The 284,578-nt window shown below is 37.3% G+C and overlaps 1 long non-coding RNA gene across 3 annotated transcripts; it reads left to right on the forward strand.

Moving 5' to 3' along the window:
• The first annotated feature begins 30,105 nt into the window (after positions 1-30,105).
• On the forward strand, positions 30,106-213,543 carry LOC108582855. Of its 3 annotated transcripts, none has more exons than XR_004178660.1 (5): positions 30,106-31,910; positions 84,442-84,502; positions 191,399-191,499; positions 195,843-195,974; positions 209,657-213,543. It is a non-coding gene; the product is annotated as an uncharacterized LOC108582855 (long non-coding RNA). The 3 variants fall into 3 exon arrangements; XR_004178662.1 differs by having other exon boundaries at positions 209,834-213,543; XR_004178661.1 differs by lacking the exons at positions 30,106-31,910; positions 84,442-84,502 and adding an exon at positions 158,486-161,772.
• The last annotated feature ends 71,035 nt before the right edge of the window (positions 213,544-284,578 follow it).

The following is a 284,578-nucleotide window of genomic DNA, read 5'->3' on the forward strand; positions in this document are numbered from 1 at the left end:
CTGTACTAAAGATATATGCCTGCATTCCAATTCATTACTCTGAATGGGGAAAGAAAGTGAACGACAATTATTACTGTATCGCGGGGGCCATTGTTTCTTGAGTTATTCCAATGCCATAGTTGCAAGTTTATTACTCACACTGCTTTGTTTCAAATTTCTGTCTTAGTTTTAATGTTTCTCACCTTTATAATTTAATTCATGCACAGTCTGACTGTCTCTGTTTAGAGACAGTGAAATGAAGAAGAGATGGGAAAAGCCCTATGATTGAGGATAAAACAGATTTCTCATCTGGATTTATCAAGATTACTGTAATTGCTCACATTTATGCTGTAACTGCTAGTACTCAGTTGGCTTCTCACAGATACAAACTCAGTAAGAAAAGAGCAGAAAAAATAACATCACACAGGGACACCAAGCATTACAATTTCTCTATTCTAGTGTTCTCTCCTTCCACCTAGTTTTAGCCCCTCCGACCCAGTCTCTATATAGTTTGTAAAGCAATTTTTCTGAGGGCCTAGTTGTCGTTTGTTAGCTTTGTAGAAAAACCTCTGCAAGAACTGACTGGCTGACATCACCACATCTTCCCACAAACTTTAGACTGCAACAGTGTCAGAGGATTTGTGGTTCCCTATGTTAGTTGTAAGAAAGACAAACATCCTTGGTTTCTTTAGTTTGTAGGGTTTTATGGTAAAAAGATGTGGGGAGGTATGGGAAACCATGGCAGTCCCTTAGGCAGCCATGTGGTGAACAGGAACTGTGTCATTCTAGATCAGCCCTATTCATTCAATGGCCACCCAAAATTGATCTCCTCGGACAAGGGCAACTGTGGCCTCTCTTCTAGGGTCTGCAGCCTGGTCTCAGCTTCCTGTTTTTGTTTTTCTTTCTAGCTATTTCTTCCTGCTGTCTTCATGATTCTTTTTCCATGTTCTCTGTCTTCCATTCACTATTTCCATGTGACCAGGAGAAGGAGTACTCTAAGAGTAGTAACAGGGCATCCTCTTCTGGGTGACCTGGGGAAGGGCCTTCTCAAAAATATCTCTGATTTGGTCACTTGATAATGGGACTCAATGGAGAAGATTGATGAGTTTCCTAACCAGGAACTCAGGACCCGCTACTGGGCCATTGTGGGTTCTGATAATCAGCTTTGCTAAGTTCTGTGTGAGGACAGTCCCTGTGACAAGAGCTATTCTTTCCAGTGAGTTGGAGGAAACAGAGACCACATCAATCCTTACCCAGACCTCTAAAATTTCAAAAAGAAAGAGGACTAGAGGATCAAGCTGAGATCTCCCCACCCCTGGGGGGAGCAGAGTTTCCAGGCCAAGGTCAGGGGTCAATGGGTGAGGGCCCATTGCACTTCTTGGACCTTTCAGATACCAGTGCACAGGTGACTGTGATCTCCACAACCCTTGGTACTAGAGTGTGGGTGAAGCAGATGATGCTCTTTGATTTTAGGTTCTGTTTAGGTTTTAGATGCTAAGGCTAGCATCACTGAGACTTTTGCCTGGGTACTTTTGGGCTCCCGCAAACCTCCATTGTTGTGGCCTCCACTACCAAAATTATTAACGTTATAGATGTATTGTCTATGTGCATTCATGACTAAGTTCCTCCTCAACCTCTGATTGGAATTGCTGCAATTAAGATTGTGTTAATTTTACACAATTAAGATTGTGTAAAAGACCATGAGCTACTTGACTACAGGTGCCTAGTACTGAGAGGTGACAATGTGCTAGCAGCCCTCACTCTCGGCACCTCCTCGGCCTTGGCGTCCACTCTGGAGGCTCTTGAGGAGTCCTTTAGCCCGCCACTGCACTGTGGGAGCCCCTCTCTGGGCTGGCTGAGGCCCGGAGCTGGCTCCCTCTCCTTGCGCGGAGGTGTGGAGGAAGAGACACAGAGGGAGAGGCACTGGCGGGAACTGGGGCTGCCCGTGGGGCTCACAGGCCAGCGCAAGTTCTGGCGGACGCCGGTGCGGGCTCCGTGGGCCCCACACTGGGAGCGGCTGGTGGGCGCCACTGGCCCAGAGCAGTGAGGGGCTTAGCGCCCAGGCCAGCAGCTGCGGTGGGTGCACCAGGTCCCCAGTGGGCTCCCGCGTGGCCTGAGCCTGCCCGACGAGCGTGGTCTCCAGGTGCGCGGGCTCGGTCCTATCAATCGCCCAGGGACTGAGGAGTGCGGGTTCAACGTGCGGGACTGGCGGGCAGCTCCGCCAGTGGCCCGGGTTCCGGATCCACTAGGTGAAGCCAGCTGGGCTCCTGAGTTTCATGGGGACTTGGAGAACTTTTATGTCTAGCTAAGGGATCGTAAACGCACCAATCAGCACTCTGTGTCTAGCTCAGGGATTGTAAACACACCAATCAGCACTCTGTCAAAATGGACCAATCAGCTCTCTGTAAAATGGACCAATCAGCAGGATGTGGGTGGGGTCAGATAAGGGAAAAAAGCCGGCTGCCCAGGCCAGCAGTGGCACCAGCAGTGGCAGCCCAGTGATGTCCTCTTCCATAGTGTGGAAGCTTTATGCTTTCACTCTTTGCAGTGAATCTTGCTGCTGCTCGCTTTGTGGATCCACACTGCCTTTATGAGCTGTAACACTCACCACAAAGGTCTGCAGCTTCGCTCCTGAAGCCAGCGAGACCACGAACCCACCAGGAAGAATGAACAACTCCAGATGCGCTGTCTTTAAGAGCTGTAACACTCACCACAAAGGTCTGCAGGTTCACTCCTGACAGTGAGACCACAAACCCCCCAGAAGGAAGAAGCTCCAGACACATCTGAACGTCTGAAGGAACAAACTCCAGATACAACATCTTTAAGAACTGTAATACTCACTTCGAGGGTCTGCGGCTTCATTCTTGAAGTCAGTGAGACCAAGAACCCACCAATTCCGGACACAGTACCATTATCTTTCCCAAACAACATTGACTGTTCGGGGAAACAAAAGAAAGAACTGCCCTCACATTGCCAAGTTTAAGGAAGCCAAAATCCCCTGTGGAACGATTTTTCCACTCAGTAGTTCCAGCTGGCTTTTGTGTAAGAGAAGGCAGTGGGTAGCTGAAAAATCACCATGGAGGTCGCTCAATACAGTGCTGGCTTTGGCGCTGGCAGAACCTAATGTGACTGTCACAGATGCTGTTGCCCAATCTGAGAGAACTTGGTGTACAACAATTGACATCTCAGATGTCTTCTGCATAGCTGATAAATTGATCCTAATCATCCATCTAGGTGATCAGGATCAATTTGCCATTATTTGGGAGTGGGAGCATCATGTCTCTAATGTCCATTCACAAAGGTACCTAAACTTCTTGTCTACCTGCTGTAAGTGGGTATGCCATGCTCTAGTAAAAGTCATGCTTCCCAGTAGAGCACTGGCCTTTCACTCTATTTACCTCTTGGTTAGCCCAGATAAGGGAACTGCCTGGTAAAAAGTGAATATCCTGTTGACCCACGTGCAGTAACAGAGCTAGGCCATTAACACAGACAATGTAGAAGGACTTAGTACCTAAGTGAAATTCCTGGGCATAATCTGAAAAGGGGAAGAACGTCTCATTCCAGAGATGATTGCCAAGTTTTAGCCTTTTCTACCCCAACAAATTTTTTAAAAAGCCTAGTGATTGGAGGACCTATGTGACTACTGGGATTCTTACAGTTTATTGAAGGTATGTGAGAATTAGTACTTTTCTGTTGAATTACCAGACAGGCTGCTACCTTTGAGTGAGGCCATGACCCATAGGATGTCCTAGAAGTCCTCCAATGAGACATTCAGGCTGCCCTTCCCCTGGGCCTCACATACCCAAATTGCCCTTTGAGTAACACGTCTTAGCAATCTCTGTTTGCTGACTAGAATGGTGGCAGAAGGGCAACACCATGGGTAATTACCACCCAGTAATTCTCACTGGGCTTTTAGACCCATGAGCTCCCAGAATCACCTAAAATCTATACACCCTTTGAAAGACAACGATTGGCTTCTTATTGGACCTTAGTGGATTCTGAATGCATGTCCCATGGCTGTGAAATCGTCTCATTATCAGAAATCCCAATCAAGTTGAGGAGCCAAGCAGAAGCCTCAATTGTAAGATAGGGGTGGCTCAGGAATTCTCTTTAATGAAATGAAAATGACTCAGTCAGGAGTGAGAAAAACTCTGGATGGGATTTCCCAATTGTATGAAAAGGTCTCAGGAATGTCCTTCTGTCTTCCAGAAGCTGCTGCTTCCACTGATCCAATGGGGGAACATGAAGGGCCCTAGTTCTATGATGGCTTCTTCTGGTTAACTTTATTTATTTGACACATTTTACTCATACATATTTATGGGGTACAATTTGACGTTTTGATACATATCTATGTTACATAATGATCAAATCAGTGTAGTTAGTATATCCATAACTTTGTGCATTTACCATTTTTTTGTGGTGAGAATATTCAAAGCCTCTCTTCTAGCTATTTTATAATACACGATATTTTACTGTTAACTGTAGTCACCCTATTGTGCAAAAGAACACCAGAATTTATTCCTTATATCTAATTGGTAACTTTGTACCTGTTGACCAACCTCTCCCCATCATCCCCTCTTCCACTGCCTCCCAAGCAGTCTCTGGTAACCATGATTTTACTCTCTGCTTCTATAACATAACTTTTTTTCTTTTTTAGATTCCACATAAAGGTGAGATCATGCAGTATTTTTCTTTTCCTTTCTGGCTCATTTCACTTAATAAGGTGTGCCACAGGTTCATCCATGCTGTCACAAATGATAAGATGTTATTCTTTTTTATGGCTGAATAGAATTCCCTTGTGTTTATTTATCACATTTTATTTATCTATTCTTCTGTCGTTGGACATTTAGGTTGATTTCATATCCTGGCTGCTGCAAATAGTGTGACAATAGACATGGGAGTGCAGATATCTCTTCAAAACACTGATTTTATTTTCTTTTGGTATATATACTGGAGGGTAATTGCTGGATCATATGATAGTTCTATTTTTAATTTTTCAAGGAACCTCCACACTGTTTTTTTTATAATGGCAGTACTAGTTTATAATCCCATCAACAGTATGTAAGTGTTTCCTTTTCTCCACATCCTTACTAACACTTGTTTTCTTTTGTCTTTTTGATAATGGCCATTGTAACTGAAGTTAGGTGATAGCTCGTTGTACTTTTGATTTGCATTTTCCTGATGATTAGTGATTAACATTTTTTAATACACCTGTTGGCCATGTGTATATCTTCTTTTGAGAAATGTCTCTTAAGGTCTTTCCCCCCCTTTTCTTTTAGTTGGTTACTTATTTTATTGCTGTTAAGTTTCCTGTATAGTTTGTATATTTACCCCTTGTCAGATGTGTAGTTTGCAACTATTTTCTCCCATTTTGTAGGTTGTCTCTTTATATGCAGAAGCTTTTTAGATTAATGTAATTCTATTTGTCTGTTTTTACTTTTGTTGCCTGTGCTTTTGAGGTCTTATTTTAAAAAATCTTTGCCCAGCCTGATGTTATGAAGAGATTCCCCAACATTTTCTTTTAGTAGTTTCATAGTTTCAAGTTTTACATTTAACTATTTGGTTTATTTTGAGTTGATTTTTGTTTATGTTGAGAGGTAGGGATCTAGTCCCATTCTCCTGTGTATACATATCTAATTTTCCCAGCATCTTTTACTACAGAGGCTGCCTTTCCCCCAGTGTGTGTTTTTGGTACCTTTCTCAAAAATCAGCTGGCTGTAAGGTGCATGAATTTATTTCTGGGCTCTATTCCATCACCCTATGTGTCTGTTTTTATGTCAGTATCATGTTGTTTTGGTTACTACTGCTTTGTAGTATACTTTGAAGTCAGGTAGTGAAATGCCTCTGGTTTGTTCTTTTTGTTCAGGATTGCTTTATATATTTAGGCCCTTTTGAATTTTAGGATTTTTTTTTTCTATTTCTGAAAATATACCTGTGGTATTTTGATAGAAATTGCATTAAAACTGTAGATTGCTTTGGGTGGTATGGGTATTTTAACAATAGTAATTCTTCTAATCCATAAGCATGAGATACCTTTTCATTTATATGTGTTAGTTTCTTTCATCAAAGTTTTATAGTTTTCAGTATAGATTTTTTTCACCTAGTTGGTTACATTTATTTCTAGGTATATTGTCACCTTTTGTAGCTATTGTAATTGAAATTACAATTTCAATTGTAATTGTACTTGATTTTTTTCCAGATAGTTCACTATTAGCATATAGAAATGCTACCAATGTTTTGTATGTTGACTTCGTATCTTGCAACTTTACTGAATTTGTTTGTTAGTTCTAACAGTATTTTCAAGGGGTCTTTAGGGTTTTCTATATAATATAATCATGTTTTCTGCAAAAAAGGACAATTTGGCTTTCTCTTTTCCAGTTTGGATGCCTATCATTTCTCTCGCTTACCTAACTGCTCTGGCTAGGACTTCCAATACTATGTTAAATAGAAATGGTAAAAGTGGGCATCTTCGGCTTTTTCTGATCTTAGAGGCAGAGTTTTCGGCTTTTACCTATTCAGTATGATGTTAGCTGTGGATTTGCCATATATGGCCTTTATTGTGTTGCGGTACATACCTCTATACCTAATTTGTTGTGAGTTTTTATTATGAAGGGATGTTAAAGATTGTTAAATGCATTTTATGTGTTTATTAAAATGATCATAAGATTTTTGCCTTTCTGTTAACATAGTGTATCACATTTATTGATTTGTGTATGTTAAATTATTCTTGCATCCCTGGGATGAATTCCATTTGATAATTGTGAATGATATTTTTAGTGTGCTATGCGACCAAGTTTGCATCTATATTAATCTAGGATATTGGCCTATAGTTTTCTTTTTTTGTAGTGTCCTTGTATGATTTTGGAATCAGTGTAATGCTGGCCTCATTAACTGAGTTAAGAAGTATTCCTTTCTCTTTAATTTTATAAAATAGTTTGAGGAGAATTAGTATTATTCCTCTTTAAATGTTTGGTAGAATTCAACAATCAAGCCATTGACTCTTGGGCTTTCCTTTAATGGAAGACTTCTGATTACTAATTTAATTTCCTTACTTGTTATTGGTCTGCTTAGATTTTCTATTACTTCATAATTCAAACTAGGTAGATTGTTTGTGTCCAATAATTTGTCATTTCTTCTATATTATCAATTCATTGGCATGTAGCTGATCATAGCAGTCCATTATGACCCATTGTATTTCTGTGGTATCAGTTGTAATGTCTTTTTTCATTTCTGATTTTATTTATTTGAGTCTTTTTTTTTCTTAGACTAGCTAAATGTTTGTAGAGTTTACCTTTTCACAAAATCATCTCTTCATTTTGTTAATCTTTTGAATTGCTTTTTCAGTCTCTGTGGTTTGTTTCTGCTCTGATCTTTATTATTTCTTTTTTTTTTTTTACCAAATTTTGGGTCAGTTTGTTCTTGTTTTTCTAGTTCCTTGAGATGCATCATTAGGTTATCCCGCATCTACTAAAAATACAAAAAATTAGCCCAGCGTAGTGGTGCATGCCTGTAATCCCAGCTACTCGGGAGACTGAAGCAGGAGAATCTCTTGAACCCAGGAGGTGGAGGTTATGGTGAGCTGAGATCGTGCCATTGCACTCTAACCTGGACAAGAAGAGCAAAACTCCATCTCAAAAAAAAAAAACAAAAAAAAAACAACAAAAAAAAGAAAAGAAAAACTTTCTTGTTTTTATCATGTAGGTGTTTATTGCTATAAACTTTCCTCTTTAACTACTTTTGCTGTGTCCCATAGGTTTTGATTTGATGTGTTTTTATTCTTGTTTATCTAAAGGAAATTTTTAATTTTTCTTTTAATTTTTTGAGAGATTTGTTGCCAATTTAGGGGCACGTTATTTCATTTCCATGTATTTGTAAAGTTTCCAGAGTTTTCTTTTAGTTGGTTTCCAGTTTTATACCATGTAGTCAGAAAAGAGACTTGATACAATCTCTGTCTTCTTAAGTTTGTAAGACTTGTTTTGTCACCATCTAATTTAAACTGGAGGCCGTTCTATGTGCAGTTACAAAGAATATTTATTCTGCAGTTATTTGATGGAATGTTCTGTAAACTGTTTTGAATTACAATGTAATTGTTTTGAATTGTTCCTGAACTAAATGTCTATTAGGTTGAGTTGGTCTTTGGTGCAATTTAAGTCTATGATGTTTCTTTGTTAATTTTTGGTCTAGATGATCTGGCCATTGTTGAAAGTGGGGTTTTGGAGTCTTCTACTTTTATTTATTGTATTGCAGGCTCTCTATCTCCTTAGGTCCAGTAATGTTTGTTTTATTTATTTGAGTGCTCTGGTGTTGGGTGCATATATATTTACAATTGTTGTATTTTCTTGTAAAATTGGTCCCTTTATCATTGTATAATGACTTTCTTTGTCTCTTTTTTTACAATTTTTAATGTCTATTTTATCTGGTTTCTGTTTGCATGAGATATCTTTTTTCTGTTTTTTTTTTTTTTTTATTCTGTTTGTTTTTAGCAGCATGGTGAGTCTCTTCTTGGCAGCACATATTTGGGTCTTGAAAAACAATCAATTTTGCTAATATACATTCTTTAGTTGAAGAATTTAATCAATTTACATTCAAGGTTATTATTGATAGGCAAAGACTTGCTTCTGCCATTTTGTTAATTATTTCTAGTTTCTTTGTACAGCCTTTGATTTTTTCTTCCTATCTTACTGTTTATCTCTGTGGTTTGGTGGTTTTCTGTGGTGCCAAACTTTGTTTTCTTTCTCCTTCTTATTTGCGTATCTGCTGCAATTTCTTTCTTTGTGATTACCATGGGGCTAGGATTAAAAGTACTGTAGTTATAATAGACTATTTTAAGCTGATAGCAACTTAATTTTGATTGCGTGAAAGTACTCTATACTTTCCCCTCCACTCATAATTTGTATTTTGTGGCTGTAATTTGCTTCTTTATCTGTCTTCCTTAGCCACTAATTGTAGCTGTTGTTGTTTTTGACTATTTTGATTTTAAATCCTTCATGCCAGAAAATTAAGTAATGCTCTGATTGCTGTGCCGCAAATGAATGTTTCCCTAACCATAGAGTTTTCTGATACTTCAAGTACCTAACCTTATTAATCTAGACTTGATGCCTTTCTGCAGTTGGACTCTGACACTGCAGGAGCAAAATGTCTTCCTAAATACAAACTCCTCCTGTCAAAACTGGAACATCTGTAGGATAGGGTGCAGGATCCACTATTCGGGCTAGCTAGGTTATAATGATAGTGGTCTTCTCCTCCTATACACACACTCTTCCTATTACTCAGAGAAGTTGCCAGATGGTATTACTGATGTTTTACTCATGTGTTCTGGGTGGTCATTCCTACTACTGGGGTCATCCAATTAGAAAAGGTTATTCACAACCTGTATGTGGTTTCTCTGATTTTCTCTATTATTTTCTATTCTCTATTTAATTTGTTACACTGTTATTTAATTAATTCCTTCCTAGGTTTAGTTTGCACTTCTGTGTCTACATTCTTAAGGTGAAAATTTGGGCTATTTATCTTTTTTTTTATAATTAGATTTTTACTTTTAAAATAATGTAATATTCTTAAAGCTCTAATTTGTCTGTAATCAATGCTTTAGATGCATTCTATAGGTTTGGTATGTTTTATTTTCATTTATCTTAAAAAGTGTTTTCTAATTTCAGACCAGACTTTTTATTTCCTCTTTGTGATTCATTCCCTGGTAATTTCTTCTTTAACCCCTTCTTTATTTAGCAATGTATTGTTTAATTTTTACATATTTGTGAAATTTCCAAATTTATATTTTTGATTTATAATTTAATTTATTGTGGTTGGAGAACATACTTTGTGTAATTTAAATTATTTAAAATTAATCCTTTTAAATCATTTTAAATTTATTAAAGGTGTTCTGTGGCCTAAAATAAGGCATATCTTGGATAATGTTCTCTGTGCACTTGAGAAAAATGTGTACTCTGGTGTTTTGGTGGGGTGTCTTGCAGATATCTGTTAGGTCTAGACATACTTATTTTTACGGAATTTTCCTAGGGGTGACAATTGACCTTTTATTTATATCAATCTAGTTCAAAAATAACACCAACTAGTTTTAATAGTATACAAAACTTCGTTCCTGTATAGAGCTCCATGTCCTCCCCACTTGTGCTATTGTTGTAAAATACATCTTTAAACATTACAAGTCCATTCACACAGTTTTATAAATATTGCTTTATGCAATTTTCTTTTAAATTACTCAGAAAAAGAAAATAGTTGCAAATGAAAAAGATATCTATACTGTATTTCATGTTTAGCTACACAAAGTTTTTTATTTTTTTGCATGGATTCATGTTTCTGTCTAGTGTCCAGGGCTCCCTAGGAGCCCCTGGGAACAATCATTTCATTTCAGCCTGCAGGGCTTCCTTATTGTTTCTTAGAGCGCTGCAAATGCTCTCAGTGTTTTGTTTCCCTGGAAATGTCTTAATTTAGTCTTTGTTTTCGAAGGGTTATTTTCCTGGATATTGCATTCTTGGTTAGCTGTCTTTTTCTTTCAGCACTTTGAATATGCAATTCCACTGCCATCTGGCCTCCATTGTTCCTGATGAATAGTTGCCTGCACATCTTATTGATGATCATTTTAAAATGTTGAATCACCTCTTTTACTGCTTCAAAAGTTCTCTGTCTGCCTTTTGACAGTTTGATTATTTTGTATCTAGGTAATCTCTTTCAGTTTATCCTACTTGTAGTTTGTTGAGCTATTTATATGTACGGGTTGATGTTTGTTATCCAAGTTGGGATATTTTCAGTTATTGTTTACCTCAAATATTCTTTCTGTCAGTTTTCTCTTTTCTTTTCCTGTGAGATTGTTATTATGTGTTTGTTGCTATGTTTGATAGTATACTACTGATCTCAGGGCTCTTTTCATGCTGCTGCTTCTTTTTTCTTCTGCTACTCATGCAGGATAATCTCAATTTGCCTATCTTCAAGTTCATTGATTATTTCTTCTGCTAGCTCAGATCTGCTGTTGAGTCCCTCTACTGAATTTATAAATTAAATTATTATTCTTTTTCAACTCTAGAATTTCTATTTGGCTCATTTAAAAATAATTTATATCTTTTAATTTATATTCTCTATTTGGTAAAATATCATTGTTATGCTTTCATTTAGTTCTTTAGACATGGTTTCTGTTATTTCTTTATCATAAGGAAATAAAAATATTTGTCTAGTAAGTCTGCAACATAGGCTTCCTAAGGGACTGGTTTCCCCTGCATATGAGTTGTACTTTCCTGTCTTTTGTATGTCTCATATTTTGGTTGTTGTTGTTGTTGAAAACTGAACATTTAAGATAATATAATGAGGTGACTCTGGAACTCATATCTCCTCTCTAAGGTGTTTTTATCTTGTAGTTGTTGTTGGTTCTGTTTGTTTAGTGACTTTCCTGAACTAATTTTCTAAAGTCTCTATTCTTTCTCATGTGTGACCACTGTTATTTGGTTAAGTTTGTGGGAAGCCAAAGCTTGGATAGAGATGTTCTTATTACCTTACCCACTTTGTCTCCCAACCTTTGTCGAGTGTCTCTGTGTAAAAATTGGAACATAACCTTCACTGTCCTGGTAGTTTTCAACTCTGTTTAGTTTTTATTCTGCCTGTACAGAGACTTATGGTCAACCCAAGTAGGAGAGTAGGCATTTCTCAAGTGTCATTCCCTGCTATGTCCATAGTCCTCTGACTTTTTTTTTTTTTTTTTTTGTGATTATCAGTAAGGTGTTTCCACAAGAGGGGACATAGGACAAACTCAAAGCAACAAAGTTTAATGTACTCACAGATCTTAGAAACAAGAGACATGACATAACTACCACAACTATCTGAAAAACTTCTTTGGCAAACTTGGCTTGGCATGTTTTCTCTAATTCAGTGCACTCTACATATGTTCTCCTCAATCTCCGCTCCTAAAGATGAAAAATTTGTAGCCTCACAAAGAAATTTATCATGGTTTCTCAATGCAATATTGAATCTTCTTGCATATAATCTTTCTCCATTTATTTCTATATCACGTGTGTTTTAATAGCCTTTCAGAAATAATTTTATTTTTCCAACTCAAAAGAGAGACTCTAGCAATGAATATATATAAGGTAAAGTGGATAAAAAAGGTGAGAAATGTCAAGACAATTAAGGATGGCAAAAAAATTTAGATAATTTAGACTTCCATGGATGTCTCTCAAATAATACTCTTCAGATTATGGCTTATTCCATTTATATTTAAGGCTAGCACTATGTAAAACCTCTGTCTCTTAACCCAAAGTATAACTTGCTCTTTCTAAATAGGAAACTAGAAATAATTTTGAAAATTAATCAATAAAAATTTCAAATTATTGCATTAGCTGAACTCAAATTAAAATCTCTCTAGTAAGCTACATTATGCAGTTGCCAATGAAAGCAGCAGGAAGTGCCAGCTATTTGGGAGGATCTGAGGCGTACTTGAACTTGCTTGGCATTGTTATTTGCTTCTAATCACTCTGGGAAGTGTTGTGGTGGAAAATAAGTCTAAGAGGAAATGTGCAGAACAACCAAGGGAGCCCCTGGGAACAATCAAAGCAGGCTATGCTGAAAGGTTCCTGATATTCCTTCTAGACACTCTGTACTGCTTCTCTGAGCTATCACTTCACAAAAGAGGGGCTCTGCTTTCTTCCACTTCAGATTTTATGCTGGTTTGCCTCCGTAGATTATCTCCACCTGGGTTTAAAATGTCTCATGTGAAATGCCTGCAAGGGAGTGATTATCGCTGGGTTATCCTGTATCTCAGCAGTGTAAAGGAAAATTTCTCTAATTTTGGTAACTGTCCAAGGTTTGGGTTTGAAGAACACATACAGAATGATTTAAAGGGAAATAAAGACTATTTGTTGATATATTGGCCACATAGCTGTTGGTCTTTTAAACTCTTTTTTAACAATATGCATTGAGGATTTAAAAATCCTTTAACACTAGTTTTAGAAGGACTGACATAATATTAAATAGATCATTTTAACTTACCTAATAGTATGATTCAAAGTAGCACAAGTTTTTTTTGTTTGTTTTTTGCTTTTCCCACAAAATCCATTTTAAAAAAGCGATAATTTTCTTTATATCTATATGCCGATGTTGTGTGTAATATAGTGGAATGAAATGAGTCTGGGTCATATTTAGTTCAAAGTATTATTCTACGTCTTCTTTTTTATGACTTGTTGAATAAGTTACTTAACACTCTTGCATCTCAATTTTTCTTCTTGTGATGTGGTTAAGTCTTTAATTGTAAAAAATGCAATCATTTATGAAAGTATTAGCTTAGTACTTGACACAATGGGCACTTGATAAAAGTTATTTTGAATCTAAATATAGTCTCTATTGCTCCTCTGTCCTTACCTCCATGGATCATCCAACTGCGAGGTAGAAATCTTTTTCACATCACCTTTGTAATTGTAGAGTTGCTAAATAGCCTTATTTACTACCAATTGTTACTTTTAAAAAGCATATTTCTTCTAACCTGTTGAAAAAGGAGGAAGAGTAGAATTCAGCGTATATCCAGTATATACTACGTTTTGGGAGTAAGGAAGACAAATATTTCTTGATATCCAACTCATGTTGTTAGCAAGTAAGTGCCTGGAGCACGGTAGGTTTTCTGTAGTCTGCTACATGATAGGCCCTGTGCCAGGCTCTTTGCACATTGCTGGCAGTGGAGAAAGGTCCTATCCGCAGAGTTTATCTTTCCATGTGGAAGGAATTCCACAAGTATAAAACTCTTGGTGGCTTATCCAACCCTCTCCTTCAGTGCTCCCAAGATGACTCGTGAGTTTGGAAAGAGGAATTTTGCATATGTAGCCTAATTCTTTTTATCTCATCAGAATCTGCCTGCAGACAGAACATATTTGTATATGACCTTCCTTCTATTCCAGTGGAGAGATCTACAGCCTTCAATATTGCCTGTGACTGGATAGTAACTCTGTTTAATTTGAGGATCCAGTATTAGACACAGCTCATGATTACTGAACACTGAAGCCACATTCACGAATCCATTAGTAATAAAAGCTATTTCTGTTTTCCTTCTGCCTAAAGCCTGCTTTAATCTTGCAAACTTTTCTGTAGTTAGGAGGGAAAAGGATGTTTTCATTTATTAGCTTAAAAAAATCCTGTTATACATTTAACCCACGTATCTGCTGACTTGTTAGCCTCTATCTACATAACAGCAGAATCTCAATACCTCCAAGTTATTTCCATATATTTCCAGGATGAGGTCTCAAAATGTCCACACTCTAGATGTAGTTGTCCTTTGGTGCCCAGACTTTTTCGTATGTTTAAGCTCCCAAGTGTATAGAATTGCTACCTGAGAAGGTTCATTATTGTCACTGCACATCATGGTTTACTAATTTACTTTAAGATAAATGTCTTCCCCAAAATACTTTGCATCAAGTTATAGCCCTTGAGTTGCAGGATTTCATGAATGGCCTTTTCCCAATACTATCCCTCAACTTAAAATAAAATTAAAGTCCCAGAGAACCTCTTCTTGGGTTCAACATCTTACAGAATCTTTCATGCAGAAGAGTTTAGTAATTTTTGACCTCATCCCACTAATTATATGGGCTGAAACATAGAACAGTAGTTCTGTTTGGAACAGACGTGATAGCATCCCTACCATTTGTCTCTTCTCAGAGTATAAGACTCCAGTCACAAATTCCATTTTCTTATTCTTCTTTCAAAACACAAGCTCCTATGTATATCACTCGTCGCAAATGGTTACCTTGGATATAGGTGTCAGAATGAGGGTTGATGGATGATGGCCTGGTGATGAGCCCTGACTTAGTCTGCCTTAGACCATAGATTGTGTACCTTTCGTTGTTACTTCTTTTCAGTGTTACTCTAAACACTCTTGGGTATTTACTACTATTATAGAAGACAAGTTGTATATGTATCTCCATAATCTGATATATATTTATCTTCATGAATAGAGAGGCATGATATGTGAATAATTGGACTTTATGTATTTACCATTGCTTAGCCAAGTGCATTTCCATGAAAATTATTCTGTGGAAATGACAATATTCATTTCATTAAGAGGTGGTTGGTTAGAGAGCCACAAAACATTTTAGCTCTCCTAGTTAGGTGCAGGTGTTTGGAGGCAACTCAAACCTCAGATTTTGCGGACCAAAATGAATCAGAGACCTGAAATTGCCTCCCCTTTTCCCCGTTGGCTGACTTCCTTTAGTTCATGAAATTAATCCGTGAGTCTGAAAACTCATTTTAAGGTCGAGTTTGGGTACAGATGAGGATAAGAATAAGAGATGTAAGTAAAGCAATGAAGAGGTAACACGACATAAGCGTTTAGAAAGTAGTTTTTAATCCTTGGCTTTCTCATTGCCGGGAACAATAGCTAAAATGGCCATTAAAAATTAATCCTACCCCAATTCTGGCTGCATACAAATAAAGCAATTTTCAAGGAAAATAAAAAACACAAGAGAAAAATCTCATCCTAAAGTATGTTCACATTTTCCAAGAGATTTTAAAATGGCAAGAAGAAGTATTCATTTTCAATTGTTTCCACATTTTACATTGAAAATATGCTGTCTATCAAAATTACTAAAAAACGAAAATACAGAAATGTGTTCTTTACCATTGGTATAGATGCATCTTCATTAATCTAGTATTTATTTAGCCTTCTTGCTTTCATTTTGGCGGGGGTAGAAATTTCAGCAGGGACAGTGAAAAAGTCATGGAAATAAAAATTAGAATGTCTCCAGAAATAAAGAGAAAGTAAAAGGCAAGTACTAGTTGGTAAATATCATTCAAGATGATTTCAGGTAAGGCCATAACCCAGGTTAAAAATATATCAAAACACAATTGACATTATTATAACATAAACTAATAAATATTAATTAGATCCCTATTTTGGGCAAAGTACTGTGTTGAACACTGTGGTAGATACAAAGATGTTAAAATTGACTCAATGTGTGTAAGAGGATTACAATCTAGAACAGGTAGTTGTACATATACTATTGAATACAGCTATGCATGTAAGATGCAGTCTATTATAATACAGATGTATAAGTTATTTCAAAGCAGCACATTAATAATTGACAACTAAATAGTAAAACCAGTAAGTGCTTAAGAGGAGAAGTAAGGCAGAAAGACACCACTGCCTTCTGGGGTGAGTTTAATTCTAGCATCAGCCAACATTTATTCAACACTTACTATGGGCCAGGCAGTGTTCTATACATGTGAACTTCACATGTATTAACTAATTGTATCCATATGATAACCCTATGAGGTAGAAACAATGATTATCATTCCATCTTGCATGTATGGTAACTTAGATCAGAGAGGTTGAGTAACTTGCCTAAGAATTCTGGAGAGTCAGAATTTGCACCTCAGCTGTCATGCTTTGGATGCTGTGTTCTCAATTACGGCTCAAGACTCTGCATGAGGAACTTTGGTTGCTGGTCCTTCAAATTGCTGTGATCCAGATATGTCCAAGCAATTTGCTTCTAAAACAACTATGAATACTAAATACATAAGACAAATCATACATTATCTAAATTAATTGTTAAATGTACATTTTTTGGAAATTAATGGCCAGCCAGGGTCATTTGGTCCTTTATGACTCTGCCCCGTTTCCTTTTCCCTTTACTATTGTTAAGAGCTATTGTTGGAGAAAAGTGCTTGGGAAAGCTCGTGGTTGGGTGGTGAGACCTTGTGAATATTTCAACAATGAAAAACAGTCAGCAAATTGTTAAGCCATAGAGAAGAAAAAAATGTTCATTTCCTAAGATGGAGGGGGAAGAAAATAAGAAAAAAGGTCAGTGGGAAGTAAGAGCAGTTAGGAAGACGTGAGGCTGGGAGACCAGATGAGGTGCAAGCTGGAGAAGGGGCAAAGAAAGCAATTCCAAAACCCATGTTTGTCAGGGAAATTTTGAGAAAAAAGGGTGTCTGAAAGATGGAATTTAAAATTTGAGCTATGCCACATCCTTCTCTTCTGAAATCTTGAATGCAATCTCCTTTGCTCATAAAGGTCGGTGTGAGTATAATTTTTTACATAAGGTAATGTTTGTTTTAAGTTTTTGAAATCAGTGGAAGGTATGTTTTCACAATTCAGTTGCTACCATGAAACACTGAGACAGACAGTCTATGGGGAAGGAGAGGATGAGGCAGAAGGAGATCACAGGAAGGCTTAACACACTCCCACAGCTGTGGAATTGTGGGCTGAAGTCTCATTCAGATTTAGTGGGACGAGATATCCACCAGTAACTTCCACTGACACAACTGGCATAGTTACATGACCTGATCAGTTGAAGGTGGTTAAAGATTTTCTTTTCGGTTACAATCAACTTCCAGACTGTGAGTTTTCCCTTTGCCTGATATTACTGTTATTTTCCTCACAAGCCATTTTCAAATTTTCGTGTCTTTTGGGAGTCTTACAATTACACTCAAATTCTATTAAACTCTGTTTTTACTTGACTGTGGTGGAGATATTAACGACCTGTTACAAGCAGCTTTCACCCACAGCTATCCTGTTGTGGCTGAAATCATGGTGTTCTAATCCCAGATTCTTCTTTTTTTCCTAGCACCTGCCAGGACTTCTGCATTAGTGTCAGTCATACTAATGCTAAAGCGGTTCTCATTTTTTAGTGAATTCCTTAGAGGTTGAAATTATTACTTTCGATCTCAGTTCTCCTTCGTTTATTAACAATTTTCTGTCAGAGACCTAGTCAGAATTGCTAAGGATCTTTTGAGGCTCCATTAGTCTCTCTTCCTTTTAGATCATGTGTTTTCTTTTTGCATCTCACCCAATAGAAGGGAATTCTAAGCAGCCTCATCCCTTTCACATTTTCAGAGCAGTTGCAGAAAACGCTTTGTGCTGAGGGTCGGGGCTTAGACTCAAGTTCTGGCTTTTATTTCTGCATCTACAAAACAGTGGTCACAACATACGCTTCGTAGAGTTCTGGTTATGGGGAAGCAGTTTCTAAACTATAAATGGCTGTAAACATGTTTGGATATTATTATAAAAAAGATATAAAAATGTCAAAATATTTTCTGGGTGGAAGAAAATAATCTGTTTTTCCTCTTAAACTCTTTGACATTAGAAAATGGGTGCAGAGGAAATCTTAGCTGCTTTGGCAAGGGAACTCACCCAGGGTAAAGTCCTTCACCCTTGGTTGCCACTTGTGAGAAGAGTCATAATTCTGAATTTTTACTGAGACAACAATGAAAAACAGAGTTGCAAAGCAGAGTGATGTGGACCGAGGAAGACATGAAGAAACACAGCAGAAGGTGGAACTGACCTTTTTGTTAGAATTAACAGCTTATGATAATTTTTGGCTCTCTCCTATTCTTTGCATGATAAGACATAGATCAGATAGGATTTTATTTTATTTTATTTGACGTATTGTATATAACCTCAGTACATTTATTTGGAAAGAATATGTTGTTTCAGTAATAAGATTTTTTTTGTGTCAGAAAATATGTATCCTTTTGTAAATTTAATGTAAATAGCCATTGTGAGACATAGGAATGTTAGTACATGTGACATGAGTAATCTTATTTATATAGCTTCCCAAATCTTTGAAGTTCATGGAATTTTAATAATTAAACTTTCTTTCCACATTGAAGAAATTTCGGCATGTTCAGGTGCTCCATGAAGTCTACTGTAATATGCTATATGTAAAGTGATTTCCCGTCTGTTTCGGGAGAATATCTTGCTCTGCATTTGCCATGTGCAGGCATGCTCATGTTTTCCAGTTATAGACATCATGAGTAAATTCCACATAGTGGCATTTGAAATAAATTAACCAAAGAAGATTTAAAGATTGTGTGAGTAAATATTCAATAACTGACTATGAATCATGTACTTGTCACTATGCAAGGTGTATAGAAACTCTGTTTCTAACTACTGAATTTGCAATTGAAGAACAAGAAGGGCTAGAATAGATGGTGCATCTGGTAGGATACATTTTGTGAGTTAAGTTTTCTCTTTCTAATTTTTTCCCCACTTTGTAGAGATGTGAAGACAAGGTGTCTTCTCTTCTGGCCTAAAAGGGAACATATTTAGACGTATGGGTCACAAAAGCCATTTATGCTTAAAATATTTCCTTAAAGCCATGATTAAAATATCTCTGGCATTACGAGGTCCTGGAAAAACTCAGAGTGTACTCTTCTGATTAGGCCTGGAATGGTGTCCCAGCCGTCTTGTCATCCTTGCCTCCACCTGGCTGAGGCACATCCTCTGTACAGTATGTGCAGTACTGTTGGGCTGCTGTTTCATTACTAACCAGAGTAGGTTGCACACGTGGGCTGGCCACAGGGGGCCTGCGCCCACAGTACACTGTTTGAGTGGAGTTTTCCACTCAGTGTTTGGTTTGGCCTGCTCTGTGCGATGTCTTGCCAAACCTGCAACTCCTGTCAGAAGTCACTCATCCCTGGATGGGAAATATTCCTCATGCTGTTGTCAGCAGACTCTGCTCTTTCACTATAAACCTGGCGGGATGTCTTTTTGGCCAGACCAAAGTATCGAGAAGACAGATTTTTTCTCTGTGAAGAACGTGTCTGCAGTGGATAGTACTTGTACTAGTAAAAGTATTTAGGGCTGTGGCGTGGGCCAGTTTTATCCGCTTAAAAAAATGAGAAACTCTTAAATGTAGCACTGAAAAGCCCTTCAATTAAAAATAAGAGAGGCGATGACTATTCCGGTTCTGTTGCCAAAGTAAAGCATAAGGTATGGTACAGGATGTTATCTTAGAAACAGAATTTTGTGTTTGGGCCTACAGCCTCAGAGAGCAACATTTTCTTCTACACAGTGATTGTGAGTTCTTCTACAAAGTGGCACATGGGCATACACACAGCTGTGCCAAGAATGTAGTGATTTTGGCACAGACGTTAGGGTCTGACTTTCCACAGGTGTGAGAAGAATGTACTGGTTTTCAAATTTTGTTCCTGTGCCCAGATCTCTCATTCTTTTGATACACTGTGGGTATGACAAGTGAAGTCCACAAATTAAACCAATAGATAAATGTTTCCTTTTATCTAGTATTGTACTGGCCCTACAACTTATTATTTTTTAAAAGTTAAGTACACAGATCATATGTGTACTGCTCAATAAATGTTCACAGAGTAAACACTCTCATATTCCAACTACCCATGTCAAGAAATGGGACATTCATCAGCACCCCAGGATTCCTTCTGTACCCCTCATTGTCACTACCTGCTGCTCCTTTCCCTGAGTAATCTCCATGCACACTTTTGAAGCTATATAAATGAAATTATACGGTCTGTACTTTTTGGGCGTTTGGTTTTATTCAAAGTTAAGTTTCTGAGATGATCCATTTTATTGTAGGTAGCCATAACTTGGTGTTTTTTGTCATAGTGTTCTGTTGTATGAGTACAGCAAAATTGTTGATTCATTCTGTTGTTTTCAGTTCTGAACTATTGTAACTCAGGCATCTGTGATCGTGCGTATAGTTTTTGATGAAAATTTATATGTGCATTTTCGTTAGCTATAAAAGTAAAAGTAGAATTTCTGGGTCATGAGATATGTTTATGTTAGCTATAGAAGATATTGCTGAAAGGTTTTCCAAAGCAATCATAACACATGCTCCAATCAGCAATATATGAGAGTTCCAGTTTCTCTAGGTGCTTACCAACAGTTAGTATTACCAACAGTTAAAATTGATCTTTTCAGTTTTACCATTCATAGTAGTAAAGCACTTTTTCCTAATGACTAATGAAGTTGTACACTTTTTCATAAATTTAATGATCATTTATTTGCATATGAACCAATTCTTTTAAATAATTTTTCAAGTTTTTTGCCTAGCTTTCCATTGGGATTATCTATTTCTTATTGACTTATACTTGTCCTTTGACTATATAGAATCAAAGCCTTTGTGGATTCTCCCATGTGTTTTTCTAATGTCATAACGGGGTCTTTTGATGAACAGGTGATCAGTCGTGTGTGTGTGTGTGTGTGCGTGTCCTGTTTAAGAGACCTTTTCCTATACCAAAGTTATAAATATACTTCTCTATATTATCATCTGGAAGCTTTACTCTTTTATCTTTTATATTTATATCTACAGTCCATGTAGAATCGATTTTTGAGTATGAGATGAAGTAGGTGATAAGTTTCATTTTTTTCATATAAAAATGAATTGATTCAAAACCTCATGTTGAGATGACTATTCTTCCCCTGTTGCTCTTCACCATCACCTGGTCATAAATGTAGTGTCTGTCTGTGTGTTTCTGAACACACTATTCTATTCCATTGATCTATTTAGCTATCTTTTTGCCATTACCACATTCTTTTCATGGCTGTGGTTCTATAATTTATGATTTCATATATTATGTAGATTCCCCAAATTTGTTCTTCTTCATTTGAGGGAGGAGGTATTTGCTTTCTATGTAAGTGTTAGAATCAGCATATCAGCATGATTTTCTTTTTTTTTTTTTTTTCCTGAGACAGAGCCTTGCTCTGTCATCCAGATCTGGAGTGCAGTGGCGCAATCTCGGCTCACTGCAACCTCCGCCTCCTGGGTTCAAGCAGTTTTCCTGCCTTAGCCTCCTGAGTAGCTGGGATTACAGATATGCAATATCATGCCTGGCTAATTTTTGTATTTTTAGTAGAGACGGGGTTTCACCATGTTGGCCAGGCTGGTCTTGAACTCCTGACCTTGTGATCCACCCACCTCAGCCTCCCAAAGTGCTGGGATTAGAGGCGTGAGCCAGTGTGCCCAGTGAAAATTGTTTTCAAATAGAACTTGCTGAGGTATTTGTTGGGATTGCATTTCATTTGTATATTAATTTGGGGAGAATAAGCATCTGTGCAATATTGACTTTCAATCCATGAACATCAATTATCCCTTCATTTACTTTATCTTCATTAATTTTTCTTAATACAATTTTGCATTTTTTTAGAACTCATGCATCTTTCGTTAGATTTGTTCTTGGATATTTGGTGATTTTTTTTTTTTTTTTTTTTTTTTTTTGAGACAGGGTCTTGCTCCATCGCCCAGGCTGGAGTGCAGTGGCACAATCTCAGCTCACTGAAACCCCTGCCTCCTGGGTTCAAGTGATTCTCCTGCCTCTGCCTCCTGAGTAGCTGGGATTGCAGGTGACCCCATCACACCTAGCTGATTTTTGTATTTTTAGTAGAAATGGGTTTTCACCATGCTGGCCAGGCTGGTCTTGAACTCCTGACCTCATGTGATCTGCCTGCCTCGGCCTCCTAAAGTGCTGAGGCATGAGTCATCGCACCTGGCCATTCAGTGTTTTTTGATGATCATCATGGGCAGAGTACTTCAGAAGCAGCTAAGAAAAGGTTTGGTGAACAGGCTATTTATAAGGGGTCAACACCTGTGGAAGGAAAGAAAAGGAGGCAGGACTGGGAAGATGAAGAAGTCAAACTGCAATGTAAATGTGACAAAGACTCAGCCAACCCAATGAGGCACTCTAGAGCAAATATGTCTCTTCAGAGAAGACCCTTGATGGGCTGAAATGGTCAGACCTTTATGCTTCTGCAGCAATTAGTCATTGGGCATGGACTGCCTTGGAAAAGTACACACTTTTGTGAGGTGGCTCTTTGCAGCTGACACCTTTAAGGAGCTCCCAGCCCCTAGGACAATAAGGCCTTCTTTGGAGTGGGATCTAGGTGGTGCATCTCTGTGTCCAGTATAATCTACCCACTGTGGTGTATCTATCACACAAGACCTTTTATGCTGCTTAAGTCCAATCCTTCATGTAATTCAAGCAGCAGCTCCTTCAGGACTCTGGTGGACCTGAACTTAGAAGAGGAAGTTTAGTAGGAAGAACTATATTCCCCAACAGTGCAGATAGTGTTGGGCTGGAATTGGTGTTCATTGTCTGTGTTAGTTCATTTTTGCATTGCTGTAAAGAAATATCTGAGGGTGGGTAACTTATGAAGAAAAGGGGTTTAATTTGCTCACAGTTCTGCAGGTTAGACAGGATGTGTGGCACTGGCACCTGCTTCTGATGAGGCCTCATGAAGCTTACAATTATGGTGGAAGGCAGAGGGGGAGCAGGTGCATCAAATGGTGAGAGCAGAAGCGAGAGAAAGAGATGGGGGAGGTGCCACATTGTTTTAAACAACCAGATCTCACATGAACTATCAGAGTGAGAACTCACTCATTACTGTAGTGATGGCACCAAGACATTCATAAGGATTCCACCACCATGACCCAAACACCTCCTACTAAGCCTTACCTCCAGCACTGTAATTACACTTCAACATGAGATTTGGAGGGAACACACATCCAAACCATATCATTGTCTCTTCTACCTCCACTTCCTACCCCCACTCTCTATTCCAGATTTCCTTCAGTCTCAGCTTGTCTTTAGAGCTAATCCTGAGGGGTTGGAGATCCTAAATTCCATGCTGTTTTCAAGCCCAGTTTCCATGCCTGTCACAGTGTGGTCACAAAGCCTTGGTCAACCCCAGGGAAACTTCTAAGCAGGTAAGTCTTATCAGAGTTGCTGCAGTCACCTGATAGGTTCTTCTTGGCCACTGCTCAGATAGAACTGATCTACTGAGACAGCAGAACTGCAACAGTAGAAGAGTTTAATAAATGCAGGACCAGCTGAACAGAAGACCACAGTTTGTTATTCACATCAATTTTCCCAGATTTGGAGATTGGGGCATTTAAAGGATAATTTGCTGGGTGGGGACCTACAGAATGGAGAATGCTGATTCACTGGGTCAGGGATAAATCATAGGGGGTCAAAGTGGGATCTTCCTTCTGTCTTCAGTTCCTGGGTGGGATTACAGTCCTGGTGGAGCCAGTTTATTGGTCTGGGTGGCACTGGATGGTCCAAGGGAATGCAGGGTCTTAAGAATGTCTTGAACACCAACCTTAGGTTTTATCGTAGTGATGTTATCCATAGGAGCAATTGCAGAGGTTACAAATCTTGTGGCCTCTGCCTGGATAACTCCTGAGCCATAATTTCTAATCTTGTGGTCAATTTGTTAGTTTTACGAAGCCAGTTTTTGGTCCCCAAACAAGGACAGGATTTGTTTTAGGAAGGGGCTGTTATTATCTTTGTTTAAAAGTTAAACTGTAAATTCTTCCTCTAGTTAGCTCGGCCTGTGCTTAGGAATGAGTAAAGGCCACTTAGAGGTTAGAAGCAAGATGAGGTTGATAAGGTCAGATTTGTTTCACTGTCATAATTTTCCCATGTCAGATTTTTCTTACTGTTATAATTTTTGCAAAGGCAGTTTCATTGCCTTCCAGGATGATCAGTTATTGTATGTGAACTGCCTCAGGAAGGGCACGCTCTTGAGCAAGGTGGCTCTTTGATATTGAGGAAAATCACAAAGGGACTGAGAGATAGGAAACTGTCTGCTAACAGCACTGTTAGCAGCTAGGACAACAAAACTTTCCTTAAGACGGATCTTAATGACTCATCTTTTTGTCTATCATTTTCTTGCTTTTATAGATGGCACCACTTAAAAACGTTTCATTTTTGAATTGTTTATTGTATATACAATATAGGACTACAATTGATTTTTAAATATATTATTTGTATCTAACAACTTTGCTAAATTTACTTGTTTATTCTAACAGTTTATATATATATGTGTATATGTGGATTCTTCAGGGATTTCTGTATGTGTTTCAAGTGTGCAGAAATATTTATCAAAATTGACTGTACAGTGGGTCACTACATAAGTGTCAAGAAATTTTAAACCATTGAAATAGCCCAAAGTTTGTTCCCTGGAAACAATGAAATTAAGTTAGAAAACAGTTAAAATAATTTCCAACTGTTAGGAAATTAAGGGATATTCTTACATATAATACCTGAATCAAATAAGAAGTCAAATGGATATCAGAAAATATTTTGAAGTGAACGATAGTGAAAATAGGACATATTAAGCTGGGCAAGGTGGCTCACGCCTCTAATCGTAGTTCTTTGAGGGGACGAGACCAGAGGACTGCTTGAGCCTAGGAGTTCGAGACCAGTCTGGGCAACATAGTGAGACCTCATCTCTATAAGAAATAAAAAAATTTGGCCAGGCGTGGTGGCACACGCCAGTAGTCTCATCTACTCAGGAAGCTGAGTGGGGAGGATCATTTGAGCTCAGAAGTTCGAGGCTGCAGTGAGCCGAGATCACACCACTTCACTCCAGCCTGGGTGACAGAGTGAGACCCTGTCTCAAAAAGAAAAATAAATCAATAATAAAAGAGAAAATAGGACATATTGAAACTTGTGGGAAATAACTAAAGAGGCAAATGTAGAGCTATAACTGCATATACTAGAAAGGAAAAAGGAATAAAATTAATGATTTAAATATTCATCTCCACAAATTAGAAAAAAATTAGGAAAGTAAATCCAATTAAAATAGAAAAAATAGTAAATGCAACAGAATTTCTACCCTAGTTGCTAAGAAATTATACATATGTTTTTGACATACTAGATTTACCCCAAAACAGCATTTTTGTTACTTTCTAGATCATGTTTGGACAGCATATTTCCATCCTTTTGTGATTTTATGACATACATTTTAAATTCAAAGAAGTTAATATTATTTGTATATAATAGTCATTTAGATTTACTCATATATTTTTACTCTCTATTATTGTTCATTTGTCTGTCAATTTCCATGCTTTCATCTAGGATATTTTTCCTTTTGCTCGAAAAAATCTCTTTAGTATACTTTTTTGGTGCAGTTCTCCTGGAGATAGATTTTTCTCAGTGTTTCTTAGTCTAAAGACATCTTTATTTTATTTTCCTTTTTGAAAAATATTTTCTCCAGATGTAGAACTCTAAGTTAGCAGTTTCTTTTCAGCACATCAGTCACATCTTTCTATCATCTCATGGCTTCCATTCTTTCTTTTTTTATTTATTTTTATTTTTATTTTTTTTTGAGACAGTCTGACTCTATCACACAGGCTGGAGTACAGTGGCACGATCTTGGCTCACTGCAACCTCTGCCTCCCAGGTTCAAGCTATTCTCCTGCCTTAGTCTCCCAAGTAGCTGGGATTGCAGGAGCCCACCAAACCAAAACCGGCTGATTTTTGTATTTTTTAGTAAGGACGGTGCATCACCGTGTTGGCCAGGCTGTCTCAAACCCCTGACCTCAGGTGATCTGCCTGACTCGGCCTCCCAAAGTGGTGAGATTGCAAGCATGAGCCATCGTGCCCAGCTGGCTTCCATTATTTCTGTTGAAAGTCAGCCTTATTCTTTGGAGCTACTATTATCTTCCCCTCTGGCTAGTTAAAAATGTTTCTTTTTGCCATTGGGTTTTGGCATTTTTACTATGATACAAAACTGGATATGTTGTTTTGTGTTTATCCTTCTTGGGTTTCATAGACCTTTTGAATTTGTGGATTGATGCCTTCGTTGTTTTGGAATATTCTCAAGCAATGTCATCTGAGATACTTGTGCCCTACCAGCTCCTCTCCCTCTAGGGTTTCAGTAACTTGTCTGTTAGATCTTTGAATCATGTCCTGTAAGTTTCTTATCACCTTTTCTTTATTTTCCATCTTTTTTCTCCTTCTCTGTTATTTAGTTTGGATACTTCAAATTGACCTGTTGACCTATTTTCCAGTTCCAATACTCTCTTCTCTTATTTAATCTTGAAATTCTAATCTATTTAATAAAGTTCTTAATTTTAATATTTGCCATTTTCATTTTAGAATTTTTAAATGATTGTAGTTTTTGGTCAGTTTCTTTATCTTGCCATCTATTTTTTAAAAATGTTAATCACACTTATTTTAACATCTGTGAGAACTCAAAAATCTACATTACCTGGAGTCTCTTCCCGTATCTTATTTTTTAAACTTTTTCTTGATTTCTGAACATTTAACTCTTTCTCTTCTGGTATACCTAATAATGTTGTAAATTAAATGCCAGATAGGACTGAAAAAATATAGACATAATTTGTAGAGTTTTGCCTCTTTCTCCAGGGAGGACTTAATGTTAATCCACCTGCAGTTAGAGCAGGAGCAGATTACTTTTACCAAATCTAGGATTGAGCTCGTTCAACACTAGATTTTTATAAGAGCTTTGTTCTTAATCCTACAGTCTGGTCCTTTCAAAGTCTTTCCCAGAGGTCTGGGTTGTTTATTGGTGCTGTCTTCTTCAGGAGCCCCGGAACTTCAATGTTTTCTTCCTCGGGTTCATTAGGCTGTTGGGAAAACTCAACTCAACTCATATTTTCAGGGTTTTGGTCACTGTTTTCTGCTTTGCTTCTTGGCCTCTTAACCTGGCTCTTCTTAGAGCCTGACAAATGCCTGGAGGGGAAAAGCACTATGTTCCACTTCCCTTCTCTTCATGATCTGGAATTCTCAAATTATTATCTTCAAACAAATACATGTTGTATTTTCTCCAGCTTTTCTAATTGTTTCAGACTAAGGTTATGGAAGAATTGTTCTGCAATTCTGCACTGACATCAGGAATAGGAAATCCTGTGGGCTTTTTTCAGTGAGAGAAAAGTACTGTTTCATGTTACACTCCCAGTGACTTTCACAACCCTTGATGCATGAAAGTGCTCAGAAATTTTTTCAATGAATAAAAATGTGCAAGAGAAGCGTGAAACGTAACCCATATTCAGAGGCAGTTTTTGATCTGATGAAACAGCCAAGACTTAGTCAATAATTCTTTAATGCTTAGTTTAATACCAAGACATTTCATAGAATCTTTCTTCACATCTTGAATTATCTTATCCTTTTCTGCCCTGAAAAATATTTGAAATTCCTCAAATACAATTTATCCTTTAATCTTATGTTGTATTAATAGTGCGTTTGATGTTATAAGCTGAGAAATACATTGGGTGTATTAGCATAAGGTGAGTTCTAGAAGACAGGCTCCATCATATGTCTGCTACATTCTTCAAGATATCTCAAGCAGTGCTAAACACATTGATGGTGTGTGATCCTTCCTTTAAGATATAATACAGTCAATATTGAAGTTTTATATTTTAAGAGTGAAGGGCTAAAAATGTGTATTTTATGCATATTTTAATAAAAATCATTTTGGTGTGTGTATTTAAAGAATCTTAGGAAATAGGCTGCATACAATGCATTATATTTTTATGTTCACAAGTAAGCATCCAAATACACCATCAGTGTCATTCACAGCTGCCACCATGGCCTGGTGAGAGGGTGGCAAAATCATAGTGACACAAAGCAAGAAGAGCTGTTTATTGTGTGCTTGATATGCACCCAATACCATGGTAATTATTTTATAGAGATGGTCTCATTAGTCCTTATAATAACTCAATTCAGAGGTGCTATGGTAGTCCCAATTTTTAGATGAGGACACTGAAGCAGAGAAAGATTAACTATCCAAGGTTATAGAGCTAGGAAGTGGAGGAGCTAGGAAGTGGGGGGACTAGGTCCGTGATTGTGGTTGGATGTGACCCCAGGAAAATATTTCTGTTCAACTGTCCATTTCCAGTTCTCCAGTCAATCCCTGATCCTGGTAATGAAGGAGAAGGAGAGATGTATGACTTACTTTACTGTTTCATTGCCGTTAGCATAGAAACACTGAAAGGGGTGCAGTGCTTATTTGAAAGTTTCCTTTCACCTTAGGCATATATAATTATCTGTAGGAAAAGAAATCTCCTTTCCTACAGTAAGCATCAGTTGGTTTTTCCTATAGTAAGCATCATTTGGCTGAACAATTTGTTTCTTTCATATTATGGTTTCCCTTCTTTCTTCACTTTCCACTGGAAAATTCTCTTAAACTCAAGAAATATGTAACCTAATGTTGAAAGTGTCAGAGAAGCACACTGAAAGTATTAAATGAGATAAGAGTGTTGTTCTATAGAAACAGACCAAAACATTACGCTGTTATTTTTCCAAACCTTTAGTGGGGAAGAGTTAAGTGCTATGTGGATATCCTCAAAGTCTAGAAAGTGACAAAGATTATTTTTTGGATGAACAAAGATACGTGAAAGTGCCAGAGAAGAGCACTAAATGTATTAAATGAAGAACACTGAAAGTATTAAAATATTGTATAAGGAGTTTCAGAGAAGTGCTGTGACATGAATGAACCAAACTACAGGATGAAAGGCCAGGAGAGAGGGTCTCCTGAATGGATCTTTTGCTAATGGTGAAAACGGACTAGCATGTGTGCCCCATGCCAAGGAGACAGAAGAAAGAAAAAGTAATGGTAGGATAATGTAATTTTTCTCTCATTAATATCTCTTTGGATTTGTAAATAATACATTCCTCCACATTCTATATTAAACCCAGAAATAAAATCACAATGTTAATTAAAGAGAAAATGAGGAGAATAATTTGTAACATGTTGAAGGCACAGAATAAACTTTAGAGAATTATTAATATGTCATGAATTTTTCTCTCTTTCTACCAGGAGGCATCCCAAGAATTATGTGTCTCAGACAAGTGATTGTTTACGTTTCTGAGCCTTTATGTTAAAATCTGGTGACTGTGGAGCATAAAATATTGGAAATTGTTCAATCTGTGATGTTAAATATCTTAAGTATATAATTTATAAATTAAAATAAACAAATCACTGAATCAAAAGAATCATTAAACATATAGAAAAATTATTTTAAAATACTTGAATAAATAAAATAATGTGTATAACTATAGTAAATACTAGATCATATTCTAAAGGTGGCAAAATACTAAAAAAATTTTGTATTAATACAAAATTTTTTATTTGACATAATTGTTGCAATGATGAATACCAAAATGACAGTAACTTTAAAAAGTTAGAAAGTGAGTTCCGTGTAAGGCAAAGGTTTGTAGGTATGTAGATCAGCCCTGTTGTGGTGACTTTGCTTCACAAAGCATTAAGGACTTAAGATTTTTTCTAGCTTACAGTTTTTCTGTGATGTCCTCCATTTCCAAAGTCACCTCATGGCCCATAATGGCAGCTTTCTCTTTAGCCATCATATTCATATTCTAGCTAGTAAGTAAAAGCAAAGGATAAAAAAGAAAGGGAAGAAAGGGAAGATCATGTATCAGCTGCCTTTTAAGGAAAGTTTTTTTTTTTTCTTTTCTTTTTTCTTTTTTTTTGAGACCAGGGTTTCACTCTGTCACCTAGGCTGGAGTGCAGTGGCGTGATCATGGCTCACTGCAGCCTTGTGACCTCCCCAGGCTCAGGTAATCTTCCTGCCTCAGTTTTTGTATTTTTAGTAGAGATAGATTTCACCATGTTGCCCAGACTGGTCTCAAACTCCTGAGCTCAAGTGATCTGCCTGCCTCAGCCTCCCAAAGTGCTGGGAGTACAGGCATGAGTCACCATGCCTGGCCTACCTTTTAAGGAAAGTTTTCCAAAGCTCCCTTAAAGAACTTCTGCTTACCTCTTATTGACCTAAAGAACCAGGTCACTTGGCCAAATCTACTTGTAAGGGAGTCTTTATTGTGGCTAGCTAAATGCCCAGTTGAAATGAGGTGTCCTGTCAACATGATAGAAGAGCAGAATAATTTTTGGAGAACAACAAGCATTCTCAAACATGCAGTGTATCTAGACTCGTATGTATTCTGGTTGTCCTTTCAGAGGTGAATTTCAGTTTTTAATTGTTTTATCCTAATGAACACAGTACTCTTGGGTGTGTGAAATGTTACATGCTTTGATTGTCAACATCACCTAAGATAGTAGCTGTTTTAGAATCCACATGTTCACCATGGGTTATAGTTAAGAGTAGGTAAAAAGCTGTTGTGTGCCATTCTGGCCTCCTTATTTTGTGACACCAAGAAGTACAGCATGCTTTTAGGTCACCTAACACATTTTTGAATAAAATCTGAAACTATTTGAGTTGATACTTCTAAGATTTAATAAAATTATTTCATCAGTATCATCATTATAATTGCCTGCTATGTTATAGTCACTGTGCTTTGCACACATTATGTCTTTTAATACTCTCAATAATCCTGTAAGGTAGATGTTTTTGTGCCCTTGTTAGAGTGTGACTATTGATGCTGAGAGATTTAAGCAACTTACCCCAAATCTCAAAAGTGGTAGCAGAGTTGAACTTTAAGTTCAATTCAAAATCTGCTTTTAATTACTATGCTGTATTGATTCTAGCCCTCTCCTGCTGCTTCTAAAATTAACATTGATTTAAAAAGAGTATACATATACACACACACACACACACACATACACACTGAATATATACATTTGTTACTCTACTGTTTATACACACATAGTATATGTCATCACAGTATAAAGTTTTTTTCTGAGTGAATTATTATTAAAACTGTCTTTGAATATGTGTATAAGGCCGTATTGTAAGTTTCAGAGATAAAATCTTCTAGATTTTCAGTTATTATCCATGGATTTTTGGGCTTTGTGAAAATATATAGTACAGAAAATTTCTGCAGGTCCAGCAGAAATCAACTTTATGGGGATAGACTGGGTATAAAAATTAATGGAGAGTGTAAAGCCACTGCAGACTTCTTGGATTACTAGTAGATTACAAAATGAACAGGTATTTGCATGAGGAGTAGTTTGACTGCTTATTATACTTCGCTCTTTTCTCTGGTCACATTACATGATGTAACCCGATGAATCAGAAATTGGATCTGAATGGGGAGATGTGGATGACCACAATTTCCTACTAGTCACTGCTTCTACAGACATTCCCAAATCCCCTGAAGTCATTTTGGAAATCAACCAAAGCTCAAGATTTGTTAGGAACATTTGCTAAAATGCTTACAGGTAGAACAGATAGTGCTGATCTGATGCCTGTTCCAGAAACATCTGCGCCTGACCTTCAAGTAATCTTTCTAGATTTAAGCCCTTTGTTTTATATAATCCTGCTCACCGTCTTCACCTCAAAAATGCATCATGTCCCCACCACGTCGGTGTTTGTTTTCAGGAGTCTTTGTGTTCATCATAAATTCTGCTCTCTGTATGTCTCTAGGAACTGATCTTCATCCATGTTTTCTGTTCTCTGCAGGCTTGTATTTGTAAAACAGAACTGAACCAGCTGGTAGCATTTACTCTGGAATGAAGGATGGAACTGGTAAGTCCACTCTCCCCTACTCTTACAATACATTGTAGTTCTTCTTAAAATTGTGGGTTTATTAGAACAGTTTTTGATTTAACCCTAAAGAAATTTGGGAGGCTGAGGCGAGTGGATCACGAGGTCAGGAGTTCAAGACCAGCTTGGCCAAAAAAGTGAAACAGCGTCTCCACTAAAAATAGAAAAATTAGCTAGGCATGATGGCAGGTGCCTGTAATCCCAGCTACTCGGGAGGCTGAGGCAAGGAATTGCTTGAACCAGGGAGATGGAGATTGCAGTGAGCTGAGATCGCACCACTGCACTCCAGTCTGTGTGACACAGTGAGACTCTGTCTCAAAAAAACAAAACAAAACAAAACAAACAAACAAAAAAAGATAGGATCTTAGCCTCCTTCCAAACATATAAAATCAGAATGTCTGGGAGTAGGGCTCAAAAATCTGCATTTTAAATGTTTCCCTGGTGACCTGATGTACATGAATATTTATAAACTTCTGCCTTGGAGGACTAAGCACCTTGTGTCAAGGTGTTTGACTTTCTTCTTTCTCCTTTTGTATGAATTTTTCCCCTTTTCCTTATCTCCTTCTTTCCTCTCCCCAAATGTAAACATAAACCTTGGGACAAATTTGTGATTCATAGGGAATTTCAAGTTCTGTTCTGCAGGTGATTCTGCAGGTGTCTTTTGACATTCACTCTGTCTGTGTTCTGGGGCTGATCATATATATTGGGGACCCCTAAATTATTTGACAGGGCACTGCCAGGTTTCTCTTGTCCCAACGAATCTCCCATTTTAGGCTTCCCAATCCTTTCTCTCAGATGGATATTACAAAACAATGTCATATCTTTGGGTTACATGGTGGCGTTTACACTTGTCCAGTTACAGAATGTGTGGCAGTCATAAGGTTCTAGAAATGTTTAATACCATAACACATAACAAAATTATAGTTAAATAATACTTTATATTAAATACCATCTGCTATGGTAAAGAACCTGATTCTTGGATTATAGCATTTTGATAGTAGAATGCTTCATTTAGATTCTTGTGGTTTGAAGTGTAAAGGTGGAAAAAGGGGGAAAATACAGTATTTGTCAATACATTTCTGTTAAGATGAGTCCTTGTTACATAGGAAAGGAGAAATGGTCCAGGAAGGTATTCTCAGAGTAAGGTGTTCATATTTTCTCACAATGCTTAATAACAACATGCACACATTGATGTCTAAATCTAGGCCTACACAAATAATTGTGAGTGTGCTGGCTGGATCTGACATAATATGGTATCTGTTTTCATGAGACAATTGCCATAAATATTGGCCTATTAGTCAATCACATTCTCCAGACTATGATCATTGGCTCAGAATGCATCTATTAATAAGATCAAAGCAGCTACAATCAGAGTGAATCTCAGAGCTCTTGAGGGACCTATTGGTAAAGTGGCTGTCTTCTGCTGTTCCTGAAATTTTGATGATATGAGGCTACAGCTACTATAGCTATCTCGTCTCCATGAGGTGAGAGCTAGTTGAATAATGCCATCATTTCAGAGAATGAGAGCCAGAGGATGGAGAGAAAGGAAAAGGTTTGGGGTGACATCATTTGAACTTCTCTATCAAACATCACTTGGTGTTAAGTGTATGTCTAAATTTTTTTCAGTTGTATGAGCCATTACATTTCCCTCACCCCTTTTTTTTTTTTTTTGGCTTAAGCCAAACTTGTGTGTGTATGCGTGTGTGTTTAACTTACAACTAAAGAAGTGTCCTAACCAATATGCCTTCTTACAATGCTGATCACCCTTCCTTACTTTTGCTTATGTAAGATCTGACTCCCTTGCTAGACTGTAATCTCCATGAGAGCCATGTCTGTTTTACCCGCTGTTGTCATAGATGAAGATCTGCCACAATGTTAGCACAGAGTAGGTGTGCAATATACATTTTTGAACAAGAAATATATAATTTATTGTACTTAATAAATTTAATATTACAGCATTTTTATTATAAACTGTCTATTTCCATATTTTTTAAAGAAAAAACGTCCTGCATTCCAGATCCACTTTCCTTATTTCCTGTGCTGATCTTAAGATACATCTTGTCACCTACATTGTTTTCTCCTCTGCCTTACTCTGGCATTAAAATGAATTAAAACACATTTTTTTGTCTGCTGATTTTTACCAGTTACTCCTGTTTTTTTTAGCCATTCCTTTGTCTGTGTTCACATATTATCTTATTGGTACTGCAATTACAGCTGATTTTACAGTGTATTATAAGGAATAGTTCATTGTTTTCTCTGTTCCTCAAACTGTATTCTTTGAAAACAACCAAGTCTCTTTTTACCTTTATATTGCCAGTGACTATTACAGTGCTTTATATTTGTGTTTTAAAAATGGAAAAGCTTGCAGACATTTTTCCTTAATTTTTTGTTTTACTCTTGCCAGTGTTTTATGCTATCATAAACATAACTGAATATTCCAATATTTTTCTTACTCTCATTTGAGGGTTGTTATTTACATTTATATGCCACCAGTTGGCATATTTTGTATGCACTCCAAAAAACACCTCAGGGATGGCCAAAATACTGTGAAGGGAGGCTTGAAAAAATTAGATTTTGGCAATAAACATCCATAAGCTCCAATTTTGAAAATCATCTGGAAATGATAATTATCCCAGGTAAAAAATGAAAATAGAAAATTCAAGAACTGAACTGTGAAAGCAGAGACCCATGAAGAATGTTCACGGTGAGGAGACAGCGTTTGTGGTAAAGATGTTTTGGATGGCCTGGACTTTCATAAAGAATTTGTGGACAGTGAGGTGCTAGTGGCAGTCATTGTTGCCTATTGACCTATTGCCTATTGCCTCAATCCTTCTTTCTTGACAAAACTCACGTTGGTTTAGGTATTGGGCAGGTAATAATGTTCTCAGGAAGGTAGTTTCCTTTTCCATCAGTAGAGGATATTATTTTTCTCTGTCAATGATGTTCTAATTGCCAATGACGTTCTAATGATGAGCATTTGACCAATTCTTATTAATGAGATATAAGTCTATCTGGGTATCTAGAGATTGTGGGAAACATTTTCTCTCTCTACATTATAATACACACACATAGAGAGAGTGCCATGAAAGGAGAGCACTCTGGCTACTTGTTGCTTTTTGTTTTTGGATGCAATCATAACATCTGGCTCTACAGCAGCCATCTTATGCTCATGAGGAGACAAATCTAAGGATAAGGAGTCAAAATATTCAGGATAGTGAAGCAAAGTACAGAAGGAGCCTAGGTTTACTGATGGCATTGTTTAATGGTTGAATCGACACTGATACTGCCTACTTCTGGACTTGTCAAATGTCTGATCTAAGTCATTAAGATTTCTGTCACTTGTAAACACACTCTAGAAGGTACACTGCCATAGTTAAGGCAAAGAGCAAAAAGGTGGGGATGTCTTCTTCAGGTGTCTGCCTCACTTTGTGGTGTGCAATTGTGTGAGACTCTGGATTACAGAGATTTGTTACAACAGATAATATGCAATTCTAGAATTTTGTAGAAAAGTAACAAGGTGTATCACATTGGTTTTGATTGCTCCATTTCCTCTTAAGCACTTCTTCCAACTTTAGTGTAATATGAGGCATTTAAAAGTTGTCCGTAGGTTACCAGAATTTGAATGAATACTTTTCTAGTAAAATATGATGGCTGCCTAAACCCAGCATTTTGATATATATAAACTGAAAAAGGAAAAGAAATTTGTGCTTTATGGTAACCATACCTCCCTTGCCTGACACTATTTATTATACCTATGGTTCAAGAGATTAAAACTCCCTGGCCTCCAGTGATTTGTCATTGGCAGAATATAGGCATCAGGGCATATGATCTACCTGAATTAACACCATCCTACTTAACATGGAGCCACCTAGTCAGAATAATCAGTATTGTTTACATTTTGACTAATTTGCCTCCCTCATAGTACCTATGTCAGCAAGATATCACACAATGACAACTGCAATGAATTCAGAAAATGTATACACTTTGGAGAAAGATTATGGTGACTATGTATGTAAGAAAAATGAAATTGTGTTTGTACATTTGAAATGTGAAAACATGGAATATGTAAATATCCAAAAATGTTGGAGTTTTATAAAGGCTATTTGAAGTTTTAGTGACACAACAAATTTCTGATCAGCTTGGAGATTTCCCTGCTGCCTCTCTTTAGAATACAAAAATACCTATCACTTGTTGTGCTCTGGAACCCATAGTGGTTAATTATGTGTGGCTAAATGGCCAGGTTATGGTGACCAGTTGTTTGCTCAAATATCGGTATAGATATTACTGTGAAGGTACATATTTTAGCCATGATTAGCATTTAAATCAATAGACTTTGACTAAAGCAGATTATTCTCCATAATGTGTGTGTGCGGGGGCGCATCCAATTAGTTGAAGGCCTTAAGAGCAAGCATGGTGATTTCCTGAAGAAAGAGGGATTATTTTCAAGACCATAACATGGAAATCCTACCTATTTTTTCAGCCTCTTGCCCTGCCAAATTCAGACTCAAGACTGAAAGAACTCTTACCTGAACTTTCAACATGCTTGAAATCTAGATTTCAGATTTGTCTGCTCCCCACATTGTCTGAACCAATTATTTAAAATAAATCTCTCTCTATCTCTACCTAAGAGATATATGTATATATCCTATTGGTTCTGTTTCTCTGGAGAATCCTAATACAGGGAGCCTCAGTTCAAATTCCAAGACAATAGAATAAGTCCCTTTGAATTACCTATTAAACAAATTAAGATCAAGTTTGATTAATTCTGAAAATTTTTAATACCTCTCAGGAGATTTTTCTTATAACATCTAGTCACACACCCCTACACACACGTTTAAAGGAAGAGAGAGAGAGCCCTCCAATCCCCTGCAATATGTCACAACAGATTGCAAGATGAACATTAAATATTAGGGAAAAAGAGAAATAGGCAAATATTAGAAGATAAGCTAAAAAATGATTTTTACAAATTTGGAAACCATTCCCTGGTGACAGTTGGCTGTAGCCATAGAAAATAATAGACTGTTACTCTACACATTATCAGAAAGTCCTCACCCCAAAATGTTACCAATCTAAGAGAATTTATAAAGTTAAATGCTGGTAATAACTGTACAAGATTACAGAAAAAGAAAGATGTTGTAATAGCAAGTATAAGCAGATGGGCTATGACCCTTGTGTATAAAAAGAATGTAAAGTAAAAATATATCATTGTGACTTCAGTATTACACAAGGAGGAGATAACTTGACCTACTGACATGAGGATCCTATTTGGGTTGGTATTTATACTCTTTGGAGTGAGAAAAGGGAGAATCAAAAGATTACTATAGCTTGATAAAAATCTTCACTTGTTTGCCCTGAGTTGGTTATCATTAAGCAGAAGTCTGATTATGAATTAGCTTCCCCAAATAACTTCATTTTAAGAAGAAGAAACTGATTATCTGACTGACACGTATGGCTAGTCCAGTGGCTATCAATATTGCTTAAGTTATCACAAACCCATTTCTTTGAGCCTAGTTTCCTTTATGTGAATTTGATATCTGGACCTGTGTGCCCTTGGAATATAGAGGAGGTAGCTAACCTGAAAGACCATGCCAGCCTTACATGAAACATTAACTCAGCCATCTTGGAGATGACCAGCCTTGCACCAAGAAGGACCAGGCTGCAGCTGTATCTTGAGGGGAGAGGCAACCCAGTCTCCTAAAGATACCCCTTTGAATGAAGAGAGTTTCCTGAGTGAATGGAGCTTCCTTCAGTTCTCTTCCACCGATCTCAGAAGGTACAGGACAAGCTGTGGGGAAGAATCCAGGTGCATTATTCTGGCTTTCAAAAAAGTTGGAACAAATCTGATTGCCTCTCAGCACAATTTAAATTCTAAGCCTGCAGGGTAGGCTCCTATCCGTCTTTTTTGTTTGGCACATTAGGAGTATTCTACTAGGTTTGGAATGCAATAGTAAGCCCTTTATTCCACACACAGATGTCTTGGTAGATGTAGGGGAAATATTAACGTTTCTGCAGGACTAGTTAAAACTTGATTTCTGAAATGAAATTCCACAGCAGCTTAGTCTCCTTTATGAACAAACCAACCACATGACTGCCAGAAATCAATGCACATTGATGCTATCCGAATGTTTTCAGCGAGTCAGTGCTAGAATTCTTGCCAGTAGGTTTGTTGTGTTTTTTGGATAGCTTCTTATGTATTACCAAGTGTTCCGGTGTGGGTAATATATTTTATTTAATATTTCTTCTCTCAGTGAAAAGTAAAGCAAATATTTATATGGTTTTACCTAAATTTGACTTTCCACTAGCAAATCAGTGCTATAGCTTGTCTTTTATTGGTGAAAATTGACCTTTTAATTCTGCCAATACCACTATTTATTTTTTGTCTGTCGAGTTTCTTACCTATCCAAAAGCATCTTCGAAGAAAACATATTCATAATGTTGAAAATAAAAATTGGAATTTGTTGTCTACTTCACTGAGTTTTAGTAAAAGCTCAATTTCTCACTTTGCCTGTTATAGCCTTTTATGGTAACAAACTCATGATAAAAACTTCCCCAGGAAAAACAGCCTGGGAGAGGGAGCCAAGATGGCCGACTAGATGCAGCCAGAAAGAGACTCTTCCAGCGAAAGACCAGATCGTCAAGAAGACTGACACACTTCTCTCAGCAGATCTTCAGAAGGAAGGCATTGAGGGTGGTCAAAGGCAGGATGCAGACCCTGGGCTGAAAGAGAGAGGAAACTAGCAACGCTTCATAGGACTGCTAGGCATCAGGACTTATACTTGACCCCCAGCGGCTCCTGGGGAAGGCGTGAGTTAAGTAGGTGAGAAGTGGCCCACTCTTGACATAGACCGCCGGAATCCCAGCAGCAGGGAATGCCATGTCCCCCACAGACATTTGAGCTGACAGAGAGAGCTACTGGGAGAGGTGGCAGGGACAGGACTCCAGTCAGTACAGAGCCAACGGGTTTAGCACAAGAACAACTGCAGTAGGGCACGGTCAGGGATGGCCATCCCCCAAGGCTCACCCAGTTCCTCTAGGTAGCTTCGGCCCTTGTTGACTGTCAAACCTGGACAGAGCGCGGTGGTCTGGCATGTGGAATGGGGCCAGTCTGATCTGAGTGCTGCCCTTTCTGTCGGCTTCTCTCAAGGGGGCTGCCTGGCTGCACCCACTAGCAGTGCAGCCTGGAATGGCCAACTATGGTACTTCCCAGCAGCTGCCATCATAGCTCCTTTGGTGGCAGACTGCACCTGACCATTGAGGGGTTCCAGCAAACAAGCCCCCAATGACAGGCACCCACCCTCCCTGCAGCCTCCCCAACTACAGCCTCCCCCAACTGCTTTGCTGATGTACAATCACCTGCAGCCCCTCTCCCCACTGCTTTACTGCCATACACTCGTCCACTGTGCCCCCACCACTGCTTTGACAGTGCTCATGAATGAGTGGACCTCACTGCCCTCCCCTGTTGGCACACACATGTGGACCCCACCACCCAGCTGCTGTCAGCATAAGTGTACGTACCCTGCCATGCACTGGCAATGCATGCACACCCACACTGCTGTCCTGCCCCTGTGCAGATGCCACCCACCTGCCTTGCTGGCACCCTGCTCCTGATGATGTGAGTGTGCCCTGCTGCACAGCCTCTGCTGTCAACACATTTGGTCAGACACCACCCTGCCTCCACATGGATGTACTCGATCCCCACCAGTGCTCTGCTTCCACCAATGCATGCCCCCACCACATGCCACCACATGTCACTGCTGCTGGCATGCACATGTGAGTGCAGGCTCTGCTGCCACCACCCCAATGAAGCATTTTAGCTGGCATCCCCGACTGAGTGTTATTGTCAGCAGACCAGGAACACATTCGCTCTTTCAGCACAGCAGGTGCTTACCCTCAAGGGGTCAGAGAACAAAGCCCTGTGCTTGGTATCTGCCCTGCAAGGTTAAAGCATGAATCTCAGGAGTGCTAAACTGAGTCTCGGCCCCCTAGAACCTTCCAGAAATGAAGTCAGTTGACAGAACCCACTTTATACCAGAGTCAAACCCTTAAGGACATCAAAGAATATAAAAACAAAAACAAAACAAACTAAAAACAAAACCCCAAAACCCCAAAACACCCATCCAAACGACAGCAACTTCAAACAATAAAGGAACATCAACCCACACATATGAAAAAGAACCAGTGCAAGAACTGTGACAATTCAAAAAGCCAGAATGTCTTCTTACCTCCAGATGACTACACTAACTCCCTGACAGTGGTTCTCAACTGGCTGAAACGGCTTAAATCACAGACATAGAATACAGAATCTGCATAGGAATGAAGATTAGCAAGATTCAGGAGAAAGTCAAAACCCAATCCAAAAAATAATTGAGGATTCCAATAAACAATACAAAAGCTGAAAGACAAAATAGCCATTTTAAGAAAGAACAAAACCAGACTGACAGAGATGAAAAATGCAGTGTAAGAATTTCATACTATAATCAGAAGTATTAACAGCAAAATAGAACAAGATGAGGAAATAATCTCAGAGCTCAAAGACTTGTTCTTAGAATCAATTCAGTCAGGCAAAACTAAAGAAAAGAGAATACAAAAGAATGAACAAAACCTCCAAGAAATAAGTCATTATGTACGGGACTAAACCTATGGCTCATTGGCATCCCTGAAAGAGAGAGAGAAAGAGCAAGCAACTTGAAAAACATATTTGAGGATATTGTCCATGAAACTTTCCCTAACCTTGTTAGAGAGGTTGCGATTCAAATTCAAGAAATACAGAGAACCCCTGTGAGATACTATACAAGACAACCATCCCAAGACACATAGTTATCGGGTTCTCCAAGGTCAATGAGAAAGAAAAAAAAAAAAATAAAGACACCTAATAGCTTACCTCTAAGCAGGAACCCTACAAGCCAAAAGAGATGAATGAGCCTATATTTAAAATTCTTAAAGAAAATAAATTCCAATTAATAATTTTATATCCAGCCAAACTAAGCTTCATAAGCAAAGGAGAAATAAGATCCTTTTCAGACAAGAAAATGCTAAGGGAATTCATTACTCCCAGACCCACCTTAAAAGAGGTCTTTAAGGGAGTGCTAAGCATGGAAATTAAATACTGTTACTGGTCACCACAAAAACATACTTAAGTACACAGACCACTCACACTATAAAGCAACTACACAATTCAGTCTGTATAATAACTAGCTAACAACATGATGACAGGACAAAATCTGTACATATCAACATTGAACACAAATGGGCTAAATGCTCCACTTAAAAGGCACAGAGTGTTAAGTTGGATAGAGAAGCAAGACCCAATTGTATATTGTCTTCAAGAGAGCCATCTCACATGAAATGACACCCAGAGGCTCAAACTAAAGGGAAGGAGAAAAACCTACTAAGCCAAGAGAAAACAAAAAGGGCAGGGGTTGCTATCTTAATTTCAGACAAAACAGACTTTAAAACAGGTATCAAAAAAGACAAAGAACACCGTTACATGATAAAGGATTCATTTCAACAAGAAGACTCAACCATCCTAAATATATGTACACCCAACACAGGAACACTCAGATTCATAAAACAAGTTGTGAGAGCGCTACAAAAGGGCTTAGATAACCCCAAAATAATAGTGGGATTCTTCAACACACCATTAAGTGTAATAGACAGATCATTGAGACAGAAAATTAACAAAGATATTTGGGACCTAAAGTTGATATTTGACCAAATGGACTTAACAGACATCTATAGAACACTCCACCTAACAACAACAAAATATACATTCTTCTCATATGCACATGGTGCATGCTCTGAAACAGACCACACAATTGGTCATAAAACAATTCTCAACAAATGGAAAAAATGGAAATCATACCACCCACACTCTTGGGCCATAGCACCAATAAAAATAGAAATCCTAAGAAGATTTCTCAAAACCAAACAATTACATGGAAATTAAACAATCTGCTCTTGAATGACTTTTGGGTAAACAATGTATTAAGGTGGAAATCAAGAAATTCTTTGGAACTAATGAAAACAAAGACAGAACATGCCAGCATCTCTGGGAGGCTGCTAAAGCAGTTTTAAGAGGAAAGTTTATACTGCTAAACGCCCACATCAAAAAATAAGACAGATCTCAAATTAACAACCTAACATCACACTGAGAGGAAATAGAAAACGAAGAGCAAACAAATCCCGAAGTTAACAGAAGAAAAGAGATAACCCAAATCAGAGCTGAATGGAAGGAAATTGAGATGTAATAAACCATCCAAAAGACTGATGAAACGAAAACTTTGTTTTTTGAAACAATATGATTGATAGACTTCTAGCTAGAGTAATAAAGGAAAAAAGAGGAAAGATCCAAATAAACATAATTAGACATGACAAAGAGAACACTACCATTGACACCCCACAGAAATACAAAAAACCCTTAGAGACTATTATGAGCACCTCTATGCACAGAAACTAGAAAACCTTGAAGAAATAAATTCCTGAAAGCATACAAACTTCCAAGATTGAACCAGGAAGAAATGAAAACCCTGAACAGACCAATAATAAGTTGTAAAATTGAATCAATAATAAAAAGTCTACAAACCAAAAAAATTTCCTGGACCAGCTGGATTCACAGATGGATTCACCCAGACATATAAAGAAGAGCTTAGTACGAATCCTACTGAAACTATTCCAAATATTTGTGGAGGAGAGGACTCCTCCTTATTCTTTAAGGCCAGCATCATTCTGTTACAAAAACCTGGCAGAGATACAACAACCAAAAAAAATTTTTAGGACAATATCTCTGTTGAACATAGATGCAAAAATCCTCAACAAAATACTAGAAAACCAAATCCAGCAACACACCGACAAGTTAATCCACCATGATTAAGTAGTTTTTATTCCTAGAATGCAAGGTTTGTTCAATATATACAACTAAATCAATGCGATTCATCACATAAACAAGAACCATATGATTATCTCAATAGATGCAGAAGAGGCTTTTGATAAAAGTCAACATACCTTCATGTTGAAAACTCTGAACAAAGTAGGAATTGAGGGAACATACTTCAAAATAATAAGAGCCATCCATGAAAAACCTGCAGCAAATGAATATCATCTGGGTGTGGTGTAATTGATTCCCTGTTGTCACCTTTTGGAATAAGCTAAGTTTTCATTTGTGTAAGTTAATTTCAGCAGTTATAACATCTTACTTGTTTCTTCATTAACTCACAAGTTAAATAAAATATTTGACATGTATTTATATTTGTATGAGTCATGATTATGTCTGATAAAAATTATTCAATACTATACTTAGCTATGTTATTTAGAATATAGAACACCTAGAAGTGTTGAAGTATGTCTGAAAATGTATTCTTAAGATGGAGAAATAACACCTTGATAAATGACCTGTGTGGTATAAAAATATTATTATGATATGCTTATATGGCTATTTAAAGTTTTACACAAATATTAAATATTTATAAGACTGATATTGAGAATTGCTAAGTAACTCAATGGCAATGTTGAAAGTGTGGTTCAGTTCTAATTTTTTACTACTTATGTCTCTAGTAAACAATACAATTGGCCAGGCGTGGTGGCTCATGCCTGTAATCCCAGCACTTTGGGAGGCCGAGGTGGGCGGATCACCTGAGGTCAGGAGTTCACGACATGGTGCAACCCCATCTCTACTAAAAACAAAAAAAATTAGCTGGGCATGGTGGCACGTGCCTGTAATCTGAGTTACTTGGGAGGCTGAAACAGGAGAATCGCTTGTACCTGGGAGGCGGAGGTTGCAGTGAGCCAAGCTCACACCACTACACTCCAGCCTGGGGAACAAGAATGAAACTCTGTCTTAAAAAAAAAAAAAGTAATAATAGTATAACCGTTATGGCCCATTCTCCAAAAGTATAGATATCTTTCAACTTAAAAATTGTGCTAAAATTCTGTCTTAATAAAAGGCTTACTTCATAGTTTATAATCAAAATAATTTTGTAATGATTGACTTGGAAGGGTTTTTAATTGAATAAGTAGTTTTCATTTTCTTGATAATTTTGTTTTTGAGCCTCATATAGTAATGTAAAATACAGAAATGAGACTTAAGCCTTTTAATAAAAATGCTATTTTGTCAATTTGTCTTGACTCATTTTTTTAAGAAAGCAAAAATATGAATAAGAAAAATTTCATAGTAATAATATCTAGTTTTAATCATATTAAACTTGAAATGGGAAAAGACAAGTGGCACTGCTTCAAAGAATCACGTGTATGGCATTAGATAGATGGAGCTTTACATGCCAAATCTACCTTCCTAGATAAAAACAACTGCATGCCTGCGGAAATAACAAATGCCATCTATCATTTGTCTACCTTTTGTAGGAATTCATTTTTATGCATAACAATTTGTGTGGGCATTTTACAGAAGAGAAAATCCAAATGACCAAGGAATAAAATGAAGCCACTCAACTTCACTGGTTGTCTTCAAAATGCAAATTGAAGACATAATGAGCTGGTATTTTGTATCCATTAAATTGACAGAAGGATGGTTAAACCTATTATCTATGATGATATGGTATATTTTATACATTGCTGTAATTATTTTCTTCTATTTTTATTTTTTTGAAATGGAGTTTCGCTCTTGTTGCCCAGGTTGGAGTGCAATGGTGCAATCTCGGCTCACGGCAACCTCTGCTTCCTGGGTTCAAGATATTCTTCTGCTTCAACCTCCTGAGTAGCTGGGATTAGAGGCACCTGCCACCATGTCTGGCTAATGTTTGAATTTTTTGTAGAGATGGGGTTTCACTATGTTGGCCAGGCTGGTCTCGAACTCCTGACTTCAGGTGATCTGCCTGCCTCGGCCTCCCAAAGTGCTGGGATTACAGGTGTGAGCCACCATGCATGGCCTTGCTGTAATAATTTTAAATGTGATTAGCAGTATCTATTAAAATTAATGTATGCATATTCATGAAAATATTTCATCTACATATGAAAATCTATTTTACGGAATTTAAAACATCAGTATTTAAGAGGTTATTTTAAAAGCTGTTTATTGTGGCATTGTTAACAGTGTCAAAATCTCCAAAAAACCCACAAATAATAAAACTTCACTAAAACACTCCAAATATCATTCACTAAGGGAGCAGTTGGAGAAACTGTTTTACATTCAATCTACAGAATACTATTTAACTATTAAAAAGAATGATTTAGATCTCTCTTGGCTCACTTAGGAGATGTTCCTGGTGAACCAATGGAGATGATTATTTTAACTGAAGAATCATGTTGCTTTTTTTGTTTTTTTGTTTGTTTGTTTTTGAGACGGAGTCTCGCTCTGTCGGCCAGGCTGGAGTGCAGTGGCGTGATCTCAGCTCACTGCAAACTCTGCCTCCCAGGTTCACGCCATTCTCCTGCCTCAGCCTCCCAAGTAGCTGGGACTACAGGCACCCGCCACCACGCCCGGCTAATTTTTTGTATTTTTAGTAGAGACGGGGTTTCACCGGGTTAGCCAGGATGGTCTCGATCTCCTGACCTCATGATCCGCCCACCTCGGCCTCCCAAAGTGCTGAGATTACAGGCGTGAGCTTTTAACTGAAGGAGCAAATTGATTTAAATAATGTTTACAATTAAATACCTTTTTAAATATAAAACAAAAACAGTATAGAAAGCTCTGCATGCAGATATTGATATATTTCTGTATGTTTGAGGGTAGGAAAGTGGAAAAGGTAGGAGATGACTTACATTCTCTGTAAATGTCCTTCTAGAATTTCTTTAGTCACAATGATTAAATGATACTTTGACAAATTAAATAGTAATAATGAGTTTAAGAGATTTATGTAGAAGTAATATGAAAAAGAGTACATTTCCCTTTATGTTTATTTTTCTTTTTCTCCTTTTCAGATTAGAGTGGGTTTTTTTTGTTTGAAACTTAGAGAATAATGCATATATATTGTTAAACTTCTTGGGAAGAAAGAACGCATCAGCTCTGAGCATACTCCATGAATTCACATAGCTCTGATTCGAAAGTTGGTGTAGCTACTAATCGGCTGTGTGACTGTGTGGATGGAAATTACTGGCCTTTTTAGAACCTATTTCATCATCTCTAAAAAGTGAAACAACTCCTTCTTGGAGTCTTTGTGAGAATGCTGGGCTAGTGCAAGCGCAGCACTTAGTACCATGACTGCTGTGTTACAAACATGCAGCAGATGCTCCTCATTGTCATCAGTAACGTGCCGGTTACACAGCGGGCACTCAGAGTGCCAGTTTCCTTATGTTTTAGCCCACAGAAGACTTTTCATACAATCCTTATTCATTTCTTAGTAAATTACTGATAGTTCTCAGATATTTTTAATCATACATCATTCTAAGTGCTGGAGATACAGCAGTAAATAAAATTGACAAACTGCCTGCCTTCTTGTAATGTACACCCCAGTGTGGGACCGTACACTCCAGTGTGGGACCGTACACCCCAGTGTGGGACCGTACACTGTATACAAAAGAAGTAAACATCTAATGTCACATAGAGATAAGGGCTATGACATAGAGCAAGGCGAAGGTCAAAAAGTGATGGGGTTGCTGGATTAGATGGTCAGAGATGCCTCTGTGTAGCTATTATTAAGTCTCAGTAGAGACTTAACTGAAGGGAAGGAATGAACCTTGTTATTAACTGAGAGAAGTGCATGTCAGCTGGAGGAAAAAGGAATTATGAAGGCTTCAAGCATTTTCAGTTTGTTGAACAGCAAAGAGGGCAGTGTGGATGAAGCAGAATGAGGGAATAGAGTAGTGAGATGAGATTGAAGAGGGCGCCAGGTGCTAAACTGAGTAATGCTTTGAATTCTATTTTTAGTGGAATGAAAATTCACTGAAAGGTTTTTGAGAAGGTATGGGGGCTGAGCGAACATACATTCAGGCCATTGGTAAACATATGAACTGGCAGTAGCCCAGGTGAGAGAAATGTGAGAGGACTTAAGCAAAGATCCTTGAAGCAGGAGGGGTTGAAAAATGCTCACATCCTAGATACCCTTTAAAGTTATAACTGATTGACTATGGGGTATAACAGGAGCTAAGGATGACTCCACACTTTTATGATTTATGGTTATTTTAAACAGAATGAATGGTGTTACATTTCTGGCATGTGGAATATGGGGGAAGATGGGTTTTATGGGAGGGAATAAAAAGTTATGTTTTGGTTATTTAGATTTCAGAGGCTTATTTACAATTAAAATGCAGACATTATTAGTAAGTCACATATAATAGGGTGACCAAATAATTGATCATTTTAAACAGGGCACTTTTTAGAGTGAAAGGGGCTACTAACTTGTGGGAAGCTAAGACAGGTATGAACTTGAACTGTCCCAGGGCTGAGTGGTCACTCGCAATGTAAGAATTTGGAATTTAATGAAAAGACTAATGGCTAGAGTTATATGTGGAAGTCATCAGTATTTGAGTATTTAGCCAGGGGATCAGATGAGGTCACCAAGGGAGTGAGTATAAAAAGACAAGAGGTTAGGAGAGCAACAACTGAATTCTAACTGCAACGTTTAGTAATTGAGAATAAATTTATAACAAAGAAATAAGGACCATTGTGTGAGAGATCTAAGTACCATGTTATATAAGAGTAGCAAGTGGTAAGTTAAACCTAGAATCAAGATCTGTCCTTTTACTTAGGTTATTTACATTACTGTAGGTGATAAACGAGGACAATATGTTTGGTAAAAGAGTTAGCAAGTTTAATTTTTTAATTGATTTTTACTTTTATCAAAATACGTATTTGGTGAAAAAAATCAAATATTAGTATAAGATAACTTAATCAGAATCCTCCTTTTCTAATACTTTATATGGCATAGGTTGAAAATGAAAGGGCAATTGTTTTTATCTCTTCTTTTGGCCTTTAATTCGTATTTCTAAATATTAAAGTAATGTGAGTGATAATAGCACCTACCTTATAGGAATGTTGGGAAGATTAAATAAATATATATAAAATGTAAGGGCTAAATGTGTTAGTTGTTGTATTAGTCTGTTTTCATGCTGCTGATAAAGACATACCCAAGACTAGGAAGAAAAAGAGGTTTAATTGGACTTACAGTTCTGTATGACTGGGGAAATCATGGCGGGAGGTGAAAGGCACTTCTTAAATGGTGGTGGCAAGAGAAAAATGAGGAGGAAGCAAAAGCAGAAACCCCTGATAAGCCCATTGGATATCATGAGACTTATTCACTATCATGAGACTAGCACGGGAAAGACAAGCCCCCGTGATTCAATTACCTCCCCCTGGGTTCTTTCCACAACATGTGGGAATTCTGGGAGATACGATTCAAGTTGAGATTTGGGTGGGGACACAGGCAAACCATATCAGTTGTTATTGTTACTTTTAAAATTCATTAATATTTTTAAATTTAATTTTTCTTTTTTACTTTTTATAGACAGGGTTTTGCTATGTCCCCCAGGTCTTGGGCTCAAGTGTTTCTCTCATCTTAGTCTCACAAGTAGCTGGACCTATAGGTGCACGTCACTGTACCTAGCTGTTACTTTTTAATTTTTAATTACTGTTATGGGAGATGAAAGATTGGTTTTTACATTTCCCTACATACATCGCTTCCACATTCTTCCTAATCTTATTATATGATGATTTTGAAATAAATCAATATTTAGTGCTAAGATTAATAACACTGTAACTACATATCTATTAGCCACTTACTATATAATGACCACTCTTTCTTTCTTATACATCATTTAAATGGTTTTTCCTGAACTTAATAATTACCTTAGTTTTTGTTTGTTTAGTTTTCTGTATTTCTCTCTACCCTGTAGACTCCTCTCAATAGAACCAAAAACATCAGGAAATTTATTCTCTTTAAATAATTTTTAATAAGCAGAAGTTTCAATTGTAGTGAGGTCAGACTTGTTAGTTTTCCCCTTCTGAAAGCACTTTTCAGGTCTTTTTGAAAGACATTCTTCCCTATCCACATATTATAAAGATATTCTTCTATATTTTCTTCCAAATTAAAAAAATTTAAAACCCATCTGGAATCAACATTTTGGTTTAGTGTTAGAAAGGTATCAATTTCTTTTTTCACATATAAATAAGCAACGGCCCCAGCATTATTTGTTGCTTAATCCTACATTTCCCCACTGATTTAGAATCATGTATCAAGCTTTCAAATATGTGTTTCTGTTTCTCAGATCTCTAGATTCTAATCTGATAGATTATATGAGGTAAAACCTCATTTTCATTTCTTTTTCTTTGTTATATACCCTGCTTCCTCCCACTGTACTGTCAGAGTCTTCTCTCTCTTCCTCCAAACTGTACTAACTACTCTCCAGGCTTATTGCATGGCTCTTGTGCTGGGATATCTCTTCACCATCAAACTTGGAATTTTCTTTTTTTTTTTTCCTTCCCTATTTTGGTCTTCTAGTGCTTCCTAGACCCTATGTTTCTTTCTTTCTTGTTTTACTCCTTCCTTATGGTGAAGCATATTCTATAGTAGCTTTCTGAGAAAAGGTATATGCAGGGGTGCATTTCAGATTTTGCATGTCTGAAAATGCTTTTATGTCTATACTCTCGATTGATACTTTGGATGAATGTGTAATTTGAGGGTGAATATTATTATCTCTTAAAATATTTTTTCCTAGTTTCTACTATTGGTCTTGAGATTTCAGATACCTTTCTGACTCTTGAACATTTCAGTAAAAAAATACATTTCCTTCAATTATCTACCGAATATGCTATCTCTATTTGCCTTTTCTGGAAATCTAATTAGTTGAATGTTTGATATACTTAATGTTATAGCTATTTAAAAAATATTTCTTGTCCTATTTCATTTTCTTTTTTTTTTTTTTAACTTCATTCCATTAAAGTCAGATATATTTAGAAAATGTAATTTAAGGAGAAAACATTTATGGAATCAGTGATAAATACTGCATTCCAAAGGTTATTTAATATTAGGCTAGAAGAAGCTAAAACATGATTTAGGATAATATTTGTGAAAAAGAAAAAGATTTCCATAAACTCTAAATTATTAAACAGATGATAAACTTCCGATTTTTCAAGAGAGCAATCAATTACTCTTCTCTTTTTTCCTGCTCCAAAATATGTGCTAGGGCATCACAGAACTTTCTTATGTTTGTTCTCTGGATAGGAAAGAACATACATAAAGAAAACCTGAACCCTCCATTCCCTTTCCAATTCCATCTATTTGAGGGTGGTGTGGTGAGGAAAATTCCAATTTTACTGTCTGTCCTGTTAAATAAAGTTGGGCAGAGTATGGATAGGTTGCTTGCAAAGGGATAAAGGTAAAAGGACATAGGAAAAAAGTTTCATATCTTTCTGTTTCCAAGTCTAATATTCTACCAAGTAGCCTACACAGACTATTATTCCTGTATACAACATTTTAAATTATATAAGTTTATCCTGCTATCTAGGAGAATCACTTGGCTATGTAAAGAAAAGTCAGTGAGTGATATAGATCAGTGTTTTGTTTTTTTGTTTTTTTTTTTTTTTGAGACGGAGTCTTGCTCCCTCATCCAGGCTGGAGTGCAGTGGCGCGATCTCGGCTCACTGCAGGCTCCGCCTCCCGGGTTCACGCCATTCTCCTGCCTCAGCTTCCCAAGTAGCTGGGACTACAGGCACCCGCCACCACACCCGGCTAATTTTTTTGTATTTTTTTAGTAGAAACGGGGTTTCACCATGTTAGCCAGGATGGTCTCGATCTCCTGACCTCGTGATCCGCCCGCCCCGGCCTCCCAGATCAGTTTTTATTCATTCTTTCAGAAACATTAAGCTTTGCTAGGTGAAAGTCACCTTTCTTTACTTACTCCACAAAATTGTCACCAAAGTTCTATGAAGAGTAGAAAAATATGCCTGAGTTGTATAATTATCATTATCTATCTTAGCCTTTTAAAATTTCTATAGGTTTAGGCATTATTCAAAATACTGTGTATTTCTAAGACCTGTTCATTTAAACCTCTATAAACTAGCAGACTTGCAAAGACTGAATTAGCTAATTATTGGATCTTATAAGGTTCTGTCCTATTTTCTGTCTCTCTGTGTTTTGCTAGTTTCTGGGAGATTTCCCCTACCATGTATTACAAAACTTCTGTTGAATTTTTACATTTATACCACCACATTTAAAAACTCTTGGTAGTTGTTTTGTATTTTGTGGACATTTTAAAAACTTTTTTTACGGTATCCTACTCGTTTCCTAAATGCAATATTTTCTCTTATCTGAGGATCTTAACATTTTGTAAAAATAACTTTTCTCCTGTTCTCCACAGCATCTTTGTTTTATTTTAGTGAATCTCTTTCAAGTTGGATGGGATCCTTAAATATCTAGCCATTGTAGGCTATTTATATTTAAGAACAAGACATTTAAAAGCTTATTGGGGCTGTATGGATTGTAGGGCTGCCAAGTAGATTTCCGATTTTTTCATTGAGGAACCACCAAATGTTTGATTCTGTGGGTTTTTTTTCCTTGAGTTGATCTGTTTCTTTAGAATCTTTAAATCTCTCATCCTTAGAGGTATAAATGCATGCATGCTGTTCTCTGTTCAGTATGTTAAATTCTCATTTCTAAGTTTGGCATTTCTTTTTTAATTTTAGCTCAGACCATTATCCTTCAGCTCAGAGCTTCTCTGGACTAAACTCCCCAGGGAGTAAATCTCACATTTTCAGCCAGGGTAGCAGAAGGAGAGTTGCCTGGTTGTGCAGGATAGTCAAAGTGTCTAGGGATCTATCTGCCTTTTTTTTTTTTTTTTTTTTTTTTGAGGCAGTGTCTAGCTTTGTCACCCAGGCTGGAGTGCAGTGGCACATTCTGGGCTCACTGCAAGCTCCACCTCCAGGGTTCACACCATTCTCCTGCCTCAGACTCCCGAGTAGCTGTGACTACAGATGCTCGCCACCACACCTGGCTAATTTTTTGTGTTTTTAGTACAGACGGGGTTTCACCATGTTAACCAGGATGGTCTCGATCTCCTGACCTCGTGATCTGCCCACCTCCGCCTCCCAAAGTGCTGGAGTTACAGGTGTGAGCCACTGCGCCTGGCCGAGCTGCTGTCTTAAAGTCTTCTTTTGTACTCATTGCACCTCTCAGACTTCAGTGCTCAGAAGCACAATAGTTCAATAGTTCCTTAGATAGGTTATTATACTTGGCTCTGGGAAATTAGGTTCGTGAATTTCAAACTACTCAGTCCAGTAGGTAAATATCACCCCAGATGATCAAGAATTTAGTCTTTTGTATGTTTGTGGAACACAATTCTAAATATAAAGTAAGTTAAAAAGACTGCAGAAAGTCAAAATTATATTCACAAAATTCCAGTAATAAAGCTCACATTTTTTCGTTAAAAAGACCTTCATCCTGGGATTATATCAACGAACTAGATGTGATATTAGTATGTCTGTTACATAGTGTTTCAGCCTTCTGTTGATAAATAACATGTAGGTAGCCCGAGGTAGTAGACAACTTTTAGAGGCAGAAGTGGTATGATGGCTGACTGTTAGAGAAGGGAGGAAAATGTCATGTCAATAAAGAGAAGAACTATTTATAGTATAGTAGTTTGGGGCCATTAAGTGAAAGAGTAAGCATATTTATATATCTAAACGTTTGATGCATTGCCTTTTAGAACAGAACAATAATTTTTAATTAGGATGAGTACTTCCAAATATGTTTTGGGATAAGTGCAATGTGGTGCTGAGAAGAATGTATATTCTGTTGATTTGGGGTGGAGAGTTCTGTAGATGTCTATTAGGCCTGCTTGGTGCAGAGCTGAGTTCAATTCCTGGATATCCTTGCTAACTTTCTGTCTCATTGATCTGTCTAGTGTTGACGATGGGGTGTTAAAGTCTCCCATTATTATTGTGTGGGAGTCTAAGTCTCTTCTTAGGTCTCTAAGGACTTGCTTTATGAATCTGGGTGCTCCTGTATTGGGTGCATATATATTTACGACAGTTAGCTCTTCTTGTTGAATTGATCCCTTTACCATTATGTAATGGCCTTCTTTTTCTCTTTTGATCTTTGTTGGTTTAAAGTCTGTTTTATCAGAGACTAGGATTGCAACCCCTGCTTTTTTTTTGTTTTCCATTTGCTTGGTAGATCTTCCTCCACTCCTTTATTTTGAGCCTGTGTGTGTCTCTGCACATGAGATGGGTCTCCTGAATACAGCAAACTGATGGATCTTGACTCTTTATCTAGTTTGCCAGCCTGTGTCTTTTAATTGGAGCATTTAGCCCATTTCATTTAAAGTTAATATTGTTATGTGTGAATTTGATCCTGCCATTATGATGTTAGCTGGTTATTTTGCTCGTTAGTTAATGCAGTTTCTTCCTAGCATCAATGGTCTTTACAATTTGGCATGTATTTGCAGTGGCTTGTTCCAGTTGTTCCTTTCCATGTTTAGTGCTTCTTTCAGGAGCTCTTGTAAGGCAGGCCTGGTGGTGATAAAATCTCTCACCACTTGCTTGTCTGTAAATTATTTTATTTCTCCTTCACTTATGAAGCTTAGTTTAGCTGGATATGAAATTCTGGGTTGAAAATTCTTTTCTTTAAGAATGTTGAAAATTGGCCCCCACTCTCTTCTGGCTTGTAGAGTTTCTGCTGAGAGATCCGCTGTTAGTCTGATGGGCTTCCCTTTGTGGGTAACCCAACCTTTCTCTCTGGCTGCCCTTAACATTTTTTCCTTCATTTCAACTTTGGTGAATCTGACAATTATATGTCTTGGAGTTGCTCTTCTTGAGGAGTATCTTTGCGGCATTCTCTGTATTTCCTGAATTTGAATGTTGGCCTGCCTTGCTAGGTTGGGGAAGTTCTCCTGGATAATATCTTTCAGAGTGTTTTCCAACTTGGTTGCATTCTCCCCATCACTTTCAGGTACACCCATCAGATGTAGATTTGGTCTTTTCACCTAGTCTCATATTTCTTGGAGGCTTTGTTCATTTCTTTTTACTCTTTTTTTCCTAAACTCCTCTTTTCACTTCATTTTGTTTATTTGATCTTCAGTCACCATTATCCTTTCTTCTACTTGATCGAATCAGCTACTGAAGCTTGTACATGCATCACGTAATTCTGATGCCATGGTTTTCAGCTTCATCAGGTCGTTTAAGGTCTTCTCTATGCTGTTTATTCAAGTTAGCCGTTCATCTAATCTTTTTTCAAGGTTTTTAGCTTCTTTGTGATGGGTTTCAACATCCTCCGTTAGCTCGGAGAAGTTTGTTGTTACCAAACTTCTGAAGCCTTCTTCTCTCAACTTGTCAAAGTCATTCTCTGTCCAGCTTTGTTTTGCTGCTGGCGAGGAGCTGTGTTCTTTTGGAGGAGAAGAAGGGGTGCTCTGATTTTTAGAATTTTCAGCTTTTCTGCTCTGGTTTCTCCCCATCTTTGTGGTTTTATCTACCTTTGGTCTTTGATGATGGTGATGGGGTTTTAGTGTGGATGCCTTTTCTGTTTGTTAGTTTTCCTTCTAACCATCAGGACCCTCAGCTGCAGGTCTGTTGGAGTTTGCCAGAGGTCCACTCCTGACCCTGTTTGCCTGGGTATCACCAGTGGAGGCTGCAGAATAGCAAATATTGCAGAACAGCAAATGTTGCTGCCTGATCCTTCCACTGGAAGCTTCATCTCAGAGGGGCACCTAGCTGTATGAGATGTCAGTTGGCTCCTACCGGGAGGTGCCTCCCAGTTAGGCTATTCAGGGGTTAGAGACCCACTTTCTCTGTCCGTTCTCAGATCTCAAACTCCCTGCTGGGAGAATCACTACTCTCCTCAAAGCTGTCAGACAGGGATGTTTAAGTCTGCAGCAGTTTCTGCTGCCTTTTGTGAGATGTAAAAATGTTCTTTACATCTAATCAAATAATCACACTTCTTGGATGCTAGTCTAATAAAGTCATCTGAAATATGAGAAAATGTAAATGCTTGAATGTGTGTATGACATTGTTACTTAAAGCAGTGAAATACTGGAAGCAATATAAAGGGTTAATATTAGGACAATATTTAAGTAAATTACAATTATCTATTTAATAATATGCTCTATAATGACATAGTGATGGCTATGAATATTGTGAAATAACAGTGGAAAAATGCTAACTAAAGAAAAAAATAAGGTATGAAATGTTTTGATGTTTTCAAATGACATATGTGCATATTTATAAAAACCTGAGGTACATACATAGTTTTTGTTGTGTTCTTTGAGTCTAAGGCAATTGCTTGTTAAAAAGTATTATTTTTATTGTGTAAAACAATTTGAAATTATTTCTATAATTTAAAAACATGTAATGACAAAACTCCTTAAATTTGGGGCCCAAATTTGATGAATTTATAACTAATGTAAATAAAATATTGTTCATTGGATTTCCATTATTATTCTTTATATGCTGTTTATAAATATATAATAGGAATTTGTCAACATGTTAATCCTCATGAATTTCTATATGGAATAATCTTGTTTCCAGTGTTGTTTAAAGCATAATTATTTATTTAAAAAGACATGTTTTAGTTCCTTTGTTTGAAAGTTTTTACACTGTAAAGCAATTTGCTTTCAATTTACTTTAACCCTTTCTTTATTAAAAATTATTTGTAATTTCTCTCTTACCATACTGAAATAAAATTCACAGGTAATATAATATGCCTACACACACAATTTAACTATAATTATTATAAGTATCTGGGTTTAATTTTAATATGAAGAGAAGCAGAAGAAAAATAATTTTAGTAAAGTAATATGCATTTTAATTGAAAATGAGCATAAGTATGCAAGAAGATATAATGAAATATAAAATATTTCTGATATTTAAAAGAGTATGTTTAACATAAATGAACTCACAAGCCTATTTGTGTGAGTTCAGGAAAAAGAGGGAACAAAAGCATGAGTATACACTATAATAAAACTAGTGTTATAATAAGTGATATATACTTATTTGTATATGATGAAGGAATGAGGGAAATGACCTTAGCTAATGTATTGATATTGTGCCAAGACTAATTACAAACTATAGACTAGAGTAAATGAGGAAGTGTGATATAAGCTGAAAATAACCTGGGCCTTAGGTGTAGTGTCAAAAGTATTACTTATATTGTGACATAGAAAAGAGTAGTGACTTTCTTAGATGATTTCTCCTAATGTGAACTCCCATTCGGGCAGCATACATTTAGTAACTGGTACTTTAAAGATCATGGTGGACATATCCTTTAATAGGCAACTAGAAATAGATGTGGATTGAAAAAGTAAGCATAAATATATAACAGGTTATTAGAAATGATGTGATAGACCTTTTGTATAGTAATAGATATGAGAACAATAGGCAACCCAATAAGATTTCTAATGGTCAATTTTGTAAACGAATTTTAAAACAGTATGAAAATATAGAGTGGCTATAACATTATATGTTTTAAAATTGCATTTGTTAACTAAATGCAGATTCCTGTATTTCATGTGCTTTGCTAATTTTATAGTGTTGGTCTTATGTCTGTTAAAAGCAATCTCAAACCTCCACTTTATACACATATGCAATTGTTTCATTATTTTTCAGTGCCTGCACCCTAGCATTGAAACAATTTCCATAGAGATAATTTCAGTAGGGTGTGGTTGTATGTGCATATGTGTGCAAACACCATCAGCATTTTCATATAAATGAAATATATATGAAATGTATAAACATTTCCTGAAATTGTTTGTTAAACTTTGCATTAGGTAACGAATAATGCTGCTTTTGATTGGAAATGTAAGAAAGAGTTTTGTGAAATGCTCTCTTCAACAACTAATCCTCAATTAAGTCTTCTAATTTGATTTTGATGGATAATGTGAAGAAAGAAAGACCCAAAATGTGGAAAAAAGGAAAATGCTTTTTGCAAAACTTTATTACAATCCACAAAAAGTGAAGAAAATAGGGTTTTGTGTATTAACGCATAACTTTCCAATTTCTAAGGAAAATATTTCTAGTTATTGTGTCCGAGTCTTCTTTTAGGAAGATGCAGTTTATAATTTTGCATTTTCTGGATACAGCATGGCTAGATAAGTCCTTATGTCCCTAGAACAAGTGGCCTAGGCAGGGCTCCTTGCCAAAAGATATTATTTGTATACACAGTCCTCTCTGGTATCCTGAAGAATAGGTTCCAGGACTTCTACAGATATCAAAATCCCCAGATGATCAAGTCCCTTATATAAAATGGCATAGTATTTGCATACTGTGTAACCTACACAATCCTCCCCTGTAGTTTAAATCATCTTAAAGTTACTTATAATACCTAGTACCATGTAAATACTAGGTAAATAGTAGTTACAATTATTGTTTTTAAACTTGTATTTTTAAAATTTTTGTATTTTTGTATCTTTTTCAAAATACTTTTAATCTGTTGGTTGAATCTGCAGATGTGGAATGAGTAGATATATGGGGTTACTGTATTTTTGCATATGACATGAAATAATAAACATATGTATCATATAATTATTGCTATTATTATTATCGTTGGGAAAATGGAATGATGAATGACAATTAGCCTGAGTCTCTAAGCCTTCACAATAGGAGTAAGATGTTGGGAGAAACTACAATGTGAACCAAAGCACTGGGTAGGGCACAAAGGATAGAAAAAGTACTTATCTGAGACGGATTTCTGGATCCATCATTTATTTATAAAGCAATTCTTATGTTCTTTCTTTAGCTAAAAAATTTTCCAATCTTCATACATATTTCTACATATATTATACAAATTATGGTATAATTATTGTATTGTTTGTAGGTAATATGAGGTATAGACTAAAAATAAGTAGTTAAAGCCTACTATTCTGTGCCAAAGCAGGACAAAAAGTAATTTTCAGTGAAGGGTGGGTAGGGGATTTTAACATAGTTCATATAACAGCAAACCTCTCCGCAGTGCATAATTTCCTATAGGTTTGGACAAATTATGTAAGTTTATAAAACCCCAAGACTAGGGAAGATGGTGGTGGGGAAGTGGCTGGCTGCAGTTCAAACAGCATTGAATGTTAGTCTTGCCAAATTTCCATAGCTTGTAGCTAAGGAAGGTACAGACTGCAGTCTGATTGATAACAAATTCCTGTTTCCTTCCACATAGCAAACACATACATGGTTTCCACAGGAGCATAGTAACATGATTCATAATTCCTTCAGGTATTAAGTGGAAAAACATCTGTTCACTTGATTACATTTATAGATACACACAAATATTATAATGGCTAATTTGGAATAGGTCATTTGCTTGCCAGTTACAGGTAATGTTAATATACATAAATTCTGTATATGTGAAGAGTTGTGATCTCAAAAAGATCTAGAGGCAAAATCGACTCCAATTTTTTTCTTTACATGTGTTGTACACATGAGCACCTCAACTCTGCTTCAATGGCTTTTTCCTTTGCATGTAAACAAGCTAATATGATAGGTTATAAATAGTGGATGCCCAACTTGCATTTTAAGTTTTTACTGAGCCAGGAGAGAACCATTAATATTATTAAATGATTGGCCAGTATCCTCAAGGAACTTTGAATTTTTAAATATGAAGGAAGGCTTGAGGAAAGATTAACTAATATTTGTTAAACCTATGGATTTATTCTCTTTACGGTTAGCTCTTAGCAAAACTGTAAGAGAAATTTGCCTCTAGGGAGATAATCTATTGGCTTTCTTCTCCCTTTATGATCTTGCTCTGCCTCCACCCATTTCAACATATCAACTCTTTATTTCCTGGGTAGCTTCCATCACCAATCTCTGCACTAACAATCTACTGTCTCAGCAGTTGTCAAATCTGTAATATATTAATATTAACTATAGTCACCATGTTGTACAAAAGATCTCTTAAATTTATTCCTCCTGTCTAAAACTTTGTGCTCTTTGACCAACATCTCTCTAACTACCTCTCCCCAGCCTCTGGTACCATCCTTCTCCTCTGTTCGTATGAGTTTGATTTTTTTAGAGTCCACACATAAGTCAGTAGATTTTAAGTGTTCTAACTACAAATAGTTAAGAATATGAGGCAACGCATATGTTAATTAGCTTTATTTAGCCATTCCACAATGTATACACATTTTAAAACATCATATCATACCCCATAAAATATGTATACTTTTTATTTGTCAACTAAAAAATAAATCTGCCCTCAGTCGTACATTAAGGATGACAGACTCATATCATTCTAAACATATTTCTTGCTATAATAACCCCACATTAAAAAGATTGGCCAAAATTATAAAGCTCTTTTGAGGACCTTTAATAGGAGGCATGGACTAAAAATAAGTAGTTAAAGCCTACAATTCTGAAAGAATGTTCAGGGAAGCCGAGTCCTAAGTAACTTTTTAAAAGAAGGTTCCATGGTCAAATGTTTAGTAAAGGTTATTTATCCCTATACTGGGATTTCAGTATTCACTTTTGGACAGTAAAGACTCAGTATGTGAAAAAAAAATTCTTTAATTCTGTTTAACATGGCATTTGGCAATTGTATTTGACTATGAAAAGCAATTACAGCTGGCTCCTGTTTCTGTGGGTTATGCATTGACAGATTCAGTTAACCACAGATCAAAAAATATTGGATAAAAAGTTGTGCCTGGGCTGGGCGCAGTGGCTCATGCCTGTAATCCCAGCACTTTGGGAAGCTGAGGCAGGTGGATCACTTGAGGTCAGGAGTTTGAGACCAGCCTGGCCAATATGGTGAAACCCCATCTCTACTAAAAATACAAAAATTAGCCGGGCATGGTGGGGTGCCTGTAATCCAAGCTACTTGGGAGGCTGAGGCACAAGGATCATTTGAACCCCTGGAAGGTGGAGGTTGCACTGAGCCAAGATTGTGCCATTGCATCCAGCCTGGGCAACAGAGCAAGACTCCATCTCAAAAAAAAAAAAAAAAAAAAAAAAAAAAAAGTTGTGCCTGTACTGAACATGTACAGACTTTTTTTCTTGTCATTATTCCCTAAACAGTGCAGTATAACAAGTATTTACACAGCACTGACATTGTATTAGGTATTATAAGTAATCCAGCAGTGATTCAATGTATAGGGAAGGGTGTGCATGGGTTATATGCAAATAACCATTTTATATCAGGGACTTGAGCACCCTTACATTTTGGTATCCATGGAGATTCCTGGAAGCAACTCTTCAAAGATATCAAGGAATGATTATTGATGGCAGCAGCAGCTCATCTGGAGCAGCTGCTGCCATGATGCCAGCTGCAGTGGGGGAGGTGCAGCTGGGGTTGCATGCTCCATGGAGCCTGGCGGTAGCCAGGAACATGCAGAAGCCCTGCCCCCTTCCAACTTGGAGGGGCAGGAGCTCCACCTTCTTGGATGGCAGTCACCCAGCCATGGCTGTAGATCTGGGCGTCTCAGCTCTCTTGGGGGCTCAGGAAGCCCCTCTTCCCCTGCAGGCTTGGAAGTGCCTGCTCCCGCTGCCTGGCTTTTCCCTGCTCCTGGCACCTGCTTTGATTTTGGAGCAAAGTTGTGGCCAAGCCTAGGCACTGTCACCAACCAGCCGAGTGTGCATGCACCTGGGGCCGTGCTGACATGCCGGTACCCTGCTGTCTCAATCCTTTCCAAACTTTGGGCACTGATGAGCATGGGAGGGAGGCCAAGGGGGACTAAGGGCAGCTTGGTGCAGGCCTGCAGGCACCCCTCAGCACAAACAGCCTGGGTGTCATGAGCACCATGGATAGCAGGTTAATGGCAGCAGGAGGCAGACAGGCTTCAGGATGGAAAGGGATGGGTCCCCAGTGAAACCCCACCTTCAGGCCATGGACGACCTGAGGGCTGGGGGCTGGGCTGCCAATTCTGTGGATCAGAGTGAGAACTTATGGTGTTTTTCTGGGTCCACCCATGGCCACCCATGGACCAGCAAACACTTCCTCACCTCTAAAGCCCATAAAAACCCCAGACTCAGCCAGACTCTGAGAGACAAAAGGACAACCTGCCTGCAGAGAGAAGCTACCCACTGTGGGTTTCCTGTCTGCTGAGAGCTGAACAGATAATGGATGCCCTGCCTGCAGAGAGAAGCTATCCATTGGAGGTCTCCTCTGAGCTGTTGTATCACTCAATAAAGCACCTCTTCACCTTGCTTACTGTCTACTTATTGGCATACCTCATTCTTTCTGGACACGGGACAAGAACTGGGGACCTGTCAAATGGTGGGGCTGAAAGAGCTGTAACTAGGGTTTTTATGGGCCGCAGAGGGGAGGAAGTATGTGCTGATTGGTCCGTGGGCAGCCATGGGCAGGCCTGAAAAAAAGGCTGAAACTTGCCCATTGTTCACCATGTTGTGAGTGATGACCTAGGAGCTCCCTGACCCAGGGCTGTGACACCCTCTTTGGGGCTCTGTGGTTTGTGGTGTCTCCAAGCTTCTGGGTGCCACCAAGTTCCCTGCTGCCAGCCATGGAAGCTACTTGCAGTATGACTGGTCTAGCCATAGCCTCACAGGGAGCCGGCACCCATGCTGGCACCTGGAGCTGCCCTCCCCTCCACAGCCAGTGTGACTGCCTATGTGCAGTGGCTTAACCTCATGCTGGCTTGCTCACACAACGTTTGCCACTCTGCACCTGGCTCGACCTTTGCAGGTGTGGGATCCAGGCCAGTAGTGAGAGCTGAGCACAGCCTACTAGGCAGAGTGGTGGAATGAGCCAGGGGGGGTCCAAGCAAAACTTGGGCAAAGGAGTTTTCAGTCACGGAGGTTTCCAGGGAAAAGTAATGCCCTGAGGATCCTGTGACAGTATTATTTGTTTCTGTATCACCTTTTAATATTTATCAGAGTAAGTGTTTCATGGAAAGCTTTACTGAAAATCCTGCTTTAGGGGGTTTGTCCATTGCCTCTGAACTCACCACACTAGTGGTTTGGCATTATGACATTCTTGGGACAGAGGACTGTGCCCAGTGGTCTTTTCCACAAAGGACAGAGGAAATAAACTAAAATGATTTACTGATAAGAAGATTTCTGTGACACTGGTCATACTTTATACTTAGCATTATCTGGAGAAGGTCTAAGGACTTTAGACTGAAAGATAGTTTTTAATCTTTTTGGATTAATTTAAGATGTGAGATGTTGCATTGTTTTATTACATGAGGCCCAATAAATATACATGAAATTTCCAAAGTTTGTTGCAGAAAGATTTTATTTCGCTGGACTTTAAATTCCTATTGTTTAATGCTCAAATAAGTACCATCTTCTTCCTTCTGCATTATTTTCATCATAGCATTTACTACCATCTACTATATATTTTGCTTATTTATTTTGCTTATTGTTGCTTTTCCCTTCCTCCACTAGAATGTAATCTCCAAGATGAAAGTGACTTAAAATTTTTTTAAAATTGATGTATAATAGATGCATATATCTTTGGGATACATATAATAGTTTAATACATTCACGTGATTTGTAAAGAGCAAATCCATTAATTGGGATATCTATCACCTTAAATATTTGTCTTTATGCTAGTAACATTTAAATTATTCTTTACTAACTATTTTGAATATAAAGAGTAGATCATATTTTAATATAAAATGAAAGTATAACCAATTATTATAAACTATATTCACCTTACAGATCTATCAAACACTAGATCTTATTTCTTCCATCAAACTGTACATTTGTTTGTACTTGTTAATGAACCACAAATGAATTCCCCTCCTTTTATTTATTGTTGCATATCGGGGGAAACCCCACCTGTGATATTTAGCATGAGTTCTTTTCTATTTCCCTAAGCATCTCAGCTGGTCTGAGAAATAAAGGGAAAGAGTACAAGAGAGATAAATTTTAAAACTGGGTGTCTGGGGAAGACATCACATGTCGGCCGGTTCTGTGACGCTCCCTGAGTCATAAAACCAGCAAGTTTTTATTAACGATTTTCAAAAGGAGAGGGAGTGCACAAATAGGGTGTGGGTCACAGAGACCACATGCTTCACAAGGTAATAAAATATCACAAAGCAAAAGGAGTCAGGGCAAGATCACGGGACCACAGGATGGGGCAAAATTAAAATTGCCAATGAAGTTTTGGGCATGCATTGTCATTGATAACATCTTATTAGGAGACAGAGTTTGAGAGCAGACAACCTCTCTGACCAAAATTTATTAGGCGGGAATTTCCTTGTTCTAATAAGTCTGGGAGCGCTACAGGAGACCAGGGCTTATTTCATCCCTTTGGCTTCTACCATAAAAGATGGCCACCTCCAAGGGGGTCTTTCACAGACCTACCCTCAGGGCGCATTCTCTTTCTCAGGGATGTTCCTTGCTGAGAAAAAGAATTCAGCGATATTTCTCCTATTTGCTTTTGAAAGCAGAGAAATATGGCTCTGTTCTATCTGGCTTACCGGCAGTCAGAGTTTAAAGTCTTATCTCTCTTGTTCCCTGAACATTGCTGTTATCCTGCTCTTTTCTCAAGGTGCCCAGATTTCATATTGTTCAAACACACATGCTCTACAAACAATTTGTGCAGTTCACGCAATCATCACAGGATCCTGAGGCGACATACATCCTCCTCAGTTTACAAAGATGATGGGATTAAGAGATTAAAGTAAAGACAGCCATAGGGAATCACAAGGGTATTGATCGGGGAAGTGATAAGTGTCCATGAAATCTTCACAATTTATGTTCAGAGATTGCAGTAAAGACAGGTGTAAGAAATTATAAAAGTGTTAATTTGGCCGGGCGCGGTGGCTCAAGCCTGTAATCCCAGCACTTTGGGAGGCCGAGATGGGTGGATCACGAGGTCAGGAGATCGAGACATCCTGACTAACACGGTGAAACCCTGTCTCTACTAAAAAAATACAAAAAACTAGCCAGGCGAGGTGGCGGGCGCCTGTAGTCCCAGCTACTCGGGAGGCTGAGGCAGGAGAATGGTGTAAACCCAGGAGGCAGAGCTTGCAGTGAGCCGAGATCTGGCCACTGCACTCCAGCCTGGGTGACAGAGCGAGACTCCGTCTCAAAAAAAAAAAAGTATTAATTTGGGGAACTAATAAATGTCCATGAAATCCTCACAATTTATGTTCTTCTGCTGCAGCTTCAGCCAGTCCCTCCATTTGGGGTCCCTGACTTCCCGCAACAGTTTACCTCCAGAGTCTAGAATAGTGCTCAGCACATGAAAAATATTCAAAATGCTGTATTTGTTAAGTAAATGAAGTAGGCACTGAAGTGAATGTGTATTAATATTTAGCTGTTTCATCAGCATGTAGGTAACAGATATATCCACAAAAATAGATGAACCCATCAAAAGAGGATATATAAAATGAGATTGTAAAAATGCTTGAGTTGAAACAGTGAGCCTCACCAACATCTATAGGGAGGGAGGGGAAGACAAACCCCAGTGGGCACTGAGAAGGAGAAAGGAGGAGACAAGGGGAGAACCAAGAGAGAATGGTGTCTTCAAGATAATTGAAGAAGAAACCACAGAGAGGGAAAATTCACTAAGACTTCAGAAAGACTGGATATGATAAACATCTCTCCTCTATAAAGGCCCACTTTTAATTACCATACTGTCTTTTATAAGAGGTATTCTATACCTGATTTTATACAATTTGTACTGGGGAAATTTTTTAGTAGCTTTTACACCATGGTAGTTATAGAGAACTTTTAATGCTCATCTTATGCTGTATTTGTTTGTTTATTTATTTATTTATTGTGCCCTTGATTTGGAAAAAAACAACATGTAATCAGATTAACCTTTGGAAGTGACTTTGGAAGTGAAAGAGTTAATTTTTTAGCATCCTGTATAGCTCTAGGGGAAGTGTGTAGAGTAAACGAAAAATGGAGCAGTAGTCCCAACTCTGTATAATCTCAAATCATGTGATATTCTCTTGGGGTTGATTCTAATCAAGTTTGCTGTATGAAAGGTCATTTCCATTATCCTGTGAGGCAGGTCCTAAATAGAATGATGACAGACATTAGCTTTTAATAATGCAATAGGAGTTGAATTCTCTTGGCCGTAGGCAGATGCCAAACTTTGTGGTGGCTTTTATACCCATTTATATGTAATTTGTAATATATTGGTGAATTGGTATAGTATGAATGTACTATGGATATTTTTTCTTTCTAGCTAAGTCTGTTTATACATCCAGAATGCCCTAGTTGTCAGAATAATGACAATGAAATTATTTATGCTTGACATTATATTTAGATTCAGAGTGTGGTGGCCTTTTAAGTTTAATTAGGAGGATTCTAGGAATATATGGATTTCTGGTGATTTGTAAAAATATTAAATCACCATCTCTATAACCAATAGCAGTGTGCACATTTGGGAAGCTTCTACTATTCTCTTAATAATTGAATTCAGTGAAGTTTTCATTTACTACTTTGTACTTCAGAATTATACATGAGAAAGAAAAGGTAAGAGTTTATGTGTATATTCTTTAACATCAACAGCTTCTGGTCCCATTTACTATATTTCTGTAGCAGTGTAAACATGCTACGGCAATTATAATGATTAGTATTAATTGCTAAGTGATTTTCATATTAGCCTATTTTAAAAAACACGTATCAGAATGACATAAAAATCTTTAAGTCACCAACTACTGTTATACTTTTTAAAGAGTGGGCCACACTTTAAAAAAAGAAAATGCTTTTCCCTAAAATAGGTGTTTTTATTAATTATGAATATATTAATATGAAATTTGACACAATCAGCATCTTGATGTAGTGGAAAGAAAATTAGACTCTCAATTAGGAACCCTGGGTTCCAACCCTAGTTCTGTCACTATGTGTTTGCCCTTTGATGATCTCTGGGCCTCGGTTTCTTTGTATGATTCCTTTCTTATCCCATTCTGTCTTTAGTATCTTGTGATTATGAGTTATATTGATGAATGAAAAAAAAACCATGTACAAATTTGGATTATGTCCATACTTGGACAATCTACTGAAAATACATCAGGTTTTTAAGTACAATAAAATGAATGAAGGATTTTATTTTTCTTTCAATGCCAGAATCCTTATAGAATAAGAGATGTTCAAATCCTATGGTAGAGAGTGTTGTAAATTTTGTTCTACCAACAGCCCGATCCTCCTGATGTGTTTTATTTTTGCTGTCGAGGGGTCTTTGAAGTTTCTTGGAAGAAGCTCTCAGTGCTCTATGGTGAGACAAACCAGAAAAGGCAAAGTTAAAACGAGGAATGCGGCACATGAGTTTGAGGTTGCTGGTGCCATTTGTCATTTCTTGCCAATGATGGGTGCAGCTTTAGTTGCCAGGAGTGGCAGCCTGGTGTCATCTTTTCACTAAAGCATTAAGCCTAGCCTAAAGAATTGTTGTCATCTTAGTTAGTACCTTGTTTTGCATTCTTTAAAATATGAACTGTCATTTTCTTAACTTTTTTTTACAATAATTTTTTATGTCGGTGATCTGTGTTGAAAAACATCGGGGAAAGTAAAAATAATCTGAACTCTAGGTTTCTGCTACAGTTGTAAATTTCTAGGTGTCTGTTTGACATGCTTTTAAAACTTAATTGGAAAGCAGAGAAGGAGAAAATATGCTTTAAAAACACTTCCAGTTCTTGATATATGAGCCAGAAATGGGAATGGCAAGGGATAGGTTTGTTTGATGTGCAAAAATCCATTTAACATTACATAACCCCAACCCCGCCCAACTCTTTGATGTGGGATATCAGGAGTCTCTTGTGTTTTCTGTTGAAATAGATAAGACAATTACAGGCTCTGGGCTGAAGTTCTGAGGGTATTATGTGTGTGAGTATAATCATACTCTTTTTCTTCTGAAACTTTTAGAGAACACTTTCCAGATGTGGTCTTTATTCATTTTGGACATTAAAAATATTGTGTTTTGCATATACTCAGAGCTGTGAGAACAGCCTTGGAGAAGAAAAGAGAACTGCTGAGTAAGATTATCTTGAAGGAACTCACAGTCTAATTTTGGAGAGATATTAACACAAATAAAGCAAAGAGTATGCTGTACAAGATGTTGTTAGATTGTGGACTAAAGGAATTCTGATATACCGCAATTCACTTAGGTCTCTATTACAATGTTTTTAAAAATTTATCTCGATTCTTGGAAAATAAAATATCCCATTTGGAAATTTTTTCAAATAATTGAAGTGTACCACCTTGATATTTTTATGATATATACTCTCTTCCTTAATAAAAATCTCTTATTTTTATCATGTGATATATCAGGATCACATTATGGACATTACATTACAGATTCTTTGAGCTAGAAATAAATTTAGAAATGGTCTTGTCTAATCTTTTCATTAGATGGTTGCAGAAACTGAGCCTAGAGACTGTCCCAAGGGAGAACAGGGACTAGAATCTAAGTTTTGCTGACTGTTGGAATTTTATTATGGTATCATACTGTGCTTCAGATATTATCTTCTGGATCTCTGATGTATGTAGGGCTATTTTTTTTCACTGTGGTAAATGGTACTAGGCTGTTACGTTTTTATAATTTTTCTCTTTGTTATTTATAGTTTTCTCTACATTTTTCTCCACTGTCAACCTTACAGCAGTTTCTAGCACTGTCAAGGTACCTGGCTTAAACTGGGAAATGGGTTCTAATTGCTCCTCCCAAAAGTCAGTAAGTACCACGGAGAAAAGGGAAATGTTTATTTCATGGGTTTTGAGAAGACAAGCATGTAGTTTCCTGTTTTCCCCTCTTTTCCACATTCTATCTTCATCCTGGTTGACTTCAACAGTTCTGATGATGATGGATCCAAATGCTGGATTCCCAGTTCTTTGAGGGCCTCATTTCCCATGTTATTTACCTCTACTCCACTTCCGTCACTCATTTTCATGACCATTCCCTTGGCCTTGTCATTACTCAGACACTTTACCACTGAAACTTTAAAGTAAGACATTCTTTCTCATTTAGTGTCTTTCACTGCATCAGTGCTAAAATAAAGGGATAGATAGGTCTGGCATGGTGACTTACGCCTGTAATCTTAGCACTTTGGGAGGCCAAGGCAAGGGAACATTTGAGGCCAGAAGTTCAAGATCTGCCTGGGCAACACATTAAGACCCCCAACTCTACAAAAAAAAAAAAAAAAAAAAATTGCCAGGTGTCATGGTGCATGCCTGTAGTCCCAGCTACTCAGAGGCTGAGGATTGTTCTACTGTATTCCAACCTCATTGACAGAGTGAGACCTTGCCTCTATTAAAATTAAATAAAGAGACTCCCAGGTCCTTGATCTGATTTATATTTATTCTTCTGTCTCCTTCTGTGTCTGTTTTCTTTCCTAACCAACTTGTAGTTCATACTCAATCACTTTTATCATGCTCTTGGCATTATTCTTGACTCCCTTCAACCCATTTTTAAATTTCTTAGTCTGTGATCAGCAACTTATGCAAAATGTCTCCATTAAGTTTATACCAGAAAGCTGTTGGAAAGCTGAATAGCTTTGAGATGGGTGCCACCATAAATTCAGTCTCCTATCTCTTATGGTATTTTAATACTGTCCAGAATTTCCTCTACCTTTGCCTGGAACAACTCTTTCTCCTATTCTCCACAACTTACAAAGCTCTTCGTTTTTTCAAACATGTTTTTCTCTTACTTTTGCTGTCACTATCATTGGATGTTCTTACCCCACAAAAAAAGAAACCACCAGGTGAGAACACCTCAACCTTCTGCCACCAACCCTAAAATACAGCAGCCTTTGAATCTTTTGTTTTCCTTTTGTCAAAGGGTGTATTGTGAGCTAGGGACCAATTTTATTTTACTTTTTCCATATGAATAATTAGTTGTCCCAAGGCCATGTATTGATTAAGTAATTTCCTCACAGGATTTTTTGAAAAAGTTATTACTGTATTTTTTCCTTTTATGCTTACCCTGTTCATGAGCTCTCTATCTGGTTAACAAGTCTATTTCTCTGTCATTTATCAATTATCACATAATTTAATGACTACAGCTTTTTTGTAGATCTTGATATCTGAAGGGCAAGTCTTTCTACACATTCTTTTCTTCAAAATGATTTTATCTGTTATTGGGGCTCTCTTCTATACGAATTTAGAACCATGCTTTAAGTTACATTTAAAAATTCTTTTGGGGGATTTTAATTGGAATTCACTGAATTTATACATTAACTTTGGTGAGAATAGAAATCTTTATAACATTGAGTCTTCCAATCCATGAATATGGTATATCCCTTCATTTAATTATTCTTTTATCTCCTCTAATAATGCTTTATATTTTTCTCTATGAAAGTGTTTTCAATATTTTTAGGAGTTTCTCTGAGTATCTTATAATTTTTCAGGCTATTTTGAATAAGAATTTTTCTACTAGAGTAACCTTTCAAATCACTCAATGATCTTTGAGCATTATTTACTCAAAGCAAGAGAGCTGCCTAGAATCTTTCAAGATATTTTCATTACCCTTGGTATTAACATTTAGACTTTGACAGGAGATGTATATTTCTCTTAAACTGTTTCTTCTCTCCCCAGCCTCATCTTTCTTACTAGCGTCATCATTTTCTTTAAATTCCAGCCATGTAGAACTCGTGTTAACCTTGATTTATTTTTCCCCTTAGCTCCTCATGTCTATTGAATTCATGGACAAGAGCTGTTAACTCCAAAACTCTATATCCAAAATGCAACCATTTTTGTCATCTCCAGTGCTTATATTCTAGACTGAGCCAACATTCTCTCTATACTGGCTGACTATAGTAGACTCTGATGATTTCCTTGCTTCCTTTGTCAGCTCTCTACCATGCATTTTCTATATAGTAGTCAGAGTGATCTTTGGAAAATGTAAATCAGACTCCATATTTCCTCTGCCTAAAGCCTCTGGTGGCAAATAAAATAAAAATCTCTTATTCTAAGAAAGCCATATAGGACTTGATTTCTGCCTGGATGCCCACTTTGTTGCAGGTCACTGTTCTCCTTGGCCAGTGTATTGTAGCCACTCTGGTCCATTCTTTGTTTCTCAAACACATCAGGGCTTTGCAGTTTTTACTGTTTTCTCTGTCGTAAATGTATTTTGCCTAACCAAAATGTAAACAGTAATAGACCAGAGGCTTTTCCATGGCTCTATTCCCAGCCACCTAATGGTTCAATACATATTTGTTGAATAAATGTATGAATGCATTTTTTTTTTGTTTCCTCAAATGCACTGGGCTCTTGTCTTTGATTCATCTCATATGTTTCTCTTTGCCTGAAACAACATCTTTCTCTGTTTCTCTCTCACAACCTTTCCCACCTTTGCCCAGAAATATTATCATCTAAATATTACTTTGATTTCAACCTTTGGACAGCTTTCCCTGATTCCTATCCTGTAATCTTCCTTATGGACTTATGGAGTGTTGGGAACAGGGGTTTCTGATATGTATCCTGTATACTATGTACATGTGCCTTTTTTTTTTTTTCAGACAGAGTCTCACGCTGGTGTGCAGTGGTGTGATCTTGGTTCACTGCAACCTCCACCCCCTGGGTTCAAGCAATTCTTGTACCTCAGCCTCTGGAGTAGCTGGGATTACAAGCATGCCCCACCATGGCTGGCTAATTTTTGTATTTTTACAGGTTTTCACCATGTTGGACAGGCTGGTCTTGAACTCCTGACCTCAAGTGATCCACTCCCCTCAGCCTCCCAAAGTGTTGAAATTACAGACGTGAGCCACCACTCCTGGCCTACATCTGCTTTTATATCATTATATTTTCTACTAGACTATAAATCCCTTGGGGCAGGGGTTAATATCCCCCACTGTATTTGCAATGTGTAGCACTTTCCCTTGATCGTGGTATAATTACTCAACAAATGTCTGATGAATTGACAAAGGGGTGAATGAATGATTAAATCTGTTTTAAATTCCCAAAGCACATATTTAATTTCATTTATCTCTCTCATCTATGTCCTAGAATACTGGTAGTATCTCAAAAATAAACTCTAGACATCAAATTAATGTAGTTCATTTGTGGTTCCTTTTATCCAAGAACCCCAGAGAAATTTAGAAATATTATTTGAACAAAGTCTGTTTTTCTGCCTTTGTAGTGTATCCCTAATGAAGGTAGATAAAAGTCGTTGACAGGAAAAAAGGAGTATTTTCAGGGTACTAACATACTAATCTTTACCATTATTATTACTGTTTTCTTAAGCCACATCAACCCTTTAAATGCCTCAAGAACATCCTGCTCCAAGAGCAAGAAAACACTTCTGACCAGCAAGCAACCTTGTTTGAGTAAAAGGGATCTGCAAATCTCTGAATTTGATACCTTTCCTCTATTACCTGGAGGTTTTCTCTGGTTTGATCCTGGCTTCATTCCTTTTCTCTCTGGCTTCCTGGTTTATTTCGTCTTGGTTCTCTGAATACTTGTGCTTGCTCATTTGTTGAGCTGCGTTTTGGACCTGGGTGCAAGCCTTCTTTTGCAGGTTACCTTCCCTTTCTGACATTCAAGCACTAGACCCAGACATTGTCATTTTCCAGTTCCTCAGGGAGCAACGTATTTTCTAAAACAAAAAAGCAAAGTATTTAAAAACCTATATTTACAGACATATGGCATCTTAATCTTTATTTTTACATGGCTGATTAGAAGTTATAGTTTTAAAAATCTAAGTAGTAAATACTGCCTACTTAAAAGTAGTTCTACATTAGAAATCCTGTTTATCTTGGATATTTTAATAATTAAATATTTTAAAATTACTATACCATAGATCAAATTTTAGCAATTAAATAAGGATTATCAAAAAGGATGATTTAACCATCAGAAGGATACTAAAATCACACATAACTATGTGAGGAAAAAAATTCATCTTCAAGCTATGTATTAAATTAAAGCAAAATTTAATTTCAATGATGATGATGATGATCATGGTGATGATAAACTAATCTGGCATCTATTAATACAATGCTAAGTTTAGTTCAACTAATGTTCTGCTTATTTGACATTCTTAAATATGGCATGATGAAGTTATTTTTTACTTTGGCTTCAGCTAAAATGATTCTTTCCAGTTTTGAGGAGAAAACATTTGCCAGGAAACCGATTCTACTGTCCAACTTCTAATGAGTTACTATGATCAGTGAGCCAATTTTTCTTTAGCCTAGGTAATATTTTACCAGTAATATTTTAAAAAGCGTAAAATATTATGAAAGTTACCTTTCCTCCATAACCATACCTAATAAATTTATCTCATGTTATATACCAGTTCAACTTAAGAATAGTTTCAAAACAAGCCTTGCACTTTAAAAATTGCCTAGAAATCTAATAGGCAGTGGTATCTAATTTTCAGCTAGGGTGAGGTGAAGCATCAGAGCAGATACAGTTTACCTTGCCACAAAATAGTGCTCAGTAAGAAGTAATTATTGATATTATTATAAATTACCATAATTCATTTTCCTCAGGGGATTTTCTTCCCATTGATTATAGGTAAGTGAAAAGTCCAGAACAATTAGTAATTGGAGATAAAAATCTTTCAAAACTGCATATGGTTGAAACACTGCAACAATTCTATGAGTCAGGGGTTGGAAGAGAGGGAGAACAGAAATTTTCACTTGAATTTTTTTTTAGAGGCTAAGGAGAAAGAATAAATACTTCAAGAAATGCAAATGGGTAGCCTAGAGTTTTTGTTCTTTCTTTTTGTAAGGTAGAAAACCCCAGAATTCTGGAGAGCCATTGACCCAGTTCTTCCCTTTTGACTGCCCCTATTTGTCCGTGATTGAGACAATTCTGGGGGTATTTAACTTTATTTTCCTTTGTTCCTACTCTGAATCCTGTTCCCTACTGGTTCTGAGGAGCATGGCTTTATGGATTATTGTCTCTGTCTTATAGATCTTAAATATCTTTGTTTTTATAACTTCTTTGTCCGAGGTCATAGGCATACTCAACGTGTTCCCTTCCGAAAACCAAAACCTATCACAAAATCCCATTGCTTCTCCCGCCTGCCCTTCTTACCTTCAACCTAGTTATATATTCCTTTCTTTCATTTCTTCAAGTCCATATGCCTTTTATTTGCTTTTATTGTCTTATTGAATTATGTGGAAATTCCAGTACAATGCTGAATAAAAGTAGGGTGAGAGGAGACATCCTTGCCTCATTCCTAATCCTAGCAATAAAGCATTTAATTTTTCACCATTTTAGCTGTAGGTTTTTCATAAATATTCTCCATCAAGTTGAGGAAGTTCTCCGCTATTCCTGGTTTGGTGAGAGTTTTTTTTATCATAAGCGGGTTTTGGATTGTCAAAATACTTTTTCTGCATCAGTTGGTTAAAAAGTGTTATCTTTCGTTAGCCTGTTGATATAATGGATAAGACTGATATTCTAATGTTGAACGAGGCTTTCATATGTGAAGTAAAATCCACTTGGTGATGATGCGTAGTTGTTTTTATGCATTGATTGTATTTGCTAATATTTTGTGGAAACTTTTTGTATCTGTATTCATAAGAGATACTGGTCTGTAGTTTATCTTTCTTTTCAAAAAATAATTTTATTTTTAAATTATTGATTTAATTAATGAATAAAAAATTATATATATGTATGGTGTATAATATGTTTTGAAACTTGTACACACTGTGGAATGACAAAATCAAACCAATTAACATATGCATTGTCTCATATGCTTGTGTTTTTGTGGTGAAGACCACTTAAAATCTACTGTCTTAGCAATTTTCAAGTATATAATATATTGTTATTAATTATAGTAGACATGATGCATAATACATTTCTTGAACTTATTCTTCCTCTGTAACTGAAATTCTCTATCTTTTGGCAAACATTTCCTCTATCCCCTCCGGCTCTAGCTCCTGACAACCACCAATCAACTCTCTGGTTTCTATGTATTTGATTACACTAGATACCTAGTATAAATGGAGTCATACACTATTTGTCCTTCTGTGACTGGCTTATTTTGCTTAATGTCCTCAGGGTTCATCCATGTTGTCACATATAACAGGATTCCCATCTTATTTAAGGCTAAATAACATTCCATTGTATGTAAATCCCACATTTTCCTTATCTGTTCATCCACTGTTGGAAATTTAGGTTGTTTCCATATCTTGGATTGCAAATAACGTTCCAGTGAACATGTAAGTGCAAATATCTCTTTGCGATTCTGATTTAAATATTTTTTTGGATAAGTACCCAAAATGGGATGACTGGATCATGTTTTTTAAAAATAGTTTTTACATTTTAAATTGTAATCATTTTGAGGGACCTTCCTATTGTGCTCCATAGTGGCTGCACCATTTTACATTCCCACCAACAGTGCACAGGGGTTCTAATTTCTCCAATTCTTGCTAACACTTAAAATTATTATATACATTATATTTTTAAAGAAGAACATTCTGCCAGATGTGAGATAATATCTCATTGTGGTTTTGATGTGCATTTCCCTTATGATTAGTGATTTTGAACATATTTACATAGGTATGTTGGCCATTTATTTTTCTTCTCTTGAGAAAATGTATATTCACATACTTTGCCCACTTTCTAATTGGATTTTTTTTTTTTTTTTGCTATTGTGTTCTAGATCTCTTTCACTTTATAAAAATGATTTCTCTGGACAGGGAATGCTTTTTTATTATTTCTTCCAACACTTTCGATTTTGTTTTAATCCACTGCAATCATATGCAATTAACACTTTAGTGACTTTCCTCTCTAGTTGGAATAAAATCTGAATTCCTTATGACCAAGAATGCCCTAGTAATCTGGCCTCCATCCAAATCTCCAGCCTCTATCTGTTTCCTCTGCTCCACCCACACTGACTATCTGTTCTTTTGGTCTCTCACATCATCACTGTAAGCTCACTGGGGCAGTTCATGGCACACCCATTCTCTAGCTCGGTGCTTCTCAACTTTTTGAACTCATGCTTTCTCCTCGTGAATGTAGAAAGTGCAAGCCCTACTTTGTGCTCCCTTTTTCTAATATTTTTCCAAGGGGCCAAGAAGATTTGACTGTAATTTCTACAGCTAATATTATCAAAACCGAAGTGTTTCATTTATCTTCCAGTTATAAGATTATATTCTGATATGTGTCTCTTTGCGGTTAAGGTGTGGATTAGTGGGAAAAGGCCAACACACAATAGCCACTTTAAATATTTAGTATATAGACTGGGCGCAGTGACTCATGCCTATAATCCCAGGACTTCGGGAGGCCAAGGTGGGCGGATCACCTGAGGTCAGGAGTTCAAGACCAGCCTGGCCAACATGGTGAAACCCTGTCTCTACTAAAAATACAAAAAATTAGCCAGGCCTGGTGGAAGGTGCCTATAATCCCAGCTGCTCGGGAGGCTGAGGCAGGAGAATCGATTGAACCCAGTGGGCAGAGGTTTCAGTGAGCCAAGATGGTGCTACTGTACTCCAGCCTGGGCAACAAGAGTGAAACTCCATCTCAAAAGCAAAAACAAAAACCAAAAAACAAATATCCAGTATATCTCAGTCCAAAACACAGAATTTAATAGAAATGAAATGGCTGCATTCAGCAGGAGCAAACAGCAAAATCTCTTGGCTTTTGGTTTCTAGCTGGTGCCAGTCTTCAAGATGGTAACATCCAGCTACAGTTGAGAAAGAAGTGCAATTTTTGCATGGCCCCTGCTTGACTTTACCATACAAAACAAATCTAACTTACATTGTTGTTGCCTGGATACAACTGTTTGTTTCCTGTCTATAATACAAACAAAAAATTAATTTTAACTTTATTTAGCAATGTGTCAGAAGACTTGATTAGACTTGAAACATACCCAAGAACTGATTTATAGCAACTTTTTAGCACATAATTATTATAAAAGGGTAACTATGTAGTGGAGGGTGGGTATTTGGTATTTTTTGGAAACATTTATCATTGTTTCCTTAATCAAAGTCATTGAATGACATGAAGAAGGACTTCCACAAGTTTTCCTGGACATAACAACTTATGCAACTAATTAAAAATCTAAAAATTTAACGATTTTTGGAATTGAATTAGATGATTTCATTTGGTAAATGGGTTTTAGAAAAGAGAAAAAACAAGGATGGCATTTATTTATTATTCCTGCTGTCTGTGATTTTCAGGAATATAAAGGGCACATACATGTACAGAGTATAAAGTGGATGACTTTTATGTTCTAAAAGACAGATGGAGGCATGAAAATACCAATAAGAATGTAATGGGATTCATTTGACTTTCATTTTGCATGGCTGCACAGGTCTAGAATTCAGTGTGGTATCTTTAAAATAGTAAGAACTCTCTTCTCTATGAAAGCATAAGTAAATACACCATATAACAAAAATATTTGAATGTATATTTTAAATATATAAATATCTTTGTTGATGTGATTTTTGATTGTTAATGAGAAATAATTCAGAAGAATTGAAAGAATAGAGGTACTTACTGTTAAGTAAATCATTAGAATTGCTAAAAAGTTTTGAATTTTATACTTTAAAATGTGCAGGCTGGGCGCGGTGGCTCACGCCTGTAATCCCAGCACTTTGGGAGGCCAAGGCAGGCACATCACGAGGTCAGGATATCAAGACCATCCTGGCTAACACGGTGAAACCCCGTCTCTACTAAAAAAAACACAAAAAATTAGCCGGGCGTGGTGGCGGGCGCCTGTAGTCCCAGTTACTCGGTAGGCTGAGGCAGGAGAATGGCGTGAACCCAGGAGGTGGAGCTTGCAGTGAGCCAAGATTGCACCACTGCACTCCAGCCTGGGTGACAGAGCGAGACTCCTTCTCAAAATAAGTAAATAAATACATAAATTAAAAATAATAATAATAAATAAAATGTGCAAATAATCATAAAAATTAAAAAGAGTTGCTTTTTTTGAAATTTACTTTTTATTATTACCTATCACAAGTATCTATCCCACACATCCCTTTAAAATAAAGTTAAATTCATGTCATAGAGGCTAGCAGGACTGGATTAATGAAATGTTTATTTATATTAGATAATATTTGGGTTGTTTATGAATAGAAGTATTAGAGAAATATTTTTTTTTCAAATCTGGTTTTCATTCTTTACCAATTTTTATCTCTTTATAATTGAAGATAAAAATATCACAGCACAGAATATTTTTGATGATTAAATAAAAACTGAGGGATATATAAGTGTAAATGGAGTTACATTAATTAATTCAACAAATATTCATTGAGTCACTTACTTTGTGTTGAAGATACTGCAGAGAAAAAGATGATAAGATTTGTGATCTTACGGAGTTTGTACTCTCCCAGGGCAACCCAGACAATAAAATGTAAACAATACAGTTCATTTGAAATTGTACTGATTGCTGTGAAGAATGATCTGTCACTGGAGGATAATAGAGAGGGTGCTATTTTTGTAGTGTGGTGGAGGAGGGCCTTTCTCCATTATATTTGAGCTGAGAATTCATGACAACAGTCAGCCCTACTGATTTGGGGTCTGTGCTTCATAAGTGTAAAGGAGTTTAGTGATAAAAAGAGACGTTAGAACTCAATATATAGTAGAGAAGAAATATTATGATTATTTATGCCTCTGTTTAGGTATAAGACAGACATCATAAGCTGATTTTAGGGTATCGTAAGTACCGGAACACAAGTGAAATACAGGGTGTAGTAAGTACCTGAACACAAGTATCCAGTAACTTACTACATTTACACGACATTTAAAATGGAAACAATCTATTTCCCTTTTCAGACTTGTTATCTGAACTTTAATGGTTGCGATGGACTGAATGTTTGTCTCCTTTCAAAATTCATATGTTGAAATCCAATCCCCAATGTGATGGCGTTTGGAGGTGGGCATTTTGGAGGTAATTAGGTCATAGGGTGGAACCCTCATGAATGGGATCAGTGCGCTTATGAGAAGAGGCCAGAGAGTTAGTTAATGTGGAAACACAGTTAGAAGTTGGCCCGTCTGCGACCCAGTCAGGAGTCTTTAGTAGAACCTGACCATGCTAGTCCTCTGCTCTTGAGCTTTCAGCCTCCAGAACTGTGAGGACATTTCTGTGGTTTGTAAGTCACCCAGTTTATGGTACTTTGCTCTAGCAGCCCAGACTAAGACAACTGAACTTCACTAACTCATCCACATATTAATTTTCAAACTGTGTATTTTAAAATCTCCAACTTATCAGTCTTGGAAGGCACAGCCATAATAAGCATGAGAGATAAGTACATTAGTTTTGGAAGGAGGTGGGCTTAGAGAACCATGATTTAGTAAGCATATTTAAAAAATGTAAATTTGATAATGTCATCTCTGTGCTGAAACTTTCCAGCAGTTGCCATTGCTTTAGGATAATGTCCCCCAGTTTTAACATGGCTTCGAAGTCACTGCATGATCTAGCCCTTGTCCATGTTTCCCCAACCGCTGCACCCCCACACTGAAGTGCACTCTCACCTCCTTGCTATGCTTCTGATTCAGGACTTACCACACATGCTGCTCCACCTGCCTGCAGCACTTTCTCTCGCTGCCCTTGGGAGTCTGTCACCTCACTAAGCCCTTCTAACTCTAGCTTATACTTTAAAGATCCAGGTTGTGTCACCTTCTCAGGAGTTCCTCCTTGATCCCCTGACCTAGGTTTAGTTTCTCTGTGAAATGCACTGGTTTAGTTTCAACCTAAACTAAACCCAGGTTTAGTTTCTCTGTGAAATGGCAGTCATTCTTTATCCTTTCTGCATCGTTTTTATTGTTTATTTTTCTTGCTATGTTATAAACACAGTACGGGCCAGACCTGGGTCCGCCCTGTTCCCTGTGATTTTCCAAGAGATTCAACAGTAGGGACTATGCTAGCAATTTGTACATATTTTATTTAATCTTGATTTCAATGGCATTAACTAATTAATATTTCCGTTTTATAGATGAAGAAACTGAGAGTCTGAAAGCCAGGAAATCGGAACTATGATTAGAAAGTCCAGGTTCGTTTGGATACATGCTTGTCACTGCTTACTAATAGGTTAAAACAAAAGGGTGGGATTTAAAGATAAATGGAGATTAAATAAATTTGCAGAGAAGTTAAAAGTGATTTCAAAGGAACCTGGGATTAAATCAGAGGTTTGAGGACAGTGGTAAAGGTTTGGGATGGCATGTAGAGGAGCAGAGAAAAGAAGCTGACAAAGGATAAGTAGAGTTGTCTAGCAGTTTCGAAGGCCTCGTTGGTGTTAGCAACTGTAACTTTGAAATGGTACCAACCAGGACAGCTGGGTGACTTTCTCCAGGAAGGCTTGGCTGTGTATGGGCAAGGGCAGCAAGAGCCCAATGCTGGTAAGACCCAGATCTGGAAATAGGGGAGTCAGGTCAGTGAGAGTGAGCTGTTAGGGGGGTTGGAGGTACTAGAGAAAATAGTTACAAAAGAAAGCCGTCAGATCCAAGTTAGATAAGGAAAGGAGTAGGAATATGGGGATGGACTGGGAAAGTGCACATCAGGTTGAAGATATGATGAGTTTGAAAAATTGTTAATAGCTCCAAGCACATGAACCCTTTGGTCAAAACACTTTGAATAGCTCCCCAAGTTCAAAAGGACTATAATATCCTTATTTTCAACTTGCAACATAGATCTACCCCAACTGCTTGGTTTCTCCTCTTCAGTCCTGTTTTTCATTATTGAGCGTGGGCTTTCCAGGTACCTTCCCCCATCTGCACCTTTATTCCTGCCAGCCTATTCTCCAGGGGTGATTTTCACGGTCTCAGCAGCTGTTTCCTCATTGTAGTTTAACTCATGGAAACACTAGAATGGAGTGGCTGAGAAGGGAGCCACTCCATTTGGCCTACAACAGGGTAGGCCAAAAAGTAAAACGTCAGGCCAGGCGCGGTGGCTCACGCCTGTCATCTCAGCACTTTGGGAGACTGAGGTGGGCAGATCACAAGGTCAGGAGTTCGAGATCAGCCTGGCCAATATGGTGAAACCCCATCTGTACTAAAAATACGAAAATTGGCTGGGCATGGTGGTGGGTGCCTGTAGGCCCAGCTACTCGGGAGGCTTAGGCAGGAGAACCTCTTGAACCTGGGAGGTGGAGGTTGAAGTGAGCTGAGATCACACCACTGTACTCCAGCCTGGGTGACAGAGTGAGACTATATCTCAAAAAAAAAAAAAAAGAAAAAAGTAAAAGGTCAAGTCTAACACTGGACACTTCAAATAAGCCACAGATGAAAAAAATGTCAACCTACTAAAGCCGGAGAAGATACCTAACTCAGGTCCTTAAATTGCACATCGATGTGTCTTTTTGAAAGTGTTTTGGAAGGTTGAGCTTGTGTCTGGGCATCCACAAGTAAACTCACCCTTCCCTAAGAGGAAAGAGGTAAGCATGACATGATGATTTGATTGCTAATTAATTATGGAAGACAAGTAGGTGACAAAACAGAAGCCAAAGTGAGTGCGATATCAGATTGTCTGGCTATCCAGTGGCTCTTACTGGGGATCAGAAGTGGAAGATGATACTGCAGATTGACCCTCCTCTGATGGTCATTTGCAGGAAATCTCTAGCAGTCAAGTAATGACTTTCAGGAGAAATGGAATTTGTCTTGTTTATGTCCATGCTGCCAACACCCATGCGCATGGCTGACATGTAGTGAGTAGCAAATAAATGTTTGTTAACTTAATCCATGAATATTTTGACTATTAGAAATCGACTTTCTTAGAAATAGGTTGTGAAATTGGGTTTTAATTGTGCTGTGAGTTTATTTAGAGGTACCCCTGCCCCTGTTTCCTGTATATGCTACTGGATTTCTCTTCCATTATTAATGAATTACTTCATCTTAATGATCAGATTAATGGAGTTTTTATGTGCGTTATTATATGAAAATAACCTACAAATTTTCATGAAAGCCTTACAGGCACAGATTTAGAATTCAGTGTGCATTTTAAAATCATTAGCTACAAACTAGAGAAACATCCCACTATGGGACTACATGTTGTAGTTTTAGTCAACAATTCTGTTACTCCCTTTTCTGCAAGTAGAAATCATAAAATTAAAAAAAAATGTTTAGTTTTTATTCTTTAGCTTTTTGAATTTTAAGAAATAATTGCTTTATTTGAAGTTAATAAGTATTCTGGATTTTATAAATGATATAATGTTTCCAAAATGTTTCCTTAGGCTATGTAATAGCAAAACTGAAGCACTATAAGACACAAGGTAAACTAAGGATAGGGTCATGTTTATGGAAATAAAACATTCCTAACAATGTTCACATGCTTAAATAGAAGTGAGCAGTAAAATAACAAAAAAAAAAAAAAGAGAGAGAGAGAAAGAAAATATGCTCCAGTATGTGCCTTAAGTTTTATCTTGTTTTCATTTTTTTTGTTGTTTCCTTGTGAATTTTCTTTGCTTTTTCATTCTGTAGCCTGTTTTCAGTGAATAGATCACATTCCATGAGAAAGCAGAGCTGCTACAAGGGATAATTCATCCTCAAAACCTTGTTTTTTTTTTTAAGTTCTTATAAATGGAAAAATGAACTAGCATATCCTCTTCAGTTATTAGGGAAATTGCTAGAGAGGTAGATTGTAAGCATGGGAATATGTTTAAGATACTTGTTGGAAAATACACTTTCTGGTCCCCAAATTCCTAAGAATTTATCAACATGTTTCATTTCCTCTTCTTTGGAAAAAGCTGTTCCACAACCTCTAATCTTTACTTTTATAAGGAAAACCAAAAACCAAACCTCAAAGCCTTACTGCATCACCTAACCTCATTTTGGATTTTCTTGAAGTTATTCAAGGTTAAGTAAATAATAAACAATGTGTAATATGTACACAAGTGTCGACTTGTTTGTTTATGGAGGGCTAATTGTGAAGGAAAAGACTCTCTCTGACTGAGGACTGGTCACTGAGATGCTCTCACTCATTCACTGATATCTGACAAGGAGCAACTATTGATTAAATAGTTGTCAGGAATTTCTGACTTTCTGTGCTAGCATTTATTCATATTTGTGCTGTTGATTGGGCATAAATAAAAGTTTATTTTGATACTAAATTGTCAGAGTCATCATTAATACAAAATATTTAATAACCCATGTCTCCTCAGCTGTATGATCACTTACATATTTTCCTGAGAAAAAAAAAGTTGTTTACTGAATGCTAGCTTTTAAGTCCTTTGAAAATTTGGAGTAGAGGGAAAAACAGTACAGTTAGCAGTACAAAAAAAAAAAAAAGTAAAACAAAATCATCCTTAGACAGATTTGGGAAAAGTTATCCTAGAATACTTTAAAAGCAGAAGGAAGGCATTGAAGAGTAAAAAGAGCTCCTGTGGATGAAAAACACTAGAGCAGGAATAAAAACATTAGTAAAGTTTGGAAGATATTAATGCAATTTCCTCATAACTAAACAAGTAAATAAAGGGATCCAATATAAGCAAAAATATAAAGGATACAAGAGGTAGATAGTCGAGCTCGAAGATCTGACATTCAGTTAGTCTTAGTTTCAAAAGGAGGACAGTGATTATGGAGAAAAGAAAAATAGCAACACAATGTCAGAAAATGTTCTATAACTGAAGTTATCAGATTCTAGACTGAAAGGTTTGGCCAGGTATCCAGCACATAAATGAGAAATCAGTCACGCTAAGCCTCATCACTGCAAGAGTCCAGAATACCAAGACGACGACCCTAAAATCTTCCAAAGAGAATCAAAGCAGAGGATATACACAAAGGGACAGAGATCAGAATGACAGACTTTTCAAGGGCGACAATAGTAACTGGTGGACAAAGGAGCAAGTTGACCATGGAAATGAACGTTTCAATCTAGAATTATACATCCAGCCAAATTGTACATCATACATTGCAGCTATAATAAGACAATTTGAGACATGGGAATTCTAAAAAATGTATGTCTCTTAAAAGCACTCATCTCATGAAGTGAACAGTTGATCTGCTACAACAAAAAGAGGGAGAAGCCGTGAATGAGGATGACCTGGGGTCCAGAAAATAGAGTCCAGCAGGAGAGAAGAAATCCCCAGGATGTGGATAAAGAGAAATACCATGGGTGAGCTGAGCAGCGGGCATAGCTGACAACAGGCTGGAGCAGGACAGGGAGTGCTCCTGGAGCCATGCAGCAAAGAAAGAGAAGTTGGAACTGTTTGATTGGGACGTTTGATTGTATTAAAGGAGTTTTGTTTTTGTTTTTGTTTTTGTTTTTTTTTAATAGTCCTTTAAAATAATTTGGGTAAGAATTAGTGTTAGGTGTATAGAAAACAAGAAAAATGCAAAAATTGACAATTCTAAGAGGAACAAAATTTTAGTACATGATGTGAATCAGCTGTGAATAATATTTAAGTCCTATAAATGTGAGCTATGGCCATTGCGGTGACATTTGTGATATTGAGAAGAGTGATATTGAGAGGAGGGTGGCAGAAGAGGAGTGAGAGAGCAAGTTTGTGGGAATACAAAACAGGTAAATATCCATCCTTCATAGGAGGAAACTGATCAATAATGTTTGAAACTGTCAAGTCGAAAATAGATATGTAAGTCTGTCATTCAGAAATACAGAGACAGAAACCAGAAGAAACAGCTAAAAGGAGTTGAAATTGTTTTCCTCTGGAGAAAGCCCTGGGAGGTCTAAAAGGGTGGGTATGGTAGAAAGGACTCTTTTTTTTTTTTCATTATAAGTTTTGTAGTACTACCTTTTAAAGCTAAGCACATGAATTCTTCTTCTTATTATTATTATTTTGAGACAAAGTCCACTCTCTTGCCCAGTCTAGAGTCCAGTGGCATGATCATAATTCACTGCAGTCCTGGAACTCCTGGTTCAAGGGACCTTCCTGCCATTGTGTGTGTGTGTGTGTGTGTGTGTGTGTGTGTGTGTGTGTGTAGAAAAGGGGTCTCACTATGCTGCCCAAGCTCGTATCCAACTCCTGGCCTCAAGCAGTTCTCCCGCCTCGGCCTCCTAAAGTGTTGGGATTACAGGCGTGAGCCATCTCACCGGGCACACATGAATTATCTTGATATTTAAAAAGGCAATAAGAGAGGCCGAGGGAAACCTCTGGTTTCTTGTTCTCGTGAGTGTTCATTTCTGGTCACGAAGCCCTAGAACTTGTGTGGTGGTTGATTATTGGCTGGAATGAGTTTCGTGCTCAGCCAATTAAATGGAAGAAGGAGGCTTGAGGTAAGTATACTCCCAGGCCAGTTCCAGCTCCACCATCTTCCTTATGACGTTGTTCGTTGGACATTGAGGAACGCAGGACTCACTCCGCAAGCTACTGCCCGTAGAGAGCCGTCAGCTGTCAGTTCCCGGTGGGGATGGTCATGGCTGAAGAGAGTGAACCTGGTACGTCTTGCCAAGTTGCTTCGTTTTCCTGGACCTCAGCTTCTCTCATCACTCTTTCACAGAGATGGTAGGGAAATCCCACCTCAGACTCACATCCACAGAGAAGTGTGGTTGTCTGTGTGGAAATAAAGATATACCGGAAAATATAAACTTGTTACCTACATTGCTAGCTTCATCCAGCTGTGGAAAGGGTAGACAGAGTTTGAAGACTGTCCTTGGAATAACGCAGGTCTAACCACTTTGAGTAGTTATTGGATATCATACGCGGATAGGGGAGGAGAAGAAAGGAGCAAAAGGAAGCTGAGCTTGCTTCAACATCCTGGTGTCGACAGTGAGGGAACCATTGAACTCAATACGTGAAAACTGTTCTAAATTACTAATTAAGAAAATAATGTCCTACTTTTATAAGCATGAAAGCTGACAAAATTACCGCCTTGAACTATAATCCGGAGTTTATCCCTGAAGCTCCTTCTAGGTTACATGCAGGAACACATTCAATCAAATTGTCAAATTGCTGTTTTCTTCTGCAGATGGGATTTTCCAACAGGAGCAGAAAGTCAGTCGGAGAAAAGTTGGAGCTGCACAGCCTCAGTGAGTTGCTCTTTCTGTTATACAGAGAAAAGTAAAAGTTGAATGAAACCCACAGCTAAGAAATACCCAGTTAGACTAAATTAATAAAATGTGGTAAGTGACTATGATTCATGTAGTTGAGCTTCACCATTGATCTGTAGGGAATAAAGAGGCAGCTGAGCTGTCAAAATGAACAAAAGCAGTTGCTAAAGTTGGCGGTAAATGAAGGACTGACAGGAATTTCCAGAGTTCAGACTTCTTGTAGTAGACACAGGAGTACGTAGCCATGAGCCTTTTTTTTTTTTCTTGGAAATTCAAAGGAAAGTGAATCTAATTTTTTCTCTTCAATTAGCAAGTGATTACCATATATCATGAACAGGAACATAATTTTTTAAAAAACGTTGTATTATAAAAATAAATTTGAATTATGCAGATAAGCAAAAAAGATATCACTTCTAATCCAAGTACACAGACATAATCACTAACAAAACTTAGATGTTTTTGAGAACTTTGTCCTACTTATTAACCAACTATTAGCAAGATACACACATAATGATAAATATTTATTAATTTTATCTATATATTTTACATTTGAATGTCAATTCCATTCTTTAATGGTGAATCTAAACCATTGCAAATGTGATTCAGGCAACCAGAATACTATTGATGACTTATTTATAAGATTATTTGCCTTTTTTATGAGATTATTTGTACTGTTTGAAGGCTTTTTTTTTTTTTTGGATGGAACACTGTGTTAACCAAACCTAGTGCAGGATTTCTATTGAGTTGTCGTACAGCTAAGAGCGAGTATAGCCTTTTTAGTCTATCATTCCAAATGTGAGAAATTTTCTGAAGCATCTATGATGTTGAACTTTTGTAAATTTGATACAAATAGCTTACTATTTATCCAAATTATAAACCTGGTAGTCTCTGTTTCTTAGTGGAGTCAGTTGGGTTAGAGTATTATTAACGTGAAAGTAAGTTTTCCATACGAATATATTATTAGGAATTTAGAAAATGTGTGTTTTCCAGATTCCCAACTTATGTTTTACTCTAAGAAACTTGAATGTGTTCTACGAACACCATTTTCCTGAATACCAAGGGCTCTTGATTGACAATTATTTTTCTTTAAATAAAGAGCGATCACTAGGACAATGTATTGTGGAATGGAAAAAGGCACTGATAAAAATTTCCTGCTCTTTATGCTTCCAGAGTTTTCCTTATGACCCACTATTAGCTTTATCTGAGGGTATAGATGGGGTAGCCTCTGTTTGTGTGTGTGTGTTTGGGTGGGGTGGAGGGAGGGGTCGTGGCATGTAGCCGAATTAAAAAATAACTCTTGAGTGATACTCTTTTCTGGTTTTCCACTTTGCACTTTCCCTTTTGAAATAGTAGGATTTTTGTTTATTAAAAAGAAGTTTTATTTTACCTTTTTTGCCTACACTGCCTCTCTCCTGTCTGTATCGATCAATCAGGATCACATGTGATCATCATTCATTCATTCATTTATTCAACAAATATTGTTTGAGGGCTGTGTATCAAGTGAGCCAATGCTCCTTTGAAAACAAAACAAAAAAGAAGAAATGCTGCCAAGTGGAAACACATCACTCTTTATGCCTACTCTCCTGGGAAAGACAAAACGAAGTGTTCATTTATGTAAAAAGTAGACTGTGTAAAAAATTTCTTTATGTTCGTAGTAGCAAGAAGTAATATGAATAAGATCTTCTTAAATTAATGATATTCCAGGCTATAAAACAGTAGGATGTAACACGTTAATGTCTTTCAGTCAATATGGCAATCACATTTTTGTGTGGTACTGTTTATTAATATTTAATGTATTAAAGACATGAATTTATTGTTTTTACTAAGTTCTTCAAGCATTAATTTTTTAAAAAGCTTGATCTCTGAGGATATATTAGGATAACATGAAATTCCATGCTCTACCAAAATGCTATATTGATTTCAGTTCATATATTACAGCATCTGCCCTAATTCTTAATATTATTATACACCAAAAAATAATGAAGTGGCAAGTTATCTGAGAAATTTGTCAATCCACAACACACATTTTCTTTGGATAGTTTTAAATTTCACAACATGAGAAAACAGGCCTAGAAGGAGCTGGAAAATCTATTAGTCAATGGATGATGGAGTATTGGATTTTGGCTCTGCGTAGATTTCAAATCCTAATGTCGAGAAAGGAAAAATAGAATGCCTTACACATATGGGCATAATGTGAGATGTCAGTGACACTTATTTAATTTTACCTTAAATAACAAATTTGTTTTGAATGTCACTTAATGTCTTACCAGCACTTTTCTCAGAAATGTGAATCACTGCTGGTTGAGTCCCTAATTTGAGGTCCCAGGTCTCAGCCCACCTGCAAGGAAGGCAGTAACTATGTGGTGTTCATAAAACTGTTTCCCCTCTGCTTGCCTCCTCTTAGTGCTGTGGGCTGAAGATGTATATTCTGGCATTCCTGCTTTCCTCGAATGTCCTGCCAAGGCATTTCTGCCTGAATACACTCAGACCAAAGATGGCATATTAGAGAAAAATTTCTTTTCCAAACTGGATGAATCACTGCCTTTTCGCTGAATTTCAGCTCTCCGTGACTATGGTGGAGAAGCTGTTGACAAAGTGTTGTACGCAGGGGTCACCTTTGACTGCCTCATCCTTTTCTTTATCTCCTCCTTATACTCATCTGTAGTTCTATGAACTCTATCTTCCTCTCCCTATTGTTGGGAATTGTCTTTCTGATTCTGAATACTAAACCAGAATTAGATGTGGAAGTCTGATAAAGATTATTACCTTTATTATTGCTAAAACTGGATTGGAAAATGAAGCCTGAATTGATGGTCACAATGAGGCTCCCCACTGCTTTCCCCAGGTTTGAATCTCAGGATTCATGTGGGGAGACCACGGTACAGCCTACACTAGGTAGCAGGCAGCACAGGGAACAGGAAGTCACCTCACACCCCTGAGGAGAAACCCTGAGAACAGGGATCTCTAAGAAGACATGGGCCTGCTGACTTGCCTCTGAAAGGCAGTCCCTGGACTCTGACACAGGTTTGTTAGTGTGTGGTGGACTCCGGTCGAGAAGGGCATTGACTCCTCCTTCATGCAGGTCTGTCCCCAGAGGCAACCAGAGGCAAAGCCTGCACAGTGGAGCTGTTTCCTTTCCTCTCTGCTGTCCATTGGGTTAATCAGTTCTCCTCCTGGGAGCAGAGTGAGCAGATGGGTTGGTGGAGTGGTAGAGAGGAGGTCTGAAGCCACCTTCCATACTTTTTTGGTGGTGTTTGTAATTTTTGTGTGTTGTCGATGGGAAATGTGGAGAGAAGGAAAAAGAAGTGCTTTTCTATATTATTCTCCTCAATCATCAACTTAATCAGGCCTTTGAGATACCTACATTGAATTGATGACTGCCTGACTGCACTTAAAATCCACTGGAATAAATGTTCTCTTAAAAGTAAGATGATGTCACCCCCTCAGTTAAAATTCCCCTATTGGTTTTCCATAGTTGTTTGGATGTAATCCAAAATCCATACTGTCTTGTCATGGCATTCTAGCCATTTTAACTATTCAGTCTGATTTGTCATCACACTTGCTGTTAACTTTTGCTCCAGGCTTATCAAACTCTTTTGCAGTTTTCCAAGAATGCATGTCTTTGCTTACCCCATTGCCTTAATTTTTGCTGCTCCCTTCCCCAGAAAGACATTCCCTTGCTTTCTTTATCTGGATAGATCCCACTGAGCCTTCAGAACTCAACCTAGGCATAATTAGCTCCCATTGGACACCTTCACTGAATTATTGAGGCGTGCCACCTCAAGTGGGGTTAGGTTTCTTCCAATGATCCTTATAGCATTTCCTGCTTGTATACTGTGATAGGGCAAAGGTCTCGTTATCTGCATATTCATATTGAATGTAGTCCCTAGCAGATAATAAACCATCGATAACTATTGCCAGCATCTCTCACATTGCTTCCTTCCTTAAACAGAGCCTTAGTTTCAATATTGCTTTTGCTCTCAAATGTGCATTACAATAAGAATTGCCTAGATTTGGATAGAAATAGGCTTACCAGTTGTTTATAAAAATCTTGATAGCTTTGCTGATATTGGAAGAATGTTTTTCTCACTAAATAATATTTTTGTTTTTCTGGGATCATTCCTTCAAAATATAAATAAGATTTTAATAAACATTTTCTAGGGTTTACAGTGATCAAATTGTAATAAAAATTACTGTACATCATTATTCAAATTCTCAGATGTTCGTTTTTAACAACTTATAAATCTTCATGAAGAGAGATTTTTACTCTGACCCAAGTGGTCTGGATGGTGTAATTGTGAAATGGATTTCTCACAAATTTAGTCACATGCTGTATCAAGCAGTAAAAATGACAGATGGATCATATGGGAAACAGAAAATATGTTATGTTTTCCTATTCTGAAAGGCATCCCAAAACCTTATCGAATAGATGTTAAATATTTTACACAAAAGAAAAGTTGCATGCTCCATGAGAGTTAGAGTTCAGGGCTAATTTGTTACATTCAGGTTGAAGTAGAAAGTGACTGCATGGTTAGCCTTTTAACCTATCTTTAAATCCACTGGGAAGAAAAGCCAAAATGATTTTGGGGATAAATTGACTCGTTTTTTACCTTTGTGCTCAAATTTGTCCAATCAAGTAAAAATATTTGCATGGTATGTATTGTGATATAATTATCTGGGGACTGAAAAATGTGGTATGAATTATAAAGATTGGATCTCGAATTCTTAATAAAACCTTTACCGTTTCATAGTTTTTTCCTAACTTACAAAGAGCTTTTATATTTGCAAGAAGATAGTTTTATTCATTCAAGTTTTAATAAACATATATTGAGCACGTTTTTTGTGGTAAGTATTTTTCTGTGCATAAGAAACATCATATCCATTTAAAAATATTCTGTAGGTTTTTTTTTGGTAGTGTTTTGACTTGTTTTTAGTTTTATATGTAAATTTAAGGAAAAGTTGTTAGAACAGTAGAAGTACCCTGGATATTCTTTAATCTGTGTTTACCAATTGTTTACATTTATTTAATTTGCTTTATCATTTATATTTATATGTATTTATAAAATTTATATGAATATATGTAATTTAAATTTGTAGTTATGAATTTATAAATTCATAAGTTATATAATATAAATGTATAATTTATTTGTATTTTTAATATTTATATTTACACATATACTTATATATGTGATCATAGTTTATTTTCTTAACCATTTTAGGATAAGCTGGAGATATTGTACTCTTTTACAATAATTATTCTTGTATATTAGCTAAAATTAGAGGATTTTCTTACCTTATCATTGTATAATTATTGAAACCATGTGCTTTATCATTGGTGCAATAGAAGTATTATCTAGAACACAGCCCATATTTAAATTCTATCAGTTGTCCCAATAATTTCCTTTATAGCTATTTTTTCCATGATCCGGGATCCACCTAACAGTAAATTAATAATGAACCAATCCAATCATCCATTGCCTTGGGTTTTAGCCAGCTTTAAGCTAGAACAGTTTGTGAGTCATTTTTGACTATTTTCACTAATATTTTTTAAAGATTATGGACTAGCTGTTTTGTAGTATGACCTTCAGTTTGGATTTGTGGGACAGTTTTTCATGATTAGATTAAAGCCATCTATTTTCAGCAGAAATACCACAGCAGGATTTGTGTCCTTCTGAGTGCAGCATGTCAGGAATCATGTGATGCTGGCTTCGTCCAAAACTGCTTATCATAAAGGTCATGTCAGCCAGGTCTCTCCATTGTAAAATAATTTTCCTTTTGATTTAACAAGTAGCTTGTGGGGAGATACACTGATAACATGTAAATGATGCTCCTTAAAATCTTCATTCACTGATTTTAGCATTCATGGATGTGTTTCTCCTTGTTACTTCTACATTTATTAGAGTAGCATTCCACTACTCAAAGGATGTTTTCTTCTCCTCCATTTATTCATTGTTCCAGAATGTTTTCATTGTTCCAGAATTTTTTCATTGTCTGGTAGGAGCCTCTTCACACTGGTCTCTGTGTCCTTTTGTTATGTTTACACAACTTTTTGAGTCCTTTCTTGTGCTATAAGTCAGATATTCTAGGCTCATTTGTGCCCTCCTTGTCCCAGACCTGGAATCAGTCTTTTCTCTAGGGAGCCTTGATGCTGGTTAGTGTAAAATGGTATTTAGAAACTAAAATCTGAGTGCTAGGTATGGTCACTACTACTGGCCTGTCGTTGTTCCTAGGCTTTGTCAGCAAACAGAGGCAGGAAATGTGCATGTGTGAATGTGGGTGTACATGCAGCTCTATCTATATTTACTTATATATGTGATCTTAGTTTATTTTCTTAACCGTTTTAGGACAAGCTGGAGATATTGTGCCCTTTTACAATAATTCTTCTTGTATACTAGTTAAATTTTGGGATTTTCTTACCTTATCATTGTATAATTATTGAAACCATGAATTCATACGGATACCTCCAATTCCAGTTCAGTATCACAGGATACATTTTAAACTTCTCCATTTTCATAGTTGTAAATCCTTTTGTGATGGTTAGTTTTATATGTCAACTTGGCCAGAATATGGTAACCAGTTATATGGTCAACAGGCCAGATATTGCTGTGAAGGTATTTTAGGTGTGATTAACATGTAAATCAGTAGACTTTGAGTAAAGCAGATTACTCTGCATGTGGTGGATGGGACTCATCTGACTGAGATCCCTCATGGAAAAGGGAATTCCACTTTCAGACTGCCTTTGTATTCCGGACTACAGCATCAGCTCTTCCCTGGGTCTCCAGCCTGCCAGCCTGCTCTGTAGATTTTAGACTTGCCAGCTTCCATCATCATGTGAGCCAATTCCTTAAAATAAATCGCTCTATCTTTTTTCTGTATTGATATCTACATCTATATCTTTATATCTATGTCTATATCTATATCTACATCCATTTATTGTCTGTATCTATATCTAGATACATCCGATTGGTTCTGTTTGTCTTGGGAGCCCTAATACACCCTTCTAGACTAGAATGCCTAGAAAATAGTTTCAGCATTCCTAACCCGCAGTACTGTGAAAAGCCAGTCTCCAAACAAGAGTTCAATATTTGTTTGCAAAATTTTTTGAAGGTAAAATTATATACCATAAAATGCACAAAATTCAGTGTAAAATACAACAAATTTAGGCAAATGCGTTCACTGATGTGAAGCACACACATCTGCAAGATAAAGAGTAGTTTCATCATCTCAGAAAGTTGCCTGAAGCCCCTTCTGAGTCAATACCCTTGCCTTTCATTTAATTATGGTTTCCTGATTTTGTTGACCGCAGATTAATTTTTCCTGTTCTGGAACTTCATTTATATGTACTTTGCTTCATCCAAATCCTTTAGCACAGCACAGTATCTGTAAGATTTATTCATGTTTTATTATAATAGTTCTGTTTTGTTGCTGAATAGTATTCCGTTTGTGAATATATTATAATTTATCTGTTTTCCTGTTAATGGGCATTTGAGGTTTTTTTCATTTGGGGGCGATAATGAATAAAACTATTGTAAATGTTTGTATACCAGTCTTTGTGTAAACAGATATTTTTAAATTTCTCTTTAATAAATACCCAGAAATGAAGTGCTGAGTTGTAGTAGGGGTGAATACTTAACTCTACAGGAAACTGAGGAACGCTTGTCCAAAGGGGTTGTACCGTTTACATTCTCATCAGCAATGAATGAGAATTCAAATTGTATCTGCATCATATGCATCCCTTGATATTTTCAGTCTATTTAATTTTAGTTATTCTAGTGGCTGTAAATGGTATTTTATTGTGACTTTAGTTTGAATATCCTGATGATGAATTAATGATGTTGAGCACTTTTTTTGACCTTAATGACTATTGTACATCTTTCCTTGTAAAGTGTTTGTTCACATTTTTGTTCATTTAAAAAAAACTGAGTTGTCTTTTAAAATTTTGGATTCTAAGAATTCTTAATATATTCTGGATATGGGTCCATGATCAGAAATATGTTTTGTGAATATTTTCTCCCACTGGTGGTTGCGTGTTCATTTTCTTAACAATTTCTTTTGATAAGCAGATATTTAATTTTGATGAAGTCCAGTATGTCAATATTTTCCTTTTTTCTTATTATTTTCTGTGTCTAATCTAGATCTTTTCCTACTGATAGGTAGTAATACTATGCTCCTATCTTTTCTTCTAAAAGCTTTATGTTTTTGAATTTTCAGTTAGGTCTATGATCTATCTCAAATTGATTTTATGTATGGTGTAAGTAGGAGTTCAGGGTTTTTTTTTTTTTACCGTATGGCATAGACTTTTTTATATTTCATCAGTTAGAAGATTTTCCTTTCTCCTTTTAATTGCTTTAATCCCTTTATCAAAAATCAGTTGGCTAAGTGTGGGTCTCTTTCTGGACTTTATTCTCCATTTGCCTGTCCTTGTAATAATATCAAAGTATTTTCATTACTGTAGATTTGTAATAAATCTCCAAGTGAGGACCCATAAGTCCTCCAGGTTTGTTCTTTTACAAGATTGTTTTGGCTATGCATTTCCATATAAATTTTAGGAGCATCTTATCAAAGTATATTAAAAATTATGTGTTAGTATTGAGATTGTATTAAATCTATAAATGAATTTAAGAAGAATTAACATCCTAACAATATTGTGTCTTTCAATCAATAAACTTTTATATATTTCTCCTTTTATTTAGATCTTTAATTTCTTCCAGAAACAGTTTTTGTGGAGGTTTTGTGTGCATTTTGTTAAATTTGTTCTCAAATATTTAATGCTTTTTTTTTTACCATGTGTTAAAAAATTGTTTTAAATTTGTTTTCCAAAACTTTGCTGTTGGTATATAGGACTGTAATTATATTTTGTATGTTAACCTTGTATCTTACAATGTTATTTATTCACTTGTTAGTTTTAGCAGTTTCTCTTTTAACTCCTGAGAGTTTTATATCATCTTCAAATTGAGTCAGTTTTCTTTCTTTTTTTTCTGATCTCAGTGCCTTTAAATTTGTTGCCATAATATTACTAATAACACTCATTATATTTGTAATATCTATAGGAGCGGTAGGGAAAACCTCTCTTTCATCATATTATTGGTAAATTGTGTTTTCTCTCTCTTGTCTTCCTCACTAATCTTTCAAAGGTCTTAGATTCAAAGAGCTAACGTTTAGCTTCGTGAATTTTCTCCACCGTTTGTTTTCTGTTTCATTGAGTCCTCCCTTATTTTCTTTCTGCTTAATTCAGGTTTAATTTGCTTATTGTTTTCTGATTTCTGAAGGGAGACACATAAATAATTTATTTGGAACCTCTCCTCTTTACAAAATAAACAAATTTATCAATTTTTTTCTAAACTCTGATTTAGTAGTACTCACAAGTTTACAAACACACAGAATTTTTAAAATTGTCATTCCATTAAAAATATTTTCTTATTCCATCTGTGATTGGTTTTTTATTTATAAGTTTTTTTAAATTCTAAATGGGGGATTCCCCAGGTGCGTGTGTACATGTATATTTATTTTTTAAAAATTGACATAAAATATATGTATTTGTCATGTCCAACATGATGTTTTGAAATATATACACACTTTGGAATGACTAAATCTAGCTAATTAACATATGCTTTACCTCATATATTTATCACTTTTGTGGTGAGAATACCTCACTATCTTGGCATTTTTAAAGAATACAATATATTGTTATTAACTATAGTCACCCTGTTGCAGATATTTTGAACTGACTCCTCCTATCTAACTGAAATTTTATGTCCTCTGACCAACATCCCAAATCCCCTCCCCAAATATTCCAGGCATTCTGTAACAAATGGCAAGATTTCCTTCTTTTTATGGCTGAATAATAGTCCATTGTGAATATATAGCACATTTTCCTTACCAGTTTAATCACTGATGGACACTTGGGTTGAGTCCATATGCTGGCTATCGTGAACAATGCTGCAATAAACATGAAAGTGCAGATATCTCTTTGCATACTGATTTCATTTCCTGTGGATATCTTTTCATTCACAATTTCTGGTTAAATCTTGTGATCAGAGAACATGCTTTATAAATTTCAATCTTTTAAAACTTATTAGGAATTATTTTGTAGTCAAACATATTTCTAACTTGGTGAACATTCTCTGTGTACTTGATAAAAATGTGCATTTTGTAGTTGTTGAATGAATAAAAAGTTTGTTGTGTAAAACGATAGATTCAGATCTTTTGTATTCTTATCTTTTTTGCCTCATTGTTCAATAAATTACTAGGAGAGTATTTTTAAAGACTTCACCTATTATTGTGGATTTGTCTGTTCTCTGACTTACAGCTTTTTTTGTATGACAGTTTAAATAAGTACCTTGTGAAAATGTACAGTAACTTTTAACATCTTTCATGCAATAAAGACAGTAGACAACAATTATAAGTATTAAACATAAATAAAATACTCCGTGGATATGCCATTTAAACTCACTATATTCATACCTCAAATCTTTTTAGAACCTACTTTGTGCCAGGCCACATGGTAGATACAGATAAACATGTTTTCTATCCTAAGAGTCTCCTTCACCAGATAGATACATAAATGATGTAAACTCTTAAAAATATAATGCTATGTGCTCTTCAATACAGCAAGTAGTAATTACAAAATATAAGACTTCTATGTTAGTAAGTAAACTATCTTTAAATAAATCTCTATCTTAAAGTCTCAAATTATATTTAGACATTACATGTCTGGCATAATGAGAAATATTTTAGTGTTATGAAAATACTATTCGACTTGGTGTCAGTGCTGATTTTGCGTTCAGACTCTATCGCTGGTGGTTTAATCCTGGGCAATCACCTGAGTCTCAGTTTTTTGAATTGTAAAATGAGACAAATATCAACAGGCATATGAAGTAGCTTTTAAGGTAAAGTAAGGGAAGAATATATAAAAGATTGCTGTAAAGTGCTACCAAATATAAAACATTGTTAATAAAACGAATGCAGGTTGCTTCGCAGTAGTTCCAATTCACAGCATTCACTTAAGTCTTTTTACTTTGGCTTTAAAAAATAGACAATTGAATAACATACTCAGATAACATGTGTATGATATTAGAGTGATTAGAATTTGACCAAATTGGTGATGAATTTAGCAGTTTGTCTGCTGACAGCTGAGGCTTCTTGGGCTGGGGGAAACGTTAGAAATAATACATTCCAGCTCCCTCAGTATCAAACAATAAAACAGACACTCAAATCACTTAAGTGACTCACCCAAGTTTGCACAGTCAGGTGCTGTAAGGGCTAGGTAAGACTGTGATCCAGATGTTTGAACTCCAAGACCAGCCTTTCTTGTTTGTCTGTAGAGTATCTTAATAATACTGTAACAAGAAGTCTAAAACTCTGGATTCAAGGAAGTCTGCTTTCCTATTAAATGTGTAATAAAAGCGATATAGATGAATTTGGAGAGCTGCTTGGAAATATATTAATGGAAATGGAATAATGAGTAGTCTTACAATATTTTCCCATCTACCCGTGAAATAAAATGGTAATGATCTTGGTTGTTTTGAATAAGATTTCTAATTTAATTAGAAAGGTGTAGAACAATTTTTATTGAGAAAAAATTTTTATGACTTGACAGCTCAATTTGGGTATACTATCATCACCTTATTTCACATTTAGTGAACCTGAAATTGAACCAATCTATTCTTCCAAATTAATTTTCATTCTCAACTCCCTATAGATACTATTATTTCAGCGTTTTAAGGTAGAAAACTTATGATTGATTTTTCTTTCTCATTTAATCCTATTTTTAGTACCAAGACTTTTTTTTTTTTTTTTGTCTTTGCTTCCTCTTTTCAATTCTTGAATCTATACTTTGAGTCATAGCATTTCATCATCTTAGCTCTGGATTATTAGAGCATTATTTGTATTGGAGTCTCAGCATTCTCCCGTGAGACAAATCTCCCTAAAATACTGCTTTCATCACCTCTCTTAAAAACTCCCGTTTCCCTAATGTCAATTATTTGGCTCTTGGGGCACCGCATCATCTGTGCCAGTCTTACCTGTTCAATACTGTTCCTATGGTTTCCCCACACATACTCCCTAATTAACCTCTGTTTGCATCGTGGCTACCAGGTACAGTGGTGCCCTGCCCTTGGAACAATTTCTGACCACTAGCAGCGTCCCATCCCTGGTGCCTTCTTCTTTGCCTGCGACTATCTCCTGCATCTGTGAATTTGCTCAGCTGTATGCAGGTACAGCCCAGGGCAACCTGCAACCAATCGTCTGGGCTAGAAATTAGTGTAATGTGCCCCAAGTTTCCCATCCTAGTAGTGGTGGGAGAATGGTTCTGAAGTGTTTTCCACATGGTATCTAAGTAGGCGGAATAATGGTCCCCCAAAGATACCAACATGCTAATCCGCAGACCTGTGACTAAATTACCTTACATGTCAAAGGGGACTTTGATGACTGATGTGACTGAATCAAGAATTTTGAGATGGGGAGAATTATCTTGGTGGTCTCAATGTAATCACAAGGGGACTTATAAGAAAGAGATGTAATGATGGAAGTGGAGTGAGGCTGTTAATGAAGGGGCAGCAAGTCAAGGAATGTGGGCAATCCCTAGAAGCTGGAAAAGGCCAGAAACAGCTTTTCCCACAGAAGCTCCTGAAGGAACACAGCTTTGTTGATGCCTTGATTTTAGCTCTGATGGACCCACTTTTGAGCTTCTCACTTCCAAAACTACACAATAATAAATTTCTGTCATATGACACTGCTAAGTTTGTAGAAACTTGTTATAGCACCTATAGAAAACTAATAGAATGTGTTAGATTCTCCAGGAGAATTGAGCTACAGTGCCCATAGTGGTTACCCCAGTCATTGTCATACACATGGTTAGTTTCTGTCCCTTTTCTGTGTCATTTTCCCTCCTTCCCCACTTGTGCTTCCTGGAATTACATGGAAATAAGTTGTCCTCACCCCAGGTCGGCTTGAGGGATAATCCAAACTAAGACACCGTCATCATTTCTGTCTTCCTGCTTTACCAACTTTTCCTCTCTGCTCAGAAATGTCTTCTTCCTCCTCATTCCTCCCAGTTCCATTTTCTTCAAGGCCAAGCTTAAGAGCCATTTCCCTCTCTATGAGGCTTCTCTCCTATGCCAGCCCCCAAGGTTCTCTCTTTTTTCTCACCTTCCTTTGCTCCTGTCATGAGTAAGTATATCCTTATTCATTGAGTGCTTTCCTTGCTCTTTCTAGCTACCTAACCAGTCCACATTCCAGATGCTGAAAGTCTTGTTTCTTGTGAGATGGACCATATTGGAGAAGTGAGGCAACTTGAACTGAATGACTTTGGTCACCCTTGGTCAGACTCAGAGGTAAATGTCTATTGAGGGAGCTCCTTTCCCAAATCCCTGCCTGTATGGAGTGTATATATTTGAGTGCCTGTGTTGGAACACAGATAATAACAAAATGAATAAGTAAAATATATAGCATGTTAGATAGTAATAATGGCCAAAGAGGAAAATGAAGCTGGCGAAGGATAGAGATTAGCTATGTGGTAGTTTTAGATAGCGGATCAAGGGGACACCAGACTTCACTGAGGAAGGTAAAGACTCAAAGGTGAGGAAGCAGACTGACAGAGTATCTTGGAGAAGAATGTTTAAGGCAAAGAGAATAGTGGTGAAAAGGGCCTAGGCTGAAGCGTGCCTAGGTGTATCTAAGAAACAGTGAGAAGCACCATGCAACTGTAGTAAGGTAAGCAAGTGAAAACTAGTAGATCTTAAGATCCAAATCCACATAGGTGAAATTCACTTCTCACTTTGCCCAAATTTCCAACTACTGTGCATTGTTCTGATGTGGTTATCAGTGGTGCTCCTTTTTCATTCTACTCTTAGGCCATTGCAGGGCATGACTTTTCTGCTGAGCATGATGGAAAGTCACTGACAGTGGTGGGGTGGGGGGTTCTAATGAGATAAATGACACAATCTGATTAACATTTTAATGAGACCAATGTGGCTGCAGTATTGAGAAGAAGATGAAGGGCTGCTTCTAGTTTTTAGGGAAATAGGAAGTAAGATTATCAGTTGAGTGTGTGGATAGGTGACAAGATGTTGGAGATTGAGAAGAAAGGAGAGGGGTGGCTAGAAATTGAGATATGGTAGGTCTGCAAACATTGGTAATGAAAAGTTCAAGGCTATGGCCATGTGAGTGAGTGGTTGAAGTGGAGTAGAGGACAAGGCCATTGGCAGAGAAGGTGGTCAAGGCACTGGCAGCCAGAGTGTTGGAAACACATCTATAGCCACACAAATATAATTAGAATCACATTTGAAGATCTGTATAGTAAAAGTTATGGCCATCAATAATAAGCACTCCACATGGAATATAATTTCAAATGTGATTTTCTGATGTGTTTTTCAAATGCTATCTGCAGATAAATAGAAGAGTATTAAAGAGTTTTAAGTTATAAATGAGTGGCCAAGGGAGGCAGTGTAGTGCAAGATCAATGTGTATTTCAGCATGATAGATTCACTTAACAAAATATTTCTTCCGTAATTAAAATTCAGCTATACTGGTTCATTGTAGTTCTCATGTTTTAAAAAAATTCTGGCAGCAAAAACAAAAGGGGGATTGGATTTAGTTTTCCAGGGTAATTGCACGCTATGATTTCATTTCCAGGCAGACTGTTCTGAGAACTTGGAAAAATAAGTGGAGCATTAAATGTGGTGGGACCTGGGAAATCATGATCATGTTAAGGATCAGCACTATCTTTTACTATTTATTGAATTACCATGTGCAGGGTTTATGTTATTGTAAACAACCTTATGAAGTAGGTGTTTATTGTAGTTTTGAGTGACATGTCAAATTTCAGAGTGTTTAAGTAACTTGCCCGAAGTCCTCCACCACTCTTGGTGTCTTGCTCCTGCAATTGGCAGTGGTGGCATTGGGAGGCCATTGCCTTTTGTTTTGAAAGCGTAGTAGAAGAGATGTGGAGTAATGTTTCCCAGGGCCTTACGAGTGTTAGTCTCAGAGCAGGTGTTTAAGGATATGGGTTGCAGTATGTCTGGCTAGGCGCCTATTTTACTGATAAAAGCTCCAGGGGCTTTTTAACATAGTTTCTATGTGCATGCATGCCCATGTGTGCTTGTAGATGTGTGTGTTTGTGATATGGGGAAACTTCTAAAATGAGGGCCCTACCAGACGTCCTTGTGGCCTGGGTTTAAGGGAAGCACTTTAGGAAATATGTGTGGAACGGGACAGAGGACCAGAGTATGTTGTAATGACATCCAAATTTTTGGTTTTCATCATAAAATCAATAAGAAGCCATTGGCATTTGTTCTTAACTCTTACATTATTGTAGAGAAGAGACAAGGAGGAATAAAAGTGATCTGCTGGGAAACTAACCAGTGGGCAATTTCAAGAGAAAATGATGGCTTGGACCAGAAGAAAGTGATGGAGATACAGAAAAGTCTATTGATACAATACTTATGAGGCGAATAGACAGCCTCATTGATAGACTATATGATAAGGGGACAGGGGTAGTCCAGAATGACTTTTAGGTGTGTGGCTCATGTAATTGGATGGATGGGGGTACTATTTCTGAGATGAGAAACACTGGAAGAGGAACAGGCTACTATTCAGGTTAGGGGTGTGTTAAACTTTGGAGGAGATTATAACTTCAACTTTTGAACTGTTGATTTTGAGATGTTTTTGAGAAAACTAAATGGAGATGCCAACTAGACAATTTATTTTAAGGGACTGGATATCAAATGAGAGGCATCAGTGGAAAACAGAAATGAAAGGTGAGCCATCCAAGTGCATGTATGCAGTAATGGAAGTCATGGACTTCGATGAGCTTGCTTAAGGAAGGAGATATAGAGATCAAAGAAAACTCTAAGTCTTCAAGAGTACCAGTGTCCCAAATATCTCAAGGCTAAGCACTTCTCACTATCTTCAATGCCACACATTCCATTCTCAGTTGCCATCAGCTCTCACCTGGCTTACTGCATCACCCTTCTTATTGGTCTGTAAGTGGCAGTGGGGAAAGAGTACGATACCAACTGTCTTAGTCAACTCTAGCTACTATAGCAGTAAAACCCCATAGACTGGGTGGCTTAAACAATAGAAATTTAATCCTTACAGTTCTGAAGGCTGAGAAGCCTAATATCAAGGTGCTGGTGACTTAAGTTCCTGGGGAGGTTTCTCTTCCTGGTTACAGATGGACACCTTGCTGTATCCTCACATGTTGAAGAGAGACACCATCTCTCTCCTGTCCCTTCTTATAAGGGCACGAATTCCATTTATAAGTGTTCCACCCTTATGACCCGATTACCTTCTAAAGGCTACATCTCCAACTACCATCACCTTGGGGTTTGGAGTTCAACATATGAATTTTGGGCAGGACACAACCTTCAGTCCACAGCACCAACATTCCTCTGCATGCTGAGGTCCTTAGTGTGAGCACTCACTTGTGAGGCTTGCAGGGGAAATGGGTACCATCAGACAAGTTAAGGATATGGGGAAGAGGGGAAAGCTAAGAAAAGACACAGAGAATTCCAAACAAATTTCTGATTACACAAAGGCAGTTCCAGAGGGCCTAGTGCCAGGGTTTGGGATGTGGGGCAGATGTGATTTGAGGTTTTGATATTAACCAGTAAAAGCAAGAATGAAAACCCTGGTGACAGTATTATCAGTCTGTTTGAGGGCAATACTGGGCTTAGTGCCCAGACACCATTTTTCCAATAGAAAGTTTGACTGTAGTTCTTCGAGATTCTATACACTAGTGTCCCAAAATTATCAAACATTTACCGAGTAACTTTTCTGTTAGTAGTTATTAAGCTTCAGTGTCCATAAGAAATACTTGGAGAACTTGTTAAAAGTGCAGGTTTCTGTAATCTATCCAAAAGTTTCTGTTTTAAGATACAAGAGGTGAGGCCTACAAATGTACACTTGAACTCCCTATGTGATAGGGGCAGGTGGTTTGCACTGTCTCGGGAGGCAGGCACTGTGCTAGGTCCTCTCGTGGCAGCCATGTAAATAAGAAATGTTCTTCACTCTCAAAGGACTTACATTATTTCAATATGATGTGGTAACAAAATCTTTCTGGTTTTTCATGTGGCCCCAAGCAGAATATTTATTTTAAATTAAATATAATTAAGATACACTATACATATTGCAAATGCTTTTTTTTTTTTTTTTTTTCTTGCACCTGTGTAAACTTTCCTACCAGACTTTTATTTTACATGAGTCTATCATTTCTGGTTGTTATGATAGTATGCAGATGTGGGATTATATCACCATCTGATATTTGGAGTTTTGAATGTTAGCACTGAATGTGTTTGGCATTCAACTTTGGGTGTCTGTTCCATTATTGTGTCTTTTGGAAAAGAGTAATTTGTGATCTGTATTTGCTTTCTGGTTGCTTTCTAATTTACTATTATCTAAAATTTTCAAATGTTTTGAAAGGTCTAATTCAGACCTATGTCACAAAGACAGATTAATGATGACACAAAGTAGTTTAACAATTGTATATTTGACTTTCTTCTCCAATATATTGATTAGCTACTTTACCTCCCAGTTACTTGACCTCATGAAATCTAGGTCGTGCTCATTCTGAAGAAATTGTCTGCATAAGTTGGTTGAGGACATATTTTTTTTTTCTGTCATGACTCACCCAGATTGGAAGATGACTGAATGAAAAATTTCAGACTAAATGTGGCTTTAAGTGTTATTTATTTAAAATTCCTTGGGGGAAAAAACTCCATTACAGAGAAATGATTTTCGTGTCATCAAAAAACCAATTTCCTTACTAGGAAGAAAAATATCTAAAAATATCTATTTCTAGTTCTGGAGAACTTTTCATTCAAGTGTCTCATGGGAGGATCCAGTAAACTGACGCAAGTTGGACATACTGGAGTTTGGTTGGGGAGCAAGGCTGGGTGTTGGAGAAAAATGTCCAAACATCTGGATAAATGTATCTGGGCAATGAAAGGAACTGTAAATGTTAATAATTCTACCAGCTTAATAGAGGAGAGTCAACACTACTTAATGTGTAATGATTCTGATCAGCAAAGCAGCAAGTTAATAACACAGTGTCTTAAATTTCAGGAAACAAGAAGTTTAAATTACTCTTTAAGTTGCCTGTATCAATGCCCAAGAATTGCGGCTATACAATTCTTCCTCCTTTAGATGTGTAAAGTTTAGATGTGTAACTCACAAACTATTTAAACCTTATAGAAAAAAAATCAGGGAAATAACTACATTTTTTCCATCTAGGAATGTTAGCATTCTCGGAGTCTGTAAGGCTTACCCGTGGTTTTGCCAGAGCTATATTTTTGACAAATACTAAACCACTATTCTCAAATGTCAGCATTTATTTTTGATGCAAATCTTTGTGTACCATACAGACTGTTTGTGGATGGCGAAAAACCCTTTAAGCTTTTTGATTTCTCTTTCCAAACTTTGATGCCCCTTTGGGTATTTGGTGGCATGGTTTGCTGTTCTTGAAAGGGAGTTCAGTGGTTTGGGACTGCAACTAAAGTAAGAATAGCAGAGTTTAGTATGAATCTGAGTTCTAGGACTGTGAATAAACTGTCTTTACCTTATCCAAACATTGAATATATGGTAATTTTACGAAAACAAAGGAAACCAGAAGCCACATCAATCTCTGAACCTCATGAATGTATAAGATAACATTTTAGATATGATCTTTTGGAGAGAAGTGCTTATTTTAACTGGACACTTTTTTGCATAAAATATTTTTTAAAAAACATATTTGCCATATTTTCAGAACATTTTCCATGTATTTTTACAAAAGTTCTACTGAAGAACCTGAATATATATCACACATATTCCCATTTTGTGATGGGAAGGCACCTAATGGGTTTGAAAGTCAAGACCAGTGGACACAATTGTGAAACCCTTCTCTGGGTCAGACGAATGAAGGCTTACTTAGTAAACTTGTGTTTTTGCCGAAAGATTTGTTTATGAGAACTTACTATAGTTTTGTTTACTGAGTTAAATGATTTCTGGGTAGTCCAACCTGATACTCTTCAAAAATTTAAACTTACAGATAGCTCCCAGGGGAAGTTGTAGAATCCCCTTGTCTCCCTCATTAGAATCAAGCGCTCCATCTTGCCTGAGTTTTGTTTTGTGATTAGTGGAATCTTAGAAATGTTATGACAGAAGCAGTATATCTATGGTATAAGGGCTTTGGAATCAGGCAGCCTAAGACTGAATCTCAGTTCAGGCTTTTACAAGCTGTGTCACCGTGGGCAAGTTATTTGATCTTATTGAGCCTAAGTTTGCTCCTCTGCAAAATGCAGATAATGACATTTCTTTTTTTTTTCCCTCCCCTCAGCGTTTTCATGAGAATTGAGATATTGCATGGAAAGCATGTAGTGACTGGCACATTTGAATTCAGTAAATGATTATAATGATTATCTGAATTAATGTTAACTGTAAACTGACTATTTTCATGTTTGTGGGAACCATTGATCATTTCATTTCCCTTCCAAGACATAAAATTAGTTTATCTTCCAAGACATAAAATTAGTTTAGAGTGGTAACAGTAGTCAATGGCTTGCAAACAAAAGGTGACATATATGCCGTATAAGGTATACACATATACTATTATACTTTTTTTTCCATATTTTTGGATTTACAACAAATAGCCAGATTGAAGCTTTTATTTATAAATTTCTAATATTGAGGTTTCTGAGAATCCAGAACATAGTAAGTAGTTTACCTCATTTCCTCTGTCAGTATACTAGCTAAAAATGTAAAGAAATTATCTGAAGGCTTAAATGAATAATTGTCTTTTCAAGGTATTAAACTTATTGACTTAACAGATGCAATTTAAAGAGGTAAAGAGAAGAACAGTGAAGTAATTACTTTTGAAAACAGAGAATCAACTTAGCTTGTTCAAGTTTCCAAATTGCCTTAATAGCTCTAAAGAACCGAACAATACTGTATGCCCTGCAAATCAGGAGAGCCCTTGTTATCCCCACTTTGCTTTTTTTTGAGACGGAGTCTCACTCTGTCGTCCAGGCTGGAGTGCAGTGGCCGGATCTCAGCTCACTGCAAGCTCCGCCTCCCAGGTTCAGGCCATTCTCCTGCCTCAGCCTCCCGAGTAGCTGGGACTACAGGCGCCCCGCCCGCCACCACGCCTGGCTAATGTTTTGTATTTTTAGTAGAGAGGGGGTTTCACCGTGTTAGCCAGGATGGTCTCAATCTCCTGACCTCGTGATCTGCCTGCCTCGGCCTCCCAAAGTGCTAGGATTACAGGCGTGAGCCACCACGCCCGGCCACTTTACTTTCTTTATATTGAAGAGCCTTTATTAAACAACTAAGTTGTTGTTTAAGATTTGAATGAATCAGAGACTCTTAGAAAGCAGAGGTTGCGTCCACGCATAATGGACTGCTGCCTCCCACTAAGTGCCTGACGTTTGATGTTGGTTGAATTATAAAGCGGGGTCTGGATTTTCTTGAAAAATGAATTAAATCACTAGTGATTAAGATAACTTGGGGCAAACACAGATTAGAATGAGTACTTTCCATCTGTCTGGCTTGTGTCAGGGCCTGTCTCTCCAGCTTTTCTCAGGAAATTGGAATATTAAATCTGTGACGAATAAATGATTGCAAAATCTTTGTATTATGGTAGGTGGTACTTATTTATACAAACTGTTGTGCTGCTTGAAACATCTATAATTTCTAGTGTGATTCATAGTTCTTTCAAAAATCCAAATTCTTTGGTTGGATTGTAATAAGAGGAAAATTATTTCCTTGACATAGTTCCAGTTAATATATTGGGTATGTCAGAGACATTTGAACCAGAGCAACTCCATCTTGAATATGGGCTGGGACTTTCCTCAGCCTTAAAATAAGGCTGAGAACTGCTGAGCTGCATTCCTATTAAGTTAGGCATTCTAAGTCGGAAGATGAGAAAGGAGGTTGGCACAAGATACAGGTCATAAAGATCTTGCTGATAAAACAATGTGCAATAAAAAAGTCAGCTAACACCCACCAAAACCAAGATGACGATGAAACTAACCTTTGGTTGTTCTCACTGCTCATTACAGGCTAATTATAATGCATTAGCATGCTAAGGGACACTCTCACTAGCGCCATGACAGTTTACAAATGCCATGGCAATGTCAGGAAGTTATCCAATATGGTCTAAAAAGCGGAGGAACCCTCAGTTTTCAGCCCTGCTTCTCACAGGGCAGGGCCTCCCAACCCAGGACTTCAGCACAACTGTCACCATCGGAACATTTCAGTCAGTGGAGGCTTTGCATTTCTCTGAGGAGGAATTCCCAGGGACAACCCGCAGCCTCTCTCCCACTGCAGCTGCAGTGATATGGCCCTTGGTGCTCTCCAGCTGGGGAAGGAACAAAGAGCCTGGTTGCTACACTAGCACCTCCAGCACACCACAGCCACCATGTGGAGAGGATCCCAGTCTCCCTTCCCTGGGCTCCCCGACTCTTCACCAGGCAGGCCCCTAGCTCAGGATCACAGAATAGCTGCCTACCCCTGGCTCAGCATACCCACTGCTAGTGGCTCTATGTTTCCCTGGGGAGTGGCTCCCAGAGACAATTGATGGCCTCTCTTTCACTGCCATGGCAGCAGCAGCCTGCTTTTGCTGCCCTTGGACTGGAGAAGGAACAGAGGCTGAAGGCTTTAATCATGCTTCTAGCACACGACAATCACCATAGAGAGAGCAGCCTAGTCTTTCCTTGCTGTGAGCCCTTGTCCCCCACCACTCATCACCAAGCAGAGCCCCCAGATTGGGCCAGCAATGTAGCCACCCCAACCCCTGGCTGAGTGTTCCCAGTAGCAGCAGCTCTGGCAGTGGTGCTGCCCTGGCTGCCCTAAGATCAGGGAAGAAGCAGAGACCCTGCATGGTTTAAACACATATCCAGCACACCACAGCCACCCTAAGGAGAAGAGGCCAGACTGTCTCCCCTGCATCCCACCCCCCACCCCTGCTCATCACCAGACGGGGGCCCCCCAGCTTGGGCCCATAGCACAGCTGCCCCATCTTTGGCTGATCACACTGATTGACAGCAGCTCTGCATCTCTCCGTTGTGGAGCCCCAAGAGACAAATGAAAGACCATCTGCCACAACCACTTCTAAGGTCCTTTCTCCTGCTGCCTCCAGGATGGGGGGGAAACATAAATGGCTGAGATAACCCTAGACTGTGGTATGCAGCTCAGGAATGCCCAGCCAAGATCTGCAGCCAGCACTCAAGCGGGAGAGGAGTCCTCATTTTCAGAACACTGAGAGGGAGCACCACTCCAATCCTGAGGCAATATAGAGGAGCCACGTGACTGAACAAGAGCCTACATACTGGCCATTACACTTAAGTGCCACCTACTGGATCACAGCCCAAAACATTGACACCAAAAATACTTTATAATATACCCCCATGAAACCAAGGACAAGAATCAGCTACAAATGAACAACTGTCACAAAAGCCTGGGCCCCCTGAAAACATCCAGAAAAGAAGTCAGCTGTACCCAAGTTACACCACAGTTAGAAGAACAGTAACCCACAAAGATGAGAAAGAATGAGCACAAGGACTCTTTTTCTTTTCTCCAAACAACTGCACGAGTTCCAGCAAGGGTTCTTAACCAGGCTGAAATGACAGAAATAGAATTCAGAACATAGATAGGAATGAAGATTATCAATATGCAAGAGAAAGTCAAAACTCAATTCAAGGAATCTAAGGATTCCAGTAAAATGTTACAGGACCTGATAGACAAATGGCCATTAGAAGAAAGAATCAAACTAATTTAATGCAACTCAAAAACATACTACAAGAATTTCATAATGCGGCTGGGCGCGGTGGCTCAAGCCTGTAATCCCAGCACTTTGGGAGGCCGAGGCGGGTGGATCACGAGGTCAGGAGATCGAGACCATCCTGGCTAACATGGTGAAACCCCGTCTCTACTAAAAATACAAAAAACTAGCCGAGCGTGGTGGCGGGCGCCTGTAGTCCCAGCTACTCGGAGGCTGAGGCGGGAGAATGGCGTGAACCCGGGAGGTGGAGCTTGCAGTGAGCCGAGATCGCGCCACTGCACTCCAGCCTGGACGACAGAGCGAGACTCCGTCTCAAAAAAAAAAAGAATTTCATAATGCAATCACACATATTAACAGCAGAATAGGCCAAGCAGAGGAAAGCGTCTCAGTACTCAAAGACTAGTTCTCTGAACTAACTTAGACAAAAATAAAGAAAAAAGAATTAGAAAAGAATGAACAAAACCTCTGAGAAATATGGGTTTATGTAAAAAGACAAAATTTACAACTCATTGGTAACTCTGAAAGAGATGGTGAGAAAGCAAACAACTTGGAAAATATATTCAGGATATCATCCATGAAAACTTCCCCAACCTTGCCGGAGAGGCCAACATTCAAATTCAGGAAATGCAGAGAACTCCTGTGAGATACCACACAAGAAGACCATCCCCAAGGCATGTAATCATCAGATTCTCCAAGGTTAAAATGAAAGACAAAAATGTTAAAGGCAGCTAGAGAGAAGGGGCAGATCAGGGAACCCCATTAGGCTAAACCCTACAAGCAGAAACCTACAATCCAGAAGAGATTGGGGGGCCTACATTCAGCATTCTTAAAGAAAAGAATTTCCAAGCAATAATTTTATATCCAAGCAAACTAAGCTTCATAAGTGAAGGAGAAATAAGGTCATTTTCAGCAAGCAAATGCTGAAGGAATTCATTACCACCAGACCTACCTTACAAGAGGTCTTGAAACTAATGCTAAGTGTGGAAAGGAAAGACCATTGTCAGTCATTACAAAAACACATTTAAGTACCAGACCATTGACACTATAAAGCAACCACATAAACAAGTCTGCATAATAACCAGCTAACAACATGACGGCAAGATCAAATCAGCATCGTATCATATTAGCTTTGAATGTAAATGTGCTAAACGCCCCAATTAAAAGACACAGAGTGATAAGCTAGATAAAGAAACAAGACACACTGATATGCTGTCTCTTGGACAGCATAGGCTCAAAATAAAGGAATGCAGAAAAATCTACCAGGCAAGTGGAGAACAGAAAAAACAGGGGTTGCTATCCTAATCTCATATAAAACAAACTTTAAACGAACAAAAATAAAACACACACACACACACACACACACACACACACACATACACAAAGAAGGGCATTACATAATGGTAAAAGGTTCAATTCAATAAGAAAACCTAACTCTGTCCTAAATATATAAGCACCCAACACTGGAGCACCCAGATGCATAAAGCAGGTTCTCAGAGGCCTACAAAGACACGTAGATTGCACACAATAATAATGGGAGACTTCAACATCCCTCTGACAATATTAGACAAATCATTGAGGAAGAAAATTAACAAAGATATTTAGGACTTAAACTCTGCACTTGACCAAATGAACCTAATAGACGTCTATAGAACTTTCTGATCCAAAACAATCGAATGTATATTTTTCTCTTTACCAGATGACACATACTCTAAAGTTGACCGCACAATTGAATGTAAAACAATCCTCAGTACGTTAAAAAAAAAAAAAAAAAAAAAATCATACCAACCACCCTTTCAGACCACAGCACAATAAAAATAGAAATCAATACTAAAAAACCCTCAAAACCATACAGTTACATGGAATTTCAATAAACTGCTCCTTAATGACTTTTGGGTAAATGAAATTAAGGGAGAAATCAAGAAATTCTTCGAAACTAATGAAAACAAAGAAACAACATACCAGAATCTTTGGGACACAACTAAGGCGGTGTTATAAGGAAGTTTACAGTGCTTAACATCAACACCCCGAAGTTAGAAAGATCTCAAATTAACAACCTAACATCAAAACTAGAGGAACTAAAGAACCAAGAGCAAACCAATCCCAAAGATAGCAGAAGACAAGAAATAACCCAAATCAGAGCTAGCTGAAGTCAATTAAAATATGAAAACCATACAAAACATCAACAAAACCATGAATCTGTTCTTTTGAAAAATTAATCAGATAAATAGACTGCTAGCTAAACAAAGAAAAAAGAGAGAACATCAAAATGAATACAATCAGGAATGACAAAGGGAATGTTACCACTAATCTCAAAGAAATACAAAAAAATCCCTCAGAGACTACTGTGAACACATCTATGCACACAAACTAGAAAACCTAGAATAAATGGACATATTACTGGACACATGCAACCTCCCAAGACTGAACCGGGAAGAAACTGAACTTCTGAACAGACCAATTACGAGTTCTGAAATTGAATCAGTAATAAAAAGCCTACCAAGGAAAAGCCCAGCACCAGACAGATTCACAGGTGAATTTTACCAGTTATACAAAGAAGAGCTGATACCATTCCTATCAGAACTGTCCCCCTAAATTGAGGAAAATACATTCCTCCCCAATTCATTCTGTGAGGCCAGCATCATTCTGATATGAAAACCTGGCGGAGATACAACAAAAAAAGAAAACTTCAGGCCAACATCAGTACAAAAATTCTCAACAAAATACCAGCAAACTGAATCCAGCAGCACATCAAAAAGCGAATCCACCATCATCAAGTAGGCTTTATCCCTGGGATGCAAGGTTTGTTCAACATACATGAATAAATAAATTTAATTCATTACATAAACACAACTACAAACAAAACCACTGATTATGTCAATAGATGCAGAAATGTTTTCAATAAAATTCAACATTTCTTCATGTTAGAAACTTTCAACAAAGTAGACATTGACGGATCATACTTCAAAATAATAAGAGCCGTCTATGAAAAACCCATGACTAACATCATACTGGATGGGCAAAAGCTGGAAGCATTCCCACTGAAAAACAAAACAAGACAAGGATGCCCTCTCTTACCACTCCTATTCAACATAGTACTGGAAATTCTGGCCAGAGCATACAGGCAAGAGAAAGAAATGAAAGGCATTCAAATAGTAACAGAGAAAGTCAAACTATTCCTGTTTGCAAACAAGATGATTCTATACCTAAGAAAACTCATAGTCTCTGCCCAAAAGTTTCTTGACCTGATGAACAACTTTAGCAAAGTTTCAGTATATAAAATTAATGTACAAAAATTAGTAGTGTTCCTATACATCAATAATATCCAAGCTGAGAGTCAAATCAGTTGTGCAATCACATTTACAATAACCACAAAAAGTATAAAATATCTAGGTATTTCAACCAGAGAGGTGAAAGATCTCTACAAAGAGAACTGCAAAACACTGCTGAAAGAAATCAGACATGACACAAATGAATGGAAAAACATTCCATGCTCATGGGGAATAGGAAGAATCAATACTGTTAAAATGGGCATACTACAAAAAGCAATTTATAGATTCAACGCTGTTCCTATCAAACTACTAATAACATTCATCACAGAATTAGAAAAAAATCTATTTTGAAATTCATATGGAACTAAAAAAGAGCCCAAATAGTCAAGGCAATCCTAAGCAAAAAGAACAAAACCGGAGGCATCACATTACCCAACTTCAAACTTTACTACGAGGCTACAGTTATCAAAACAGCATGGTATTGGTACAGAAACAGACAGATAGACCAGTAGAACGGAATAGAGATCCCAGAAATAACACCACACATCTACATCGATCTGATCTTTGACAAAGTGGACAAAAACAAGCAATGGGGAAAAGGTTCCCTATTCAATAAATGGCACTGGGATAACTGGCTAGCCATATGCAGAATATTGAAAGTAGATCCCTTCCTTATATCATATACAAAAATCAACTCAAGATGGATTAAAGACTTGAATGTAAAACCTAAAACTATAAAAACCCCAGAAATAACCTAGGAAAAACTATTATGGACATAGGACCTGACAAAGATTTCATGAGGAAGACACCAAAAACAATTGCATCAAAAACAGAAATTGAAAAATGGGACCTAATTAAATAGCTACTTCACAGCAAAAGAAACTATCGACAGAGTAAACAAACAGCCTACAGAATGGGATAATATATCTGCAAACTATTCATCTGACAAAGGTCTAATATCCAGAATCTATGAGTATCTTAAACAAATTTATATGCAAAAAACAATCAGGCCCATTAAAAAGTGAGCAAAAGACGTGAGGAGACACTTTTCAAAAGAAGGCATACATGTGGCCAACATGCATATAAAAATGCTCGATATTTGATTTTATGCTCAACTAGTTATTAGAGACATGCAAATCAAAAACACAATGAGATACCATCTCACACTGGTCAAAATGGCTATTTTTAAAAAGTAAAAATATAACAGATGCTAGTGAGATTGCTGAGAAAAGGGTATGCTTATACACTGCTGGTGGGAACTTAAATTAGTATAGCCATTGTGGAAAGCAGTGTGGTGATTCCTCAGATAACTTAGAAATTCTATCATTTGACTCAGCAATTCCATCACTGGGCATATATCCCAAATAATATAAATCGTTCTACTATGTGTATGCTTTTTGGAACACTATTCACAATGGCAAAGGCAGAAATCAAACTAAATGCTCATCAATAGTAGACTGGATAAAGAAAATGTGGTACATATACACTATGGAATATTATGCAGTAATTAAAGAGAATGAGATCATGTCTTTTGCAGCAACATGGGTGAAGCTGGAGACTATTATCCTAAGTAAACTAACAGAGGAACAGAAAACCATATACTACATGTTCTCACTTATAAGAGGGAGCTAAACATTGAGTGTGTATGGACACAAAGAGGGGAACAACAGAAACTAGGGCCTACTTGAGAATGGAGGGTGGGAGGAGAGAGAGGATCAAAAAACTACCCATCAGGTACTATGCTTATTACCTGGATGATGAAATAATCTGTACCCCAAACTCCATGACATGCAGTTTACCTGTATAACAGACTTGCACATGTACCCCTGAATGTAAAATAAAATAGAAAAAAAAGAAACATTTGAAGGTAGCAGAAATTAGTTCATAGGGTTAAAGGAAACTAAACTATTTATATAATGTAAACCAACATGAAAATGCAGGTGAAATTGCAAATGCTGATGTAAAAGCCGCAAAAAATTATCTAGAAAATCTAGCTAAGATCATTGATGAAGGTGGCTATGCTAAACCATAGATTTTTAATGTAGACAAACAGCCATGTATTGGAAGAAGATGCCATCTAGGGCTTTTCTAACTGAAGAGGATAAATCAATGCCAAGCTTCAAAGGACAGGCTGACGCTTGTTAGAGACGAATGCAGTCAGTGACTATAAGTGGAAGCCAATGCTCATTGCTCATTTCGAAAATCCTAAAACTCTTCAGAATTTTGTGAAATCTACTCTGCCTGGACTCTATAAATGGAGTAACAAAGCCTGGAAGACATTATATCTGATTATTTTATGGTTTACTGAATATTTTAAGCCTGCTGTTGAGACCTACTGATCAGCAAAAAAGATTCCTTCAAAAATATTACTGCTCAATGACAATGCACCTGATCACCCAAGAGCTCTGATGGAGATGTACAAGGAGATTTATGTTGTTTTTCTGCCTGCCAACACAACACTCATCCTGTAACCCACGGATCAAGGACTAATTTTGATTTTCAAGTCTTATTATTTAAGAAACATATTTTGTAAGACTAGCTGTCAGAGATAGTGATTCCTCTGATGGGCAAACTAAGTTGAAAATAGCTGGAAAGAATTTATCATTCTAGATGTCATTAAGAACATCCATGATTCAGAAGAGGAGGCCAAAATAATAATGTTAACAGGAATGTGGAGAAAGTTGATTCCAACCCTTATAGATGACTTTGAGGGGTTCAAGACTTCAGTGAAGGAAGTAATTGTATGTCTGGGGGAAATATCAAAAGAATTAGAATTAGAAGTGGAGCCTGAATATGTGACTGCATTGCTGCAATTTTATGGATGATAAAACTTGAATGGATGAGGAGCTGCTTCTTATGGATGGATGATCAAAGAAAATGTTTTTTGGAGATGGAAGCTACCCCCTGGTAAAGATGTTATGAACATTGTTGAAATGACAATAAAAAATTTATTACGTAAATTTAGTTGATAAAACTGTGGAAGGTTTAGAGAAGACTGACTCCAATTTTGAAAGAAGTTCTACTGTGGGTAAAATGCTATCAAATGCTTCCTACAGAGAAATATTTCATGAAAGGAAGAGTCAATTGATATAGCAAACTTCATTGTTGTCTTATTTTAGGAAATTGCCATAACCCCCACAGCCTTCAGTAACCACTACTTTGGTCTGTCGGTAGCTACCAACACTGAGACAAGACACTCCACCAACAAAAACAGGGTAACCCACTGAAGGCTCAGATGATCATTAGCATTTTTTAGCAAAAATGTATTTTTTCCAGTCAACAAATATTTATTGAGCAGTGATGCTGTGGGTCGTCTATATATCCCCTTGGATTTCATCTTTCCTACACATATCAATAGTTTTTTTAAAAAAATTATAAAATAAAATTTAAAAAATTTCAACATAGTAATTTATTGTTACATAATTATACATATTTATGGGATTCGTGTGATATTTTGATACATATATACAATGTGTAATGATCGAATCAGGACATTTAGATATCACCTTGAACACTGATCATTTCTTTGTGTTGGCAGCATTTCAAATCTTCTAGATATTGTATATTGATATGTACAATAAATTATTGTTAATTATAGTCACCCTACTGTGCTATCAAACACTAGACTTTATTCTTCCATCTAACTGTATGTCTGCACCCATTAACCAACTTTCTTTAGTCCCCTTCTATATTCCCAGCTTCTGGTAACCATTATTTTACTCTCTACCTCCATGAAATCAACATTTTTAGCTCCTACATATGAGTAAGAATAAATGATATTTGTACCAATGAAGTATTTTTAATTAAGGTATATACATTGTTTAGATATAATGCTATTGCACACTTAACAGACTACAGTATGATGTTAACAGAACTTTTGTATGTACTGGGTCACCAAAAAATTTGTGGTTTATTTTGATATTTGCTTTACCATGGTGGTCCAGAATATCTGCAATATCTCCAAGGTATGCCTATATAGTGTACACCAAAGTACCAAGACCACTGTAATATTAATGACTGGCTTTTAATATACATTTTCACCTATAATTCCTATCTCTCGTTATTAACCTAGTTATCTTTAAAGAATACTCATAAATATTGAGTTGTTAGGGTTATCTGATGTTTGACTCTAAATGTTTGCTTTGGTTATATAATACATGTTGTCCTAATAACTTGTGTGGAAATCATATTTTGAAAGTTCTTATTTTAAGACTGAGAGGAGGTTAGTTCTTAAGAAATAATCCCAGTACTTTCAAGTATTAGAATATAGAATATACTTCATCTGGTATTTCAGATATAGAATGCTGAATTTGGAGTCCTTGGCTAACAAACTTTATTGAAATAAAATTTAGGGGAAAAATAGAACAGTTCATTGAGTTATATAGGTCAGGAATGACTGAAAATAAGTCAACTGCACTTTTCCATATAGTTTATAAAATATAGTTTCATGACTCATGAGATGAGGTAAGCTTCAGTAAATCCACTGGATCGATTACATGTGAGTTTCTAAAAGTGATGGGGTTACAGAAATGGAGCAGGAGATCCCATGAAAAAATGATGATGTTTATTCGTGGTATAAAAGTCTGCTACAGTCTGATTGAGATAGACCCACAGCCTGATTTTTTTCTTGTGTAACTGAGGTTGTTTCGCAAGGGATAGCCAAGCTTGAGGTTAGAGTCTCGCCAGCCAGACCATTTTTTTTCCTAGCTTGGAGAGGCTGCCATCCATTCCAGTCCAGAGAGTGAAACATTAGCAACTTTTCACTTGAAGGAGTATAAAATTACTGGAAAGAGAAACTGGACAGACGCTCCGGCCCTTTTTAGACATTTACAAAGCTAGTGTCCAGTTAAGACTTCTTTAGCAGTAGGTCCTACTGGATAGGTTAGAAACCACTTTCATCTGATTTCAGCTTCAGGCCATGTATTTCTAACTATCTGTGATTTTAATCAATTCAGGCAGCTAACCAGTCACTTCAGGGAGTAGGGTAGAAGCATAGTATACACATAAATACACAAAACAAACAAGAATGGTCAAGCTAGCTTCTGATTTATTTGCTTGAGCACTTATTGACATTCACTTGTGTGCTACTGGAGCCCAGATGTCTGCTGCTGTGGGCTCTGTTGGTAGGGAATAGATCTCTGACCCTTCTCCCATTCCGATGATTCTGTACCACTCTACCAGAATAGCTGTCCTAGTATTTGTCAAACTTAAGAGGCACAAGCTAAGGAATCTTCAGTGTTTCCCCACTGCCTAATAAAGTGTGTATCCAAGTTTCCAAGTTTGGCATTAAAACTTTTTACAAGGTAGCTCCTAAATACTTTTTATTTATTTAATAATTTAGTTTTCAAGCATCAGTTTAGTTTTTTTTTTTTTTTTTTTTTTTTGATGAAGTCTTACTCTGTCATTCAGGCTGGAGTGCAGTGATGCTATCTTGGCTCACTAAAACCTCCACTTCCTGAGTTCAAGCAAGTCTCCTGTCTCAGCCTCCCAAGTAGCTGGGATTAAAGGCACCCATCACCACACGCAGCTAATTTTTGTATTTTGAGTAGATACGAGTTTTAACCATGTTGGCCAGGCTGATCTTGAACTCCTGACCTCAGGTGATCTGCCCGCCTTATCCTCCCAAAGTGCTGGAATTACAGGCATGAGCTACCATGCCTGGCCACATCTGCTTAGTTTTTAAGCAGTATATATTGTGTTTGGTGCTGCCTATAGAGTAATGAGCTAGAGTGATATGTCCTTATGAAACCACCTGTTTTTCTGTGGGAAGGCAGGCATTTAACAAATAGTCACAAAATGATTAATTATAATGTGAAAACAAGAACATGCAATGAAAACTGAAAAGGCCCTTAGCTTTGGCAATGAAGTCATTGACTTTAGTGTGTAAAGACTGTGGTTTCAGAAGTCGGAGACCAGTTTCAGAAGCGTAAGGGGTAATCTAGAAAACACACAGACTTTGGAAGAAAAGGAGTATGAATACTGGATACACCAATGCCTGGCTGATCCATGGCTCCATTCTGATAATTCATTTGCTTTTGCCATAGTGTGTGCCTCACAGTCGTTGTTTAGTAGTTACATTGGCAGGTGTAACTATTGTGCAAATTGGTCACAACATGGGACAAAAGTAAATCTAAAATCCTGCTGTTCATGATGATGTGGAGTGAGGACTGGGATCCCCACAGCAACCTCCAGTTCCTGGAACACTTGATCCTCAGCACTTTCCCATGTTTCAGTTTGCCTGGTGTCAGAACATTGAATGTATACTTTCTTCACTTAACACATCAAATACTTTTGCTCCTAAGTAAAGATGACTCTTGAATTGCTCTAATATAACCAATGTTTTAGTCACTTTGGGCAGCTATAAAAAAAAATCATAGAACAGGTGATTATAACAACAGGTTTGGAGGCTGAGCGAGGCCTTCTTCTGCTTTGCAGACTGCTGATGTCTTATATGTTCACATGGCGGAAAGGAAAAAAGGCAGCTCCCTTGGGCCTCTTTTATAAGGGCACTAATCTCATTCATGAGGGCTCTACTCTTACGATTTAATTACCTCCCAAAGGCCCCATATCCTGCTACCATCATCTTGGACATTAAGATTTCAACATACAAATTTTGAGAGCTACAAACATTTATCCATAACAACTGACCAGCTATAAGATGTATCCTTTCATGTGTTTTAATAATATTTTTGAGAATTTTCCTGGCTCCCTAACATAATAATCAATATAATCTTTCCAGTTTTGTAACAAAGGAAAGAGCTATGCATCTATAGTGGGGCAGTTGGACCTCATAGTTCCTATTCTTATTCCACTGTGATGCGTCTCCTCCTGAAGGCTATTAATGCCATCGCTGGCCTAGAGGACATGAGTTCCTACTCCTTTAAGGCTCTGACTAACTAGACACTACCAGGTAGTACCAGGCTGGAACATTATAATAAGACATTATTAAATGCTTAGTGCAAACACAAGGGAAATAACTAGAAAGCAACATGCACCTACAGGAAATGACACGACAGATTCTGTTCATCCTCATTTGTGGTTTGCGATAGTGATGAACTTCTGTCAGCTAAATCTCCTGATTGCATAGGACAAAGAGTGTCTGTGATCCTTAATGCTATCAGTTTATTGAACAAGTTGGTTGCTAGGTACAAGATCTGTTATTTCTCACCACACTTCATTAAGCTGCATCAAATAGCACCTGCATCATGCCCATGTGCCATGATATTTCTGGTTACTCTTAAACAATAAAAAGTATACTTAGGGCCAGGCATAGTGGCTCACACTTGTAATCCCAGCACTTTGGGAGGTCGAGGTGGGTGGATCATGAGGTCAGGAGTTCGAGACCAACCTGACCAACATGGTGACACCCTGTTTCTACTAAAAATACAAAAATTAGCCAGGCGTGGTGGCAGGTGCCTGTTATCCCAGCTACTCGGGAGGCTGAGACAGGAGAATCGCTTGAACCCAGGAGGCGGAGGTTGCAGTGAGCCGAGATTGTGCCACTGCAGACTGCACTCCAGCCTGGGTGACAGATTAAGGCTCTGTCTCAAAAAAAAAAAAAAAAAAAAAAAAAAAAGTCCACTTCAGCATAGTCACGTTATGCCACACTGTTGTGCAGTTTCAAATTTATCTCTTCCCCCAGTTCAGGTATATTTCAGGTTTGTAAGACTCAGACCCCCTGCAGTAAGGGAGCCAATATAGTCAGTGTCCTTTCTGTCTGTCTGTCTCTCTTCTTCAGCTCTACTAATTCTCTTATTCTGCTGGGTACATGACTCTTCCAGATTCAGAGCAGGAGCGGTAGGAGACATAAGATGTAGAAAGGTCTTACTAGGTGAGGTGCATCTGGTGTTGATGTCCTCTGGAAGCTGCTGACTCAAAACGTTATTTTGCTGTTGTTTTTATGGACTCTTGTGGACTCCCCTTTCAGTTCCTTTGACATGGTAGATACCTCCTGTTGTTAATTGCTTACAATCTTCCTCCAAGGCCCTTGGATTCCTACCAATGGATCTGATAATTCCTGCTTGATCCTCTCATACCTCTAGGCCTTCCTCTTTAGCAGAGGGCCACTAAAGATGACTCAGTCCAGCTTCTTTCTATGGAGTTCCCATTCAACTCTAGATAAACTCACACAGCCTCGAATGTACAGGACATTCTAACTTAGCTGTTGTGTGTTGCTCTAATGCCCAAGGACAACTGACTAACACAATGCCTTTCTTTTGTACTCCAGGTGGGAGACCAAACCAGCCTCCTTATCCCTCAATTTTCAGGGAACACCTATTAAGCTATCCAAAGGTGTTTCCCAGCGTGATATGCGAGGGAAGCATCCCATTTCTTCTCCCTTAAGGGGAGAAACAATTCACAATACTCTGACAAATCTCTCTGAAACAACCTTACTAATGTCATATTCAATCTCTTTAAAACCTCTCAGATAAACCCATCTCTCTATCCTCTTATCCTGGAAGTAGGTGATGAGCTGAAACCAGCAGAACCTGCTTTAAAATCCCTTAGTCCACCTTGCATAGGTAGCCCAACACTTTGCTTTAAGATACGGAAGTAGTTGGTGTTTCCTTTTTTACTTCTGTGATAATGAGCCCTCTGTTGAAATTCTGAGAAAACAAAAAATGTTCCATTTAACAACCTGCTGCATTGTCCGGAGGTATTTTAACATGAGTCTGCATTTCATAAAGTCCAAAGTTAAGTCTAGGGAAGCTCTAGAACAGAAGGGAGGCCCCTCTCCTGCCTATTTAAATTATGTTTCCCAAGTTCTGGTAGCTTGTTCTTGGATATGCTTATTCTCCAGTGAATCACATCAGGAATGCCTGTTATTCTAGGCTCTTTTACCGTCTTTCTACCCTGGTCTTTCCTCTGAAGTCTCATTGGAACAACTATATCTCAGCATAATACAGTAAAGCTTACAGACATGCAAAAGGACAACAGCAAGTGGTTTTCCCATCACGATAACTCTTCTCTTGCCTGTTGGCTTTTTCACCCTTATGATGTTTAGCTATGATTAGGGCTATAGTGTATTGTCTTACAGCAGCGTGAATGAAGCACATAGGTCCGTAAGGAGACTGCAGCTGGCCTCATAATCCTCCAATAAATAAAGCAAGCTAGAAATAGCCTCCACATAAGGGAATATACTATCCTTATTTAATGGTTGAATTCAAGACAAAAAAAATAAAATTTCAAAAAAATCTAGTTTCTAACAAGTTGCCATCATTTTTTTTAATAACAGTCTCTCTTAAAAGCTTGCTGTTTTGCAAACTAACACGGTAACAGAAAACCAAATACCGCATGCTTTCACTCGTAAGTGGGAGTTGAACAATGAGAACACAGGGACACACGGAGGGGAACATCACACACAGGAGCCTGACAGGGGATGGGAGGGTTAGGGGAGGGATAGCATTAGGAGAAATACCTAATGTAGATGATGGGTTGATGGGTGCAACAAGCCACCAGGATATGTGTATACCTATGTAACAAACCTGCACGTTCCGCACATGTATCCCAGAACTTAAAGTATATTTGTTTTTTAAAAAAGAAAGAAATGTGCAGAATAGGCAACTCTATAGAGGTTAAAGGCAGATTAGTGTTGCTTAGGGATGGTGGGTAATGGTGGGACAGCGGATTGATATCTAAGGGATATGGAGTTTGTTTGTGAAGTGATGAAATGTTTTAAAAATAACGGGGGGGGGGGATAGTTGCACATATATTTAAATATGTTAAAACCACTGAATTGTATATTTTAAATTTGTGATTTATATGGCATGTGAATTGTATCTCATGAAGGCTTTTAAAACAAAACAGCACTGCTGTAACTGAGACCAAACCAAAGTTTGTGTCAAATCCTGTTATGTGATATTGGTTAAATTTTATAGTCTAAAATCTAAGCTTCATTTATGAGGATACTCACTTAATTGCTGAGGTGTGTCAACAACACATATTAGTAAATGTATAGGAACAAAATATTAGCCCTATTACTGAGAAAATACAAAACCTGGAAATATGAATATAGCTTTAAAAAGAATCTTATTTAGAATCAAGGGAAGTTATGAAACATATCAAGGAAATTAGTAGCTGTTAAATACTGAGTTAATATGTTAGACATTCCTTCTCAGTGATTACAGAATACTTATATCAAATGAAATTAGATTATATATATTCGAACAGTAAACATCCAAAGTAGAATAAATTTATCATTTTGTATCCTAGAAAAAAAAAGTTGCTGTTTTTAGAGATGCTTTGCAGGAAATGAACGTGGAAAGCATCTCTGTGCAGCAAATTGTTTCATATTCTACAGTATTTCACCAGTAACCCACATTCCAGAGGAATGAAGAAGCTAATTCTTCTACTTGTTTGTACACAAATTTCTCAAGACATGAGCTTTCCATTGGCAAACAACAATTACTCAAACATTGAATAACCACCATGTTGTGACAATATTTTTGGAAAATGTATCCTTTAGTCTTGAAACTTCTGAAATAATCTGAAAGTTGTTATCTTTCTATTAATCAATCTATATGCCTCTGAATTCTGAAGAGAGAAAGTTATGTATTGTCCCAATGTTCATAAGTGTGGATTTAAACTGGGAACATTTATATGGCAATGCATTAATGGTTATTTGTGTCTATGTCTATGTTGCCAATAGCTGTTCATTTGTCTGGCTCGGATTTAAAAAAGAAAACAGGCAGATTCCACTGTTATTTTAAGACTTAGGTTTACCTGCTGCCTTTGTCTTCTCTGTGACTCCAAATACAGTCACCAGTGCTCTCCGCCTTCAAACTCAGACTTAGCTGAATTCCCAAATCAGTCCAACCTTGTAATGGAGCCCGGATCTAGAATTCAGAGTTCCAGGGATGAACCCTGGGCATCTCTTTAGTTCCTCAGCATTTTTCCTTCTTCCTGCATTATTGTCCAGTCTGGGAGTAGGTGGCTTACTGCTCATCAGGGGCTTGAAATCCTGCCTAACTTCTGAGTACTGCCTTATACCATTATTGTTGTTGTTGGACCAGAGTCCTTCATAAACTTACTAATTGCTTGGAACCAAGGCCCTCCCTACTGCTTTCATTAGGGCTTGCCTCCTAAAGCTCTGAGGCCTCCTAGGCTGAATTAAATTCGACTGATGTTAATAATATGCAAACGATATCTAATGTAAATTGTCCCAAATAGCTATTCCTGAAAACGCCCACCTCTCCCTTTATTCCCTGCTCCACATTTCTGAGATTCCAGAACACCTTGTACTTGTGCTCTGGCAATTGAGGGAGGGTCTGTAGAAATGAGCATTGTCATAGCATACCTGGAATTTCTAAGAATTTGGCAGATGTGGACAAGAAAATCTCATTGATGAATGGGAATAAATGGGTGGAAAAAAGTCCTGTTGAATGAATTTATAGGTGTTTGATGGTCAGTATGTATCGATAGAAAGCAAAGCTTTGCTAATAGATTTGGGTGTGAAGTTAAACCCTTCCAATTTCTAATTTTGTGACTTTTGGCAAGTTACTTTGCCACCCTGAGCCCCAATTTCCTCATCTGTCAAAAGAAAGCTTCTAATAGCCAGCTCCTATGACTCATACGAGAAGTAAATAACACATACCAGAAGCTCTAGGCACTCATTGATCTTGCATGAGGTGTCTAATCCATATTTGTCTGGGTGCTGACCTGGAGAGCTGTCTTTAGTGGTATCCTGGTGACTCAGAATATGTTTAATACATTAGTCTTCCTGGTTTGTTGAAGGTTTTTATTATACACTTTGGGTATGTAAGCATGAATTGAGTTTATTTCTTCTAATACGGGTCCCCAACTCTGTTATTCAATCTTTTTTTCCTCCTCTACTGAATAGTAAGTTCCCTAAGAGTGTTTTGGGCAACAATGCAGATGTATAAAAGTGAATTACTCATTTGTAAAAAGCCAAATAGTTTGAGTAAGCAAATCAAGGACATTTTTCTATCAAGAAGCGGTGTGAGTATTTTATAAATGAGGCAAAGACGGCCTCTGTGTATTGACCCCAAGTTGTTAATTTCTTCCCCACAGGCTGAGAACTGTCAGCACAAAAACCCACCAAGTGCCAAACTCAAAATTTCTCCATATTCAGTTATTTCAAAAATAGCACAAACAAGCAGATTTTTAGCTACCTAGAACCTCCCTTCTTTGCTCACCCTGCAAAACCTCACCCCACATTTGCAAGCGATAGATAAACTCCAGCCCATAAAGCCACAACCTGCTTCTGCCCTTGGGAACTCTCTGATCCAGAGACTCCCCACAGTGCTGCCAGGTGGATATCAGCAGACACCTAAGCCAGTGTGCCTCGCCCCCAGAGGCTTCCTTGCCCTCTTCTGCCTCTGTGTTGGGAAATCTGTGCCATTCATTGGGACAGACTGCTATTGTTAGGGACTTCACCCACATGCACACCCATCCAGCCATCACCCAATAAAGCTTGTGTGTGCTATTGCTTCTCAGCATATCTTTTTCTTTGATCAGCTCCCCAAACCTCTCCCTACAAGAGGTTAATGGGTTCACAGATAGAGTTAGATAAAACAAATAATATGTTGTATTTGATAGCACAACAAGGTGACTACAATCAATAATCATTTATTGTATATTTTAAAATAACTAAAAAAAAATGGGATCAGTGTGTTCATAACACAAAGAAAGGATAAATACTTGAGGTGATGGGTACTCCAATTATCCTGATGTGATTTTGACACATTGTATGCCTGTATCAAACATCACATGCGCCAGGCGCAGTGGCTTATGCCTGTAATCCTAGTACTTTCTGAGGCCGAGGTGGGCGGATCACTTGAGGTCAGGAGTTCGAAAGCAACCTGGACATCATGATGAAACCCCATCTCTGCTAAAAATACAAAACAAACTAGGCAGGCATAGTGGTGGGAGTCTGTAATCCCAGCTACTTGGGAGGGTGTGGCAGGAGAATCACTTGCACCCGGGAGGTGGAGGTTGCAGTGAGCCGAGATCACGCCACTGCACTCCAGCCTGGGCAACAGAGTGAGACTCCATCTCAAAAAAAAACAACAACAAAAAAATCACACAGGCCCCATAAATATATACATCTCATAAACACCCACAATAATTAAAAATACAAAGTAATAGGTAAGGTTGAAGAAGCAGCAGAAGATAGTATGTGAAGGAACTTGCATGTTATGCTGAGATTCTGGGTTATTATTTATAAGGACACTAAGCAGGAGAGGGACATGTTTCCCTTTACGTTTTAGGAGGTTCAGTTTGGCTGCAGTGTGGAGAATGAGTTGAAAGGAACGAGGAGGTAGAGGTGCTGTTGTCATATCAAGAAAAGTAGTGCTGAAGACTAGTGGGAAGGAGATGCAGGGTATAGAGCTTGGTGGCCAGTTGGATTTTGGGAGGTGGGTGGGTGAAAGAATGAAGAGTCAAAGTGACTCCAAGATTTTTGGTTTGGGCATCTAAAAATTGGTGTTGACATTATCCTTGGCAGAGAAAATAAAGGGAAAGAGCTGGTGAGGTGAGAAGGATGAGAGTTTCAGCTTAAAGTGGTTTTTGTAGGAACAAGGTGGTGAGGATTTTAGAGTGAATTAATCCTCTTAGAAGAGTATGCAAAGTCGCTAGGTATGGTGGCTCACACCTGTAATCCCAGAGAGACAAGAGGGTCACTTGAGGCCAGGTGTTGGAGACCAACCTGGCAAACAGAGACCTTTGTCTCTACAAAATGTTAAAAAATTACCCTGTTATGTGGCACCCATGTAATCCCAGCTAAGCTGAGGTGGAAACACTGCTTGAGCACAGGAGTTTGATGCTATAGTGAACTATTATCTTATCACTGCACCACTTCAGCCTGGGCAACAGAGCAAGACCCTGACTCAAAAAAAAAAAAAAAAAAAAAAAAAAAAAAAAAGGAGTAGAAGAGTATAGAAAGTAAGATGTTAAGAGGACTGAGTACTGAAGATAGAAACGTCAGCAATGTTGGGATTTAAGAAACCTGCAGAAGAAGGTCAAGAATCCACAAATGAGGCTGGGGAGAAAGAATGTGAAAAGTTGGGGAAAACTCAGAATAGAGGGCTCTTGTGTGAGCCAAAGGTAGAATATTTCACAAAAAAAGAGCAATGATCAGCAACAGGTCAAATGCCACAGAGTTCACGTCACAGAAGGACTGGGAGTTGTCCTGGAATTTTGGCAGCCTTGAGAGCATCTGGACTTCTTTGAAAGAGATAGAATTCATCTCTCTGATTACATCACCTAGAAATAGACATTACATGATTAACATTCATGAACAATGATGAGACATGTGAATAATTATTAGAAAATTGTGCAATTTAAATTGTTATGTCAACTAAGTGATACAAATATGATGATAAATTTGTAGATGTATTGCCTCTGAGAAAACAGCACTAAACATATCTGAACTTTGCATTTGACCTGGTGAATTAAAAACTCCATGGAGATCCTAGATAATACAGAAAATATGTATAACTTTAGTTCATATTAATTCCCATGTGCCTAATGATGACTTGTGTTTGTAAGAAAAAAATGTGTTGGAAAGAAAAAAGACTTTTCCACCAGAATTCGTAAGGTTTTATGTCAGTATACATAATAATTGTTACTATAGAAATTTTATTTGTTTTACTAAAGTGATTTTCAACATTTTACATTTACGCAATAAAAACTGCTATAACGGGTTTTCTTCCTAATGCTCTTACTGCATTAAAGTATTTACATATAGTCATAGTATATGTTTTTCTTCCTAAAGAACAGTATGTAGATACCATCCCAAAATAATACTGTCTTATTATGTTTCTAATTGTTTTATTTCTCACTCAGAATTTGGCTATTGTAAATATTTCCTTCGCACTTGAGAAACTTAACTGGATTGTATCTGTATGTCAGTTAAAAACCACTTTTGAGTTCTTATTTTTTCTTCAGGGAGAAAAAATGAAATCATGTAATCTAGAAAGACCAAACCAGAGGGGATTGATAGACAATTACTGGGGCAAATATTTCTAATGTCTGCCTATAATATCCTTCCTCTTCACTATCCAGCTCGATTCCTCATTCTTCAACTGGCAAATCTTCATTCTTTAAAACAATAGTACCATCCTGTTTTTTTCTGTAGCATCAGCCCTGTTTTGCCCAGGCAGTATCCATTGTCCTGTCCTTATCTCTGTTGTAGGACATTCACCCCATTGTTTGCTGATGTCTATTTGAGTTCCTCTAAGTTGTGATCACTTTGAGGGCCAAAGTGGCATCTTTATATTTGCAGAGGGCAGAAAATGTTATCCTATGTTTGGTGGACAATAATATTTTTAAGTTAATAGTGATTAATTTCACTTTTCGAATCCTAATCATACAATTAGGTAGATAGGCTAGATTATCTCCATTTTACAGATGAAGAAGCTGATGACCAGAATACACCTCTGGCAGATGTGGAAAACATGCCCTGATTCTATTTCTACTGCAGGATGCAAACAATCTTTCACTAGTTGTCCGATTACATTGTGATATCAATGTTATTCTTATGAACTATTTGTTATACTTTCTTTTATTTGAAATTCTCATTAGAATGTCTTGACCACTGTGATTTTCTTTTTCCTTTTTATTTTTACTTCCCGTTTCCATCAAGGATTTTATCTTTGGTAAATTGTTGCTATATCAACTTGGGGTTTAGAAACTTGGATGGGAAAAAAATCTTTATTTTTATTTATCTCTAACCATAGTGTAGCATCTGAGACCGGTTACCAGTATAAACCACAGATTTCATTTAACATCACTGCTGTTGAAGCTATCTTGAAATATGATTTATATTCATCAGTGCTTTGAAATTATGGTAGTTATTAGACCTGCTAGATCCCTTTATTTAATGTATTAATAAGGGAGCCTATATTTTATTCTGTTGCAAATGTAGTTGTTAAAAATGTTGATAGCTTTATCATAAATGCTTTTCATCTTAATCTTATGTATTTTATTTTTTAATTTGAAAACATTATTCTGGGAAGGGGACCAAGTTCAAGGGGTCTATGATGCAAAACATTTTATTGTTATTATTATTATTATTATTTGAGATGGAGTTTTGCTCTTATTGCTCAGGCTGGAGTACAATAGCACGATCTCAGCTCACTTTAATCTCTGCCTTACTGCAACCTCTGCCTCCCGGGTTCGAGTGGTTCTCCTGCCTCAGCGTCCCAAGTAGCTGGAATTATAGGTGTGTGCCACCACGCCCGGATAGTTTTTTGTATTTTTAGTAGAGATGGGGTTTCACCATGTTGGCCAGGATGGTCTCAAATGATCCTGACCTCAAGTGATCAAATGATCCTGACCTCAAGTGATCCTGACCTCAAGTGATCCACCCACCTCAACCTCCCAAAGTGCTGGGATTACAGGCATGAGCCACCACGCCTGGTCTAAAGCATTTTAAAAAATGACTGCTACAAACGAAAACCGGTTTCACAGAATCCTTCTCTTTGAAACTTCATGTCCAGACATTCCATCATCATATCTACTTTTCTTTTTTCTTTTTTGTAGTCAGTGGATGAGACTGGGTAAGTGTAGTGAAGGCTGCGATGTGCCAGTTAGGTTCCCTCCTTCCCCTGAATAGGACAACTGCTCTCAGCTGATTCCAGCAGAGAATTTCCCTGGCTGAAAAGAGCCACCTGGATGAGGTCATGCCCCCTTCTGGGACAACGTGCATTCAGTGACTGTTGTGAAGGGGTCCAAAGGCCTGGCTCCTCCCTTCCCTAATGGGGGACCATTCTGAAGGGTCATCTATCTCCAGAGCTCCCTCTAGAATGGGCCTAGTGAGACCTTTGCTGTAATCATATAATGGAATCATATAATCTAGAAAGATCAAACTAGAGGGTATTGATAGACAATTACTATTGCAACTTCCTTTTCTGTGGAGTGTTTCTTTCTTCACTTCCCATTGTTGTTGATCCTGAAAGTACTTCCAAGTAGAGAGCCACATAAAACACAGAGCACACAATTAAATTAGAATTTCAAACAAATAATTTTTAGTAGAAGTATGTCCCAAATATGGCATGGGACATAAAATATACTAAAAAATTTTTATTATTTATCTGAAATTCAAATTTAACCAGGCATCCTGAATTTTTGTTTGCTAAATCCGGCAAACCTCCCCTAGCACAAAGATATCTGTCTCAGAGTTAACTTCCCAGGTAACCTAACCTGCAACAGCATGTCCTTATGATAGTTAAGGACTACAACTAGGGTGGGCTGAATCCTACAAGACCCTTTCTCACTCCTCTACACACTGTCTTCTGTGATGTCAGCTAGGAAAACAACAAAGAACAATGGTGTGATAGTGAGTAGATAAATATTCACTAGTTTGAGCATACCTGAGATTGGGGAAATCTGTCATGTTAGGTATGAAAGTGATACTATCACTCATTTCAAAAACATCCTTGGGGCTGCATGAGGCATATGTGAAGAGTGTTAAATGTAAGAGTGTACAGAGCATTTAATATAACTTGCCCAAACTTCATAGCTTTAGAGCAGGGCAGAATGTTGTAATTGCTTTTACTGTCACTATCTACACCAGTTAGACCAAGAAACAATAGAGCTTGGTGATCATTTAATTTTTAGTGTGCAGCAATAAAAGCATTATTGTGTTTTAAAATTGTTTTAGAGACAAGGTCTTGCTATGTTTTTCTGGCTAGATTCAAACTCTTGAGCTCAAGTAATCCTCCCACTTCAGCTTCCTGAGTAGCTGTGACTATAGGCTCACACCACTATAGCCAGCCTAGAAGCATTATTTTATCTGTATGAAATAGAACACAAAAAATTCAGGGATTTTAGTTCTACTTTTGCTTACTGCTTAATTGCTCTGGCACTTTGAGAAACGTAAAATATGGCAGGATACCACTGGGGGTTACACCAGTGATTAAATACCTTGCTAGGAAGTCATAGACCGAATATGTATTAAGGAACATCTCACCTTTCCAGGAAGGCTTTTTGCTGGTGGTTTCTGTTACTCTGAAGAACGGGGATGGGACAAGGGTAGGAAAGGGATATCGAAGTGTGATGGGAGTAATAGTACTTTCTGATTTCCAACATGTAAAACCTGAATTACTATTTTAATATTTTTCAAGAAGCACCAGGACATATATTCAATAAAATAAATGTACTCCATTTTTTACTGAAGCTAGATTTTTAAAAAAATTGTGGAATCAAATGTCTCTGGTATGCTGTCTTTTAAACATCTTCATGTCACAGAGTTCAATAAATTGCCCATAATGACAGCCTTTATGATTTTAATGCCTGTGTAAACATTCTTTTGGAAGCTTTCTCAAGAGTATCTTTTAAAATATGTCAATATTTGCCAACAGAAAAAAAGAACAAATAATTTAAAATAACATATTTGGATCTTAATTCCCCTTCTTATCTTTGACAATGACACTTGTAAAGAAAAAGAAATCCCAGTGTAACAAATGACTTGAGTTGTGTATAAGTTAAGGGCCCAGTTATGAGCTTCATTCTAAATCTAAATAATATTAAATAATGTTTTATTTAATTACGTCCTTGGTAATAGTTATTTCTAGAAGTAGTTTTTCAATGAGTTTCTGTATTCAACTTGGCATGTGGAAATAAATCTGAGATTATCATTTTCTTAATTTTTTAATAGGTGGTTTTTCAAACTAAATGAGGCAAGAATCACACTTATAACCCTTGAATACTGTTTAGCTTCCTTCTGGACCAAGTAAGCCCATTAATTTAACTACATAAATAGGAAACAGCCTCAAGTATTAACTTTTTGCTTGTTAAGTGTTAGGACTTGACTGCAGAGAATTCTTCCATCCAGAACTTTAGAGAACAGTGTAATCTATCACCATTAGACATGTGTGTGTGTGTGTGTATACATATATATATGTGTGTGTGTTTATACGTGTCTGTATGTACGTACAAACACACTTTTATTGAAGAAAAACAAAAGTCACTCGGTGAATATTTTCAAATCCCTAGAAGTGAGAGAATTCTATGGGAATTATCTGCTCTGAAAACTCAATATGTTTAAGCTATACAGAATTGCTAAATATTTGTCCATCAAGATTACTTTTCAGACATGGTAATGGTCTTAGCCAATACTATGCACTATGTTTCACAAACAAATGCATACAGCAAACCATGCCAATTATAACTTCCGGCTGAGTGAATCAGTGCAGCCTGTCTTCAAACTAAACATTTTATGCATCTATTTTCAACATGTGTGGAGATTCATAACACGTATTTCCCTTCCTCTAAACCCTACGATTAGTAATAAAAACCATTTTCTCCTATAATATAACAACATAGGAGTTAACATAAACTCTTTAGCACAAAAAAGGACCAATCTACACATTGTATTTTTCAAGGCACATAGAAAGCACTCGCCAGTCAACATGGATGAGGTTCTTTTATTTCATTAAAACACAAGAGAATATTTTGTTCTCCCAAATCAGTGACCAAGATATATTTATTTTAAGTATGTGGCACAAATCCGTTTTTTTTTTTTTTTTTTTTTTTTTTTTGGTACATACCAATAAGATATCGGAGAAGGCATTTTATTTTGATGGAAGTAACAATTTAAACTAGAAACGGGAAATAGCTGAAGAATTGAACTTAAAAATAGTAAGGAAATATCGTAAATGATTCATTTTTGCCTTGACAAGGAGGAGGAACGTCTGTGGAAGATGTGGTAGAGTGCTTCTATCTTAGATGCCTGCATTGTGGAGAGTTGACTTCCAGGCAACGCTACTTGTTTGGTGTGCAGGGTGTGAATGAACAGCAGAGTGCCTCCTGCATTTGGTGCCAAAAGCAGCTCTTCTTAAGTGTTTCAAGGTCCTGAGTGGAAAAAAAAGTCTTATATAGAGAAATTAATTAATGTGAAGAACTGTCCTTTATACAGAGATTATGATCCTTTTAGCGTTTGGTACAATATATGATTCGTTTTATGAAATGAAGATTACAGTAGATGGGAGGGTGTTTGTGTGTGTTTTCTTCTTCTTTTCCTCCTCCCTTTTCTCATCCTTCTCCTTCTTTCTTCTCTATCTCCTTCTCCTTTTTTTCTCTCTGCTTCTTTCCTGTTTTAGTTTGTTTTTATATGTCCTAATATGACAAAATAGAAAATTTATACTTCATGTAAGTTAGTTAACTGTTATTCTTTTAATATTTTACTGGTTCATAATATTTAAAAGCATGGGCACCTCTTGAGCTACTTCAAGGACATGGGTTTCTAATAAATCTCAGTCGGAATTATGGTTCTACATCAAATTGGATGTATGGACTTGAGCCTGTTACTTAACTGTGACAATTAGTTTAAAAAATAAAATAAATATACCTCCTTAAAATTGAGCTGAGAAACAGAGAAGATCGTATGTTAAAGCATGTAGCAAGGTGGGTGGCTCAAAGCAGATTATCAGTATGCTTAGTTTCCCTTCCTTCTTTTGAATGGCACAGGAAGCAATGCATTTCTTCCCCAGTCAGTGTGATCCTAAGTACAACTATACTACACAGTGGAATTCTTACTGTAAACTGACTAATGGTTAAAAGCTGGATATTGTTTTCAGTTTAAATCCTGATTCAGTTCCTTCCTTGTTGCATAACCTTGAACAAGTTACCGTCTCAAAGCTCACCAGAGTTTACTAGAGTTTACTGGTAAGTGGGACAATAATAATACTCATTCATAGAATTAAAAAAAATTTAGTCTATCCAAATCAGAACAGGCTCTGTCTCCTTTCCAACCCACACCTTCTTTTGAGCAAACTACTCTTACTTACTCCACTAATGTGGTTTTGGTGGGTGGAGCTAAACACCATCTTACCCCCAGGCTTCAAGAGTGGGCTTTTGTCTCAGGCTACCCAAATGTGAGATTCTGTCATTCTGGCTACAGGGATGCCCTGGAGTCCCAAACAGGGTCCCAATTGTACAGCTCTCTGTGACTTGTTCTTTGTAGAGCTGGAGCTGGTAGGAAAATGTCTTCTGAACAAGTTTCCAAATGATGTGATTCTAAAGAAATTCTGTGTTTATATTCTTTATAATCTGGTTGTAGTCTACCCTTCCCCCCCCCCCCACACACACACAGGGTGGGGGAGGGGGGGAGAGAGAGAGAGAGAGAGAGAAATGACACTGATGGAGTCCCTCTTCTGGTTCAGTTCTGTGAACTAAAACATCATTCCAATAGTTCCCATGTTTAAGCTAGTGCTCTCTGAGTTCTAGGCACTTATCCCTGAATGTCCAGAATGACACATCGCTTCATATACTAGTTTTAGGAGTTACGTAGTGTAATGCATCCATAGAGTGAGAGATGCTGGCTACTGGCAAAATAGGAGAGTGTGATGGTTTAGAGGAGGGACTTGGGGACAGACTGCCTGTGTTACATTCTCAGTTCTACCACTCACTAGGTTGTGTCTTTTGGCTACTTTATATACATTCTCACATTCTGCATTTGTAAAAGCATGTTTAATGATAGTACCTACTTCATGGTTTTGTTATATGAATTAAAAATGTTTTAAAATTTTGTCATTTGTGACAACGTGGTTAGAACTGGAGGACACTATGTTAAGTGAAATAAGCTAGGTACAGAAAGACAAATACTGCAGGATCTCACTTAACATTTGGAATCTTAAAATGTTGATTTCATAGAAACAGAGTAGAAAGGTGGTTACCAGAGGCTATGGGGAAGATGAAGGATGTGGAAAGGGGAGATATTGATCAAAGGGTACTAAGTTCCAGTTAGACTGGAGGAATTATCTATTGTACTGTATGGTGACTACAGATAGTAATAATGTATATGTCAAAATTGCCAAATAATAAATTTTTAATGTTCTCACCACACACGCAAAAATAAGTTGGGGAGGTGATGGATATATAGCTTGATTTTTCTGCAATATATACATAGATCAAAATATTACATTTTGGCTGGGCATGGTGGCTCACGCCTGTAATCCCAGCACTTTGGGAGGCCGGGGCAGGTGGATCATCTGAGGTCAGGAGTTTGAGACCAGCCTGGCCAACAGGGTGAAACCCTGTCTCCACTAAAAATTCAAAAAATTAGCTGGGCATGGTGGTGGACACCTGTAATCCAGGAGAAGAGGCTGAGGCAGGAGAATCGCTTGAACCTGGGAGGCAGAGGTTGCAGTGAGCCGAGATCCGCCATTGCCTGGGTGACAGAGTGAGACTCCATCTCAAAAAAAAAAAATTCATTTTACCCCATACATATAGATAATTATTATTTGCCAGTTAGAGATAAATAAATAGAAAGAAACTTCAAAATGATGTTAACATTTGTAAAGTGCTTACGGCAGTGACTGACAAATAATCATTTAGTGTGTCTTAAATAAATTACTAAAAATAAATAAAAATAGAAAGACAATAAGCCAAATGTCTAGCACATTGTAAATACTCAAGGTATTCATTTCACTTACAGGAAATAGTTTGATGGTTTCACTTTAATATGATGGCTAATTTAGAGGTGAAGGTGAAAAAAATCATGAAAAGCTCTATAATTAAGAAACTCTTGTAAAGTGACACTTTGAGCATTGTGTGAGACAAGTCCCCTTTAAATTTTCTCAACTAAATAAAGGGGATAGTGGTGAAAAACTGCTTTCCAAACAGATAGACCTGACCTTTTCAAGAGAGAAACAACAGTACTGTGAATATGGCTCTTGGAAATAAGGTTTATTCACCTTGTGAAAAGGAAGGACTACCCTTATGCTACACGTGAAGGCAAGGATGGAAAGAAGAGAACTAGGAGAAGTTATAAGCTGAGTGTGTAGGTATAGGGGAAGTTGGGGAAAAATTCTGTAATTTAGATTAATTTTGAAAATATAGTACTATTGTAGCTAAATACAAAATAGGAGGAGTCACCTCTTCTGCTCCTGTGGGGGCTAACTACCTACCTTTCTTTGCAATTGTCTATATATATGAACCTGGCAACTACATACAGCTTATTTAAGCTACTCTCTTAAAAATAAAGCCAGTAGAATAAGTATTACATATTAAAGTAGAATTTGAAAATATGAAATGTCCAAATGACTAGATTTATGAATACATTTAACTTACGCTTACTGATTTTGACTTGTTTTCGAAAACTCTGAGGCTAAGTGAAAAAAATGTAAAATGAAAAAAAAAACACATTTATTTAAATATGAAAAGAGATGAGGCATTCCATCTCAACCCAAGACTTAAGAAAACAAGGGAACAATAAAAATAATGTATATAGAAAATAAACAATAATTTGAAAGTAAATAAACACTGTAGATAAAGCAGTGTAATCAAAGATTATTGTGCTCTCTGAGGGAGAAGAAAACTGGAGGGCGAGAGTGTTTGCTGGAGCTGGTGTGAGAGGGCATTGTTCTTTGGAAGGCGCAATGCTGTACCATTATCCTCTTTGAGGGACTTAATGTATTAGTTTCTGTTGCTGCTATTTAAAAAAATCACAAACTTAATGATTTTAAACAAAACAAATGTATTATCTTATAGTTCAGGAAATCAGAAGTCCAAAATCTAGACATCAGTGGGACTTTATTTTCTCCTAGGCTTCGGAAGGAAAATCTATTTCCTTACCTTTTTTCCAGCACCTAGAGGTAGCCTGAATTCTTTGGCTCATGGCCTGTGTCCGTCTTCAAAGTTAGCTGTGGGCTTGCCAGATTTGTCTCTCACTGCTTCATTGTGACATTCCTCCTTGTGGTAAAATCTCCTTCTGCCTCCCCTTTATAAAGACCCATGTGAATGCATTGAGAATACATTGTGCTCACCCAGAATATCCAGGATAATCTCCCCATCTCTTGATCTTTAATGAAATCACACCTGCAAAATCCCTGTTATGATGTAAAGTAATAGATTCACAGGTGCTGGGGATTAAGTCTTAAACATGTTTTGGGGAACATTACTTAGCCCACCACACTCAGAGTTATCTTGTACTCAAATCTCTCTTAAAAATAAAACTGTAGGATAGAAAAGCACCTTTAGAGTAAAAATAAAGACTAAATATGAACATTCTCTGAAACATGCAATGTTACAGTAGACTGAAGAGTGGAAAATACATGACCTAATTTCCTCCTTCACTTGCTGCATGTAAACAAGGCAAATCAAACTAAGAGGAGCAAGATGGCCAAATAGAAGTCTCCACCGGTTGTCATCCCTGCAGGAACAGCAAGTTAAACAACTATCCATACACACAAAAATACCTTCATAAGCACCAAAAATCAGGTGAACAACCATATTACCTGGTTTTAACTACATATTGCTGAAAGGGACACTGAAGAGGGTAGGAAAGATAATCTTGAATTGCTGATGCCATCCCTCCCCAAGACCCCAACAATAGTGACATGGTGCAGAGAGAGAATCTGTGCCCTTGGAGGAGGAAAAGCATAGTGATTGTGAGACTTTGCATCGGAACCCTCTGCTGCCCTGTCATAGCAGAAAGCAACCCTGGACAGAATACAGTCAGTGCCCGCAGTGGGAGCATTTAGATCAGCCCTAGCCAGAGGGGAATCACCCATCCTAGCTGTTGGACTCTGAGTTCCAGCAAGCCTCGTCATTGTGGGCTAAAGGGTTCTGGGGTCCTAAATAAACTTGAAAGGCAGTCTACGCCACAAGGACTCCAATTCCTAGGCAAGTCCTGGTGCTGTGCTGGGCTCAGAGCCAGTGGACTAGTGGGGCACACAATCCAATGAAACACCAGCCAGGGCAGCCAAAGGAGCACTTGCACCACCTCTCCCCAAACCCCGAGTAATGCAACCTGCAGCTCCAGGAGAGACTCCTTCCTTCAGCTTAAGGAGAAGAGAGAGAAGAGGAGAGAGGACTTTGTCTTGCAACTTCAAATACCAGCTCAGCCACAATAGGATAGGGCACCAGGCAGAGTGTCCCCATTCCACACCCCAGCCCCCAGAATAATTTCTAGACACACCTTGGGACAGAAGAGAACCCATAACCTTGAAGAGAAGGACCCAGTCCTGGAAGAATTCATCACCTGCTGACAAAAGAGCCCTTGGTCTCTGAATAATGAGTAGTGGTGCCCACTCAGAACTCACTATGGGACTTGGGTGAGACTCAGAGATATGCTGGCTTCAGGTGTGACCTACCACATACTCAGATGTGACCAAGGGAAAAGACTTCTTCTTCTAGACTCCTTCTTAAGAAAAAGAGAGGGAAGAGTAAAGGGAACTTAACTTCATCTTGAAGTGTAGTTACCAACTCGACCACAATGGGATACCAAGTGGGCTCATGGGGTTCCTGATTCTAGGACTTGGCTCTTGGATGTCATTTCTGGACCTGCCCTGGGCCAGAGGGGAGCCCACTAACCTGAAAAGAGAGTCCCAGACCTGGAAGCGTTCACCACAAGCTGACTGAAGCGACTTTGGGCCTTGAATGAACATTAGCAGTAGCCAGGGAGAACTTCCCATAGGCCTGGAGCAGTGGTGGCCATGGGGAGAGACATTTCTACTTGTGGAAAGAGGAGGGAAGAGCGGGAAGGACTTTGTCTTGTGGCTTGGGTGCCAGTTCTGCTGCATTAGAATAGAACACCAGGTAGATTCTTAAGGTTGCCACTCTAGGCCCTAGCTTCTGGATGGAATCTCTGGTCCCACCCAGGACCAGGGGAAACTTGTCGCCCTGAAGGGAAGGACACAGCTTTGCTTGCTTCACCACCTGCTGATTGTAGAGTCCTAAGGCCTTGAGTGAACATAGGTTGTAGCTAGGCAGTGGTTACTGTGGGCTTGGGCAAGACCTAGTGCTGTGCTGGCTTTATGTTAACATAGTACCATCCCAGTGGTGGCAGCCACAGGGGTTCTTGTATCACCTTTCTCCTAGCTCAGGCAGCTCAGCATAGAGAGTGACTCCATCTGTTTGGGAGAAAGTAAGGGAAGAGAATAAGAGTCTACTCCTGGTAATCCAGATAATTCTTTCAGAGCTTGTCCAAGTCCACCAAGACAGTACGTCTATGAGTCTGCAAGAGCCATGGCATTACTGGGCTTGTGGTGTCTCTAATGCAGAATCCACTGCAGTGACCAAAAACTTAGATCACAACACCCAAGTCCCTTCAAATACCTGAAAAGTCTTTCCAAGAAGGATGGGTACAAACAAGCCCAGACTATGAAGACTACAATAAATAGCTAACACTTTAATGCCCAGATGCTGACAAACATCCATGAGCATCAAGCCCATCCAGAAGAATATGACTTCACCAAATGAACTAAATAAAGTACCAAAGTTCAATCATGCAGAGACAGAGATATGTGACCTTTCAGAGAATTGTAAATAACTATTTTGAGGAAATGCAATGAAATTCAAGATAACACAGAAAAGTGATTCATAATCCTATCAGGTAAATATTACAAAGAAATTGGAATAATTTAAAAGAGTAAAGCAAAAATTCTGGAGTTGAAAAATGAAATTGACATATGGAAGAATGCATCAGAGTCTCTTAAGAGCATAATTCATTAAGCAGAAGAAAGAATTAGTGAGCTTGAAGACAGACTATTTGAAAATATACAGCCAGAGGAAACATAAGAAAAAAGAATGAAAAGAATGTAGCACACCTGCAAGATCTAGAAAATAGCCTCAAAAGGGCAAACCTAAGAGTTATTGGCCTTAAAGAGAAGGTAACAAGAGAGATGGGATAGAAAGTTGATTTGAAGGGATAATAAGAGAGAACTTCCCAAACCTAGAGAAAAATATCAATATCCAGTACAAGAAGGTTATAAAACACCAAGCAGATTTAATCCAAATAAGACTACCTCAAGACATTTAATATTTAGATTTTCAAAGGTCAAGGATAAAGAAAGGATCCTAAAAGTAGCAAGAGAAATGAAATAAATAACATGCAATGGACTTCTAATATGTCTGTCAGCAGACTTTTCGGTGGAAACCTTACAGGCCAGGAGAGAGTTGCATGACATATTTACAGTGCTGAAGGAAGAAACCTTTTACCCTACAACAGTATATCCAGTGAAAATAAACTTCAAGCATGAAGCAGAAATAAAGACTTTCTCAGACGAGCAAAAGTGGAGGGATTTTATGAACACCAGACTTGTCCTACAAGAAATTCTAAAGGGATTTCTTCAATCTCAAGAAAAGGACATTAATGAGCAAAAAGAAATCATCTGAAGGTACAGAACTCACTAGTAATAGTAAGCACACAGAGAAACCCACAGAATATCATAACACTGTAATTGTGGCATGTAAATGACTCATATCTTGAGTAGAAAGACTAAAAGATAAACCTATTAAAATAATAATTGCAACTTTTTATTACATAGACAGTATAATAATATAAAATTAGAAACAACAAAACATCAAAAAGCCAAGAGAGGAAGTTAAAGTGTCAAATTTTTACTAGTTTTGTCTTTGCTTGTTTGTTATTTTGTTTACGCAGTGTTAAGTTGTCATAGTTTAAAATAATGGTTTAGAAGATATTATTTGCAAGCCTCACGGTAACCTCAAGTCAAAAATAAAAATCAAGAAATTAAAGAATACCATCAAAGAAAATCACCTTCACTAAAAGGAAGACAGAAAGGAAGGAAAGACTACAAAACAACAAGAAAACAAATAACAAAATGGCAGGAGTAAGTCACTACTTATCAATAACAACATTGCATGCAACTAAACTAAACTCTCTAATCAAAAGACATAGAAGAGCTGAAGAGATACAAATATAAGACCCAATGATCTGTTGCCTACAAGAAATATGCTTCACCTATAAAGACACATATAAACATTAAAAATAAAGGGATGGGAAAAGATAGTCCATGCAAATGGAATCCAAAAGAGAGTAGGAGTAGCTATATTTACATTGGAAAAAATAACAAGACAAAAACTATAAAAAAAGACAAAGAATGTTTGTTATTATATGATGATAAAAGAGTCAATTCAGCAAGATGATATAATCATTGTAAAAGTATATGCACCTAATGCTGGAGCACCAACATATAGAAAGAAAATATTATTAGTGGTAAAGAGAGAGATAGATCCCAATAAAATAATAGCTTGAGACTTCAACACTCCACTTTCAGCATTGGTCAGATCATCCAAACAAAATCAACAAAGAAACCTCAGTCTTTATCTACGCTATTGACCAAATGGACCTAATACTATTTATAGGACATTTTATCCAACAACTACAGAATACACATTCTTTTCCTCAGCACATGGATCATTCTCAAGCGTAGACCATATGTTAGGCCACAAAACAAATCTTAAAAATTAAAAAAAGAAATTCTATCAAGCATTTTCTCTGACTACAGTGGAACAAAACTAGAAATCAATGACAGAGCAATTTTGGAAATGATACGAACACATGCAAATTAAACAATATGCTCCTGAATGACCAGTGAATTAATGAGAAATTGAGAAGGAATTTGAAAAAATTATTGAAACAAATATAATGGAAACACAACACACAAAAACCTATGGGATACAGCGAAAGCAGTTCTAAGAGTACAGTTTATAGCAATAAGCAATTACATCAAAAAAGTAGAAAAACTTCATAAATAACCTAACAGTGCATCTTAAAGAAAACAGTATGGAGATTCCTTAGAGAACTAAAAGTAGGTCTACCATTTGATCCAGCAATCCCACTACTGGATATCTACCCAGAGGAAAAGAAGTCATTCTATGAAAAAGACACTTGCACATGCATGTTTCTTGCAGCACAATTCGCAATTGCAGAAATATGAAATTAACCCAAATGCCCATCTGTCAATGAGTGAATAAAAAGAATCTGGTGTATATCATGGAATACTACTCAGCTATAAAAAGGAACAAAATAATGCCATTCACAGTAATCTGGATGGAATTGGAGATCATTATTCGAAGTGAAGTAACTCAGGAATGGAAAAGCAAACATTGTATGTTCTCATAAGTGGGAGCTAAGCTATGAAGAGACAAAGGTATAAGAATGGTACAATGGACTTTGGGGACTTGGAGGAAAGAGTGGGAGGGGGTTGAGGGATCAAAGACTACACATTGGGTGCAATGTACACTGCTCAGGTGATGGATGCACCAATATCTCAGTAATCGCCACTAAAGAACTTACCCGTGTAATCAAACACCACCCGTTCCCCGAAAAACTATTAAAATAAAAAAAGAAATGTGAAAAATAAAAATGAAATAAAGGTAAAATTAAGAGAAAAAAAAAGAACTAGAAAAGCAAGAGCAAACCAAACCCCAAATTAGTAGAAGAAAAAAGAAATAGAAATCAGAGAAGAAATAAATGAAATTGAAATAAAAAAATTTAGAAACAATGAAACAAAAAGTTGGGTTCTTAAAAAAGATAAACAAAGTTGACAAGGCTTTAGCTAGATTAAGAAAGAAAGAAGACCCAAATAAAATCAGAAATGAAAAGGAGACATTACAACCAATACCACATAAATTCAAAGGATCATTAGAGGGTACTATGAACAATGATGTGTCAATAAATTGGAAAACCTAGAAGAAATGAATAAATTCCTAGATACATAGAACCCGCCAAGATGTAATCATGAAGAAATCCAGAATCTGAACAGACCAGTAACAAATAATGAGACCAAAGCTGTAATAAAAATGTGATACTTTCCCTCCTTTCTCTCTCTTTTCACCAGAATTTTCTGTAAGCATGGTAGAGTGGTGATCTTAATAATTTATCCGAAAAGTTATAGCCTTTTGAGAGAGAAGCATGTCTAAGTTTGAGGAGAGCTAATCATCCAGCAGTAGATGCAATGCTCGATGAATTTTTGAACCACCACTTTGGGGAGAAGGTCAGTGCATTTTCTTTTATGTGAGGTGTGTAGCTATTGTTATCTGGAAGTGTTAATTGTGGGAGTTCGTGTATGTACTGACGTTGAGTAGCCACAAGGGTGGGCTGTGACTGGCAGTGCAATTGGCTTATTACACACCCACTTAGGGTGTGTGGTACCTACAAATATAAATGAAAGATAAAAGCTACATTTATCAGATTGCTTTTCAGCTATGCTGTGCTTATGACCTGGGTTTTTAGCCAACTGGACATTTTCAGAATGGCAGTCATGAGTGAAGAGATGGGATATTCTGTCAAGAATGCTGGCAAGTGGATTTGCTTTTCTTGTAGGGCTTAAATAGTGACAACAGCTTCCTTATCTGGCTACTTTCTAATTATGGGGCAAAGTGTTGACAGCAGCTGCCCTTTGAGCTGGAAAATTTTACCATGTGCTTCTGGGAATTAACAAAAAGTCATCTTCTATTCTTTTACTTCAGTTGTACTAAAGATAAAGGAAACTGTCTCATAATTTTCCTCAAATTAACTAGAGCATATTCTGTCATCTTTAAGAATTGAACCAGTATTTAGTCTTTAGTATATGCCAGGCAAGACAGACAATAGACAATAAATGTAATCACTAAATTATGCAGTATGTTAGAAAGTGTTGAATTATATGGATATTTTAAAAATGTAAATGAGAGAAAAGAGAAAGGGAAATGCAGAGGGAATAGAAGTGTGGAGAGTTGGTTGTTATTTCTAAATTGAGTGGTCAAAATAACCCTCATGAAATAAATAAGGATTAATGCATTCCAGTAAAAGGAAAGAGCCTGTGCAAAGTCCCTGAGGTGGCCGCATGCCTTGTGTGCTGGAGAAATAGCAAAGAGGCCAGTGTGAAGTGAGCAAGGGGATGAATTTAGAGAGGTAATGGTACACCACTGGGAGGAATTAGACTATTTCTCTAGTGGCATTGGGAGCCTCTGGAGACTTGAGAATTATAACATTACTTAATTTATGTCTTAAAAGAATAGATTGTACTAGGAAAATGATAGAAGCAGGGAACTTGTGAGGAGCTATTGTGGTCATCAAAATGAGATATGATGGTGGCCTAAACTTAAGTGGAGTTTGTGAGGGGCATTGGGGTTTGGATGTGTTCTGAAATTTGAGCTGATAGTATTTTCTGAGATTGGATGTATGGCGTGAGGGAGAGGACACAAGTATCAAGTATTATTCCAATAATTTTAGGGCTGGGGAAATTTAAATACAAAATTGGCCTCAGTTATAATAGGGTGGGGACAGTTTATGACCAATGGCTCTGTCAAGGCAATAGTCAACAGAATATAGATGGCATTTAAAGTCTAGAGTCTGGATGAGGTCAACAAAGGAGGAAGTGATGATGGAAAAGGGTTCAAGAACGAGTTGTTGGAAGATTCCAACTTTAACAATGAGAGAAGAGGAGCTAATGCAGGAGACAGAGCAGTGATTGAGCAAGAGAGGAGTCCCTGAGAAGGAAGTGAGGACAGTGTACTTACGAAAAGGGGGTGAACACCTGTGTCAAGTGCTACGGAAGAAAGATAAAGTTTGAGAATTAACCATTATACAGATGCTGCTTGACTTACGATGGGGTTATATTCCAATAAATCCATCATAAGTTGAAACTATTATAAATAAAAAATGCATTTAATACACCTAATCTACCAGACATTATAGCTTAGCTGAGCTTACCTTAAACATGTTCAGAACACCTACATTAACCTTCAATTGGGCAAAATAATTTCATTTCACACAAGGCCTATTTTATAATAAGGCATTGAATATATCATGTAATTTTGAATAGTGTACTGAAAGTGAAAATAAGAATGGTCGTATGGGTATTCATAGTACAATTTCTATAGAATGCTTACCACCTTCACACCATCATAAAGTAGAAAACTTGTAAGTTGAACCATCGTAAGTTGGGGACCATCTGTATTTAATAACTGAGAAGTCATTAGCCATCTGAGAGGAGCAGTAACAGTAGAGCAGTGGGTTCGAATTGTTTCAGATAAAATGCTTGCTGAGGAAATGGTGACACTAAAAACAGATGAGTCCTCAAGGATGTTTGATGCAAAAAGTCAAAGAAAAATGAGACAGTAACCTACAGGCAAAGGAGATCATTCAGAAGAAGACTGGAGATCAGAGTTGGAAACTACATGGGGGAATAAGTCTTTCTCCTTAGTGATTCAGCAGAGCTTGCTATAAACAGATGAGTAATATAAACTCTTGAGCAAGGGTGGATATGACAACAGGCAAGATGATCCAAAGAAGCTAAGTGGCTCCAGGAGACCCAAGACCACATGCAGACAGCAGGGAGCTTAGTGCCTCAACAGACAGAGATTGCAGGAACCATTTTTGAATTGGGTATTATGAAAATCAAATAAAAATTATTTAAGAAATATGAAGCTATGTAAAATAATGAAAGAAAAGGCGATAGTGAAAAGCTAATGGAACTGAACTCAAAATTTAACTCAGAGCTTCAGTCCAGTAGGCAGAGTGTTATAAATCTTTCATTATCTAGTAATGGGAAATTTAGCAGTTTGTCAACTATATTTACATTTTTATTCTGGCCCTGAGATTAGAGAGAAGTTTGTCATGCGGATGTTTTCTTAATGACAAAATGAGTAATGTCATTGATAATATTTTTGCAACAATTGGAGGCAGCTTATGTGAAAGTGAAAGGCATAATATGAGGTCAGGCATAGCCTGTTCCAATTTTATGGTTGTATGGATATCTGGTTTAATGTAGGACTCAAGCTTGGAGACTTTAGGGGCATACATAGCTGTTACAATTATCAGGTATTTGGTCATTATTAAAAGCTGAGTAGGGTAATTTGAGATGGGAGTCGCTAGTAAAAAGCCAGGACAGGTAAACTAGAGAGATTCGTGTCAGTTGTGTAAATGGCAGACATGGTATTTTGGTGTGGAAATTCCAGACCTGTTTTCTTGCCTTAATTGAGGGCTATCCACCTCTTCCTGAAGGTGGACTGGAGGAATGCCTGCAGCCATACAGCGCATTTCCAAATAATGTTCAAGCCTCATTTGTGTTTGAAAAGAGACGCCAATGTTTTACATCTAAATAATATCAAATGCCTCCATCTATCACACAGAAACTCAATGTGGTTCTTGTTACACATTCAATTCTAGTGATGACTATGTACCAATGAGATGAATTGCAAAAGACTCCCCTAAAAATGTGTTAACATTTGAATAACAGATGATTTTTCTATATAGCTGGCATAATGAATCTGCTGAAAATGGCAACAATAACAACAACAAATGTAGTTATAAATTATGTAGTTATAATTTATAACTCTGGATGTTTTTCCAGAGAGGAATTAATATTCATGTCTATTATTAGTTGACTATTTACTACATATCACACAAAACATGAAGAGCTTTATAGAGATTATGTAATTAGATCCTCATAACAATTGGAAATAGTTTTATTGTCCATTTGACAGATGATATTGATAAAAACTTGTGTGATGTTTCACACGTAGCGATAAGAGGCCACAAATTAGAGCACTCAAACTTTGGAGCTTATAATCTTCAACACTAAACTGTCTCACATGCTTACCTTCTCCCCCTACTTTGTAGATGGTCCTGGAAAAAGGAAATTTCAGGTACTACTGGCATTTTTATCTTCCCATTTGCTATGGCAGAAGAACATATGAAGAACTGGCCTTAGAGTGATACTAAATAAATTAGGCACAGCTTGAAAAAATGGTGTGTGTAGAGGGAATGGGGTGTGTTATGAGTGTTTTGGGTGGGTGTTGGAGAGAGAAGGAAAAATTAGGGACTACAGTAGTTTCCCTGTTTCATTACTTTTTGAAATTGAAACTAGCTCCAAAAGCTAATCTTAAAATATGTGAAGCCTATTAAACTGAGAGTTCTTGAGATGGAAGATCTGTTGTCATTTAATTGTACTATCAATTGGCTATGAAAACATGGTTTTATTATGGTATGGGGAAGCCAAGAGTGTAGTAATTTTGCAGGTAGACTCTGAAGTCAGATTTCTTGGGGTCAAATCCTAGTTCTGCTGATTTCTTAGCCCCTGTAAGCCTCAATTTTCTCTTTTCTTCTTAGGTCTTAGGATCATGAGGAACAAATGAAGCAATCTATAGAAGACATTTATTACATCCGTTAATGTGAGCTTTTATCATAATGAGTTCTGATTTAATACTGGGAATCCATTTCTAGAATTTAGGAAGGATATTTGTGGAGACTATTTTCTGCATACATTTAAAAGCAAAATACCCTCTAAATAGTCTGAGGTGGCTTACTTTTGATTTTGCCTGCATCTGGATGTGCAGATGTGCCTTGAAGATCCTCTACCACCTTCTGATCTGTCACTTTTCCCCAAGTTGTTCCATTTCTCTGTTCTTGCTGGGTTTTCTTCAAAATGTGGTTGTGTAGTCCATTCTATCTCTAAAAAAGAACATTTTTAAATTTATGATACCATTTACTTTTTTTTTTTTTTTTTTAGACAGGGTCTGTCTCTTGTTGCCCAGGCTGGAGTGCAGTGGTGCGATCAGAGTTCACTGCAGCCTCAACCTCCAGGAGTAAGGCCATCCTCTCACCTCAGCTGCCTGAGTAGCTGGGACTATAGGCGTGCACCACCGTGTCTGGCAAAGCTTTTTGTTTTTTGCAGAGATAAGGTTTCGCCATTTTGCCCAGGCTGGCCTCGAACTCCTAGGCTCAAGCAATTCATACTCCTTAGCCCCTCAGTGTGATGGGATTACAGGTGTGACCATTTAGCCTGGCCAGTTACATAGACTTTTCTGTAGGCTAGTTTCAATTTTAGCTAAAAACAAAAAAACAGCCAATGAAACAGAAAAAAAAAAGTTCTTCTAAAAATAAAATAACATTTCAAAATAATTTCAGTTAAAAATCTAAATTTTATATATATATATATATATATATATTTTTTTTTTTTTTTTTGAGATGGAGTCTCTCTCCATCACCCAGGCTGGAGTGCAGGGGCGCGAGCTCAGAGGCTCACTGCAAGCTCTGCCACCTGGGTTCACGCCATTCTCCTGCCTCAGCCTCCGGAGTAGCTGGGACAACAGATGCCCGCTACCACGCCTGGCTAATTTTTTGTATTTTTAGTAGAGACAGGGTTTCACAGTGTTAGCCAGGATGGTCTCGATCTCCTGACCTCATGATCCGCCCGCCTCGGCCTCCCGAGGGATTACAGGTGTTAGCTACCGCGCCCAACCTTAAATAATATTTTAAAGGCTAAATGATAGAAGATTCAAAAAAGGCTAGGTAAAAAAATCACAGGGAAGATACAACTGTATCTTAATTCTCTTGTATCTCCATTTGTTCACTAACTCATGGATTCATTTCATAATAGATACAATGATCAGGAACCTACTGAGTGCCCACTGCTTGTTATGCTGGCTGTCTGGGTGGGTGCAGAGTTCTGCAGTCCATGATTCCTTCCCTAGGGGAGTTTGGAAAAAGTTTGCACATGAAAACAGCATGCTAATTCGAAAGTTACATAAAATTTTGAGAAAATAGTGCAAGTAGTGTTTTAAGAAAGCATATAATATTTTTCATTTCTCTTTCCAAATAATATGAATAAACATAAGAATAACCACCGTTCATTTGGCTCAGCCAGACTTACGCCATCTTCCACTCCTTTGCTTCTGAAACACATGGACTCCTTATGACACAGAGCTAATTTGATAGAATAGTTCTTACAAGGCCTAATCCTCCTTCTCTCAAACTAAAGTCACTGTAGTTAGACAGTTTGAATGATGAATTAATTAGGAGCAAAGATCAGGTAGTAGTAAATGTCAAAAGTGGAGAGACACACAGAAAATACAAGAATCGTCATTTGTAGCTTATTCAGACCTTCTCTTTTATCACTGGCCATGCCGAGTAAGGTTTTTGATGAAGTTGGTTATCACTTTGAAAGATGAGAAAATAAAAAGTCATGAGTGCGTAGGAACATGAAATTTTTAATTGAAAAGAAATATTTTCTAAAATAAATGTATGTTATGATATGCTGAGTCCTATATCAAGAACTACAAATAAAAAGTAAAGGTGTTGTTTTATTTATTCTCAGGGTAGTCACACTTAATGTGACATACACACAAAGAAACAATTATATTTGTTATGTGGAACAGGGACAAGGGCACAATCAACTTTTGGGGAGATTTGCACATTTCACAGAGACTGAGATATGCTATGCCTTGAAGAAGTGTTTCAGGACTCGACAGTTTTTTCCACGTTTGGGCCCTCAATCCCTCTTGTAATAAGATTTAACATGTTCAAACGTGCTTAGGTTGCTCATAAGTTGGGTTAAAATACTATCTTCAGAAATCTATACATAATAAATATGCATGGTAAAATTTCAAAGGTTACCCCTTTTAAAAAATAAAGAAGAATAAACTATATATCTGTAAGAAGTGGAAAAATGGAGAAAGAAGACAAACAAAAAACCCCGGTTAATCCTAAAATACTAAAGGAAAGATAGAAAGGAAGAGAAATAATAGGGACAATAGAAAGTAAGAAAGAAGATGCTAGAACTTAATCACAATATACATAAATGGGCTAAATTGAACAATTAAAAGATGGCCAATTATCAGGTAGGATGAAGTAAAAATTACTGTCATGTGCTATTATCAGGAAACACACCTAAAAATTTAAAAAGTTAACGTTAAAAACTGGAAAAATATTTTTCAGGAAAAAAGAAGCTGGAATAATTATATTAATGTCAGAAAAAATAAACTTTACGATTAAAAAGACTGACAAGATGTACAGAGAGATACTACTTAGTGATAAACATTTTAATTTACCATAACTGCAACAATTCTAATCATGTGCACTTAAGAAAATATCTTCAAAGTGTATAAATTAAAAATTAACAGAAACATCTGGAAAAATAAAAATCTATTATAGTGGGGGATTTCAATATATTATGTCTCAAAGTTGATAGGTTATACAAACATAAATTTTCACAAGCATATGGAATTGACAAATACAATTCGAAAACATTTAATAGGCACATATAGAATGAAAAAACAAATCATGGCATGTTTACGTAGTCAAATATGATACAGCAGTGAACAAGACAGAACTAAGGACTATATGTAACAAGATGGTGACAATAAGAAGTGTAAGATTAAGTGAAGAAAAGACAGAGAAAAAAAGACCACATTGTTATACTATTGTATAAAGCTCTAAAACAGACAAAGCTAAAATCATTGCCTAGGGATACATAGGCATGCGATGGAGTTGTATTTTTTAAAAAGTAATAAATTAAGTGGCATAGCAACTTTGGAAAACAGGTTAGCAGTTTCTTATAAAGTTAAAGATATACTTATAATATTGACCAGGAATTCCACCTCCAGGAATAAGAAATGAAAACAAGATAAATGAAATTGTATCCAGTACAAACACTTGTATTCAATGCTCATAGCAACTTTATTCCTAATAGCCCACAATGGAAACAACCCAAATCGTCATCAACTGGTAAATAGATAAACAATTTATGGTATATCCATACAATGGAATGCTACTCAGCAATAAAAAGGTACTATGGTACACACACAAACAGGGATGAATCTCAAGATCATTATAGTAAGTGAAATAGATTGGACACAAAAGGCTATACTGTATGTTGTAAGTTCCGTTTATATGACATTCAAGAAAAGGCTAAACAAGAAGGACAGAAAACAGGTCAGTGTTTGCCAGGAGCCAGAGGGTCAGGAGAATAAACTGACTATAAAGACGAGGAGACATTTTCTCAGGGTGATGGAAATCTTTTTTATGATTGTGGTGGTGATTAAACATTTGTGAAAACTCAGTAAATAAAACGAATGAATTAAATTGTAAATGAAAATTACTGCAGTAAGAGTAATTTAAAAAAGGAAATAGAATGTCAGACACAAAATCCAGAGTGGTCGGGGTTTGGGGATGGGAAACAAGGACAACCCACAGGCAGATACAATGTCCCAGATCTTAAGTGGGGTGAAGGACTGGACGCACAAATATTCATTTAAGTATTCATTCTGCCTTATAGCCAACATATATATATATATTTTTTGCATAAATCCAATATTATAAAATACAACTTATTAAAATAATTTTATCCATAGAGAAAGAATTGCAGGGAATTATGTAGGAAGAGGAAGTGATAAACCAAGAAATTAATTTAATAAATTTTAACTGTGTAATAATTTGTTTTTAAACTTGAGCAGGAATTTAGATGCAGGCACTTCTACCAGTGAACAAAATACATCTTGTTCTTTTGGAATTGTTTCACATAATTTGTTTACAAATAAGATTCAGTCAGACTGTGGACAACTTACGACTTATTACACAGAAATGAACTCATGAGCTGTTTCCCATGATTTGTGCCAGTGTTTTAACCATTGTTTCTAAAAAGTCATAGATAATGCTTAATGCTGACTAGTACTGGATTTACCCTGATATTTTGGCATTAAAAGGGAGAATTTTAAGAAGAATTACTTTAGGATTAAGTGATGTTGATGTGAAGTTATAAACTTTTCTCATATTATCTACATTTAGGTCATGAAAGAGGAGAGTCAGTAATTTATTGTAAAAGGAATGAGACAATAATTATATATGTTTACTGAAGTTTTTCCATGGAAGCAAAACACATTCCTGAAGTCAAGGATTTAACACACAAGTGAATTTTTATTTATGCATAAATTCAACAGAAAGACACTCTCAGATATGGATGGCATAAAACAGCTTACCACCCACATATACTTAAAAAAATAAATAAATTTAACATCTCAAGAATTGGAAGGTGCCAAATTAAAGATCTTAGATATGAACAGTAAAGTCAGTTGAATTTAGAGTCATGCTTAATTAGTAGTTAAAGAATATTTATAACTCTGAATACAAATAGTGAGTCTTTGATGGCTGAATAACGTTTAAGACAAAAGCCTGCCGTTGAAAATCCCAGACATATTCATAAGCATTGCACACTTTGATTAGTTTATCAGTCAGGATTCAAAGAAGCAGACCACTAAGGAATATTCTTATCTCTCTTTATCTATCTATCTATCTATCTATCTATCTATCTATCTATCTATCTATGTACCTACCTACCTATCAATCATGTACCCATATCTATTAAGGGTTTGATCTTATACCATTGCGGGAGCTGCTCTATATGTCTAATATTGTAGTTTGATGTCCTTACAACAGGCATTCAGGAAGCAAAGATTGTTGTAAAGTGAGAGCGAGCCAGAACAGGCTGGAACAAAGGTGCCAAGGCAAGGCAATGAATGAAACAATACAAATTTCAAGAAGTGATTCTTGGACCATTGTATATCTATAGGCAAAAAAAAACCTTGGATCCTTACCTCACACCATGAACAAAAATTAAATAAAAATGAATGATACGGCTAAATATAAAAGTAAAACTTCTGGAAGAACACATAGGAGAGAATCTTTATGATTTTGGGTTAGGCACAGAGTTCTTAGCAATGAAATAAAAAGCACAAACCATGAAGGAAGAAAAGATATTATAAAAATGTAAAACTTTTGTGCTTCCAAAGACACTCGAGCCACAGACAAGAGAAAACATTTTCAAATCATATATCTGATAAATAATTTGCATCTGAAATATATAAAGAAATCTTACAACTCAATCACTATGAAAATAACCAAGTTTTAAAAATGGGCAAAAGACTTGAATAGGCATCTCATCAAAGAAGACATACAAATATCTAGTAAAAATATGAAGAGGTACTCAATGATCATAAATAGAGAAATGTAAAGCAAAAAACAATGAAATACCAATACACATCTATTAGAATGGCTGTAATAAAGAAAGAGAGTCAATAAGAAATATTGACTATATGTGGAGAAACAGAAACCCTTATACATTGTTGGGAGAATGCAAAATGGTACAGTCACTGTGGAAATCAGGTTGGCAGTTTCATAAATGGTTATATAAAAACTTACCACAGAATTCAACAACCGGTTCCTGGTGAATCTACCCAAGTAGAGATATGAAAACATATATTCACCAAAAGACTTGAACACAAATGTTCCTAGCAGCCTTAATCAAAATAGAGAAAAACTGGAAACATTTCAAATGTCTTATCAACTGATCAATGTATAAGCAAAATATATAAAGCATTTGCAGACAATAAAAAAGGACAAAATATTGATATATATTAAAACATGGATGAGCCTCAAAGCCACTATACTAGATGAGAGATGTCAGACACAAACTACTGTATTTGCAAGATGCCATTTACATGAAAAATCCAGAAAAGTCACATTTACGGAGACAGTAAAACAGATAAGTGGCTGCCTACAGCTGGTGGTTGGAAAAGCAGTTTGCTGCAAATGAGCTAAAGGAAATTTTTTTTGGCGGGGGGTGATAGAAATATTCTAAAATTGAATTATTTTGGTGGTTGCACAATTCCATATATTTACTAAAAGTTAATGAAATTTACCCTTATAATGGGTGATTTTTATGGTAAATAATGTATAGTTTAATAAATCTGTTGAAAAACACCCAATGACCTGAAATCCACAAACATGAGTTGGAGCCACTAGGATGGACTGAAACCAGTCATGTTTGAGCCTCTGAACTCGACAGTGTAGTCGTCTTGCAGAAACCAGGGCTCTTCATCAACAGAGCTAAACATACACACCTGATCTGGCCCAGGAGTTGGAGAAGCTGAAGGAGGATCTAGATGAAGGTAGAGCAATTTCAGGCCTAGCCACTGTCTCACACCAAGAAGTGAGGCAGCTTATAAATGACAATGTGTGTCAACTAAAACTGCATCCTTCAATTCTGCCCATGGTATCTTGTCCAGGAACATACAGGAAAGGGAGTTCCAAGCTCCATAGGTCAGCCTTGCCAACATTATGAAACTACCATTATAGGAAGGGGCAGAGGGAACCTAAATATTCCTTTTTTTTTTTCTTTTCTTTTTTTTATCATACAAGGGAGTCACTTAAATGATGTTCGTTTATTCTTTCTTTTGACAGAGCACTATGATGAAATTATTTTATCAAGCTTTATCAAGGTAAATTGACAAAAATTGTATTCATTTAAAGCATACAACTTGATGTTTTGATGTATGTATACATTGTGGAATGATCACCACAATCAAGCTAATTAGCATATCCATCACTCCACAAAGCCACAAAGTTATCATTTTCTTTTTGAGACTGAGTCTCACTCTATCGCCTGGGCTGGAGCAGTGGCGTGGTCTTTGTTTTTATGGTAACAACACTTGAGATCTACCTTCTTAGCAACTTTCGAATATAGAGTACTGCTAGCTATATTCACCATTAATTCATGACTGAAACTTTGTGCCATTTGATGAACGTGTCCCCATTTCTGTCAGGCGCAAACCCTGGAAACCACATTTTACTCTCTCTTGTGAGTTTGACTATTTGGGATACCACATATGAGTGAAATGAGGCAGTATTTGTCTTCTTGTATCTGACTTATTTCACCTAACATAATGTTCTTTAGGTTCATCCATGCTATTACGAATGGCAAGATGTCCTTTATTAAGGCTGAATAATATTCCACTGTGTGTATATGAGAGAGAGAGAGTGTGTGTGTGTGTGTGTGTGTGTGTGTAACATTTTCTTATCTGACAACAGGCATTTTGGTTGTTTCCATATTTTGGCTAGTGTGAATAGGCTGAAATCCACATGGAAATGCAGATATCTCTTTGAGATACTGATTTTACTGGATATATACTCAGAAGTAGGATTACTGAATGATATGGTAGTTATATGTTTAATTTTCTGAGGAATCTCTATACTGTTTTTCAAATGTACCAATTTACATTTCCACCAACAGCATATGAGTTCCCTTTTCTCCATCCACATCCTCGCCAACATGTTACCTTTTGTCTTTTTGATAATAACTATTCTAATAGGTGTGAGGTGATATCTCATTTTGGTTTCAATTTGCATTTCCCTAATGATTGATGTTGAGCATTTTTTCATACACTTGTTGGTCATTTGTATGTCGTCTTTGCAGAAATGTCTATTCAGGTGCTGTGCCCATTTTTAAATCAAATTATTTGCTTATTTTTTGCTATTGAGTTGTATGAGTTCTTTATATATTAACCCTTTGTTAGAGATATGGTTTACAAATATTAACAAATATTAAGGGATATTAACCCCTTATTAGAGATACGGTTTACAAATATTTTCTCCAATTCTGTAGGTTGCTTTTTCATTCTGTCGATGGTTCCCTTTGTTGTACAGATTTTTAGTTTGATGCAATCCTGCTTGTCTAGTTTTGAATTTTTTCCTATGTTTTTGGTGTATTATAAAAAAATGGTTGTCAAAACTAATGTCTAGAAGCTTTCTCCTTGTGTTTCCTTCTGGTGGTTTTATGGATTTCAGGTCTTACATTTAAGTCTGTATTTAAGTCTAAAATATGTTTTGAGTTAATTTTTGTATATGGTATGAGATAAAGGCCTAATTTCATTTTTCTGCATGTGGGGATCTAGTTTTTCCAGCCGTTTATTGATTGCTTTGGCCATTTGGGGCTGTGGTCCTTTGTAAATTTTAGGATTGTTTTTTCTACTTCTCTAAAGAATGCCATTAGGACTTTGATAAGGATTGTATTGAATCTGTACATCACTTGGGTAGTACGGGCATTTTAATACCATTAATTCTTCCAATTCATAAATATAGGATAACTTTCAACTTATCTGTCTCCTTTAATTTCCTTCATCAATGTTTTCTAATTTTCAGCGTACAATGTGTCATCTATTTGGTTAAGTTTATTCCTAAATATTTTATTATTTTCGATGCTATTGTGATTGGATTGTTTTCTTAATTTCCCTTTTCAAATAGTTCATTGTTAGTGATTAGAAATGCCACCCATTTTTGTATGTTGATTTTGTATCCTAAAATTTTGGTGATTCTTTAGTAGTTCTAACAGGTTTTTTTTTTTCTTGTTTTTGAGTCTTTAGAGTTTTCTTCATACATGATCAGGTCATGTGCCAAGATAGTTACTTCTTTCTTTTCCATTTATATGCCTTTTATCTTTTTTTCTTGCCTGATTGCTCTGGCCAGGACTTCCAGTGCTATACTGAATAGAAGTGGCAAGAGTCGACAACCTTGCCTTGTACTAGATCTTAGAGAAAAAGGTGTCAATTTTTCCCCATTGATTATAATATTAGCTGTAGGTTTTTTGTTTTTTTTTTTTTAAATATGGGTCTTATTGTGTTGAAGAAATTTTCTTCTATAACTATTTTGTTGAGAGTTTGGGATGTTGAACTTTGTCAAATGCTTTTTCTACACCTATTTGAGGTGGTCGTATGGTTTTTGTCCTTTATTCTGTTACTGTGGTGTATCACATTGATAGATTTGTGTGTATTCAACCATCCTTGCATCCCAAGGATAAATCCCACTTTGTCTTGGTATGTAATCCTTTTAATGTGCTGTTGAATCTGATTTGCAACCATTTTATTGGAGAATTTTACATATGTGTTTATTTGGGATATTGTCATGAAGTTTTCTTTACTTGTGTTATCTGTTTCTGCCTTTGGTGTCACAGTGATGCTGGCCTCATAAAATGACTTTGGGAGTGTTTTTTGGAAGAGCTTAAGATGGATTGACATTAATTCTTCTTTAAATGTTTGGCAGAGTTTAACCATGAAGGCTTTTGGTCTTGGCCTTTTCTTTGTTAGGAGGTTTCAGATTATTGATTCAATAGCCTTAGTAGATCTGTTCAGATTTTCAAATCTCTTTATGATTCAGTCTTGTATGTTTCTAGAAATTTATCCATTTCTTCTAGGTTATCCAACTTGGAATGTAATTGTTTATTGTTTTCCCCCGATCCTTTTTATTCTGAGGCATCTGCTGTAATGTCTTCTCTTTCATTCCTGATTTTATTTGTCTTTTCTCTTTTTTTTCTTAGTATAGTTAAGAGTTTGTCAACATTGCTTATCTTAAAAAAACACAACACTTAGTTTTGTTTATTTTTCTATTTTCTGTTTGATTTGTTTCTGCCCTATTCTTTATAATTTCTTTTCCTCTGCTAACTTTTGGCTCAGCTTGTTCTTTTTCTTGTTCCTTGAGGTGTGAAATTGACTTGTTTACTCAGTATCTTTCTCTCTTTTTTTTTTTTTTGATGGAGTTTCACTCTTGTTGCCCAGGCTAGAGTGCAATGGCACAATCTCAGATCACCGTAACCTCCGCCTCCCAGGTTCAAGGGACTCTTCTGCCTCCGCCTCCCAAGTAGCTGGGATTACAGGCATGTACCACCACACCCAACTAATTTTTTGTTTTTTTCAGTAGAGACAGGGTTTCTCCATGATGGTCAGGCTGGTCTCGAACCCCCGACCTCAGGTGATCTGCCTGCCTCAGCCTCCCAAAGTGCTGGGATTACAGGCATGAGCCATCGTGCCTGGCCTAATGTAGGTTTTTATTGTTAGAAACTTTCCTCTTGGTACTGTTTTTGCTGCATTCTATAAGCTTTATTATGCTCTGTTTTCACTTTCTTTGTTTCAAGATATATTAAAATTCCCTTGTCTTAGAAGATTCCTTAAATTAACCACTAGTACCAGCAGATATTTTTCAAGAAACTTGAGTTAAAACCAAACAAAATATAGTCCATGGAGCAAAAGAGAATGCAAAGACATATCATGAGCAACAGAAAATGTCTTAAAACATAGATAAATGCTTGTGATATAATTTTAAATATAAAATAAAGGGATATATTAAATTTGTGTAAAATATACCTGAATGTTTACTTTATGTATATTATGGGATTAGAGTGAAGTGAGTTTTATTTCTCTTTATACTTACTTGTATTTTACGTATTTTTTATAATGAGCAAGTATTTCCAGGAGAAAAAGTTATAAAATATACTTAACTTCAACCAAATAATTAGGCTTAGAATATTTATTAAGTAACAAATTTTATTTTGCTGAAGAGTTAGTGTTACTTTCCTTAAAATACAAAAACTATGGTAAGTACACTTACCATTAATTGGTAAGTATATTGGCAAGTACACTTACCATTAATTGGTAAGTATGTTGGTAAGTACACTTACCATTAATTGGTAAGTATATTGGTAAGTACACTTACCAATAACTGGTAAAATTGTATTGGTAAAACATGAAAATTAATTGTATTGGTAAAATACAAAAACAATGGTAAGTACAATGGTGAGTATATTTACCATTAATGGTAAACACACTTAATATAGTGATATGCAATAAAATATTTGTGTTTCTTGTAAGTTTTAGTGTATCTTCCATAAATTATTTTAAGTACTTCAGGAGTAAAATACATTTGATAGGTCATAACAACATTGTTTGTGAGTACATAACCAATGGTGAATACAATCTTGCAAAACTTCCCAGGCAGTCCTGCTTTTGTTTGTAAAAGTACATTTTGCAACAGCGTATTTCTATTTCAATAGAACATTCTAATTATGGCTTAAAACAAGAAAATGCTTGAGAAAGCAATTATGTTAGATGAAGAAAACTCAATTCTTAACAGACTTTAGAGCATCTTTTAAATTGTCCATTTTTGATCAGATTCTTAGGGTATTTTCAGGAAGATGGAGGGGGATGCCTTCCTTTGGTAGTGTGGGGTTGGGTACAGGTGAGGGGTGGGCTTAATTCAGGAGTCAAACAGAAAAATCCTGGTTGTTCATGGGGCAACTTGTTTGCCTCTTACGCAACCCCACCCCTTAAGGAACAGATGGAAGTAACATGTCTTACCATCCTTGGGATCTCTGCCTAGTGTCTGGGTATTACACTTTGTCAGGCCTCTGGGCAGATGCTGAGTAACAATGCTTAGGAGTATGGTGTTGAACTTTCTGCTGAGGAAGACATTATCAATGTGTCAGCACCTTTAATTTGTTTGCTTTCCTTTTGAACAGTTAGCATAAACATGAGAATAAACCGCAATTCACTTTGTACAGCAACAATGACTTCACTCCCAATGTTGCGTAACTATGCAAATGCAATTCTTCTAAAACGCATATTTTAAAAACCATGATGAGTCTCAAGTGATGTGATCCTACTTCCCATGATAGAAGTCATTGAAGATGTATAATTAGGATGTGTGGGAGAAAATGCTTCCTCAAGTCTCCAGGATTTGAGACAAAGTATTCCAGGTTAGATTAACTAAATCAAGATAATGAAGGCTCTTAGGTATAGCATAGTGGTACTTTTTTTTTTTTTGTAGAGAAGGGGTCTTGCTATGTTGCCCAGACTGGTCTTGACCTCCTGGACTCAACTGGACCTTCTGGACTCAACTGATCCTCCTGCCTCAGCTACCCAAAGTGCTGGAGTTACAGATGTGAACCACTGTGCCTGGTCCATAGTGGTCAATTTATGTGCCCATTTGGCAATCTTATTTTGATTAATATCTCCCATTGAACTCCTGCAATGACTTCAGTTGTTTGTCCTTCCTGTATCACTTCGTATAGACTCAGTACATTTTAGGCAAGTATCAGGGCCCTGTATATTTTCAATCCAAGTGATGAATACTTAGCTACATAGATGTGGCTCTGACAACTATGAAAATTAACACTTTATTTTAGATACATCTAATTTAGCTTATCCCCATGACTGGATTTCATAATTTTGGACAGTAGATTTGAGGGTTGCCTCTCTGAATAGATTAGATTACTGTTAATGTCCCTCTTAGCTCTGAAATTTCTTAAGTCTGTGGCTAGACACTTAACCATAAGTCCCTCAAAAAATATTTCAATTGTTTCCTTCTTTCTGTTCTCAGCTTTGGTTTATACGTAAGTAAATAATTAAGATATAAGAATTGTTATAATTTGTCTAGCTGTATGTAATAGAGAACCAAAATAACAGTGATTTAAACAGATAGACACTTATTTTTTTCTCATGTAAAGTTAGGATCTAGAACGTTTGGGGCATACAGTTGTCTGGGACTCAGGCTACTTTGAGGTGTCCACAATGCCACCCTTAGGGAGCAATTTTCATTCACCTAATCTACATTTTACCTCCATTAATCACATTCATGATCTAAGCAGGGTAGAAGAAAGGGGAAAAAAGTGACTAGCACTCACATTTAAGGTGTATCTTATAAGTTATTTACATCTTCTCTCCTAACACTCCATTGATCAGAACTTTCCACAGGGTTACAGCTAGTGGCAAATGAGGCTGGAAGATTGTCTTCCCTCCCACCCTCCAAATATCCATGTGCTTGGCTTAAATTGGATTTCTATTATTGTTAAAAGAAAGAGTGCTTATTGAAACATATTTATACGCTTGGGCACAATGTCTGTCTATCTATCTGTCTGTCTATCTATCTATCTATCTATCTCTCATCTATCATCTATCTATCTATCTATCTATCTATCTATCTATCTATCTATCTATCATCTATCATCTATTTATCTGTTTTACTCACACACACACAGGCACAAACACACACAAATCAGTTTTCCAGAAAATCTCATTATTTTTCCCTCTACTACAGAGCAAGGCAGTTTTATTTTCCATATGTCATTTAAAATTTGATTCAACAGAAATTAATTACATGCCTAATTTGAATAGCAACTTAATCTAGTGTTTAAGTATGTCGGCTTTTGTCTTAGATGAGTACAGTGTTGTCAGTTGCTACCTGTGCGATATGAACAAGTTAATCTCTGTAAGTTTTCATTTTCTCACCTGAAAATATTGTAATAGTATATAACTTGCAGATGTGTTGTTATATTTAAATCATAAAAATTTATATAAAACTCTTAATGCAGTGTTAGGCACATGCAAATAATCAGTAAACTAAGTTTTTAAAAAATTTCTTCTTAATTCTTAGGTACTGTGAGAATAAAACATGACTATCTCCATTCATTTCATTAAATGACTTTATATGGCATCATGTCATATGCAATGTAGAGAAGAAAAGAATGAAAGTAAGAAGCAGGTGAAGAACTGTTTTAGGCCAGGCGCAGTGGCTCACTCCTGTAATCCCAGCACTTTGGGAGACCGAGGCTGGTGGATCACCTGAGGTCAAGAGTTCGTGACCAGCCTAGCCAACATGATGATACCCCTATCTGTACTAAAAATACAAATTTAGCTGGTCATGGTGGTGCATACCTGTAATCCCAGCTACTTGGGAGGCTGAAGCAGGAGAATTGCTTGAACCAACCTGGGAGGCGGAGGTTGCCATGAGCCGAGATCACGCCATTGTACTCCAGCCTGAGCAACAAGGGCGAAATTCTGTCTCAGAAAAAAAAAAAAAAAAGGAGAACTTTTGTAATTCATACCTCATTATATGACATGGAGCAAGTCACTTCTCTTGAGTCTGAGGTTTTTCATCTGTAAAACGGCAACAGTTATACAATACATGTTAGAACTTCATGAGTAGCAAATGTCATTATGTATCTGACATACTTTGAAAACTCTAATATGCTTAAGGTGAGCAACGATAAAATAGCCTATGTTAACTACTATCTCGTTTAACCTCTTTAATCATCCTATAACATATATATTATGAAATCTATTTGTCATGAGCAAAAAAAGGACTGAGAGTGCCAAGATCACACCACAGTTTGTGGCCAAGAATTCAAATCCAGGTATGTTTATGTCCAAAATCAGTGTTGTAAAATATACTTTGTGGTTCTTCTTGTAATGAAGTGGTTCAGTGCATGGGAATAATGTGCTATGGACAGTGAATACTTTAATTTTGCCACATTGTAGGGAATGTAACAGAAGTGTGGAAGTCAGGACTAGAGGACAGGCTGGAGACACCGTTTGGAAAGTTCTGAATGTAATGGCGAGGCTTCAGTTTAAATGAGGAAGATATGAGGAACTATGGAAGATTCTTACGAACATTCAAGCTGTAACTTAGAAGGGATAGAATAGATGAATTAAATAAGGGTGGGAAAAAAAAAAAGCAGAGATGAGTAAGAGGCTGTTTCAGCTTTCTGCTATGGACTGGAACTAGGGCGCCGGTCATGGGAATGCTGCATAGTGAGTCTGTGTCTAGGAATGTTCAAGTGCTCACATGCCACTTATTAAGCATGTGTTCAGGAGGAACTTGTTGATGTGTCACTTTAACACTTTAAGGCAACCCTTCCATATCAGCAGGAGGGCACCAAAGGCATACTCCCATCAGTATTCTGGGTTTGCGTGAGTTCCTTCTGAGCTAGACATTTGCCACATTATCCCTACTTGTGACTTATCTCTTGTTTCTTCTTGCTTGCTTCAAACCTATCTCTGATTGTGGCACCTTTAATTTTCTCAGCTTTTGACCTCTGTGTTTCAAAATGTAGGTTTTGTTATTATTATGCAGGTGACCAGGTTAGGAGATGGTTGCCATTGAAAAGATAGTTTGTTATTCACAGTTCCAGGAGGAAGGGGTACACCACGCCACACCCGGCCACCCCGGGGAAGCACTGGCATCAGGAGACAGAGGGAGTGAGGGGAAAATGTGGACAAAAGTCTTTATTATGGTTTCCATAGGAAGCGACTGGCAAGGAAGGGCAAACAGGTTTGGTATTGATGAGTTCAAGTAATTTCAGTGCACTATAGGATCTACGGGCTGTCCCTAGTTGTCTGGTATCTGGGTCTGCAGTGATTAGGGCAGGTGGACAGTGGTCCTCAGTGTAAAGGGCTAATAAAGAAGGTGGTTGAGATGTGGGCTCTGGATTGGTTATTTGGCATATGAAAGGTGCACTCATAAGCTAGTCTTTTCCTATCTCTAAGAATTAACTAGGGTCAGTCTATCCAGGGTCTGCAAGTCTCCAAGATGTCAAAGCATCAAATATAAGAAACCAGAAAAGTGGTTACTATATTTTGACCCACTGTTTTTATTCCTAGCTCATAATCAATAGTTTTCTTCTGGACTCATCAAAATCAGACCTACTCACAGATATTTTCTGAGCTTTCTTACTTAGCCAAAGGCATTCATTCTCAGGCCATGAGGAGGTAGGGCAAGACCGTTTCCATGAACAAAGTCCCACATGATGGTAAAGGCTACATACCTAGGTCTAAAGTCGTCAAGACAGTGGGAAAAAGAACTTACATGTTTCAGAATGCTGTGACATGACCTGTATGATATGTGGCACTGATCAGTAGTTACCATCAGTGTCTGCTGCATTAGAAATCAGGAGAATTGAGCCTATTATCTGTGTTGACACTAACTCTCTATGTGACTTTAAATCATTTCGCTTCATTGGTTTTCAGTTTTGTCTTTTGTAAAGAAAGAATTTTGGATTAGGTACTTCTGCAGCTCTTCTAACTTCAGTATTCTATGATGCTAGCCCATGAAATACATATGCTACAGTACTTAAATGGATTTCTTTTCATTTCTAACTTGATATGCCAACTAGACAGTCTCTTTTAGCTTTTAGTTAAAAATGTTCTATTATATCCCTCATTCTCCCCTTCAAGAAAAGTACAATGTTAGGGAATTTATTACACATAACATAACATGTGTTTATGGTTCAGTATGAGAACCCACTGCTTTTTCCCCTGCTAAGGTTGGGTAAAAAACAGCAGCTTAATCAGTTATTATGAATTCTGAGCTCAGCTTTCCATTTACAAACAGTGAGGCTGAAAGCTATAAACATTCTGACTTCTGCCTGGGAAGAGTTGAATGTTCCAGCAAATGTACATTACACTGGAAAATCCAGGATTAGTTTTCAATGTCTCTGTAACATGTTGTTTCCACAATTACTCCCCACGTTAGCAGAATGTCCTCAGGTTTTTGGAGGGTGCTTTGCCTGAAGCTTGGCAGGACTCATACTGCATCCTCAGAGCTGGACGCTTTCAAATAAAGCCCTCCTGGAAGTAAAAACATGTTTTGTTCTCATCCACCCTCCCTTGTTTGTTTAGTTTCCTTTGGTGGGAATGAGGAGGGTGAAACAGTCTGTTAACTTGTAAAAGCCTAAGGCATTTGCATTTAAGAAAACAATACATATATTAGTATGTTGGATAAGGAGAGACAGGGTTGCTTATTTATGCTAGCTGAGTAGCAATCTTCAAATTCATATTATAATTTTAATTTATAATTTTTATCCAAAATGGGATAAAAGACAAAAACAAAAAAAACGGCAAGGGAGCAGAATAGTAGTGATAGGGAGAAGTAGAAAAAGAGAAAAAGAGGACCCATTTGAATTCTGAAGAAATAATTATTTGGTAATGTTTTATTAATTTGAATTACAGGAAAGCTCAATGATATAACTCTTTTACATGTAAATAGTTTGTAGGGCATCTTTAAGGTCAAGTGTTCAAAAAAGCAACTTAACAGACTTTTAATGGTGGGCATTTCTTTAGCAGATGTGCCCCCCATGTTTCTCAATGCCCTCAAGGCAAGAGTGATGGGCCAGGGGCTAGAGGAAGCTCCAGAAGAAACACAGCCATCGCCCATCTTCCTGGAACATCAGTTCTTCATGGAGAATTATGTTTATATTGAGATAAACATTATGAACATTTTGAAGTGCCTATATTTAAAACAGAACATAAAATTGAATCAAATTTCCACTGATGACAGGCTGTTTGGAGTTATACTGCATCACCCTTTGAGAGTAAGTATTTATTTTTCTCTGTAGGTAGAAAACTTTAAGAGTCACTGATCTAGACCATCCCCCTTGACTTTAGAGTAGGAAATTGTGCCACAGAGATATTAAATTGCCATGGAAACCCAAATCTGTAAACTCCGGTGATGTTTATTCATACAGGCTCTACCTTCACAGTCCTAGGATGGTGGGAACAGCTTTAGACCTTACAATGCCCCATTTTCACATCAAACATAAAAAGCAAAATCTATTTTCCACAAATAACAGGTTTATAAGAGTTTACTGCATCTCACTAGGTCTAACTGGGTCATGTCCTTACAAAACCAATCACCCCTTCTGAGGTAATTATAATGCTTTTCTTGGCTTAGGCCCAAATGCTCCATCTCTTCCTGGGATGGAGGCTTACTCAAAGTATGTGGTTAGAAATTAGGGGATGCATTGGTTGCCATCCACTCAGGAAAAAATAGGTTATAATCATGAAAGGAAGGGTAACTGGATTCTGGGTGGCAAAAAATAAGAGAGGTGCACTAATAATACTCTCTGATGAAAAATGACAATAATAATTATTACTATTTTTATCATTTAAAAAGCATAGATTTTCATAGTACTGTGGCAGAGGCTGTAATTTGGTAGCCCTTGGGCCAAATTTAACCACCATGTTCTTAAACAGTAAGTTTGAATGCTTTAGAGAGAAGAAGCTTTCCACAATTTACTCCTTGTTGCTTCTAGCACCACGACTTCAGTCACACACATTATTCATCACCTCTGACTACATTCAAGAGAGACACTGAGGAGTCTGCAAGAAGATCATAATTAACTAACAATAATTTTAAGAATGGTTATCCTCCTACAGAAAGAAATCTGATACTCTCTGGCTTTAAGTAATTTTCTGCTAACCTCTCCCTGTCCCCCATGACTTTCTGTGTATTATGAGTTATTTCTATTTTAAAGTTTCTAAAACTTTCAGTACAAGTTAACAAATAGGCCCATGGGAAACACTAAAATTTTGTACCTGAACATTCTCTCATCTCCCACATGTTCACTCCTCATAGCTTTGATAGCTTTCCCGAAAATCTGTCTAGTAAATAGTTTTTTCCCCCTACATCCAATAACCTTGAGGTAACACAGAAGATAACCCCAGTAGGATGTCAACTTGATTTGAGCAATGCTTCTTTTTGCACACAATTCTTTCCTCAGCTTCTAGAACAGTACAAGGCATGAAACAAGTGCTCAAAATTTATTAAGATAAATGAAAGAGGGACGTGTGTCTAGTGTGTGAGATCCAAAGAAACAGTTTTCCTTTTCTACTTTCTTTTCTTCTCAATGTGAAATGTGGCATTGTTCCTTTCTTGCTAATTTTTCTCTTCAACTAGCACGACTCTCAGAGAGTAACTGCATAACTGACTTTTCTCCTTGTTGCGTGGCACTGACCAATATGCCCTGGTCAATCTGGGTTAGTCTGGAGAGGTGAGACTCATCAATGAGAACTGTATTCATGCCTAAGCATGCTGGGCCACCCTGTGCAGTTACACCTTTATTGCAAAACTCAGATATTACGAGGTTTCTAAGACCAGAAGAAGTGGTCTCCAATTTACTGTTGCCTATGTGGTAAATTATTTCAGCATCTGCAAAAAAGTTACATCTGTTTATGAATCTGGCCCTTGAAGTCCAGGCCTGGAAGCTGGACTTTCAGACAAAGTAAAGGTCTTATTCTTTCTGATGCTTTATTCTCATCTGTTTAATCTTGGTGTGGATTTTGGGGTTCGGAAGTTTGTACCTCTCTCTTGGAAAGTGTTACTTGTTTCTCTGCCCGTATCCTGACAGTACTTTGTGTTTTTGCCTTTTAGGTTAGTAAACTTGATTCTGTTTACCTAAATTGTGCTTTGTCTTGTAGTTCCATTAATCCAAGCCTACAGTTAGTATTTTTAATGCAGTGGTTGTACAATGTGGCCCATTTCTCAGGGGATGGTGATGGAAGCAGTGGAAAGCTTTCCTCCTGTATGTTCAAGCAACATGAAAAATACTGTATTTGATCTAGACTAAAATAGGAAGTACTTTGTATAAGTGTCTCATATATGTGCAAAGTAACTAAAGCTACCAGAAGAAATTCAAACCGCCCATTCTGATTTTCAAATATAATAATATAGTGAAACTAGAATATTTATATCCACTTTTAATACTATGTGTCAACCATTCAATTTTGTTTTGGCAATTAACACAAAGCTACTGCTCCCAGAAACTTTATTTTCTTCTAGAGATGCTATTTCAATATTTAACCTTAGAGGAGAAAAAGGATATTTTTTAGTTTGTTTATAACCAGAATTCAAAATAATGGTATTTTAAAAGAAACAATAATTGACCACAAATTCGGATAAAGAATTCCCTTCTGATAAAACAAAGCCACTATTGTGGATTAGTGAAAAAATAAGTAACAAAATAGTTTGTGTCGATATTCTTTTAACTTAAACATGGAAGTGACTTCTACTCCAATGAAAACACCAACCCCTTGCAGTGTTTCTTCCTCTGTCAGCTGTGTCCTGAGCCTTATTCTGGAGGAACCAAGATGACTGTTTAGATCAATCACGTATGAGTTTAAAATGTAGCATAAAAATAGCTGTCAAGATAAATATTTGATGGTGAATACAGCTGATGGTCATAAAACTGATTTGATTACAATTTCAAACTAAAATACACTTTTATTTCTTTCTACAAGCAAAGGCTTCTCTTCCAAGTTAAAGCTTTAATTATGTATTTACAAGGAGAAGATAGAATCCAGGTTTCTGAGTAATGTGATTTTATATCCGACTCATAGAAATAATTATGAGTACCAAATAACACTTGACTCAATTCCCATTACATGGAAATAAATGTCGTGGATTCCTGGGCATGTTATGTTCTAGTTATTCTTTCCTAAAGAAGTCTTCCCCTCTAGTTTAAAAGGTTTACTGAAAGATGGAAGTAGACCGTGTTCCTTCCATGATGGGCCGCCTCTAACTTCAGCATCTGAGTTTGGTTTTAGTCTAATCATGTGTTCTGCCAGCAGTGGCTTGAGTGGGGAGTGAGGAAAAGCTGTGGGTTCTGGAAACTGCGGAAATTGTGGGGAGAGAAATGCACAGAAAGGCAAGAAAGAGTTCCACAAAATTAGAGATGGCAGCAACATAGCTTGGTAAAATGCGGGACAACCTTCTTCGCATGTGTGTTTTCTTCCACCATGAATTGGTCTGGACTTTATGCTGTCATCCCACAGAGCCTTGGATGCATGTGCCTTATTTTAAGAAAAGGCCTGATTCAAGGGAAATTCTAGATGAGCTTTGATGTTCGACAGTACATTGCTAATACTTTTTGTCCCACCCTCTTTCATTTTGTGCTGAGCATTTTCTCTATCTGTAGTGGCTAAAAAACCCAGATACCCAATTAAGCACCAAGTGTGTGTGGCTGGAAATGCTACTTTCTTACTTTTTGTTAATATTTTTATTGTTCTAAAGTATCTGATTGTATTTCACCTTATAGCCCAAATACCTGAATGGTGAGCTTAGACTGTTGACTTCCCTTCCCTTTTTTTTCTTCAAGTTCAGTATCTATAACTTCAAACTTGCAACCACCTCTTGAGTCTTTGCTTTAATCATTGAGAGTTGAATATATCCTCTCAGATTTCAATGTAAGCATTACTGAGTATAGATCATAAATAAATAAATAGAAGTATATTGAAATTTGTTTCACTCGCTCAACTTGACCTGGGTATTTAATCCTAGCCTCAGATAGAAACTAGATCCTCAAGTCCTAGTATATTTTGTAGCTGTTGATACTTTGTGTCTCAAAGTTGACCGTAGACCCAGAGTCAGAGAAATTTTGATGTTAGTATGAGAAGAAGTTGGTGTAACATTTATTCTACATTCTCAGCACAGAATACCCCAGGGAGAAATCCCGTGGTTCTCTTGGGGGAATTTCTCAACTTCCTTTCCCAGTTCACATGGTTATGAGTCAACGCATAGAAGACTATTCTACCTTGGCTCCATCCATCATCCTTGCCAACGTCCTTTGCTTTCTCTCCACTGAAATTAAGATGTTGTTCTGAGAATTATATTTATTTCTGATTTTTTTCCCCTCTCACCAAAAACTACATATACAGCCTGTATATGTATTTTTCTCTGACATCTGTATTTTTCTCTCAATATCATCACTTTTTGATAATGCATAATAGAAGTTGCTATATGATTGGGAATAGTACAGCTTTTACATGAATGGTAGAACTACTGTTGTGTGTAGCACCCAACTCAGGCCACATTTTCTGCTGGTAACTAGCATACACTGAAAGCTAAATCTTTGGTGCATTTAATATACATGTCAAAAAGGAACATTTTAAAGTGAACATAGAAAAATATGAACATATGAAAAATACTACTAATATAATGTCTTCAGTTGGAATTTAATTAATGATTCAATAGACATAAAAGAACAAAAAAATTAGGGGATGATTTCAACAAAGAAGCCTTCATTGAAAGACAGTATGTTTTTAACTTTTAAGTTCAGGGGTATATATGCAGGTTTATTACATATGTAAACTTGTGTCACAGGGCTTTACTGTACAGAATATTTTGTCACCCAGGTATTAAGCCTAGTACTCATTAGTTATTTTTCCCAATCCTCTTCCACCTTCCACCTTCCACCCTCTGGTAGGCCCCAGTATCTGTTGTTCCCCTTTTTGTGTCCATGTGTTCTAATCATTTGGCTCCCGCTTATAAGTGAGAACATGCAGTATTTGGTTTTCTGTTCCTGCATTAGTTTGCTAAGGATAATGGCCTCCAGCTCCATCCATGCTCCTGCAAAGGACATGATCTTGTCTTTTTTATGGCTACACAGTATTCCATGGTATATATGTACTACATTTCCTTTGTCCAGTCTACCACTGATAGGCATTTAAGTTCATTCCATGTCTTTGCTATTGTGAATACTGCTGTGACAAATATATGCGTGCATGTGGCAAGACAGTATTTTTAACAGAGCATTCAAATGTAAATATACTTTCACCAGAAAAAGAAAGAATAGAAAGAACTCCTGGGCCTAGTGTATAACAATATATAGCTTTTTAGGGAATTTGGGTAGACTCAGTGATCATGGGCGAGTCAAATGGACTGGTGTGGTTATGAGAGACGAAGGATGGGGAGACACTATGGAAGACTTTGAATACTGGCTAGAAAGTTTGGAACTCAGATAAGGAAAAAACACTTCAAGATTTTGGGATAAGGGAGTGGCATAATTAAACCTCTTTTGCTAAATAAATGGTTAGTACATCAGTTGAAAAACAGATGGCACATTGAAATCAGGTAACCTGAAAAAAGTTTAATAAAGGGATTCTGCAAAAGATGTGGGTGGATTGGATGAAAATCAAAAGAAATAAAGCCTCTAAGACTTGAAACTGGGGCTGGGGGCGGGGCTTCACCATTCACACCTCTAAATGAGAAAATCTGGAGAGAAAGCTGTGTAAAGAAGGCCACCTAATAGGATCAAACATGCCAGGAGAATTAAATAACCTGGATTTCCTGTCTGCCCACCCTTTGAACTCCTACCAGCATTTCCCAGTGGTCAAACCCAATTGGGAGCTAGAGGAGAAGAGCTCTTGATATATTCCACACACTTCAGCTTCCAGGAGAACAGATCAAAGTGGAGGGGAGTGAAGAGTAGATTTGAAGGGACAAATGAGAGAAATTCAGGACAGTTGCAGTTTGAAAAATAGTTTGAGATGGTAAGAGAATGAGGTAGGCAGTCAAGAGGATAAAGGAGATACTGTAATAGTCCAGGCAAAGATACTAAGAATTTGAAATCGGTCAGCATTAGCAACAATGGAAAGAAGGAAAAGATAGAAGGCAGATAAAGAAGGAATCACTGGCCTGGTACAGTGGCTCATGCCTGTAATCTCAGCACTTTGGGAGTCTGAGGCAGGCGGATCATGAGGTTAAGAGATCGAGACAATCCTGGCCAACATGGTGAAACCCTGTCTCTACTAAAAAGACAAAAAATATCTGGGTGTGGTGGCATGTCCCTGTAGTTCTAGTTACTCTGGAGGCTGAGGCAGGAGAATTGCTTGAACCCGGTAGGCAGACATTGCAGTGAGCCGAGATTGTGCCACTGCACTCCAGCCTGGCGACAGAACGAGACACTGTCAATGAAAAAAAAAAAGGAATGATCAATATTTAGGAATGTTTTGGATGTAGGAGGTAAAAGAGGAAAGAAACAAAATTGAGTGGATTAAATCATAATGCTTTTCTCCAAAATAAAGATTGGAGAGAAGTGATATTTTCAGGGATATTAATGAGTTTATGTGTGAATAAGTAAAAATTGGACGTTCATCTCTGGGCTTGAAAAAAAACTGGTTAAAGCTGGAATGTCTACTTGATCATTACCTGCTTTGGAGTGAACAACTGCAGTATGTGGATATTTGGGAAATAGCTTAGAAGGAGAAATGAGTCAGGCCAAGCATATAACCTTTGGGGATGTCAGTGCAGGTAAGAGAAGGGCAGAGGGATGAATCCGGCAAGGAAATCAAGGAAGAGCCATCAGGAAGTATAGGAATGGAGCAGGTGGGTGCTGAGGCAGAGGCAGAGGGATGATGAGATGAAAGTTCCAGGGATAAAAAGTAGTAACATTTATATATGTTTTGTGGTTTTACAGTCAAAGATATCCTGGGGAGTAGATTATCAATCTTGTATTCATCTGTGTAGAATTCTGATGTCTTTGCCAGTTATAATTATTTAATATTTTTCTCTGGAGAGTAGTTAACAATTTAATCCCTTCAACAAATTTCTATTGAGCTTATACTATGTATGTAATGGGACCTGAGTGAGGCCATATTGAGGATATAAAATTGATATGAAATGTATGGTAGCTCACTAGGGATTTACAATCTTTTTGAAATTATGGAAACATAGCAAAAGTCTATATATATAAAAAAGAGCTGAATTGAATATTTTTAAATGATGAATTATATGGCCTGGAGAATTCTATGGTTAGTCAGAAAAAGAAAGAAACTAGTTTTACTCGGAGGTGTAACAAAATATGCACCAGGAAATCCAGCTCTTAGTTCATTGGAATATATTAAGGCTGGCTCACAGAAAACACCACTAACATCTCTTTTGTGTAACAGTTTACCATTACAAGATTTAAAAATGGCAAACTGAAGCATAAGTTAACAGTAGAACTACTCATGGTGAGAGAGATGTGAAGAGTGAAACTGGCTTTATAGCATTACAATTGATTCTCGTTAATCATGGTAGTTGTATATAAAGTCACTGTGAACACTGAATTAGCTAATATTGAACTACAGCTCCTAGGAAAACCATAGGGTTAGGCTCCTGGGAGCTTCCGGTCACAACACTTTCATCAAACAGTCAATATGCAAACTTGCTTTACATGTGTTTTTATTGAAAGATACCTTATTGCACTCAAGGACAACAGACAGCACTTCAGCAGTATGCATGGGGGCCATTTTAAACAATACTGTCACCAGTGAAAACCACAAAAATGTGAAAAACTGCCACTAAATAGACCGTAAAAAGGACACTTGCTTACAGTGTGAGAGCTGAAACAAGAAGGCAGAGCATTGCCTTGTTTGACCTGGGCTGAGAACGTGCATGAAAACAGGCAAATTTTTCAACACTCTGTGCATGCCTAAGGATTACTGAAAGCACTGCAATGAATGACTCTGGGGTTACAAATAAACTCCAATAAATAGGTTCATTCCCCAAAATGGATCGGCATGTAATGAGGATCAACTATATTTCATTAAAATAAAGATGCTGAATAAAGCATGATTTTAATGAATGTCTATTACTTAGCAATATCAGTCTGAAATCCTTTTCTCCTTCAGCTTAATTTTATGTTGTTCACCTAATACCTACTTGGTTAGGCTTTTTATTACAAGTTGGAGGTAGAAAGACAAATAAGACATAGTCTCTGCCCTCATGCATCTCCGGTTCTAGGACAGCAGATGTAAACAGAATGTTCCAAAGACTATTGTAAGCGCAATAACAGATGCATAGATAAGAAGTTATGAAAACACCAGTGGAGAATCGGTTAAAGTCATCTGGGCAGTGTTCGTCGAAGACATGACCCTGAACTGAATTTAATGGATGAATGAGCAGGAGTCATTTAGAAGGAACAGGAGGTTACTATATGCAGGAAAATCACGTGTAAAGGCATGAAGTTGAGAAACAGCATGTGTAGGTGGGAAGCACTGCAGTTTATGTTAGTAGAATATAAATTTCAGTCAGGGATGGAGGCTTGGAAAGAGGTAGGAATGGGCTAGACCTAGGGGAACTTTGCATTCTAAACTTAGGAGCTGGGCCTAGCAGTGCTCAATCTTTTTCCTACTATGCATACATGACCAGTGGTATTTTGTGCAAAACCTGTCCCCAGCAGTCTAGGTTGCTAGGTTTGTGCCATTCTTGATGCATAAGTGAACACTGTTCCCATTCACTGCCTCTCTAATAAGAATATCAGGAGTGTAAACAAGTGAAAATAACATTGTCATAGGGATAGCCTTATATCTATTCTAATGTAAAAAGTTAAATTATTTGCAAACCTAGGTATTCCAGCTATTGTTAGGAACATTACCTGCGACGCACCTTCCAACTTTATTCACACACCCAAACACGGTCATGTTGAAGCTGAGAGAGACTCACTGCTTTTTCTACACAGCTTGGAGTTATCCCATCTGTTACTGATTGAATTGTGATCTCTCAAAATTCATGTGTTGAAGTCCTAGCCTTCAGTGTCTCAGAATGTGACCTCATTTGGAAATAGGATTGTTGCAGATGTAATTAGTTAAAATGAGGTCATATTTGAGTAGGATGGGCTCCTAATCCAATAGGACTGGTGTTTTTATAAAAAAGGGAAAATTTGGACAGAGACAAAAGCATGTAGAGAGAACTCCATGGAAAGGTTGGAGTTGTGTAGCCATCAACCAAAAGACTCTCAGAACCTAGGAGGGAGGCCTGGGACAGATCCCTAGCACCTACAGAGAAAGCATGGCCCTGAACACACCTTGACACCTTGACCTCAGACTTCTGGGCTCTGGAATTGTAAGCCAACACATTTCTATTGTTTAAGGCATTCAATTTGTAGTGCTTTGTTATGGCAGCCTAGCAAACTAATACACCATCTTATCCTCATCCAAGATTTCACCTACCATTATAAGCCTACTGTTTTCTGGGAAAGAAGTTTCCAAAGTGTGAACCTTCGGAACACTAGTCTCCGGAGAGGATCTGCAGAGAAGGGTTTTATGGCCAAGCACCTCCTGGAACTCTGTAACACACCATAAAACATGGTCTCTCAGGAGTCCTACAGCTGAGAACCCAGAATCCCTCCCACATGTGAAAAAACACGATTTTATTGTAACATCTTTTGAGAGTTTCATTCTTTGTGTATGCAGCTCTAGTGCAATACCCTCCATTCTTTCACACTTTTATTGTCATTTGATGTAGTAAATGCTGATCACAAAGCACTTCATGTCATGAATATGTTTTAAGTATACATTATTTAAAAATTTGGACAATTTTAACACCTTTATGATAATGTGGAATGTTTTTGCATTTCCTCAAACACATTCTGCTAATTGCTGCTTTAGAGACATCTTAAGAAACAGGACTTCAAAGTAGCATGCTGAGTTCTATGCTACAAAATTACGTCTTTTGGACCTTCAGAAGCACAGTGACTTTTACTTAAAGAGCAATTTGTCTCAATTTAGTTCTGTAAATAAGTTGGAGAGTTGGAATAATTTTGGGTGGACACATTACCCTAATGATTGCAATTCCCCACAGAATTCTGTTTTATAACCTCTTCATTAAATTAAACATATTATTGGAAGGAACCTCGAGAATCAAGTTTTTCTTTCTGAAGAATAGAACCAACCACTCGCTAGTTATTTTGTCTATCATAATTCTAATTATTAACAGGCAAAAAGCCTCAGGTTTTTTTCTTGGGATCATTTCATTTTGTTTTCGATAATGAGAAATTTCCGGTAATCAGTATGTTAGCAGTCATTGAGTTCTAGTTAGAGCAAATTGGTGATCATTTCGTTTTTCACACTTCTATTTTTCTGTTTTATTTTCACCGGTTTTAGTGCAGTAGTTTTTGTGTGTATGGAAGATATCTGTTATATTCTATCTGCTTAAAGTGATTGCTACTTTATTCCACTGCCATATGCTGACAGTGTCATAACCAAATTACCTGCTCTGTATATGTTGCTTCAGCCACACAGATACAACTTCAGAACAGAATGAACAGACAAACATGACGACAGAAACACTCCAAATGTGGGGAAATAATAGTCTATAAATCAGCCAGGGTTTACTCCTTTTGGACATACCTTTTGCATTGCATAATTTTAATAACTTTTTAGAAATGTTTGTACCAGAGATGTAAGGATACGCCCATAGGTTTGAATGCTTTATACTTGACATGAAGGCTTTGGCTTGTGAAGTCAGCAGATTTGGGCTTACTGAAGGAAAATTTTTATTCATCACCCTTTCTTTCCCTAGATGAGTGAGGTAGCTTTAAAAGAAATCTAACCTTGCCTCACACATAGTGAAAGAAAGTTAACAAGGACAGAAAATAGTTTCTTTTTCTTTTTCTTTTTTTTTTTTTTTGAGACGGAGTTTTGCTTTTGCTGCACACGCTGCAGTGCATTGGCACAATCTCGGCTCACCATAACCTCTGCCTCCCAGGTTCAAGCGATTCTCCTGCCTCAGCCTCCCGAGTAGCTGGAATTACAGGCATGCGCCACCATGCCCGGCTAATTTTTTTTTTGTACTTTCAGTAGAGACGGGTCAGGCTGGTCTCGAACTCCTGACCTCAGGTGATCCACCCGCCTCGGCCTCCCAAAGTGCTGGGATTACAGGCGTGAGCCACCGCACCCGGCAGAAAATAGTTACTAACTCTCTGCATGAACCTCTGGGTGCCATGCCTATAAATATGGGTATTTCAAAGTCAATAAAAACAATTAACATCTAAAACTCTTCATGTTTTCTGCACTAGCAATATTGACTATTTTTTGGAGGAAACGGCATATCAAGCTAAGCTTATGGTAAACTCATTAGAGGTTTGAGTCCAAGGTCTAGTTTTTTCTTAATCAAGCATCTTTAGATCAATATTGCTTCCTAATGATTGTGTTCTGCCCACAACAAGCTTGCTTTTCTCCTTTCCAATCTAGACAGCATTGAAGGCCTACCGAGGGGAAGAGACTTGCCTGAGCATATAGCAATTTCTGATTTTTTGGCATGGAGGTGACTAGTACAACGTCTGTACTTCCTGGAGTTTAACTTTACACATTTGACATTCCCTTGAGTCTCTTCTGTTCTTTATTCAGTTCTTTGCTTTGCTACTGGGGCAAATTTTAAACTATATCCTTTTCTAGTTCAGATGGTTAGAGGCTTGGCAGTGTTTGAAAGTCAAGCATCTCAACCTCCTACCACCTGCCTTTCAGGTACTTCTCACAGATTCTCCATTAAAGTGGCCTATAAGTTCAGGGCTGTGTATGAGAAAGCAGCAATCTTACCTTTTTTTGTTTTTTGTTTTTTGTTTTTTGTTTTTTTTTGAGGTAGGTTCTCACTGTTACCCAGTCTGGAGTGCAGTGGCGTGATCAAAACTCACTGCAGCCTCAACCTCCTGGGCTCCAGCGATTCCCCTACCTCAGCCTCCCAAGTAGGTGGGACTACAGGCATGCGCCATCACACACAGCTAAGTTGTATTTTTTTGTAGAGATGAGTTTTACCATGTTGCCCAGGCTAGTCTTGAACTTGTGGGCTTAGGCAATCCACCCACTGCAGCCTACCAGAATGGTGGGATTACAGGCATGAGCCTTGTAATCCCTTGTCGGGATTGTCTTGCCAGTGGATTCGTGCTGTAATCTTCATTGCTAAAGACGAATTTAGCATTTTGTTCACCTTGCCAGTCTAACACCTTTCAAATAAATATGCAGCACTATGTTATAATGTAGCTGTTTGGCAAATTATCTAGCTTTCATTTTGTATAGGGCAGTGGGTAATCTGGATGAATTTTGCAATGAATGTGTATTTAGGGGTGTCTCTCTATGTGTATCTGTGTTTGTCTGCGTGCACACACAGACACCCCTAAATACACACACAGACATACACATACAGTGAATGCTTGTTGGAAACAGTGAAAGAAGCAGGAGATAGAGGAGGGAGAATGAGTAGGATAAAGTGGTAACTGCCATAGGAAGTGGAAATTGGGTGAATGAGCAGGGATAAAGGGGATATTTGGGAAATTTGCTCACGTACAATATATTTCCCTCTTCTATTTCCCCAAAATGACTGTACTAGAAATCTGTGTTTCATTATTTTCCCCAAGTTTTCATTTTGAAAATAAAAAAAAATGAGCACCTGTACACGCTTCATGTAGATTCACTAGTTTTTATGCTGGTGCAACATTTGCTTCTCTTTCTCAATGCACACACATTATTTGCTAAGCCATTTGAAAGTAATGATATTCTGCAAACATCATGACATCTCAATCCCAAATATTTTAGCATCTAACTTCTAAGAATAAATTCTCCTACACGTAAGAAAATTAACAACAATTTGGTAATATAAAATTCTACACATATCATATTCAAATTTCTCCAATGATCCTAAAAATGTATTTCATAGCTGGTTATTTTTTGAATTCCAGGATTCAATCAAAATTTATATCTTGCATTTGACAGTTATATCTCTGTAGTATCTTTTCACCCAGAACAGCCTCCTGCCCTCTGAATTTTTTCTATCATTGACTTTTTGAGGAGTTCAGGCTAGTTGTCATGTAGAATGTCTCATTCTTTATTGCTTCCACATGATTAGATTAAGGTTACACATTTTTGGCAAAAATTGTAGGTGATGTTATATAATTTTTATTGTCTAACATAATGACCAGATGTCTAACTGTTACTTGGTTAAGTTGTTGAATGCCAGATCTCTTCATCGTAAAAGTACATTCTCTTCTTTCTAATTATAAGTAATTTATGGGGTAGTACCTTGGGTCCATGTAAACATTCTGCCTTCAGCAACCTTTAACTCAACAGTTTGGCATGCTTGCTGAATCAATTATTACATTGGAGGTTATAAAATTTCATTTAAAAAAACCCTATCATTCTTTCTACATTTATTAGCTGATATTATGCTGCAAAGTAGAACTTCTCTCTCTTTCAACTATTCCTATTGATTTATGGCCTCCCTGTGTTATTTATTATCTATTATCTTTATCATCTTTGATGATCCAATTATGCAAAACATGCCTAGTTGGAGCCTTCAAATTGCAGCTACTTTGTATTGTGTTAAAAAAAAAATCACATAATTTAAAATGCACCATGTTAACTATTTTTTAAGTATACAGTATAGTAGTATTAACTATATACCCATGGATTTGCAGCAGATCTCTAGAACTTTTTCATCTTGCAGGGCTGTAACTTATTTTCACTGAGCAATAACTTTCTTTTTCGCCTGCCTCCCAGCCCCTGGTAACTACCATTCTAGTTTCTGTTTTTAAGAGTTTGACCACTTAGATATCTTCTATAAGTAGAATCATGCAGCATTTACCTTTCTGTAAGTGCCCTGTTTCACTTATCCTAATAGACTGGCGGTTCATCCATGCTGTAGTAATATGACAGAGTTTTCTTCTTTGCATGACTGAATAGCATTTTACTGTATATATGAACAAATTTTCTTTATCCATTCATCCATTAATAGACATTTACATTGCTTCTACTTCTTGGCTATTGTGAATAATGCTTCCATGAACTTAGGTGTGCTAATATCCATTTGAGATTCTGTTTTCAATTCGTTTGGATAAATATTAAGAAGATAAAGTACTCTATCATATGGTAATTACACTTTCAATTTTTTGAGAAACCTCCATAATGTTTTTCATAGCAGCTGCACCATTTTATATTCCCACTAACAGTACACAAGTGTTCCAATTTTGCTAAATCCTTACCACCACTTTTGATTTTCTGCTTTTTGTATAGCGGCCATCCTAAGGGGTATTAGGTAGTATCTCATTGTCATTCTCATGTACATTTCCCTGATGATTAGTGAGATTGAGCATCTTCTAATATTCTTCATTGGTGATTTGCATAATCATCCTTGCAGAAATGTCTATCCAAGTTCTTTGATCACTTCTAATCAGGTTTTTGTTTGTTGTTGTTGTTGAGTTGTAGTTCTTTGTATATTCTGTATGTTAACTTTTTATCAGATACATGGTTTGCAAATATTTTCTCCCATTCCATAGGTTGTGTTTTTACTTTATGGATGCTTTCCTTTGCTGTACACAAGCTTTTTAGTTTGATGCAACTTTACCTGTCTATTTTTGCATTTCTTTCTTGTGCTTTTTATGTTATAGTCAGAAAATTATTGCCAAAACCAATGTCTTGAAGCTTTCCCCTATATTTTCTTCTAAGAGTTTTAGAGTTGTAGATTTTATTATTGGTTCTTTAATACATTTTGAGTTAATATTTGAGTTATATACTATAAAGTAGGACCCAATTTTATTCATCTGCATGTGGATATCCAGTTTTCCCAACACTATTTGTTGAAAAGTATACCCTTTCCCCTTTAGCCTTGGTATACTTGTTTAAGATGATTTGACCATGTATATGAGTTTATATCTGGGCTCTCTATTCTGTTCCATTGGTCTATATGTCTGTCTTATGCCAGTATCATATTGTTTTGATTACTGCAGCTTTGTAATGTGCTTTCAAGTCAGGAAATGTGAGGCTTCCGACTTTGTTTTTTCTTTCTGAAGAGTGTTTTTACTTTTGGGGGGTCCTTTGTGTAAATTTTAGAATTTTTTCTATTTCTGTAAAAAAAATTGAGATTTTGATAGAAATTATATTGAATTTGTAGATTGCTTTGGGTAGAATAAACATTTTAACAATATTAAGTCTTCCAATCGATAAACACAGATGTCTTAGTTCGTTTAGTGTTGCTATAAAGGAATAGCTGAGGCTGAGTAGCTTATAAATGAAAGTTTTATTTGTCTCATGATTCTGTTGACTGGAAGACTGGGCTTCTGGTGAAGGCTTCAGGCTGCTTCCACTCATGGCAGATGGCAAAGGAAAGCCAGCGTGTACAGAGATCTCATGGTAAAAGTGGAGGCAACAGTGAGATGGGGAGGTGTCAGGCTCTTTTTGACAAACAGCTCTCCTGGGAAGTAACAGCATGAGAACTCACTCATTACTGTGAAAATGGAACCAAGACATTTACGATGCATACACCGCCATGACCCTAACATTTCCCATTAGTCCCCACCTCCAATATTGGGGATCAGACTTCAACATGAAGCTTAGGCGTACAGACATCCACACTATAGCAAGAGATGTCTTTCCATTTATGTGTGTTTTAAATTTCTTTCAATAATGTTTTGTAGTTTTCAGGGTATATGCCTTTTACCTTTTTAGTTATGTTTATTGCTAAGAATTTTATTATTTATGATGCTATTTTAAATGGGATTTTCTAAAAAAAACTTTTTTGGATTTCTCATTGTTAGTTTGTATAAACACAACTCATTTTTGTATCTTGCAGAATTGTTTATTAGTTCTAACATTTCACGCTTGTGTGTGTGTATGTGTGTGTGTGTAGTCTTCAGGAGTTTCTACATGTAGCATCATGTTTTCTGAAAACAGAGATAATTTTACTTCCTGCTTTTCAATTTGAATGCATTTTATTTCTTTTTCTTGTTTAATTTCTTTGGCTAGGATTTCCATCACTATGGTGAATACAAGTGGCAAAAGTGGGCAAACTTGCTTTGTTTCCAAACTTAGAGAAAAAGCTTTCCATTTCTACCACTGAGTATGAGGTTAGTTTTCACATATGGCCCTTTGTTATACTGAGAACTTTTTCTTCTATTTCTAGTTTGTTAAGTGTTTTTTTAAATCATGAAAGGCTGTTGAATTTTGTTGAATTATTTTTCTGTATGGATTGAGAGGATCAGGTAGCTTTTGTCCTTCAATCTGTTAACATGGTGTATTATATTGACTTGATTTTCTTATGTTGTACCATCTTTGCATGCCAGGAATAAGTCTCACCTGATCATCTTGTAGTAATCCTTTTTATGTGCCATTGAATTTAGTTTGCTAGTATTTTGTTGAGTATTATTGCATCACTATTCAGTAGAGATATTGATCTATAGTTATCTTTTCTTGTAATATATTTGTCTGGTTTTAATATCAGGGTAACGCTGGCCTCACAAAATGAGTTTGAAAGTGCTTCCCCCTGTTTAATTGCTTGAAGAGTCTGAGAAGGATTAGTGCTAATTCCTCTTTAAATGTTTGGTAGAATTCTTCAGTGAAAGCATCAGGTCTGGGCTTTTCTTTGATGGGATTCTGTTTATTACTGATTCAATATCCTTACTACTTAAAGGTTTGTTTAGATTTTCTGTTTCTTCATGATTCAGTCTTTGTAGGCTGCACACTTTTAGGAACTTGTCTATTTCTTCTATGTTATCTAGGTTGTTGGTGTGTGATTGTTTTTAATAGTCTCTTATGATTCTGTTTATATATGTGGCATCAATTTTAATGTCTCTTCTTTCATTTCTGGCTTTATTTTTTGAAGGTTCTTTCCTTTTTTCTTATTTAGGCTAGTTAGGGGCTTGTTAATTTTGTTTATATTTTCAAATAACCAACTCAAATCTTGTCACTTTTATAGTTAAATGTTTATGTGTGCGTATGTTTTGAAGGAAAATCATGGAGGCATCTAGTAGTTCTTGTTGCACTTTGGATCATGCTTTTTAAAAATTCTCTTTTACTTTTCTTGAGAAAGGTCTTATGACGGGGACATGGAATTGGAAAATATATCATGCAAATGTTGAAAACAAAGTAAATGGCCGAAAGCAAACTGATGCTTAACAAAGAATATAAAGCAACTGTGTGTGATCAGCCATGAATTAATAATAGCATACTATATGGAACTTCAGAAAACTGCTAGTTTGCAAGTAGTTTTGGTGGATATTTTATCTTGCGGTTTCTCAAACTTATCTCAGTCTGAATTTTTTTAATACTATGGTGACTAGCTTTATCTGAACCCAAGCCATCCCATACATGGATTATCAGTTTCCCTTCAAATTTCTTGCCATCACCATCAGTCATAACCACTGATGTTCCTTGCCATGTGTTTTCAATAGTTCATACTTGGATTGTGTTATCTCTATAGACTCTTTAAGAGCCTGTAAAGACTCTTAAAATAACTTTATCTACTTTGGACACTGCTTTCAAGCTCATTTGTGGCATCTTGTTTTCCAGTTTCTTTTCAAGACTCTTATGGATCCAATTTGTCCTTTAGTCATTTCATACCCCTTTTGTAGCCTTCTCCCAGAACAAACCCTATCATTTTTCTATTCCAAGTTTTTACTCATGATTTGAAAGTTCTGAATAGGAACTAGATTATATGGAGCCTTGAAAGACATGGTCATAACTTTGGATTTTTTTTCTATTTTATATATTACCTACAAATCCTAACATTTAGGAAGGAGTAGGTTCTGTGTCATATCAGCTCTCTCCTTATAAGGAATATAACAATAGAACAACAGATAGAATTCTTTGAAATGAAATATAGTCTGGAAACCTTTAAGAAGGAACTACTATATTTTATCACATTCGAATTAGGTTATATCTGGGCAGCATCCAAAGATAATCCATGTTCTAAAATATAACAAGCTGAATATGCTGTTAGTCTAAGTAAAATTGCTGTTTATGATACTTGTTAAAGAAAAAATAAATGATAAAAGCAGATGAAGTATTCAAATCCTTTAACCCTGGGCTGAAGCTGCATGTATATGTGTATGAAAGATGGAGGAAAGGAAGACACAATTGAGTAGTTGCTGCTCAGTGAACCATGAAAGACGAAGTCCATATGGAATTCAAATGTTCATAGCTAATACTCGCTTTTTTGCTAAGACTGTGCAGAAAATAAAACAATAAATAAATTATAGTAATAATGCTAAAAATTAATTAATCTTATAATGATAAATTGACATAGCAACACTATTAGTAACAAAAAATATTTCTGATGCTAGTTGTCTTTCAAATTGCTCTGGTAATATAATAAACTCCTAGGAGGCAGGGGCAGTGGTTTATAAATTGTAAACTACTGTGTATTTACATGGAATTATTTATTTTCCATAGCAATGCCTTATATGTAATAGGTTCTAAACAAATGTTTTAATTATAATTAAGTGCTTTACATATCCCTACTGTCTTAGAAATTTTTATTTAATTTAAAAACTAAACTTTATAGATTAAAATCTTTTCTTGGTTCCTGGACAATCAGCTTTATAGTTGACTGTGGATTTTGCATTTTGTGCTTAATACACGTATTACTGTACTTGATACATTGATAGGTTTCATTAGTTGTTCTTGTAAATCTCTCCTTTCTTGCTTTTTATGATATTCATATTCCTTAAGTTCTCTATCTATTTTCCTCTGGGCTCCTCCCAGCCAATAACTGCATGGCAGGGATAGTAAGGCAGACCTGTTCCTGACAGACAGGGTGCTCTTCTGACTTTGGCTCAAAGACTCCCCTTTAGCCTGGCCAAAATATCTGTAGAAATTCACTGCAGTTTTCTTCTTATCCAGCCTTCCTTCTTTCCCTGTCTTCTGCACAATGTCAGAACATAATGGTCTGCCAGCTCTCCTGGCCCCTGTTACTTCCCCTATATTTCATCCCACAGTCTTTTCCATCAGTAGATTTCTTCCACTTGGAATCTTCTCAGAGGACCTGGACTGGTATTCATACCCACCTGGAACAGGCAGCCTAGCCATCAAAGAGCAGGAGAGAGTACTTACTCTCTCTAAGAGCTCTCTTCCAATAGAAGAAAGGGTCTGGTTGGCCAAGGCATGGCAATTTAATATTCACAAATTTACCAGGCAGATAGATGTGGAATGAATGAAGCTAATGGAATTGTTTTCAACTAGCCAGTAATTGCACTAACTGAAGACAGAACTGGAGTACTGAAAAAGCATTCTTCAAACAGTGCAGGAGACAAATAGAGTAGGCACACACCCTACTCTATTGAAGCATGTATTCATGGGAATGCTAGAGCCTATCTGTCCCCATTTCCCATAAACCTCCCTGAAGAACAAGCTCAGGATTTCACTGATAATGCCAGGAGCATATTGCAGCCAAAATACCATTTAAGGTAAAGTAATAAGACATATGAGAGAGCAATAATTATTAAAAACAAAGAAGAAAATGAAATTGATTACCAGGGGGAACAAATGTAATGGTCTAGAAAGTAAAAAAAAAAAAAATGTTTAATAAGCAAAACAAATACCCTTAATGACAAGAACAATATTAGAGATATGGAGCAGAAAAAGTTAATAATGAAGAACAACAAATTGGAGACATTGGGTATGAAAGATAAAATACCTTAAATGAAAAACTTAGAAGGTTAAATGGCAAAATGCATATCATTAAAAAATGAATATGTAGGCTGGTAAATAAAATCAAGAAATTGAAGGCATTAGAGGGCTGTACAGAGGTGGGAAGTATAAGGAAAATGTTAAGATGAATAAATAATAAGATAAAAAATATAATAGTTTTCCAAAATGACAAAAATGCTTCTTAAATTATTTTGGAATATAATACAGAAAGTATCTAAAATAAAAGAATGCATAGTTCTAAGCTCGTGTATCAATAAGGATAAGCAAGAACATATTATAGTAAAATTATGAGTCTTGAAAAGAAATAGAAATTCGGACAAAATTCCCACAAAATCCTCTACTTTCTTGTCCCCTCCCCACCCCAACTTGAAAGTACTTTCAAAAGAAATACACTAGGAAGAAGAGGTATAAATCCAGGAGAAATTAACAAGTTATGGGAAGTAAGACATAACATTAAACATTTACTATTATGTGAATTAAAAATTATAGAAAAAACAAAGAAGGGGAGGAAATATCTAAATCACTACAAAATGAGAAATTTTGATGATACCAATGTGGTGTGAGATGAGGGAGAGAGGAACAGAAATAGATGTGAGTGAGACCATGCTATGGTATTTATGTGGTTCAGGAGTAATACATAGATATTGATAAACTCAATAAATTGAAAAAAACCTTAAATGTGGTCCTTAATGAATATATATGAGAGATCAGAAGATTATAAGTAGAATGCAAAATTTTCAAATATGGAATTTAACAAATATCTTAAGATATAGAAAATAGAAAACAGTTTGGTAAAATAAATCTTATCATAGCAAAATGGCCCTCAGCAAAAGTGTTAAATCTAATGATTTGGTTTTTAAAACAGTTCCAGAAATACAATGTTGTATTTTTTAAAATAAGGTAATAGGATCCTGAAAGTTAAAAATAATGAAAAAGATGTACTTACTTACTACCAAATTAATACCACAAATACATCCAGGGTAGCAAGGTATCATTTTTACAAAACCCAGAAAAAGTAGATTTTACAGGAGAAAGTATCATATGAGACAGAAAAGAATGTTATACTTTTGTCAAAGGCATAATAAAATAATATATCAAAGTTGGGATAGGCAGAATTTCAAGATAATCCCCTCAGTGACCCCACTCTTGTAAAATCCCTTCTTCTTTAGTGTTGTCAGGCCCTGTAATTTCTTTCTAATTAATGGAATATGACAAAGATTAAGGGATTGTGCAGGTGCAATTAAGGCCCATAATAAGTTGACTTTAATCAAAAGGAGGATCATTCTGGGTACATCTGACCAAACAGATTAACCCATCCAAAGAAGTGTCCTACCTTCCATGAATACAGAGGTTCCAACCAGCAGCCTCTCTCCTTCTCTGTCAGTCTCTGTATCTTTCCTTTGCTAGCTTTGAAGAAACAGTTTGAGCTGAATTCTATAGTCATAAGAAAATGAAATTCACCAAGGTCCTGAGGTATCTTGGAAGCAGATTGTTCTCTAGTCAAATCTCCAAATGAGAATGTGGCCTGACCATCATCTTCATTTCAACAGTCTTGTGAGATCCTCAGCAGAGAGCCTGACTAAGTTATGCCTGGATTCCTGACCCACCTAATAAATATGTATTGTTTTAAGTCAATAAGTATGTGGTAGTTTCTAATGCATTGTGATGGTTAATGTTAGGCGTCTATTTGATTGGATTGAGGAATGCCTAGATGACTGGTAAGGTATTGTTTCTGGGTGTGTCTGTGAGGATGTTGCCAGAGGAGATTGACATTTGAGTTGGTGGACTGGGAGAAGAAGACCCACCCTCAGTGTGGGTGGACACCATCCAATTGGCTGCCAGTGCAGCTAGAACAAGGCAGGCAGAAGAAGAAGGGTTAACTTTGTTGTGTTGAGGTTTTTGGCTCTTTTCTTCTTCCTGTGTTGGATGCTTGATTCCAGTTCTCCTGCCCTTGGACGTCAGACTCCAGGTTCTGTGGCCTTTGGCCTCTGAGACTTGCACCAGCGGCTTGCCAGGGAATGCAGGCCTTCATATAGATATAGATATAGATATAGATATAGATATAGATATAGATATATATGTGTGTGTGTGTGTGTGTGTATGTACGTATGTATGTAAAAAATCTCCTATTGATTCTATCCCTCTGGAGAACCCTGATTAATATATGCATTAATAGGCAACCATGACAAAAACTGAACATATATGCACCAAATGTTATACTTTTATATACATAATGCAATAACTGACAGCAATATAGGGAGAAATGGATAAATCAAGAATGGATGTGAAGAGTTTTGACATGCTCTTCTCAGAAAATAATAAATATTTTAAAATAAAAGCAAAACTATGAAATGTTAAATATTATCAACAAACTCTAACTAATATATATTCAGGGCATGATCTTTTATCTCAAATCCACAAGACCAGATGAATTTCAAAATTTAGATTTTTGTGATATAAAATTAATATAATTCATACGTTATATATAATACAACACTCCTGATGAGATATAGCATAGGACTTCATAATCAAATATTAATATTTCTACAGCTAAAGAAATAGGAAATAAAGACACGAAATAACTGCATCAGTTCAATATAGGTTTTTATCACTAAATCCACACAGGTTAGATTTCTGCACCAAATGAGTTACAAAAACCTTAATTTTGGAGCTTGAGTTTTAGAATTGCAAATAAGGAATTGCAATGAATGAAAATTGGCCTTGTGTTAGGCTTTGAAAAAAAATCTTCAATGTAGTCTAAGGAATCAGCACCAAATAGACCATGTTTTCTGATCTCAGTGAAATAAAAGTTGAAGTCAGTAACAAAAATATATCTTTTAAAACGCTCAACAAACTCCTATGTCTAGAAAGAAAACAAAATAGTAAATAACCCTTCAGTAGAATAGGAAATTATAAAATATATATGGAATGCACCATAAAAGTACTTAGGAGTATATTACTTCAAATGCATTTGTAAGAATATAAATATATTGAAAAATAAGTGAAGAGTACACTAAAAAAAAAAAAAAAAAAAATCAGAAGAGAGGGCCACAGCGGAAAAGGGAGAGAATACAAATGAGGAGACAGCAATCAGAGTAGCACATGCTTTTACTGAATGGGGGGTGGAAAATCAACTTCTCATTCCATCCATCTGACACTGTCCCAGGAGGGGAATTGGACCATCACCTGTTTCTGCCTGGTGAGGATGAAAGGATAACTGCCTGCCTGGCTGTGCCAATAATACCTGGAAGGAGAGTCAGGAAATTCCTGCTTCCCCAGGAGGGGAAGGGGTGGGATGGGAGATTTGCTCCTTACTTCGGTGAGAATTCTATTTTCCGTAAGGTTGGGGCATGGAGTGGAAAATCAGCTCCCTACTGGGCCTGCTGAACCTGTGATAGGTGAGTAGGAGAAGGCGGTTTTCTCATTGCCGTGTGTGGCTAGAGTAGGGAAGGTATTGCCTACAAGGTTTTCTGCTGTTAGGCTTCCTGTTTCCCAGTTCCTTGGCTAGCAGAAACAGGTTTTCTTGGGGATTATTTGGTCAGTCTGTTGCCAGTTCTTGTTTGGAAGCTGCTATAGCACCTCTTCCAGGATGCACGGGAGGCGGCAAGAAACCCAGAAAACTTGACTCTCAAGTACTGGGGTCCCTATGTGTCCGGAATTGGTTCCTTCTGGTGGGTTCCTGGTCTCACTGACTTCAAGAATGAAGCCACAGACCCTCGCGGTGAGTGCTGCAGTGCTTAAAGATGGTGTGTCCGGAGTTTGTTCCTTCAGATGTTCAGATGTGTCCAGAGTTGCTTCCTTCCGGTGGGTTCATGGTCTTGCTGACTTCAGGAGTGAAGCCACAGACCCTCACAGTGTTACAGCTTATAAAGGTAGTGCAGATGCAGAAAGTAAGCAGCAGCAAGATTTACAGTGAACACCGAAAGAACAAAGCCTCCACAGCGGGTTGCCACTACTGGCTGGGGTGGCCAGCTTTTATTCCCTTATTTGGCTCTGCCCGCCTCCTGCTGATTGGTCCATTTTACAGGGGACTGATTTGGTCCATTTTACAGAGTGCTGATTGGTCCGTTTTTACAGAGTACTGATTCGTGTGTTTACAAACCTTTAGCTAGACACAGAGCACTGATTGGTGCGTTTTTACAGAGTGCTGACTGGTGCGTTTACAAACCTTTAGCTAGACACAGAGTGCTGATTGGTGTGTTTACAAACCTTTAGCTAGACAGAAAAGTTCTCCAAGTCCCCACAGGACCCAGAAGCCTGGCTGGCTTCACCTCTCACCTAGATGGTCAATCATTATTTGCCTACCTTTCAGGGTCTTCCTAAGCTTGCTTGTGTTTGTCCAGGGATTTTAGTTGCAAGAGGAAGGATCTGGGAGGAATAAGCCTGTTCTACCTTGGAGAACGGGAAGTTTCCTAAGCACTGTGCTTTTTATTGTTGAGACATGTGAATGGTCACCTCATTCCCTTTTCTTTGGTACATATTGTTGGAGAAGAGGTTTCAATATCATGTTGACCTATTGATTTTTCAAATGAGCGATTTTAGCAGTGTTACTTCCAGTTCCTGCTATCTCCAGAAGCCAAAGATGATTCCAATAAAGAAAGGGTCTCTTTTGGAGACACAAACACAGCAGTTACGCTGTACTTAAAATTACCCCTGCTCCCTCTGGTTCCTTCTTACCTTGGAGTGAATTATTTCAAGAGGCTTCTCAACTCTCATGCAGTGGGACCTATCTGTCTAGCACGGGGTTTCTGAGCCTTAGCACCATTGATGTTTTGGACCAGATAATTCCTTGTTGAGGGGTACGTTCTGAATATTATGGGATATTTAGCAGCATCCCTGGTCTCTACCCCGTAGGTGGCAGTAGCAGTGCCCCCCTCCACGCCTCTCCCACCATGCCTCCTATCCCCCACCCTGCAGTTGTAACAACCAAATAGTTTCCAGATACTTACAAATGTTGGCAAAATTACTAAATGAGAACCACTGGTTTAGCCCGTTTGCCAGGTATAGCTAACATGTCAGAATATCATTTCAGTTCAAGGCATTGTCTCTCTTTAATGAATTCTGCAAATAATAATAACTCACTTCTACTTTTATCTTGCACATGTATTCTTACTGATACGAGTAGAGGCAGAATGTGATTATTTACAACAACTCATCTTTTTTTTTTGTAGAAAAGGTACTCTTGTGACTGTGATTAAATTGTTTGTAAAAGTAATTCAATAAATGTAGTGCTCACTCTGTGCAGAATAGAAGGAATGGTTTTGGTTCCCAAGAGCACATTGACAGATAATTCCTTGGGGAAGATTTTCCTTGAGAAGTCTATGCTGCCTGGGAGTTAGTGAAAAGAATAATCTCTTTCATTAGGAGTAGACCTAATTGAAGAAGAAAATGGAAGAAAATAGAAAATTTTATTTCTTTTATTGTTGTCATTGAGTTTCTTCTCCATGCCCAGTATATGCACCAGATGGAAAGAGGAGATTTGTGTCCAACACTGTAGCTTGATTCCTGGGAACCCCAGAGGCCTCTCTAGTAATCCGTCCTGCCTTTGCTGTTTTCTTTGTAAATTATATATTTTTTTAATACTTGGAAAATTTTTTGTGGAATTTCATTTTATCCTCCAAAGAATTCTCTTATCAGGTATCATACTTATCAGGTATCATAAAACACAACATCATTCTAAATCAATGTGCTTAAATTGAATAAAAGATAACATGCTTAAAATGAATATGAAGCCATAAATACAAGTCATTCTAAAATGACATGCCTAAACTGATTTTTAAAATGAAACACAACATATTAAAGCACAGTTTGCCCATTCTGTAGCCTAGAACAAAACATAGGGCAGAGGCTTAGGCACCTAACAAGCTCTGAGGAATGGTAGCTCAGTTTGACGGGACAAATAGATCCATTTGACAATGACGTTTGACAATGTAGGTTATTCAGTAGCCCAGGTAGCAGACTGTCTGATATTTCTAAGTAGACAGGAAGGAGAAAAGTGTGCTGAGGATCTTGGCATCAGGCAAAAACAAGAAAGGTACCTGTAGGAATTTTCACCTAACAAATGTAGGATGCACAAACTTCGATTAGCTTCCAGTGGGATGAGAAGATGAAAATAGCAAGATCTTGGAGTAATGGGGTAATAGGTAAGTTGTAGGGCAAGATATCTTGCTTAGAGAAGCCAAGAGCAATAGCCTATGAAGGAAACAAAGTGGGATGTTATTCTAGAAGCCAAGTAAAATCCTCATTATTAAAATAGTGTGATTAAAGTCAGCCTATTACTGACTCTTGAGTTATTGAACTAGAATTTCTTAACTTCTCTACATCTTATTCAAAATTGGATTCCTGTTAGGTCCTGAATCAATCAGTACTGAGCTTCTAGTCAGGGGTCATATCACCCCAACTACAGAGGGAGAATTCTAGAAGACTTGTCAAAGAAAAATTGCAATGGACTAGTTAATCAGGCCAGGAGGACTTTATTCAAGACTATCGCAATAGGGAGAACTAAAAACTCTATTGAAACAAAAGGAAAACTAACATAGGAACAGAAAACCAAATACTGTGTGTTCTCAGTTGTAAGTGGGAACTAAATGATGAGAACACATGGACACAAAAAGGGGAACAACAGACACTGGGGCCTACATGAGGCTAGAGGGTGGGAGGAGAGAGAGGAGCAGAAAAAAGAACAGTTGAGTACTAGGCTTAGTACCTGGGTCACAAAATCATCTGTACAATGAACCCCTGTGACATGAGTTTACCTATAAAACACACCTGCACATGTGACCCTGAAACTAAAATAAAAATAATCATAATAAAAGAAACAAAAGGCAAGAGAATTTTCCAGCACTGGAGTGGGTTCCTGGAAAAGTCCTGGATGACATCAGGAGGGAGGCAGTCAATGTGGTTATCTGTGTTTGCTAATCATTGCTTATTGAAGTCAGACTCCAGAGACTAGGGTCCTATCACTAGTGATGATTAGATTTCAAAAGGATGGCCTTCAGTCCTTAAGGAAGACATTCCTGGCTTGTAAAACTGGCAAGTGGCTAGAGAAGATTTACATGTCAAAAGGGCATAGAAAGAATTCATACATTGCAAGTTTTCTAAAGTAAACACCTAAAGAAAAGGGAGGCCAGGGGCCAATAGTCAGGAAGAAATCTGTCTAAAAGTTTAGTCAAACTAAGGGAAACATTAAAGCCATCTTGGTCAGAGTAACAGTGGGATGGAGAGAGGAACACCCTGTTTTAATACTGAACAGGAATCTTGTGAAGTAGATATTTTTATTGCTTTTTTTCAGATAGAGAAATTAAGTTTTAGAGAGATTAAGAACCTTAAGTTACATAATCAGTAAGTAGAACAGTTAGCATTTGAACTCAAGTATCTCAGATTTTATTGTACAAGGTGGATCATCTTAAATCTTGTACATTAAAAAAAAATCCCATCTTTGTGTTCTCATCTAAATATAATGGATAATTTCTGGATATTATATATATATGCATATATTCACACTCACTTTTTATTACTTAATTTTTTTAACATTTCTGAGTCCTCTCCCATTCACACTTGTGGAATACACTGGTTGAGTATTTATGAATACTTACAAAATATGCTCTTATCCAATACAATCTATGATCAGCATCTAGGATATTGTATTTTCTCACTCTTTAGATCAGGGAAAGAAGACAGTGACTTCAATTGAAAACAATACTCTGATAATATAAGCATGAGTCTCATAATTAGCCTATTGTAGACGACATTCAATGATGATTGTTCACAGCAGTGCACGCCACAGGAACTCACATAATAGTATGAATTTCAAGCAAGAAAATCTAATTATACCTCCAGGCACAAAGCTTAAAATGGGACTGACATATGCATTTCATCTAACATTACTATTGTATTTCATGGGGCAAATGAAAAAAAGTACAGCCAACATTAAGAAAAATTTCCTGCAGGTGTTCTAGAATAAACTGTTTACACATTTTAATTTTACCCTTTCACAGTTATTTAAATAGAAATAAAGTGAGAGAAAAGCAAAGAATTTCACAATAATCACAGGTCAAGTCTAATTTGTATCATGGTATCAACTAGTTGGAAAGAATATCATAACCAGACACAGTTGTCTTTGCCCAATCAATATGCTATTCCTAATGATGTCCTGAATTGTAAATAATACAAAAACTTATAATTTCCACAAATATTTTATTTTAACAGAATTTCAATAATTAAGAAGGATACATTTGACATTTTAGTTCGTGATAAACAGCCAAAAGTTATTTCCACCTAATTTTAGATAGATGCATGCAGAACACACCATTTTGTAAAAGTTGTTTTCCTTATATCTAAACTAAGTTTTATTTTTATTTCTATTTTAGGTGTCAGTACTTATATAAATCCTTTCTACCTCTGACAGGAAATTCTCCACTTAATCCATTTTGTTAATTCATAATGCTTTAATGAAATGACTGTAGTTTTAATGTTTTTGAGTAATCATACCCCATTTTTGTATACTGGCTTTTGACGAGAAACATTAGGGGTGTGTGGCCTGTAGCTTTTTCCATTCCTTAATCTAGTCCATTAGCAGTTTGCATACTCATAAACTGTGGCAAAGTGCTGCTCAAGAGCTGCCAAATCCCCAGGCTCAGATTAGATGCCATTGTCTCAGTGCTCACGAGAGAGGAAAAGCAGAGGAGCTGTGAGCCATGGAAGAAGCACAGAAGCCAGAGGACAGGCTGGCTGTGGAGTCATTAGCGATACACGGACACCAACAATAAATAAAGGAATAAGATGAGATTGATCTAACCTCAGAGGATTAGCTCATAGCTAAATCTTGTTTACATTTTCTGTTAAAATATAGACTGTTGCATTTTAGAAATAATGTTTATTTTAATAATGCTGATATTATCGAGAAGACTGGATACAGAGAGAAGAAATGGAAAACTTCACTTTGCCCAGCAACAGCTTTCATGTTCGTGAAACAAAGTTATGATGGAGTTACTATAAAGTCACTTCTCATGTCCAACTTTTATCATTCCATGTCTATAATAATTTATACTTACGCACAAACATACATCTTATAAAGAATAGATAAAGTCAGAATCTGAGCTCTGATTTTTTTGGCACATTGTCCATTTTTCTCACTTTACCTCTGTTTTACCCCCAAATTTCCCTTCTCTATTTCTCAGTCTTTCCAAATACTGAACAAACCTTCCATTTCCTTGTCAGTCCTGGCACTAAAGAAGATCACTGTATTCAGAAAATTCTGTCGTACGGCGCTCCCTCCAGAAGGAACTCTGCAGTGAAGTTCACTCAGCCTATGTCTCAGTGAATATCTGGGATATTGCTATTCTTTAAAGCGTTGCTAACAGCAAGATTGAGGAATCATTTAAATATAAATATTGCATATAGAAACAGGGCTCAGTGTGAACTTTTCATTGTCAACAGGCAGATGCACTCACAATTACAGTATCATTTTTACAATGAAAATAAAAGACACAGAAAATAGAAACCATAGAAGTGTCATGTTTGTAAAGAATAGAATGCTGACCTCAGGCGATCCACCTGCCTTGGCCTCCCAAAGTTCTGGGATTACAGGTCAGCCTGGTCAACGTGGTGAACCCTGTCTCTACTAAAAATACGAAAATTACCCGGGTGTGGTGGCGCATGCCTATAATCCCAGCTACTTGGGAGGCTGAGGCAGGAGTATTGCTTGAACCTGGGAGGCAGAGGTTGCAGTGAGCCGAGATCGCACCATTGCACTCCAGCCTGGGCAACGGAGTGAGACTCTGTCTCAAAAGGAAAAAAAAAAAAAAGAATAGAATGCTTAGCCTTGTATTGTTTTCAATAAATAATTTACTGTTTTTATTACTGTGTTTTAGTCAATTTTATCTTGGTTTTACTTATTGTAGCATTTAGTATCTGAGTACAGTGTTAAGCTGAGTACAGATTACAGTGTGGAATCAATTTGGCGTTCTTAGTTTGGCTAAAAGACACATACGTGTTGAGTGCTTACTTGGAGTTTGCTGTGGTTTGAATGTTTGTCCCCTCCAAAACTCATGCTGAAACGTAAACTCCGATGTGGCAGAATTGAGATGTGGGATCTTGAAGACATGATTCATGGATTAATGGATTGATGGATTATTATAGGAGTGGGGCTAGTGGCTTTTTAACAAGTAGAAGATAGACCAGAGCTAACATGCTCAGCCTCCTTCCCAGGTGATGTCCTGTGCTATTTCGGGATTCTGCAGAGACCCCAACAGCAAGAAGAACCTCACCAGTTGTGGTCCCTCAGCCTTGGATCCTTGGCCTCCATAACTGTAAGAAATAAATTTATTTTCTTTATAAATTACCCAGTTTCGGGTATTCTGTTATAAGCAACAGGAAGCAGACTGAGACAGGGTTCATTGACTCTGATGTATATGTTTCTTCTTTTTATCATTGTTCATATTGTGAACAGAGCACCCTTTTGCTGAGTTATTGTTCTATACTGAATAAGGGAACTATTCATCATGTATTTTTAATACGACTTTGCCATTGGCTTGGTTCAATGAATTCATGTATTATTTTTGAATTGCCTTTCTTTTTACTACTTTCCTGAAATTTCAGCAACTTCTTATTTAGAAATTAGAATAGGGTGTAAATCAACATTGTGAAATAAATTTAAAAGAATAACTTAGGTTCATAAATCAGTATCAATGATATCCATGAAATCAATTTTAAAAAATAACAGGTTTAGAGTGGAAATATGCTCTGTCTCTCTCTGTCTCAATCCAAGGAAGTTGTCAAATCCTGGATTTTTTATATTTCCTTGTATCCATCCATCTCCTCCATTCTGCTCCTATGCCTCTCTCAGGCTTCCTTTGCCTATTATTTAGGTTAGTATAGGGAATATCCATGCTATTTCTGATTTCAATTTTTTTTCCCTTCCCATTCATTCTAGATATCTGTCAGATTAATGTTTCTGGATACCTCTGACTTACTAGAAAACCATCAATAGCTCACCATTTCAAAATAAATAAAATCTATACAATGTAGCCCAATATTACAGACCCAAATTTGTCTTTTACACTTGTTTCTCTCACTCTTCTCCTTCAGATTTCTACTGCATTAGAGAAGCCAGAACTGTACGAATTATGACATCTCTGCACATTTTTGTATACTTTTCTACCTTCATTACTTTGTTGAACTTCTTTCCTTCCTCTGGAAAACCTCTCTCCTCCCATGTCTGTTTTCTCAAATTGTAACTACGGTGGGCCCAGATCAGATGCAGTCCCTGAAACTTTTCAAGTTTCTGCCCTTCTTTAGTGGCTTTAATGATATGTCTCTTGATGACACCCAGAACTTCCTGTATTCCACATTAATGATTTGTGTACATGAAGACTTTCTCCTGAGAGACTATAGCTCCTTGAAAATAGATAGGAGACTCCTTTATTTTGTATTTGTGATTGAGAAATACTTATTTTTTTCCTAAAGTGCCCAAATAATAAATATCTAACAGATGACGGAAATACTCTGAGTAGACGGATGAAAAAAGAAATGAGGGGAGGGCATTTTTAAATAGAATTTGAGAGTGTTTTGAGCTGATTGTCTTTTTGTCTCTGAAGCAGTTATGAGATTGTTACTGTTGGGAAAGAAGAAAGATAATGGAGGAAAAGTCTTAGGCAATACATGAACAATTTTAAGAACAGATGTAGCTTGTGGCCACATTATATTTAATAAGAGAATAACAGTAAATTCTGCTTTCCCATGTGGTTAGGGAAGAGTTGGAAATGGAAATGGGCCATGTTAACTCGGCATATAAATTTTTTTCCAACAACGTTTTGCTCTTTAGGCTCAGAATTTGAGGCAGCGTATGATAGAAAAAGCCTGTAAGTTTAATTCAAAAACTGTTTTGCCATACTGGAAAAATAGTTTTTGTAAAGGCTTAAAATAATTGCAGACATATAATACAGGGGAATATGGAATACAGCCAGGGACCAAAATAATATAAATGATTCTATTAAAGAAAAAAAAAAAATCCTCACAATTGTCAAATAGACAATGGATGCTGAATTTGACAGTATGAATCTATATGGCTGTCTTCTATGTACTTAAAAAATGGTCAGAGTATATAGTGAACTGTTCAGATCAGGCAGGGAGCCAGGTTAAATTATTATCATTAGGAAAACAAATTCCTAGAACAAAGGAAGAGAATGATCTCTTATGGAGAATCAAGGTGATATTTGATAAATTGTGTCTCACTATTTCTTTTTCCTTCTTTTATTTGTTTTGAGACAGAGTCTCGCTCTGTCACCCAGACTGGAGTGTGGCGACGTGATAACAGCTCACTGCAATGTCCGCCTCCCGGGTTCAAGCAATTCTCCTGCCTCGGCCTCCCGAGTAGCTGGGATTACAGGTGCCCGTCACCACTCTTGGCTAATTTTTTGTATTTTTAGTAGAGACGGGGTTTCACCATGTTGGCCAGGCAAGGGCCACTTTTGAGTCATGGGACTAGTTTTAAGTAGAAAAGATATTCAATAGAAAGTTTAGTAAATAAAGAACGGACAAGGAGAAACACAGCTAAATAGAAAATAAGAAAAGGGAGAAGCTAGAAAAAATATCTCAGGTACATATACTTAAGATTTGGTTTCTGATAGTTCTTTAAGAAGGATGAAACATCAGGAGAAGGATCCCTGCACTAGATTGAGATTCAAGAGACCTTGGCTTTTGTCCCTCGTAAAAGTTGGCAAAATGTTTCGTGTGATTCTGTGATTATGTCTCTGAACTGACTCTGGTCCAGCACTCAGACTCTTCCCTCAGGCCCATTTCCATCTCCTTTTTCTTTGTATACTCCAGTAATATAATCCATTGGGTAACACTGAAACAGTGATTTTAGTTTTCAACTTGAAGGTCCAGATGGTTTAGCCAAAGTGTAAGTCAGTTCCTGAGAGCAGTAACAGCATGGGGTTATCAGAACTGTGTATGCTGTTACTCTCAGATGTCTGAAGGCTGTCGTGCGAAAACTGGCTGTTCGTGGAAAGAATTAGCACATGGCTACAACTACTTATAACATTGACCTAAAATAACAGTCTCAAACAAAATAGTTTTATTTCCTTCCCATGTAAAAGTCGGAGGAGAGCAATTCTACTCAGTTGTCAGATACCTAGGCAATTTCATCACGTGCTACACCATCTCTCCAGTGCTGTCCTCATCCTTGTGGTTTTCCAGGGCTTGTCACCACATTCATTCTTCAGGTAGCAGGATAGAGCAAGGTAAAGGAGATGATACATCCCTTCCACTTTAAGTTTCAGACATCTCATTAGCCAGAACTTGGTCACGTGCCACATCCATCTGCAAGGGAAACAGAAATATAGTCTCCATCCTGAGAGGTCAGTGATCTACAGAAAAACTCCATTACTATGAAAGGAAAGAATGGATTAATGAGGTAAACAAGTATCTCCGTGGAAACATGGCCACCCATGCATGAGCACACACTCCCTACCTATATCTCTCTCTTTTTACTGCTGTAATTTTCAATAAAACCACACTCACTCCAGTCATTGTTTCATTTGGCCAATTTATTAAAGTCAGACACATTTGGGGAAGGCCATATGGGTGTGTTTAGCTGCAGTCAATCAGTCATTTTGAGTAAAGGAAATATTTTTGGAAGGACACTGCAGAGAGAGCCCAGCATGGGCTCAAAGTGATGAATGCTTTGTTTTGTAGACTACATTAGACCAGGTGATTTTGGGGGTGAAAGAATAAGATGGGGAAAATCAACTATTCTAATTAGACAGCTGGTGATGGATTCTAAATTTTAAATAATTCTCTTAAATAGGCAGAGAGGAAAGGCTTTTCTTGATAGAATCAGGAACTACCACAGTCCCAATGGCAACTGATAATGATTAAACTGACTGCGGAATGATTAGGAGACATAGAAGGGAATATATAAAAATATCAGAAAGAAGCATCCATCATTAGCTAGGAGAAAAACCTGAAAACCGTGGCAATAATAAAAATGAGAAAAACCAAGTGCTTCACTAAAGAGTCTGAGGTTGGCACAAATACCAAAGTATTCTCCAGAAACTTCAATCTAATAATATGCACTGATGAAGTGATATTCCAACCCATACATTTCACAATATTTTAATGTTCTCTTATTTCCACATTAGAAAATAAGAATATCCATATTCAGAACAACTGTTCATCCTGAGTCTAGTCTTATCTTTGGCAATTATATTCAGCAACATTTTTAGGAGAATGTTATATTTCACCATGATATCAAAAGCTGGAGATTATTTAAATTCTTCTTGACTCAATCCTTTATACCTCTGAACATTAAGAAAGAGCTCTTTTTCTTGCCAGTGAAAGCACCTGAGAAAATAAGACCCTTTGATTTTTTTATATAGGCCTTTCCAAATATTCTACTCATTTGACATTTTATTAAACTTGGGTTCACTAAAAAGGAACTTTATAAATATTCACACAAAGGTAGCTTTCATTCCTTGTACATCCATATGTGTACATCATATACTTATGTGTGTGTGCATGTGTGCAGATGCCATGCAGGAGAGAAACTTAACTAATTGTTTAAGGATTGTTCCACACAAACTTTGCTGAAAGTACATATAAGTGCTGGTTTTACAGATTGTCTAATGAGTTGGTTTTTGTTTCTTTATAGAAAGCAGTGAAGTCTGCTGTGACATTTGAAGAAAGCTAGCAGGGTTTTCTTCTCAAGTGTTTTCAGTTTTAAAGTCCAAAGAACTAGATGAGAGTTGTGTTTGCCTCCAGCTATGAGTATTTTAAGTGAACTGTAAGTAAGTAATATTTTGTGATGAGATTTTCTAATAAGCAGTAATTAAGATTTTCTCATTTATTTCTTAAATGATGACAGAAACAACTCCAATTCCAGTTTGGTTTTAACTCCGTTGTATGTGTGAAATACATTTTTATTTTTCATATTCTTTAAGGCACAAGCATTTACTATCAGCATTTTGTTTTTTATACATCTTTTTAGCCAAAATTTTATAACAGTGGCCACATAATTTTTTGGAATAAAGTAGTAGTCAGTGTTTTTAAAGAGGCATTTGAGAGTTCACTGTGGATTATAATCTATTTCTGGAAGCACTCAGCTGGGGAAAAGGAAGTGAAAGCAATTCCAAGTTTTGACCAGCATCTCTAAAATATAAGAACATCATTTCCCAGGGAAACAATGAAAGCAACAAATGGCAATGTCATTTAAAAAAAACATTCAAGTCAGGCGCAGTGGCCCACGCCTGTAATCCCAACACTTTGGGACGCTGAAGCAGGTGGATCATGAGGTCAGAACTTCGAGGCCATCCTGGCCAACATGGTGAAATCCCGTCTCCACTAAAAATACAAAAATCAGCCAGGCTTGATGGGAGGTGTCTGTAATCCCAGCTACTTGGGAGACTGAAGCAGGAGAATGGCTTGAACCCAGGAGGCGGAGGTTGCAGTGAGCTGAGATCGCGCCACTGCCCTCCAGCCTGGGTGACAGAGTGAGACTCTATAAAATAAATAAATAAGTGGAGAACTTCCACAAACATTTAAATGATCAGAATCAACTTTGACATATGTTATTCAACTAAGTCTGTTTTAGCTTAAAAATGAACCAAGGTAGTATGGTATAATTTATGAGTAAAATCTGTTGAAATCTTGAGCTTTATGTAATAAGAGTTTGAGAATGCACAAGAATGAGGCAGCAAGAATGAACAAGCCTTGAAAAAGCACAGCCTCACTTTTGTAGGTTGATTTGCTTCATGGGCCAAAACTGCTTTCAGAAAATATTCTGACATTAGCAAGAATGCTTTAAGAACAGAGATTTTTGTCTATTGCATTCATACTTACCAAATCAACCACTTGCAATGCTGTGTTGAAAAGCAGTAAAAATAAGTCAGGATTAGGAGTCTTAACAACTGGCTCACTCCCTTTTCTCCTTTTTGGCCTTCTGAAGTCACTAGTGTATACAAACAAAAACTCAGAAAGAAAAAAAATCTCTTGTGAGAGTTAAATACAGTGTTGCCCAACAAATGCAGTGTCCTCACCTCCTCACTCTTCAGAAAGTCCTCTGATCACCTCTGCTCACAAGCGCTCCTTTGGGAAGGCTGGCTCTCATCACACCTAGGCAGGGGACAGGCCATGTTTAGCAAACACTACTTCTTTCCTGTTACAAATCTTTTTTTTTTTTTTTTTAATTTATTTATTATTATTATACTTTAAGTTGTAGGGTACATGTGCATAACATGCAGGTTTGTTACATATGTATACTTGTGCCATGTTAGTCTGCTGCACCCATCAACTCGTCATTTACATCAGGTATAACTCCCAATGCAATCCCTCCCCCCTCCCCCCTCCCCATGATAGGCCCCGGTGTGTGATGTTCCCCTTCCTGAGTCCAAGTGATCTCGTTGTTCAGTTCCCACCTATGAGTGAGAACATGCGGTGTTTGGTTTTCTGTTCTTGTGATAGTTTGCTAAGAATGATGGTTTCCAGCTGCATCCATGTCCCTACAAAGGACGCAAACTCATCCTTTTTTATGGCTGCATAGTATTCCATGGTGTATATGTGCCACATTTTCTTAATCCAATCTGTCACTGATGGACATTTGGGTTGATTCCAAGTCTTTGCTATTGTGAATAGTGCTGCAATAAACATACGTGTGCATGTGTCTTTATAGCAGCATAATTTATAATCCTTTGGGTATATCCCCAGTAATGGGATGGCTGGGTCATATGGTACATCTAGTTCTAGATCCTTGAGGAATCGCCATACTGTTTTCCATAATGGTTGAACTAGTTTACAATCCCACCAACAGTGTAAAAGTGTTCCTATTTCTCCACATCCTCTCCAGCACCTGTTGTTTCCTGACTTTTTAATGATCGCCATTCTAACTGGTGTGAGATGGTATCTCATTGTGGTTTTGATTTGCATTTCTCTGATGGCCAGTGATGATGAGCATTTTTTCATGTGTTTGTTGGCTGTATGAATGTCTTCTTTTGAGAAATGTCTATTCATATCCTTTGCCCACTTTTTGATGGGGTTGTTTGTTTTTTTCTTGTAAATTTGTTGGAGTTCTTTGTAGGTTCTGGATATTAGCCCTTTGTCAGATGAGTAGATTGCAAAAATTTTCTCCCATTCTGTAGGTTGCCTGTTCACTCTGATGGTAGTTTCTTTTGCTGTGCAGAAGCTCTTTAGTTTAATGAGATCCCATTTGTCAATTTTAGCTTTTGCTGCCGTTGCTTTTGGTGTTTTAGACATGAAGTCTTTGCCCATGCCTATGTCCTGAATGGTACTACCTAGGTTTTCCTCTAGGATTTTTATGGTATTAGGTCTAACATTTAAGTCTCTAATCCATCTTGAATTAATTTTCGTATAAGGAGTAAGGAAAGGATCCAGTTTCAGCTTTCTACTTATGGCTAGCCAATTTTCCCAGCACCATTTATTAAATAGGGAATCCTTTCCCCATTTCTTGTTTCTCTCAGGTTTGTCAAAGATCAGATGGCTGTAGATGTGTGGTATTATTTCTGAGGACTCTGTTCTGTTCCATTGGTCTATATCTCTGTTTTGGTACCAGTACCATGCTGTTTTGGTTACTGTAGCCTTGTAGTATAGTTTGAAGTCAGGTAGCGTGATGCCTCCAGCTTTGTTCTTTTGACTTAGGATTGCCTTGGAGATGCGGGCTCTTTTTTGGTTCCATATGAACTTTAAAGCAGTTTTTTCCAATTCTGTGAAGAAACTCATTGGTAGCTTGATGGGGATGGCATTGAATCTATAAATTACCTTGGGCAGTATGGCCATTTTCACGATATTGATTCTTCCTATCCATGAGCATGGTATGTTCTTCCATTTGTTTGTGTCCTCTTTTATTTCACCGAGCAGTGGTTTGTAGTTCTCCTTGAAGAGGTCCTTTACATCCCTTGTAAGTTGGATTCCTAGGTATTTGATTCTCTTTGAAGCAATTGTGAATGGAAGTTCATTCATGATTTGGCTCTGTGTTTGTCTGTTATTGGTGTATAAGAATGCTTGTGATTTTTGCACATTAATTTTGTATCCTGAGACTTTGCTGAAGTTGCTTATCAGCTTAAGGAGATTTTGGGCTGAGACAATGGGGTTTTCTAAATATACAATCATGTCATCTGCAAAGAGGGACAATTTGACTTCTTCTTTTCCTAACTGAATACCCTTGATTTCTTTCTCTTGCCTAATTGCCCTAGCCAGAACTTCCAACACTATGTTGAATAGGAGTGGTGAGAGAGGGCATCCCTGTCTTGTGCCAGTTTTCAAAGGGAATTTTTCCAGTTTTTGCCCATTCAGTATGATATTGGCTGTGGGTTTGTCATAAATAGCTCTTATTATTTTGAGGTACGTTCCATCAATACCGAATTTATTGAGCGTTTTTAGCATGAAGGGCTGTTGAATTTTGTCAAAAGCCTTTTCTGCATCTATTGAGATAATCATGTGGTTCTTGTCTTTGGTTCTGTTTATATGCTGGATTATGTTTATTGATTTGCGAATGTTGAACCAGCCTTGCATCCCAGGGATGAAGCCCACTTGATCATGGTGGATAAGCTTTTTGATGTGTTGTTGAATCCGGTTTGCCAGTATTTTATTGAGGATTTTTGCATCGATGTTCATCAGGGATATTGGTCTAAAATTCTCTTTTTTTGTTGTGTCTCTGCCAGGCTTTGGTATCAGAATGATGTTGGCCTCATAAAATGAGTTAGGGAGGATTCCCTCTTTTTCTATTGATTGGAATAGTTTCAGAAGGAATGGTACCAACTCCTCCTTATACCTCTGGTAGAATTCAGCTGTGAATCCATCTGGTCCTGGACTTTTTTTGGTTGGTAGGCTATTAATTATTGCCTCAATTTCAGAGCCTACTATTGGTCTATTCAGGGATTCAACTTCTTCCTGGTTTAGTCTTGGAAGAGTGTAAGTGTCCAGGAAATTATCCATTTCTTCTAGGTTTTCCAGTTTATTTGCGTAGAGGTGTTTATAGTATTCTCTGATGGTAATTTGTATTTCTGTGGGGTCGGTGGTGATATCCCCTTTATCATTTTTAATTGCGTCGATTTGATTCTTCTCTCTTTTCTTCTTTATTAGTCTTGCTAGTGGTCTGTCAATTTTGTTGATCTTTTCAAAAAACCAACTCCTGGATTCATTGATTTTTTGGAGGGTTTTGTGTGTCTCTATCTCCTTCAGTTCTGCTCTGATCTTAGTTATTTCTTGCCTTCTGCTAGCTTTGGAATGTGTTTGCTCTTGCTTCTCTAGTTCTTTTAATTGCGATGTTAGAGTGTCAATTTTTGATCTTTCCTGCTTTCTCTTGTGGGCATTTAGTGCTATAAATTTCCCTCTGCACACTGCTTTAAATGTGTCCCAGAGATTCTGGTATGTTGTATCTTTGTTCTCATTGGTTTCAAAGAACATCTTTATTTCTGCCTTCATTTCGTTATGTACCCAGTAGTCATTCAGGAGCAGGTTGTTCAGTTTCCATGTAGTTGAGCGGTTTTGATTGAGTTTCTTAGTCCTGAGTTCTAGTTTGATTGCACTGTGGTCTGAGAGACAGTTTGTTATAATTTCTGTTCTTGTACATTTGCTGAGGAGTGCTTTACTTCCAATTACGTGGTCAATTTTGGAGTAAGTACGATGTGGTGCTGAGAAGAATGTATATTCTGTTGATTTGGGGTGGAGAGTTCTATAGATGTCTATTAGGTCTGCTTGCTGCAGAGATGAGTTCAATTCCTGGACATCCTTGTTAACTTTCTGTCTCGTTGATCTGTCTAATGTTGACAGTGGAGTGTTGAAGTCTCCCATTATTATTGTATGGGAGTCTAAGTCTCTTTGTAAGTCTCTAAGGACTTGCTTTATGAATCTGGGTGCTCCTGTATTGGGTGCATATATATTTAGGATAGTTAGCTCTTCCTGTTGAATTGATCCCTTTACCATTATGTAATGGCCTTCTTTGTCTCTTTTGATCTTTGATGGTTTAAAGTCTGTTTTATCAGAGACTAGTATTGCAACCCCCGCTTTTTTTTGTTCTCCATTTGCTTGGTAAATCTTCCTCCATCCCTTTATTTTGAGCCTATGTATGTCTCTGCGTGTGAGATGGGTCTCCTGAATACAGCAGACTGATGGGTCTTGACTCTTTATCCAGTTTGCCAGTCTGTGTCTTTTAATTGGAGCATTTAGTCCATTTACATTTAAGGTTAAGATTGTTATGTGTGAACTTGATCCTGCCATTATGATATTAACTGGTTATTTTGCTCGTTAGTTGATGCAGTTTCTTCCTAGCCTCGATGGTCTTTACATTTTGGCATGTTTTTGCAATGGCTGGTACCGGTTGTTCCTTTCCATGTTGAGTGCTTCCTTCAGGGTCTCTTGTAAGGCAGGCCTAGTGGTGACAAAATCTCTAAGCATTTGCTTATCTGTAAAGGATTTTATTTCTCCTTCACTTATGAAACTTAGTTTGGCTGGATATGAAATTCTGGGTTTAAAATTCTTTTCTTTAAGAATGTTGAATATTGGCCCCCACTCTCTTCTGGCTTGGAGAGTTTCTGCCGAGAGATCTGCTGTGAGTCTGATGGGCTTCCCTTTGTGGGTAACCCGACCTTTCTCTCTGGCTGCCCTTAAGATTTTTTCCTTCATTTCAACTTTGGTGAATCTGGCAATTATGTGTCTTGGAGTTGCTGTTCTCGAGGAGTATCTTTGTGGCGTTCTCTGTATTTCCTGGATTTGAATGTTGGCCTGCCCTACTAGGTTGGGGAAGTTCTCCTGGATGATATCCTGAAGAGTGTTTTCCAACTTGGTTCCATTTTCCCCCTCACTTTCAGGCACCCCAATCAGACGGAGATTTGGTCTTTTTACATAATCCCATACTTCTTGCAGGCTTTGTTCATTTCTTTTTCTTCTTTTTTCTTTTGGTTTCTCTTCTCGCTTCATTTCATTCATTTGATCCTCAATCGCTGATACTCTTTCTTCCAGTTGATCGAGTCGGTTACTGAAGCTTGTGCATTTGTCACGTATTTCTCGTGTCATGGTTTTCATCTCTTTCATTTCGTTTATGACCTTCTCTGCATTAATTAGTCTAGCCGTCAATTCTTCCACTTTTTTTTCAAGATTTTTAGTTTCTTTGCGCTGGGTACGTAATTCCTCCTTTAGCTCTAAGAAATTTGATGGACTGAAGCCTTCTTCTCTCATCTCGTCAAAGTCATTTTCCGTCCAGCTTTGATCCGTTGCTGGCGATGAGCTGCGCTCCTTTGCCGGGGGAGATGTGCTCTTATTTTTTGAATTTCCAGCTTTTCTGCCCTGCTTTTTCCCCATCTTTGTGGTTTTATCTGCCTCTGGTCTTTGATGATGGTGATGTACTGATGGGGTTTTGGTGTAGGTGTCCTTCCTGTTTGATAGTTTTCCTTCTAACAGTCAAGACCCTCAGCTGTAGGTCTGTTGGAGATTGCTTGAGGTCCACTCCAGACCCTGTTTGCCTGGGTATCAGCAGCAGAGGCTGCAGAAGATAGAATATTGCTGAACCGCGAGTGTACCTGTCTGATTCTTACTTTGGAAGCTTCCTCTCAGGAGTGTACTCCACCCTGTGAGGTGTGGGGTGTCAGACTGCCCCTAGTGGGGGATGTCTCCCAGTTAGGCTACTCAGGGGTCAGGGACCCACTTGAGCAGGCAGTCTGTCCGTTCTCAGATCTCAGCCTCCGTGTTGGGAGATCCACTGCTCTCTTCAAAGCTGTCAGACAGAGTCGTTTGCGTCTGCAGAGTTTTCTGCTGCTTTGTTGTTGTTGTTGTTGTTGTTGTGTAGCTGTGCCCTGTCCCCAGAGGTGGAGTCTACAGAGACAGGCAGGTTTCCTTGAGCTGCTGTGAGCTCCACCCAGTTGGAGCTTCCCAGCAGCTTTGTTTACCTACTTAAGCCTCAGCAATGGCGGGCGCCCCTCCCCCAGCCTCGCTGCTGCCTTGCCCGTAGATCACAGACTGCTGTGCTAGCAATGAGGGAGGCTCCGTGGGCGTGGGACCCTCCCGGCCAGGTGTGGGATATGATCTCCTGGTGTGCCTGTTTGCTTAAAGCGCAATATTGGGGTGGGAGTTACCCGATTTTCCAGGTGTTGTGTGTCTCAGTTCCCCTGGCTAGGAAAAGGGATTCCCTTCCCCCTTGCGCTTCCCAGGTGAGGCGATGCCTCGCCCTGCTTCAGCTCTCGCTGGTCGGGCTGCAGCAGCTGACCAGCACCGATCGTCCGGCACTCCCCAGTGAGATGAACCCAGTACCTCAGTTGAAAATGCAGAAATCACCGGTCTTCTGTGTCGCTGGCGCTGGGAGTTGGAGACTGGAGCTGTTCCTATTCGGCCATCTTGCTCCGCCCCCCTCCTGTTACAAATCTTAAAACCACAGTACCCAGCTGTATGAGTCCGTTTTCATGCTGCTGATAAAGACACGATAATTTATAAGGAAAAAGAGGTTTGCTGAACTCACAATTCTCTGTGGCTGAGGAGGCCTCACAATCATGGCAGAAGGTGAAAGCCATGTCTCACATGGTGACAGACAAGAGAAAAGAGCTTGTGCAGGGAAACTCTCCTTTATAAAACCATCAGATCTTGTGAGACTTTTTCACTATTATGAGAACAGCACAGGAAGGACCCACCTCCATGATTCCATTACCTCCCACCAGGTGCCTCCCACCACATGTGGGAATTCAAGATGAGATTTGGGTGGGGACACAGCCACACCATATCAGCATTCCTATATGTATTTGTCATTGAAATGCTGATTGTTTCGTCAAAATTACCTAATTTTACCTTTTTTTCCTGATCCTTGATTTTGAAATGAGAGCTATGAATCTGTAAGGTATTAGCTCTTTACTTGAGAGCCACCTGCTTGTTTCCTGATTGCAGAATAGTGCAGCAAAATTATACAGGATGGAATCCCCTCAAAGACAATGCCTCTGGAGAGAGATCCAGCAACTGACAGGGATGGGCCCACCTAGTTCAGGGCAACCTATAGTTGTGGAAAACCATACAGAACTTCACTCCAAACATATTGATAATTAATGTGTTTGAATTGAGAGAGAGAATGCAAGTCTGTAAGGTGACCATATTAGCAACATGGTTTTCAGAGAAAGAATGTGCACCCTAGCTCCTTTGGAGGGACTTGCTTGACATTTTCCAGTATCTGAAATCAAAGTGGGGATGCCCTGCCCAATCCCCCTCAAGAGGAGCACCTTTGCAGATGATCACTGCCAGCCAGGAGCAGCCTTGTGTGTTCTGTCTGTGCTAGGACAGGAAAAAGTTTGAAAACATGGCCACAAGGTATTAGAATACCTCTGTCAAAAAAGAAGTAGGGTCACTGACGATTGGAAATGTTTGAGCTGTAGAAACTGTTGAAAAACTAAAGGATGCTGCTTTTGTTTTTGAGGTATCACTCTTTTGTTGTCCTCAAAACAGAATGGAAAATAGACACTTACATGGGCATGCACACACACTTTCACACGCATGCATGTACACACATACATCCTTGTTTTCTCACCAGAAAAAAATGTTGTGTTGGAGAATAATGCAAGCAGACAAGGAACAAGCAGACCTTAGACAAGACATTCATTAATTGTTACAAAGTGATTTGTGGCTACTCATTGCCAAATGACTGGAGCATGCAATAATGGAAACTTGGGAATTTAAAAAAAAACAAAACCTCAAAACACCAAAACCTACCTCCAACTCCACTGATCAACAGTACACGTAATATCTCAACCCCCTGCTCCCCACCAAAAAAACAACCTTTGACTCGGAAACCTCCTTTATATCTTTGAACATGGAAAAACAATGGGCTTTGCTGTTTTATTGGTGTTTAATTCCCAAGCACTGGTCCTCACTTAGGGATGGGATTGCTCATGCAATTTAAATGTCCTCACATAAGTAGATTTTGGCGATTGCTCCTGAACTTTTCATTTTAGTCAGCTGGATAGGGTTTCTACATCCTATTTGCCTCCCTCAGAGAAGAGGAAATTTCTGCAAATTATTTTCCGTTTATTCTTGTGGTAAAGGTAATTCACTTCCTCTAAGGCTCAACTTTTTGATTTGAAAATGAAGTGAAAGTCAGTGTGAATATTGATATGACATCAATGTTTTGGAGACTGAGGGAAATTTTCCTTTGGCCAATGGCTGATTGAAAGATGTAAAGAGTCCAGTGTGGGGCAAACCGAGTCCTGGTCCAAACCGACCTTCCCCTTCAGATGGTTTGGAGACTAGGCTGTGACACATGCTATCTGATTTAGCGGTTTCTCTTAATCCTGCTATTTCCTGTTATACACCAGGGGCTGTCAGAACATTGCACATGTGTCTAGGAAAAACTGTAAGTGACACAACCAGGGCAGATGTAAAGACCTAAGAAAATGGTGAGCAACTTTTTATATTTTCATCCTGCCCAATTATCCAAAGTGCCTCTCCACCAAAAAAAAAAAAAAAAAAAAAAGCTGTCCACTTTGACCACTTTTTTTTTTCACTCAAAATGAATCATTGAATTCCATAGATTAACTGTGAATTCTTATATCTTAGGCTGCCTTCATTGAATAAGCAGATTTTAAAGAAAAAATTAGCACTCACTCAAGCAATAAAATGGTAGCATTAAAGAACCTTTAAGAATTAGGATCCGGGCCGGGCGCGGTGGCTCAAGCCTGTAATCCCAGCACTTTGGGAGGCCGAGACGGGCGGATCACTAGGTCAGGAGATCGAGACCATCCTGGCTAACACGGTGAAACCCCGTCTCTACTAAAAAATTTAAAAAAATTTAAAAAACTAGCTGGGCGAGGTGGCAGGCGCCTGTAGTCCCAGCTACTTGGGGGGCTGTGGCAGGAGAATGGCGTAAACCCGGGAGGCGGAGCTTGCAGTGAGCTGAGATCAGGCCACTGCACTCCAGCCTGGGCAACAGAGTGAGACTCTGTCTCAAAAAAAAAAAAAAAAAGAATTAGGATCCGGGAGGGAATGGTCTATTATTTCATCATTTAAATTTATTTGGGTTTTTGGGAATGTATGAGTGAGTTTACACCCATTTTCATTTCATTTTCAAATTAGATGATTGAGCCCTACAAAGAGGTAGTGATTTAACCTCAACTCACACAATGAACTTCCCCAAAGAGGTGTGGTTGGAATTAGAGCTTGTTCTACTCACGCCAGTGTTCACATAGCAAGTGTGCTCTCTAATAGCTTATATTCCTATAGTGTTTTGTACTGGCCAGTTTCCACATACATGTTTTCTTTTAAACACACTCACACTGTGTGACAAACATATTCTCTTTTACAGACTAGAGACCATAGGTTATAGGCTACTGCAAAGCAGGGATCTTGTCTACTTTGTGCACCATGCTGTTCATATGGCCTGCTGTGTTGTAAGTGCTTAGTGTCATCTGTTGACTAGACAGGTAAATAAGGGAGAACTTGTCCCACAGTTGAGAAGGGGGTGCTATGGCCTCTTATCTACAAATTGTTGTTAGACCTCTGCTCAAACATTTTCAATGATGAGAAATTCATAACCTTCCAAAGCAGCCATGGTACATATCCTTTCTTATTTTAGTTTAGTTTAGTTTTGCCTGTTTGTTTTTGCTTCACAGCTCCTCAGTGTCTTCTGTTCTACTCAGAGTGGTTCTGTTGATGTCAGTGATGGTTGCTGGGCTCTTTGGGGTAGATACATAGCCTAGGGTAGGCCTTTCACAACATCCATCCCCCATCTACAGTCACTGGTCCAAGTAGTGACCACTTTGGGAACCAGTTGTTGTCCATCATATCTGTCAAATGGAAGATGAAGGAGAAAGGGTCGCTTTCTTTTTTTCTGATTTCAAACTCTGGTAAACCTGGTGCTTCCAGTGGCCCTCTTTACTTCTGTGTATCAAGAGGCTGCCTGAGAAGGAAACCAAATGCAAGACAAAAACCAAGCAGAAATGGAGAGCATGATGGCAGCTATTGAAACCTCTAAATCCTCTGTTCCTAGAGCTAGCTCCACCTTTGGGTTTCTCAACTGTGTGGCTAATCCCTTTCTCTTTTTCTTTCTTTCTTTTTTTTTGTTTTTGTTTTACTACTTATAAGCAAAGGAGGTCTAACATGACCACCCATTCCATGATGACACAGTTTTGACTTTTGAAATATTCTTATACGGAGCCCAGATCCCCTTTATAGAGACAAGAACAGGTGTAACTCTTGTATAACAGTGTTTCTGACACTTGGAGAAAGCTACCCTCGCCTTTCCTCAGCTTTTGCTTAAGTCTTCTGTCCAGGTTCTGCATACTATTTTGTCAACTTCTCTTCACGTGATGTAGTGTCCTACACCATTTGGTTGCTAACATTTCATTACATCTCCATTTGCCCACAGCTATCTTAACATGAGGGAGGATTAACACAATGTTCAGCAACATAACATAGGATAATAATTTTCTTTCTTTCATACATTGTATTTTTTCACTGCTCCTGAAGGTCTCATTGGCCTTTATAAATATTATAATATATAATTGACTTGAAATACAAGTGTTATCAATTGAAACTCTCAAGCCTGACACATTTTTTTGATAATAAAGTATGTCTCCCATAACTTTTAATAATTTTGTTCTTTTTAACTGATTTTAGCTTTATTTCAAATTAGATATGTTCCACATTTTCTACTCATTGGTTTTTATTTTGGGTCTATTAGAAAATGAATTTGTTATTTCCTTTTATTTTATATTTTCAGAAAACTATGTTTAAAGATTGTGTTTTTTAAATTTTTATTTGTTTATTTATTTGTGATAGCATCAAGGAAGGTAAACATTTCTATGGCAGAATGCTATTTAGAAGTCCAAGATAGTTATTTAATAGTTTTCTTACATGAATGTAATGTCTATTTTTTTGTGGATCTTTTACTTTCCTAAATCTTTATTCATCTTGAAGCTCTGGTGACTATTCGTGTAAAGAATGTGATTTTCATTCAGTTCCTGTCTGAGACACTAGAGAAAAAAAAAAGGTTTCTTTGCTTCATTTGCCAAATGTTCTGCACAGTGCTTATTTTGTATTTTTTCCCATATTAAGTGTAATACAAGACTCATTGGCACATTATAAATAAGAAATTAATTTTGAAAAGGAAGCCACTTCCAAAAGCAGCATTTCCCCAGGAAATAAAGAAGAGGTGAGATCAGTATCCCCAGAGAGTCTACAACTGTCTTCTGTCTGTTCCCCTTCTTCTTTTACAGGATAAAATGAAAATTGAGAAAGAATTCAGATAATTGAGACTAAAACGTGCTGCCTTAGTTATTTCAATTTTTCATACAAAATATATGCTTGGCTTGAGGTATATTATTATCTTCCATGTTTTCGTTATAGTCTTACTGAATTTTACAAGAAGGAAAAAGATTAAAAAACTAAAGTGGGTTGTGTGTATATGTGTGTGCCTAAAGGTATATTGATAACATAGAAACATAAATATTTTATAGAAAAATTATACCATGAGGATCAATTAATGTATCAAAGGGAAGGTAATGTTATGATAATCAGATTCATTTCACTGTGACCCAGATTAAAGCTTTTTACTCTTAACCCATGGTTTCTGCATTTACTGGGGTGGATTTTCCCTTTTTGTATAGCTGGATAGGAACATGTTCATGTCTTTTCACTTTAAACTTGCTCAAACAAAGCACCAAATCAAAAATGATACAGATTTAAATGAAGATTCTGTAGGAGAAAGAGAGAGGGTGACACCATGTACCACAAACCCTCGTCCTCATTAAATATTTTTATTTTCTGCAAGTTCTCACCACCGTCATACCACCACTGCTGGTTTTCATTATCCTCCCTTTGGTCACTTTGTATCCCTTCTTACTGGATCCTTTATCTTGTCATCTTTATTTTTCCTCAGAACCTCGAATCCCCATGTTTTCATATACAGGGCAACTTCTTCACAGCCTTTTGTTAGTCAGGAAGTCCTTTTCACCGTAACTGGTTTATTTTAGCTTAGAAATCTTTCTTCTAAATACGTGCAAGGCTTTCTCTGAAAAGGACTTTGTTTTATTTTTTTATCTTGTTAGAGTTTCTTCCATCACAGTACATAATTCTGTAGTTGGGGATAGTTGTGAATAACAATTTGGAAAGCAGGAACTAAAACTTATTTCTCCAAACTCATTGACATTATTATCCTGTAACTAAACTCTAAGAGTTTTAAGAAATGTATCTGTATGGGGTCATCTATAGCAGTAAAACATCAATCATCAATAACTTTTATGTAGGCTTTGCTTAATACATGGTAAACTTTGGTCTGATATTATTTTCTAGGTATAAGGGTTAAAAATAAGTGCCAGTCTAGATTTTGCTGAAAATAACTTCTGTTTTAACATCTTGTGATTTTCACCACAATCATTCCCTTCATTGCCAAACAATGAATTGGCAAGGATTCTTGTTTAATTGAGGTTTAATGGAAACTGGTTGCCTTAAGAAGAAATAGACTTATGTGCATGATGTGTTCATTTGCAGGCAGCCTCAAAGATCACCAACTGTAAGAAACAGGAAGGGACTTTGAAGTAGATAACGTCTTGTGTTTTTTTCACATATTCCCTGGTGGAATTTTAGTTTTGTATTATGCTTTTCCAAGTTTTTCTCCAGATGTTACAAAGTTTTGTTTTTGTTTTTGTTTTTTTTTTTCCGGAATAGTTTAGACATCTTGTACACAGACATCAAGATCAAAAAACAGAGGCATCAGCTCTATTTTACAAAAATATCTCATAGAATCTTATTGAAGAATGTTGGAATCATTTGAGCGACTGCTTCTGTCCAGTTTCTACGCTGTCTAAAGATCCTCCTTGAAATCCCATATAACCTTTAGTGTAATGCCCATGTTAAGAAAAGTGGGTCAGTAATTAAAGACATATTCAATTATGTTTCTGGCTTTTTGCGTTTATAAATTATGTATATAATTATAAATATAGTATTTATATAGAAATATAAATGTATACCTATGTTTATATTTATAAATTATTATAAATCAGTAAAACATCAGTGGAACAAACACTCTCTGTACAATTAATTATGCAGATAATAGAGTACCTAAGAATCTCTTAAAAAATGAGTGAAATATATGTTTGTTTAGTACACAGTCTGTAGAACAGAGTTGTTGGTAATGTACTGTGGACTGGGGTCATATTACCCATTCCCATGCATTTTCCTTGGAAGATAAAGACAGCTATCAGGTTTCAAGTCATTCAAGACAGAGACACAAGCAAAGGCACAGATATTTGAAGGTAAATAAGTAGGCAAATTTGACTAAGGAGGATGCTATGCTAGTAGATGTTGTAGCATTAGTGTTAATATGAGGTTAATGCATGTTAGTTAGAAAGAAATAATGCAAAATTAATCTTCTTCCTCTCCCATTTGAACTATATAATTAAATAGTACATTCATCTTAATATTCAGGTAATATTTAACCAGCTCATGTTAGGTTAGTCATATTAATAAAACTATCACAAAAAGATGAAAACAAAATCAAGAGAAACCAAAACATTGACTTTTAACTCCAATCTTATACTTACTTTAAAATATTCAAACAGGAGGCTTAGGGAAAGAGAATGACTTGTATTTTAATGGGGGTAGGAAGAGTGAAAGAAACAGAGAGTACTGCTCTGCCCCAGGCACTATGCCAGTCATCATGCCCATACTAACTAGCTTAACACCTCATTTAGAAGCAACATTAACCAACATGAATGGGTTCTAACCCTTGGTGCCTACCTTTGCCTTGCCAGGACATGATGGACAGGGGCCCTGGGAAGCCTCTGAGAAGATAGTGAGGACACAACACACTGTTCACTCCGAAACTATAGACAAGGTGTAGGATATGGCTTTGATTTATTAGTATATGCTTGTAGTCAGTGGCTTTAGGTTTTAGAGAGGACAGTTTCAAATGTATTTCTGTGCTGATTCCAAGGTGTTTTCAATTAATGCACTGAAAAGCTTTCAGTTTCTCATTTACTTGGCTGATGGATGGCTCCTTAGATGTATATTGGCTCTTGAAGGGTTTCTCTGTCTCTGAACAAGGGTGAAATTAAAGAAGCATTTTGTAAAGTGGAATTTTTGCCCTGGCAGGAGGAACCAGACATTTCAACAAATAAACACATGCATCTGTGAATCTGTAAATGGATTGATTATTATTTTTTCTCTCAAGTGACTAAGAGCCTAGGGCTAGTTAATTAGCAGCTAATGAGAGAGAGAGAGAAAGAGTGTGTGTGTGTGTGTGTTCTATGGTGAATCTCTCATTGTGAAACTAAAATAGGCCTAAGGGTGTTGATGCAAAAAGAAGGTATGTGCACTGGACTTAGAGAAAGAAACAATAATTCTTGGCAAGAAAACAGAAGTCTCGCGTCTATGAAAACATTTTGATCAGCTGAGATCAGGCTGTTAGTTTCAAAATACCATCTTCACCAACAAAATCCTAATAATTTTAGCCAAAAATGGGTAAAGTTTATGTTTAAGAAAGAAATAGAACAACTTTGTGGATCCTGGTCTGCCAAACCTGGTTCATTTGTTAATTCATTCATTCAACAAATCTTATCGAATGTCTCTATGCCGGGCACTCTTCCAGGCAGTGAGGACACACAGAATAATGAACAAGACTAATAAGAACTGTATTTGCCTTGAAAATTAATGTAAAATTAAAAATGTAAATTAAAATTTACATTTTATAAGAGGATTTTTATCATCTTTGCTGAAAAATTCCCCGAAATATCTCTAAAAAGTAGTGACAATCTACATTTTTTATTTCTTTTCTTCTTTCAACAGTTTTTTCTCTGTCTCTCGCCAATTTTAATGCCATTTGTAAATATATTTAAGAGAGAGAAAGGTGATTTTTAAGTTAAGTACCAATATTGAAGACCTCTGACTTTTCTGCTTAAGGCATAATCATCTTTTGTCGAGGGAAGAAGCACCACATTCCTGTGGTCCTGGTTGACTGCTGAAATGCTTTCACAGGTTTGGTGGCATCCAGCATTAAGAGCTAGTGCTCCTTTTTTGGTCTGCATGACTTATCTCCCTGGACAATCTTGTACAGGCCATAACTTCTGCCTCCTTAAATAGGCTGCTGGGTCCAAGCTCAATTTCCAGTCTGGAATTCCCCTTCCCATGGCCATGAAGTGTTTCTAAATCTTTCCCAAACGCTGGGAGAACTCAAAGATAGAGGGAAATGTTGGCTCCAAATGATAGTATCTGTTGTCTTACAATTAAATATCTAATGCTTACCATTTTTCTTAATAGTATTTACATTGGGTTAGACCGTAGTTTAAATTTATCATCAGAGACTTTTGTATTTTTCTTTGTACTTGAAGTAGTGTTTATGCTACTCAAATCATGGGGAAAAAATTATTAGAACAGGTTGGATGCTGCTCAAGCCAAGAATGAGTTGTAAATTAGAGGCAATATGATATCACAGTTAAGATCATGGCTCGGGGCCGTGCTGCCTTGGTTTAAATCCCAGCTGACCTTGGGCACACAATTTGCTCCTCTATCAATAAGAATAATAATACCATCCGCTTCACGTAATTGCTTTGATGGTTAAATTAGTTGTTACATTTGAAGCACATAGAACTTTGCTTGGCATATAGCAAGCTCTATATTACTTTCATTATTAGGGATAAGATTATAGTCAGGGATAGGGGAAGGACTTTGCTAAATTAAGAAGATAAAAGTTACCTTGACAGAATAGGTTAAAGTCTGGAACAGACTTGTATGTTACTTGTGATTGCATTGATCAATAAAAAAAAAGAATTAGTATGACACCAAATAGAAAACTGTCATTAATAATATGATCTCATAAAAAGAAATGGAATAGTGGATGAGCATGTTGAACTAGGAATTACATAACTCATAATTTGAATTTCTTCTCCTGTCAACTGCCTCCTCATATCCTTGGGGAAGTTTCATTTCGTGTTATCTTTTTCTCATTGGTTTATAAGATATCTTGTGTGCTTGGCTTATTAGGGGAAAGTCTCCACTTCTCTGGCTTCATTTTTTCATGCAGTGAATTGTCCCCAGAGTTGACGCTCTTGGTCCTATTCCTTCTCCAATTCCTTCCTCCAAATGACTTATTTCACTGGTAAGATTAGGAGTATCTGAGCACGTCCTGTCCAGCTCTTTCTGAGCTACTCTTTTCTTGGAAACAGGAAGAATACAGGACAAGTGCTTGGGTCTGCTCTGTGCCATGGAGCAAGGACCCTGCTCTTGCAGGGGAGACCCATATTTGTCCAGCTGTGTCAGTGTCACATGGCTAATTCTAATAAAAGATGAAGTATTAAGAAACTCACGGCCAGACGTGGTGGCTCACGCCTGTAATCCCAGCACTTTGGAAGGCAGAGGTGGGCGGATCACGAGGTCAGCAGATCGAGACCATCCTGGCTAACATGGTGAAATCCCATCTTTACTGAAAATACAAAAAATTAGCCAGGCGTGGTGGTGGCACCTGTAGTCCCAGCTACTCGGGAGGCTGAGGCAGGAGAATGGCATGAACCCAGGAGGCGGAGCTTGCAGTGAGCCGAGATCACGCCACTGCACTCCAGCCTGGGTGACAGAGAGAGACATGGTCTCAAAAAAAAAAAGAAACTCACTTGATTTCAGATCTAAACCATGTTTGTTTGTTTGTTTGTTTGTTTTATTTTATTATTATTATTATTATTGTTATTATTATTATTATTATTTTACCAATTAGGGTCCTGGTAGGAAAGAGATGTCCACTCAAATCAGATCTCTTAGGGCAGCTTCATAGGGTGATCATTTATAAAGATATGGACAGGTAAGAGAAACCAACTAGCAAGGGTATTACTACAGGGATTATAAGAGCAAAAGCCATTACTACACTATGGCCTGAAAGGAAAATAAAGAGAGTGAGGATATCTACCTAAACTTGGAGAGTAAATGTATAATGAGTGCCTGCTAGGAGCTATGTAGAAGACAGGGGGCACAGTCTTATCTGTTATGCTAACTTCACTGGGTGATGCCAGTGTGGATATATTCCGGTACTCTCCAACCTGAGACCTGAAATGCTACACATCCTTGATGCTTAGCGTATGGATTAGCAGGGGAAGAAAGGAAGAGGAAAAAAAAAATCAAATGGTTAAATGGTAGAACACAGAGTTGTTCTATTCCTGCGTCTGTAGTTCTTTGTGAGCTCTAAATTGAGGCTTACACTTCCTTCTTCCATCACATGTTCCCCTTAACATCTGTCAGCACCTTGGCTGTTCAGAGTTATTTACCTAACGTTGTGCCCCAAAACTTCATTTGTGTCAGATTTCAGTACTTACCGATCCTCTCTTCCTTGTGTTGTCTCAGTTTTTCTTTGACTATGACTATTGATGAAGGAAGTACTAAGGGGTGCCAAGCAAATTCCCTAGGTTTCTGATACAGTCTTTTATTTTGCCTTCCAACCAAATTTCTCAAGTGCAATTAGGATCAATAATCCTGATATCTTCTGGGAGATGGAACTGGTGGTAAGACTAGTAAATTCAATGAGCTTGAGTCCATTGTCTCTTATCCTTTATTCTAAATCTTTCCTCAAATATTCTCATCATATGGAATAACTTGGTGAAAAATAGCTGAGACGTTCGGTACGTTCACAGATGGTCAAGCTGACAGAAAACGACAGGAAAGAAGAGAAAATCTGTCGCGAAACCATTTATGTGCTTCTATGAGGACAATTGCTGTTTGTGGTATAATAGACGTGAACCCACATCAAACTGTTACCAGGTGACCAGCTGTCCCCCTGAGGGAATAGTGACTCAGCATTGGCCTCTGTTCTTTGGCAAATGGGCACAAAGCAGTAGTAGCAGCCAGATCAGCTTTGACGAGATAAAGTCCACATTGCTGAGATAATGCATAACTCAATCTCTGCTATCAAAGCCTCTTTACACAGGCTCATTGAGCAGAAGAAGCTTCCATAGCATGGTTCGTAATATGAGTCATCTCATTGTAACGGAGAATCTCCTTTACAATGGAACAAGGATGTTTTATCTGCATGTATTGGAAAGGTACACTATGTAACTCTTATCACCAATATTTTAATCTGGTTCTTTCCAAGTCCTTGACTCTGAAACGGGATTGGTTCATTGTCTTGTGAAAAGAAAGACAATCTTTCCTTTCACACAAAGTGGACAATCAGATGTTGGACCCTGGAACTTTCCCTTCATTACTTCTTTTGGGGGCACCATAGTGGGCTGTAATGTGGTGGCCATACACGTTTGCTTGGCCTCAACATGCATACAAATCTATAGCAAACCAAGGCACTCTATCTCTTTAAACTTGTCTTGGGGAGTTTTCTTGGAGGCCACAGAGGTATTTTGAGAAAGAGATGAAAAAGCGGTAGGAATAGGTATTATGGAAATGTGAGTTTACTAGTGACTTCTGAATCTTCTTGAACCTAGTCTTATATATACTCTTTCCTTTTTGTTGTTGTTGTTTTGTTTTTGAGACAGGGTCTCACTCTGTCACCCAAGCTGGAGTGCAGTGGTGTGGTCTTGGCTCACTGCAACCTCTGCCTCCTGAGTTCAAGTGATTCTTGTGCCTCAGCCTCCCTAGTAGCTGGACTAATTTTTGTATTTTTAGTAAAGATGGGGTTTTGCCATGTTGGCAAGGCTGGTCTCAAACTCATGGTCTCAGGTGATCTGCCTGCCTCGGCCTCCCAAAGTGCTGGGATTACAGGTGTGAGGCACAGCCCCAGGCTACTGTTTCCGTTTGACAAGAGAATTCTACTGTGCAGGTCCAATTTTGAAATTTGGTAAATGTTATATCTTATTCAGAATGGGCGGTCTGTGTTGCATGTCCTAGAGTCAGGTGTTTAGAGAATACTTGTTAGCCAAAAAAAAAGCATGACTTTATTCCAAAACTTCAAGTCATGTGTCACTATTATCCTAGTGAGGTTTGCCAAAGGCTCTGTACAACATGTCTGTCAATCATAGGCTCTTCCAAAACCATTGGGTCTTCTTATTGTAACTCTCCCTGATATATGTCATATACTTATGATACTCATATATCCCTATCCACCCACACAGACCCCACTGAAGTCTTAAAGCCTCATGGGGTACTGGGAAAATGGATTGGAACCTCACATTCTAAAATGAATGTCTTGCCTCCCATATCATAAGAGGTCTACCAGGCATTGCACCATTCTCTTCAGGATGCATGACTCAAGGTGTGGCAACTTATCTTTCATGTTGGAGTAGATATTCCAACCTCCCTTCAGACTGCTAGACTCCCAGAAACCTCAGACGTAGCAGACCTTGAACTTTCACAGAGTTTATCTCCCTCTCTAGCCTGCATGCATTATACTCAATAAAGTACCTAAGATTCCTGTTATTTCTTGCACACTGGGATCAATTAGTAAAATGTCTTTGATGTGCATATTTTGTGGATCCATTGCTAGGTTCTCTATTTTACTCAATTGACCTATATGTCAATTATCCCACCAATACCACACATTCTTGATTACTATAGCTATGTAATATCTATTCAAACTGGGTAGACTGATATCTTCCCTTAATTCTTCCTTTCGTCAAATCTATGTAGGTATTCTCATTTCTACGCATGTCCATGTAAATTTTAGAATAATCGTGTGTGTGTGTGTGTGTGTGTATATATATATAATCACTTTTGAACAGCAGTAATATGTATACAAAAAATCTTGTGAGAATTTTGAAAAAATGTTTGAAAATTGCATTAAAACTATATATCAATTTAGGAAGAATTGTCATCTTTACTGTGTTGAGTCTTTCACTCTATGAACATGATACGTCTTTTGATTTATTTGTGTATTCTTTAATTTCTTTCATCAGTATTGTAGTTCTCAGTATACAAGTCCTATATATACATTTTGTTAGATTTATGCTTAATTATTTCATATCTAATTTTGTATCTGAATTATCTTTTGGATTTCTATAGTGTTAGAACAAATCATACCCCTACTTTCTACTATGTAGACACAGCTATTACAGCAAGGAGACAAAATATTTATTTTCCCTATATTTTAAATGGAGTATCTGGCACACATTTTCAAAGCATCTGAAAAGTATTTGAATACGTTTGTTACATTTTTTATCATAGTATTCTCTTTTCTCTTGCTATTACTTAGGAAAAAAAGCCATACTTAATGTTGATTTTCTCTACTATCTCTTCCATTAATTTGATTTAGCTTGAAACAAAAATAGGGTTATTGAACTGTTTGTTTCATTTTAAAGTATGTAAGAAAATTATGATTTATGAAAACTCTTCTGTGAATCACACATTTTTCCAGAAAATTTTGATAGCTAAGTTTCCAAGTATCATCCACATCTTTGAGAGCGGGAAATGACTAACAAAAGATCTTCATATCTAGATTAGAGTCTGTCTGTTGAATGAAAGGATAAATTTTAATGTTTATAGTTTTACGCATTTTTTTACTTGTTAGCTAATGAACATGAAAAACTGCATAAAACAAATGTCCTGATGAAATTCTTTTCATGGAGTTTACTATTTATTTTTTAAGAGCAAGTGTGCTGTTAATGGTTATTCATTTTTTTCTCTCATTCCTATGGCATGTTATAGTCAGACATTGAACATGCAGAAAAAGTTCTATTCATTGTGAATCTTGTTTTCACTCTCAAAGACCAAATTATATTCTACCTAAAGTTGGAGACATGTTAATACAGATAAAATTCTCAGTAACACTTGACTTTTGAGTAATTAAACATCATTAAAAAAATCAGTAGTCCTTCCCATCACTGGAGCTCTAGCTAAAATAATAATAATAATTTATATATACTAACACCTTATGCTTTTATCTTAGTATGTTTAGGGATAGATAAGGGATAATGTCAAGTTTTTAATCCTCATTTTTAATAAAAATATTTCTAATGATGTAGACATGTTAAAATTTTCTTTTATAATTTCTTAAATTTCCTCTGATTCTCTAAAATTAGTTAAATCCAAATTCTCTAAAATTATATTAGAATTGACAAAACAAAAAATTCAAAACCCCAATACACAATTAATTTTTTAAGAATATATTTTATTTAGTGCAAGATTGATGTATCAAAACCTGAAAACTTTGATATTGCTGTCAGTGATGTTAGCCAGACTGATATTAAAAAAATTGCATCAAAAGCCAAAATCGACAAATGGGATCTAATTAAACTAAAGGGCTTTTGCACAGCAAAAGAAACTAGCATCAGAGTGCTCAGGCAACCTACAGAATGGGAGAAAATTTTTGCAGTCTGTCCATCTGACAAAGAGCTAATATCTAGAGTCTAGAAGGAACTTAAATTCACAAGAAAAAAATAACCCCATCAAAAAGTGGGCAAAAGATATGAACAAACACGTCTCAAAAGAAGACATTTATGTGGCCAACAAACATATGAAAAACAGCTCATCACTGGTCATTAGAGAAATGCAAATCAAAACCACAATGAGATACCATCTCAAGCCACTCAGAATGGTGATTATTAACAAGTCAGTAAAGAGTAGACGCTGTAGAGAAATAGGAATGCCTTTACACTGTTGGTGTGAGTGTAAATTAGTTCAAGCATTGTGGAAGGTAATGTGGTGATTCCTCAAGGATCTAGAACCAGAAATACTGTTTGACCCAGCAATCCCATTACTGGGTATATACCCAAAAGATTAGAAATCATCCTACTATAAAAACATATGAACAAGTATGTTTATTGCAGCACCATTTACAATAGCAAAGACTTGGAATCAACCCAAATGTCCATGAATGATAGAGTGGATAAAGAAAACGTGGCACATATACACCGTGGAATACTATCAGCCATAAAAAGAGTGAGATCATGTCCTTTGCAGGGACATGGATAAGGCTGGAAGCCATCATTCTCAGCAAACTCACACAGGAACAGAAAACCAAACACTGCATGTTCTCACTCATAAGTGGGAGTTGAAAAATGAGAACACATGAACACAGGGAGGGGAACAACACACACAGGGGCCTGTCAGGGGTGGTGGGCAAGGGAAGGGAGAGCATTAGGACAAATACCTAATGCATGTGGGGCTTAAAACCTAGACAACAGGTGGATAGGTGTGGCAAACCACCATGGCACATGTATAACTGTGTAATAAACCTGTACATTCTGCACATGTATCTTGGAACTCAAAGTTAAAAAAAAAATTCTAGAATGGCTTACCAAATGTTGGTATTGCAATGATTTCATGATTTGTTTTTCTTACTCTAAGGAAATAAATGCAATTCATACTTAACAAATAAATCAAAATAGCTGACTGATTCTATGAGAATTTTTAAAAGGATGGAAAGGACTAAATCCATTTTCACTTTAAGTGGATTGCTTAAGAACAGCAAATTGGAGACCTGGTTCTTAATTTTGGCTCTGTTATTTACTGGATATGACTTTAAGCAACTTAGAATTTTCCTATGTATAAAGTGCACTAATAATAGCTTCATCAAAAGGTTATCAAGATCCTTAAATGAGCAGTATATTTAGTTCATAGCAAATATTCAAAAAGTAAGCAGTATCTATTACTATTGTTGCTACTTTTATGTTAATTTCTGAAATCTCGGCACTTATAAAAAGGTGGTGATCAATAAAACATATGGTGTACACAGGTTTTTTTTTTGGAAGGTAAATATACTTTATTGAGAAACAGAAATATTCCCAAATACACAAATTCTAAATATAAAACTTGTTTTATATTCACCGACTAATTAATTAAGAATATGTTGAAAATTACATAATTCCAGATCCATGTAAATGAAGTTAACACTAACATAATTTCAGAATGGCTTCTTACTTTTTATTTTGCATTTTAATTACTTCATTTACATGCACGCAAATTCTTTACCCTGTTTTTGGATATCTTTATGTTAATGTTTTTATGCCTACTTATATTTAAGTTTGTAAAACTTTAATCAAATGCTATGAGCGCATATATCTATATTTTTGGCTCAAGATTCTGATTTGTTCTGGGACATTAAGAAGTAACTTCTTTAATGAATGTTACCATTTTGAAAAGTGTTCAGAGTAAATTTTCCTTTGAAAAGAACACCAAAGGAACCATAGACCCTGAAGACAAAAAGACAAGGATTAGATTTCCAGCCCACTGGCCTTTTTTCTTACTTTAAAAAGATGGGATTGCCAAGATCTGAAGAAGTAGTATTTAAATAGTTTAGTTTCTGTTAATACTCATGAAAAATAAAATAGCCTTTGATGACATGGAGATGCTTCTCCATATACCTTGTTTTCCAGACATGTTTACCTAATCCAAATTTTTCCCAGGAAAGAATATTGAGGCATGGAAATGTTGTCTTGTTTATTATTTCTCATGTCCCTTTCTATTTGGTGTGACCTCTTCAGTTTTGGACATTTGACACAGTCTACATTTGACAGCCAGAAGTACTTGGGAAGGATTATTTCCAACTGTTTGCTTTTATACATTATTTTAACACACGGAGCAGAGGACTCAGAGCCTCATGCAACTAAATACTGATGTCTGTCTTTATATATACATTTTTTGTTATTCCCTCCATTCTCCCATTTGCCATGTATTGTAGTGGAAAACTTTTTATATACACAATTTTGCATTGATTTTAAGATCCATAAAGACCTTCTTTACCAAATTTCAACTTCATATAAAGGGTTCTGTTTTGCAGTGCAGTTTTCTCTTCCCTAATAAAAATTTAATCAACTTGACTTTGGGAGGCCAAGGCTAGCAATCCCAAGAGACCCACAGACCCTCCGAAGGAAGTGAACTGCTCCTGCAGGACCCGGGAGACACCCCAAATACTGTGAGTGCCCCAACTGCGGAAGTGGGAAAGGGAGACCCCCCACTCTCCCAAACACAAACCCACACTGGAGAAGCTGAAAGTCTGTTTACCGGGGAAGTTTCCGACTTTACCTGGAACTGAGTCAAGTTAGAGAACCAAGAGAAATACAGAGGTAGAGGAAGCAGCAGAAATACCCTGGGAGCTCGCCGGGTCCCCAGGCAGCCCATTCCTGCCTGGCACCACAGGGATCCATCAGGAGGGTGGCCAGAGGAGCAGGGGATAAAACTCCACAGGGAGAAAAAATTCTCTCCTGAACTTCATAATAATTTGTAACAAAGTAAGAAGCCTCCTGGTCAAAACTAAGGGGAGGGTACAAATCAGCCCTGCAGATTTCACAGTCAGAGGAAGGACTAAAGCCCTTTTCCTTCACAGCTGGGAGACAGATAGCCTCAGGCAAGTTTTCAAGCCCCTCTTGTCCTCTGCCTGGAAACAGACTTGGGGTTATTGGAGGGGTCCCCATGGGAGTGAGACTGGCTCTTCAGTTTGCGTGGGAGCTTGATGAGGCCTGTGACTTCCGGCTTTCCTCCACTTCCCTGACAACCTGCATGACTCAGTAGAGGCAGCCATAATCCTCCTAGGTACACAACTCCAGTGACCTGGGAATCTCTCCCTCATCCCCCGCAGCAGCTGCAGCATGTTCTGTCCAAGGAGAGTGTGAGCTCAGACACGCCGAGCCCTGCCCCCACCTGATGGTCCTTCCCTCCCCACCCTGATAGTGGAAGACAAAGAGCTTATAATCTTGGGCATTCTAGGGCCCCGCCCACCACCAGTCCCTATCCACACTAGTACAGCTGATGCTTTCTGGAAAGTGCCACCTCCTGGCAGGAGACCAACCAGCACAAAAATAGAGCATTAAACCACCAAATCTAAGGACCTTCATGGAGTCCTCCACCAGAACAGGCACTGATATGAATGGCTGAAAGACCCATAGATTGTTCACGTTACAGGACTCTGTGCAGACAACCCCCAGTACCAGCCCGACCCAGCTAGACTTACTGGGTGGCTAGGCCCAGAAAAAGGACAATAATCATTGTAGTTCAGCTCACAGGAAGCCACATCCATGGGAAAAGAGGGAGAGTACTGCATCAAGGGAACACCCCATGGGACAAAATTATCTGAACAACAGCCTTCAGCCCTAGACCTTCCCTCTGACAGAGCCTACTCAAATAAGAAGGAACCAGAAAACCAACTCTGGTAATATGACAAAACAAGGCTCTTCAACACCACCCCCTTCTTCCCCCCGCCAAAATCAGACAAAACAAACTTTAAAGCAACAGCGGTTAACAGAGACAAAGAGAGACGGTATATAATGCTAAAAAACCTTGTCTGACAGGAAGATATCACAATCTAAGCATATATGCACCTAACACTGGAGCTCCCAGATTTATAAAACAATTACTACTGGTTCACCAGCAATGGATCCAAACCAAGAAAAAATTCCTGATTTACCTGAAAAAGAATTCAGGAGGTTAGTTGTTAAGCTAATCAGGGAGAGATCAGAGAAAGGGGGAAGCCCAATGCAAAGAAAAAAAAATGATGTAAGAATTGAAGAAAGAAATATTCGTGGAAATTCTTTAAGATAGCTTAAAGAAAAAACAATAAAAAATTCAGGAAACTTTGGACACACTTTTAGAAACGTGAAATACTCTGAAAAGTCTGAGCAAATAGAATTGAACAAGTAGAAGAAAGAAATTCAGAACTCGAAGACAAGGTCTTCAAATTAACCAAATCCAACAGAGACAAAGAAAAAAGCATAAGAAAATATAAACAAAACCTCCAAGAAGTTTGGGGTTATGTTAAACGACCAAACCAAAGAAGAATAGGTATTCCTGAGGTAGAAGAGAATTATAAAAGTCCAGAAAACATATTTGGGGGAACAATCAAGGAACACTTCCCTGGCCTTGTGAGAGACTGAGACATCCAAATACAAAAAGCACAAAGAACACCTGGGAAGTTCATCGCAAAAAGATCTTCACCTAGACACAGTGTCATCATGTTATTCAAAGTTAAGACAAAGGAAAGAATCTTAAGAGCTCTGAGACAGAAGCATCAGGTAACCTATAAAGAAAAATCTATCAGATTAACAGCAGATTTCTCAGCAGAAACTCTACAAGCTAGAAGGGACTGGGGACCTGTCTTCAGCCTCCTCCAACAAAGTATCATCCAAGAATTTTGTATCCAGTGAAACTAAGCATCATATATGAAGGAAAGATTCAGTCGTTTTCAGACAAACAAATGCTGAGAGAATTCACCATTACCAAACCACCACTACAAGAACTGCTAAAAGGAGCTCTGAATCTTGAAACAAATTCTGGAAACACAGCAAAACAGAACCTCTTTAAAGCACAAATCACACAGGACCTATAAAACAAAATGCAAGTTAAAAAGAAAAAAACAAAACAAAGCAGAAAACCAAAATACACAGGCCACGAAGAGCATGATGAAAGCAATAGTACCTCACATTGCAATACTAACATTGAATGTAAATGGCCTAAATACTCCACTTAAAAGATACAGAATCGCAGAATGGATAAGAACTCACCAACCATCTGTTGCCTTCAGGAGACTCACCTAACACATGAAGATTCATATAAACTTAAAGTAAAGAGGTGGAAAAAGGCATTTTATGCAAATAGACACCAAAAGTGAGCAAGGGTAGCTATTCTTACATCAGACAAAACAAACTTTAAAGCAACAGCGGTTAACAGAGACAAAGAGGGACAGTATATAATGCTAAAAAACCTTGTCTGACAGGAAAATATCACAATCCTAAACATACATGCACCTAACACTGGAGCTCCCAAATTTATAAAACAATTACTAATAGACCTGAAAAATGAGATAGACAGCAGTGCAATGATAGTGGGGTACTTCAGTACTCCACTGACAGCATTAGGTCATCAAGACAGAAAGTCAACAAAGAAACAATAGATTTATACTATACCCTGAAACAAATGGACTTGACAGATATATACAGAACATTTCATCGAACTATCACAGAATACACATTCTATTCAACAGCACATAGGTCTTTCTCCAAGATAGACCATATGACAGGCTATAAAATGAGCCTCAATAAATTTAAGAAAATTAAAATTATATCAAACACTCTCTCAGACCACAGTGGAATAAAACTGGAAATCAACTACAAAAGGAACCTTCAAAACCATGCAAATACATGGAAATTAAATAACCTGCTCCTGAATGAGCACTGGGTCAAAAACGAAATCAAGATGGAAATCAAAAAATTATTTGAACTGAATGACAATAATGACACAACCTATCAAAACCTCTGGGATACAGCAAATGTGGTGCTAAGAGGAAAGTTCATAGGCCTAAATGCCTACATCAAAAAGTCTGAAAGAACACAAACAGACAATCTAAGGTCACACCTCAAGAAACTAGAGAAACAAGAACAAGCCAAACCCAACTGCAGCAGAAGAAAGGAAATAACTAAGATCAGAGCAGAACTAAATGAAATTGAAACAAAATACAAGAGATAAATGAAACAAAAAGCTGGTTCTTTGAAAAGATAAATAAAATTGATAGACCATTAGCAAGATTAACCAAGAAAAGAAGAGAGAAGATCCAAATAATCTCATTAGGAAATGAAACAGGAGATATTACAACTGGCACCACTGAAATACAAAAGATCATTCAAGGCTACTAGGAATACCTTTATGCACATAAACTAGGAAACCTAGAAGAGAAGGATAAATTCCTGGAAAAAATGCAACACTCTTAGCTTAAATCAGGAAGAATTAGATACCCTGAACAGACAATAACAAGCAGTGAGACTGAAATGGCAATTAAAAAATTACCAACAAAAGAAGTCCAGGGCCAGATGGATTCACAGCAGAATTCTATAAGACATTGAAAGAAGAATTGGTACCAATCCTCTTGACACCATTCCACAAGATGGAGAAAGAAGGAACCCTCCCTAATTCATTCTATGAAGCGAGCATCACCCTAATACCAAAACCAGAAAAGGACATAACCAAAAAACTACAGACCTACATCCTCGATGAACATAGATGCTAAAATACTTAACAAAATACTTGCTAACCTAATCCAACAACATATCAAAAGATTATCCACTGTGATCAAGTGGGTTTCAAACCAGTGATCCAGGGATGGTTTAACATATACAAGTCAATAAATGTGATACACAACATAAACAGAATTAAAAACAAAAATCACATGATCATTTCAATAGATGCAGAAAAAGCATTTGACAAAATCCAGCATCCCTTTATGATTAAAACTCTGAGCAAAATCAGCATACAAGGACATACTTTAATGTAATAAAAGCCATCTATGACAAACCCACAACCAACATAATACTGAATGGGGAAAAGTTGAGAGCATTTCCTCTGAGCACTGGAACAAGACAAGTATGTCTACTCTCACCACTCCTCTTCAACACAGTACTGTAAGTTCTAGCCAGAGCAATCAGACAAGAGAAAGAAATAAAGGGTATCCAAATCAGTAAAGAGGAAGTAAAACTGTCACTGTTTGCTGAAGATATGATTGTTTACCTTGAAAACCATAGGACTTCTCTAGAAAGCTCCTAGAACTGATAAAAGAATTCAGCAAAGGTTCCAGATGCAAGATTAATGTACATAAATGAGTATCTCTTCTATTCACCAATGGCGACCAAGCAGAGAATCAAATCAAGAACTCAACTCTTTTTACAATAGCTGCAATAAAATAAAATAAAATAAAATATTTAGGAATATACCTAACAAAGGAGTCGAAAGACCTCTACAAGGACAACTACAAAACATTGCTGAAAGAAATCATACATGACACAAACAAATGGAAACACATCCCATGTTTATGGATAGGTAGAACCAATATTCTGAAAATGACCATACTGCCAAAAGTAATCTACAAATTCAATGCAATGCCCATCAGACTACCACCATCATTCTTCACAGAATTAGTAAAAACAATTCTAAAATTCATATGGAACCAAAAAAGAGCCCACATAACCAAAACAAGACTAAGCAAAAAGAACAAATCTGCAGGCATCACACTGCCTGATTTCAGACTATGCTATATGGCCATAGTCACCAAAACAGCATGGTACTGGTATAAAAATAGGCACATAGACCAATGGAACAGAATAGAGAACCCAGAAATAAACTCAAATACCTACATTCCACTGATCTCCAACAAAGCAAACAAAAACATAAAGTGGGGAAAGGACACTCTTTTCAACAAATGGTGCTGGGATAATTGGCTAGCCACATGTAGGAGAACAAAACTGGATCCTCATTTCTCACTTTACACAAAAATCAACTCAAGATGGATTAAGGACTTAAACCTAAGACCTGAAACTATAAAAATTCTAGAAGATAACATTGGAAAAACCCTTCTAGACATTGGCTTAGGCAAGGATTTCATGACCAAGAATCCAAAAGCAAAGGTAATAAAAACAAAGATAAATAGCTGGGACCTAATTAAACTAAAGAACTTTTGCACGGCAAATGGAACAGCCAGCAGAATACAGACAACTCACAGGGTGGGAGAAAATCTTCACAATCTGTACATCTGACAAGGGATTAATATCCAGAATCTACAGTGAACTCAAATAAATCAGTAAGAAAAAAACAAACAATCCCATCACAAAGGGGCTAAGGACATGAATACACTATTCTCAAAAGAAGATATACAAATGGCCAGCGAACATATGAAAAAATGCTCAATATCACTGATGATCAGGGAAATGCAAATCAAAACCACAATGTGATACCACCTTATTCCTGCAAGAATGGCCATAATAAAAAAAAAATTGAAAAAAACCAGTAGATGTCAGTGTGGATGTGGTGAACAGGGAACAAATCTACACTGCTGGTGGGAATATAAACTAGTACAGACACTATGGAAAGCAGTGTGGAGATTCCTTAAAGAACTAAAAGTAGAACTACCATTTGATCCAGCAATCCCACTACTGGGTATCATGTCAGGAACAGGCCCCCCAAAATCTGGCCATATACTAGCACCAAAACTGGCCATAAACAAAATCTCTGCAGCACTGTGACATGTTCATGGTGGTCATAACACCCACGCTGGAAGGTTGTGGATTTACCAGAATGAGGGCAAAGAACACCTGGCCCACCCAGGGCGGAAAACCACTTAAAGGCATTCGTAAACCACAAACAATAGCATGAGCGATCTGTGCCTTAAGGACATGCTCCTGCTGCAGATAACTAGCCAAACCCATCCCTTTGTTTCGGCCCATCCCTTCATTTCCCATAAGGGATACTTTTAGTTAATCTAATATCTACAGAAACAATGCTAATGACTGGCTTCCTGTTAATAAATATGTGGGCAAATCTCTGTTCGGGACTCTCAGCTCTGAAGGCTGTGAGACCCATGATTTCCCACTTCACACCTCTATATTTCCGTTTGGTGTTTTTAATTCCTCTAGTGCTGCTGGGTTAGGGTCTCCCAGACAGAGCTGGTCTCGGCAAGTGGTGTCCATCATGGGGGCTCGAATCCAGGTCTAAGGGTCGCTGGAGTGATGGTTGGAGAACGTGGAACTAAGCTGGAGGACACCCAAGTACTCTTAAAGCAATCCCCATGGTGAGTAAGAAGGGGAGCTTGGAAGTGTCAGGGTAACAATGGGACGAGAGTGGATTCTGGTTTGTTCCACCTTGGAACTTTTTCACACTGATGATGAGGAGTAAGAAGAGTATAACAAAGTAACAGAGGAAGTTACAGAGCATGTTTATTTGCCAGCTAAAGCTAAGGAGGCAAAGGAGGGAGAGGTTTATTCCTACCCTTCTGCACCTTCTCATTATTATTTTGAACAAAAAGAGCCTCTAGATCTTTCTTTTCCGGTGGACATTGGGCGAAAATTAGTTGTCCCAGTGACTGTTCGAGCAGTGCCTCAAGCGACCACTCTTAGTTTATTCAGGCAGGAATTCAGCAAGCTAGATGAGAGGGTGATTTAGAGACTGGCAGTTCCCTGTTAGAATACACCCCCCAGATCAACAGGGAAATATTATAGCTACATTTGAGCCTTTTCCTTTTAAATTCGGGAAAGCACATTTAGTTGATTATATCAAGGCCTGTGATGTTATCGGAGGTAATCTGTGTAAAGCTACTTTGTTGGCACAGGTAATGGCAGGACTGAGAGTGGATAAAGGAAATATGCCATTTCCTGGAGCTTGTTTTAACTGTGGGAAGCAGGGTCATACTGTAAAAGAATGTAGAAAAAATCAGCGAGTCAGGCCACCAGATAGGCGAAAAAAGAAAACTGCTGATCCTAAAATATGTTCAAAATGTAAAAAAGGAAAACATTGGGCTAATCAGTGTCACTCTAAGTTTGATAAAGAAGGGAACCCAATTTTGGGAAATGCCATGAGGGGTCTGTCCTGGGCCCTGTTTTCTTAAACTGGGGCATTTCCAGCTCAGGCCATTCCCTCACCTCTGTACAATGTCTGTCTCCCGCCACAGCCAGAAGTGCCACAGTAGATTTATGCTGCACAAAAGCTGAGTCTTCTGCCTGGGGAACCCCTGCAAAAGGTCCCAACAGGAGTCTGTGGACCCTTGCCAGTGGGGATGATAAGATAACTTTTAGGAAGGTCTAGTTTAAATTTAAAAGGGGTACAAATACATACAGGAGTCATTGATTCAGATTGCAATGGGGAAATTCAGATTGTTATATCTACTTCTGTTCCCTGGAAAGCAGAACAAGGAAAGCGCATAGCACAGCTCCTGATTGTGCTGTATGTGGGATTGGGAAAAAGTAAAATTAAATGAACAGGAGGATTTGTAAGCACAAATAAACAAGGCAAAGCAGTTTATTGGGTAAATCAAATTACTGATAAACATCCTACCTGTGAAATAACTATTCAGGGAAAGAAATGTAAAGGTTTGGTAGATACAGGAGCGGACATTTCAGTCATTTCTCTACAGCAATGGCTGTCCGCGTGGCCAATTCAACCCGCTCAGTTGGAGTTGGTAAAGCCCCTGAAGTATATCAAAGTAGCTATATTTTGCATTGTGAAGGGCCTGATGGACAACCTGGGACTATTCAACCAATTATAACTTCTGTACCTACAAATTTATGGGGAGAGATTTATTACAACAGTGGGGAGCACAAGTTCTAATTCCAGAACAGTTATATAGCCCTCAAAGTCAACATATAATGCATGAAATGGGGTATGTCCCTGGAATGGGACTAGAAAAAATTTGCAAGATTTGAAAGAACCGTTTCAAGTGGAAAGACAACGTTCCTGCCAAAGATTAGGATATCATTTTTGATGGCAACCATTGTTAACCCTCCAGAACCTATACCTTTAAAATGGTTAACAGATAAGCCAATTTGGATAGAACAATGGCCGCTAAGTAAAGAGAAACTGGAGGCTTTAGAGAAATTAGTTACTGAACAAGTAGAAAATGGACACATAGCTCCAACATTTTCCCCTTGGAATTCTCCAGTTTTCGTAATTGAGAAAAAATCAGGTAAATTGAGAGTGTTAACTAACTTAAGAGCTATCAATTCAGTTATACAACCTATGGGAGCGTTACAGCCAGGATTGCCTTCTCCTGCTATAATTCCAAAAACTTGGCCTTTAATAATCATAGATTTAAAAGACTGTTTATTTACTATCCCTTTAGCTGAGCAGGACTGTGAACAGTTTGCATTTACAATTCCTGCAGTAAACAACCTGCAGCCTGCTAAGCGTTTTCATTGTTTTACAGATGGGTCTAGTAAAGGTAAAGCTTCTTATTCTGGCTCGAAAAGTAAAGTTTTCCAGACGCCCTATACTTCAGCTCAAAAAGCAGACCTTGTAGCTGTAATTGAGGTATTGTCTGCTTTTAAGATGCCTATTAATGTGATTTCTGATTCTTCATATGTGGTTCATTCCACACAGTTAATTGAAAATGCTCAGTTATGATTTCATACAGATGAACAACTGATGACAAAAACAAAAAAGGGGGAGAAACAGGGATTACGGGACAGCCCATACACAATTGAATCTAGCTTTATTAACTTTAAATTTTTTGAGCCTGCCCAAAGACCAGATGTTATCAACAGCTGAACAGCATCTACAGAAACAAGATGCAAAGACAGAAGCAGAGCAACTGGTTTGGTGGAGAGATCCGATAACAAAAATTTGGGAAATAGGTAAAATAATAACTTGGGGTAGAGGTTATGCTTGTATTTCTCCAGGTCAATATCAACACCCGATTTGGATACCATCGAGACACCTAAAACCTTATCATGAGCCAGATGCCGAGGAGGAGATTCCGGGAGGATCCCGAGGACCCCGTGGTTGCAGCCATGTCAAGACTGACACTGAGGAGGATTCCAGCTGTCAAGAGCAACACCCATTGAACACAGCCACCCACTTGGGGACAGATCAAGAAGCTGTCACAGATGGCGGAAGAAAACCTGAGGAAAGCAGGACAGCCAGTCACAATGAGTAATTTAATGGTAGCTCTGATAGCGGTGATCACCATTGCTGTGAGAATTCCTTCAACAAGGGCTGACACAGAGAGCAATTATACTTATTGGGCATATTTATCAATCTTGGCTGGCAATAATGCCTGGATGTAATCACTCTATGACACAGTTACACATGCTTTCTGATCTCAGTATTTACCATAATAAATCTGCTCCTGTAATTGAGGAATACCACCCTCAAAACCTATTTGTAAACAGAATTGAACCTGGCCAGAAAAAATGAATGCATTTGTTTAGGAAGATTGCATTGCAGAACAGGCAGAGGTGCTGCACAACGATTCCTATGGAATCATTATTAATTGGTCTCCTAAGGGGATATTTAGCTTAAATTGCACCTCTCAGTCTGCGTGACATGGCCACACTATGTTCAGATGATCTGAACAAAATGGTCAAATGGTAAAAATGATAAGTATGGCAAAAGTTCCTATTATCTGGAACCATGGTAGTATAGTGGCACCTCAACCTCAAATGATATGGCCCGCTGTAGGAGCTAAACATAAGGATTTGTGGAAACTATTAATAGCTCTTAATAAGATCAAAATGTGGGAAAGAATAAAAAAGAATAAAAAAGCATAACTTGGACTCAGGAAGGGGAACATCACACACCGGGGCCTATCATGGGGAGGGGGGAGGGGGGAGGGATTGCATTGGGAGTTATACCTGATGTAAATGACGAGTTGATGGGTGCAGCACACCAACATGGCACAAGTATACATATGTAACAAACCTGCACGTTATGCACATGTACCCTACAACTTAAAGTATAATAATAATAAATAAATTAAAAAAAATAAAAAAAATAAAAATAAATTAAAAAAAAAAGAAAATTAAAAAAAAAAAAAAAAAAAAAAAAAGTAAAATTAAAAGAACAAATATTTAAAGCATCCCAGGCACACCTGACCTTAATGCCAGGAACTGGAGTGCTTAAAGGAGCTGCAGACAGATTAGCAGCTAGTAACCCATTAAAATGGATAAAAACACTTGGAAGCTCTGTTATTTCAGTGATTGTGCTTTTAATCTGTGTTGTTTGTCTCTGTCCCTGCAGATGTGGATCCTGACTACTGGGAGAAGTAGCTCACCATGACAAAGCTGCCTTTGCTTTTATGGATTTGCAAATCAAAGAAGGGCAATATATTGGGCACAGGCCCCCCATCAAATCTGGCCATATACTGGCCCCAAAACTGGCCATAAACAAAATCTCTGCAGCACTGTGACATGTTCATGATGACCATAACGCCCATGCTGGAAGCTTGTGGGTTTACTGGAATGAGGGCAAGGGACACCTGGCCTGCCGAGGGCGGAAAACCGCTTAAAGGCATTCTTAAGCCACAAACAATAGCAAGAGCGATCTGTGCCTTGAGGACATGCTCCTGCTGCAGTTAACTAGCCCAACCTATTTCTTTAATTCAGCCCATCCCTTCGTTTCCCATAAGGGATACTTCTAGTTAATTTAATATCTATAGAAACAATGCTAATGACTGGTTTGCTGTTAATAAATACGTGGGTAAATTGGGTAAATCTCTGTTTGGGTCTCTCAGCTTTGAAGGCTGTGAGACTCCTGATTTCCCACTTCACACCTCTATATTTCTGTATGTGTGTCTTTAATTTCTCTAGCGCCGCTGGGTTAGGGTCTCCCTGACCAAGCTGGTCTCGGCATACCCAGAGGAAAATAAGCCATTATTCCAAATAGATACTTGCACACACATGTTTATAGCAGCACAATTCACAACTGCAAAACTATAGAACCAACCCAAATGCCCGTTAATCAATGAGTGGATAAAGAAGCTGATGGAATACTATGCAACCATAAAAAGGAATGAATTAACAGCATTTGCAGAGACCTGGATGAAATTGGAGACTATTATTCTAAGTGATGTAACTCAGGAATGGAAAACCAAACATCCTATGTTCTCACTGATATGTAGGAGCTAAGCTATGAGGATGCAGAGCCATAGGAATGATACAATGGACTTTGGGGACCTGGGAGGAAGAGTTGGGGATAGCGAGGGATAAAGGACTACAAATGTGCTGCAGTGTATACTGCTCAGGTGATAGGTACACCCAAGTCTCACGAATCACCACTAAAGAACTTACTCTTGTAACCAACTACCACCTGTACCCCAATAACTTATGGAAAAATTTTAAAAATAATGTTAAAAATTAATAAATTTAATCACCCTAAGAGTAAAGACTGTATCTTACTAATATTATGTGAAAGGCCTGACACCACTGCCCAATGTATAGTTTGTTCTCAGTAAATTACAATTTAATTAAGGATGGAAGACAATCTTGGCAGCATCCTCCATTTATCAGCCTGTTGTCTATAGAATTACACATGGCAAAGCAATATTCTGTGTACAGGATGTAGCAAGCAAAAGTTGAAGAGAGGGAAATATCCAATAATACAAAACATATGCATTAACATTGACTTGAATGTACATAAATATTCTTGTGGAAAGATGACAAATGGCAGAATCTTATATAATGACTTCAGTCTAAACATACAGAAAACTTATTCCTGACTTTTTGGGCATGTGAAAATGCCTATAGCCCACCAACTGCTTGGAATTCCAGGACAGATACTATTACAACCTTTTCTCAAAAATCATAAGTTTAAGTTAGAAGTTATGAATGTACCTGTGATATTTTATTCCTTTCTTCTTACCCAGTTTGACCTAATTTCAATGTCTCGTAATCAGATTACTAGAAATAGTGAAATAATATTTTCATTAATTCTATGATGAGCAAGGAGTGGGGGAGAAAGATTATCCAGGCTTTAGACAAATTTAGACAGGAGTCTGTGTGATGCATTAGGAAGCTCTGGGAAAAAGCCTGGAATTTGAAGGAAAAAAATCTTTGACCACAGGAGATAAGATAAGTTAGATATATGAAACTTTAGATAAAAATAAGGATATTATCTAAGGAGTGTTTTATCTTCACCAAAAACAAGAGATAAGGAACAACCTCCTGCAACTTGTTTAAACTTCGGAGGGAGTAAACAATGACTTAAATAGAAAAGGTGAACCTAACACTCTTTCCTTTTGTGGAAATCCATGGTGTTATGATGAAATTTCAATGACTTGTCTGGAGGTATGTGTGTACTAAAGAAATTTATGTTTCTTAATCTCCTGTGCTTTTTCCTTTAAAGATTCTAATTTGCTGTTGGTTCAAATAACCTGGGCATACCCCCACTGCATCTCTCCTAGTGCTGCTCCCTTCTTTGCATTGTTCTCAGTTCTTTACTGTGATTCTTCCATCTGTTATCCTCCAACTAACTGGGAAGTTTCAGACCACGGCAGAATCAGATGTCCAGAATCTGCCAGTGGTTTGAGCAGGCCCTGAGATTAAGAATGAGAAGTTTGCACTTTCAGATTCTTTATGAAGAGTAGGAAGTTTGATCTTCTTGGCTGAAAAGGGACTCTAAACTTTCAAAACTTTAATGATAGCTGTAGCATTCTGACTCTCGCAGCATTTGTTGTTTGCTTTGTGCAGTGTAAAAGATACCAAGGAAAGAGAAGCTGCAGTCTTGCTCTCTAGGGAATTAAAATCTTGTGAATAACCACTTTGCTTTTATGGATTTGCAAATCAAAGAAGGGCAATATGTTGGGCACAGGCCCCCCATCAAATCTGGCCATATACTGGCCCCAAAACTGGCCATAAACAAAATCTCTGCAGCACTGTGACATGTTCATGATGATCATAACACCCACGCTGGAAGGTTGTGGGTTTACTGGAATGAGGGCAAGGGACACCTGGCCTGCCGAGGGCGAGGGAGGAAAACCGCTTAAAGGCATTCTTAAGCCACAAACAATAGCGAGAGCGATTTGTGCCTTGAGGACATGCTCCTGCTGCAGTTAACTAGCCCAACCTATTTCTTTAATTCAGCCCATCCCTTCGTTTCCAATAAGGGATACTTTTAGTTAATTTAATATCTATAGAAACAATGCTAATGACCAAATTAATATGGTGAAATCCAGTATATGAGTGCTGAATATATGACCCAAGATTAGAATGAGCTGCAATGAAGAGGTAGAAAGATGTGCTCAGCAGCACCCTATGTTGTAGCAGGTCCACCCTACTGTTACAGTGAATGTGAATAAACTCAGGAGCATAGAAAACAGTAAAATCTAGTAAAATAACTAGGGAGTAATGAATTTTTTGTGTTTATTACATTTGATATTAATATAAGTTAAGTGAATTATAGATTTATGTAATTTACTTGTTATTAACGCCTGTGTTTAACCACCAGTTCTCAAAACTCCTGAAAATGTGGCAATTAATTGGTTCTCCTGAGCTGCTATGAACTAGTTTCAGTATGTCCCTGTTCCATGTCTACTTTCTGGTTTTCACTGGTTATGCAATGACAAGTATGCACCTAAAGCTTTAGATTTAACATGTTCAGAATGGATTAAGTTAGTAAAACTTTTAAACTACATGCTACACTGCTTGAACACTGCATATAACAGACATACTGGAACCTAATTATATTAGTGATATAATATTTTTCAATGAAGGGGAAAAACATCTTTGCATAAGTAAACAATAGTAACAAATCAGCCACAATTAGGTCATCACATGGCATTGATTAATATATTAGGAAAAATAGATACACAATTCTGTAATATTACATATAAACTATTGAAGATTTGCTTACTAAAAGTAAAATCTAATACAAAGTCTGGCTAACAATTCCTTTTCTTTGATTTATTTGAAAATTTTAAGTATATACTTTATCTCAAGCACTCTGCTGGACACTGGTTTAAAAGGATTATATGAGTTTAGTAGGAGAAATAGGAAACATTTAGCAAGCAATTGCAGTATTACAGGTCCTTTGAATGAGGGATATGGGTGCTATAGAAGCACGAGGACTTGGTGTAGTAAGTCCTGCTAATGCGCCTTCCCAAAATCTTAATATTCATTAAAACCCACCCCCATCACCATCACCACAGACTCAACCTTGACTCTCATATCAGCAGGAAACCTATGGTCAGAGTAAGACTGGAATATCAGAGAGCCAGAGAGTAAGAAAAGAAATGAGAACACTTCACATGAAGAGAGCTCCAGGTGAGGCCAAAAACGAAATGTCCTTCAAAAACTGATCTGAGCAAGCAATTCCCTGTTTGCCAGCAGATAATGATCAAGAGTCAGTGGTGATCACAAGATGAAATGCCAGATCCCAGGATGAGGCATATTTGCTGCAAAGTTAACAAAATTTAAGCTTTAAGGCCCCTCATTTGTGCAGACTTCTAAGACCCTGTCCTTATTTTTATTAGTTTTTACAAAGGATCACAAAATATTTTGAGCATTTTCATGCTCCTAAATGTCATTGTTTTCCCCTTGCAATTGATGGGTGGTTTGTTAGGATATGGCTTTTTGGGTTGAAAGACATTTAACTACTGATTGTGAAAACACTGGTCCGTTGTCTTTTAAATCTTAATATTCTTTTTGGGACATTCAAATCTATGCTCTCATTACTCAAGTCTTTCTGGGCTTTCGTGACCCAATCAGCCTGCTTCTAGCGTTCCCTAATTGATGGCATTTGGCATTCTCTGATAGGATAAGCAGAACACCACTGTTCAATGGTTTCACAGCTTCCAACAGTTGCTGAGAGGTCTTCTCCTATTGCCTTTGATCTCATGCCTCTTCCACAAAGGCATCAATCTGCAAGGACAAGATGGATTGAAGAAACAGTATAGAAACGACAAAGAGGAAAGAACGTTGAAGTTTTCAGGAAAGAAGGGATCTGCCCTGAGCCTAAAATGCAACTTTGGTGCTATAAGTCTGTCATGTTTCTTAAGAGAAGAAAAGCTAACATTTTTGAATAACCATATGCTGGGTTCTTCACATATGTAATTTTATTTAGTCTCTCCAATAATTTTAATGAAAGAAACAGGTGCTCAGAGAGATTTATCAATTTACCGTAAGAAAGAAAATGCCAGAATTTGGATGCAGATTCCTTTCCCCAAAGACTAAAATAAAAGATCCTCAGTCCAAATAAAAATACAATGTCTAGAACACAGAGATGAAGTCCTAACTCTACTCTGTCTAGTCATGGCTCACATGTGTTCTGACCAACACAACAGGGATTTTTGCACCTTTACCTGTTGTTACAGGTGATTGAAAGCTTTGTGACAGAAGGTATTTTTTTTTTTTGTCCTCAGTTTCATAGACTAGATACATGTCTATTGTATAGACTTCTTAAGCTAGCACAGAATCTTCTTTAGAAAAATCCTTATAGGTTTTTTTTTTTCTTTACTACAGTAATATTTTTCTATGGCACCAGTAGTGGTGAGGTGTGGGAGTGTGTCTATTGGATAATACGTTACAACATTTTCTTACTCTTTCCCAATACTGGATATGAATCTACATTCCCATTAGCAGCCATCAGCAGTGCGATGTTTCTCAGAGAAAACTTTTACAAAACAGGGGGAAAATATCACAAAATGTAACAGCGTCAGAAGAGCAAGGCAGCGGAAACCACATCCTTAATTCAGAGTAAAGATGACATCTGAGAAATAAAGAAAAAAAAATTCTTCGTTATGGGTGGAGAAGTTGGGAAAAGTTCATTCATTGTGTATACAACTCATTAATGGGAAAAAAATCTATAAATGGTGTGATAGTCCAACTATGGACTGTCATCAGACACATGTAGTCATCTGGTAAACACTTGTGGCTGGACAGAATGTGTTTCATTGCTGGGTGGGACTCTTCGGGGTTTATGGCCAACTTATGATTCTCTTTCAGGTTTCAAGTTCTGTTCCACAATTTTCCAGTGACTCTACAAGCAGCATAATCCATAAGCAAAAGGTTTCAGCTAAAAACATCATCACTGATAAATATTTAATATGTATTAATTTTGTGTTGTTTTGTTTTCTTCCTGCATGATATTTTAGGTAAAGAAAGTCTAAAAATTTTAATTTCACTGTGTTCTTGAATGATAGGGTATGTCTGAGTTTTACTTCTAATATATTGATTATTTGGTAAGGTATATTCTGATTTTCCTTCTCTTGTGGCATTTTTCACCATGATATTAGTAGGGAAAATAAAATGTAATTTCCATTGGATATAAAGATAGATTACATGTAAGTCAACAGACAGAACATAGCTTTTGGCCTCTTTCTCATGATATGACTGTTCTATGCCTGATTATTTTTTCCCTTTGATGAACCCCACTCCACACACAAAAAAATCTGACCTCAAATAAGAAAAAAGAATATTTCCTATAATCTACTCCAGAAAAAAAAATTACTGGAAACATTTGTATGAATTTTTTTAAAACCCCTCAACACATGATTAATTCATGCATGCAAGGAGAAAATTGGGGAAAAAAATGATTTGTCCAAACCACACAAGAGATGCTATTGAAATCTTGAATGTCATAATCCAAAATGGTGGCTTCATCAGAAAATATGGAGACTACAAATTATACATTAAATAAGGAACATATTAAAGGTATAAAATAAAATTATGATATTTTAAGCTAAAAAGGTGGTTTTTTTTAGACTGTAGTTGCAGAAGCAACTGGTAATTTGACAATCTCCCTTGGGATAGTTGATTAATCTGAGTGAAAATTCAAGTAACTTAGAAACCTTAGTGAAAATTCAAGTGACCTCTGCCCTCTTACTTCAAGTCCCAGGATGACAATGTCTCAATGGACACCTTGGAGAATTTAGAGTCTCTTTCAACTTCAATATACTCTGCAGTTGAGTATTAAGATGCTGATCTTTGAAAAAGGGATGACGTTAAGAGTATGAGTGAATAAGTAGATGGGTGAATATACTATGGAGTCTTTGGCACCAAGAAGAAATTACGAGATCACCAAAAATAGCAATAAGATGATCCACTTCACAATTCGTACAAGGCTCAAGCACCATGAGGGACTGATCATCTCAGATTATTTGAGAAGGAAGTGCACATTTATTCTGCTGCTTAACTGGTTTACAGTCCTGGACTGTGAAAACATGTGATCCATCTGGGCAAAACCAGGAATTTGGAGGTCAACTTGTTCTATAAGGTAGATTAGGAATAAAATTAATTTCATCTTCCTCAGTATGAACATAAGTTCTGATGATGTCACCATGGGGTTGGTTGCAACTCTTCACTCACGCCACCAGGGATTACAACTAAATCACTCAACTTTGGTGAGTCTGTTCTTTCATTGCTTAGGTACAGATATAGGAAATGTAATAACTCACATGTTTGCTGGGTACTGTGGAGATCCCTGATGTCTATTCCAGATGACTGTCAGCCAGTCCTCTATTAGCTCAGCCATCATTCTTTTCCCTCTTTCTCTGTCTCTCTTTTTTTTTTTTCTTTGATGGAGTCTCGCTGTGTCACCCAGGTTGGAGTGCAGTGGTAAGATCTCAGTTGACTGTAATCTCCACCTCCCAAGTTCAAGAGATTCTTCTGCCTCAGCCTCCTGACTAGCTGGGACTACAGCTAATTTTTGTGTTTTTATTAGAGATGGTGTTTCACCATATTGGCCAGGCTGGTCTTGAACACCTGACCTTGTGATCCACCCGTCTCAGCCTCCCAAAGTGCTGGGATTATAGGCATGAAACACTGCGCCCAGCCCTCTTTCTTTTCTTTGTTTTTCTTTTTTTTTTTTTAAATTTAAGGGGCATATACAATTACATCTTTGGGGGAAGTTCTCATTCTTAGAAACTATTTTTCTGTTTAAAATTAAGTATAGTACCAATTTTTGACCATCAATTACGAATGGAATCACAGTGATATGCTGCTTATTGAACCTGATCTCATTAGCACCTTGAGCTTTGGCAGTATAATTTTGAGCCATGTTGAAGGAAAATGGGATTTTATCAATTTTTAAAAAATTAGGCCAAACATGGTGGCTCATGCCTGTAATCCCAGAGCCTTGGGAGGCTGAGGCAGGTGGATCACCTGAAGTCAGGAGTTGGAAACCAGCCTGACTAACATGGTGAAACCCCATCTCTACTAAAAATACAAAAGTTAGCCAGGTTTGTGATGGCTAACGCCTGTAATCCCAACTACTCAGGAGGCTTAGGCAGGAGAATAGCTTGAACACAGGAGGTTGCAGTGAGCTGAGATCGCGTCATTGCACTCCAGCCTGGGCAACAAGAGCAAAACTCTGTCTTGGAAAAAAAAAAAAAAAATTAATAAAATGTATAATGGTACTTTTCCTCCAATGGAACTATATGATATGAGGGATTAAGTGTATATTTCTGAGATACTGATTTTTGCCACTTTTATAACAGCCTGCTCGACACAAATCTGTCATACCAGCCAACTAAGAAAAATTGTTTTCACCCATTCTGAGGACAGGGCTGGATTCAGGTTTTGTAGGGCCCACAGATTCATAATATGGAGTGATCCTTTGTAAAAACTAATAATAATAAGGACAGGGTCTTAGAAGTCTGCACAAATGAGGGGCCTTAAAGCTTAAATTTTATTAACTTTGCAGCAAATATGCCTCGTCCTGGGATCTGGCATTTCATCTTGTTTTTTTTTTTTTTTTTTTTTTTTTTCTGCAATCAGAATGAAATGAAGATTCTAATATATGGGCATTTTCCTCACTTTGGATTCTGAAAGGATTTTGTTTTGCTTTGCAAGAAAATATTGAATGGTGGCTTTTCTTCCTACAATGTTATTTGCTTTATTAATATCAAATTTACTCCCTGCTGTTTTTTCAATGACTCTAAGAACAAAATAACAATAAGTATAATATTTTGAAGATATTTTAGATGCAATTATACCAAGTATGTGTGGGACAAGCAAATCACATAGCTAAAGGCATAGATATGAGCAAGTTCACACATGTAAGATGTGAGACGGTGACAATTTCATCGCAAGAGTTACCTAGGTGATAGTGATTATAGTCATCATTGGCTATAAGATGCTTCCTGATGTCAGAGATGTTAAAATATTGAAGAATATGTACAAGTTAGAATTGATGAAGTATGATCATTCTCTTTGTGTTAGATTTATAGTTTGACTTGTCTTTTGAAACTTTTAAGTGTTAATGACTTTTTAGAGCTTCATTGAGATATAATTTTCAACTCATAAAGTTCACTTAAATGTTTATGATGTGATCATTTGTAGCACGTTTACACACTTGTGCAAGCATCAATGTAATATAATTTTAGAATATTTTTATTATCCATCAAAAAAACCTCGTATCCATTAGCAATTGCTCTCCTTTTCCCTGACTTTCTCTCCCAGATTTAATGACTATTTTATTTAAATATTTTAAATTGTTTTATTTACATATACACTTGTTTTATTTTGCCTGTTTTCATTTTATAATTTGTTGCTTAAATTTAAAAAACAGCTATTTGAGGACCCTAAACTCTGATTGATATTTCATGTCCATTTGAGAAGAGCGAGTCTTCTCATTGTTAATTTTGTTGGCTTTCTCAGCATTAGTTTTCATCACATGTTTTGGGATACGGGTGAGTGCAGGACTATGTTGTGTTAAAGTTTGTTCTTCCCTCTCCCTTTTTCTTTAAGCTTTTTCTCACATCTCTGTTGGTCTTAGAAGTTACCTTTTTGATTGCCAGCTTTGTGCCCCATCTGAAAGTGATAACAGTATTGTAGACTCAGGCACTGAACCAGTGGGTAGGTTGGCTTAGGTGTATGTTGTGAAGTTACTTCTGCTTCTTCTAGTTTATAGATGTAGATTTACTTATGTCATAGCCTAGAAATAATATGGCCAGTTGGTTTAGCAACTTCTTATGAAGAAGGAAGCTTTACTTCAGTCCCTAGTATTAAACACTGGGCCTGATTCTCACTGCGATTTTAGTACTGTTATCCATAGAAAATGAATTTCTGGCAGCTTTTCCTGCCTTCAGAGCTAGAACTGACCTCAGTGGACATGGATGCAGCCCTGCCTACCATATTAAATGTTTATTCCATTTCTTGTCATGATTATATTTATTGTATTTTAAATCATATTTATATCTCTTTACTTTTAAAGATGCCATCTATTAACACTATGTGTGTCACCGTGTGTGTGTATATATGTGTGTATGGGGGTTATTTATATCTGGTGCCTCAAAGCAAGACATTAAAAGACTATTACAACTCTAAATTAGTAAAGTTTCTAAGCTGTCAGCTGATCCTGGAGCTACAGGCTTCTCTCTGATTACCTCTGGAATGTTTTAGCTCCACTATACTGTTGATATGTTTAAACAATTTTGTCTTTGATTTTTTTTTAAAGTCTAGTTTTTAGTTTCTGGTTTTGGTTTGTCAAAAAATAAAAATCTGATAAAATTTTTTATGTGGGATTTAGCAGGCAAAATTTTGCTGCTTTAAAAATGACTATATCAATAGTATGCTGGATGCCTTAAAGTTGAAGATGTAAGGTTAGAAAACTTGCAAAGATGTTATATTAATCTGAATTACTAAAGATATGGAAAAATTATTAGCAATGAAAGGATGACACTGAATATCAAGAGAAATGAATGAATTATTGGCTATCCTAGGACCGGAAAAGATGATGACAATTGTCTAATTCCCACTTCCTCTACGATTTAATTCATCTCTCCTAGTTTATGAGTCTAATTATATTGAGGACAAAAAAAAAAAAAAAAGATCCAGCCCATAGAAGGTGATCAAGATTAGAGAAACCAAGAAATAGACACATAGGATCCAGGATTGAAACCAGGTAATTGTGTTTCAATGCCCATTTCATTTCACTATTCGATGAGGCTTTAAAACATTTTTACTTTTTGAACAGAACCTCCATGGAACAACCTAAAATGCATTCTTTATTCTATCACATGATCCTGTTACATATGAACTATTCCCATGGCCCTTATCAAGTTATTCTCTGCCTTAGATGGTTTCCCATTTTAGGACATTGATGTCAGCTTCATGGGTGTAAGAACACTGAACAGACATGTTAGAACATTTTATACCCAGGCTATTTTCATGTCTTGCAGAGGTATAAGTCAACCTTGCCCTGGAGACTAGTTTTAGAATATTTTGTGTTCTGGTTTGTTTTGTTTTCAGGAAAAGTGAGATAAGTGGCAAAGCTATTAAGCTTTGCTCATTACTGAACAAAAACTGGAACTCAAGTCTCTGCACAAACTTTCTACAGGGTTTTCCTCCTTGAGTTTTGCTGTTCCCTCAAGGGGAATACCTTCTCCTTTCCTACTAAATCATTCATGTAACTCATCCTGATAATGGTAACCCAAATTGCTTTTTCTCATTCTTTCCTATTCGTAGGTAACTAATGAATATTCTGGAGTTTCATTGTGATCTCTCCTATTATTTAGTAGACTTTCACATTTGTCTTGCTTCCACTTAGACTGTCATACACATTAACTTTAGGTATCATTGCATGCATTAAAATGCACTGATTTTAGCATACAATTTCATGTCTTTTGACAAATATATATACCTTAATGAAGATAATGAACAATGTGCTCACCTTGCAAAGTTTTCTGTGCCACTATTTAGAGCATTCTCCCTAACCCCATTCACAGGCAAGCACTCATCTGTTTTTTTGTCACTGTAGATTAGTTTGCATTTTTCATAAATAGAATTAGACTATATTCTCTTTTAAAAAGTCTGGCTTCTGTTACTCAGCACAATGTTTTCAGAGTTATTTATATTGTTGCATGTCAGCAGTTTCTTTTATTGCTGAGTGGTATTCCATTGCATGGCTAGACCACATTTTGTTTATCCACTAATTTGTTAATAGACATTAGCTTGTTTTTGACTGTTACAAATCAGGTTCTGTGATGTTTATGTTCAAGTTTTGTATGGATGTATGTTTTTAATTCTCTTGGATAGGTAAATACCTGAGTGAAATGGCTGGATTGTATGATAGGTCTATCTTTAATTTTTAAATAAATTACCAAGCAGTTTTCCAAAGTCATTTACCATTTTACGGTCCCACAAGCAGCATAGGAGAGTTCCAGTTGTTCTGTATCCATAAACTTGTTGTTGCCAGCCTTTTCAATTTTAGTCATTTTAATGGCGAGTAGTTCTACTCATTGTCATTTTATAATTTGCATTTCCTTGATGGTTACTGATTCTAAGCATCTTTTCGTGTGCTTACTGGATGTTCATATATGTTTTTAAGTGACATTTCTGTCTGCATCTTTGGCCTATTTGTTTACTGAATTGTATATTTTCTTACTGAGTTTTGAGATTGTTTAATACATTTTAGCTACAAGTCTTTTGTCATGTATGTATTTCGCAAATATTTCCTGGAAGTTTGCGGTTTTTCTTTTCAGTCTCTTTCAAAGATAAGAAGTTTTCAGTTTTGATGAAGTCCAATATACTGTTATTTTTTTATTTTATGATATTTTTCTTATTTTCTTTTCTCTTTTCTTATTTTCATATTTTCTTTTATGATTTTTTCTTTTATGATATTGTTTTATATTTTTTCTTTTATTTCATGTTTTTGGCGTTGTATATGCATCATAGTTTTTCTCTTACGTTTTCTTCTAGTAATGGTTCCAACTTTATTTGTTGAAGAGACTTCTTTTTCTATTGAACTAACTTCGCAACTTTGTCAAAAATCAGTTGTCTATATTTGTGCTGTTGGGTGAACATTCATTTATACTTGATATATCTTCTTGAACATTTGATATCTTTATCATATCATTATGAAATGTTCCCTTTCATTCCTGGTAATATTTTCTATTCTAGTATCTTCTTTGTTTAGTATTTTTTAAAATAAATTTTATTGTGCATATTTAAGCTTTCGTTTGGTATCATTATAGCTACTGCAGCTCTCTTATCATTAATGTTTACATGTTGGAGCTGATTATTTCCCTGTGTTTTCACCTAAGTCTGTGTGTGTGTATGCATGCACACACGTGTGCAGAGTTTAAATTTATAATACAGCAAATACTCGGGCCTTGCTTTTATGACCTGACTGATGTTCCAGAGTTTACAATTTGCATCTTTAAATTATCACTGTATATCTCCACATGAGAATGTACCATTTCACATATATTGTAAGAACCTTGTAACAGCAGTCTCCTGTTTCTCCCTCTCTTCCTTTGTGTTGTTGCATCATGTGTTTTACTTCTTTATATTATAAAAATGACACAATACAATGTTTCTAACTTTTAAGCAGGCAATCATATTTTAAAGGATTTAAAAAGCAAGAAAGTAAATCTATTGCAGTTATCCACATATGCACCATTTCTAGCACTTTTAATTTCTTTATATAGATCCAAATTTCTATTAAGAGTCATTTTTTCCCTTGCCTGTATAACCATTTTATTATTTATTGTAGTGTAAATCTGGCAACAAATAATCCCAGCTTTCATCAGTCTGGAAGTGTCTTTAGATAGTATTCAGTTTTGAAGGATATTGTTTTTGGCTACACAATTCTAGCTTTGCTTCCTCATTTTCTTTCTGCTTACAAAATTTCTCATGAAGATTCTGTGGTAATTTTTAAAAAAGTACTCAACTTTAAAGTTCAGGGATACATGTGCAGGATGTGCAGGTTTGTTACACAGGTAAACGTGTGCCAGGGTTTGCTGTGCAGATCATCCCATCACCTAAGTATTAAGTCCAGCATCCATTAGTTATTCTTCCTGATGCTCTCCCTCCTCCAACCCTCCCCAAAAGAACCCAGTCTGTGTTGCCCCCCTCCGTGTATCCGTGTGTTCTCATCATTCAGCTCCCACTTATAAGTGAGAACAAATGGTATTTGGTTTCCTGTGTCTGTGTTAGTTTGTTGAGGATAATGGCTTCCAGCTCCATCCATGTTCCTGCAAAGAACATGATCTCATTCCTTTTTATGGCTGCATGGTATTCCATGGTGTATATGTGCCGGATTCTGTGGTAATTCTTATAACTGTGTTTTTTTAAAAATGATTTTGACTGATGTAAGGCTTTTTTCATTACCACTGGTTTCCAGCTGTTTGATTGTAATGTGTGCTGGTGTGAATTATTTTGTCTTTATTCTGCTGTGGTTGATTGATCTTATTTGATATGTAGGTTGATAGTTTAAATTTTTTAAAAATTACTATTATTAATTCAAATAATTTTTGCCTACCTCTCTGTCATTGACACATACAGATTTTTCTGAGGTGCCAACTACATGCATGTTAGGCCACTTATTTTCCCACTGGTCACTGAAGCTCTGCCCATTTTTCCCCATTGTTTTCTCCCCTTTTTAAAATTTTGTTGGTTTCTACTGTTATGTCTTCAAATTCAATTATCTTTTCTTCTATAATATCAAATCTAGAGTTTGTCCCATCCAGGAATTTTCCATTGTGGACATTTGCTTTCATTCTTTTTTTTTTAAATAGCTTGCATTTCCTCATAATATTTTTCTTTTAAATCTTTAAGATATTTTGGCTAACCTTGTTTGCTGTGTAGTCTCTTGTAATTTCATCTGTCAAAATTTTGATTTTAAACATTGTATACTGAGTTATAACATTTCCATTTGATTATCTCTGATAGTTTTTATAGCTCTCCTTTAATTGTCTATCTCTTTACAAATCCAATGTTTCCAAATCATTTGATGGAACATAGAGTTACCCTATGACAGCATATTTAGGCTATATTTGCTTTTTTTTTTTTGTCTCATTTTGTTTTTTTGAGATAGGGTCTCACTCTGTCACCCAGCTTGGAGTGCAGTGGTGCGACCTCAGCCTACTGCCACTTCCACTGCCTGGGTTCAAGCAATTCTCCCACCTCAGCCTCCCAAGTAGCTGGGATTACAGGTATACGTCACCACACCCAGCTAATTTTTGTATTTTTTGAAGAAACAGAGTTTCACCATGTTGGCTAGGCTGGTCTCAAACTCCTGACCTCAAGTGACCCACTGTCTAGGCTTCCCAAAGTGCTGGGATTACAGGCTGAGCCACCATGCCAAGCCATATTTAGGCTATATTCATGTCATTGCATGTGTTAAGGGTTATGGTTGGAGGAGGCTAATTAGTCGTATCCCTTCTTCAGGTTCCAACAAAGTGAGAAACAGACAAGCAAGCAGATTAGGGTGAAAATTCAGGTTTCACAGTGGCAAAGCTTGGTTGAAGAATATGGCTTCAACTAGTAGTAAAAATGGGCTGCATACTGTGACCCATACTGTCCTGGGCTGTACAACTGGAAAGTTGTGTCAATGGGAGCTAATAAAATGCAAGGGGGTGGGCGAGCAGGACAGGCAAGTTCCTTGAAGAACCAAGGGACTCTGTCAGACACTAATATTGTCCATTTCCTTATGTCACACTTTTATGGAAAAGGATGAATGAGTGGTGGAGATGGAATAAAAGCTTCTTCCCAAGGATTTTATCAAGACAGTGGAAAACTGAGGAGAAACTGAAGGGAGTGGAAGGAAATATTATTTCTTCTAATACCCATCTTGCTCAGACAAAGTTGGCTGAATTAAGGCTCTGCTTGTTAACTGTCAATTACTATCTATTATGAAATATAAGAAAGAAAAACAGCAACAAAAAGTGTCGTGAAATTGTGTTGAAATTCAAGTTAGTAACTTTTGTTTTAATATTTACGTGTTTGAATATTTCAAGTATCATGGAGTTTTTAAGAAGTTAAATCATCAGAATAGTTAGTTGCTATATTTATATTGTAAAAATAAATATACTGGATTTTTTTCTGAATTGCTTGTAATTTAAAATTATGGATTCTTATAGTAAACTATTATATTTTATTTTATGAAATTTGCATTTTATTATATATTTATATTTAGTTATATTTTTAATTTATATTAAATTATGCATTTATTTTTTATTATCTTAGTATTATTTTTTATTGGCTGAAGGGAGAAGAAATAAATATTACAAATCTGAAACATGTCTAACAATAAAATTCAGATAGTAACATGCATATATTTATATGAGGTTACAGTTCAATATTGGGCTCATTAAAAAACAATTAATAGACATGGCTAAAAGAGTGATGATCAACTTCCACCAAAGATAACACAAACTATCTAGTGTTAAGAAGAGTATACACCAAAATCTTGAAAAATAATATTGAAATCCATTTTTTAAATTACAGAAAAAGAAGAGTGGAGTCATAATTATAGCAAAGATGTAAATCTACAACTCCCTGTTTTTTCTTTAACATGGGTCTGGAAATATATAAGAAGTGTATCTACTTCAATATCCTGTGCCTCAATTTAAATGATTCTAAATTGAAATTCAAATACCATGTTTACTGTCATGAAAAGTTTTACAGTCTACAAGAACTTACCTTAAATAGGAACAAGGCCAGTCCTTGCATTAGAGAAGTAGTAATGGTCTAGACCAGTTCCACTGCCCTGAGATATCCACAGTAGCACCTATTTTTTCACGATTATTGTTCCAGTCTTTCAGGACTTCAATGTCTTCCCTTTCTATAAAATCCCTTTTAAAACAGAAATAATCCTTGGAGGAGTCCTACATTCAGATATTGCTAGGTAACTTAAATGATTAAGCAACGTTTTGGAAAGAACTGACTAGATGGTTTGGAGTAAGAAGGGCCAAAGTAGCTTTCCAGAGAAAGGCACAAGGGCACTAACAGAACAAGCAAAAGTGCCAATTCATTTTGATATGAATTGTTCTATGAAGAAGAAAATGACAACCCAAATAAAATGATAATATGACCATATAGAGAAAATCGATAAAATGCCATTTAGAAGTATTATTATCAGTGAAAAAATGTTTGTTTACAATATGTAATAAAGTGAAAAAGGAATTATTAAAAAGTGCCACATTGTGATTGTATATTTTGTTGAAATATGTGTATACACATATGAATAGAAAAAAAATGGAAAATACATACACTAAAAAATGTGTATTAGCACTGAAGAGTTGAATACATTTGTGCTTGATTTTTTTTTTTTTTTTTTTTTTCTTTTGAGACGGAGTCTCACTCTGTCGCCCAGGCTGGAGTGCAGTGGCCGGATCTCAGCTCACTGCAAGCTCTGTCTCCCGGGTTTACGCCATTCTCCTGCCTCAGCCTCCCGAGTAGCTGGGATTACAGGCGCCTGCCACCTCGCCCGGCTAATTTTTTGTATTTTTTAGTAGAGACGGGGTTTCACCGTGTTAGCCAGGATGGTCTCGATCTCCTGACCTCGTGATCCGCCCGTCTCGGCCTCCCAAAGTGCTGGGATTACAGGCTTGAGCCACCGCGCCCGGCACATTTGTGCTTGATATTTTAAAATTTTTGAAGGATGTATTACTTTTATCATGTAAATGTTTTAATTGAACTATAATAAAAATTTAGAAAAGTACATAAATCGTAAGTGTATAGATCAGTGGCTTTTTAAAAGTTAACTATACCAAAGTACTCAACACCCAAATCAAGAAACAGACTTTATCAGCACCTTAGAAGCAACTCCCTCCTCATCCCTGACCCCTTGCAATTGACTGCCCTGTAATAATGTTATTAAAGGTTTTAACATCTGTCTTAGGTAGATGTCTTACGTGAACACGTGGTACTATGTTTGTGTGCAAATCACTATATTCCCTTTGTGGTTATCCTCATATATATGGAGCGCACAAGATTTCAAATATTTAATTGAATAAGTATTTGTGAATGTATTTTGTGAGACCTAAAATACATCATACAAATACAAATGCTAGTAATTATTATTTTAAACTTCTGTGACCTGGTACACAAAGCCCATTAACTGTCTGTATGATTTCCTTCCTCGCTCCTTTCTCTCTCCCTCCCTCCCTTACTCTCTCCCTCTGTCTCTCTTTCATTCTCCCTTTTCTTTCTTTCCTTCCTTCCTTCCTTCCTTCTTTCCTTCCTTCCTTCCTTCCTTCCTTCCTTCCTTCCTTCCTTCCTTCCTTCCTTCCTTCCTTCCTTCCTTCCTTCCTGTCTTCCTTTCCTTCTTTCTTTCTTTCTCTCCCTCTCTTTTTCTTCTTTCTTTCTTCCTTTCTTTCATTCTTCTTCTTTTTTCTTTCTTTGGTAGTTGACTAAAATACATTTCAAATAATCTCAGCTTATTCATGTAGCTCAGAGAACCTACCAGAATGTGTAGTTCAAGGCTCCTCACATGATGGCTTTTCTCTGTTCCAACTCAGTGACTACATTTGGCCATTTTTGTCCAAGTGGTTTACTAGGCTGGAAGGATTACAGTTTAGTTTGGATGCTCTTTTATTAAAGAATCTGTGTCTGTCAGCTTCCCAAACCGGTCAAGTCAGACCAAATCCCCACGAGACTATGCACACATGCAAATGATATTTGTAGAGGCTTTCAGAGCTAATGGATATGAAATCCACAACAGTCTCTCAGCTGGGTAACTAGCTTTCTGTCTAGTTTATGGATGCCAGTTTTAACCTAGTAATTACTTCTCCATATTTCTCCCCATTCCTCTAAAGGCAGAGGATTTTCAAAATTGGAAGACAGCCATACATTATTTGAAATCATGGTTCTCAAACTTTGAATTAATAAAGGAAACAAAAGAAAATTTTGCCAATTTTGAAAATGTATTAAATTATTATATATGGTAAACATGAAAAGAAGTCAGTTACGGGACTGTGGAAGATACTAACCAGTAGCTAAACAAGTGCATTTTTAAATATTCCTCTTTGATAAAAAAGTTTATGGACAAACTATGAGACCACATCGTGACAAAGAAGAGATCTACAGAGCTTAGGAGGATTAAAAAAGAGTGAAGTAGCTCTGTATATACTGATATAAAAGATCTTCATAATGTATTACTATTTAAAAAGATTGGCATGAGAAATAGGTTTGATATCCTACCTTTTATGTATAGGATGGATTAATCAATCAATTGATTGATAAATAGGCCTACATATGGATTGTATATTTGTTGAAAACAATGCTGAAACTTGGAAAGAATGGGTAGGGATAGAGAGCAGATTTATATTTTAACCATATGTTCATGTGTTCTCTGTATTCTATACCATGTTTATTCATTACCTCTACAAAATCATATTTAAAAAAAAAAAAGAGTGCTCTGTACTATACAAGTTAGGACTGTAAGCTCAAAACCAAATTGATAACCCCTTTGTTGTCAGAAAAGAGAGTCCGGATCCAGACTTCAAGAGTGTGTTCTTGGATCTCATGCAGGAAAGAATTTGAGGTGAGTCACAGAGCACAGTGAAAGAAGCAAGTTTATTAGCAACTACTCCGTTAAAGGTAGAACGTCCTTGGAAAGCAGGAGGAGGGACGTGCCGTCCTTTGTTGCAAGTGTCTCTACTGATAAGAAACTATAAGGGGCTATAACCAAACTTAAATGTGCGAATGTGCTCATTAAAGGTAGTGGCTATTAATGTTACTGATGACGATTAATTCTTCAACCTAAGCTTGCTCATTAACATTAGTTTCAGGTAAAGTGGGCAGTAGTTTAGGACATCTGGACATTCTGCATGATTGTGGGACATGTCCTGTATGGCCATGTATATTCTGTAATTACAGTTGGTGGTCAGCTTGGGATGTGGCTATTTTCAGACCATAAGTATTAACCTTACAGATGCCTTGTGAGTACGTAGTTCCTCACTTCAGGATGGAGTCACTCTGGTCAACTTTTATTAAAACAGAGACCTGATAAGCGGGGGTTCCTCTAACACCTTGATTCAAATATTTAAACCTTGTTTCTTGATGAAATTATCTTCTTTCCATTTCATCACACTGTGATGAAACTAGATTCTTTCACTGTGCTCTGTGACTCACCTCAAATTCTTTCCTGCACGAGATCCAAGAACCCACTCTTGGAGTCTGGATTGGGACTCTCCTTTCTGGCAACAAAGAAATGGTTTCCATTTTTACTTGTTTCCTCCCAAGTGTTTTTCCTAATACATGTTAATTATTGTCTGTGACCAATCACCCATGATAGAATCAGGCATATGGAAAGGCAGTGGACCCAATTAAAGAAAGCGCTTTGGACTCACAATAGTTTTTTATTTTATCACAATTGATGTCAGAGGCTACATATGAAAGTCAATAATCTATTGCTTAATCACTTTATAATCTTTTCCATGCATATTATATTGCACAAACAAATGATCAGTATTTCCATGTCCTATAGGCTTTGTTCTGCATTATTCCATGGTAAAAACTTTGGTATTGTTTGGTGTTTAGTATTCTGCTTTTTAGTCCCTATTTCAAACAATCAAACTTATTTCCAGCCTACATTTTATTTACTATTTCTAGATTGTTTGTGTATCATCTAAAAAAGATTTAATAAAATATAAATTACCTAATCCAAACAAAATAATTAAAATCAAGGTTTCTGTTTTTCCACTTGCTTACTCTTGTGAATCTTATTTTTCTATGCCAGTGAGACCTCTTTATCTGGTTTCTCGTTTAGCTCTTAGCTTTTTATCAATTCCACAGAGGCTTTAATCTGCTTTTCTAGCACTGTTAACTCTCAAACTCTGACATTTTCTTTTATTTCTGCTATCTTAATCATCCAAATTATACAATAAACTTAGTCCCTCCTCCTGGCTGTTACGAGCTAATGAGAATATCACAAAAGCATTGGAACTGTTTCCAGGATAAATACATGTTCTAAACTGGAAAGGGATTACCAACAGCAGAGGGCATGTGGAGGAACCCTTAAAAGGAGGATGGATACGGATCTTGAAGGCTGATGCGGCATATTTCATAAAATGTAATTAAATATTCAGAACACTAAAAATTATAAATTTTTATTAGCTTGGTTTGATAATACAAATCACAAGAGTCGGGGTCAAAAAATTTCAAAGCTTAAACAATTCAGAAAGATAATTTCCACTTCTTGGTAAGATGAAACAGCTGATATCAGAGCAATATTTCTGTTAAAACACACACACACAAAAAACCCTAAATAAATTACATAAATCATTTTCCACAGAGAACTTTATAAAGAATGAGCACGGGATGAAATAATGTTCCAGAGAGTGAAGAACTAGCTGTGCTCTAACGGGTTTTCAACCCCACCCACCCCACTCCCACCCCAGGGGTTATTTGCTGATTTAGTGGGTAAGCTAATGGTTGAGCTTAGTCCTGACAGACAGCTTCTGTTGGGAGGAGAGGAAGCTAAAGTAGCAATTTTAGTGGTCATGTTAAACTAGAATAAGACTTTGGAAACTTGAGGCTGATATTACCCAAGGGTCATTTGTTGAATCTGGGGCTCTGTGGAATGCGAAGGAGTTGGGATTAGCCTTCTAAAAAAGCAGAATGAAATCTCTGGCGATTTTACATAGTTTAGGAAGCCAGCCTTACAGGAGAGGAGGACAGCCTGAATCTCACTGCCAATTTCCTCCTCAAAATATTTGCCAGATTTTGAAGCCATATTGGTAAGAAGTTGGAAAGCTGAGCTGGAAATCCGATATTCAGAGCTTAATCTTCTGCAGAATTTAGAGACTGATGAGATAGATACTTGCTAATTTCTTTTTCTAAAACAAAGGAGGTATATGCTAGAACAACAGTGCTGACTTGGGAGTAGAGAGATCCAAACTAAATCTCTAAACCAATCTGGAGATAGTTTATCCTTGGATTTAATTGATAGAATCAGCAACTCAAATTATTGCCTAACAAAGAAAAAGAGAAATCCTCTGGTGGAATATAACATCATACGGAGTCTTTGATTGTTTTTTTTTTTTAAATATACAGTGTTTGTCCTGTGATCAAATATCTATAATAATCAGATAGTTACAAAAATGTGATTACCAGTGGGAAAAAAATAAACAATAAATAAAAAAATAAACAAAAAATTTACAACAGTAAAGACACAGGTAATAGAAATGTTATAGTTAGCAGTCAATGACTTTGAAATAAATGTTTAAATATATTTAAGAAATATGTTTGAAATTTCTTCAAGAAAATGGAGAAAAAGTTGTACAAAATAAATGAGAGTATAAAAATATCATTAGATGTTTATTGATGGAATGAATCAAATTGATAATCCGCAAGTAAAAAAATCTAAAATTATCAAGTAAATAGATGAGTTTATTTACTTGTTTATCAGTAGATTGTGAAATTGCCTCTGTAAACTTTATAAACTGAGGGAGGAAGGAAGGGAGATAAATGAAAATAAGCCAAGCACACTCACCATTAATTATTAGGTCAGCTTGCTCTTGGACCCACTTCCTCATAGTTGTTTTCCTACTGTCCCAGAAGCATGAAAACCTTGTTACAAGGTTATAGATCATCTTAACTGCCCTATAGACAACAACTTGAACATTGTGAAATGTAAAGTTTTCCATTTCAGATATTCTTTCAGGTTCTGCATACCAGCGAAACTATTGAAATAAGCTGGTCTGAAGGATTCCATGAGAAGCTGACTCACCAAAGAATGCAGTTTCCACATGCTGAAGATTTTATCCCCTTTACCCTGATCGATCAGTGACCCCAATTTTCCAGCCCCTCACCCTACACAATCCCCTTAAAAATCCGAGCCCAGATCTCCTCAGGGACATGGAGTTGAGGGTCTCCTCCCATTTCCTTGCTTAGGTGCCCGTGGATACTTAAACTCTTTCTTTGCTGTAAACTCTGCTGTCTCAGTGTATTGGTGTGTTACTACACAGCAGACGTAGGAAATTGTTGGTCCTGTAACAACTGGGTGCATGAGAAGACAAGATTAGTAAAGTGAAAAAGTGAAAAATAAAGAACATAACTGAATAGAAGCACAGAGAGTAAAAAGCACGGAAACCACAGGGCAGAGTTAAAGTATCAGACATTACATCATTCTAGTGTTAGAATAATGTAACATACATCTTCTATGTATACATCTAATACTAGAATAATGTAACATACATCTTACTGATGTGCCAGGAAAAAAAAAAGAGAATAAATCATAAATAATACTGAGGAGTTTACATCCAAGAATTTCTCCAAACCATTGAAAGATATCAACCTTTATATCCAAAGCTCAGGAAACCCAGAGTATTTAAAAAAGATAACCACACCTGGATATAAAGTGATTAAATCAATGAAAACCAAAGACAGAGAAAAATCTTAAAAACAGTCTGAAGACAAGCTGTATTTCTATTAAAGAAACAAAAATTATTAATTTCTCAAGAGAAACACTGAAAACCAGAAGATAATATAATGACATTGCTAGGTGTTGAAAGAAAATAATGACCAAATTATAATTTAATATACTGTCAAGTTATCTTTCAAAACTGCAAGTGAAATAAAGCAGTTTCAGACAAACAAAAATGAAGAGAGTTTATCAGCATTCAGCTTGACCTAAAGAAAATAAATGAAGGGATTTTTTAGGCAAAAAAAAAAAAAAAAAAATGTTCAAAACACAGAAGAGCAGGAGAGAATAAAGAACAAAATGAGAGTAAATTCTTGTAATCCCAGCACTTTGGGAGGCTGAGGCAGGCAGATCACCTGAGGTCAAGAGTTCGAGATCAGCCTGGCAACATGGTAAAACCCCATCTCTACTGAAAATACAAAAATTAGTTGGGCATGGTGGCACACACTTGTAGTCCCAGCAATTTGGGAGGCCAAGACAGGAGAATCACTTGAACCTGGGAGGCAGAGGTTGCAGTGAGCAGAGATCACGCCACTGCACTCCTGCCTGGGTGATAGAGCAAGACTCCATCTCAAAAAAAAAAAAAAAGTAAATATGTTGGTTGATATAAATGAATATTAACTATAAAATATTACTGATATGCCTAAATTATATGTAGAATTTAAATGGCTGACAACTATAATGCAAGAGGTCACAGTTTGGGAAAATAAGACTTACAGCTTCTGAGTTTTTAGCTGTATCAAGAAATTGGCAGCTTTCTTTGCCATTGTCTCTGTGATTCTTCTAAATATCCATTATTGTTTTCTCACTGTCTGCCCAATGCCTTTTAGGTGATACTCGATGACTCTTAATCCCATTCCAATAGATGAACTTGCTTTCTATTAATAAAGATTATTTTGCTGCTTCCACTTTTATAGCTACAATTAAATTAAAGACTATGTATAGTTTGAATATGTCCCCAAAAAGCATGTATTGGAAACTTAATCCCTAATGCAACAGTGTTAAGAGGTAGGGCCTAATGAGAATCAATTATGTCACGAAGCCAGAATGAATGGATCAAGGCCATTATTGCAAGAGTGGGTTTGTTATAAAAAAGGGGAGTTCAATCTCTTTTGGCTTTCTCTCTTCCCTATCTTTGCCCTTGTACCATGAGATGATACAGTGAGAAAGTGTTTGCAAAATGCCAACACCTTTTTATTGAACTTGCCAGCTTCCAGAACTGTGAAGCAATACATTTTTTTCATTATAAATTACTCAGCCTGTAGTCTTCTGTTATAGTTACAAAAAACAGACTGAGACAGATTATTACAAAAAAAAAAAATCTGTTTTTCTTCAGAAATGGCATATGGTAGACATGCATTATTTATACTGCAGTAACTTATGATGTGCCATTGCATTGTAAACTCTTAGCAGGTTCTTTTTCTTTATTCTGTATTAAAGCCAGACACTTCCTCAATTGGTATTGGCTTTCTTGATGTAGTTTCTAGACTTTTCACTTTTTGTTTGTTTTTCTCATCTGTGTATTATGAAAATATCAATGGCTATTAATATAGTCTTTCACAGCTTCTCAAGGTTTGGCTGAAGTATACTACTTCATATCCTCTGAAACTTGAAAGTGGTTAATCTATAACCCTGTACAGATGGTATCAACTAACGTTTAGATTGTCTTGATCCCAAAGCAAAGATCTCAGAATGGAATGGCTCTTTTGATCATGGTTCATTTAATTTGTGGATGTTCAAAAGCAATATGGTTATTTTTTCAGATAACTGAAAAATGTTGTCCTTGCATACTGAAAAAAAATCATGGTTAGAAAACACTTTACAGAACTTACACAATAGTTAGAGGGAGATCAATGCACTATTTTCTAACATACTTTCTTCTGCTTTTGGTTGTTCACTCTTTCTTCTTGTCTTTTAGTACCAATGAAACAGAAAACTGGATTTAGTCTTGATTTTTTAATATAATTATTCCAATTATCCATTTTACTTCATCAAGTGTCACAGATAAAGATTTAGTATAATTTTGATCAGAAAAATAGTATTTAAAAAAACCAGGGTGTTTGAATAACTTAGTTTAAAAGTGCTTGTGTTTGCCTAAATATTCCAAATGAAGATCTTGTCTGTCTCAAATAAGCCTGACCATAAATAAAATAATGTTAAAAAATAAATATCAAACATATAAAAGGAGAAATAAAAGCAAATCACATATCCAAAACAAATATTTCAAAAATACATATCTAGCCAGAGGAAATTGTTTTAGGAAAATTATTTTATGAATTTAATTTTAATAATTTTAATATCCTTAATGTCCTTCCAGTAATGAGAAACCTATTTTCCATATGGTTACTATTTTTTTTTATATTCAATTACATTCTTGGAGGAAAGCTTCATTTGTTGTCATTTGTGGAATAACGCAATCTCATCGTGGTGGCAGTTCAGAGTTCTGTGATTTCGACGTGACTCATTATGACATAGCTGTTTTAAAGAGTATCAAACACGATATCCCTCAATTCACTTCTCATTTATGTCTGAGCTTGGCTTAGCAATAGGCTCAGATCTGAGTATGCGATGTGAGTGTGGGTTAAGATTCAGGAAGGCTTAGATATGGAAGGGGAGTGAGACAAGGACAGAGGTGGGTAAATAAATGAGGTGGCCTCAAGGTGAGAGGTGGATTACACATGAAATCATTGACGCATTTCAAAAGTGGAAAGGCAGGAGAAAATAAAATTCAATTTGCTTCATTTTAAAAATTGTAGCCGTAGAATTGTATTATCCAAAAAGCATTAAAAATTCTAAATATTTTACTGTGGTTTTATTCTGTTTTTCTGTAAAAAGATGGTATGGCCTCTCAAAAACCAACAATTTAGTAAGCATAGCATTATGACAAATAATTCTGAAAATGGCAATCAAGTAATCAAGTTCTGTAAGTTTATGACCTATAAACAAATGAGAATGAGAAGTCAAATGTACTCCTTGTTTTCCCTTGCTCTTACAATGTAATCTGAATTTCAGGAGTAACTTCTGAATGTATTTATATCAGGCAGATGGTTCTGTTGCCTACTATTAGTTTGAAAAGAATAGAAGAAGGTATAGATAGGTGATTGGAGAAGGAAAACACTACTAAGCAGACATTAATAGAACGCAGATTTTTAAAGCCAAATCAGTTTTGAAAATGTATACATAAAACTGTGCAAAAGAATGTCTCTAGTTTTTTTCCTGTATTATTTAATGGTTGAAGCCTGTAGACTTTTAATTTAATTTATTTATTTATTTATTTATTTATTTTTTTTTTTTTCTGAGACAGAGTCTTGCTCCATCGCCCAGGCTGGAGTGCAGTGGCACAATCTCGGCTCACTGCAAGCTCCGCCTCCCGGGTTCACGTCATTCTCCTGCCTCAGTCTCCTGAGTAGCCGGGACTACAGGCGCCCGCCATCACGCCCGGCTAATTTTTTGTATTTTTAGTAGAGACGGGGTTTCACCGTCTTAGCCAGGATGGTCTCAATCTCCTGACCTCCTGATCCACCCGCCTCGGCCTCCCAAAGTGCTGGGATTACAGGCGTGAGCCACCGCCCCGGGCTGTAGACTATTTTTTTTTCTGTTTTAACGGTAAAAATATACCACTTCAAAACTTTCAGTGACAATTCCAACTGGATTAGCCAAACCATATGGAATAACGTTTTTTGTTTTCTTTTGTTTTTGTTTTTAACAAAACCGTGCAGTTTATTTTGAAGAAAATATGGTTATCATTAATGTTATTTTTTATTTTCTTTCAATCTCCTATCTGATTCAAGTAATGAATTTTAAGTTTCTGTTTAGTAAGTTTATTGCAAATGTGCCAGAATTTGACATCTGCAATTCTTAGTATATGTTATGTTAAGAAAAACAAAATGTTATTTTAATTAGGTATGATTTCAGCCTCATAAACAAAATCATGAAGTACTGTTTTCCTTTTGCTTCCCAGGAATAGATGTTCATCCAGACCGTAGTTCTCAAATAGGTAAGCATATTAGAACTGGCGTTCACTTGGGAAACTTCTATAAATTGTAAATCCTTCCTTTCTCTCTTCAACATTCTTTCCAAGTTTCTTCCAGGTATTTTGCTATATCTTATATCAAGCACAATTGCCAGCCATTGCAGTATATTCTGCAGCTACAAGGTCCGTGGACTACTACAAAGACTTTTAGTTTCTTTCAATTCTGATAAGAAAATTAATGACATGATACAGTGGGATAAGTGCTATGATGGGTAAAATGAACTTTATGAAGACAGCCTCTCAAACAAATTTATGTGATAAGGCAACTTATCAGAGGAAGTGAAATCTAAGTTGAGGGTTGAAAGATGACTATAACTAGTTATAAAAGGGGATTTTATGTGTGAGGGTGTATGTATTTAGGAGTGTGATTTGAGTTTGAAGATTGTTGTAAAGAACATTTTAAGCAAATGTGTATTCTAAGAATATGCAAAAGTATGAAGGAAAGAGTCAGGATATATTGAATACATTATTGTAGTTTCAAAAAATGGTGCATGATTAATGAAGTGAGAGAAGATATTTAGGAGACTGAGGCTGATTATAAAGAGCTGGAGGAAGGAGTTCACCCTTTATCCTGAGAAGATAAAGTGAAAACTTTAAATAACAGACATCATATTTGTGATTTTGAAAAAATTATTGATAACAGAGAAGCAAGAGGCTGGAGGCAATTAGACAGTAATGTAGTGTCTTAGTCAATTTGTGCTGTGATAACAAAATGCCTGAAAGTTAGTAGTTCATAAAGAGCAGAAAATTATTTTCTCACCATGTTGGAGTCTGCAAAGTTCAAGATCAAGGTGCCAACAAATTCAGTCTGGTGAGAGCTGCTCTCTGCTTCCAAGGTGCCTTGTTGCTGTGTTCTCACATGGTGGAAGGTGGAAGAGCAAGCTAGCTGAACACTGTGTAAAGTCTCTTTCTTTTATAAGATCTTTAATCTCATTCCTGAGGAAGGAGCCCTCGAGGCCTAATCAACTCTTACAGTCCCCACTTCTCAATACTTTCACATTGGCAACACCTGAATTTTGGAGAAGGCACATTCAAACCATAGCAGTAGTAATCCAGGTGATAAATTATAGTAAAAAAAAAAATCATGAGAGTGTTAATGAAGAAAAGATTATGGAAACAAAATATTGAGTCCATATTTGTCTCATCTGGATGTGTGGAACATTTTAATAAGGTATTTTAGATATATTTTTACTCTGTCTACCACCCAGAAAATTTTCCTGAACAGTTTATAACATGAAGTATCTTGCTTCATGTAATACTTATAATTTATATATTTTAATAAATTATTTCAATAAAAATATTCATGTGTTTTTCTTTAAGAAAACACCTCTCATGATTCCTTAACCCTCTCTAAGTACTTCCCATGTTCTGTTCCCTTCAAAGGCAGATGTTTCAAAATTTACACTACCAAAATTGTCTGACTTTTATTTACTTGTTAATCTACTCTTGGATTCTGCTCCCAATACTTCCCTTGCCAAGGCCCATAATGACATCTACATTGGAATAGTCAGTGGATGTACTTCTGTCATCATTTGATCACTCGGTTCTGGAAACATTTGCTTCCCTTGAAACTACGACCTTGTTTTTTTACCCATCTCTTTTGCTTCTCTGTCTCAATCTGTTGTCCTAGATGTTCCTCTTCTTACTAACCTCCAGCTACTGAAGTTCTTCAGGGCATGCATATCTCTTCTTTCTTCTAATTTGTCTTCTAATCTAATTAATTTTATAATTCCAAAAAGTATCAGTGTGGCAATACATGAACAGATTATAGCTATTCTAGTTAAATTTTCTTATTTGAATTGTAAAATCTTGTGTTCAAAAACTTATTTGATATATCCATTTGATTGGTTATAAAGATCCCAAGAGTTTACAGAGGCACTAATCCTATTTATGAGGGCCCCTTCCCTATGATTTACTCACCTTCAAAATGTCCCACCTCTTAATACTATCACATTGGGGATTGGATTTCAATATATGAATTTTAGAAGGACACAAACATTCGGATTATAGCAAGAAACAATAGTATTCTACTAAGCAGGTAACAGCTCATATATACCTCAGTTTATGACTTAATATAGATGTAGTAGTTTTTCAGAAATTTGTCTTTGGATAAGAAGTTAAATCTTATGTTTTGGGTGACCATTGCTAAAAATAAATTCCAAGTACTTTCTAAATTAGGAGGGATAATTCTCCTTTGAATTATATACTCCATTAAAACACTTTAGAGCTGAAAAAATAAAAGAAATTTATAACAATGAGTTTTTTTAGATCACCCAGGCATAAATAAAGGATACTCAGCTATAAAAATGGCTAAACAAGGACTTGATGATTTTTCATAATTGATGTATGCTACTTGTATTTTCATTACTTCATACGCTACTTGTAATTTCAGGAATGCTGTGTTCTAAGAGAATAAATTTTGCTTTAAAAGATACAAGAATATGATTGGGTGCAGTGGCTCACGCCTGTAATCTCAGCACTTTGGGAAGCCTAGGTAGGAGGATAATTTGAGCCTAGGAATTCAAGACTAGACTAGGCAACATGGTGAAACTCTGTCTGTGCAAAAATACTTGGTGACATGTGCCTTTAGTCCCAGCCACTCAGGAGGCTCACTTGAACCCTGGGAGAATCACTTGAACCCTGGGAGGTTGCAGTTGCAGAGAGCCGAGATTATGCCACAGTACTCCAGTCTGGGTGATAGAGTGAGACTCTGTCCCAGCCCAAACAAAGAAAAAAAAGATAAGAGAGTAAGAAATTAAAATAAAAGCTTTTATGACTTACATTTCCTTCCCTGGATCAAGGAAAACTGTTTAAAAAAGCAGGGTAGGCAGATACAAGGAACGTTAGGTGAAGAGGCTATTGCTGCATAGGAGGGGAACACATCTACGGTGACAGATGAGGTGGCAGCTACGTTTCATCTCTTGAGAGAATATCTGAACTATTATCAACCCACTTGATACCTAAGAACTCAGTTTTACCTAACCATATGTGTTAAAATAGTATCACACTATTAAGGTCCCCTGTTGCTCATCCAAACCTCACTATCCCCATGAAACATGGGACTCTCCTAATTACTCCCCTGTATTATCATGCACTGCCTCTGATGACATTAACACAGAAGTCCTCAGCATGTTACAGATTGTTGTGCACTGCAGTAGCTGTTTTATGTTAGGGATCTATGTCTTGGTAAGTTATGTGCATTCTTATCACCACTTTCTCTTGCCCAGAATGACTGGTCCGAAGAGTGAACACGTAACTGTTGGAAGATCAGTTGCACTCCCTTTTTTGGCATTGACATATAAAACAATGTTTTCATCTAGGATTTGTGAACTGAGATTGTCAGTAGCCATGTTCCACACCCTAGGAACACGCAGAGACAAAACAAAACAAAAATCTAACTAGAAAGAGATAAAGTCCCCAGTCCCCAGTCCCAATTCCTAAATTCCTGGTGTGCAGCTCTTCCTTGACATCTGTCAGCTATTTGAGTGTATTTACTTGTATATAAACTAATAATTTTGTTGTTTTGCTCCATTTGTTATGGGTTGATTTTCTGTTGTTTGCCAGCTAATGGATCCTAATAAATACATTAATATAAAAGCTGAGAAATGTGGCTAAAAAAAAGTAATGTGTCATATCCAATTAGATGATGTGAGAACATAACATTTAAATTATTTTCCTTATCTCCTATATGTCGTGACTTATAAAATTGAGAGAAATAACATACCACAATAAATTTGGAATAAGTCTGAATTCTGTGTCCAAGCACTTTGGTGTACTCTGTGCATATATATGACAATAATCTATTATTATGCTTAAGAATAGGTATTAATTGCAGTATTTGAAGAGTAAAGCTCTACAAGTTGATGAGTTATCAGTAACTTGTATTTGTAGTTGGATCTGCACCAGGAGATCAGTTTCATAATGGGGCTATCATTTTGCGAAATGCAATAACAATTAACAACACATTATTAAGAGCCAAATAATCCTTAACAAAACAAAAAAATCTGGTGTGAATTTAAAGCACTATATCCATGTGAAGGGAAAATACAGTTCTGGAGTTCTCAGAAGTGTGTTCAATCTGGGATTGATTACAGTTTCTCACTTCACCAGTATAAAGAATGAGCAGGAAGATTTGAAGTAGGAAGCGATGTGTGTGTACATGGAGTGGGCTGGTACAGTCAGGGGCTAATCATGGTTGGCTAACATGGAGAGACTTTGAAGGAGAACTGACTAAAATACAACTTGTAAACTCTTAGGCATTTTCCTGTGACTAATCACCACCACCAGATGTGTCCAGATGACAACAGCTTGAAAAGATTCTGAGACCATTTTTTTCCCCCTCTAAATGTGTTGTTTACAGCCTTATTGTCTACGAATGATTATTACAAATGGAGAGAAATTGGATGGAGTCACAATTGGAAACACTACAATTCTGATTCAGGAGAAATATTTGAAAGGCCTTTCAAAAAATTTTAAATAAATCTATTTCAGTCATTCATTAAATGTAATCCATATGAAACGTTAGGAGCCTTGCGGATACAAGGATGAGAAGAAAATGTGGCATTTTATCTAAAGTCTAAAATTTTGTGGGAAAGATGACATGATAATACAGCTTCATGTTTGCTGAACAAACTAATTCTGGAGAGAGACGAGATTAGCTAAAATACGTGACAAAAGAGAGGTTTCACCAAAGCACTCTGTGAGATCAGAAGAGGATGAGGTGCTTTGGGCACATCCACGTGGGTACCTGGGATGATGTGAGACTTGAGAGGAGTCTTCAACATAAAGAGGAAAGAAACGTCGGAAATATTATACCAAGCTCATCTGGGAAATGGGGAGTAATACAATTTATGTCAGCATGTACAGTATTTGTCAACTCTTAGAATGATGTTAAGTTAGTATTAATTTTCCAAGGGCATTTTAAATGTCTGAATAGAAGTGTAGACCTTCTTCTATAGTTAAGTGAAAGTGTTCAAAGTCACTGAGCAATGGAGTGACATTATCAGAGCAGGGTTTTAGAAATAAAAATGAATTGAATTTTTACAAATGAAATAAGAGCAAGAGACACTCTAAGTAGGAAGTCCAATTGGGAAATTTGCCATAGTCTAGAAAGCAAATCATAAGGATCCAAAGGATAGTAATGGGAGCAAAGGCCAGATTCAGGGAAAACTGAAAAATAAAACAAATGCAGCAAACAGCAGGACAGGACTAGAAGGCAGGCTCTTCACTAAGACACTCTTAAAGTCTTCATGTGTATGCCCATGTGTTCCTGATAGCACTGGACTTTTCATCCTTGTCTTGTGCCGGTTTTCAAGGGAATTCTTCCAGCTTTTTCCCATTCAGTTTGATATTGGCTGTGAGTTTTTCATAGATAGCTGTTATACTTTTAAAATATGTTCCTTTAATGCCTAGTTTGTTGAGGGGTTTTAACATGAAGGAATGTTGGATTTTATTGAAAGCCTTTTCTGCATCTATTGAAATAATTATGTGGTTTTTGTTTTTATTTTGTCTATGTGACAAATCACATTTAATGATCTGCATATGTTGAAGCAACCTAGTATCCCAGGAGGAAAGCCTACTTGATCATGATGCATTAGCTTTTGATGTGATGCTGGATTCGGTTTGCTAGTATTTTGTTGAAGATTTATGCATCAATGTTCATCAAGGATATTGATCTGAATTTTTTTTTTCATCGTTGAAAAAAAATCGGAGAAGAGACTGTTCTCCTCTCTGTATGCTGACTGTAGTATCAGGATGATGCTGGCCTCATAGAATGAGCTGGTGAAGAATTAATCCTTCTCAATTTTTGGTGTAGTTTCAGTAGGAATGGTACTAGTTATTTATTCTTTTACTTCTGGTAGACTTTGGCCATGAATCTGTCTGGTCCTGGGCTTTTTTGGTTTGTGGACTTTTTATTACTGATTCAACTTTAGAACTCATTATTGGTTTGTTCAGGAATTCAATTTCTTCCTGATTCAGCTTTGGAAAGTTGTGTGTGTCCAGGAATTGATCCATTTCTTCTAGATTTTCTAGTGTGTCTGCATAGAGGTGTTCAAAGTAGTCTCTGATACTTTTTTTTTTTTATTTCTGTGGGGTCAGTGGTAGTGTTCCCCTTTTTATCTCTAATCGTGTTATTTGGATCTTCTCTCTTTTTTATTAGTCTAGCTAACAGTCTGTATATCTTATTTTTTTTAAAGAACCAATTCCTGCATTCATTGATGTTTTGTATGGTTTTTCACATCATCTCACTTTCCTTCACTTCAGCTGTAATTTCGATTAGTTCTTGTCTTCTGCTAGCTTTGGGGTTGGTTGATTCTTGCTTCTACAGTTCTTCTAGTTGTGATGTTAGGTTGTTATCTTGGAATCTGTCCAACTTTTTGATGGGGGCATTTAGTGCTGTAAATTACACTGTTAATACTGCCTTACCTGTGTCCCAGAGATTCTGGGGTATTGTATCTTTGCTCTCATTAGTTTCAAATAATTTCTTGATTTCTGCCTTAATTTCATTATTCATCAAAAAATCATTCCAGAGCAAGTTAGTTTCCATACGATTGTATGGTTTTGAGTGATTTTCTTTGTGTTGATTTCTATTTTTATTGTGCTGTGGTCCAAGAACATGGTTGGTATGAGTTTGGTTCTTTTGCATTTGCAAAAGATTGTTTTATGTCCCGTTGTGTGTTCAGTTCAGGTACTGAATGTTTGTTAATTTTCTGCTTCTATTATGTGTCTAATACTGTCAGTGGGGTGTTGAAATCTCTCATTATTATTGTGTGGGAATCTAAGTCTCTTCATAAATCTCTAAGAATTTGCTTTATTAATCTGGGTGCTATGTTGGGTGTGTATATATTCAGGATAGTTAGATATTCTTTTTGAACGGAATCCTTTACCATTATTGGTGCAATGGTCATCGTGGTTTCAGACCATGAATTTTAGATCAGTATAACTAAGCTCAAACACATCTTTACTAATCAAAATAGGAACCATTATAATCAACACATTTTTGCCAATGAGAAATAAGTTAGTTTATTCCTGTAGTGTAAAAATCTGTGCTTTGGGATTTGACAAACTCTTGGAAAGCATTTTCTGCATCTTGCTTGTTGTGAAAGCATTTTCCCTGCAAAAAGTTGTCGGGATGCTTGAAGACGTGGTAGTTGGTTGGTGAAAGGTAAGGTCAATATGGGAGATGAAGCAAATTTCATAGCCCAGTTTATTCAACTTTCGAAGTGATGGTTGGAAAACATGCAGTCGGATGTTGTCATGGAGAAGAATCGGCCCCTTTCTGTTGACCAATGCTGGCTGCAGGCGATAGAGTTTTCAGTGCATCTCATCAATTTACTGAGCTTACTTCTCATATAATGGTTTCAATGGGATTCAGAAAGCTGTAGTAGATCAGACTGGCAGCAGACCACCAAACAGTGACCATGACCTCGTTTTGGTGCAAGCTTGGCTTTGGGAAGTTCTTTGGAGCTTCTTATCGGTCCAACCACTGAGCTGGTCATTGCCGATTATTGTATAAAATCCACTTTTTGTCACACGTCACAATCCAATTGAGAAATGGCTCATTGTTGCTGTGCAGAATAAGAGAAGATGACATTTCAAAATGACAAGTTTTTTTATTTTTGTTCGGCTCATGAGGCATCAATAACTGGGTACTTATGGAACTTTTTCACCTTTCCAATTTGCTTCAAATGCTGAACGATCATAGAATGGTTGATATTGAGTTCTTCGGCAACTTCTTGTGTAGTGTGAGAGGATCAGCTTTGATGATCACACTCAATTTACCATATCCTTTGAAAAACTTCTTGAATCACCACTGAACTGTACATTTGTTAGCAGTTCCTGGGTCAAATATGGTGTTGATGTTGTAAGTTGTCTCCATTGCTTTATGACCCATGAACTTGAATAAAAAAATCACTCAAATTTTCTTTTAGTCTAACATCATTTCCATAGCCTAAAATAAACATGAAATAAACAGCAAGTAATAAGTCATTAGCAAAAAACCACAAGGCGAGAAATGCCCATTAAAATGATGTATAACATAACCACATTTGTTTAGTAATATATCACAATATCAAACAGCAATTTCCAACAATGCAAAAACTGCAATTACTTTTGCACTCATCCAGTATAATGCTCTTCTTTATCTTTTAAAAATCTTTGTTGGTTTAAAGCCCATTTTATCTAAAATTAGGATACCAATCCCTGCTTTTCCTGTTCTCCATTTGCTTGGTAGATTTTTCTCCATCCCTTTATTTTGAGACTATGGGTGTCACTGCATATAAGATTGGTCTCTTGGTGATATCATACCATTGGGTTTTGCTTCTTTATCCAGCATGCAACTGTGTCTTTTAATTGGGGCATTTAGCCTGTTTACATATGAGGTTAATATTGATATGTGCAGATTTGATCCCATTATTGTATTGTTATGAGGTTGACTGGTTTGTGTGATTGCTTTATGGTGTCATTGGTCTGTGTACTTATGTGTGTTTTTTTAGTGACTGGTAATCATCTTTTCTTTTCATATTTAGGGCACTTTTCAGGACCTCTTGTAAGGCAGGTTTGGTGAGCATTTGCTTTTGCTCAGCGTTTGCTTTTCTGTAAGGATCTTATTTCTCCTTCACTTACGAAGCTCAGTTTGGCAGGATACAAAATTCCTGGTTGGAAATTATTCTCTTTAAGAATGCTGAATATAAACTCTGAATCTCTTTCTGGCTTGTAGTGTTTCTCCTGAAAGGCCAGCTGTTAGCCCGATGGGCTTCCCTTTGTAGGTGACCTGCCCCTTCCCTCTAGCTTCCTTTAACATTTTGTTCTCTCATTTTGACTTTGTAAAATCTCATTATTGTGTCTTGGAGATGGTTCTCCCAGGGGTTCTCTGCATTTTCTGAATTTGAATATTGGTCTGTCTAGCAAGGGTGGGGAAGTTTTCATGGATAATATCCTAAAAATATTTTCCAAGTTGCCTGCTTTCTCCCCATCTCTTTCAGGAATGCCAATGAGTTACAGGTTTGGTCTCTACATAATCCCATATTTCTCAGAGGTTCTGTTTATTCTTTTTTATCCTTTTTTCTTCATTTTTTTCTGAGCTATTGCAGAGTCAGTCTTCAAGCTCTGAGATTCTTTCCTCAGCTTGGTCTATTCTGCTGTTAATACTTGCAATTTCATTATGTAATTCTTTTACTTTGTTTTATAGCTCTCTCATTCTCAAATCAGTTTGGTTCTTAATGGCTTGTTTTTTTGTTTTTTTTTTCTTCCTTGGCTTTCTGTGTTCTCATGAATGTTGATCAACTTTGTTTTTATCCTTATTCTGAATTCTATTTCTGTCATTTCAGCCATTTCAGCCTTAGAACCACCCTTGCTGGGGAACTAGTGTGGTCATTTGGAGAAAAGAAGTTACTCTGGCTTTTTGAGTTGTGAGAGTTTTTGCACTACTTTTTTCTCATCTGTGTGAGCTGGTGTTCCTTTAACTGTGGCATAAATTCAGTACAGTCAGTAAACTTCTTTTCTAGATGGTTTCAGAAGGCTGAGACTTTGTGCAGGCTGTTCATTTGCAGATGAATTATTGTCTTTGGTTTCACAGGGGGTATATTGTAAAGTATTTTTGGTGTTGATATTTTGGACTATGATCCAGTAGATGGCACTTAAGCATAATGGCCAGTCAGTAGACTCTTGCACAGTCATATGACTTCTCTGTATTTCCTCATGATTTCAGTCATGCTCCCTCTCAATGCTCCTGAAGTGTGGGCTCATCTCTCACTTGAGTGCTGGTTTCAGATCTCAGCTTGGTACTCCCAGGTTACACACCACAGCTCTGGGGTGATCTCAGGCTTTCTGTTCCCTCCCCAACTTGGAAGCAGCAGGAGAAGGGACCCTAGAAGTAGTTGTGGCATAGGGTCTTTCACTTGTCTCTTGGGGGTCCACCACAGAGAGATATGGAGCCACTATCAATCAGTGTGATTGGTCCAGGATGGGGCATCTCTGCTAGGCCCAAACTGGGAGAGCCTTGCCTGGTGACTACTGGCAGCAAGGTGGTGTAGCAGGGAGACCTGGGGAAGACAGGCTTCCTCTCCTCGTTAGGGTGGCTGCATCTTGCTGAATGTGTGTGTAAAGCACTCAGGGTCTTTGCTTCTTCTCTGGTCTGAGAGCAAGGGCAGTACCACTGCAGTGGAAGTTGTAGTGGGGCTTTCAGTTGCCTCTGGGAGCTCCACCTCAGAGAAACAAGGAGTTGCTGCTACTGGGAATATTCAGTCAAGGGGTGGGACAGTTGCTCTACTGACCCAAGTTGTGGGCTCTGCTTGGTGAAAAGTGGGGCAACGAGGGCTCACAGGGAGAAGAGACTGTTCTCCTCTCTGTATGCTGACTGTAGTGTTCTGGAAGTTCAGGTGAACTCCTCAAAGTCTTTGTTTCTTCTTAGATCAAGGGCAGCAGGGGCAGGACCATTGTTGTGGCCGTAGTAGAGGCACTGTCACTTGCCTCTGGGAGCCTCTTAGGGAAACACAGAGCCACTAGCAGTGGGAATGTTCAGCCAGGGATGGGGTAGTTGTTCTTGGTACCAAGGCAGAGACCCTGCCTGGTGAGGGGAGAAGGTGAGGGCTCACAGGGAAGAGAGACTGGACTCCTTTTCAAATGAGCTACCATATACTGGTGGTGCCAGAATAATAATTAGGCTCTTTATTTCTTCTCTCACCCAAGGGTGGTTAGGGCAGTACCATTGCAGCTGCAGTGGCAGAGGTGTTGTGGATTCTCTCTGGGAATTCCTTTTCAGAGAAATGCAGAGCTGCTTCTGACTGAAATGTTCAAGGGGGAGCAAGGGAATTGTGCTGGAGTTGGGAGGTCCCACCCAGTGAAGAGAAGCAAGGACAGAAACCCACATGGAAAACAGTCTATCCACTTTTCTGTGGGATGGCTGCACTGTGCTGGGGAGCCATGCCACTGCCTACTCACCACATACTCCCCAGAACTCACAGGGTATAGTGGCAAGGGCTGTGAGACAGCAAGAATGGCATCTGGCTTCTCACTCTCAGAGCTCTGTCCCAGGAAGGTGCAGAGCTGCTACTGGCCCAAGATCCTTGGTTGGATGTGGCTGGAGTCCCAGTTTAGTAGGTCTTGCCCCATGAGGAGAAGGAGGAGCCATTTGGGAGCCACATAAAAAATAGCCTGACTGCTTTTCCATGGGATGGCTACACTGCAATGGAGATCCACGCCTCTCCCTAATCACTACTGGAGACTGAAGGCTATGGAGGCGGGGGCTGCAAGACAGCAAAAATGCTGGCCAGCCTCCCTTTCTGGGAGCTTCATCCCAAGGAAGTACAGAGCTGTTATCTGCTGAGAACCCAGAGGGTTGGTGGCTGGAGACCCAGGCAGGTGCACCTTAGCCTGTGAGATGCAGTGGAGGTGAGGCTTGCAGTCCATTGCTGCTCAAGACCCTGGATTTAGTTCTTTTCCTGGGGCATGTGAGAGAGCCTGTCCTCCTCCACAGCCAGAGTTGCCGCCACTAATTCTGGGATGTCCAGGGAGTCAAGGCTCCAGGGACTCTGCATGTGCCTGAGCAGCAGCTCTGCCCACACTCCACATAGCTCTCTGTGTTGGTCTGGGGCCCCTGGTTGGGGGCTCACTGGGCGTCTCCTGAGTTCAGGGTTGCAAAGGTCCATGGAAGAATTGTGGGTGCCCAGGGACTCTTACTCATTCATCATTTTCCCATGTTGAGGAAGCCTCCCCTGACTTTGTGATAGTCTTGGGTGGGTGGTCATCCTGTCTTGCTTCTCTCCCTTCTCCTTAGGTCGAGTTGTTTCCTTGATGAATCCCAATGTGTCTACCTAGATACTCCAGTTGAAGATCTAGTAATTAAAGGTATTCTTTATTCAATGAATATTGTAGTATAAACTATTAATTTCTGCCTCAGTCTTTCAAGACTCTATAAATTAATTGTTCTAATGCTGCTCCTATGTTTGGCAAGAAAATTGGTTAGAGAAATGTAGTTAGAGAAATAGTAGAAGAAAATCCATTGATTTTATTTTCCTCTTTATGTTAATTTTTTGAAGGTCTCTTTACACCAGAGCTAAGATCATGAATAAAGGAGCAGCTTTGGGTCTGCAGAGATTATATAGGACTGTATGTTTCTGGCAGGTCATTTGCCATCATTGCAAGGAGTGTACATAGATGTCATCATTGCAAAGGATGTGAGAGGTAATTGCTTTATTGTATTAGAAGCAAACAGATATCCTGGTTCAAATGACTGAAACTCAAGTATTGGCAATATTAATGAACTTCAGGAAAAATTTAATTGAACTCTGTTAGAGCAAAATAAGTTAGGGACTTAACATTTTAATCAAATGTTGTATTGTTCTGCCATATTAAGAAAAAAATTCTGGGTTTTTTTTTTTTTTTTTTTTGGTAATAAAAATGGCCTAATGAACATTTTCTAAAGTTAACCAAATTAAATTTAAATTACTTTTCAGGAAAAATTTATTCAAAAATGCACTTATTAAAATTTCTTCCACTGAGCTGGATCCTTAATTTACATACTTGTTTGTAGATTCTGTTTCTCTAAGTATTCTTGAAAAATTTGTATAGAATATTTCTTGTAATCTCAAGTTTATTGTTATTATGGTCAACCACTAATTACTTGAAGAATGTAATATAAAATTTTTCATCTTTTATGAAGTCTCTGAGTTACCTTTTGATACAGTTTGCCTGTGTACTCACCCAAGTCTCATCTTGAATTGTAGCTCTTATAATCCCCACATGTTGTGGGAAGGACCTGATGGGAGGTAATTAAATTATAGGGGTGGGTTTTCCTGTGTTGTTCTTGTGATAGTGAATAAGTCTCATGAGATCTGACGGTTGTATAAAGGGCAGTTCCCCTGCACATGCTGTCTTGCTTGCTGCCATGTAAATGTGCCTTTGCTCCGCCTTCACCTTCTGTGATGATTGTGAGGCCTCCTTAGCCATGGAAACTGTGAGTCCATTAAACCTCTTTTTCTTTATAAATTACTCAGCCTTGGGTATTTCTTCATAGCAGTATAAAAATGGACTAATACAGTAAATTGGTACTGGTAGAGTGGAGTACTGCTATTAAGATACCTGAAAATGTGGAGGCAACATTGGAACTGGGTAACAGGCAGAGGTTGGAACAATTTGGAGGGCTCAGAAGAAGACAGGAAGATGTGGGAAAGTTTGGAACTTCCTAGAGACTTGTTGAATGGCTTTCACCATAATGCTGATAGTAATATGGACAATAAAATCCAGGCTAAGGTGGTCTCAGATTGAGATGAGGAATTTGTTGGAAACTGGAGTAAAGGTCACTCTTATTATGCAAAGAGATGTGCTGCATTTTGCCCCCACCCTAGAGATCTGTGGAGAGATGATTTAGGGTATCTGGTGGAAGAAATTTCTAAGCAGCAAAGTGTTCAAGAAGTAACAGGGCATAAAAATTTGGAAAATTTGCAGCTTGACGATGTGGTAGAACAAAAAGTCCATTTCCTGGGGAGAAATTCAAGCCACTGCAGAAATTTGCATAAGTAACGAGGAACCAAAGGGTAATCCCCAAGACAATGGGGAAAATGTCTCCAGGGCATATGAGAGAACTTCACAGCAGCCCCTCCCATCACAGGCTCAGGGACCTGGGAGGAAAAAATGATTTTGTGGGCTTGGTTGAGGACTTCCTTCCTGTGTGCAGCCTAGGGACTTGGTGCCCTGTGTCCCACATGCTCCAGTCATGGCTAAAAGTGGCCAAGGTACAGCTCAGGTCATTGCTTCAGAAAGTGCAAATCACAAAGTCTTGATAACTTCCATGTGGTGTTGGTCCTGTGAGTGCACAGAAGTCGAGAATTGAGTTTTGGGAACCTCTGCCTAGTTTTCAGAGGATGTATGGAAACAGCTGGATGTCCAGGCAGAGGTGTGCTGCAGGGGTGGAGCCCTCATGGAGAACCTCTGCTAGGGCACTGCAGAAGGCAAATGTAGGGTGAGAGCCTCCACACAGAGTCCCTATTGGGATACTTCCTTGTGGAGCTGTGAGAAGAGAGCCACCATCTTCCAGATCCCAGAATGGTAGATCCACTGAAAGCTTGAACTGTGCACCTGAAAAAGCCACAGACACACAATGCCAGCCCAGGAAAGCAGCCAGGAGGGAGGCTGTACCCTGCAAAGCCACAGGGACAGAGCTCTCCGAGGCTGTGGGAGCCCACCTCTTGTATCAGCATGACCTGGATGTGAAACATGGAGTCAAAGGAGATAATTTTGGAGTTTTAAGATTTGACTGCCCCATTGGATTTTTGACTTGCACGGGGCCTGCAGCCTCTTCATTTTAGTCAATTTCTCCCATTTGGAATGGCTGTATTTACCCAATACCTGTACTCCTATTGTATCTAGGAAGTAACTAACTTGCTTTTGATTTAACGGGCTCATAGGCAGAAGGAACTTGCCTCGTCTCAGATGAGACTTTGGATATAGACTTGTGAGTAAATGCTGAAATGGGATAACACTAGGGGGGACTCTTGGGAAGGCATGGTTGGTTTTGAAATGTGATGACATGAGATGTGGGAGGGGCTGGGGATGGAATGATATGATTTGGCTTTGTCCCCACCCAAATCTCATCTTGAATTGTAGCTCCCACAATTCCCATGTATCCTAGGAGAGACCCAGTGGGAGGTAATTTAATCGTAGGGGTGGATTTTCCCCTCCTGTTCTCATGGTAGTGAATAAGTCTCATGAAATCTGATGGTTTTATAAAGGGCAGTTCCTCTAAACATGTTCTCTTGCCTGCCACCATGTAAGATGTGCCTTTGCTACTCCTTCACCTTCTGTGAAAATTTTGAGGCCTCCCTAGCCATGGGGACTGTGAGTCTATTAAACCTCTTTTTCTCTGTAAATTACCCAGTCTTGGGTATTTCTTCATAGTAGTAAAAAAATAGACTAATACACCTTTTATCTTTCAGACTTTTCTATATTTTTGTAACTTTTTGTGAGACTTCATAAAAGTTTAGAAAATGCATTAGTTAATTGCATTATTGCTAAAAGTGAAAGTCATCTAGCAGTCTTATTCACATATGGCCTAGTTTTTCAAGAGTTTTTCAGAACCTAGGTTGGCTAGAAAATCACCAGTCTTTTCTCATTATATTGTAGAAATTTCATCAATGAGTATTGTCAGATGTTGTGTGAGACCTTACAAAGACCCCACAGAAGTAAAGGCAATAATCCTATTCGTAAAAAAACAAATTGATAACAAAAAACAAAACAAAACAAAACAAACTAAAAAGTACTTGAAACTTCAAGAAATGTTTTTCCAATAATTGAAAATAAATAGCTGTTCAGATGAATATAAAATAATAAATCTCAATAAATTAAATTCAGCTGCCATTTTTGAATAATTAATTGGTATATGTTTGAATATGTGTGCATATTGTGTAACAATGATACTGGCTGTAAGATAGCTCATATTGGGTTCTTTTTCTGCTACCTATAATAGATTTGTGAGTGTCTTCAACATTTTCCAGTCTGGTTCCTCTTATATTTAGCATTTTCTAGTTGGCTGCTCCTATGTAAAGGTGCAGCTTAAGATTATAGAATGGAGTTAATGTAACTAAATGCCATGGCAGAGGATGTTGCACTTCTGCAAAATGGAATAACAGGGACCATATTTTCTCTTCTGAGTAAAACAATTTTTAAAAAACAAAAATAAATTTAAAAAACAGAGCTGGGAGCAGTGGCTTACACCTATAATCCCAGCACTTTGGGAGGATGAGGTGGACGGATCACTTGAGGTCAGGGGTTTGAGACCAGCCTGGCTAACATGGCAAAACCCGATCTCTACTAAAAATACAATAATTAACCAGGTATGGTGGCATGCGCCTGAATTCCCAGCTGCTCAGGTGGCTGAGACACAAGAATTGCTTGAACCCGGAAAAAAAATAAAGAACAGTTTTCAAAATGCTGGGCATCAGACAATGAATCACAGTGATTCTCTGGATATAAAAAGAAATGTGAGATGATCCCTGTGATTGCCCCCAGCTTTCTGTCTTTTCCTAGGCTGTAGTGCAGTAAGGGGAAATCCAGGTGAATCTTGGCAAACAAGATGGAGCTGAGCCTTGAAGGAGGCCAAGGAAATATAGTTCATGGTACTGAGGACCAGAGAGGACAGAGCTATAGAGAGACAGAGAACTCTGGAGATCTGTAGAGGGTTCACCTAAGTATTCAGCAGAATACTGGTCAACACATGCATATGAGAAAACTAATAAAGGTCAGAGAAAGAACCATCTGAAAAATTAGAGTAAACAGTTTCTCACATAAAGCCTTAAATAGCACCTATTCCCACCATCTAGATTTTGAAACTTCATAATTCGCTGGAAATTGGGAATAGTTCTAAGAAGAGTCATGCCTAAGTTGGAGGGAATAATTAACTCCAGATTATACACAGATCTGACTCTGCTTAATAAATCTTAAAAACAAGACCCCAGTGAATTAAACTCTTTCCATAACCAAACTACATCTTAGAACAAAGTGCAAGAATATTTATAGAAGTACAAAAATATCCAGCACCCGGCAAGGCAAAATTTACAATGTTTGGCAACCAAAGATTACCAAGCTTGAAAAGAAACAGGAAAATACGGTGCAAAATGAGGAAAAAAATTAACCAACTAAACTTATCCAGATCTGGCACAATTGTTAGAATTAGCAGAAGACATTAAACAGTTACTATAATTGTAGTCCATATGTTCAAAAAGTTATGTAGAGACATGAGACACAAACACACACTCAGAGTTTAGAAACTAAAAAATAAAGATCAAATTGAAGTCAAATTAAGTAGATGAAAGGCAATGACACATATTATGGTGGAAATCAGCAAAACAGAAAACAGGAACATGATACTGAAAATTCATGAAAACAAACGATTGTTTTTTTTAGCAAAATTAACAAATTGATTGAAGGCTTAGTAGATTGGTTAGGGAAATAAGAAAGGACACAAATTATCAGTTTCAGGAATGAGGGAGGTAATATCACTAAAGATATTTGAAGGATAATAATGGAATATTTTAAACAATACAATAAATTTGACAATTATGTGAAATAGACAAATTTCTTTCCTTGAAAGACGCAAACTACAAAATCTCACTCAAGAAAAAATAGGTAATGAGCATAACCCTTTATTTATTAAATAAAGAGAATTTGTAGTTAGAAACCTTCCCTCAAAGATAATTGCAGGCCTAGATAACTTCACTGGTGAATTCTACCAAACATTTAAGGAAGAAAACAACAAACTTGAAGTTGAAAGACTGAACGCTTTTTTCTAAGATCATGAAGATTCAACATGTCTACTCACCACTTCTACTCGATATTGTTCCACTATTCAACATCAACCTGTGACAGAAGAAAAGAAAATATAAACAGCATCCAGATCACAGAGACAGAGGTAAAATTATCTTTATTTGCAAACAGCATAATTATCTATGTATAAAATACTATATAATCTTACTAGAATTAATCTAATACTAGAATTAAACCTTGAATTTAACAGGGTTACAGAATACAAGATGAGAATACAGAAAGTAAACAATCAGAAATTTAAATAAAAACAATGCCATTTATAATTCCATCAAAAATATTAAATATTTAGGGAGAACTTGACAAAAGATATGGAAGACCTGTGAACTTAAAATGATAAAGCATTGGTGAGAAAATAAGGAAGACCCTAAGTAAACTAACAGATAACATTTTGTTCCTGGTTTGGAGACTAAATATTATGAAGATTTCAATTAACTCCAAACTGATCTGTAGATTCAGCACATTCCCAATTATTAACCCAGCAGATATATTTTTTTTTAAATAGAAATTGCCAAGCTGATGTAAACATTCTATGGAAATGCAAATAACTTAAAATAGCCAAAACAACTTTGAAAAGGATGAGTGAAATTGGGGATTTACTCTTTTTGATTTTATGACTTATTTCAAACCTACAGTAATCAAGTCAGTGTGGTATTTGCACTAAGATACACAAATAGATGAATTGAACAAAACGAAAGAATAGAAAGAAAGTAACAGAAATAGACTCACAAAATGTGGCCCTTTTTACAAATATGCAAAGGCAAATCAGTAGAGAAAGAATCATTTTTTCAGAAAATTGAATTGGAATAATTGGTAACCTATAGAAAAAAAAAAAAGAACCATTCCTTTAACCATGAACACTTTTTGTTTTTCATTACACTTAATGTAAAAAAAAAAAAAAAAAACTAATAAAACTTGTAAGAGAAAATGTATTAGAACATTTTTGTGACTTTCAGTGAATATAATATTTCTTTAATGACTCGAAAAACACAACCCATGAAAAGAAAAAAAGAGATAAATTTGACTTCAGTCTTTTGAAAATACTGTTAAGAGAATGAAAGGAAAATTCACATGCTTAGAGAAAACATTTCAACCTATATATCTGATAAAAAATTTGTATTCAAATTATGTATAAGAAACTCTCAAAACTCCATAATATTAATTTAGAAAATGAATCTAACTAATATTTGGCAAAAGATTTGAACAGATCACTAAAGATGCAGAGGAAAGGGGACTCTAATACACTATTGTTGGAATGTTAATTCTTACACCCTCTGTGGGAAACAATATGGAAATTTCTCAAAGAACTAAAAATAAAGTTATCATTGAATCCAGCCATCCCTCTATGGTGTATCTACCCAAAGGAAAATAAATCAATATATTAAAAAGGTGCTTACACTTGTATGTTTATTGCAACCCTATCAACAATATCAAATATATGGAATCAACTGAGGGTCCATCCACAGATGATTGGATAAAGAAAAGGCAATACTTCTACACAATGGAATACTATTTATTCCATAAAAATGAAATCACGTCTTTTGCAGTAACATGAATGAAACTGAAGATCATTATCTTAAGTGAAACAAGTCAGATGCATAAAGGCAAATATTGCATGTTTTCCTTCATGTGGGAGCTAAATAATTTGTACACATGGACATGGAGAGTGTAATGATAGATAATGGACACTTGGAAGGGTGAAGATGGGGGGAAGATGATGAGAAATTAGTTAATGGATACAATGTGTGTTATTGGGGTGATGAATGCCCTAAAAGCTGTAACTTGATTCCTATACAATCTATGCATGTCACAAAATTGCACTTGTACAATAAATTTATACAAATAAAAGATACACAAATGTCAAATAAGCAGATGGCAAACATGCATTAGTGAAATGCAAATTAAAACCGGAATGAGATTCCATTACATACCTATTAGAATAGTTAAATTAGAAAGACTGACCATGTAAAGTGTTGGTAAAAGGAACTGGAACTCTCACATATTTCCGGTGGGAATGCAAAATAGCAGAACTACTTTGGAGTATCACCTGGTAGTTTCCAAAAATGTTTGTCATACACGTTTTATATGATCCAGTCATTCCACTATTACATATTAACTCAAGAGAAAGTAGAATCAGACCAAAAAGAAACTATGCATACTGTGTGATTCAATTTGTATAGAAGTTGGAAAATGTAATTATTTGTCATGATAGAAGGTAGATATGTGGTTGCCTGGAGCTGGAGCTGGGGCATGAAGGGGTAGGAAGGTAGGAATTAAAAAGGGCATAAGCAAACTTTTGGTGATGATGAATATATTTACAAGCCTGAGTGTAGTGATGGTTTTCACAGGTGTATAGTATGCCCCAACTTATCAAATTGCACAAAAATATTTTCAATTCATTGTAATGTAATTTTACTTTAAAATAGCTATTCAAACAGACAATAAAACAAAAGCTTTAATGTTTATAAGAATCACAGGGACTTTGTTGAAGATCAGATGGTCATGGGTGTATGATCTTATTTCTGGACTCCTTATTGTGTTCCATTGATCTACATGCCTGTCTCTGTATCAGTACCATGTTGTTTTGGTTATTGTCATCCTGTAGTATAATGTGGTTCTCCCAGCATTTTGTTTGTTTGTTTGTTTGTTTGTTTGTTTGTTTTTTAACTTGGAATGGCCTTGGCTATTCAGGCTCTCTTTTGGTTTCATATACATTTTAAAATAGTTGTTTTTCTAGTTCAGTGAAGCATGTCATTAGGAGTTTAATAGAAATAGTATTGAATCTGTAAATTGCTTTGGGCAGTAAGCCTTTTTTTAAAAAATTTATTTATTTATTTATTTTAATAAGGAGTCTCACTCTGTTACCTAGGCTTGAGTGCAATGGCATGGTCTCGACTCACCACAACCTCCACCTCCTGGGTTCAAGCAATTCTCCTGCCTCAGCCTCCTGAGTAGCTGGGATTACAGGCATGCACCACCATGCCTGGCTAATTTGTTTGTTTGTTTGTTTTTGTTTTTTTTTTGAGACAGAGTCTCACTCTGTCACCCAGGCTGGAGTGCAGTGGCATGAACTCAGCTCACTGCAAGCTCCGCCTCCTGGGTTCATGCCATTCTCTTGCCTCAGCCTCCCAAGTAGCTGGGACTACAGGTGCCTGCCACCACGCCTGGCTAATTTTTTATATCTTTAGTAGAGATGGGGTTTCACTGTGTTGGCCAGGATGGGCACGATTTCCTGACCTTGTGATCCACCTGCCTCAGTCTCCCAAAGTGCTGGGATTACAGGCGTGAGCCGCCGTGCCTGGCCTAATTTTGTATTTTTAGTAGAGACAGGGTTTCTCCATGTTAGTCGGGCTGGTCTCAAACTCCCAACCTCCGGTGATCCGCCTATCTCCGCCTCCCAAAGTGCTGGGATTACAGGCATGAGCCATTGTTTCCTTCTATCCATGAGCATGGGATGTGTTTTTCTTCTACCCATGAACATGGTATGTTGTTTGTGTCATCTCTGATTTTTTTGAGCTGTGTTTTATAATTCTTATTGTAAGATCTTTCACCTTTCTGGTTAGCTGTATTCCTAGTTATTTTATTCTTTTTCTGTGAGTCATTAATGGGATTACCTTCTTGATTTGGCTCTCAGGTTGGCTATTGTTGCTGTATAGGAATGCTCCTGATTTTTGTATGTTAATTTTGTATCTTGAAACTTTGCTGAAATTATCAGCTGAAGGAGCTTTTGGACTGAGACTATGGTGTTTTCTAGATATAAAATCATTATGTCTGCAAACAGGGATAGTTTTACTTCCTCTCTTTCTATTTGTATGTCCTTTATTTCTTTCTCTTGTCTGTTTGCTCTGGCTAGGACTCAATACTATGTTGAATAAGAGTGGTGAGAGAAGGCATCCTTGTCTTGTGATGGTTCTCAAGGGAAATGCTTTCAGCTTTTGCCCATTCAGTATGATGTTGGTTGTGGGACAAAAACAGGTAATGGGGAAAAGAGTCCCTATTCAATAAGTGGTGCTGGGATAACTGGCTAGCAGAAGACTGAAGCTGGACCTTTTCTTTATACCATATACAAAAATCAACTCAAGATGGATTCAAGACTTAAATGTAGGATAGACCATCCTGGCTAACACAGTGAAACCCTGTCTCTACTAAAAATACAAAAAATTAGCTGAGTGTGGTGGTGTGCACCTGTAGTCCCAGCTACTTGGGAGGCTGGGGCAGGAGAACGGCATGAACCTGGGAGGCAGAGCTTGCAGTGAGCCAAGATTGTGCCACTGTACTCCAGCCTGGGTGACAGAGCAAGATTCTGTCAAAAAAAAAAAAAAAAAGCAACAACAAAAAAACACCTACAAACTGTAAAAACCCTGGAAGACAACCTAGTAATACCATCCTGGACATAGGAATGGACAAAGATTTCATGACAAAGACACTCAAAAGCAATTGCAAGGAAAAGCAAAAATTCACAAATGTGATCTAATTAAAATTAAGAGCCACATAGCAAAACAAGCTATCAACAGAGTAAACAGACAACCAACAGAATGGGAGAAAATATTTGCAAACTATGCATCTAACAAAGGTATAATATTTAGCATCTATAAGGAACTTAAGCAAATTTACAAGAGAAGAACAAACAACCCCATAAAAAAGTGGGCAAAGTATGTGAACAGCTACTTTTCAAAAGAAAAACAAGCATATAAAAAAAGCTCAATAGCAATGATCATTAGAGAAATGCAAATCAAAACCACAACGAGATACCATCTCACACCAGTCAGAATGGCTATTATTAAAAAGTCAAACAATAGCAGATGCTGGAGAGGTTGTGGAGAAAAGGGAACACTGATACACTGTTGGAAGAAGTGTATATTAGTTCAGCCATTGTGGAAAGCAGTATGGTGATTCCTCAAAGAATTAAAAACAGAACTACCATTTGACCCAACAATCTCATTACTAGTATATAACCAGAGGAATATAAATCATATATTGTAAAAACACATATGTGTAAGTGAATGTTCATTGCAGAACTACTCACTATAGCAAAGACATGGAATAAGCCTAAATGCCTATCAAAGATAGATTGGATAAAGAAAATGTGGTACATATACATCATGGAATATTATGCAGCCATAAAACAGAATGAGAGCGTGTATTTTGTGGGACCATGGATGGAGCTGGAAGCTATTATCCTTAGCAAACTAACACAGGAACAGAAAGCCAAATACCACATATTCTCACTCATAAGTGGGAGCTAAGTGATGAGAACTCACGAATACAAAGAAGGAAACAACAGACACTGGGGTCCACTTGAAGTGGGAGGATGGAAAATGTATCTACTGGGTACTAGGTTCAATATATGGGTGATGAAATAATTTGTACAACAAAGCCCTGTGACTTGAGTTTACCTATATAACCAATCTTTACATGTACCCTCAAATCCAACATAAAAGTTAAAAACGAATCACAGGGGAGGTGTTGGAGGCCGAAAGATTGAGGGTCATGATCAACTCAGTATACCACTGGAGGCTATATGAGTAAACAGCAGACTGGTCTCATAAATGCAGAATGTTGGCAAACTGACAAACTGTATCTGCTGCTCAGAAGAAATGCTGAGTGCAGTCACATCCCAAGTGCAGTGTTTCTTGTGATTAGGCACATCTGAAGTCTATTAGTAATTATATGAACCTGTGATCAATTGAGTAGCTGACCAATCATTACCTCCTCCTCCCTGCTCATTCTACCCAATAAATATAAAGGGCTGTGGAAGCTCAGGGGCTGCAGCTGCCCTTGCTCACTAGAAGCAGGAAGCTCTCTTCTTCTTTCTCCTGGCTCCTCCTTTAAAATAGTTACTTTTCTGTTAAGTTTTTATTTCTATGTTCATCCCTTTGTTCAATCTCGTAATGACAGTCTCAAGTAATAAGAGTAGTAACTGTCAGAGTGATGATCTCAAGTAGTAACCGTGGTGGTCTGCCAAAAGTGGCACCCAACCAAGGACAGACAGACCTGAAGAGGCCTGCAGGAACAAATAGAGATAAGTAGGGATAAATAGACATAAATAGAGATGACATAGAAATAGAGACAAATAGAGATAGGTAGGGAAAGACAGAGACTTGAAGGAACTAACAGGGAGCATAGAGACAGACAGGGACAGATAGGGATAGATAAAGATTAGCAAAAGACTAGCAGAGACTGGCAAAAACTAGCAGTAATTTGCAGGGACAGACGGGGAACGATAGGGACAGAGAAGGTCTGCTGGAACAGAAACTGAACCCAACCAGATGAATGAGAAACCCAGTTACAAGTCTGCCAGCAGCAGCATAAGGTCAGTGCCCTAGAGGTACAAAGAATGGGAATTTTTTGAATCAGGATAACATGGGGAAGAATATGGTTATTTTTGTTTGTTTTGAGTTTGGTACGTACCATCTTTTTGTCATTATTTAAGGGCTTGAGAGAATTTTTTGCCCCACTTACAGCACCTATTGAAAGTGGTCAACAGGAGAGGCTGTACTATCTTTTGTGGCTACAGAAAGGCTAACTTTAGCTTTGGCTTTCATGGATTGTTAAACGTGTACTGGCACCTGTGAGATGTGCAGAGGACTTGGGAGGTTTTCTCACAGCTTGTCAAGATGGGGGAGCTGAGCTTCATCGCTCTATGGTGTTGACTCAGGCAATGGCTAATTTGGTAGCTGACAGATCTAAAAGAAGCCAAGGGTTAAGCCCTAAAGAGGGAAAGTGTTATAAGTGTAGAAAAATTGGATGTTTCAAAAGAGAATGCTGTCGGACCTCTGGGCAGAAGGGACCCTACAACACAGTTCCCCTCTCAACAGAAAAAAATGCCAGGACTTTGCTCTCATTGCAATAAAAGAAATCATTGGGCTAATCAACGCCACTCAAAATTTCATCAAAACGGCACTCTCCTATTGGGAAACGAGAAGGGGGCCTGGACTCGGACACTTCAAGCAATGAGAGCATTCCCCGTCCCGACCACAGCTCCATTTCGGGGGTGGGTTTCCAGAGGCTCATTGATTTCCTCGCCCCAGGAACACCTGGAAGCGCAGGATTAGATCTCTGTCAGAGAACGGGTTACGTTAGTTGGAGGAGACAAACCCACCAAGATTCACACTGGTATTTGGGGACCTTTGCCAACAGGATACTTGGGATTTTGGGCAAAACCTGTCTTAACTTACAGGCCTAGGTGTTGTTGATTCGGATTATGAAGAAGAAATTTAGGTAGTGGTAATGTCACAAGCTCTCTGGGTTTTGAACCAGGAGAATATATTGCGCAACTGTTGCTTATTCCCTGTAAATTGCATCCTTCTTTACGTAAGGAGAAATGAGGAGGTCAGGGATTTGGAAGTACAACTAGGAGAGAGGTTTATGTATCACAACCCATAGCATCTAGTGGACCCACCTGTAGAGTGCAAATGGAAGGTTTAGGATTGCTTTTTTGCTATACTGTTGTACAAGAAGGATAAGCCTTGATTTGCTTTCTCTGTGCCTTCCGTTAATCAGAAATATCCTGTTTCTCATCAGTGGAAAGTTTTACCCCATGGCAATTAACCAAAGAGGCAGAGGCTGAGTTGCAGCTTGTACAGCAGATGCTTCGGGAGTGGCATGCCTAGCGGCTACAGCCATAAAGCCTTTTGCTTCTGTTTCGGTAGATTTACTAACATAGGGACAAAAGGGTATGCTTGTGTTTTCACGGAAAATAAACCGTGTGGGTGCCCTCGAGGTGTACGACCATGGAACAGAAGACCGGAGGGACCCATGGATCCCAACCATGGGCCTGGTTTCCCCAGTAAGAACTGAATGCCAAGATGGAACGAACCACCAACCAGCAATTGAAGGCTGCACATTTTGCATATTGCCTTTCTCAAATTAATTCAAAACAAAGGGGGAAATGTTGGAGGCTGAAAGATTTTGAGGGTCGTGATCAACTCAGTATACCACTGGAGGCTATAGGAGTAAACAGCAGACTGTTCTCATAAATGCAGAATGTTGGCAAACTGACAAACTGCGTCTGCCACCCAACAGTTATGCCCCAAGTGCAGTGTTTCTCGTGATTAGGCACATCTGAAGCCTATTAGTAATTATATGAACCTGTGATCAATTGAGCAGCTGACCAATCATTACCTCCTCCTCCCTGCTCATTCTACCGAATAAATACAAAGGGCTGTGGAAGCTCAGGGGCTGCAGCTGCCCTTGCTTACTAGAAGCAGGGAGCCCTCTTCTTCCCCCGGCCCCTTCCTTTAAAATAGTTACTTTTGTCTTAAGTTTTCACTTCTACATTTGTCCCTTCCTTCAGTCTCGTAATGATGGTCTCAAGCAGTAACAGTAGTAACTGTCATAATGAATGGTCTTAAGTAGTAACAGTAGTAGTAACTGTTGTAGTGATGGTCTCAAGTAGTAACTGGTGGTCTGTCACAGGGAATTTTGACCAAAAGATTCTTTTCTAAGTCTTGGATGGACCCAGAAATCTTTACTATAAAATAAGCCCTCTTAGTCGATTCTGATGCAGAATGTCATAGCCCTAATCTTGAGAAACAATGCTTTATAGAGATTTCTACTAAGACCACAAGTCTAAGTTCAGTGTGCCCAAACCAAAAGTTAACATGCCACTTAAATAGAAAGAATGAGTCAAAATCAGGTAAGAAGAGTCATCACTATTGCAAACAACTTGTTTGCTATGCCCAAGTTTGTACTTGTTGGGTAATGGGATGTGGTAAGTTGATCAATATCATTTCAGTACAAGGCAAAAGAAGAAAGAAAGGTTATGTAAATTGTTGATCCTCATTTTTTTCCACACAAAACTGGAGATAATAAATCATCAGAATTGTTAAAGGATTAATTATTGTATGAAAAATCACATACTACAATGCCTC

Source organism: Papio anubis, chromosome 15, assembly GCF_008728515.1.
Source record: "Papio anubis isolate 15944 chromosome 15, Panubis1.0, whole genome shotgun sequence".
Classification (NCBI taxonomy): Eukaryota; Metazoa; Chordata; class Mammalia; order Primates; family Cercopithecidae; genus Papio; species Papio anubis.